Source organism: Hyperolius riggenbachi, chromosome 1 (assembly GCF_040937935.1).
Source record: "Hyperolius riggenbachi isolate aHypRig1 chromosome 1, aHypRig1.pri, whole genome shotgun sequence".
NCBI lineage: Eukaryota > Metazoa > Chordata > Amphibia > Anura > Hyperoliidae > Hyperolius > Hyperolius riggenbachi.
In genome coordinates, this window is record NC_090646.1 from 515,021,362 (window position 1) to 515,303,817 (window position 282,456).

The following is a 282,456-nucleotide window of genomic DNA, read 5'->3' on the forward strand; positions in this document are numbered from 1 at the left end:
TAGAAGGGAAGGAGAGGTGCGGCGGGGGCACTTTGAGCAGCCAGTGAGGTGCCTGTCACTCACTGCCCTTATGGCAAATCTGGCCCTGAAGGTAAGACATGCACCTGAGAGTGGTGACAGTAGAGCAGGCCACAAGCCCCCACAGACATGTATTTAGGACATACCACAACCTCAAGGCCAAGATTACACATGCACAACGGCTTTCTGTCTGCCATCTCTCTACCTTTGCCTAAAGTACTCCTTTCTCCTAACACTTCTTCTTTCACTGTCTGCCAATGTGATTTCTCAACACATGTTCTCTCTGGCCGTCAGTCTGCCACTATGACGCTTCTCTTTTTTTGACCATATGTCTGCTACTGCTGTCTCCCAATGCCATTTCTCTACTGCCTACTTTGTTTTGCACTGCTCACTACCTACTGTCCTACTCTGTCTCCCACTACCATCAATCTCCCGCTGCTGAGAGTCTGGCACTGCTTTCTACTGCTGCTGGCAACTCTCCAAGGCTAGACTTTTTCTGTCCCTATGCTGACTTTCTTTTGGCTCTTTTTCCATGTGCTTCAGCCCACTCTCATTCCATGCATGTGCAGCCCCCTCTTCTATTTGGAACATCCATGTACATCAGTCCTCTTTCATGTACAGTTTGGGCAGCAGGTCCCCTCTTTCATGTTTTGGTCCTTGTTTACAGTCTCATCTTCCTTATCCAGGAAACCCCCCTTTCATGTGTAGCTGCCTCCTTGGGCAGTAGTTGAGCTAGGCACAAACCTCTGACTTTTCCAGAAATCCAACACTGCCTCTCTTTTACTGTCCAATGTCTGTCATTAATTCCCCCCCCCCACATCCCTCTAACTGCCACCTTTCCTCCTCCACTGCTATATACAGCAATAGTTTGGCGATGCCCATTAGCCACTAAACCGATTCTCAAAAGAATCACACACTACAACCTCACCACCCAAAGTCCGAGTATGTGCCACTGCTGCCCATAGCCTGCACAGGCACCACAATACCACACTAAGCCGCCATCCACAACTGCACTGCCCACACGGCAGGGGACATATTTGACTGTTTTTGCATGCATTCTCTGCACAGAAAAACTGAGAACTCATGTTAATCAATGGGCTAGTTAACACTGAGGGCCTGAGCCTACTAGCGCAGTTGTGTCCGCTTCTGTCTGCATTTCAGCATCTGTGACATTGATGTGTAACTGAAAAATGGACACAGCTGCATTAGGCCTCGTTCACATTGTACAAGCAGAATAGCCGTGCAATCAGAACGCAACACACATGATTTCATGCCATCTGCGCCGCTGATTCCATTCACTACAGTGAATGGGTCAGCGCTGTGCTTTGCTGAAAATGCATGCAGCAATGTGATAGTGCATCACACTGCTGCACAGTGCATATAATCTGAACATCAGAAGGGCTGTCTATGCACTTCTGGCGTTCTTGCGTGTCACAAAACATGTGCTGCTGATATACGCAAGGCAGTGGGTATGTCAGAATTCCAGCGGTTTTATATATGCAGGAAAAGCTGTCATATGTGTATGTTTTAAGTTTTAATGTTCTATGCAAAATTTCATTGTAAACTGTAAATTTAGAGGACTTTTTAAAAATATTGCTCTGTGACATCTCAGCATATTCCAGACAGTGAAACTCATAATTTAACTATTTTAGTTTCGAAGCCAAAACATTCTTTGTTATGCTACAAGCATCTTTCAAATGTCAAGGTTATAGATACTGTGTACTGTGTGAGGACTGAAAAGAAGTTTAAAATTCACATTACTGCAGCAATCTTATGTACATTTGCTCAGTTATTACACATACATATTATTAATCTAAATATTAATAATCAATACAGTCCTTCTAAAGAAAGAAATAGTTATTGTTAAACCCCATAATTACAAATAATAGAATGTATTAATTTGAAATACATTTAAAAGCTGGATTCTGCCAGTGATGTTTTGGGTCTGTGAAACATTCTCGTGAGATTGTTTTGATTCGGGAGGATTGTTGACATTGTGTTCTAGTCTAAGCTATTATTATTATTATTATTATTATTATTATTTAGTATTTATATAGCGCCGACATATTACGCAGCGCTGTACAGTGTATATATATATATATATATATCTTGTCACTATCTGTCCCTCAAAGGAGCTCACAATCTAATCCCTACCATTGCCATATGTCTATATTATGTAGTGTAAGTACTGTAGTCTAGGGCCAATTTTAGGGGGAGCTGATAATGTACGCTATGTTTTGGGAACAGGCCTCATAGAATATAAAACAATAGAAGGGGTTTTCCCAATTAGTTAAAGATGATGAAATGCTGACATCTGCTGGTTGAAGTTATTTATTCATAAGAAAGGCAAATATACAGAACATGATTTTATATTATTAAATTTTAATGTGCAATTATATCTTATGTGATTAATTGTTTTAAGAAGAATTATATAAGAAGTTTTATATTTAAATAAGTATATTAAAAGCCCTGTATGTTTCAATAAGCCTTAAATTGCTGAAGACTCTTACAGGTCTGTGTTATGCTGGGCATACACGGATAGATTCTGCGGCTCCATTAGTCGTCGGATCGACTCCGGCCGCGTCCCCGCTCGTGCCTGGATCGATTCCCGCTCGTCCCCGCGGGTGCTTCCTTATCTTCCGCTCATTTTCCGCTATTGTCCGCCCGTGGATATCGAGCGAGGAATCGATCCTGCGGGCAATCGGACATGTCAAAAATTATCAATCCAGCCATCAGCGGCTCGATTGATAAGAAGCATCTATCCGTGTATGCCCAGCATTAATATCAACCTGACCAATCTTATTTCTGGGAAAGAACACACATTCCAAACTAATTAGCAGAAGGATACATTATCAGAAATGCGTCATGAATGACATTGTTTAGTCTTAATGTCTGGGGAAAAAAGTCAACCAGCAGACAAGATGGCTGGTGACGTCCATTTTTAATCAACTGCGTCAGAAATGACCTAATCAGAATTTACAAACAATAATAATATGATTTAGGTATTCAAAACATGATAAAGCATTGACGCATGGAAGCTTTAGCCAATCAGAACCTAGGATTCAGGGAAATTCCAGATTAAGCAGCCAAAGCTTATAGTTTGCACTAGCCTACCAATCTCCTGGGAAGACACATGAGACAGAAGCTACCTTCCCACAAGTGGTTCTAGATGCTGAAGAGATGACATAGAAGGGGTAATATGTTTAATATTCTGGTGGTTTACTTTATTAATTTTTCAGCATTCTATTTTGTTAAGATGTTGGCAAGAAGTTTTTTTAGAAGTTATTTTTTATGCTATTTCTTTAAGAAGATTACTACAAGTTTTACACAGCTACTAGATACACAGCTATTGATACAGATGAGACTACTTTTGATCTTATTCTACATAACACAACTGTTATATTCTTTTTCGAATGCGCTTAGAAGATTGATGATCGCTTGGCTATAAAGGCCATGATGAGATGGAATACTGTTAGAAGGAAACACTACTTGGAACTGTTCACATTTTGTATATATGCTGTATGATAAGCAAATACAATTTTATATATAAAATCCTATACTGAGTGCTCTGATTCATTTCAAGGTACACCGTCAATCTATAATTACTGTTATAGAGGGTTCTGACCCCGCTATGCCGGATTTATATGATAGCAACTCTTTAAGGGCTGGTCCTTTACTGAGTTAGAAATCATGAAAAAGGCAAGAACCATGCAGGTTTTTGACAGATATAGTGTGAACAAGGCCTTAGTGGGTTCAGGCCATTAAACATTTCAGCCCGCATATATTTTTCACCTTGGATGAGAGGAATTTTCCCATTTCAGTGCTCCTCCCTTTCATTCCCCAATAACTTTCACTATTTATCACAAAGAAATGATCTATACCTTGTTTTTTCCCCACCATCATTAGGTTTTCTTTGGATGGTACATTATGTTAAGAATATTTTTATTCTAAATGCATTTTAACGGAAATAATTAAGAAAAAAAAATGGGAAAAAAAATCATTATTTCTCAGTTTTCGGCCATTATAGTTTCAAAATACCACATGCTACCGTAATTAAAATCCACACATTTTATTTACCCATTTGTCCCATTTGTCCCAGTTATTGCAACGTTACAGTTATATCCCTAGTATAATGTATGGTGACAATATTTTCTTTGGAAATAAAGGTACATTTTTTCAGTTTCACATCCATCGCTAATTTTTAGCCCATAAATTTATAATAACATGCCCTCTTGACATAAGTATAAAAATGTTTTTATTTCCTGAAGTCAGTAAATGTAATTTTACTATTTGGCCACAAGATGCCCCTGCTGAGCAAAATCCTATGTAGCATACAAGTATGCTACATAGGAAACAATGTGTCGCTACATTGTTACTAGCGAAGTGACGCAGGCTTCAATGGAAGCCTGCATCACGGGTGGCCTGCGGGAAGATTAATGAATGGGAACTTTGTTCCCATTCATAAATCTAACGATCGGGCGGCGGAAATCATCGGAAGAAAGAAAAGCAGTGGCTATTTTTAAGAATAAACACTGTTTATGAACTGTGTTTATTATTGGTGGACATGTACGGATTGGCACAGGGGACTTTTGGCCCCTGCAGCCAATCCCCCGTTGCCGGCAACATCGCGATCACAGGCATCTGCCCGCACGATCGCGTGAAACCCCCCCCCCCCCCAAACTGCAGGGATGTCACTAGCGCGTCCCTGCGGCTGTAGCAGCTGCAGCGCGGAAGTAAATGGTTAATGTGTTTTTCGCACACAGAAAAAACAATGACATTCTGCAGGATAACTCAAATTTTATCAGTTTTCTCTATCAATTACATTAGCTGTTGTGAAAAAAAAACATGCACACTTTTTTGGCATACAAACACACATGGTGTACAGAAAAATGCATGCAGAAAACTGAAAGACTGCCTAAGCTGCTGCCCAGGGTCTGTGCATACTTACAACCTTTAGTTAGTATATAGAATTCCTGGCAGATTGGCAGTTGCTGCTTCCTAACTGCACTTTAACTGTAAACTGGCATCAGTGTGTCATAATTACAACTGCCTTTTAGTTATGAAGATATGTTATGCATGCATCTATAATGGGCATGATTCACAAAGCTTTTTCACATTTTTTCCTCTGTTTTCACCTTTAACTATGTTACTTTTTAAAGTTCCCAAAGAGCAAAAATATAATTAAAGTGGAACCGAAGATACGTAAAAAAAAGAGATTCACTTACCTGGGACTCCTCTCAGCCCCCGGTAGCTGTTCTGTCCTTCACCGGTCCTCAAAGATCCTCCGGTCCCCGCTCCCGGTGACGGAAGCAGGAACAAGAACGCACGGCGCAGTGGCCATTCACTGTCAGAAGCGAAAGTGAGCCGCGGTGAGGGAACGGGCATTGTTCTAATGCGGTGCGGGCACAGGATGGCTGCAGGGGGCTGGGAGAAGCCCCAGGTAAGTGAATCTCATTTTTCCCCCTATCTTCCGTTCCGCTTTTAGGTAAGAAAAGTAATATTGAAATAAAGTGAATCATGAACAACTTACTTTGAGTGATTATTTTGCTTGTAAATGTGCTGAAAGGTTATTTTTATCAATTAGGTGATAAGTCATTTATGAGAAGTTTTATGAATGGAGCCCAATGTGTTTTATGTATTAGGTTAGTGCTGAGGTGAAAGGATATTATTAACCACTTCGCATCCAGACCTTGTTTTCAACTTATTGACCAGAGCAGTTTTGACAGTTTAGCTATGTCCCTATTTAATCAGAAATAACTTTATCCCTACTTATGACACAGAAATGAAATATATATTGTTTTTTTCAAGACAAACTAGGCTTTCATTGTATGCCATTTTTTCCCTCAAACAATTTTGTTTTCTATGAATTTTAATGGGAAAACAAAGAAAAAATAGAAAAAAACATGTATTTCTCAGTTTTACCAATTCCAGTTTAAAAATAAAAAGTGCTACTGTCAATAAAAAACACACATTTTGTTTGGTTATTCTTACTGCTTATCACAAAACTTCGATTATGTTCCTGTCACAATTTATGGTGAAGATATTTGATTCTGAAATAGTGCTACAAAGTGTGTTTTTCACTATGAAATGAGAAAATACAAGTATTTTTCATAGTAAAAATCAATCTCATTAGCTCAGGAAACTTATATTCCCATTCACCAGTTAGTCCTGCATCAAATAGTGCCAGAAATATGCACAGGAGCAAGCCCAATCCTGCACAGCACTGCTTCTGCTACAAGACGTATATCTACTGACCTGTGACTTAGATGAAGTCCCAGAGGACGTATATCTACTGACCTGTGGACTAAGTGGTTAATCATTAAATGCAATCACATAATGTTAATGCTATTCTCTTTATCCTTCTGTTATATATTTACAGAATTGAAGTTTACATGAACTTGTTGTTGTTTTTTTCTATAAAACTATGTTCTAAAAGTGTGAGTGTGTTTTTTAAGAGTAGGAAGATGCATAGGCATATAAACAATCTGCAGATATTTCTTCTTTCACAGTATCAATTTCTATTATGTAACCTTCCCATCCTCTGGCGAAAGGTCAATGTTTCCTGCAAAGAGTTCAATGGGAGCTATTCTTTGTCAGCAGCTGTGTTGATCTTGTTATCATGAACTGCACATATAAGCAAGACAATATTCTGACAATAATAGTTTTAGTTAAAACATATGTTTACTGTTAAAGCAAAACTTTCCACAAAATTGGCCAGAGTTAGAACATAGATTTGTAATAAACACTTTTCACTTAATTTCAATGAAACTAGAAATGTAACTAGAAATGTATCTAGCAATGCAGGATCTGTGTCCTGGTAACATAAGTGCAATTTTGTTTCAAATTCACATCTTTGCCACTGTTACAAATGTTCATCTGCACCTGCATGATTTTGCCTTCTGAATGTTTCTCTGTAGGTAAACAGAATATCTCACTTACCTTGCTCCAGTCCATACATCTTAGCTTCCCGGAATTCTCTAACCACTCAGAATCCAGCTGTGATAGGTAGTGGAGCTGCAGCTTTTGTTTAGAATAGTATTACCCTCTCTGTTGTTGTACACAACGATTGCATTTTAGCTTAAAGTGAACCTGAGATGGTGGGTGGGGTGATGTACATATCTGGGGCTTCCTTCAGCCGGGTGAGGTGCTCGCCCGGGGTGTGCATGCAGCTGAACTGTGCTTATGGCGACTGGAGGAATTTCTGGGGCCAATTTCAAAACATCCAAGAGGTGGAGGAGGATGACAAGGGAGCGATCAGCTTGGAGTGGGCTAGAGGAAGCCCCAGGTGGAAACAGTAAAAAAGGGCGCAGGAGGCTAGTGGACAAATCGGCGCCTCCATTCACTCCCATAGTTAATATCGTTTACTGGGCGCCGAACAGGAAAAAAGGGCGCCCGAGAATAATAACGTTTTCCAACGGCGCCCGAACATTTTTAATGTTTTATAACTGCTTGTGATGATTTACGTTTCCTATTTCAATAAAACATTATTTTAAATGTTATCCCTTACTGTTTGTAAAACATTTATTATTCACAAAATAAAGCGATCAGTACGTAACGTAAATTGTAATATATTTTATCCCTTACTGTTTCTAAAACATTATTCTACACACAATACAGTGATCACTAAGGAGAGTCTTAGGTTTAGGCACCACCAGGGGGGTCTTAGGTTTAGGCACCACCAGGGGGGTCTTAGGTTTAGGCACCATCAGGGGAGTCTTAGGTTCAGGCACCACCAGGGTGGTCTTAGGTTTAGGCACCACCAGGGGGGTCTTAGGTTTAGGCACCACCAGGGGGGTCTTAGGTTTAGGCACCAATACGGGGGCCTAGGGGTTAGGGGTAGGTACAGGGAGGGTTACTTACTAATTTTTTTTAAACGTTATTATACATTTCACTTTTTAAACGGAAGAGTAATGTTTTCACAATTGCCAATTTCATGCACATTATTTAATGATTTATAACTTTATAAAACATTATTTTTAAACGAAATATAGTACATTATATTTTTTAAACGTTAATCATGTTTATCATTTAAAACCCCGCGCCCTTTTTTCCCCATCGCCCCTTTTTAACGTATGCGCCCCAGGTATGTATATTCCCCCCGCCATCTTAGGTACACTTTAAGCAGGCCATTAACTACATTTTTTCTCAACAGATCATTTATCCAATAAAAACATTGAAGCAAACAACAATCCATTAGAAATTACAACATTAGGTTATCAATTTTAATTAGAGGTCCATTGGCAGAAGAGCAGAAAATCGATAGTGATAGCAGAGGAGGGGATTCAGGAGAAAAATGGTTGCCATCATATGGGATATCTCTCTTTATCCCACCCCCTCTACCCTCTCACTTCCCACTATCCTCCCTTCTCTTCCCTCAGCCATGCCAAGGTAGATGAGGGTGCCTCTGCTCTGTTCCATTATGGTCATCTGCTACTACCTCACTGATTGACCGCTTACCCTCAGACATGCTCTTGGCTTCTTCACTTCTGTGCTGGCCCAAGCACAAATCACTTTGTTCCACCTCTGCCTCTCCACTGGAACTTCCCCCTTTAGGCCATCAACCACCTAATACTGTAAAAGAAGTCACCGCTACAGCCCCATTTATTTTCTTCTTTTTGCCTCTAAACTCCTCAAGCGCCTGATTTACAAACAACTGTCCAATTTTCTAGATGCTAATGCCTTATTCGACCCACTTCAGTCTGGAATCCCAGTACACTTAGACAGCATTCACTAAGGTTACCAAAAAGATCATCCTGGCCAAATCCAGCAACCACCATTTCATCCTTCTCGACTTCTCCTGTGCTTTTGATACCGTCGACCATCCTTTCCTGCTCCAAACCCTACACTCATTTGGTATCTGCAATTCAGCCCTGACCTGGTTCTCTTCTTACCTCTCTGCAGGGCCGGGCCTAGGCATAGGCTGGAGAGGCTCCAGCCTCAGGGCGCAGTGTAGGAGGGGGCGCACAATTCATTCAGCTATCATTCCTAATTGTGTTTGAAGCAGAAAGAAATAAGAAAAGGAGATGCATGGAAGTGACTACAAGCCAGATAATTAGAGATTAAGGTGTTGGGGGCCCTGGGGTGCCTTTTAGTCTAATAGCAATCAGTGTGTGACAGCTGGGGTGGAGGGATGGAGGGGCGCGCTTTGGCGTCTCAGCCTTGGGTGCTGGAGGACCTTGTCCCGGCTCTGCCTCTCTTACCACTTCTTTCAAACCTCCTTTAAATGATCCTCCACCCTCTCCACCACTTGTTGGAGTCCCCCAAGTGCTATGGCAGGGGAAGTCTATGAGGGTGATTCCACTACAGAACTTTTGATTTGTATAAATTGCAAACACCATGCATGCAGCATTTGTGGAGCAATCGCAAATAAAGGAATGCATATTCTACATATTTCTTGACTTTTTTTTTATAGTTTCAGGTTCACCCATAATAGCTGTATGAGTATGTAATTTCAGGTGATGAAAGTCCATCTCCTGTCACTGTGTACATAAAGATACTGAAAGTTATTGATATGCCCTCTTCATAGGCACACAGTGTATAATCACTGTCTACTTCAGAAAAGAATACATTTTTGCTAATTGTTTTGTGTCAAGCAGAAGCCTGTCCTTTCTGTGGTCTCTTCCTGGATATGATTAGTAGCACTGCAAATATATAAGCCTCGTCTTATCACATGTTGGCCTGGGGTCATGTGTGGCAGAATAAGGGTGACACATTATACTAAACATATAAATAACGTTATAATCCGCAGGCGCACAAGAGACACCGAGCGCACTGTCAATATTTGAGCAGGTGATGCCAGTCCTCCACATTGCGTCATGACGCCGAATCGCGTGTCCTGGACGCTCATTGCCTGGCCCCGCCCACTCACTGTGCCTTTTGGCAGTGAGAGATATCTCCCAGCATTCCGTGCGAGCGGCTGGCAGCCAGGTAGCTGGCGGTCGGTGCATTGCGGGGAGTGTGTGAGGGCAGAGCTGCGCTGTGCAGGTGGGCAGCTGGGGGCCACTCCGGGCAGCAAACATGAACACCATCAAGAACGTTCCCTCCCGGGTGCTGAGCCGGCGCAGCGGACACGGCTTGGATGTGGAGAGGGAGCAGTTTGACAAGAACCAGGTGAGACGCTGCGGAGCAGAGTGACATGGAGGTGACAGAGGACAGCGGCTCTGTAGGGTGTCTGTGCTGGCAGCCCGGTCTGTAGGCTGCACAGAGGGACGGCTTGAGGACAGGTGGGAATGATGCAGAATAGCAGCCGAGCAGCAGGCACAGGTCTCTCGCTATGGACTGCATGGTGAGAGCGCTCCCCGCACAGGGATGCCTCTGTATTTCTACGTGACTGAGGTCAGTCAGTGCCAGCTGTGCAGCCAGCTCTCCCATTTACCACAATGCTCATGTGCTGCAGTGCTTCACAGTGCTGTAAAGTTACCTTAGCCTGCTGTATGTGAATTTTGCCCCATTGGCAGACCGGGATTCTTGTTTTAAAAGGGGCAGAAAAGTCACTGCAGACTATTCGACTGGAATTATCAGAGCCTGCTGCTGCCTACCAACACTGAATAATGTAGCAGTCAATAACTGACAATCCAGCTAACAATCAGTTTGTAGTGAACATCACTGATATGTTGTCTATTAGATTTCAGATAAATTCTGGTTGAGAATGAGATGAACAGCTAGGATTATGCCATTTAATGTGATGTAGCATTGTGAGGGGATCTGTTCACATGTATTTACATAAACTTTTAAAGTACAACTGAGGGGACATGTGAAATGAGATAGACATGTGTATGTACAGTGCTAAGAACACAAATAACTAGGCTGTGTTCTTTTTTTTTTTTTTTTTCTTTATCTGCCTGCAAGTGTTAAACATCAGGTAATCAAGTGACAGTTTCTATCTGGGTCAGACTAGAGCATAAAACTCACTAAGTAATCACAGCCATAAAATACTTTCCTGTCAGTAAATTGCCTCTGAGAGCAGGAAAGAGATAAAAGGGACAATAATTCATAGATTTGAAGTCTGGCATACCCTCAATGAAGGTGTCATTGAGCACAGGCAATGAAACAGTAAAAACTTATTAAAATAAAATTGGGGGATATCTAAGAGTCATTTTGAGAAGGAGGATAGATACAATTGTTTTTCTTATCAGTGTAATTTCACCTCGGATGTCCTTTAACTGAAATGGCATTGTCCACAAATTACCCTTTGTAACTGCAGAGGTGGTGGTTATGGTGTTAAGGTAAACTGAGAATTAGATAGAAATTTGAAAATATACTTAAATATAATCCAAACCCTTTCTGTAAACGATGTTACGGAGTATTCATAATATATTTAATAGGTATAGAATGGCATAGCTATAGCCTTTAGACCAGGGGTCCCCAAACGTTTTGGGTTGAGGGCCGGGTCAACATACTTCAGACCGCTGGTGGGCCGGAGTAAACATAAAATGATGTAGAAGTCTTTGCGGACCAGACAGTGAAGCATACCCAGGTGACAATCTGCAAGCCAATTGGACAGCAGTGTCACCTGATGTGGAATTTGATTGGAAACCAGCAAAATTTCTGCTTTCTGGCTTCCATGTGGATGGGGGGTGCTGCACTGCTATTCCATATGTGGACCACCAATATTTAAAGATGTAGCTGACTGCATTTATAAGCAATACATTTTCTGTGTGGGGGGCCGGTAAGAAAGCCTTAGGGGGCCACATTCGGCCCGCGGGCCTTAGTTTGAGGACCACTGCTTTAGACACAAGTTTTAACAAGTTTTAGGGCTCTGAAAAGTAGCCTAATGACTTTTGTTGTCACAGAAGACATACTTTGTATGTTGCGGAGCAGTGCTTTTCAGCGCTGCTAGATTTGGGCGCAGCCGGCGCCTCCATAGACTTCAACAGGAATCCATTCCTATTGAAGCGCTCAGTGAGTAACGTCGGCTCCGTCAGAAGACGGTGCCGAAGTTGCTTAAAAACATAATAATTCGGCCTCCAGCGATCGCTGGAAGCCGAATTATTTCATTCCCCCACTATCCATGTCGCCCTGGAGGGGGAATAGTAATTAAATCGGCCTGGACTTGTGCAGAAGCAGGATCAGCTATATACCGCTGTATCCTGCGCCCAAGTCTACCGGCGCCGATTTTAAATGTATGCCTGAAAAGTAGCCTAATGACTTTTGTTGTCACAGAAGACAACAGGTAGTGTTTAGGTAGTGGTTAAAGATGGATGGTAAGATGCTGTTAATTCTGACCTGCGTGAAAGTTTAATGCAGCTTACAATTAAACCAATCAAATGCACTTCCTGATCCAATTCTAATGCAGTATACAGTCTGGGAGAATATTGTGTGTAACTTTTTTTTTTTCTTAGGTGTAACTTTTAATCGGGTAACCATTTGTTGCCCAAGATCTTTTTAATATCAATGAATTTTCCATAAGCAATTTTGTTAAGTAGGCTGGCCATACAATGTGAAAGTAAAAAATATGAAAAGTCAGTTTTGTGCCCTTTCCTATCTCGTGTTTAAAGTTGCTGTATTTCAAGTATAATGCTTCTCAGCAGGGCTGTGGAGTTGGAGTCGAGGAGTCAGAGCTATTCTGGGTACTTGGAGTAGGAGGATTTTTGTACAAAATCAACAGCTCTGTTTAAGTATTATACTGAGGAGTCTAGGAGTCGGAGCCAGTTTGGGTACCTGGAGTCGGTGTTTCATAAACTGAGTTGGATGATTTTTATACCGACTACCCAGCCCTTATTAAAACCAGAAAGTTGTACTCACCAGGGGCTTTCTCCAGCCCAGTGCTGGTCGGGAGGTCCCACGCCGGCGTCCTGGCTCCTCTCCTTCTCCCCGCTCCGGAATGGCGCATGCGCAGTACTTTCACGCCGGCCGGCGTGTGACGTCAGCCGCGTCATACGCGGAAGGAGCAGCCTGCCGAGTGTCGCCCGGGCTGCGGCCTGTCAGCCATTCCGGAGCGGGGAGAAGGAGAGGAGCCAGGACGCCGGCGTGGGACCTCCCGACCAGCACTGGGCTGGAGAAAGCCCCTGGTGAGTACAAATTTCTTTTTTTGGGTGAGCTCGGAGTCCTTTTAAATGTGGTGTTGGAAACATTGGCCAATCGTCTGATGATTTTTGTACCGACTCCACAGCTCTGCTTCTCAGATTAGACATTAAAGAGAATCTGTACTGTCCGATTTGTACAATAAAAAACATACCAATTGAGTCACTGTGATCTTTGCCGTTTCCGCCGTGATCCTGGTTTTAATCGCCAGTTTTAGGCAAACAAAAAACATGGCCGCTAACCAGGAAGTGATGTGTGTATGTATGTAACAGCATACAAGTTTTTATTACATAGTAAATGATCTGCACTCCAGTCAGGGATTCTCAGAGTCAGCATGGGCAGCTCCCTCCCCGTCAGACAAGCTGAAATTGAGAGCAGAGACCCTGTCTGTGACTAATAAACAAAACGCACACAGAGCCTGCAGGGGGCATGCATAACTTCTCCCCATCAAAACAGAGGCAGCGCATTCCTTTCTGGGTTGACAAAGCTTGACAAAGAAAATATTAGATATATTACAGAGACAGTGCAAATAGAAAAGGTTGCAGTAATCCAGACCACATTACAACAGGTATAGGAACTTATAGGATAGAAGACATAGGCTGCTTACACACTAAGACGTTACAGGCGCACGTTAGTGCGCCTGTAACGCTCCCCCAACGCACAGCAATGTAACACAAGTGGGCTGTTCACACAGCCCACGCTGCGTTACATGTAACGCTGCACGTTCTCCGGAAAGTGCAGCATGCTACGGCGTTAGAGCGGCTATAGCCGCGTTAGACTGTTTGCACATGCGCAGTGGGGGGCGGAGAGGAGGCGGGGAGAGCCAGCTACAGTAGCCGCGCACATGGCTACTTAATATTCACTGCACTGGCGGCTGCTGATTGGCCGGCGGGACCACGTGATGCGGAGTGTCTCGCTCCGCATCACGTGGTCCCGCTGGCCAATCAGCGCCACTCTGGGAGACCTAATAGGAATCGAGCCGCCTAACGCGGCTCACTCTACAGTCCTCACTTGCAGCACCATACGTTGTTAGGTGCACGTTATGCGACCTTAACGTAGCACCTAACGCAACGTCTTGGTGTGCAAGTAGCCATAAGGCTGAGAACTTTGTTAGTCTCTTTAATGCATCGGGATAGCAAACAGTAATAACACTTGCCAGAATGAGACAATGCAAATTGTCACTAACCAGATTTATATTGACCTCAGGCAAGCTGAATTTTAGCTGGAGAACACATTTTTTTTTTACCATCTTTTTATACGGTTATATTACGGCAAAGCAGTGCTACTAGAAGCTGTATTATTCAGGCCACTTTTCCACTGGGGCTTGAACTGTTCACTCATCAGGCAATTCAGCCTGCCGGCCACAAGTGCCATTTAGGTGCAATTACATGCAGCCAAATGGCAGCATCATGTTTGTCAGAACTGACATGCAGCGGCATTACCCAATAGGCAAAAAACATCTTGTGTTGTATCTGAGGGTGAGAACCGACACCCTGAGGTGCATCTTCATGGTGGATGGGTAGGGTTCATAATGTATCGGATTGTATGCATGCAAAAGTTTCTGCTGTTCAGAACTGAACACATTTAATGGCACCCATGGTGTAAGACAAAGGGAGGCCTCCTGACTCTCCCTCTTCAGTCTCCATAGAACTGTCACCTGATCGGCATGTCTGTACAGCCCTCAGTCTAAAACTGACAACTGAAATGATCTGGAAGGGACCTTTTTTATACTGAAAATTACAATTTTCCTTATTTACACCATTCACGTTGCAACACAATGAATGTATCTGTGCTGATCTCTCTGCCCGATTGCACTTGCATAGCACCACATTTTGATGTGCGATTTTCTTGCGCTTTAATCAACTTTAACCCAAATGCAGGAAAATGACTGCTTGCAATGTTTGCGGGGAAATTTTAAATTGCATTGTTTGCAACAGGGGACCAAGCGATTAGTAAAGCGTGTGCAATCAGAAAACTCAGATCAAAATGTGGCCAGTGGAAAAGGGTACTAAAGAATGGTTTTAAGTGGTGAAGGTTGAAAGTGCGTACATAGTTTTATTCCTGACTGTGCAGTTGATCTGTTAAGGTGCATGTTTTTTCCTTCTTTAAGACTCAGTTTCCGTAAATTCAGGCTTGTCTATGGCATCCTATGGTGAGTAACATCACAAAAGATCTCTCATGGGAACAGGACTATGCTAACAATAGAGGAAATATGAGCAGTGCTTACTTCACAGTTGAGATTTGTAACCATCTCACTATTGTGCGCTCTCTAAAGGTTGCTATCATGCTTCACTCTTTTCATACAAGTGCTGCACAAACTGATTTGCACTATGTTAACTGGGCAACATACACACTTAAGTAAGTAAAAACAAAGTCCTTTTAAAGAGAGTCTGAAGCGAGAATAAATCTCGTTTCAGACCTCATAGATAGCAGGGGCATGTGTGCCCCTGCTAAAATGCCGCTATCCCGCGGCTTAACGGGGGTCCCTTCACCCCCAAATCCCCTCCGTGCAGCCGGGGAGCGCTTCCGCATTGGGGCAGGGCTAACCGCCGCAGCCCTGCCCCACGCGCGTCTGTCAGCGCGTATCTCCGCCTCTCCCCCCCCCCCCGCCCCTCTGTCTTTCTTCACTGAGAGGGGCGGAGGAGAGGCGGTGATGTGCGTCTGATAGACGCGACTAGAGGCAGGGCTGCAGCCGTTAGCCCTGCCTCCAGGAAGAGGAAATATACGACCAATTTTACGACCAACTTTTGCGGGGGTGGGTCTGGGGGTGAAGGGACCCCCGTTTAGCCGCGGGATAGCAGCGTTTTAGCAGGGGCACACATGCCCCTGCTAACTATGAGCTCTGAAGCAAGATTTATTCTCGCTTCAGAGTCTCTTTAAAGGTAATACTCTCAAGATACATTCACAGTGGGATGTTGCAGAGCTGCGTTATAAAGTCTTATAACTCAGCTTACTGCACTGCAATGATAAGCCTATTGGAAGTTTACAGTGCAACATCAGCATTGCATTGTAACGTTTAGCGTTATGGTAACGTACTGCTGCAGTGCATTACCTCTAAACGCACACGTTACCAGGTACAGGAAAGCATACTTTTCATTGCTGTATGTGACTGTAACGCAGCATTAATGTGCGTTACCACCTTTTTTTTTACGTTGCATTGTAATACTGCGTCATTTTGTACTGTAACCCTTGGCACTATACTTTGCAAGGGTTAATAGCAAAAGTGTTTCCCCCCCCAGTTTGGCTAGTTTGTTAGGTAGTTTGTGGCTTCTTATCCATGCAGCAAGGTGGGAGTTTCTGGACAGCCTAATGGTATCTGTATCCCACATAGTATCAATTCTAAGATGGCTAAGAGTGATTTTAGACTACTGTAAGCTTTGGAAATGCAAAGCTTGCTGCAAATGAAAATATTATTTTTTTTATAATAAATAGCGAAAATACTTGTGTGTCACTGTACTAAATGAATTTATGGTAATTTTTACATGTTCAGCTGTGTTGTAATATACCGGAAGATAGTCATAGGATACTTTATAATACCATGAGTAAACATCTAAAAAAATCAGCTTGGCTGAAATGCCTTTTTTATTAATTTAGGCTACATTCAGTGGTGCATTGCAGTACAACATAATGGCCGCTTTGCGTTGCGCCACAGTGGGGCGGGTGCGTTGCAGTATAACGGCGGACGTCTCAACACACTGCAATACAGTGTATTACCGCAAAATTACTGCATGCTTCACTGAATGCGGTGCAGTGCGCGGATAATGTCCAGTGCCACTTTCCTGTTCTGCTTCTTTTCTGCTGTTACAGGGAACACGGTGCAACTGCCACTGTGAATCTAGCTAAACATGTTTACATTATACAGTAGTTGTAATAACAGATTGCTGTATTAGTGATTTTAAAGGGAACCTGAAGTGAGATGTGAAGGCTGTCATATTTATTTCCTTTTAAACAATACCAGTTGCCTGTCTTATGCTAATCTCTCCTGCTGCAGTAGTGTCTGAATCGCACACCTGAAACAAGCAAGCAGCTAATTGGGTCAGAAAATCTGAACCACGTGCTTGTTCAGAGTCTATGGCTAAGTGTATTAGAGGCAGAGGATCAGTAGGACAGCCAGGCAATGTGCATTGCTTTAAAAGGAAATATGGCAACCTCCATATCCCTCTCACTTTAGATTCCCTTTAAGACACAAAGTAGGGTCACAGTTTGGTTTCTTATGTATAGAATTGGAAAGATGTGTTATTATACACATAAAATAACATTACAGGGAAGGTCAGAGCAGCCTAAAGAGTCATTTACTTACCCAGGGCTCCCTCCAGCCCCTAGCTATGTCCCACAGCTCCACACTCAGCCTCTGGCTCCCGGTCCCCACCGCTGCAGAGGACGACCACACGAGGTCTACTACTGTGCAGTACACTCCACACCACGTGCGAGTGATTGACAGCGGCGCTCGCACAGACGCTGTAGAGGACGACCTCGCGAGGTTGCCTTCTGCAGCAGAGTGCGGAGCTGCGGCGAGGGACATAGCGGCTGCTAGGGGCTGGAGCCCTGGGTAAGTAAATGACTCTCTTTAAGCTGCTCGGACCTTCCCTTTAACCTCCCTGGCGTTATGTTTATTTCCAAATTTAGGGTCCACAAGCTGTGCAATTTTGTTCACGAGTTTTTTAGACCCTAAAATCAAACAAAAAAAAAAAAAAAAAACACACCGGAGAGAGATCTGCAGCAGCTCCTGCATATAACTCACTCAGGTACGGGATTGCACCTCTGTGCTGTGGTTTTCTGTTCCGAGCCTGACTCTGGTTTACCGCTAAGGAGGTAGGTTAAGGAAATTAAGCTAACAGATGATAGAGATATATATATATATATATATATATATATATATATATATGTGTTTTTTTTTTTTTTGACACACAAATGCTTTCAGTTCAAACACCAGTATTCTCCAAGTCTATAGCTATTAGGGATTGCTGCATATTAACATAACACAGTTATTAGATGTTCAGTCTCAATTTTGTGCTCCTAAGTAACCTCACTTAATCATAAATTCTGGCTTTAAAATCCATCAGATATTGAACACTCCATCCATTGTTATGCTTTTTACCCTTTAAATTCTCTGAATTAATAACTTAAAGGGAACCTAAACTGAAAAGGATATGGATATTTCCTTTTAAAATAATACCAGTTGCCTGACTCTGCTGCTGATCCTGTGTCTCTAATACTTTTAGCCACAGCCCCTGAACAAGCATGCAGATCAGATGCTCTGACCGAAGTCAGACTGGATTAGCGGCATGCTTGTTTCAGGTGTGTGATTCGGCCACTACTGGAGCCATAGAGATCATCAGGACTACCAGGCAACTGGTATTGTTCAAAAGGAAACATCTATATCCCTCTGTTTAGGTTCCCTTTAAACAAACTAAAAGGTAAAAACATAGCACAACCCGGTCCCCAGGACAGATGCTTTTAAACCAGCCCCACAAACCTCTTGTGTAATCCTCAAGTGCAGTCCATAAAAACATGTGTGCGCGCCACCATGTCTCACTCCATATCACTGACCTCTCAAACATAAGCCGCTCACCCTTGCTTCTACAGTCTGCACCACACAACCCATTTGTACTGTTACCTGACTCATACCTACGCGTTTCATCCAGTGAGGACTAAAGTCCTCATTAAATGAAATGCATAAGTAATAACATTAAAACCAGGGCTGTGGAGTCGGAGCAATTTTGGGTACCTGGAGTCGGTGGGTTCATAAACTGAGTTGGATGATTTTTGTACCGACTACACAGCCCTTATTAAAACCAGTGAAAGATGAATCTATTAACATTGATTTTGTTAAAGTGAGACTTCATGGGTAAGATATTAGCAGTGTTGGAAACATTGGCCAATTGTGACATTGACAAAGGGCAAATTGTGATGAGTAAAAATTTGTATTAGAGCATCTCTGAAACAGGCACTCTTGTGATGGGGTTCCTAGTTTGCATAATCCTGCATCAACTCGGACTTATTTGCATTTCATTGACCCTCCCTACTGCTGTAGCCCAAACACTAAAAGCTCCTGTAAAGTGTAACTGTCGGGCATAAAATAAAAAATCAGTTCTATATTTTTATCTGGTAAACAAGTTATGAGGATGCTAACCAGACAATTCAAAAGTTAAAATCACTATTGTTGATAAATGATTGTTCCCCAGTTCACCTGACTCTTATGTTGTACACAAAACAATTTGGTACGCACAAAGGAAGTTGTAGGGCATGCTGGGTTGTCCTTTTTTGCCTCTCTACTTTGCCCTCAGACTTAATTAATGCAGCCTGATTGGCTGAAGCCTCATTCCCTCCTGTTTTCCCCTCCCACACCTCTGTTCCTCTCTGGCCAATATTTCTCATGCTGAGACAATGCACTATCTATAGTGGAGGGCGGGCAATGCATACACAATCAGGCAGAGGAGAGTAAGGGAGGAAATGACATCAGGATTGGCTTCAAAATAGCCATAGTTAAAATGGGAAATGCTAAGGATTTTTTTTTTCTGTAGAAAAATCACTAAAATCAAAACATGGACAGTGCAATGCATATGTAATTATAGCAAGTATTTATCTACAGTACTTTTACATGTTTGTTTTTTCTGAGATAGTACTGCTGACAGTTCTTCATTAAAATTTCTTTCTGGCTGTGGGATTTAGAAAGAAAATAAACACCTTTGGTCTAAAATGTCAACTATGTGTTTTATCAACTCAACTAGAAACCCTTTGTTAAAAGGACTTCCGATGTAAAGTTACAAATCTATTTTTTTTTTTTACTTGCGCATGCCTGCACAGGCGCAGAACACTCGACCTGCCGCTGGGGTCGCAATCATCACGGGCTTCCAGTTTATAACACGAAGGATCGGGGCAAACTATTTTTGTGAGGGGCTGGAAGAAGCCTCAGGTGAGTAGAAAATACATTAGTAACTTCACATCGGAAGTCCTTTAAAGGACATACACAGGGCAAATTTTCCACCCAACTGTTGTCCAAACTTGGTCTGTTAGCCATGTGACAAATGACTAGATGAGCGACTGATAACAGACGGTTTGCCCGATCCAACATCTAGTTAGACTTGCATGACTGTTGGACTTATATTGTGCAGTGAGTTGGCCACGTGTGTAGAAGTCATTGGGGCGACTTGTTTTGTATGCAACCATATCGTGCAGTCCATCATTCGCTTGCGTGTGCAGAAAATACAAGTTGTATTATCACTTGGTTGTGAGGTACATCGTGCAGAAATGTAGCTAGGGCTTTATCTGATGTTAGGGTTTATAAACTGGCAATTGTCATGGACTGCCTTGTTGTGCTTTTCCAGTTGAGTATACTTTGCTGGATTAAATCTCAATATAGGTGCCTCTCAGATGTATTTAAAAATATTACAATATCTGTCTGGAAAGAAACACCTGCATAAGCGATTTAAATTGTGCTCTACAAAGCATGTCTGAAAAGACTGCACTGATGTTTGGTATTTGAATAGTGTGTTTTTGTTTTGTTTTTCTTGGTTGATAGTTTATACTCCTTTGACTTAAGGTTGGTAATTATACCTTGTCCATGTCTCAGCAAGCTTTTTATCATGTTGTTGAACCTGTTCAGGGTTTATTTGATCCACTATACAGCTCTTGGCTATTTCATTGTTATGTGAGCCATCAGTGGAATGCCAACAAAATCAAAATTGCATAATTAGGGGACTATAATACCATTTCCCAAACTAGTAATATATCTGGTAACGTGTGGAAATTAATACTGTTATACTGCCTAGATTTTGGAGGACACAAACTAAAAGAAAGAAAGCTTTGCCAATAAGGCACCCACAGCATTATGAATATTAATGCAGTACTACCTAGCTACTCCTCGACTATTGTTTAACATTTTTGATAATTGTGTTACTGCATCAGTCAGGCTACCACTATCCGTGTTCTCCCCAGGCTCTTTTAGCCGGGTGCTCCACCCGGCTAGTTTTGGTGAGCACCCGTCTGTCATCGGCTCAATTCCACCTCTGCTGTAAGCAGAAATGTGCAGAGAAGCACTGGCCCTGCATTCTTTCATCTCACCCCACCCTCCTACTTTTTAATGCCATCCGGCTACTTTTTCATGCCACCCGGCTGGAAAAAAATTCTGAGGAGAACACTGCACTATATTTAGAAACACAAACCTACGAAAAACTCATGCAATTTTTCTGCAACTGTTTTCATTTGCAATTCTGGGAGCCTGTGTAGTTGTTGTACCAGCATGCAACATGAGCCTGCCTGGGCAGGATGCCCTGCTGGGGAGAGGCTTCAGCTTGCAATTAGCTAAATGAAATATACTTAGAGTACCTAAAGTATAAAGGGCAGAGGGGGGAGGGGTTGGGGCTAAATACTTGCCTGATCTGACATACTTCAAGCAGGTTGTTATTGCTCTGCCTTTTTTGAAATTGCACCACCTGTGATAGTTTTTTTTTTTCTTCAAGTTTCGGTTTGACAGAAATGCAGGGCTGTGGAGTCGGTACAAAAATCCTCCGACTCCTCAGTTTAGGATTCCAGCGACTCCGACTCCTCTAATTTGCATATTACAATCATGTAACATAAAATTCATCTCTTAACTGCCAACGCTTAGGAATTTTAAAAGACGACTGAAGTGAGAAGGATATGTAGACATACATATGCCATATTTATTCCCTTTAGTCATAGACTAAGGCTGCTTTCACAGTGGGACAGGCGCACGTTAGAGCAGCCTGTAACGCACCCCTATTGCACAGCAATGAAAAATCAATGGGCTGTTCAGTGCCCACGTTGCGTTACACAGTAACGCTTCACGTCAAGACAACGTACTGCATACAGTACTTTATACGCGGCTGAGCCGCGTTAGACTGTTTGCACATGCTCAGTACGGGTGTTTTTTTTATTTATTTTTTATTTTAGGGGCGGAGAGGAGGTGGGGAGAGGCCGCTACGTAGCCAGGCACATGGCTACTTGGCATTCACTGCACTTGCAGTGTTCTCTTTGGTGCGGCCGCTGATTGGTTGGCGGGACCACGTGATGTGGAGAGCTCCGCTCATGTGGTCTCCGCAGCGGCTCCGACAGAGCAGGCGCACCAAGAGCTGCTTGTAACGCGGCTCTTGGTAGCGTCCTGCTCCAACACCACCAGGCGTTGCGTTAGGGGCACGTTATGTGCCCTATAACGTCCCCTAAACACAACGCCCTGGTGTGTAAGTAGCCTAAAACTAGTCCTTGGTAAGAGAGTACTTGTAAAAGGTACAGACCGGAACAAAGAACATCTATCAGGCCCTAGGCAATGTAACTGTGGGTACATGTAAGAATGATGTGCAGGTACTCTGCAGGAGAATGAGACTATTCTTCCTCTATTACACATTCTTCATGCACAATCTGAACCAGGTTTACGGGCGATAGACAACACCTCTGTGTTCAATGTGCACAACATTCTCAGTGGATTCTCTGCAGCTCTGTGGGGAGTGCATATGTGGAGTATTGCACTACTGTGTAACAACGTAAACCTGAGACAGATGAAATTAAAGTTTTATACATACCTGGGGCATCCTCTAGCCCCCTTCAGGCTAATCAGTCCCTCGCTGTCCTCCTCCACCTGGATTTTCTGCTATGAGTTCAGGTACTTGAACCAGTCTTGCTTAGTTTGTATGTACACACTCCGCCGCCGGGAGCGTACTACACCTGCGCAGCACTATTGCGCAGGTGCAGAATGTTCCTGGCTGTAGGAGCGGCACGTGGCCGGACAGCGCTGACTCGCTGAATTACTGGGACTCCTAGCAGAAGATCCAGGTGGTGGAGGATGACAGCGAGGGACTGATTAGCCTGAAGGGGGATGGAAGAAGCCCCAGGTATGTATAACACTTTTCTTTTCATCTGTCTCAGGTACCCTTTAATTCGTAGTCACCAAACCAAATTTTAACAACCTATCAAATTATTTGATTTCATGAGCAAAGAGAGTGCATACATTTGCATAAACCAGCATCAGAATTATTTCCATCTCATTGACCATCTCTATTAGTGACACGGCTACACATCAGGCTTTATTCTTACAGCATAGATGTTTAGTATATACTGTATAAGAGATTCCAGTGTACACATCATATATACTGTACAGTCAGTCAGATGTGTATATCTGACTTTAAAAATACGGAGACTGCTTTATTGAAGCAGCACAAGTAACTAATTTTGATTGGTTTATTTCGTTTTTGTGGACTAAGCACAGCTATTACTGTATATATAAATTATGATAACTATTATCTGAGAAATAAAACCTATTATCATATTTTCTATTTTAATTACAGTTTAAATTCATTAGGAGTCGGTGCATTTTTTCCCGACTCCAGGCACCCAAAATTACTCCAACTCCACGACTCCGACTCCACAGCCCTGCAGAAATGTTACTGGATTTGCTGCATGCTTGTTTCAGGTTTTTGATTCAGGCATTCTTGATGCATGCAAGATCAGAATGCCAGGCAACAGTTTTTGTTTACATGGAAATAAATCGGGCAGCCACCATGCCCCTCTCACTAAGGCTCCCTGCACACTGCATGCGATTCAGATTCCGCTTTTTAATCGGTTTTTACATCCAATACCGATTTTTAACCTTTACTGCATGCTGCATTTTTTTATCCATTTTTCTGTTGAATGTATTCAGGGAAAATCAGATTTGAAAATCTGAATCGGAATCCCAAAACGGATTTGCAGTGTGCAGGGAGCATTAAGTTGTTCTTTAAAAAGTGCTGATTGCTTGGTTGACCTGCAGATTATTTGCCTTTCATGAACTCCACTGAGCATTACCAGTATTCAGATCTGGTCCTCTGATTAAAATTTGACCACGTCGGCTGTCTGCTTGTGTTATTCCAGCTAATTATGTCAGCAGGACAGCCAAGCAAATTGCTTGGTTTGTAGGGAAATAAAAATGGCAACCACCATAACATTCTCACTACAAGGCTGGTCGAACTAAGGGCTTGTTCACATCTTGGACGGTTCTATGCGCTGCAGCGCAACGCTGACACTTACGCAATGCACAGTGTTTATAAAAAAAGTATTTAAATCAATTGACCCCGTTCAGACCATTGGACTGTTTGCCAGTGCTGCTGAAACCTAGGGGTTGCCGCCATTTTTGAGTGTTGCTGATCATCAGCGCATGTAATTAAAGTCAATGGCCAAGCTTTTTTTAAACGCACAAAATCACACAGAAGCGTGCAAAAATGCATGGTAATGTGTATTTTTCTATGCATAATTGTCCCCCATCCCTCCCATTATATAAGGGGAAAAAAGCGTACAAAATGCGCATAAGTGGGTTGAAACGTGTTTGTGCTTTTTAAAGCACATTAATGTGCGTTCCAAATGCACTTGATGTGACGAGGTCTAAGAACTACATCTTTTTCCCAGGCTAACTTACTAATCTTTTTTTATAGGCAAAAGGAAGATGATTAGGTAGTTACAGTTGTGTTCAAAATTATTCAACCCCCACTGAAATTAAGGGTTTTGGCCAGTTTGACATTGATTTTGATCATTTCAGTCATCTTGTTTACAATTAAATCAGAGAGGCACTTGTAAGTCAGACAAACATAGCATAACATTTACAATGAAATAACCACAAATGTCTTTTCTGTGCTCACATCATTTTCAGTTTTATTCAACCCCCAAGTGACATTCATTCTTAGTACTTAGTACAACATCCGTTTCCAGTTATAACCGCTTTTAAACGTGAAGCATAGCTTGACACAAGTGTCTTGCAGCAATCTACGGGTATCTTAGCCCATTCTTCATGGTCCCACCAAGGTTCTCAATCGGATTTAAGTCTGACTGCGATGGCCACTCCAAAATGTTCCAGCCTGAAATCTGCAACCATGCTCTAGTGGACTTGGAGGTATGCTTGGGATCATTGTCCTGTTGAAAGGTCCAACGTCTCCCAAGCCTCAGGTTTGTGACGGACTGCATCACATTTTCCTCCAATATCTCCTGGTACTGAAGAGAATTCATGGTACCTTGCACAAGCTGAAGCTTCCCTGTACCTGCAGAAACAAAACCGCCCCAAAGCATGATTGACACCGCCCCCCCCCCCCCCCTCCCGCCATGCTTCACAGTAGGCAAGGTGTTCTTTTCTTTATAGGCCTTGTTCTTCCTCCTCCAAACATAGCGTCGATCCATGGGCCCAAACAGTTCTAATTTTGTTTCATCAGTCCACAGAACACTATCCCAAAACTTTTGTGGTAGTGTTCTGTGCACTGATGAAACAAAATTAGAACTGTTTGGGCCAATGGTTCAGCATCCCGTAGATTGCTGTCCAATTCAACCACAGTTTCATTACCTTCACAAATCCTGTGAAACGGTTGGGGTGAACCTAGTCAAAATGCGATGTAAGCTTTAGGACATTATTCAGCACTGCTGAGTACTGGGTCTTTATTGAATTCATGGGATTTGTGTCTCAGAAGGTTGATAAGCTAGTGCTAGTTTTGATTTAAGAACTTGATGTTGGAATAAAGAGGTGAGCTGAGACAAGCTGCCTGGCTGACTTTCCGGTGACTTTTAGTACTTTATGATTATTCTCTGCTGTAGGAGTAAAGGTAAATATTTGATTCTTTGAAAATCTCACGTATAGAGCTGAGACATCTATTGTTGGCTATAAGAGCTTGTGCTAGACAAATATACTGCTTATAATGTATTGATCCTGCAGATCCCTTTGGGATTTTACATTTTGTCAATTTATAGAAATATGAAAATGGTCCTCCTCAGGGTATGAAACCACTGACTCCAGATACCCCTTCCCCCATACAACATTCTCTGGTGTCTAATGCCCCCCTGCCTCCCCTATACAGTGCACCTAGTGTTTAGTGTTGCCTCCTCCCTCCCCCATACAGAGCACCTTGTGTCTAGTAACCAGTCTCCCTCCCTAGTCCGCCCACCATGTCTTAACCCTCTTGCATTTTGTTTGTTGCTTGTGCTGGACTTGGAGCCTAAGCTATAAACACGACCACTAATACAATGCGACGGAAGTGCTGTTGTTTTTTTGTATTTATATTGTGTGGACATCTGTGCTTTAGAGTACATAATCATGTCACGCATTGTCCCTCAGAGAAGCTCACAATCTAATTATTTCCATAGTGTTATGTACCTATCTTAAAGGGAACCAGAGATGAACGTTTCACACAAAATAAACATATCAGTCGATAGCTTGTAAAGAATAAATGCTCTACCTGATAATTTCGCTGCTCTGGTGTGCCTTTTTTAGTGTTTTTATCCATTATTGCTCTAGGAAAAATCAAATATGGCCGCCAGCTCATATCCCTTTTGCTTCCGGGTTATGAGTTGTTCTGGATGTGTTGTCTAAGCTATACGAGACTAGGCTGCTATCTAGGCTATGGGAGGCTGCTGCAGCCTTTCATCTGTGTGCTTTCATTTTTGGTATGATGTGCAGCTGCCTGTAGGAAGTGTCTCTCATAGGAATGAAACTGCAGTCATCATCATCTATGCAGACAGAGTGCACACAGATCATATTGCAGCCACACTTGTCTGTTTCAGAGATTCTCCCTCAGCAGGAGCAGCCCCTCCCATGTCATCAGAGCTCAGTATGCAAAGCAGGAAATCTGAGCCAGGAGGAGGCAGGCTTGGGCTTGAAAAGACTCCACAGAAGAGTGACTCAGCTATAATGATTCCAGGTCAGACCTAGACTGAGGCAGTCGGGGATTCTTATCACAGCTGATAATAGACTAATTAAGCAGATAAGAATGAAACTAAAAGCAGGATAGGTGTTTACTGTCATGTTCCCACTGATGTAATAAAATACACGAGGGTGCTTCGTCTCTGGTTCTCTTTAAGGGGGCATTAGGGAAGCGGACCAGTTAACTGCTCTGTTTTTGGGTTGCGGTAGGAAACTGGAGCGCCTGGAGGAGATCTGGGTAAACTCTGGAGAACATAGAATCCCCATTGCGGCCCCTGCTCAAGAAACCCTCCCTCGACCCCTCACTACCCTCCAACTCCCGCCCTGTTTCCCTCCTTCCTCTTTGCCTCAAAACTTCTTGAGTGCTTGGTTCACTAACGCCTGACCCAGTACCTCAAGCCAACTCCCTGCTAGACCTGATGCAATCTGAATTTCGGCCTGCCCATTAAACGAAACCGCTCTCACCAAAGTGGTTACCTTAGCTAAAGCTGAAGGCATATACTCCATTCTCCTCCTTAAAGAGAACCTGTACTGAGTAAAAATATTTAAAATAAACACATGAGGTAACTTCAAATGAACATTACATAGTTACCTTGCCATCAGTTCCTTTCAGAAGCTCACCATTTTCTTCTGACAATAATCCCTTCCAGTTCTGACAATATTTTGTCAGATCTGAAATATATCAGTTGCTCTCAATAAAATATCAGTTGCTGTCAGTTATAGCTGAGAGGAAAACTGATGTACCAGATAAATGTCCATGTTTCCCTATGGCTCAAGTGGGCGATGTTACAGTTTAACTGTGTGCTGACCAGAAAGCTGTTATGGGTAATGGCCATTTTCAAAATGGAGGACGGAAAATTCCCTTGATCCCAGTGAACAAATAGGATGCGGGACAGGAGAAAGACACTGAGGAGTAGACTACACCGGAGGTAAGTATGACTTGTGTATGCTTATTTTGACTTATAATTTTCAGTTTAGGTTTTCTTTAACCTTTCAGTAGCTTTTTACACAGTGGACCATCCCTTACTCCTCCAGTCTCTCCCCCCCCCCCCCCCCCCAGTCCATGGGAATTCATGACCTCACCCTGCCCTGACTCTTATCCTACCTCTCCAACTGTTCCTTCATGACCTCCTTCAGTGAGTCTTCATCCACCCCCAACCACCTCTCGGTGGGAGTCCCCCAATGCTCTGTACTTGGCCCCTACTGTTCTCCCTATACACATCCTCCATTGGCAAGGTTATCTACTCCATGGGCTTTAACTATTATATGTATGCAGATGACACCCAGATCTACCTCCAGACCCATGACCTATCCACCACTACCATGGACAAGGTCTCCTCCTCCTATCAGCTATCTCCTTCTGGATGTCTGCTAGGTTCCTGAAACTAAACCTGGACAAAACGGAATTTATGATCTTCCCACCCCAGCCATACCTGACCCTCCCAGAGTTGCATGTCACTGTTAACCACACTACCATTCGCCCTACCTCTCAAGCCCGCTGTCTGGGTGTCACCTTGGACTCCGCACTCTCCTTCCACCCCCCCCCCCCACATCCAAAACATCACAAAGTCCTGCAACTTCCACCTCTGTAACATCTGCAAGATTCGCCCTTTCCTGAACTTTGTCACCACCAAACTCCTCATCCATGCCCTCATAATATCCTGCCTTGACTACTGCAATGCCTTTCTGTCTGGTCTCCCTATGACCCGAATTGCCCCGCTGCAGTCCATTATGAATGCGGCAGTTAAAATTATCCACTCTTCCCATCGCTCCACCACAGCAGCTCTCCCCTGTGAATCCCTCCACTGGCTTCCTATCCAGTCGAGAATCAGATTAAAGATGCTGTGTCTAGTCTACAAATCTGTCCACAAAACCCTGCCCAACCTACATTTACAATCTTACTCAAGTACACCCCTAAGCTAGCTGCTCACTCCGCTCCTCCAATGAACTTCGCCTGACTGCCCCTCGTGTCACCCAATCCCATGCACGCCTCCAGATCGTCTCAAGAGCGGCTCAAACACTATGGAACACTCTACCCTCCCCCCCCCCCTTCCCCATTAAGGTTTACCCTTCAGCATCTTCAAGAAGGCCCTCAAAACTCACCTTTTCACACTGGATGCCATTCCTTCTATACACTGTGTGAAGCATGCAATCACTAAACAATATATAGGGAAGTGCACTGTTCAGATGCATAATCAAATGTATATACAATGCTTGATAATCTGCTTGTTTCCAAGATACCGTAAGTTGATTTCCTTCAAATGTATATCAGATTTATTCATCTATTCCTGTGGAAGAACCACACCCTGCTTAGCTTGCAGCTTTGGAACAGACAGATCACAAGATAATGACTGCGCCCGTGATGTGGAGCCTACTCATCACGAGATATTGCCTAATCTAGTTAGGCCCAAGCTCTAGAAGAATCTACTAACCAATGGACAATCTCAATTATTATGAAATTACCTTAAATGGAACATCTATACTTGATGCTAACCCATTGACTAAACCCCTTTGATAAGTTGCATTACGTGTAAATATCTTGCATCATAAATCCTATAAAAAGAGCGACTTCCCAAAACGGGAAATAGACCCTTACAGTATCTCAATGACTGCGTGTGTCTCTCCTTTTTATGCATATAAGGTTTTCATTTTAGGAACCTAAGGCTTACATCTTGAAGAGATATTTCTCATATTTAACACTACCGTAAGTGGCCCATATGCAATTGACTTTATCCTTCAGTTTCCTCCTGGGAGATAATTTTTCATCTTCTCTTTAAAATTACTTTTTTTTTTTTTTTAGCATTTTGCAATTGAGAAAAGTACCAAAAAGTAGATGGAAAAATACCCACATTTTCTATTTTTACTTGCTGGTGTGAAAATTCAGGAGAAACCGTTCATTGCACATGGGGCAATGTCTCTTGATGATCGACCGCACTAGTGCTATGCAGATAGACGCATGTACTGTTCAGCAGAGGAGGGACTACAGGTGGTGAACAAACAGCATCCTGTGGCACAGGCAACAAGACTGCCATGGGGCTGCTGTATGCAAGCTAGGATCTTGGCCAAGATGAGCCAGAGCAATCATATCAGTGGAGTTTTTTTCTACCATGACCTAAACATGTTGACACTTTTCGTTTATCAAGAGCTCAGACTGGTAGGCAGCTGAAGCAGTACTGCAGTCTCAGCTCTGACACTACAGGTAGGTGGCTGGGGAAGAGAGGGCCCGCACATCCACCACACTGGAAAACTGCTGTTCTTACTGCGCTAGCTCTGGGCGCAATTGTTATTCCATATATACTTGCATATAAGCTGACCCGTGTATTAGCCAAGGTACCCACTTCCCCTCGAACCAGGAAAAAAGTGGTTGACTCACGTATAACACCCCCCCGGCACATATAAATAATCAATGTGCCCCCATGCGCCAGCCCCCCTATAGCCAAATGTGCACCCAAGTGTTAGGCAGCCCCCCTCTTCATAGCCATTGTTCAGCCAGGTGTTATGCAGCTTCCCTCCCTGTAGCCAGATGTGCACCCAGGTGTTAGGCAGCAACCTCCCCATAGTCAGATCTAAGCCCAGTAGACAACTTTCAATTCCCACATCCTGTCACATACACCTACTGTTGGTACCTGGAGTGAGGCTGCCAGGGAGAGGTTATCAGCTGTGGTTGCTGTTGTAAGTAGAGAAAAAGGGGAGTTGTGCTGGGGTTATGCAAATCACCGATGACACATGTGGTGCAGGGAGTCTAGTGTGGTTTGCAAGAAATCTGGCATCCTGGATGGAGGGAGAGTGCCTGCGACAGAATGCAGTGCAGAGCGGATTGTACGGTATCGTCTGGGCATCCGGGCTGGTAGTGACGTGTTCGGATGGTGTAACAGTCTGCTGAACTGCCAGAGTAATGATGGGGGATTCCCACTTGTGTCCAGTGCTCGCTGTCTAAAGATGCCACTGGATGGAATCATCAATGCGAGACACAGCGAGTACTGGACGCAACAGGGAATCCTCGATCATTGTACTGGCAATTCTGCAAGCTTTGTTACATCTTTTGAACACGTCAATATCTCACAACCCGCTCTGCACCACATCCTGTCACACGGACTGTCCTGTCGTCACTCCAGACACGTCAGTCAGCACCAGATGCCCCGACAATACCAGACAAACCCACTCTGCACCACATTCTGCTGCAGGCACTTTCCTGCCATCCAGGTCGCCAGGATTCATGCCAATCACACTGGACACTGCCACTGCTGCATGCACAATGTTGTGGAACAGGTCAATATTTATTATTCACAATGTTGCGGGGATGGGGTGGACTCTGGTATAAGCCAAGGGGGGAACTTTTCAGTACATTTTTATTGTGCTGAAAGGTTTGGCTCATATGCAAGTATATATGGTAGATAATTTAATCCCACGTGAATTTCAATTTTTTGGTCTTGTGAAATATGCAATAAAAAGGGAAATCATGAAGTTGACACACACACTTTACATTACTTTTTGCTTTGATGTAGCATACAAAAGTTTAATGCTTAGCAGAAAAGCCTTCTGTTTAAATAGAATAAATGTTTGGCTTGTTTTCTATGTATCAAGCTTTATAATTATTTAAAGAAACACAGGACTGCTGGACCTCAGGCGCCAAACATAAAGACACAGTGCAATTTTAATCTCCAAGAATGTGCAGAATGTAAATTTCTTTGCTCTGTATTTTACTGTGAATTCAAAGCAGGATTTCAGTGCATATGTGACGCACTATGGCTTTTAATGCTTAACAAAAGATTAAATTGCTGCTAAAGCATTACAGCAATTCACTACCTATTTGAGTTTGTGAACTTCAGTCAAAATGGAAGGTCAACACAGAAGTGTTAAGTCAGCTAGTAGAAAGATGGGATTGTGGTGTTTGCTCTTTTGGCCTCGCAATCCAATACCAAGGTGAACCGATTTCTCCCCACAATCCCTTGCATGTGCAATCCACTTCTTTCAATACTTCCATGGGTAGTTTGGAAGATATAAATGGAAAGGGTGTCACTGGCTCTTTGGGAGTCTTCACACTTGTTTCGGCTGAGAATAACTGTACATCACCCCCAGTCGGCTCACAGCAGCACATAGTGTCTATGAACAGTTTTATGCTGCAGGAAGAAAGTTTAGATGGAAATGAGGCTGTTCATTAACATGGGCTGTCACATCTGACATTCTGCATGTGGAAAACCCAGGCTAACCTCAGGGAAAAAACCACGTACCTATTGGAGAGAAGCCACTGGATCCTGTGGTGCCTTCCCATGTCCTCCATGTTGCCACCTCTCGCTGGGAAGATCCACTCCTCTTCATGCATGAGCAGTGCTGCATCTGAGTGTAAGCTCCAGCTTACTGCGCATCCGCATCTTTACTGGCACAGTACAGCTGTGCTCATTCCTGAAGAGGTGTGCAGCCCCGATCTTCAATCAGGCAAGTCCTTGTCGGATTTCTTCGGGGATGCGTGAGCAGCAACAGAGAACAGGGTGGGAAACTAGAGGCTTTCCTCTTGGGTAAGTGTGTGCTTTTTAACCCGAGGTTCACCTTGAGTACACTTTTATTTATCTTTATTTTTTTTTTGGGGAACCCTGCCTTACTGCTGCAGTCGGGCCCAAGAGTTGTCAAAATTTACTGCTGCAAATACCTACAACTCCACTGTGGCCTCTAGCAGGAATACAGTGGGTTGCAAAAGTATTCTGCCCCCTTGAAGTTTTCCACATTTTGTCACATTACTGACACAAACTTGCATCAATTTTATTGGAATTCCATGTGAAAGACCAATACAAAATGGTGTACATGTGAGAAGTGGATCGAAAATCCTACATCATTCCAAACATTTTTTCAGATAAATAACTGCAAAGTGGGGTGTGCGTAATTATTCGGCCCCCTGAATCAATACTTTGTAGAACCACCTTTTGCTGCAATTACAGCTGCCAGTCTTTTAGGGTATGTCTCTACCAACTTTGCACATCTAGAGACTGAAATCCTTGCCCATTCTTCTTTGGCAAACAGCTTCAGCTCAGTCAGATTAGATGGACAGCGTTTGTGAACAGCAGTTTTCAGATCTTGCCACAGATTCTCAATTGGATTTAGATCTGGACTTTGACTGGGCCATTCTAACGCATGTTTTGTTTAAAACCATTCCATTGTTGCCCTGGCTTTATGTTTAGGGTCATTGTCCTGCTGGAAGGTGAACCTCTGCCCCAGTCTCGTCTTTTGCAGTCTCCAAGAGGTTTTCTTCCAAGTTAGCCCTGTATTTGGCTCCATCCATCTTCCCATCAACTCTGACCAGCTTCCCTGTCCCTGCTGAAGAGATGCACCCCCCCCGAGCATGATACTGCCACCACCATATTTGACAGTGGGGATGGTGTGTTCAGAGTGATGTGCAGTGTTAGTTTTCCGCCACACATAGCGGTTTGCATTTTGGCCAAAAAGTTCCATTTTGGTCTCATCTGACCAGAGCTCCTTCTTCCACATGGTTGCTGTGTCCCCCACATGGCTTGTGGCAAACTGCAAACGGCACTTCTTATGCTTTCTGTTAACAATGCCTTTCTTCTTGCCATTCTTCCATAAAGGCCAACTTTGTACAGTGCATGACTAATAGTTGTCCTATGGACAAAGTCTCCCACCTGAGCTGTAGATTTCTACAGCTTGTCCAGAGTCACCATGGGCCTCTTGACTGCATTTCTGATCAGCGCTCTCCTTGTTCGGCCTGTGAGTTTAGGTGGATGGCCTTGTCTTGGTAGGTTTACAGTTGTGCCATACTCCTTCCATTTCTGAATGATCGCTTGAACAGTGCTCCTTGGGATGTTCAAGGCTTTGGAAATCTTTTTGTAGCCTAAGCCTGCTTTAAATTTCTTAATATCTTGATCCCTGACCTGTCTTGTGTGTTCTTCAGACTTCCCGGTGGTGTTGCTCCCAATATTCTCTTAGACAACCTCTGAGGCCCTTTAAGCCGCATCTACACGCGTAGATAGGGCTCCGATCCTCCTTATCAATCGAGCCGCTGATGCGGCTCGATTGATAAGATCCGACAGGACCGATCTTGCTTCCGCCGATTCCCTGCTCGCTCCCCGCGAGGGGACAATGGCAGGGAATCGAGCGGAAGATAAGCAGAGCCGGCGGGGAATAGAATCCGGCGGGGACGCGGTGGGCACGCGCGGGGAGACGGCGGGGACGCGGAAGAGGCTATCCGGCGGCTAATCGAGCCGCCGCATCTACGTGTGTAGATGCGGCTTTACAGAGCAGCTGTATTTGTACTGACATTAGATTACACACAGGTGCACTCTATTTAGTCATTAGCACTCATCAGGCAATGTCTATAGGCAACTGACTGCACTCAGATCAAAGGGGGCTGAATAATTATGCACACACCACTTTGCAGTTATTTATTTGTAAAAAATGTTTGGAATCATGTATGATTTTCGTTCCACTTCTCTTGTGTACACCACTTTGTGTTGGTCTTTCGTGTGGAATTCCAATAAAATTGACTCATGTTTGTGGCAGTAATATGACAAAATGTGGAAAACTTCAAGGGAGCCGAATACTTTTGCAACCCACTGTAGATCTCTTGTCTAAAGTCCCACACACTAGAATGCTCCTGAATGAGGCAGCTGATGCTTTCTCTGCTAAGAATCTAGTCTATACAGCTTTTCCTGATGCTACACCACAGATCTGAAGTACCATATAGTCTCGGCTGAACGCATTGTTCTTCTTCTTACCCCTCCTCCCTCTGCAAGCTGCACCATTGTGCACTGCAGTCATCCCTGCTACTCACTCAGCAACAAAACACATCACAACTCTGCGTATTTGCCCAAGGGATCCAGCCCTGATTGCTGGGGATTACAATGCTTTTTATGTCCACAAAGCCAACTTCTCTTATCATTCACCTATTTTTGGCAGTGACCCACATGTCAAGCACACCTCCCTGCTATAGTTTAGGCTCATGCATTTAACCTAACTTTTTTTAAAGAATTACTCATTAAGTATCTTTTACAAAAGTATCATGTAAAATGCCTGTTGCACCATTTCATAAATCCTTACCTAGTCAGAAACCTTCCATCCTTTCACATGCATGCAGTCAGAGAGGTATTGTTTAGTCAACTGGATAGCGTACTAGTAAAGGCCCATACACACGTCGGATTTCCGCGAACGACTGGTTGTTTGAACGTTCCGTCGTTCGCCCGCTAAATCGGGCGTGTGTACATACTGTCGTTCGCATGATAAGGGGGCGGATCGCTCAAAAGCACCCTTATCAAGCGAACGACAGTCTGTACACACGCCCGATTTAGCGGGCGAACGACGGGACGTTCAAACGACCCGTCCGTGGAAATCCGACGTGTGTATGGGCCTTTAGGCTGTTGCATTTTATGTGGATTTGAGCCTTTGACCAGGGTTCGAATACCGGCTCAAGCCAATAAGTAACAGTAAGGAGTTGTTGGGCAAGGCTCCCTAATGACCGGGCACTAAGTGGCTGCAGCCCTGAAGCGCTTTGAGTCTGCCAGGAGAAAAGCACAATATACATTTTCTGTGTTGAGTCAGCTGAAAATGTCTGTAATTCTAGATTGCATGCAGCCAGTCCTGTGCACTTGTGATGGTTTGGGCCAGGTTCCAAGTTGAATTCACGTTTTAATTATTTGCACCTCATTGGCGATCTATAGTTCGTAGACTAGGCTCGAGACTGGACTGGAGAGTGAAAGTAGCTGGAGGGTTAAGGACACAAGCCCGTGAACAGGAACAGCAGGTATTTTCTGAAGTGAAAATAAACTTATGATTTGTATATATAGTACAGATAAGAAATAGAACATTAGTAGATATGGGTCTCATCTACTTTCAAGTACAGGAAGAGTTAAACTCCAGTAGTTATCTATGCAAAATATCTTCTCTGAGCTCTCCAACTGATTTAGTCAGAGAGCAGTGTTCTTTTCTGAAGCACTTATCTCAACCTCTCTCACAGTTTCTTGTTTAAAGAGACACTGAAGCGAAAAAAAATATATGATATAATGAATTGGTTGTGTACTATGAATAATTACTAGAAGATTAGCAGCAAAGAAAATATTCTCATACTTTTATTTTCAGGTATATAGTGTTTTTTCTAACATTGCATCATTCTATAATATGTGCAGATTACACAACACTCAGCATTCAAAATGAGTCTTTCAGAGCAGTCTGTGAAGTAATGACCTCTCCTCTAGCAGAGGAAAAGTAAACAGTTCACTTACAGTTGAGATAATAAAAGTCAGATAACAGCCCTCTCCAGGACTAACTTAGTGGGAGAGCTTAATGGCTTGTTTGCATAGAGATAACTGGAGTTTCTCAACTCTTCCTGTACTGGAAACAATTAGACTGATGTATCTGATCTTAATGTTTTATTTCTTAGCTGTACTACACATACAAATCATAATATTTTTTTTCCGCCTCAGTGTCTCTTTAAAGAGGAACTGTAACGGCAAAACGTCCCCTGGGGGGTACTCACCTCGGGTGGGGGAAGCCTCAGGATCCTAATGAGGCTTCCCACGCCGTCCTCCGTCCCTCGGGGGTCTCGCGGCAGCCCTCCGTACAGCCGTCGACAGGCCCGACTGTAATTTCAATATTTACCTTTGCTGGCTCCAGCGGGGGCGCTGTGGCTGCTTTCGGCTCGGAAATAGACGGAAATACCCGATCTCAGTCGGGTCCGCTCTACTGCGCAGGCGCAAGTCTCCGGCGCCTGCGCAGTAGAGCGGACCCGACGGAGATCTGGTATTTCCATCTATTTCCGAGCCGAAAGCAGCCACAGCTTACCCGCTGGAGCCAGCAAAGGTAAATTTCTCTAATTGCCATCCGGGACAATCCGAGAGATCCGGTCCCGCCCAGGATCTGGGGAAACATAACCCCAAGAAGATTAAAAGCCCCCGCCCTCCCTCAAACCTCAGTTCATCTGTGTTTCCGTGACGGAAACACCCAGGAAGGCAAGCTCCGTGTGCATTATTTTTTATTTTTTATCTACTCACCGCAGGGTGAGTTCAGACGGGAGGTGAGGCAGCTTGGGCGGAACAGAGGGGACGCCGGCTGCAGACCTCCACACGCGGCGGGTAACGGCTTCCGTGTGGTGTATGGCCGTTACACCGCTCGTCCCTTCTCAGAGGCCGGCTCTGCAAGGCGCATCCGCGCTCTGATCGGCCCCCGGAAGTGAGGATAGTACGGGGGCCGGAAGTGGGCGGGCCGTGAGACCCAGGAAGCATTCAAGCAGACTCCTGGCGTCTCCATTACACCTGCAATCTTCCGCAGCGTGGAAGGATGTCTCAGCAGAGGGGAGAGCAGCCGCAGCAGCAGCCACAGCGGGAGTCAGATTCTGCGGGTCCTGCTCTTAAACCCTCATCGCAGGTGCAGCCATCGGGTACAAGTGGGGTAAGCCTCCAGTGGAGGATGAGGCTTACTTTTCATACCATGTGTTTTATGAATGATGGCATTCTCAGGTCTTTTTGTCTTTGCTTATTTCTTTTTAGACAAAGACTGATCTAAAATCTTCTGCTCAGACCAAGACTTATAAAAGATGTGGCTTATGTAGCAGTAAGATTGCATTAGATGCCCCTAGGAACTTATGTCAGGGATGTACTGATGCCATTGTAGCTTCTCATTCCACGGATATACTTAAGGGTGTTATGGAAGCTGTTAATAAAAATATGCAGGAAACATTGGACAAATTTAAAGAATCATTCGTCCCCCCTGCTAGTCAGCCCCTTCCAGGGTCCTCTTCAGATTTATTTTCCCAACCTTCCGCCTTGGATATTTTGGGGGGCGAGGAGGAGGATGTTGAGGCAGAGGAGGAGGAGGAGGGGGTTTCTATTTCTCAGGAGGAAAGAGAACAGTTTCAGTCAGAGGATTCTGATAAGGAGGAGACTATTAAGACTCCAAGGTTCTTGTTCACTCCCGATGAATCTTCTGAGCTGCTTAAGGCTGTCTACACTACGGAACAGATTAAGGAATCTGTTCCAGATTTAACCCCTCAGGATCAAGTCTATTCGGGTTTGGGACAGACTAAAGGCAGAGTTTTTCCCATACATAAAACTCTCCAGGAAATTATTATCTCCCAATGGCAGAATCCTGAGAGGCCTCTATTTATTCCCAAAACTGCAAAGAGAAAATACCCTTTTGAACAAACAGATATTGATAAATGGACAAAGTGTCCAAAATTGGATGCCTCCTTGTCCAAATATTCCAAGGACTCCGACCTGTCTTTTGAAGACGCAGGAGTTCTTAAGGACGTGATGGACAAAAAGGTTGATTCCCTTCTTAAAAAAGCCTGGGAGTCAGCAGCGTTTGGTTTCATCCCAGGTATTTCAGCCACCTGTATTGCCAGGAACCTTAGAATTTGGATGGATAATCTCATCGATCAAATTTCTAAGGGTGTTCCACTTAAGGATTATGCAGCTTCGTTGCCGGTTGTCCTTAGGGCAGTCGCGTTTTTAGCGGATGCGGTTACTGAACTCATTCGGGTTTCAGCGCGTACTACAGCGCTTGTTAACTCGGCCAGAAGGGCTATATGGCTGAAAGCCTGGGAAGGGGACCAGACATCAAAGAATAGACTTTGTTCTATTCCTTTTGAGGGAAACCTTTTGTTCGGATCAGGGTTAGATGAGGTTTTGTCTCGCTCAGCAGAAAAAGGCAAACAGTTCCCAAATAAGAGGAAGACGTTTAGGGGGAAGAGACCTTTGGTTCCGAGCAAACGGTGGAGCAATCAAAAAATAAGAATGTGCAGAGAAAATGGTCCTTTCCGAAGGGGAGAGGCAGAGGGGGATTCACTCTTGGTAAGACTGAACCCCCCAAAAGCAATAAATGACTTTTTACCGGTGGGGGGAAGACTGATTTATTTTCGGTTAGAATGGGAGAAATTGAATCCCGATCCTTTTGTGTTACGTATTATAAAGCAGGGCTATCGTCTTCAGTTTTCCAGTCTTCCCCCTCAAAGGAGGTTTTTGAACCCGATTCCAAGAGACCCAGAAAAGGCCAGGGGTTTGGAAGTGGAGATTCAAAAACTTTTAGAAAAAAGAGTAATTTTGATAGTTCCCCAGGAAGAAGAATTCCAGGGATACTACTCCCACGTGTTTCTGGTGAAGAAAACCAGCGGGGAGTTCAGGTTTATCCTGAATCTGAAATCTCTCAATCCGTTTCTGGTGTACAAAAAGTTTCGGATGGAGAGCATATACTCTGTGAGAGCTCTCTTACAGGGCAAGGAATTTTTCGTCTCAATAGACCTCCAAGACGCTTATCTGCACATTCCTGTTTTTCATCCACATCAAAGATTTTTGAGGTTCGCAATAAAGGACCACTCCCACATACGGCACTTTCAGTTCCAGACTATGCCCTTTGGAATAGCATCAGCACCTCGAATTTTTACGAAGGTACTAGCGGAAGTCATGAAAGAAATGAGGCTCCAGGGGATATCAATTGTTCCATATCTGGACGACCTACTTATTTTTGCAGAGACAAAGGACTTAGTCATATCCCACAGGGACATTGCAATCAGATTGTTAACAGAGGTGGGATGGATAGTGAATTACGAAAAATCATCCCTGACTCCTGTTCAGGAGATTACTTTTCTGGGGTACAAAATAAATTCCATAGACAGGAAGATTTACTTACCTTCAGGGAAGATCGCAAAGATTCAAGCAGAGGTAAGCAATTTGCTTACAAGAGAGATGTGCCGTCTTCGTCTGATCATGCGAGTGCTAGGTCTATTTTCATCAGCAATTCCGGCGGTCACTTGGGCTCAAGCTCATGGCAGGGAGCTTCAGGCATTACTACTAGCCAATTGGGACAAATCCCAACAGACTCTAGATCTCCCAATTTTCATCCCAGAGACAGTAAAGGTCAGTCTATCTTGGTGGCTGAAGAATCAAAATCTAAATCAGGGGAGGTTTTGGAGGCAGTACGATCCGATAAAAATCTTTACGGATGCAAGTTCATGGGGCTGGGGGGCGACTTCCATGGGTCATCATGTCCAGGGAAGTTGGCCCTGCTCGATAAGAAAAAGGTCATCCAATTTCAGGGAACTTCTGGCAGTTCAAAGGGCCCTTCTATCTTTTCACTCTCAGATAGAAGGGAATCACGTCTTGGTTTTTTCGGACAATGTCACGACCGTGGCTTACCTATCAAAGCAAGGAGGCACGAGATCCAGGGATCTAATGCTTCTGTCGTCGGAAATTTTTTGCTGGATAGAACCTCGGATTCTGTCCTTGTCTGCGGTTCACATAAGGGGTGTCCTCAATGTGGAAGCAGACTTCTTGAGCCGTCAGCAGGTCAGTCAAGCGGAATGGGAACTTCATCCAGAAGCTTTCCAGTTAGTAACAGACAAATTCGGAATTCCGGAGATAGATCTTTTCGCTTCCCCCGAGAACGCGAAGGTAAAACGGTTTTTCTCCCTTCACAAAAGCCAGGGTTCTATGGGATTGGATGCCCTAAATCTCCCTTGGGGGTTCAGGTTGAGTTATGCTTTTCCCCCGATTGCCCTCCTTCCACAGGTTCTGGTGAAGTTTCAGGGGGAGGTGGGGAAACTAATCCTCATAGCTCCCCAATGGCCAAAGCGACCATGGTACGCAACTATACTAAAGATGGCGGTGGAACCTCCTTTTCCACTACCCGTTCGTCCGGATTTACTGATCCAGGGTCCCCTGGTTCATCCCAGGCCTCAGTTATTCAGACTGGCCGCCTGGATCCTGAGAGGGTGATTCTGAGAGACAAAGGTCTTTCTGAGAAGGTTATTGACACGCTTTTAAGGTGTAGAAAGCCAGTAACTCAGAAGATCTATCGCAAAGTATGGAAAGTATACTCATCATGGTGTCGGGTTCGTTCTAAAGAGCAGCACTTGACCAGTTCTGTCTTAGATTTTCTTCAAGACGGATTTGATATGAAGTTAGCTCCTAGTACTCTTAAGGTCCAGTGTTCGGCGTTGTCGATCCTATTGGACAGACATTTAGCACAGGAGGAATTGGTAAAGAATTTCTTTAAAGCACTACAAAGATCGACTCCAGTTAAACAAAAGATATTTCCAGAATGGAATTTATCTTTAGTTTTGAACAGTCTCATTAAGGCTCCTTTCGAGCCTCTGGAGGATATTGACATAAAGTTTCTGACCCTTAAACTAGCTTTTCTAATTGCGATTACGTCGGCTAGACGTTTGAGCGATCTCCATGCATTATCCATTAAAGACCCTTTTTTGATCATATGTCCAGATAAGGTCAGGTTAAGATTAGATCCGGCCTACCTGCCTAAGGTAGCATCAGAATTTCACAGATCTCAGGAAATTATTCTTCCATCCTTCTGTTCAAATCCCTCGGGAGAAAAGGAGAGGGGTTTTCACTGCTTGGATGTCAGGAGGTGTCTCTTGATTTACCTTAATAGATCCAGGGAGTTCCGTAGATCTAGCAGCCTTTTAGTACTATTTTCAGGGAAGAATAGGGGTCTTCAGGCATCCAAACAGACTATAGCCAGATGGGTGAGACAAGCTATTTCCCTAGCATACGAAAGTAGTAATTGTCCAGCACCAGTCAACATTAAAGCCCATTCGACCAGGTCATTATCCACATCATGGGCAGAAAGAGCAGGGGCCACCATTCAACAGATATGCCAGGCGGCAACATGGTCGAGCACGTCAACTTTTATCAAGCACTACAGAGTGGATGTGCTGTCTCAGCAGGACCAGTCGTTTGGCAGAAAGGTGCTACAGGCGGTGGTCCCTCCCTAGGTGAGCCTTTAAGGTTCTTAAAGGACTTTCTTGTCTATCTCTCGGATTGTCCCGGATGGCAATTAGAGAAAGACTCCTATTAGACCTACCGGTAATGGAGTTTCTAATTGCCATCCGGGACAACGCTTAGTACCCTTCCCTTTCCTGACTCGCACCTTTTTCGCTATTTAGAGTTAATTCCACAGAGGGATTATAGGGGTCACTATTTGGTGTATAGATTTTTTTATCTCCTTCATCTTGGTGTTTCTAGTCATAGGTACTTTTTAGACGCACTGAGGTTTGAGGGAGGGCGGGGGCTTTTAATCTTCTTGGGGTTATGTTTCCCCAGATCCTGGGCGGGACCGGATCTCTCGGATTGTCCCGGATGGCAATTAGAAACTCCATTACCGGTAGGTCTAATAGGAGTCTATTGAAATTACAGTCGGGCCTGTTGAAGGCTGTTCAGAGGGCTGCAGCGAGACCCCTGTGGGACGGAGGACGGCGTGGGAAGCCTCATTAGGATCCGGAGGCTTCCCCCACCCGAGGTGAGTACTCCCCCAGGGGATCTTTTTGAAGTTACAGAGTCTCTTTAAAGGGAACTGAGCACATTCTCTTTCAATGGAATCTCTCCTGGCATAGAAGCTGCCATGTTCCCCCCCCTCCCCTTCTCACATTCCTTATTTACAGAAGTCAGAGATGCTATCTTGACACATTGACACAAACTCGGTCTTTGAAGAAACAGTCCTAATTACTAACCCCCTTTGTTGTCTAATAGCATTGTTTACCTCTTGGTAATTAGCCCAATAAAACAATTAGGGACCTGAAAGCTCTGCGGCCGTTGACGGCCGGGCAGCCCTGCTGAAACAGGGTAATTAATCTACTTTGAATGTAAAATACAAGGTAAAATGAAAGTTTATTTTAATAATGAAACAGATTGTCGGCATGCATTTTTCATGCGCTATAAAAATGTCCTGAATGATAAAAAAGGTGCTCGGTTCACTTTAAGATGTTACTGAAGAGCTACTGACCTTTTGACCTTCCCTACTCTCATAGTTTTAAAATAGAGTATAGTTTGTAAACTGCCAATTTTAGAGAACAATGCTATGTTATAGAAAAAAAGCTAACAGAAAATAGAAATGAGACCATTTTTTTCATTGCTACTAATGTTCTATGAATTATCCGTATTACATATATGATTCATTATATCAGAAATGGTTTTTGTTTTTGTTTTTCTGCTTCAGTGTCACTTTAAATTTGGAAAAACTTTGGCTTTACATGTTGGGAGGCGATGAAGCTATTCAGGTTTAAGCTTACACTAATTTGCTTATGCATATCATTGAGTTCTTAATACTTTCAGTAAATCCTCCCTAAGGAGAGTAAATGCTCTACTTAGTACTCCCATGAAATCTATATTCACAGATGAACAGAGAGCTAAACAGGAAAGGACACTGGAGCTCTGTGTTGGGAGACTGTAGCATGCCACTATAAATCAGCATCCCCATAATTGTAGCCACATCACTGCTTATCTTTGTGCTATGTAAAGAGGAACTGTAGTGAAAATAATGTATTAAAAATTATTTTTATAATCATTTAAATGTGGGTATCCTGATGAACTTACTGCATTCTATGTCACTACAGTGCCTCTTTAAAGTGGAGCTGTCATACTATCTCAGAAAAAAAAACGCCTAAGTAGATAAATACTTGCTCTAATTCATTAACTTGTAGTGCACCGTCTACATTTTGGTTTTAGTGATTTTTCTATAGTAAAAAAAGGGAAAATCCATCTTAGGATTTTCCATTTTGTCTGTCTATCTTGAAGCCAATCCTGACCGCATTTCCTCCCTTACCTTCTGTGTATCATTGCCCGCCCCGCCCAGTCTTCAGACACTCCCACCCAGCTCTGCAGTAGAAAGTGCATTTAGAAATATTGGCCAATTAGAGAGGAACAGAGAGGTGTGTTCAATTAAAAAGTTGCGCTTTTAAATTCCTCTCCAGTGACCGAATGTGTTACTCCCTGTAACCAAACTAAATTGCAGTGCCCTTTTAGAAAATAATTTCTTTAGTATCTGAAATTTCCGAGAACTGTATTGAAAAATGGCATAGCAAATAAAATTGCTTATTGTTTACAATATCCATTTATAAATGTAGTTCCTCTTTAATCAATGGGGTAGCTTACATGCAAATGTGGCTTCTGCATGCAGGAAAAACTTGCTCCCAGCAGCATAAAATTGCACACCCCAGGCGATTCCAATAGCCCGCAGTCATCGCTGTAGGTGATGCATGCGTTAAAATGTGTATTACAGGCAGGACACCATCTAAATCGGAGCAGTGCTAGATTTGGGTGCAGCCGGCGCCACCATAGTCTAGGAATCGCATCCATAGCGGCCCTCAGTGAGTAACGTCGGCGCCGTCAGAAGACTGAGCTGAAGTTGCTTAAACACAATAATTCAGCCTCCAGCAATCGCTGGAAGCCGATTTATTTCATTCCCCACCATTCAGGGCGGCCTGGAGGGGGAATAGTAATTAACACGGCCCGGACTTGTGCAGAAGCAGGATCGGCCATATACCGGCTGTATCCTGCGCCCAAGTCTTCCAGCTCCGATTTCAAATGTATGCCATCTAGATGCCTGAGAAATGTTAAAATATAATTCTTGTACAAGGAGGAGCAGACTTTTATGACGTAGAGTCGAGCTATTGCATCCCCGCTGTGTAGATCAGGTCCGTTTGTCAGTGTGACACCCGAGAAGCGACTGACGGCTGCAAAATCACTACATGCTGGCTGAGAGCGTTCCTATGAATCAGCCGCTGGGAGATTTGGGCTTACCCTACTCTTGCACAAGCGTTGTACTATTCCCCCTCCTGGCCGCCAGGATAGTGGGGGAAAGATGTAATTTGGCTTCCAGCTATTGCCGGCGGACTAATTACAGGGTTTATATAGTAATTTGTGCTTTCTTTTGACGGCGCCCAAATTACTTTGAGCTCCGCTATAGTCGTAATTCCTATAACGGATTATGGTGGCTGGGCCCAAATCTCCTGCACTGTTTTTACAGCGTTCGGGCTGGGATACATCTCCTGCTAAAGTAAAGCATACATTCCCCCCAAAGTGAGATGGTTGATGGCTCCAAAAAGTGTACAAACACACAGCCAGCTCTGATACCACTACCCCAATGACTACGGCCAAGCCACTGGCACACCACCGTCTATACAGCAGCCTCACATGGTAACAGATGTAAAAGCTGCTGCACATTAACAGGGACTTTATGCCATCTAATTTCAGCTGGAGTGATTACTGATATAACTACTTTCCTGGCATCTGGCTGACTAGACGTTAAGAACGTTTGAAACAATACCTGATGTGGTTGTACAGTCTTATACCTTTATTTCTTTTTTTTAACCATCCTTTTTTACGATCTGTGATCTTGCAAATATAATGCCTCTAAAGATGCGACCATGTTATGGGCCGTGAAACGTGCGTTAGGCAATCTTTTATGCTGTCATGTCTGACTATTAACCAAAATTGTAATTAAAAGGCTCTGCTGGAATATTGATGTAGCTGTCCTCTGGCGCATGCCATAAGAGGGGGATGGATGGTACATGTATGGTGGCTGTGATATAAGACACTGTGGCTATTTAAAAATGTGTTTGCAGTTTATTTTGCACAATATTCCTCATCTGCAAAAATGTAAAGGAGTCTTGCGCAATGTAATGGAGGTTATATGAGGCTGAGGGGAAGGGTGTGATAGGGGCTCTGTGAGTTGATGGTGCATTTGTAGTGCCCTTCTCCAACCCACGGCCTAGGGGAGTGGATGATTAGCGGGGGGGGGGGGGGGGGGGTCGGTAGGGTAAACGGGTCACAGTCGACAATTACACTGAGGGTTGATAAGGTTGCCCCCTGGATCATGGGGTAGGGGTCACTAGACTTGGGAAATGGGGAGGGGTGAATCAATGAGGCACTGAGGTTGGAGGGGTCTGGGGGGATATTTGGAATACACTTGGCCGATATAAGGTGGTAGTAGTTGTAGAGGTAGTTGCACTGTTTGAAGAAGAAAACTCTCTCTTTAGGGGTGGGGTTTTGTAGAGGTGGGGATGGGACCCGGGGATGTGCCCTCCCTTAACTCGCACCTTGGGCAAGGGGAAGGCATTATGGTATAACTTCAGATGTGTGCGGACAAGAGGAGGGAGTTAATGTAAATATGTACTGGACGGCTGTGGAGGTCTCCCTCTTTCCTGTGTATCTGAAGGACATGGGCTGGGAACACACCAGAGGGAAATGCTAGTGTTGTGGAGGACACTGGTGTGTGTTTTGTTTTTGTTACCCTTTTATGAAGAGGGGGAAGGAAATCTGTGGGAAAAGTAAAGTTTTTGTAGCTGCCCATAAACTTGCCAGTATTTGAATGAAAAGGGCTTGGATGGATAATTCATGCATCAAATGTAATGGCGGTTCAGTCCACATCAGAATTGTACTTTATTTATGTTGAATGGGTAAAATGTATGTCCGGTACTTATCCGTTAGCCGGGCGCATCCGGCAGGTGGCGCTAATTACTATTCCCCCTCCAGGCCGACATGAATAGTAGGGAAAGATGTAACTCTGGTGGAGTTTTGTCGCCACCTAGAGGATGCGCCCGGCTAACGGATAAGTACCGTATGCCCTAGTTTTTGGATTGTTGAGGGCTTGTGTAAGCCTACTATTTTCATAATGTTGTGAAAGCCATTCCATTCCAGATTTTGTATGGCTGTGTGTTTCTGGAAGCCAAGGTCTGTGTACGGTCTAGCTGTTTAGGTGTTCGGTAGCATTCTTAGCTCTTGTGTGTACTGTGTAACAGCTATGGCAGTTTTAATCACAGCAAAAAGTGCTGTGGTGCCGCCTGCATAAAATTCCAATGTTGAGACAAACTTGAAACTGAAAAGGGGCTGTAATGTCTAAACTTTTGTAAAACAAAACAATGGGTAAGGTTTGTAAATTTAGAAAAGGTCACTGTAGACAGTGGATCTAAAACAGTCATTTGTGTGCGTAGAGGTATGCAAATCCCTGGGTACACATATCGCTGGGTTATTTGGAATGGCTTGCAGGGATATTTGGACTTGTTAAAGTCGGTAAATTAGTGAATTTTAACGCTATCAACTATACATGTATCAAGAGGCCAAGAAGGTGATTTTCACAACAGGGATTACTCGGCACACACTGTATTTCATGAAGGAAAACATGCCATAATAATGTTGAGAAACACTGCTGTAATGTGTTCTTAAAATATAAACTGCATTGTTAATCTGAATTTACCTGGGACTTCCTCCAACCCCCAAGCTCGCAAGGTCCCTCGGCGTCCTTTGGGTCCCCTCCATTGTCCCACTGCTGGTGAGGGAAAAAATGGTGAGAATATTTAGTTCATTGAGCGCCATCATGTGACTTCACCTCACACCCAAATTTCCCAGCTGCCCATCTTCCTGCAATGGAATGTTACTGGGACAGCAAATATGATCTCTCACAACTAGGATGCAGGTAGCACTAAAATGGCTATAAAAACAGACAAAATTTCCTTTTACTTTCTATCCCAACCATGTGTTGCAACTAACCTAAGTAGAACAGAAAACAGTGGCTCTTATACCTCCCTACTCTTTGAAAAGAATGTTGAGTGCAGGTCAAATGCCAAAAAACACTGGGCGTGGTAACTTTTAATATTTTGCAAAATTTGTATCCGTGTGCTTCAAATGGTGCTCCAATATACATGCATTACTGGTTTTTGTACCCTTATTTTAAGCTATTGTTTGGCATATCTCCTCCAGTATACAGTTGTTACTTATAATAATAATAATAATACTAATAATAATAATAATAGTAAACCAGCTACTGTGTGTGCCTACCACTGCTTAAAGAAATATGCTTCTAAAATGTTGTTGCTTCTTAACTGCATACTTTTGTCTCTACATTACACCTTTGTGGGAAATGTATCAGCTCTTCTGCAAACATATAGAACACTAGGGCTACTGGATGACTTAAAACTATAAAAAGGATGTGCTTATATTTTAATATAAAGCTAAACTCCATAATACTGAATAGCTATATGAACTTTTTGGTTGTATCCTTATTTTAAGCCCTCCTACCCGACTTAATTGCACATACACTTTAAACTGTTTAGATCAGTTGATATTTTGGGAGGAAACACAAAGCTGCTCAGCAAGCAGTTGCCAGGCAGCAGTAAGCAGTTGAGAGTTTGATGAGCTTTTCACTGCCTATCATCTGCTCCTGGAAAAGGGGCCTAAAACTGGAGCTGGCGCACTTTGTCTGGAGTCCTTTAGCAGTGCAGAAAGACCGTAACACTTTAACGTTGGTACACACAGACTACATACATTTGAGGAAGTGCTGATAAGTTGTGCTTATATATGAAGTTTATTTATAAACTGATAATGTTTGACATAGAATTATTTTGTAATAGGTTTTCTATTAAGCAGATAGGTCCTGTTTCTTTTTATTTTTTGGCATTAACAAGAGGCCTAGTCTTGGTTTTTTTTTCTCATGTATGGCTGGAAAAAAAAACCCCACCCATAATTTTGTTTCTCCATGAAATAACTGACTGCTCTGTGTGTGAATTGCATGTAAAGGAGACCACAAAGCTGTCAGTTTTGTCATTAAACATTCCAAATTATGCAGCAAATGCACCTTTCTGTGTAATATTGTTTGGTTAACCTGTTCCTCTTATGGCCCATACTCACGGGCTACAATTGTCGCCGCAACACGCGGCGCGCGCGTGTTGCTGCGACAGGTCGCCCGTGAGTATGAGGCGTTGCACAGGCGCGCACACGAACCGTTGATGTCGCTAGGCGATTGAACCGGTTAATCGCCTAGCGACAGTTGCCGCCACAATTGTCGCTAGTCCGTGTGTGTATACGGACTAGCGACAGCAACCCCATAGCCGGCGCACTGAGTTTCCGGCGGGGAGGAGGAACGTCGGCGACAGCTTCCGTCGCGCCACTAGTCCCTCTTCCGCAGTGTGTATGCGGAGGGACGTGGCGACGAGCTGTCGCCGAACTGTCGCGCACACGCTCCTGTGTGCTAGCGACATGCAGTTTTGGTTGCCCGTGAGTATGGGCCATTAGTTACATTAGGTGTCTCATTGCTACTAACCGGAGATAATTACTTTCTTTATACGCCAACATGCTTTATAAGATAGGGCTAGGCAGAAAATTAAGTTTACTGTATAAATACTACCGGTAAGTATTTACCTTGGTGCTTCTTGAGCTTCAAAGTTTAATTGAATACAGAGTATCTGCCTGTGTTAAAGAGAAACTCTGACCAAGAATTTAACTTTATCCCAATCAGTAGCTGATACCCCCTTTTACAAGAGATATCTATTCCTTTTCACAAACAGACCATAACAAAAAAAGGGTGCTGAATGACTGATATTGTGGTGAAACCCCTCCTACAAGAAACTCTGAGGACTGCGGTACTCCTGGCAGTTTCCTGTATGTGAACCCTGTTGCATTGTGCAGTGTTCTCCCCAGAATTTTTTTTCCAGCCGGGTGGCATGAAATAGTAGCCGGGTGGCATGAAATAGTAGCCGGGTGGCATGAAATAGTAGCCGGGTGGGGCGAGTTGAAAATGTAGGGCAACTGTGCTTACAGCATAGGAGGAGGTGAGACGATGACAGCCAGGTGGTCACAAAATCTAGCCAGGTGGAGCACCCGGCTAAAACAGCCTGGGGAGAACACTGTTGTGGGAAATGGCTGTACACCTGTTTCCAACTGCCAAAAAAGCATGCAGCAGCTTCATCACCTTCCAGCAGTAAAAATGTCACCATGTGATAAATGTCAGAATGTAAATCAGGGAGAGGAATGATTTTACAATGGGCAAATACTGACTAAATCATTTATACATAATTATGGTAAAAATGAAGCTTTTTTTTTTTTTTTTTTTTATTACATTATTTTTCACTGGCATTCCTGTTTAATGCATTGGTGTGCATTAGTATGATTTACTACGCATTGGTATGCATTTTTTTTCCATTGAAGCGCATTGTGAAAAAGCTAAAAACCTCTAACTAGCGTTTCAAGCTACTTTACTGCATGAAAAGAATGTATAGCTGTCTTTTTACTCATATTTTTTATGTCCAGAAGGGTTCACCCTTATGTGCAGGGATGGCACATTATTTCCTGCACTCCTCAGGCATTCATCTGGGTTACAACACATGCAGTTAAACAACCATGGACCTGATTGTAAAGGGGAAAGTAGTGCAATTAGTAATCTGGTATCATTTTGTTTGCAGAAAACCACATGCAATTCCCTCGTATGGCCCCTGCCTGAAAGCTGCGCTGCTGAGTTCTCTCTCTGTTTTTTCTGGGAGCAGGGAGTGTGTATAAGGGCTGATTCACAATACAAGAGCTTTTTAAGCGATAGAGATTTTAAAAACTTTTGCTAATGCTATGCCATGGAGGATTTTTACAAAATCACATCGCTCCAGTGTGAACACCACACATGGGGTAACATTATCAAAAGCTTTTAAAATCACAAAGCACTGAGAAAAGCTCTTGTAGTGTGGATGTGTCCTCAGGGCTCGTTCTCACTTGTAATTGCAAAATGATTTTGGAGGATTGCGATTATCACTTTTTAGCATTCTAATCGCGGTGGCTCTAAAATTGCGGTAACATGCTGCATGTAGCACATTTTAAGATTGCTGTGAAAAGCCGGCAATCATCTGCAATCGTGGCAGTGAGATCACTGCCATATAATTAATGTTGCAGTGCTTGCGATCGCTGGTGATTCGGCAATTAGCTCTAATTGCCCCAGTGAGAACAGGCCCTTAAGTGTATAATGAGGAAACCTTTAGCACAGCAAGAAGAGATGGAGGCTTACTCCTACCTCCTTTCCATTGCTGTACCTGTCTTCCCTCTCCCAGCTCAGTCAGTGGTAGAAAGTCAGCCACTCAGGCAGGAACCAAGGAGATGTGTATACAGAGGCATCTTGCGTGCTTGGGTTGGTGGAAAGGGTGCATTCTGTTCTGGATCTGATCACAAACGATGGCTGCTATGCAACATTAAGATACTGCAGTTTCTTTAAAAATTAATTGTGTGGACAAGTAGTAAACTGCAGACACACATTTTCTTGTTCACTCTTAACCACTTCAGGGCTCAGCCTTTACCCCCCCCCCCCCCCCTTAAGGACCAGCGCTGATTATTAAGATCTGTGCTGGGTGGGCTCTACAGCCCCCAGCACAGATCAAATAACAGGCAGAGCGACCAGATCGCCCCCCTTTTTTCCCCACTAGGGGGATGATGTGCTGTGGGGGGTCTGATCGCTCCTGCATGCGTGTGGCTGGCGGGGGGAGGCACCTCAAAGCCCTCTCCACCGCAGGATTCCCCCTCTTCTCCCTCCCTGCCCCGGAGATCGGAGGCTGCACAGGAACGGATCTGTCCTGTGCAGCCTCTAACAGGCTCCTGCCTGTCATGTGACAGCTATCCCCGGCCGCTGATTGGCCGGGGATTGCTGATCTAGTACAACGCTGCTACTGTTAGCAGCGTTGTAAATATGTAAACAAAGCAGATGATTTCCGCTTGTGTTTACATTTAGCCTGCGAGCCGCGATCGGCAGCCCGCAGGCTATCCACGGAGCCCCCCCCCCCCCCCCGCCGTGAATTGACAGGAAGCAGCCGCTCGCGCGAGCGGCTGTTTCCTGATTAATTAGCCTGCAGCCGGCAACGCAGAACTGCGTCGCTGGTCCTGCAGCTGCCACTTTGCCGACGCGCGTTATGAGCGGGCAGTCGGCAAGTGGTTAAGGTGCGTACACACGCACTACTATAGAAAACAATGTGTCCGTCAGACCCTCCCGCTGGGCGGTCGTTCTCCCGACAGTAGTGCATGTGTACGGATCGTTCTGAAACAGCCTTATCAGTCTGCAGATAGACTGCACACACGCACTACTGTCGGGAGAACGACCGCCCAGGGGGGAGGGTCTGACGGACCCGTCCTCTTTAGTAGTTCGTGTGTACACACCTTAAGTTTAAACCGGGAATAAGCCAAGTTACTGGTGCCATTGGCTCTCCCCAGTGCAAAAGGCATCTTAGTATTTTACATATAAATTGGTCCGCTGATTTGTTAAATGACTTGAGTAAATGTGGCCAGTTGATAACCCTTTTTTTTTTTTCCTTTTTTACATGTATTCACTCCTGAGAGTTCAGAAGTATAATCATATAGTCCACAAAACAGCCAGCTGCATCATCCACTATTGTTATCTTGTACTGGTGCCACATGACTGCATCAGAAATGAGATGTAGACATTTGCATGAACTAATTTCTGTAGATCGCGGTCTCACTGAAACGGTTTGCCATTCCCAAAGGAAAGCTTTACTTACCACTTTGACCTGTTGTCATACCTTCTGGTTACAGACATTGCTGAGATCCATCTTATCGTAGCTGTAAAAAAGGTATAGTAAGCTTGTCAGCATTAGCAGCAACATTTTAAACCCAAGGTTCTACTTCTTTTTTCTGTTTAGTGGCAACTTGGGTGGCTCTCTGGCCACCAACTCAACTGTTGCATTGTGCCGCTATTGCCTGACTACCTACTCTGTTCTAGGATAGATGAGTGGTGAATGGATGGCTGGGAGATGAGGGAGCATGAACTTTCACATTGATGATATTTTATTATGTATTGTATTAATGAAACTGGATAATAAATAGGGAATATCTGATGCTCTCCTGAGCACTTGTTGGTCTGCAGCAGTGTGTTGACCTGCAGTGATTTGCAGTGGAAGTCAGGAGCTCTCTCCTCCCGATTTTTCACCAGGGTTCTTATATGACCCCTAGTGCTTGATGCACTAAACTCTGGTGAAGTTGACGTGCCCAGGAAGTGCACAACAATTTTACAGTTACTAGCACAAGGGGTCACCGGCTATTAACACATTAGCACCACATGCATTGCTATGTAAACATGTATTACCATAGCAACACACGCATGGCGCTTATGGCGTTCATTGTCGGTGCTCCCACTGCACGAACGCTAAAATTGCCATACGTAAACCAGAGTTAAGTGCATCAGGCCTTAGTTTCTCTATTTAAGACACCTATCAAAGTATGTACGTCAGTCCCTTAACTAAAGCAAAAATAAAATTAACAATTTTTTATTTTTTTAAAAAATCCAAGAAAAATAAACTACTCATACTCCTCTCTTTGCATACACTGCACACACATGCATGTATGCATGCATTCTCCACATTCATGCATGTACTACAGAGCACATATCCTCATGTCCATACATTTCGCACTAATGCTGAAAAACTATGAATGGTGAAGGAGGGTAGTCATTTGAATTTAAACCTTGCATAATACCTTGGGAATGTCATTTGAGACTATCTTGTCTGAAGAACTGTACACACACGAGGAAAATAGCCATCGAAGGATCGTTATTAGATTCTTTGGGTGACAGTACAAGGCCAACCCCGTAGAGACTTGTTCAGTTGCTATGAGTGAGGGGTGCGGAGGGATGATGGTCCACGAGAGTGACGTCAAGCACGGTGACGGTGAGTGTAGAGAACAAAGCTGTCAGCCAGCAATCAGCTCCAACGCATTTGGGGGGGCTGCTGTACACATGCTCAATTCTGGGCAGAGGCAGTGGGATGCTTTGCGCATGTTTACCTTCCATTATCTGTCTTCACGCTATATGACAGTATATGCAACTTTGCTAGAAATACAGAGTACCTTCCAAAAACTGTTAGTCTTGATTGATGGAAAAATGTTTAGGACGATGGAAATTGCATGAATGCAAACTTTAAAGGGGCAAGCATGAGTGAACCTTGCTTTATGAATCTTACAGACCAATTATATTACATTGTGTTCTGTGACAACAGTATCGCACTGTCATATAATGTAGTTATGTGTGCTGCTACAGGCCTTACCCAGTGTTGCGTTTGCTACTAACATCCCCCCCCCCCCCCCCCCTGTAGCTTTCATAAAGGTTGTCATTTCCTTATGTAAGTAGCGGCCATAAACCCTGCCCAGTATATAGTGAATAGCTCTGTACATTCAGTATGAAAGATCATTTTGTAGTAAACCCATCTACCAACAGTCCATTAGTGTGCCTGCATATTAGAGCATTATTTGCCTCTGTGCATACTACAAACCACTGTTGGCATTCTGAAATGCAAAAGATTATCTTTAAAAATTAAAAAAAAAAAAAAAAAAATTTTTTTTAGCTGGGCTTTTTTAAAACCTTCTAGCAAGCTAACTGAAATATTGCCATGTAAAGGTATACTACTGTTTAGTTCCATTCGCCCTGTACTTTGACCTTTTTTATACTGGATTCCCTTGATACTCAGCTGTGTACAGAAGCCTCAGTTGTTCTTTTCATCGCAGATGTGGTCATTGTGGGCTGTGCCTTCCTTTATCAGGTACATTGCTCCTTCTTTGTATGCTTTTGGAAGAGTGTACAGTTCTCTTTTACATAGCTACATTGCAATGCCATGATAAGCTTCAGGTGTATATAAAAACTTGAATCCTGGTAAGGGATGCACATGTACAATTTGTGTTTCCCGGAGCGACTTGCAGTGGATGAGGGGTGGAACAGTGCACTTGGCTACTGGTTGTCTCTTAAAGAGGAATGCTGGATCAGCTTTGGTAGACATGTACAAATACTAGGCTCTTGGCAGAGACAGACCACCTTGGCCAAAGTTGGTCTGGCGTACGTACGAGGCTTTAGGTTTAATTTCAGCCTTTGTAATTAGAATTAATTTTAACCTCTTAAAGGAATCCTGTAAGGTGAAAAAATTAACTTACCTGGGGCTTCTACTGGCCCTGTGCCCACGCCGTGGCAAATGATCATCGGTCCCTCACTGTGGCTGTTTTTTGTGAGTCTGTGGGCCACTGCGCGTTTTTTTTCATGAACTTCCTTGTACCTGCTCATGTCACCAGAAGCGTCCTGTGCAGGTGCTGTGCAATTTTCTCGTACTGTGCTTGCGCAGGACGCTCTTGGCGATGGTAAGGAAGATGTTGTGTGGCCACGGCCACGCTGGCGCAGTGGCGGTTTGTGTAAAGCTGGCCACTAACTGTCCTATTTCTAGCGAAAAATCGTTCGAGCGATTAGAAATTCTGATCGGAAGTGAAATATTGTAATACATCGTTCACTACACCATCAACGAACCAATCTTTGCTTCCTATCTATCACAACCAACAAGAAAATTAAAATTTTGGTTCGACAAATTCATTTGGACGACATTTTTTTTCACTCGTTCATAATCGATTGTGTCCACCAATGGAGATTTACAACCAATCCGATCAGAATTTTCTGATTGCTCTAACGATTCTTCGCTAGAAATTAGACCGTTAGTGGCCACCTTAAGTCGGAGGAAAAGAAACGAGTTGCGGGGGATTGGATTATTGTTTGGTAACGTCGTGGGCACAGATCTCCCCACACCTTTTTAACCATTTTAGTGCCAAAGGCTCTGGTCCAGAGTCTTTTTAAAAATGTTTCCGTTCCTGATCACTGTGATTGGCTCACAGTGATCAGACAGCCAGGAGCCAATGCAAACGGCACCTGAATTCGGTATGGAGCTCTGGTGCCTTTAAATTTTGTCCTGTGCATGGGAGCCGCCGGCGTTAAAACTATGCCATATCAGGCTTAGGCAGCCAGTGTGGCGTACTTTTAACCTGCAGAGGTACCAAAGCAGTTAATGGACCATTTGTGAAACATTTTAAAATGCATATAAGATGTAAATTTGGAGCAGCTTAAAATGCACTTAAAATTGTTTCCCTATGTCCCTTACGGGTCATCAGGGTTGTTGGTCAGTTTACCAGCTGCTAGCTATGGCAGTAAATCCACAGCTTACTTGACTGATCATTGGATTTTATCTTTCTGTGTTAGTGAAGATTTAAATGGTATAGAAAAGTCAGCCATCACAGATCAGAACCTCGCGTGATGCTACTGTTTGTGCTTCAAGGGGATTTGGCTATGGTTAGGGTACCCTTTGCCACATTTACTTTCCAGAAGAGGGAAAATAAATACAGGATCTTCTCAAAAAATTAGAGATAAAGTTGATAAAGTTCATTATTTTCTGTAATGTACTGATAAACACTAGACTTTCATATATTTTAGATTCATTATACACAACTGAAGTGGTTCAAGCCTTTTATTGTTTTTCTTATTGATGATTTTGGCATACAGCTCATGAAAACCCACATTTCCTATGTAAAAAAATTAGCATATTTCATCCGACCAATAAAAGATATGTTTTTAAAACAAAAAGTCGGCCTTTAAATAATTACCGTATTTTTCGCCGTATAAGATGCACTTTTTCTCCCCCAAAAATGGGGAGAAAAAGTCCCTGCGTCTTATACGGCAAAGGCAGGGAATCCCCAACTTAATAACGCCCGCCGTTCCGAACCGCCGACCCGCCGCCATGTTGTGGATTCCCTGCCTGCTTTCCCTATGCCTGCCAGAGTCTCCTGGGCCCCCCCCCCGGATGAAAATGTCAATAGCAGCGGCAACTTACCTTTGGCAGGCTCCTGCGCTGATCCTATATCATCGCGCTGCCCCCCGCTAGCCTCCTCTGCCTCCCCCCTCTGTATCTGGCCCCCCCGGGTGAAGGAATTAGTATCGGCAGCTTACCTCCGCAGTGCGCCCGCGATGACTGCAGACGTCCGTCTTCAGGGCACTTCTCGCTCTAGTGGCCGGCTTTGAACTGCGCGTCATCAGTTTAAGCCGGTCACTAGAGCGAGAAGTGCTCTGAAGACGGACGTCTGCAGTCATCGCGGGCGCACTGTGGAGGTAAGCTGCTGATACTTATTCCTTCACCTGGGGGGGCCAGATACAGAGGGGGGAGGCAGAGGAGGCTAGCGGGGGGCAGCGCGATGATAAAGGATCAGCGCAGGAGCCTGCCAAAGGTAAGTTGCCGCTGCTATTGACATTTTCATCCGGGGGGGGCCAGAAGACGCAGGTGGGAGGGAGGACATATGGGGGGCACTGGAGGACATATGGGGGGCACTGGAGGACATATGGGGGGCACTGGAGGACATATGGGGGGCACTGGAGGACATATGGGGGGCACTGGAGGACATATGGGGGGCACTGGAGGACATATGGGGGGCACTGGAGGACATATGGGGGGCACAGGAGGACATATGGGGGGCACAGGAGGACATATGGGGGGCACAGGAGGACATATGGGGGGCACAGGAGGACATATGGGGGGCACAGGAGGACATATGGGGGGCACATGAGGACATATGGGGGGCACATGAGGACACATGGGGGGCACATGAGGACACATGGGGGGCACATGAGGACACATGGGGGGCACATGAGGACACATGGGGGGCACATGAGGACACATGGGGGGCACATGAGGACACATGGGGGGCACATGAGGACACATGGGGGGCACATGAGGACACATGGGGGGCACATGAGGACACATGGGGGGCACATGAGGACACATGGGGGGCACATGAGGACACATGGGGGGCACATGAGGACACATGGGGGGCACATGAGGACACATGGGGGGCACATGAGGACACATGGGGGGCACATGAGGACACATGGGGGGCACATGAGGACACATGGGGGGCACATGAGGACACATGGGGGGCACATGAGGACACATGGGGGGCACATGAGGACACATGGGGGGCACATGAGGACACATGGGGGGCACATGAGGACACATGGGGGGCACATGAGGACACACGGGGGGCACATGAGGACACACCGGAGGACACATGGGGGGCACATTAGGATACACAGGAGGACACATGGGAGGCACAGAAGGACACATGGGGGTACATGAGGACACAGGACACATGGGGGCACATGAGGACACATGGGGGGCACATTAGGACACACAGGAAGACACATGGGGGCACAGGAGGACACACAGAAGGACACATGGGGGCACAGGAGGACACACAGAAGGACACATGGGGGCACAGGAGGACACACAGAAGGACACATGGGGGCACAGGAGGACACACAGAAGGACACATGAGGATATGGGGGGCACAGGAGCACACATGAGGACACACAAGGTTATGTACAAGACGCTCCTGGAATATGGACGCACCAGGTTTAGTATTTTTTTTTTCCCTGGTTTTTGCCCTCTAAACCTGGGTGCGTCTTATATTCCGGAGCGTCTTATACGGCGCGAAATACGGGTATGTTCAGTTATGCACTCAATACTTGGTCGGGAATCCTTTTGCAGAAATGACTGCTTCAATGCGGCGTGGCATGGAGGCAATCTGCCTGTGGCACTGCTCAGGTGTTATGGAGGCCCAGGATGCTTCAATAGCGGCCTTAAAGAGAAACTCCGACCAAGAATTGAACTTTATCCCAATCAGTAGCTGATACCCACTTTTACATGAGAAAAATAATGATTTTCACAAACAGACCATCAGGGGGCGCTGTATGACTGATTTTGTGCTGAAACCCCTCCCACAAGAGGCTCTGGTACCGTACGGTACTCCTGGCAAACTGCCACAATGTAACAATGTTCAGACAGGAAATAGCTGCTTACAGCTGTCTGTTAAAGCCAGACCAGCTAGCAACAGCTCCTTAATCTGCCCACAGTAACAATGTCACCATGTAATACATGTCAGAATGTGAATCTGGGAGAGGAAAGATTTTACAATGAGCAAACACTGACTAAATCATGTATACATAATTATTGTAAAAATGAAGCACTTTTTTTATTACATTATTTTCACTGGAGTTCCTCTTTAAGCTCATCCAGAGTGTTAGGTCTTGCGTCTCTCAACTTTCTCTTCACAATATCCCACAGATTCTCTATGGGGTTCAGGTCAGGAGAGTTGGCAGGCCAATTGAGCACAGTAATACGATGGTCAGTAAACCATTTACCAGTGGTTTTGGCACTGTGAGCAGGTGCCAGGTCGTGCTGAAAAATGAAATCTTCATCTCCATAAAGCTTTTCAGCAGATGGAAGCATGACATGCTCCAAAATCTCCTGATAGTTAGCGGCATTGACCCTGCCCCTGATAAAACACAGTGGACCAACACCAGCAGCTGACATGGCACCCCAGACCATCACTGACTGTGGGTACTTGACACTGGACTTCAGGCATTTTGGCATTTCCCTCTCCCCAGTCTTCCTCCAGACTCTGGCACCTTAATTTCCGAATGACATGTAAAAGTTGCTTTCATCCGAAAAAAGTACTTTGGACCCACTGATCAACAGTCCAGTGCTGCTTCTCTGTAGCCCAGGTCAGGCGCTTCTGCCGCTGTTTCTGGTTCAAAAGTGAGTTCATGCTTCCATCTGCTGAAAAGCTTTATGGAGATGAAGATTTCATTTTTCAGCACGACCTGGCACCAGCTCACAGTTCCAAAACCACTGGTAAATGGTTTTCTGAGCATGGTATTACTGTGCTCAATTGGCCTGCCAACTCTCCTGACCTGAACCCCATAGAGAATCTGTGGGATATTGTGAAGAGAAAGTTGAGACGCAAGACCCAACACTCTGGATGAGCTTAAAGAAAACCTGAACTGAAAATTAAAAGTCAAAATAAGCATACACAAGTCATACTTGCCTCCCGTGCAGTCTACTCCTCACTCTTTTTCCTCTCCTGCGTCCTGTTTGTCCACTCTGATCAATGGAATTCTCCGTCCTCCATTTTGAAAATGGGCATTACACCATAACAGCTTTCTGGTCAGCACACAGTTAAACTGTAACATTGCCCACTTGTGCCATAGGGAAACATGGACACATCAGTTCTCCTCTCAGCTGTAACTGACAGCAACTGATATATAACTGAGAGCAACTGATATATTTGTTCTGACAAAATGTTGTCAGAACTGGAAGGGATCACTCTAAGAAGAAAATGGTGAGCTTCTGAGAGGAACTGATGGCAAGGTAACTAGGTAATGTTCATTTGAAGTTACCTCGAGTGTTAATTTTAAATTTTACTCAGTACAGGTTCTCTTTAAGGCTGCTATTGAAGCATCCTGGGCCTCCATAACACCTGAGCAGTGCCACAGGCTGATTGCCTCCATGCCATGCCGCATTGAAGCAGTCATTTCTGCAAAAGGATTCCTGATCAAGTATCGAGTGCATAACTGAACATAATTATTTGAAGGTTGATTTTTTTTTTTTTTTTTTTTTTTTTTTTTAAACTTTTCTTTTATTGGTCGGATGAAATATGCTAATTTTTTGATAGGAAATTTGGGTTTTCATGAGATGTATGCCAAAATCATCAATAAGAAAAACAAAAGGCTTGAACTACTTCAGTTGTGTGTAATGAATCTAAAATATATGAAAGTCTGTTTACCAGTACATTACAGAAAATAATGAACGTTATCACAATATGCTAATTTTTTCAGAAGATCATGTATATTTCCAGGTTTGGGATTTTTAAAAGAATGAATTATTGAATAAAACATAATTTTTCTTTATTCCAGTGATTTTGTTTAGCATAGTAACAACCAGACTGGGTTGAGAAAGCTTGCTTACTTACTATGTAAGCTAGTTTGGCTTGACTAAATTGCAGACTGCTGATGCTCTATCAGCAGAGGTGCAAGCTGGTGACCAAGATTTGCTGAAAGGGTAAAAAAAACAGAAGAGAGCCACGGCGGGAAACCGGTGCATTGTTTTGCCCTGGGGCGGGCACAGGATATCTTCTGGGGCTGTTAAAAGCCCCAGGTAAGGTGTGTTTTTTTTTTTTGTGTGCCCCCTCTTCCCCTTACAGTACTCCTTTAAGAATTGTTGCTGGAAACCATGGTTATCGTGTACAGTTTGGCATTAATAATACACATAGTTTTTCTCCCTCTGTCTCATTGGTTCATAAATCTGCACAAACCTGTAACTACATAAACTGCTGCCTTCACATCCACGACTTGGCTAATTTGATGCAGTCATTTCAGAGTGGAAGTATCCTATCTGAAAGGATTTTGGCATGTGCGTACATCAGTTCAAAATGACCACTCAACAGTTGACACAATGTAAAACTGCTTTCCCAGTGACTCATTGTGAAAGCACACAGAGCGAGCGATCAAGGTAAACACCAGAATAATTACAGGCATGGCAGGTAATGCAGCTAAAATTATGCTTCAAATACTTGAAACCTAGATGATTTGATAGGGTTTTTTTTTTTAAATTGGAGATAAACATTTAAGTGCCCGCTTCTGGCACAAGTTTGTTATACAAACTATCAGCTTTGCAAAGTTTCCTGATAAGATTGTCAAATCACTTTAAAGCACCTGCTCAGACTGCCTCTGCTTATAGGCAACAGTTTTCTCAAATACTGATTGTGCTTTCCCACTTGCAATCTTTACAGTAGGATGACACAATCCAAGCAGCCGCAGCCTCACCCACAGAACCTGATATTTACTGACTTCATATGTTTTTTTTTGTGTGTTATGTTTTTTTTCCGTTTTAAGCACAGGAATTTTAGCTTCATAATATTTATGGAAAGGAAATCTTACATTTGAACATTTTTTTAAATATCAGATAAACCTGAAGAGTTAAGTGTTAAAAATGTGATAAACACACAATTCTTAAAAGAACCATAATTGGACAACGCGTGTGGCATTTTGAGCTATGGACTTTTTAATTGCCTCTTGTTTATTTATTTATGCAGTTTGGTTGCTATGCACGTAGCAGTCTCCTTTTTCTCCTGGGCTTACCATATTCCATGTTTTTGGTGCAGGATTTTCTGGAATCTAATGAAATAAGTGACTGTTTAGGTGCGTACACACATGCGACTATAGTCGTTTGAAACGATCGTTCCCCGATCATTTCAAACGACGATCGTTTGAAAAAAAAGCAGCCAACGACCATGAAGTCTAACGACGGACGAGCTAGATCATTCAAAACGAATGATCTAGCTTGGCGGATTTTTCCCAGCGACGATCGTATGTAAAAGTAGTACATCGTTGGAAACGATCGTTCGTACTAGGCTTGACATGCGCATTTCACTACTTCTCCATGGAACTTTTCATTTTTATGCGCAAGCGCTGCTTTATGTGATGTAACGTTCGTTTTAGCGATCAGATCGTTACACACCTTTTACAACTAACTTTACTTAGGTCGTTCTTAAAAGTTGGTCGTTCACAACGAACGATTGTTGTCGCATGTGTGTACGTAGCATTTGGGTGCCATGTTACATTATGAATTTATAGATCACTAATCATCTTCCACAGCTTACCTCCCAACTTTATGACAGAGGGAGAACCATTTAAGACCTGAAACCCCACATTTATACTACAAAGAATTCATGAATAGAGATGGTCAATGAGATGATTTTATTGCCTCGCATACAAACTTAAAGGGGAACTGAAGTAAGAGGTATACTGAGGCTGCCATATTTATTTCCTTTTAATCAATGCCAGTTGCCTGGCAGCCCTGCTGGTCTATTTATCTGCAGTAGTATCTGAATAACACCAAAAACAAGCATGCAGCTAGTCTTGTCAGATCTGACTTTAAAGTCAGAAACGCCTGATCTGCTGCATGCTCGTTCAGGGGCTATGGCTAATAGTATTAGAGGCAGAGGATCAGCAGGGCTGCCAGGCAACTGGTATTGCTTAAAAGGAAATAAACATGGCAGCCTCCATATACCTCTCTCTTCAGTTGTCCTTTAATCCGTATTGTAAGGAACTTGCAATTTTGCCATGCAGATTCCCTTTGTGCTGTTTTGCATTTGTCCAGCTCTAAGCTGCATACGGTTAAATATGCCTGCAGGTTGGAAGCTCAGCATCTTATTCACCATCTCCATTCTTGAGCAAAAGGTGCAGTTTCATTAAACAAACCTCACTGGTCGTTTCGGTCGTCCTAGTTTTTTTTTGTTTTGTTTTTTTTTTCCTTCATATTAAAATTTCTAAATTAGTAAAACACAGGATGAAAATGAAGGTATATGGACACATTTTTCATAGAGAAACCTGCAAATTGTAGTTACATGCTTGTTGCGTCCCTTTAAAAAAAAAAAAAAAAAAAAAAAGTTTAATCCGTTTGCATAATGACCAAAAATGTGTTTCAGGAAGCTGTAATATTAAAACCTAAGCAAACCTGATCAATAGCTAGCTGAAATTTAACACGTTATGTGGGGGTTAAGCTTTCATCTTTGTCAGGCGAGTTTTGTTTCCTGAATGCAAATGAGTGGCTGTTACAAAAGCTGCCTGTTTAAAACGAGGTCAGGCACATGGTCTTTGTGTACAGATCCTTTGCTGGATGGGTGTTCACATTCATAGAGGGTTACACAGACAAATTACACTATTGCTTAATTATTATTGAATTATAAAGCGCCAACATATTCTGTGGCGCTGAAGAATGTTTATCATTAAGGTTTTAAGGTGGCCGTACACTTTTTTTTTTTTTCCTTATTCCCCCCCCCCCCCTTTCATTTCATTGCATCTGTTAGAAATTATGCCGCAAACTAATCAATTTTCAGGCAAAATTTATCCATCACACTGGATGGAAGATTCCGCTTGATCGTCTGTGGGGCTGGAGCATGTCCCTAGCGGCAGTCAATTTTTGAGACAGCTTGCACGCTCCTATTCTCTCTCTTCTCTCCCAGGTACCTGTGTCATGTCACAAATGCTAGAGGCCTCTAGTGGTCAAGTAAGGTACCTGCCACTGTGCCACTAGTGTTTGGCCTCCAGCATTTGTCATGTGATACAGTGGTGTGGGAGAGAAGAGACTGGGAGGAGTCCCGGCAGCTTTGGAAAGAAGACATGGGGGTAAGTGCCGGCGAACATGTGAGCGCTGAGCGTATTTTCTGCCAACAACGCATGGAGGGGAGGGGGACTGGGAAGGGGAAATTTCTATTGAAAATATAAATCTGCTGCATTCAGTGCGTGGAGGAATTTAATCAGATAGATCCCTCTTATAATCTGAGAGGGAAGACCCTATTTGAAAAATAAACCTGGCTTAACTGAAGTACTAGAATACATTAATCACAACTGGGGTAATACTAAAGTGAGCTTGAAAAAAAAAAAGTTCTCTGGATCTCATAGAGCCTTCCCAATCCTCTCTCTCTCTCTCCCCATACCCTTGATCCACGGCTGTCCCCTCATGAAAGTTGTACGACCATCTGGTTGAATACGCCTGCAGGAGTTTGACGGCTTCGGGAGTACCTGCGTCTGATTACTTCTAAAGATGTATGGGTCTGTACTGCGCATACGCAGTATGGATGCTCCAGTCTTTTAAAGGACAACTGAAGTAAGCGGTATACGGAGGCTGCCATGTTTATTTCCTTTTAAGCAATACCAGTTGCCTGGCAGCCCTGCTGATCCTGTGCCTCTAATACTATTAGCCATAGCCCCTGAACAAGCATGCAGCAGATCAGGTGTTTCAGACTTTAAACACTTCTGTGCCAGGGGGTGGTTTTGCTGATCAGTTCTGCATGGGCTCTCCAGCCCGCAGCACTGATCAGCTAGCAGCCAGGGCGATCAGACTTCCCCCCCCCCCCCCCTTTCCCCACTAGGGGGATGTCCTGCTGGGGGGGTCTGATCGCAGCCGGCTGCTTGCGCTTGCGGGGGGGCTCTTCAAAGCCCCCCTCCGCAGCGCTTCCTGGCCTCCTTCCCTCCCTCTCTCCCTCTGTGAGCGGCGCAGGACGGAGTTCAGTCCTGCGCCGGATAGGATAGGCTTCAGCCTATCAGGTGCCGGCGGTCCCCGGCCAGTCAGAGGCCGGGGATCGCCGATCTCCTCTACGGCGCTGCTGCTGCACAGCGCCGTATATATGTAAACACCGGGGAAGATCTTCGCGGCTCGCAGGGTGTTCACGGAGACACGCTCCGTGAACTGACATGCGGCCGTTTCCATGCAATCCACTTCAGGATTCAGGGGCGTAGTTAAGCGTACGCCGAATCCTGAAGTGGTTAAAGTCAGATCTGACAAGACTAGCTGCATGCTTGTTTCTGGTGTTATTCAGATACTACTGCAGAGAAATAGACCAGCAGGGCTGCCAGGCAACTGGTATTGATTAAAAGGAAATAAATATGGCAGCCTCCGTATACCTCTTACTTCAGTTACCCTTTAAGCAGTTGGTAATGTGAGTGCTTCTAAAGCCTTCCGAGGACTCCCAAAGGTGCTGACTTCCACAGGGGAACAGCAGTGGACCAAGAGCAAGCAAATGGGGCTGGGAAGGTTCTTGGCATCCAGAGCCTTCCCTCTCCATAGGGAAGTTTCTTGTTAGATTTGCTTTAATTAAATGCTGATAAAACCAGGGCTGTGGAGTCGGTTCAAAAATCATCCAATTCCTCAGTTTATGAAAACTCTGATTTCAGGTACACAAAACTATTCCGACTCCACAGCCCTGGATAAAACTTGTTTTCATCAGAGGTCAGCACTTACTTGGCAGCCAATCAGTTCCTCTCTACTGAGAGTAGGGAGCCCAGACTTGAATGTCTCTTACCTTGAGCATAGTTTGTGTACTTAATTTAGTTTTTGTTCTTTAGAAGTCATATCTTGGCTTTTATGAAATATTCTTTCACTCAAGGAAGATGGCAAAATGTAAGCACCTCATACTTACAAAGTATCTTCCAACTCTATTTAATGCTCTCATCACATCATGGCTGGACTATTGCTCTCTATAACAACCTTGCCATTGCCACAGAATACCAATTCTTTGCTCACTTTATTGGTTATCCTCTTAAAGATTGACCTACTACCATTACAATTCCTACACCATGTATATCATGGATACATGAAGCATGCACCACACCTCCTACTTCTTCAGATTTACAGGTTCTTCTCAAAAAATTAGCATATTGTGATAAAGTTCATTTATTTTGTCTAATGTACTGATAAACATTACTTTCATATATTTTAGATTCATTACACACAACTGAAGATGTTCAAGCCTTTTATTGTTTTAATATTGATGATTTTGGCATACAACTCATGAAAACCCAACATTCCTATCTCAAAAAATTAGCATATTTCATCCGACCAATAAAAGAAAAGAACAAAACAAGTCAACCTTCAAATAATTATGTTCAGTTATGCACTCAATACTTGGTTGGGAATCCTTTTGCAGAAATGACTGCTTCAATGCGGCGTGGCATGGAGGCAATCAGCCTGTGGCACTGCTCAGGTGTTATGGAGGCCCAGGATGCTTCGATAGCGGCCTTATAAATAGCGGATTGATAAAATTCTAATGTTTATCAGTACATTACAGAAAATAATGAACTAATAACCTGGTCACCACCAGAGTCTGCCTCTGAAACTTTGCTGCCAAAGCCCTCTGCCATACTGCCACTAATATTTGGAATTCTTTACCACACCTAATCAAGACCACTCCAATCTTAGCCACCCACCCAACTTTATTTTTTTTTTTTAACAGGGAGATTAAGAAATGGGAAAAATGCATTATGCATTGTTTTTGGCCATTATAGTTTAAAATTAATACATGCTACCGTAATTAACTTATGTATTTTATTTGCCCATTTGTCCCGGTTATTACACCATTTAAATTATGTCCCTATCACAATTTATGGCGCTGATATTTTATTTAGAAATAAAGGTGTATTTTTTCAATTTGCGTCCATTACCATTTACAAGCTTATAATTTTAAAATGTATAAGATACTCTCTTGACATGTATATTTAAAAAGTTCAGACCCTTAGGTAACTGTTTGATTTTAATTGTATTTTTTTTCTTTTTTAATAAAAAAATGTATTTGGGTAATTTTTGGTGTGGGAGGGAAACAGATAATTTTAAATATAAAATAATGGAAGGTAAAATGTATGTGGGTGTAGTTTACTATTACAGTCAGTCCTGGAGCGTATGATCACGCTACCAGGATCTACAAGGAGGCTGTGAAACTTTTTTTTTTTTTTTGCACAAATGCCACGGTCTCTGATTAGAGAGTGTCAGTTTTTCTGTGGGGGACTTATATCGGTGAATGGGAATTATATTCACATTCACTTATCGGGGGGTAACTGCAGGCAGCAGGAGCGCGCGCCTCAGGCAGTGGCAGCTGCACAGTCTATCTGGACGGATATATCCGTCCAGATAGACTTAAGAGGTTAAATCTAGTATGAAATTATTAGAATTATTATATCCTTTTTTTTTTTTGTTTCAGTAATGTTTTTATTTCTGAGACCATGCCTCTGGAAAATACATGAAAAAATATTAGCGGCCATTCATGTATGCAATAAAAGGATGCAGACAGATGGTTCAAATGCATACTGGATGAACCTAACATACCCACATTATACTGAAGCACAATAGTCTCGTAGTCACTCAAAAAATGAGTCATCCTGCCATTCCGCTCGATTGGTGCTTTTCACTGTTATCTTTTCCATTCTAAACCAAACCCCAAACTTAATTTAATCTCCTCACAGTGGACTTTACAGGCCAAAACAGCACTGCTACCACATTTGTTGATTAATCAAGTTTAGGGGTGGATAGTCAGCAAGAGGAAAACATGGCTGTGTCTTTCAAAGCTATAGGCCCAACATTGCTCTCGCCCCTTCAGTCTTTAAAAAGTTCCCACAGTGTCCGAGTTGTAGTGGTTCAATATTATGAGACTCTTGCACGGTCAATTCGATGGAGCGAATATTTTCTATTTCAGAAATCCAATCCTCTGTAGTTGGAGGCGTCTCCAATTTTGAAGTCCTAAGGCGTCCCACATGCCATACAATTTTTTTTTTTTTTATATCTCTATTCAATTGAAGCGGTACAATTTTGTGATTGTTTGTAACATTTGAAAAATCTGACCAATGTATCACACAAATGTACATTTTTTTTCCCCCCAATTATGAAACAAATTGCTTGGCTCTATACATCAGGAAATTGACAAATCTATCCTACACCATTAAACTTTTTTCTAAAAATTGATTATAAAAAAATCCACCACACCTGATCGACTAACAAAAAAAATTAGATGTCTCAAATGAGTTAAAAAAAACTCTTTACATTTTTCTGTACAAATTGACTTAAAATTGGCTAATTTTATTGCATCGTGTGGCCACCTTTAGGATAAGTCAACCGTGCAGATATCAGAATGTGGCAAAGTAGAGATTTTTTTTTAAAATTATTTTAATAAGTATGGGGAGCATAAGCAGCAGAAGCGTTTCAGGTGTTACGCACCTCTCCACTTAAGCACTCGTATATGATTTTACATACAGTTGACCAAATATTGTCAAGTTAGTGCAAGAATATCATGTGTTATTGTGCCCACTTCCACTTTATACCTCCAGCAAAGTTGAAAGATGTTACATTTATGTAAAACTGCCGGGGTCCTGTGAAGATTAAAGCTTTCACCCACAGGTTATTAGAAAAAGTCCGACCTATCTCTCTTACTGCCATCTATGTATGTAAGAAGGTTTCCTATCAAACGTGTGTCAGGAGGAGACTATTGTAATATACAGAAATGGCTTTAGAGGAAGAGGACCTAATGCAAAGATCCTCAATATTCATTTTGCACATGTAAGGGCTGGTGCACACCAGAGCGGTTCTGGAGCATTTTTTAAAACTCTTGCAGGGGGGAAACCGCTTGGCTAATGAAAGTGAAAGGGATGGTGCACACCAGAGCAGTTCGTTTTTTCCCCAAACGCAAACTCGGGGGCTGCAGCATTTTTTAGATTTCTGAGGCATTTCTGCCTCAATGTTAAAGTATAGAAAAGTGGAAAACTGCTCTGAAAAACGCTAGATCAGAGCGGTTTTCCAGGCGTTTTTGTTACAGAAGCTGTTCAGGAACAGCTTTACTGTAACAATATTTGAAATCTGCTACACAAAAACGCTCCAAAAACTGTAGGCTTGTTTAGAAAACCTCTCTGAACATGCCTAGAATCGCTCTGAAATCTGCTTCAAAATCCTCTAGTGTTTTGCGGATCTGCTAGAGGTTTTTGGTGTGCACTGGGCCTCTCAGTTGAAAATATTCAAACTGCAATACAGTAGATTGTTCTTCACATTAGCTTTAAAAAACTGCTTTAGTAGGAATAGCATTGTTCACTAAAAGTTAAGAAATCTTAATATGTTCACCCAGCAATTTCTTCATACCTCTCCCCTACTGAAGGTCTGGCGGAAACATAGGGTTAATCCCAGGGCTGTGGAGTCGGTCCAAAAATCCACCGACTCCGACTCCGACTCCGACTCCTCAGTTTAGGATTCCACCGACTCCGACTCCGACTCCACGACTCCGACTCCTCTAATTTGCATATTACAATTTTGTTGATTAAAAGTATGTAACGTGAAATTCGTCTCTTAACTGCCAACGCTTAGGAATTTTACAAGACAACTGAAGTGAGAAGGATATGTAGACTACTATATTTATTCCCTTTAGACTAAAACTAGTCCTTGGTAAGAGTACTTGTAAAAGGTACAAACCGGAACAAAGAACATCTATCAGGCCCTAGGCAGTGTAAGTGTGGGTACATGTAAGAATGATGTGCAGGTACTCTGCAGGGGAATGAGGAGATTGTAAACAGACAACACCTCTGTGTTCAATGTGCACAGCATTCTCAGTGGATTCCCTGCAGCTCTGTGGGGAGTGCATATGTAGAGTATAGTACTACTGTGTAACAAAGTAAACCTGAGACAGATGAAATTAAAGTTTTATACATACCTGGGGCTTCCTCCAGCCGCCTTCAGGATAATCAGTCCCTCATTGTCCTCCTCCGCCACCTGGATCTTCTGCTATGAGTCCAGGTACTTGAGCCAGTCAGGCGTAGTGCGCATGCACACACTCCGCCGCCAGGAGCATACTACACCTGTGCAGCACTATTGCGCAAGTGCAGAATGTTCCTGGCTGTGGGAGCGGCATGCGGCCGGACAGCGCTGACTGGCTGAATTACCAGGACTCATAGCAGAAGATCCGGGTGGTGGAGGACAGCGAGGGACTGATTAGCCTGAAGGGGGCTGGAGGAAGCCCCAGGTATGTATAAAACTTTACTTTTCATCCGTCTCAGTTACCCTTTAATTTGTAGTCACCAAACCAAATTTTAACAACATATCAAATTATTTGATTTCATCAGCAAAGGGAGTGCATACATTTGCATAAATCAGCATCAGTGCAGAATTATTTCCATCTCATTGACCATCTCTATTAGTGACATAGCTACACATCAGGCTTTATTCTTACAGCATAGATGTTATTTAGTATATATAAGAGATTCCTGTGTACACATCATATATACAGTCACAATCAGATATGCATATCTGACCTTAAAAATACGGGGACTGCTTTATTGAAGCAGCACAAGTAACTAATTTTGATTGGTTTATTTCATTTTTGTGGACTAAGCACAGCTATTACTGTATATATACTGTATATATACATTATTTTTAATGACTATTATCTGAGAAATAGAACATTTTATCATATTTTTTATTTTAATTACAGTTACAAATTCATTAGGAGTCGGAGTCGGAGTCGGTGCATTTTTTCCCGACTCCGACTCCGACTCCAGGCACCCAAAATTGCCCGACTCCACGACTCCGACTCCACGACTCCGACTCCGACTCCACAGCCCTGGTTAATCCAGACTGGAGTGAGTGGGCCCATGCAAGTAGAAATCCTAGGTTGAGTGGAGAGTTTATCCCACAGGTGGAAAAGTTTAATTTGTTTGGCTAACACGGTACAGAAACTTTTTTGCTACTATCCCAGAGGCAGAGAGTGTTGTCCTAAGCATGGTTCTAGACATACGCAAGGTCCATAATAAGGCTTTAAGACATCCCTCAGACATAGCAGATTCAATCAGTTCCCATTGCCTAATGTCAAGAGACCAGTATCTAATAAGAGTTAAATGTGTAGCAAAATACGGTAAGTCTTAGGTCAGGTAGTGCTAACCAGCCTGACACCTTAGATCAGGGGTGTCAAACGCAAACATAAAGTGGGCCGAAATTGAACACTGGGACCAAGTTGTGAGCCATCCTCCATGTCCCCTCCCTCCCTATACACTTCCCTGGTGTCTAGTGGCCCTCCTTTATACACTTCCCTGGCATGCATATTTTACATAGTTACTGTAATGATCTGCTCAGCTGCCTGTGCAGGCAGGCAGCTTTTTGACCATTGTTTAGGTTCGCATGCTGCAGGACTCTGGAAAGAAGAGCTTCTGTCAGTTTTGCAGCTTGTGCTTGCTGAGGAATTTGCATACGTTGTCATGCAAATTGCCTGGCCACATTCATTGGAGGCGTGTACTATAAGTACTATGTGTTTCCCACAATGCTTGGCTGTTCATAAGGAGTCTTCCTGTGAAACACTCTGGAGTGTGTTAGCCATGCTCTTTGTTTGAAGATCAGCTTAGAGTAATTCCTGGAAACTGTGCTAGGCAGGTTCCTTAGTGCAGTTAGGATTGCTTATCTGTTTGTTTGTTCTGTTGCTATTGTCCTGTCCCAGCGGTGGTCGACAGGAAATGGTTCTGATCTCTGTTCTTGGAGTATAGCTGGTGCAGCGGTTGCTACCAGCTATCTCTTCTGATCTGTCTCACTTGGATCGCACTAGCATCTTGCGCTAGCGCTGTGGATCCTTCTGTTCTGTCTCCTTGGATCGCGCTAGCCTCTTTTCGCTAGTGCTGTGGATCCTTCTGGTCTGCCTCCCTGGATCGCACTAGCATCCTGCGCTAGTGCTGTGGATCCTTCTGTTCTGCTACTCTGTACCTGGATCGCACTCGCTTCGCGCTAGTGCTGTGGATCCTTCTGTTCTGTCTTCCTGGATCGTGCTAGCCACTTTCCCTAGTGCTGTGGATCCTATCTCTCGCTTGTCCCTGTTTTCGTGTGTCTGTCCTGTCTGCTACGACCGCTTGCTGGAGGCTCGGTGAGGTAACCGTTAAGCAAGCGTTCGCGTCCTCTGTTTCATGTTTGTCTGTCGATGGTTAGTTAGGCGTGCTTGTCTTTATTGTGCTTATCATGTGGAGACCGCGCATAACCGCGTGCACTGTTGCGAATGAGTGCGGTGTTCGCGGTTAGCTAGCGTTTATTTTCCGCATCTCCTCATTGTATGATTTGCTGTGCCTTTGCTATCCTCGTATTCTGTTCTGATCTGCCTTGTGTCACTTCTGGCAATCGCCTTTCTTGCGGTTGCGTTTCTGTTTCGTATCTGCTGTTGTGTGTGCGCGGTCGCGGGGTGGCGACTAGATTGGCGCACACACATACAATCTGTCCCTTTGCTCGTTCTCATTCGCAATCGCTTCTCTTGCGATTGCGTTCTGCGCTTCGTACAATTCCTCTCTGGCATTTGTGGAGGTACAGAGGATAGGTTCCTCTGCACTCCCCAGCGCCATCTGCCGACAGGAATTTCCCTCTACGGGTGCGTAGCACCTTTTGCTGGGTTCCTGCAAATATACGCTTGTGGAGGATTTCCGCCGTGTCAGCGCACGCGTTGTGCGCTGATCACGGAGAAAGTTCCACAATCGTTACAGTTACATAGTTATTTGGGTTGAAAAAAGACATACGTCCATCGAGTTCAAACAGAAAACAGAGTACAAGACCAGCCTGCTCCCTCACATATCCCTGTTGATCCAGAGGAAGGTGAAAAAACCATTACAAGGCATGGTCCAATTAGCCCCAAAAGGGAAAAAATTCCTTCCCGACTCCAGATGGTAATCAGTTAACATCCCTGGATCAACATCATTGGGCATTAAGTAGTAATTGTAGCTATGGATGTCTTTCAATGCAAGGAAAGAATCTAAGCCCCCTTTAAATGCAGGTATAGAGTTTGCCATAACGACTTCCTGTGGCAATGCATTCCACATCTTAATCACTCTTACTGAAAAGAACCCTTTCCTAAATAAATGGCTAAAACGTTTTTCCTCCATGCGCAGATCTTGTCCTCTAGTCCTCTGAGAAAGCCTAGGGACAAAAAGCTCATCCGCCGAGCTATTATATTGCCCTCTGATGTATTTATACATTTCACCAAAGGAACGGCTGTACCACAATATATTAAACAGTAGATAAAAGAGCAGCCTCTTACTTGTTCCTGGTGCTGTTTCTCCTCTGTGCTTCCAGAGATGTATTGTGTCCCAGCCGGCGACTCCGCACACTGGCCACAGATTCCAGTCAGCTCCTCCCCTTAAAAGGTGAAACTAATATGTGAAATAGGAACCCTTTGCAAGTGTTTTGTATTAATTAGCTGATTGGAGCCTGACTCTTTGAGCCTACAATGTAGAACATTTTTACAATATTCTAATGGTATGAGATTTTGATTTACGGGGGTTTCATGAACTGTAAACCATAATCCTCAAAATTATAACAAAGGCTTGAAACCTCTCTTTGCATATGAGTGTATTTTATATATTTCACCTTTAACGTTGAATTACTGACATAAATGGACTTCTGAATATTCAATTTTTTTGAGTTTCACCAATATATTTGTCATATAGGGCCATATGCAATTCACTTTTTCTCCTAGGTGATATTTTCATGTTTTGTCAATAAAATGTCTTTTGAGCCACCAGCAAACAAGAAAATGCTCAGAATAATTTGACTACTTTTTCACCTACTTTTTTTTAGTACTTTTTCAGTTGCAGAGTGCTAAAAAGTTATTTTAAACAGAAGATGAAAAATTATCTCTTAGGAGAAAAGTTAGCTGAAAAGCGAATTTCATAGTGTTGAATTTCACCCAAAAGGACATTGGGATGTGTAGGGGCAAGGTCTGCAAAGGGTAAAGCAGACTGGGCATTACATTAATATTTATGGTATTAAAGGGTCCTGTCCTGGAGTGGAGAAGCAGATTCCACCTAGTCAGGTCTTCTTCAAATGTGTCTAAAGCTAATTACACACCATACAGGCTCGTACACACGCTGTACTACAGGGAACGATGGGTCCGTCAGACCCTCCCGCTGGGCAGGCATTCCAGCGACAGTACAGCGTGTGTACAGTCTGTCTGCAGACTGAGGCTGTTTCTGAATGATCCGCTGAGAAACTGCCTTATCAGTCTGCAGACAGACTGTACACACGCTGTACTGTCGCTGGAACGCCTGCCCAGCGGGAGGGTCTGAGGGACCCGTCCCCTGTAGTACAGTGTGTACGAGGCTTAAGACACAATTGTGTGAACTGACCCATAAACGATCCTTCCACAATCAATAATGGCAGATAATAAACAATGGGCTCTATTCACAAAACTTCTAATACATGACTAATTTATCACCTAACTGATAAAGATAACCTTTCAGCACATTTACAAGCAAAATAATCACTCAGTTGTACCTGATTAACTTCTTTTCAATATTACTTTTCTTACCTAAATTATATTACATTTTTGCTCGTTGGGAGCTTAAAATGTTACATAGATAAAGTAAGACAGAGGAAAACAGGTGAAAAGGCTTTGTGTATCAAGCCCAATGTGTTGTAACACAACAAACAGAAACCCACGCATGGAATTTCAAATTAGGGTTAGAATTAGAATCCAATAGGATTGTTAAACGGTGCAGGATTTTGGCGTAGTGACATACTTTGTGGACACCTCATTTACTAATCATTCATAGCTCTGTACACACTGCAGACTATAAACTATTATCTGCCAAAGTGCCAGCATTCTCTTGTTCTATTGTTACTGGTCTTGTGTTGTCTTGGCAGTGGCTGCTGATGCTGGCACTCTGCTTGGCCAGTACTTTCTTCTGGTTCTATCCAGGCATTGTTGGATGCTACACCTAACTGCTGGTTTTAGCTGTTCTGCGTATTTTTAATACTTTGCTGGTTCTGAATGCATCTGGCTCCTTGTTCTGGCTGTGCTGGTGGCTGGTCCTAGCTGCTCTGCTGTTTCTGGCTATATGGATTGTGTGGTGTACTATTGGATAACTGAAGTGCTGGCTGATGGACTGGTCATTGACTGCTGATTAGGTGTGCCTATGACTACTGGTGGGGTGTGCCTGATCTTTAAGTAACATGGAGCTTAGAAACTGGCACAGCTCCAGGTCTTGGGCAAGTTATGCAGCTGCAGGCTGTCCTCTTCTTTCCTGTCTCCTTTGCTGTTGATTCACAGTGATTGACAGAAGAGGAGACTGGGAAAAAGAGGAGAGGCCTGCAGCCACACTCATTAGCTACTTTCCAGCCACTTAAAGACTTAAACATATAAAAGAATGCAGTACATTTTTTTTTTTTGCATAGAAAATTTGCATAAACCTGCACCACTATAGAATTATTTGCTTCTCATTCGTGACACAACTAATCACTGGGCTTTATTCTTACAGCAGAGAAAATACACGCACGCATGCCCGGGTATGTGTTTGGCTGGTGTTGGCTCTGCCCACTTTTTCTAACCCTAGCGCACAGTTACTCAATTACTCCATGACCTAGGTTGTGAGTTTTGTGGTCTTTGGCATCAATAATTTGCATTGAAATGAGACAAATCTGGCTGTGGCTCCACCCCCTTTTCTGAATTTGAACCCCAGTCACCCAATGGCCAACTGTACCAGGTTTGAGGCTTGTGCCATTAACAATGCAAGAATGGCAGCAATTAAATTTTCCCCTTGAAAATCAATAGGTGAATTTTGATTGGCTTTTGTAGGCTTCACACACTTTTCTGAATATTAATTCCAGTCACCCGGTGACCAGCTGTGCAAAGTTTGAGGACTTTACAATTAACAGTGTAAGAATGGCTGCTGTGTGTGTGTGTGTGTGTGTGTGTGTGTGTGTGTGTGTGTGTGTGTGTGTAATTTTTCTTTATTTTCATGACTATTAACATTGTAGATTCAGTCGAGGCATCCAAACTATGAATTAACACATGTGGAAGTATAGTACATAACCAAAAAGTGTGAAACAACTGAAAATATGTCATATTCTAGGTTCTTCAAAGTAGCCACCTTTTTGCTTTGATTACTGCTTTGCACACTCTTGGCATTCTCTTGATAAGCTTCAAGAGGTAGTCACCTGAAATGGTTTTCACTTCACAGGTGTGCCCTGTCAGGTTTAATAAGTGGGATTTCTTGCCTTATAAATGGGGTTGGGACCATCAGTTGCATTGCGGAGAAGTCAGGTGGATACACAGCTGATAGTCCTACTGAATAGACTGTTAGAATTTGTATTCTGGCAAGAAAAAAGCAGCTAAGTAAAGAAAAACGAGTGGCCATCATTACTATAAGAAATGAAGGTCAGTCAGTCAGAAAAATTGGGAAAACTTTGAAAGTGTCCCCAAAGCAGTCTCAAAAACCATAAAACGCTACAAGGAAACTGGCTCACATGCGGACCGCCCCAGGAAATGAAGACCAAGAGTCACCTCTGCTGCGGAGGATAAGTTCATCCGAGTCACCAGCCTCAGAAATCGCAGGTTAACAGCAGCTCAGATTAGAGACCAGGTCAATGCCACACAGAGTTCTAGCAGCAGATACATCTCTAAAACAACTGTTAAGAGGAGACTGTGAATCAGGCCTTCATAGTAGAATATCTGCTAGGAAACCACTGCTGAGGACAGGCAACAAGCAGAAGAGACGTCTTTGGGCTAAAGAACACAAAGAATGGACATTAGACCAGAGGAAATCTGTGCTTTGGTCTGAGTCCAAATTTGAGATTTTTGGTTCCAACCACCGTGTCTTTGTGCGACGCAGAAAAGGTGAACGGATGGACTCTACATGCCTGGTTCCCACCATGAAGCATGGAGGAGGAGGTGTGGGTTTGCTTTGCTGGTGACTCTGTTGGGGATTTATTCAAAATTGAAGGCGTACTGAACCAGCATGGCTACCACAACATCTTGCAGCGGCATGCTATTCCATCCGGTTTGCGTTTAGTTGGACTATCATTTATTTTTATCAGGACAATGACACCAAACACAACTCCAGGCTGTGTAAGGGCTATTTGACTAGGGAGGATGGTGAAGGGGTGCTTTTCTAGATGACCTGGCCTCCACAGTCACCAGACCTGAACCCAATTGAGATGGTTTGGGGTGAGCTGGACCGCAGAGTGAAGGCAAAAGGGCCAACAAGTGCTAAGCATCTCTGGGAACTCCTTCAAGACTGCTGGAAGACCATTTCAGTTGACTACCTCTTGAAGCTCATCAAGAGAATGCCAAGAGTGTGCAAAGCAGTAATTAAAGCAAAAGGTGGCCACTTTGAAGAACCTAGAATATGACATATTTTCAGTTGTTTCAACTCTTTGAAAGCACGCACGCGCACACGTCGTCGTCCTCTCAGCTCTGTGCTGTGTCCCTGTTGCCCTAGCAACCACAGGGACAGCGCAGAGTGAGCTAGCTAAACTACGCAAACATGCGCAGTTCATTTTACACACTGACACAATGACGCAGGGACACTTGAATGTGTGGGTGTGTGTATATGCAAATATGTATCTGTTTTTAAAAATGAGGTTTATTGTAGCAGCACAAGTAACTGTTCTTTGATTGGTTTATTATTTAATTTTGTAGACTAAGCACTCCTATTGCTGTTTAAGTTATTTATGATGATTAATATCTGAGACCTAGAACATTTTATCAGATTTTTTTTTCATTTAATTAGTTTATATTTACTCTGACTCCACAGCCCTGGGTGTAGAGACAATACTGTGGATATCTGTGGCAAGGAAGTTGTATTTCCTAACCTCCTGAATTTTTGTTTAATGCGGTATTTGCTTTTATTAGTGCAATGCTGAACCAGTTTTACCTCTTCAAAAATAATCTTTAGGCGTGGTTAGTGCTGGGGCTAGCCACATTCTTGTAGTGTTTCGCCACTTTCCATAAAACAAGCACAGGTGATTCATGTGATCTAATGTCTTGCTTACAGTATGCCATTGCTGTTGTGTTTTTAAACTGCATCAAATATCTGCATTTGCAATATTTGTTTCATCTTGAATATTGCATCCAAAAACTCTTTTGAAATATATGAACGTGATGGCCAACCTTTTTAGAATGCCCAAATTTCAACCCAAAACCCACTTATTTATCGCAAAGTGCCAATATTGCGATTTAAACCAAACCTGTCGCCTGGTTAAGGAATGGAGGGGCTTAGGAAGATTGGTGTAGTCTTTGGACCGTCCAGAACTTTCCCTCTACTGAGGTATCTAACTTTTTTTTTTTTTTTTCCTGACTTCAGGTACCCTTTTTAACCACCCTGGCGTTCTGATTAAATCGCCAGGGTGGCTGCGGGAGGGTTTTTTTTAAATAAAAAAAACTATTTCATGCAGCCAACTGAAAGTTGGCTGCATGAAAGCCCACTAGAGGGCGCTCCGGAGGCGATCTTCCGATCGCCTCCGGCGGCAAGAGATAACACGGAAGGCCGCAATGAGCGGCCCTCCGTGTTTCGCTTCCCTCGTCGCCATGGCGACGAGCGGAGTGACGTCATGGACGTCAGCCGACGTCTTGACGTCAGCCGCCTCCGATCCAGCCCTTAGCGCTGGCCGGAACTGTTTGTTCCGGCTACGCTGGGCTCGGGCGGCTGGGGGGACCCTCTTTCGCCGCTGCACGCGGCGGATCGCCGCGCTGCAGCGGCGATCAGGCAGCACACGCGGCTGGCAAAGTGCCGGCTGCGTGTGCTGCTTTTTATTTGGTGCAAATCGGCCCAGCAGGGCCTGAGCGGCAGCCTCTGGCGGTGTTGGACGAGCTGAGCTCATCCAGACCGCTCAGCAGGTTAAGGCCTCTTTCACATGGGAGGCTGAACTGCATGCTCCTCATATAGGTAGCCAGATAAGCCCCCTCCCTGTATAGGTTGCCAAATGATTTCCCCCTGTTCCAATGCAGAGTGGAGAGGTGAAGTGACATGCCTCTCTAGGATCCACAAGAATGCATGTGATCCATCTTCCTCCTCCCAGGCAATGCATTGCTATTGTGCAGCGCCACATGTCCTGTGCTTACAGGCGGTGCTGCACCATTGAGATCTGATACGTGGAAGGAGGTTAATTGGTTTGTGTACATTCTTATGGATCCTGGAGAGGAGTTACTTCACCCCCTCGCTGTGCATTCAGCATGTGCCAGTTCCTAGCCCCCCCCCCCCCAACTGAAACCTGTTAGTGAACCCCCTCTGCCCACACCTCTAAGCTGGTGATCGAGCAAACTCAACCCTGTAAGGGGACAAAATCTAAAACTGTCTGTTTTTTTTTTTTTTTTTTTAATCAGGTTTTAAAGGGAACCCGAGGTGGGAATCTTAAGAGTTAAATCTATACACAGAGGCTGGGTCTGGCTATAGTGCCCAGCCTCTGTTGCTAGTTGAATATTCCCTAAATCCCCCCTGCGCTCTGCACGAGCCCATAAATTACAGTCGCGCTGGCGACGCTGAGCCTGTCGCAGTGGGCTCTGTTTACCATTCTAGTGCCACTCACGCCGCTCCCCCCGCCTCCTGCAGAGCGCCGATCCCCGCCCACGTCCCTTCCCTCGCCGCTGATTAGAGAGAAGGGACTCGGGCAGGGAACAGCGCTCTGCAGGAGGCGGGGGGAGCAGCGTGAGTGACACTAGAAAGGTAAACAGAGCTAGACAGCGTGGCTGTAATTTATGGGCTCGTGCAGAGCGCAGGGGGGATTTAGGGAATATTCAACTAGCAACAGAGGCTGGGCACTATAGCCAGACCCAGCCTCTGTGTATAGATTTAACTCTTAAGATTCACACCTCGGGTTCTCTTGAACATTTATTGAACAGTCACATAGTAAGTTGCTCAATTATGTCAGTGCTTCGGGTCTCCTCTGGTCTTCCTGACAGCCACCTGCTCTATGCTGCAATCTTCTGCCTCCTTAGGCATGACACATGATCTGGAAAAGGAGTTATGCAGCATCAGAACACAACACATAGCTGGAGCATGTGGGGAGATGGTGTTGGGGGAAGTGGTTGGCAGGAAGGTGTGTGCGTTTGTTTTACCCAGCCACATATGGGGGGGGGGGGATCCTAGGAGGCCTCATGGTAATTTTGTTTGGGGGGGGGGGGGGGTGTCCTGTCCCGTCCCATTAGTTATTATTGCACCCCGTCTCAAATTAACAATGTTTTAACAAACACTTTCACCAATGAGCTCCTCTGGATGGTGAGGCAGTATGCTTTCTTTCTTTTACCACTTACGGTGATGATTTATTAAGCTCTCGAGGGTCACAGAAAATGGCAAGGTAGGCCACATTCAGCCTGTGGGCCTTGTGTTTGACACGTGTATTAAAGCAATATAATTTAGGTTGAGGCACAAACCTCCAGCCTTATGCACTCATGAGCAATTTGCACTTGTTTTAAAGGGCAACTGAAGTGAGGGGTATGGAGGCTGCAGTGTGTTTCCTTTTGAGCACTACCAGCTGCCTGTCTGTCCTGATCCTCTGCCTCTAATACTTTGTCATAGACCCTGTACAAGCATGCAGCAGATCATGTGTTTTTGACTTTGTCAGATCTAACAATATTAGCTGCATGCTTGTTTCTGGTGTTATTCAGACACCACTGCAGCCCAAATGATCAGCAAGGCTGCCAGGCAACTGGTATTGCTTAAAAGGAAACAAATATGGCAGTCTCCCTATTCTCACTTCTTTTCTGCTTTAAAAGGATAGGCGCACACAAAAATTGTGAATGCTGTGCAATTTATCCCCCCCCCCCTCCCTTTTTTTTCTAAGGAATCGCAAAAATGCAATCTTGCCATAAAAGGGAATGATCGCCTGAAAAGTGCACTGAACTCTGCCTAAATACTTACAGATGAGATGTTCTGTTACTATGTCAGTTGGTGATTCATAAGCCACCAGTACACCAGCCTCTGCTTACCCCATTTTTTATTTTTTTATTTTTTTTAATGGTTAACATAAAAAGGCTACTAATCTTTGCTCTATTCTGCTTATTTGATTTTCATTTCGTATTATAAATTTTAGAGGAAAGTAAAAACTGCATGAGGCTCCCTGCACACTGCATGCGATTCCGATTTTTAATTGTTTTTTACATCTGATTCCGACTTTTAATCGTTACTGCATGCTGCGTTTTTTTACTCTGTTTTTCTGTTGATTGTATTCAGGGAAAATCGGAATTGCAAATCTGAATCGGAATTGCTAATCTGAATCGGAAACTGAATCTGAATCGGAAAACTGATTGCAGTGTGCAGGGAGCCTAAAGCCCCATCTACACGATAAGATTCTTTATACGATTCAATTACGATTCTATTTACGATCCGATTAAATCCGACATGTCTGATCAGAATTCGATTCAATTCAGTTCGATTTGCCATTGCAAACAATAGCAAATCGAATTGAATCGAATCCCGATCGGACATGTCGGATTTAATCGGATCGTAAATAGAATCTTAATTGAATCGTATAAAGAATCTTATCGTGTAGATGGGGCTTTAGAAAGATTCAATTATCCTGTTTCAACTAAGATTCCTTTCACCATCACTAATGAACTTGAATAAAGCTATTAAAGCAAACCTTAACTGAAAATTAAGTCAAAATAAACATACTTAAAGTGGAATATAACCCAGCATTTCTACTTTGCTCTAATAGATTATTTACAGCATATTATATACAACCAGCATTTTTTTTTTACTAGAACAGCATTCAAAGGGTTAACACAGGCATTAGAAGCTTCCCTGCCAGCAGAGCTGGATGCACTGAACTTGCAGATAATGTTATCTTGAGTTTAATTGTATCAAGTGAGGAATGTAAATAAAGCCTTCTCTGACACTGCAGGGTCTCCTAATGACAGTGAGACAATCAGAAAGCATCAGAAAGCATTTATGCTTAAGTTAGACGATTAATAAAGCAGTTGTGAATGTGGGCTCGTTTCCACTATCGCGAATCTGCATGCGTCCAACGCATGCAGATCCGCACATGTAATACAAGTGGATGGGCCTGTTTCCACTGTAGCGTTGTTGAGGTGCGTTTTTTTCAGCGTGAAAAAAACGCACAAAAGAGCCAACGATTTCGCCTGCGTCGGGAATCCGTGCGAATCGCCGCTAATGTATTTAATAGTAAAAACGCATGCGTTTGTTACATGCGTTTTTACCCGCGATTTCGCGTGCGATTTCGCACCTTTTTCAATTTTATTTAGCCCTGGCAGTGTCATGGTTAATTTCGCATGGCACCCTGCCATGCGAAATCGCAGGCAAAATCGCGGGTAAAAACGCATGTGGAAACGCATCCGCATGCGTTTTTACAAGCGTCGGAATGCGGCCAAAATCGCGTCGCAACAGTGGGAACGAGCCCTTAAATGCAAAGTAAGCTCTGAGTAAAAAAGTGTACTTTGCGAATGTATAATTTCTAAATGAATAATACTTCTGCACAACAGCAAATATGCTAACCGTATGGCATGTAAAAAGTAGGAAAAACTGTTTTTATTGAATATTATGTCAGGGGTTTATACAGCTTTAATCAATCCTGTATCTCCCACTGAAGTAAAGGGCCTCAACAAATGTATACCACTGGTTTCTGTCCTGGATTTTTTTTTTGTGTTTTTTTACCTCAGTCCATTATGTCCCTGTCATCTTTTATTTCTGCCTCCACACTTCTCCAAGTTTTCTTAGGTCTTTCTCTTTTTCTGCTGCATTGAGGAATCAATTTTAAGGCTTCTTTCTCAATTGATTTGTCCTTGCGAAGAGTATGGCCAATCCATCTCCACTTTCTGTGTTTTATCTGCAAGCCCACTTGTTGTTCTTGGGTTCTTTCCCACAACTCGTTGTTTGGCCACCAGATGTTTAGTATTCTACGAAGGCAGCAGTTTATAAAGGTCTGGAGGCTTTCTGTTATCTCTGCTGTCACCTGTCTAGCATTCATACAGGACTGTCTTCACTTTACTCTGGAATATACTCAGTTTGTTTTTTGTGGAAATATCATGAGATCTCCAAATCTGATACAGTTGTACAAAGGCTGCGATTGCCTTCTTGATTCAGCTATTAACATCACCACTGGCACCACCATCAATTTCCTCAGGCTGCCCAGATACTGAAACTCCGTCACCGTATCTATAGGTTTGCCATATACCTGAACCTTTGGTTTAGGATTTACGTTTCTGTTTAATCGCATATCTTTAATTTTCTTGCAGTTAACCTCCCTAGCGTTTTGGACGAGCTAGGCTCGTCCAGAGACGCCGGAGGTCACCGCTCAGGCCCTGCTGGGACGATTTGAATATTTTTTTTTTTTAAACATGCAGCAAGCACTTTGCTTGCTGCGTGTCTTACCCGATCGCCACCGATCTGCCGCGATACAGGGCGGCGATCGAAGGGCAGGGAGGGACGCCGCAGGGAGGGGGGAATCGTGTAACTAGCGCTAGGCTAGCTACATGGAAAAAAAAATGTGCAAAAAACTTTCCTGTGGCCACAGGGCCGCGGGAATCAGAACGCCAGGCAGGTTAATTATTAAATCCACCTTCCTGCTCTCCTCTAGTAGATGGGATAATTTTATTTCCATATGTTGGAAATTTGGGGAAAGTTCGCAAACATCATCTGCAAAGTTGAGATCCTCTATATGTTGTCAGCCCCCATTGTAGTTCTATTTCCAAGGCATGTCTTCCTCATGACCAGATCCATTACTATCAGAAAGATAGTGGGGGAGAGGGTGCATCCCTGTTTGACTACCATGTTTATTGGATCACTTAGCGTGCCATTGTGAACAACTTGGCATGTATAATCTTCGTAGAATTTCTTTATAAGGATTACATACACACGTCATACATACTTCCTGTGTAGTCTACTTGTCAATCTTTCTCCTCTCCTGCATCCTGTTTGCCCACTGTGATCAATGGAGTTCTCAGTCCTCCACTTTGAAAATGGCCATTACACCATAACAGCTTCCTGGTCAGCACACTTTTAAACTGTAATCGCCCATGTGAGCCATAGGGAAACATGGACATTACTTTGCTCATCAGTTGTCTTTTCAGTTATAACTGACAGCAACTGATATATTTTAGCTCTGACAATTTTTGTCCGAACTGGAAGGAATCGTTGTTAGAAGAAAATGGTGAACCTCTGAGAGGAATCTACGGTGAGATAAGTATGTAATATTCATTTGCACTAACATCATGTTTGTTTTAAATAATTTTACTTGGTTCAGATTCCCTTTAAGTAAGTGTTTTTTTTTTTGTTTAGTTTTTTTTTCACGCTTACCCAGGCAGCTGATTTTGTAGATTCTGTATTTTTCAGACTGATGTTCCTGACCATAAGACGCACCTGTGTTTAAAGGACATAAACCAGGGGCAAAAATATACTAAATCTGGTGCATCCATGTTGCAGGGGCATCTTGTGGCTGTTCTCACCTCAATTATGTCCCCCTTGTGTCCTCCTTTGTGTGCCTCCTCCATGCTTCTTTGTGTAAAAATATAAAAGATTAGCGCTCGCTCCTTAAAGCAACACTGTTACTGCAATGGTGTGTTAATAGTTCACACAAGAAATCACTCCAGTGTGAAAGAAGTTCAAGTGCTGCAGTTCAGTCACTGGGTTGTGCCAGTAAAAACAAGAAGTGGAAAACAATCACTGCGCTCTTGACATCAATGCAGCAGGCATCCACCTCGCCCCCCTATATGAAACCACTCACCGGCAGTTGTGGTCTACAGGCAGACCAATCAGCGTTTTCGGGGTGTATGGCCCCCCGTCGCCTCTGGCTCTGCTGCCGCTGGTGTAGTCAGTGTGTGATGCGGATCCGTAGTGGCCTCCTATTCCGGGGTTGGTTTCAGCTTGTGAAGAAAAAAACACACAGGAAGGCCCGCTTCCAATAGTGTGATTCCATTTATTGTAAAAAGTTCATTAAAAAAGTGATCAATCTAAGAGGCACTTAGCGATACACAATGATTTAGATGGAGTCACCTTCTGTGTGACACCATAAATTGGTGAACTCCTCTTCGTGCCGCTACCGCGCGCTCCGTGTAAAGAAAAAACCCCGCTATTACGCTGGTGACCGCTCACAGCTTCAATCACTGCATGGAGCGTCTATGCGTCTGTGCGTACTTGTTTACGTGATACGTCACTCCGTTGGCTCCGCCCCTACGTAAACAAGGTGGATGTATGCTTCTTTGTGTACTCCTCTGTTTCTTTTATCTCCCGTGTCCTCCTCCCTTCTAGTGCAGCGGTAGGGAACCTTGGCTCTCCAGCTGTGATAAAACTACAAATCCGAGCATGCATTTGCCTTTATGAATCATGACTCTGGCTGTCAGACAATGCATGCAATGCATTGTTGGATTTGTAGTTCCTTAACAGACAGAGAGCCAAGGTTCCCTACCTCTGTTCTAGTGTTTACCACGTGCAGAGTTAACCGTGGAAGCTGTGGGCATGTGTGTTACCTGATCTGTTGGTGCCCGCAGCGATCAGAGACTTCTCCTCTGCCTCACTGTTCCCCTAAGCTGGCTTTTCCTTTTCACGTCATTACAGTTGATTGGCACTAGGGGAACAATGAGGCAGAGGAGACATGTGATTGCTGCGGGCACCCACGTATCAGACGAAACATTTGCTCTGCTTCAGCTGCCATTAACACTCTGCACAGGTGGAGCACTGGATGGGAGGACGACACGACACAAAGGAGAACACCGTACAGGGAGTCCCCCGACATTGCGGCAGGTTGGCAGTTCATATCGGCGGCCGTTTGTTAAACGGAGACTCCCTGTATTCGGACTATAAGACGCAGTGATATTTTTCTACACACTTTTGGGTGAGATATTGTCTTATAGTCGAAAAAATATAATAGGGATTTAGTAATTCTTAGTACCTATACTAAGCATCATAAAAGGCCAAACAGATATTTATCCATTTTTCCCTTAGCTGCGGATTGTATACCGGTGGACAGATTTATGTATCTGTAATTCAGTGTTTTTTTTCACACAGTGATACTATGCTTTTTTAAGCTATATTCGAGAACCAAAAGTAAACCCACTGATGGCTCATAATAATTTAAGCGGGTGTTTACTTGAATTTCTAGTCTAGTTAGAAAATGGTGGTCAAAGGATTTATGTCCTGTTGGTCAACTTCTATTTTCTTTCTCTAGGCAGTGTCTGTTTCTTGTAACATTACGTCCCCAGTTCAAAACTCTGTTCATGCTATATGTTTGACACAGTGTAATAGGCAGGATTGGGATGTGCCTAAAAATGTGCAACAGCCTCTCACTGTAGTGTGATTATTTGTCCAGCATTTTTCACAGGGAGGAAGTCATTTCAAGTTGGAATTTCTCACTTTTTTGCTAGTAACAAATCGGTTAGTCTTAACTTGGCCCAAGATGAAGATGACTAAAATCTCAGCAACTAGTGCTAGCTTCTCCGAACAGAAAACCCTGACCACACTAGGCCAGCAGATGACTTAAGATGATCTAGGGGACAGGGGAGGACTGGGACCTTTGGGCCTGGGGGGGGAAACACAAACTAGAGGCCCATGTTCATGGCAGCCTCAGCCCAAATGGTCCCCCCACACACACTTACTGTATATCCAAAGAGGTGACTGTCCCTTCAAAAGAGGGAAAGTTGGGAGCTATGATGGTAAGAGAGCAGACAGAGTTTTTTTTCCCACAGACCCTCCAGGCAAGCCTCTGCTCTGCATCATGTTGTGTATATTTACTTATCCGCCCTCTAATTGCTAATTGGGCTTTTATTTCCCTCAGCGAACCTAATGATTCATATTGCCTTATACAATAACCTGAATGCAGCAGGCCAACACCAGCCCTAAATCATTAAATGAGAGGCAGCCTGGGGGGAAATCTCCCCCCTTCCCCCCTGGCCAGTCCTCCCCTGCTAGGGGACGATAATGTTTTCCAACTGAATGCTAATTTTTTTTGTATGCAGATTGAAATGTGACCTGTCCAGACTGGTAAGTCTTGCATTTGTTTGGACCAGTTTCAATTTCCATGTTAACTACATCATCTGCTCCAAGGTGGAAAAATGCATATTTCTTTAATTCTATCTAGTATGGGTACTGTGCACAATAAGATTTTGAAATGTGAAAAAGCGCTAAATCCTATGTGGGTTTATTGCATTTTGTTTTCCCCTTAGAGAGAGAATCTCAATCATCTTAACTCCCCCCCCCCCCCCCCCCCACCAATCATATGAGTGCAGCCATGCTCAGACTCGACATGTCGCGGTCCTCAACTACTCTAATGCCACCACTTATCACATGAGGTCTTGCTACCGCTGCAATTTGGCTGCATTTAAATTGTACCTGAATTGCACGGGCAGATGCACAGTTCAGCCTCCCATCTGAAAGAGGCCTGACTCTTGGAGAAACTTCACCACTTTGTTTCTGGATTGCACATGATGAAAATTCTCAGAAATGGGGACACATGGCCATAAAATCAAAAAGCGGTATTAACTCCCTAACTTGCTGTCAGAAATTATTTATTTGCAACTGGGCTTTAATTATTTAGGCAAAATTAATTTCCTTAATGAGAAGTTTTGAGATCAGTAGGACATGCTCATTAGAATTTTTTTTTCTTTTTTTACTAGAAAGCGCTTCTTTATTGCAGTGATCATAACAGAACATGGTAACATAGCTATGCAATTACATTTTTTTAAGTACCCCTGAGCTGAGAATGGGGTTTCAATGTAAATTGTTTACTCAGATGTGCAGTACTGTTGAAGTGTCACAGCACAAATCTCACATTCTGTGCCCAAAGGGATAGGGTTGCTCTTACCGAGTAGCTACGTACTTGTAGCTACTGTGAATCAATATTTAAATAGCCAGCGCTGCTAGTGGGAAAGGGGGTAACTTACCCTTGCTGACGCTGTTAGGTGACGCATTCCACGTCTCCCCATTCTTCCTCCTTCCGGGTTGCAGTAAACATGGGAGTGACATGGTACGGGAAAGGAGCGCATCGCCTAACAGCGGTGGCATGGGTAAGTTAACCCCCCCTCACAGGCAATGCTGGCTAATTTACATTTCGATCCCGAGTATCTATGAGCACGTAGCTTACTCGGTAAGAGCAACCCTACCCAGGGATTCCTGCTCTGCTGTTCTGCATTGTTGACTGGATAGAAGGTTGATTATGGGCATGGAGGAAGTGGCAGTTTTTTTCCTCCTATCAGCCCACTGCCTCCACTCACTCATCAACGTGTTGTGGCCCCATGTAGCATAGTTACCGCTCCCTAATGCCCGTCTCCAATGTAAGGTGTATACAGTGGCACGCAGTCTGTTGCTGGAATTAGTGCTGACCCAGAAGTACTTACGGGGTTAGCGCCATTGCTGTACACAAACCGGCATTTACAAAAGATAGTTGCGGCAGAACGGGAGAACAGAGAGGACAGACAGCATATCAATGTAAAACAGGAGTAGGTAAGTAATACTGTGTTTTTTTTTTTTGTTTTTGTTTTTTTTTATTTCATTTCCTTACCCAGGTTAATTGGTTGAGTATTTTATTTCCAGCTTTTTAGAATCATTAAAGCCAATTTTCAGATAGTTTACGCTATCAAATCGTTAACACAGAGGAATGAGCTTTGTAGTTATTGGCTGTTTAAGCACACTTGTCACACAGCATTGCAACCAGCTAACAAGTCAGGCATTTTGTACATATGCCTGTATCATTTGTGATAGACAAGGGGTTGCTATCCTTCTAAATAACCAAGACTCTTTTCACACAGTCCATTGCGGCACATTACAATGGACAAAATCATTACATCACAACGAGATGCAGTATTTCTATGGGGCCATCACACTGAGTGGGGTACTGGGCATTCTATTGGGATAACGCACAGCATACAGTGCGGTTACAGGATAATGCATGTGTCCTACAATGGCATTGAGGTATAATTTATATTGTACTGTGACTTTTTAGCTATGTTGCATTGCAATTGCATAGCAATGCAATGTGCATAGTTTGAAGGGTTGTCGGGAGCAGTTGTAGTAATAATTCTAAAGGTGCCCATTTACCAGGGCTGGGCAAACTATAAGTGGCCTAGGCTGCATGCTGCTGACCGCTGGCAGCACTCCTTAAATTCCAACACCCTCCTTCCCCGCAGAGGGGACATCCCGTCATGTGATGCCTTGTTGCCCTGGAGATATGACGTGGCAATCTGCGTTTAAGGAGAATTTCAAATCCCCCACCGCCTAGCAGCTCTGCAGGTAGGGATCGCCCTTAAACTGTACACACATTTTCAATAGATTTAGCAATGACCGGTTTAAAGTTATGATATAATGGCTGTCATATGAACAGTGTGAAATCTTTTAGCAACCAGAGTCAATGGAAAATTGGGCAGAGTATTACCTGCCAGACGAGAGGAGTGGTTTATATGCTGTGGTGCAAGTGTGGCATGCAGTGTATATATATATTCCGAACTAAGAGGAAATTGCATGAAAGGATAGCCGAACATGTGAGAAATATTGAAAATGGAGTGAAGGGACACTGTGTCAGATCACTTTAGAAGACAACATAGCCAAACATTTTTTTTTCTGTAGTATAACACTGTTTAATAGTTTTACTGTGTAAAAGTTTTTCTTAAATACTGATTATAACTTAGCTTAGCAATCACATTGTACAATGAAATCTGGCGGATTTCACTAGATTCTGGTTGTCTGGTTTGTAAATCATCTAATTTACCTAACAGGTCTTCCAACTTAAGAAAATGAGACCGCTCTGCTGTTAGAAACCAGATCTACCTCTTGAATTGAGGTTAGAAGGTAGATCTGAACACCTGTATCATTAGCAACAAAGGCATAATTTGTAAGAGCAGAATCCTTGTTGTTCTACAGAACTCTGTTGTAACATAAACATAGAAAATGGATTTTGATGCTGTCTGACTCTCCCTCATTAACATATGTACTATAATAGGCTTATTTAGGTTATAAAAAATGATCTCAAATATAAACTTGATGTATTTACGCCATTTTTTTTTTTTTGTATCTGTATTTATTACATTTATAGAAAATGGAGCGCAGGGGGACCTGGGGGGACACTATACACACACAGGCTGTGCAGTGTATGCAGAACCACCCTCTGTGTCATAATAGGATTCTTCAAACCCACCTCTGGTTCTCTTTAACGTAAAGAAAAACTAGTTTAAGTTACATGGGGCTTCTTCCAGCCCCCTGTAGCTGCCCTTTGCCCACACTGTCACAAAGTGTCCGGGCCGACTGGCGAGTCGACAGGCCTTAGCACATCATTGATTATGCTCCTGTCGCCAGGACTCTGCACATGCTCAGTTCGAAAAAATCTTTGTGCATGCACAAAGTGCTCCCCTCCACAGCACAATTAGGAGACGTGTGGTCCATGGCTGCTCATCCATGTGACACAGGGTTGCTGTGGGGGACCGGAGGGTTGCTTTATCCTGCCATGGGCACAGGGTGGCTGTAGGGGGCTGGTAGAAGCCCCAGGTATGTTAAACTCATTTTTTTTTCTTAAGTTGAGGTTCACTTTAAATGATCTGTGCTTGAGAACGATTGGAATCCTAAACTAATGAAGTGAGAGGTTTTGTTCTTGAAACAAGTCTAGCTTTTTGTTGATGCTCGGTCTAACATAATATAAGCTATTGCTTCATACTGTATTTTATCTGGTTCCCCTTTATTACTGGAGATCTACATGTTCATTCTCTACCAGAGTGCAATCATTTGCTGTATTTTTAATACTAAAATAACATAATCACTTACTTATGCTTTTTCAAATTGTTTTATACCATTTTTTGGGGGGTAATTTTTATTTCATTTGCAGTAATAACAAATGAGCATGTTTCAGGAATTGACACACATGAATACAGTGGGATGTGAAAGTTTGGGCAACCTTGTTAATCGTCATGATTTTCCTGTATAAATTGTTGGTGGTTATGATAAAAAATGTCAGTAAAATTATATCATATAGAAGAGACACAGTGATATTTGAGAAGTGAAATGTAGTTTATTGGATTTACAGAAAGTGTGCAATACTTGTTTAAAATTAGACAGGTGCAAAAATATGGGCACTGTTGTCATTTTATTGATTCCAAAACCTTTATAACTATTGGAACTCAAATTGGCGTCGTAAGCTCAGTGACCCCTGTCCTACATACGCAGGTGAATCCAATTCTGAGAGAGTATTTAAAGAAAATCTGTAATGAAGAAAACTCCCCTGGGGGGTACTCGCCCCGGGTGGGGAAAGCCTCCGGATCCTATTGAGGCTTCCCTGGTCCTCCTCGGTCCTACGGTGGCGGTGAAAATCCTCTCAGAGCGGAGGCGATGTTAAAATTACCTTTTGGCTCCAGCACAGGTGCAGTATCCGCTCTTCTGACGGAGATAGGTGAAAATAGCCGAACTCAGTCGGGCCGCTCTACTGCGCAGGCGCAAGTCGCCTGCGCAGTAGAGCGGACCCGACGGAGATCGGCTATTTCCGCCTATCTCCATCAGAAGAGCCGCAACAGCGCCCCCGCTGGAGCCCGAAAAGGTGAATATTGCAGAGGCTGTCGGATTTGTCGCCTGTGCGTTCCGGGGGCTGCAGCGAGACCGCCGTGGGACACAGGAGGATGGGGGAAGCCTCGATGGGGTCCAGAGGCTTCCCCCTACTGAGGTGAGTACCCTCCAGGGGAACTTTTTTTTTCAGTACAGGTTTTCTTTAAGGGGGACAATTGAAAGTTTTCCTCCTTTTTAATTTTCTCTGAAGAGTAGCAACATGGGGGTCTCAAATGACCTGAAGACAAAGATTGGTCACCATCATGTTTTAGGGGAAGGATACAGAAAGCTGTCTCAGAGATTTCAGCTGTCTGTTTCCACAGTCAGAAACATATAGAGGAAATGGAAGAACACAGGCTCGGTTCAAGTTAAGGCTTGAAAAATCTTGGATAAACAGAAGCAACGAATGGTGAGAACAGTTAGTCAACCCACAGACCAGCACCAAAGACCTACAACATCATTTGGCTGCAGATGGAGTCACTGTGCATAGTTCAACCATTCAGTGCACTTTATACAAGGAGATGGTGTATGTGAGAGTGATGCAGAGGAAGCCTTTTCTCCGCCCAAAGCACAGAGGCGCTTGAGGTATGCTAAAGCACATTTGGACAAGCCAGCTTCATTTTGGAATAAGGTGCTGTGGACTGATGAAATTAAAATTGAGTTATTTGGGCAGAACAAGGGGTGTTATGCGTTCCAAGAAAAAAAAAAACACCTGCTACCTACAGTAAAATATGGTGGTGGGGCTTTGTGGCCAGTGCAGGGACTGGAAATTTTGTCAAAAGTTGAGGGACGCAGGAATTCCACTCAGTATCAGCAGACTCTGGAGACCAATGTCCAGGAATCTGTGACAAAGCTGAAGATGCACCGGGGCTGGATCCTTCAACAAGACCATGACCCTAAACACTGCTCAAAATCCACTAAGGCATTCATGCAGAGGAACAAGTACAACGTTCTGGAATGGCCCTCTCAGTTCCCAGACCTGAATATAATTGAAAATCTGTGGTGTCCGTTAAATAGTGCTGTCCACACTCGGAAGCCATCAAACCTGGATGAACTAGATGTTATGTAAAGAAGAATGGTCCAAAATACCTTCAACCAGAATCCAGACTCTCATTGGAACCTACAGGGAGTGTTTAGGGGCTGTAATTTCTGCAAAAGGAGGATCGACTATTGATTTCATTTATTTTTTCTTATGCACCTGCCTAATTTTGTTTACACCATTGTTGTGCACTTTCTGTAAATCCAATAAACTTCATTTCACTTTTCAAATATCACTGTGTGTCTCTCCTATGATATATTTAACTGACATTTTTCATCGTAATATCGATTTATACAGGAAAATTACGACAATTAACAACGTTGCCCAAATTTTCGCATCCCACTGTATATGTTTAAGTCAAGCTTTACGTTGTTCATAGTATAGATACTACCAATTCAAACAGTTCTTAATGATATATTCCCTTGTACTATCGACAGGGAGTATATCCATTTCATAATCTCAATAGAGATTTCCCCAATGCCTACTCCCAGTTCCTTTAATTAAAGTCTGTAATAAAGTTGATGGTTTTTATGTAAAATGACCCTTGTTGTACTTTTACTGAGACTTTCTGTAATTTGAGTCGATAGTAATATATATTCCCTTCAAAGTCCCAAGACCCCATACCTTGTTGTTGACCCGACAGGCTGGTAAATGCTGAAGATTTGTTCTTCTTTTTCTTTAGCATGTGACCTTGCAAATGAGATTTTACAGCCTGTGCTACTGTTTATTTAGCAAGCCATAGTTGTTTACAGAATCGAGTTAGGATCTCTGATGGAAATGAGCCCACAGAAGTCAGGAAATTGTGTACGGCTCTGCCTCAAGCAGTTTTATCCATTTACTGCAGATTTCTTTCCCTGACTGCAAACTGCTTTGCTGAATACATCTTAATCATTAAAACGAGGGCCGTTCTTTGGCTATGACCTTATTAATTAATGTTTATTTTTTGTAAATAGGGTTTCAGTTCTGGATGCAAAACACTGACCGTTAATAACTTTTTTTTTTTTTTTTTTTTTTCTTTCCCCCCCCCCCCCCCCCTCATTTCAGGCTACCAGCATCAGCAAGGCTATTAATTCACAGGAAGCTCCAGTAAAAGAGAAGCATGCCCGGAGTATCCTTTACAGATAATGCTTTGTCCTCACACTGTTTTGCACATTAGCAGTAAGTGCCTTTGTGTTTCCTATGTGAACCTTTACATGCAGCACTGGAACATGCAGGCATTCCTAGTGACCTGCTTTTCAGGGCACAGCTCATCTTGCTGCACACTACAATTACCGTGAGGAAACTTTCTCAGCTGCTGCTTTTCTGTGTAATGTGTGTCAGGTGTGCCGTTTCATGGTTACAATACATTAAAATAATGACGTGTACACAACATTTCCTATTATGTGAAAGCTCAATCAGTCATGCGTGCTCCACTGTCCCAAGTGCTAGGAAGAAAGTGATGCAAAGCTGTTTCTAATATGGAAAACCATACTGTCTAATCCAGACATGTGCTGAATTATAGTTTGGTATATTAGCTCTACAGGATTGCTTGCAACTAATTTGGGTTGCAGTCCATTTTTACACATTCACTTCTGTCCTCGCTCCTCTTTCAAATAGAGGAAGAGCTTTGATGGAAAATGTATAATTACTTATCATATCTGATAAAGTATCAGATCATGTGAGTTAGTAGTACAGAGATCCAAGCATACGTTTACAATATGGCATTTTAAAAGTTAGACTATATTGCTGTTTAGTAACTTTTTTGAGCATAAAAAAAACCTCAGACTCCCCCATGAGGAGATGGACTAGTCCAAAACATGTTGGTAAGAGGTTCAGACCTAGTAGATTACTAGTGTAACTTACAAATAAATAGGAAGTTAAAAAAAAATACTGCATTTACTCTGGGACAAATGTACATCTTGTATGTAGGTGTACATGTGAGTTTTAAAGTATTGTGCCCCAGTACCACTTTAAAGGTCAATTGAAGTGAGAAGAATATGGAGGCTGCCATATTTATTTCCTTTTAAACAATACCATCTGCCTGGCAGCTCTGCTTATCTGTTTGGCTGCAGCAGTGTCTGAATAACACAAGAAACAAGGATGCAGCTAATTTTGTTCTGGCAATGTAAGAAACACCTGATCTGCATAGGCTTTTCAGGGTCTATGGCTAAAAGTATTAGAGGTATCATAGAGAGAAAGAGATGCTGGCACTGCAGCATACGTCTTCTATGCAAGGAGGAGAGAGTGGTAGCCTCCGTAGAAGCTCACCAGCGTGAAACGGTTGTAAGGCTCCTCCTCCCCTGCACCCACCGCACCTATCTACAGTCATCTCCGGTATGTTTAAAACTTTTAAATATGTATGCAGCACTGTACCATTATATGGAAGTTTAAATAAAGCAAATGACAGCAGAGCCGGCGCTTTTTCACTTCTTGTGCATAAAAGTATTAGAGGCAGAGGATTCGCAGGCCTGTCAAGTAATGTGCATTGTTTAAAAGGAAATAAATATGGCAACCTCTATATCCTTCTTGCTTCAGTTGTCTTTTAATTATGAAGTGATTTTTTTTTTCACTACCACAGCTACTGATGCTCAGGTCTGTGCAACTGCACAGAGAGCTAATACAGATGAGGCTTGAACAGTGCAGTTTCCTAGCAGTTCAAACTGCTCAGCATCCCTCTGTTTCCTGCTCACTGCACATGCAACCTAATGTGATTATTCAGATGAGTGGTTGAGGTTTGCAGTTGTTAGAAAAAAACTGTGGGCTCCAAAACAAGAAGATATAATAACCTGTGGCAGGTCATCCTCCTGGATTGGGCTACATTGGTAAGTGCTATTCCAGCCACTTGTGGGCAATGCACAGACACTGGAAAGATGGACAGGTGGTAAATCCACCACTTATCAGTTGTTGTCAGAACACAGGAAAATGATCTGATCTAAAACTGTTGTCAGGTGTATACAGTAGATGCAGTAGTGGTAAATGGGTTATGTGGAACATTTGAAACAGTTAGCAGTGGTGTCCCGCAAGGGTCAGTACTAGATCCAGTTGTCTTCAATTTATTTAATGACCTAATGGATGGAATACAAAGTAATGTTTCCATCTTCCCAGATGATGCAAAATTATGTAGTGTTAGTTACACTAACCAGCAAAGAGAAGTACTATGAGAGAATCTGAACAGCATGACTATATGGGCGGGCAAATAGCAGAGTACATTTAACATTGGTAAACGTAAGGTCACGCTTCCTGGTTGTGCCAGCACCATAGCAACATAGAAAATAAATTGCATAAAGCTTGGAAATCATACAAAGGACTTGAATGCAAATGCGAGTCCATATCTATAGTATGGGATACAGTTTTGGGTTCAGCATATGGTAGGAAGGATAGAGATGCTTTAGAGGGGACCGAATTAGCATGTATAAATCTATTCAAGGCACTATAAAAGCTGCAATACTGTCAGCATTTCTTCTTTAAAAAAACAAAAACAAAAAAAGCTGCCTGCCAGTGGCAGCTATGTTTTATGTTAATAATGGTCTTGTAGTGCACATAAATTTGAGATGATTGAGAATGGGGATGATCAATGAGATGCAAAAAAATTTCTCCTTGCATTTGGATTCCATGTAAATTTCATACAGCTTGAAATTGGACTAATCAGAACAACTTCCTGTCATTTTTCATTGGTCCACGTTCAAGCTGCATAACATTTACATGAAATTTGAATGTAAGAAGGTATTTGCATCTCATTGATCATCCCTAATAGAATTATGCAAACTATGAAACAATTATGCTAATTATGAAAAAAACCTAAAATGTTAATAAATTAGTAAAATCTGCATAGATTTGTGGTATCATTTTAATAATTATGCATCAATTTAGAAATATTTGCATATTTCAAGTCAAGTAGAAAGCTTTGTAGATGTCTCTGGCACAGGAATATGAGGAAACAAAAATACCTATAGACTTCCGTGTTAAGTAGTTTTTGTACAAAAAATCCTTTAGACATCCGTGGCGTATGGATGCAGAAATGCCTATAGATGTCCATAGCAATGTAAGGGTTAATGTATTTTATGACTGATTTTGTTAATTTGTTTAGCTGAGTCATATTTTAATCTACGCTGTCAGGCAACCTACTTCCAGGAATCAATAGTTCTTTACTGACAGAGCTGGGATTTTATTAGTTATTGAACTTAAGATGGGCTTTGTTTCTATCTGTGACCCTGTTGTGGCATTTTCCCTTTACTTCCCATCCTAGTGCATGGAAAAATGGAACTGCAAGAACATTTCTCCACAAAAGGTTTAAATCTTGTGAAAAAGGGTTCCTTTTCCACTCTGTGGAAATGAGATTTAAACTAGCAAGTTCCTATTCAGAAAACAGCTTTTTCTTCTCCTTCTCCTTTTTCTCCCTTTTCCATAGCTTGTTCTATTTATAATGGGTAAAATATGACTACCTGGTGTGCTTACTATACTGTATTTTCCTCTGGAAGTTTTTAGTTTTTCTTGACCACTCTGTAGGAATTATATTGGGAACTCACCACGAGAAAGGAGCATTTACATTCTGGTCCTATGCCATCGGTCTACCTCTACCCAGCAGCTCCATCCTGAGTTGGAAGTTCTGCCATGTCCTACATAAGGTGCTTCGTGATGGCCATCAAAACGTAAGCAGTTCCCGTGTATTTAGTATTATTTAGCAGAAAACTTTCTTAGCCTTGATATGCCTTAAAGCGGATCCGAGATGAAAAACATACTATAACAAGTAACTTGTCTATATATCTTATCTAAAGTTTAGATAGTTTACACTGCAAATCTAGCTGCAAACAGCTTTAATTGAATATGATTATTTCTTCCTGTGATACAATGACAGCAGCCATGTTGTTTGTAAACATTACACAGAGGCAGGCTTATCTGCATCTTGAGCAAAAAACCTAATCTCCCCCCCCCCCTCCTCCCCTCTGCTTCTGAAATCTCTGGCTAGTAATACCTCCCCCTCCTCCTGCCCAGACTGAGCTCCCATGAGCCCTTGCTACTGTCTGAAAGTGCCTTGGCTCTCTGAAAACCTGCGGGCGTGGCTTGATTAATTTATAGGGAATTAGTGTTAAAACAAAAAGTATTTGGCTCGAGGAATGGCCTATAAACAATAGGAAAAGAACACAATTATGCAATAAGTAGTTCATCTTGGATCCACTTTAAAAATAATTTGGAAAGAGATTTTGCAAATTGCATACTCATATTTTGGATGCATATAGTTCATGCTTTTCCTGGTGAGATGGATGTTCTAACTTCTGGATGATGCACTCTAAAGCTTTTGTATGTTTTTGCTAGCCATGTGGTAGTCTGCAACTGCTGTTATGGCAGGTAATCGATCCCCCACCAGTAAAAAAAATCTATTGGAGGGGGGGGATTTGGGGTGGATAGATGCTCTGCTACATTGGCCACTTGATCTCCATTTAGATTTCAGCAAAAATCTAGTAGCAGTGAACTATTGAAAGGAATACCGCACTATTCTGGAGAGGTCGTTTGAAGCATAAACCCTAATAAATTAGTACAAAAGCTGAAAAGACCTTGTGTACATGTTATTGAGCTGGCGGGAAATTTGGGCACTGGGTAAAGCCGGAAAAGGCTCACCCTGCTTCAAAAGTCCTGGTGGCGTTCGTTATTATTCCTCCTCCAGGCTGCCATGGGCTCAGTGGGTAGTTACTCTGTTTTTAAAGTAATTTTGGCGGTACCTAAATTACTTTGAGTGCCGCTTTAGCTGTAATTCCTATCTATAGTGCTATTTTTCTTTGCTTTGGTTTTGCTTCGTCCAGATTTCATTTTACTGACCTAAACTTTGGGGTCCATAGATTTACACTCAGAGTTTACTTTTTTCTATAGTCATCATTTATGGCGCTTGATAAATGAACTAAGCAAATGTTTTTCTATCTATATGGCTTTCTAAATAGTACTTTGTTGTGGACCAACAAAAATGCACGAAAATGTTATTTTGCTGGCACAGTAATTTTTCTCTAATTGCCATCCGGGACAATCCGAGATCCGGTCCCGCCCAGGATCTGGGGAAACATAACCCCAAGAAGATTAAAAGCCCCCGCCCTCCCTCAAACCTCAGTTTATCTGTGTTTCCGTGATGGAAACACCCAGGAAGGCAAGCTCCGTGTGCATTATTTTTTATCTACTCACCGCAGGGTGAGTTCATGACGGGAGGTGAGGCAGCTTGGGCGGAACAGAGGGGACGCCGGCTGCAGACCTCCACACGCGGCGGGTAACGGCTTCCGTGTGGTGTATGGCCGTTACACCGCTCGTCCCTTCTCAGAGGCCGGCTCTGCAAGGCGCATCCGCGCTCTGATCGGCCCCCGGAAGTGAGGTAGTACGGGGGCCGGAAGTGGGCGGGCCGTGAGACCCAGGAAGCATTCAAGCAGACTCCTGGCGTCTCCATTGCACCTGCAATCTTCCGCAGCGTGGAAGCGTGGAAGGATGTCTCAGCAGAAGGGAGAGCAGCCGCAGCAGCAGCCACAGCGGGAGTCAGATTCTGCGGGTCCTGCCCCTAAACCCTCATCGCAGGTGCAGCCATCGGGTACAAGTGGGGTAAGCCTCCAGTGGAGGATGAGGCTTACTTTTCATACCATGTGTTTTATGAATGATGGCATTTTCAGGTCTTTTTGTCTTTGCTTGTTTCTTTTTAGACAAAGACTGATCCAAAATCTTCTGCTCAGACCAAGACTTATAAAAGATGTGGCTTATGTAGCAGTAAGATTGCATTAGATGCCCCTAGGAACTTATGTCAGGGATGTACTGATGCCATTGTAGCTTCTCATTCCACGGATATACTAAAGGGTGTTATGGAAGTTGTAAATAAAAATATGCAGGAAACATTGGACAAATTTAAAGAATCATTCGTCCCCCCTGCTAGTGAGCCCCTTCCAGGGTCCTCTTCAGATTTATTTTCCCAACCTTCCGCCTTGGATATTTTGGGGGGCGAGGAGGAGGATGTTGAGGCAGAGGAGGAGGAGGAGGGGGTTTCTATTTCTCAGGAGGAAAGGGAACAGTTTCAGTCAGAGGATTCAGATAAGGAGGAGACTATTAAGACTCCAAGGTTCTTGTTCACTCCCGATGAATCTTCTGAGCTGCTTAAGGCTGTCTACACTACGGAACAGATTAAGGAATCTGTTCCAGATTTAACCCCTCAGGATCAAGTCTATTCGGGTTTGGGACAGACTAAAGGCAGAGTTTTTCCCATACATAAAACCCTCCAGGAAATTATTACCTCCCAATGGCAGAATCCTGAGAGGCCTCTATTTATTCCCAAATCTGCAAAGAGAAAATACCCTTTTGAACAAACAGATATTGATAAATGGACAAAGTGTCCAAAGTTGGATGCCTCCTTGTCCAAATATTCCAAGGACTCCGACCTGTCTTTTGAAGACGCAGGAGTTCTTAAGGACGTGATGGACAAAAAGGTTGATTCCCTTCTTAAAAAAGCCTGGGAGTCAGCAGCGTTTGGTTTCATCCCAGGTATTTCAGCCACCTGTATTGCCAGGAACCTTAGAATTTGGATGGATAATCTCATCGATCAAATTTCTAAGGGTGTTCCACTTAAGGATTATGCAGCTTCGCTGCCGGTTGTCCTTAGGGCAGTCGCGTTTTTAGCGGATGCGGTTACTGAACTCATTCGGGTTTCAGCGCGTACTACAGCGCTTGTCAACTCGGCCAGAAGGGCTATATGGCTGAAAGCCTGGGAAGGGGACCAGACATCAAAGAATAGACTTTGTTCTATTCCTTTTGAGGGAAACCTTTTGTTCGGATCAGGGTTAGATGAGGTTTTGTCTCGCTCAGCAGAAAAAGGCAAACAGTTCCCAAATAAGAGGAAGACGTTTAGGGGGAAGAGACCTTTGGTTCCCAACAAACAAACGGTGGAGCAATCAAAAAATAAGAATGTGCAGAGAAAATGGTCCTTTCCGAAGGGGAGAGGCAGAGGGGGATTCACTCTTGGTAAGACTGAACCCCCCAAAAGCAATAAATGACTTTTTACCGGTGGGGGGAAGACTGATTTATTTTCGGTTAGAGTGGGAGAAATTGAATCCCGATCCTTTTGTGTTACGAATTATAAAGCAGGGCTATCGTCTTCAGTTTTCCAGTCTTCCCCCTCAAAGGAGGTTTTTGAACCCGATTCCAAGAGACCCAGAAAAGGCCTGGGGTTTGGAAGTGGAGATTCAAAAACTTTTAGAAAAAAGAGTAATTTTGATAGTTCCCCAGGAAGAAGAATTCCAGGGATACTACTCCCACGTGTTTCTGGTGAAGAAAACCAGCGGGGAGTTCAGGTTTATCCTGAATCTAAAATCTCTCAATCCGTTTCTGGTGTACAAAAAGTTTCGGATGGAGAGCATCTACTCTGTGAGAGCTCTCTTACAGGGCAAGGAATTTTTCGTCTCAATAGACCTCCGAGACGCTTATCTGCACATTCCTATTTTTCCTCCACATCAAAGATTTTTGAGGTTCGCAATAAAGGACCACTCCCACATACGGCACTTTCAGTTCCAGACTATGCCCTTTGGAATAGCATCAGCACCTCGAATTTTTACGAAGGTACTAGCGGAAGTCATGAAAGAAATGAGGCTCCAGGGGATATCAATTGTTCCATATCTGGACGACCTACTTATTTTTCCAGAGACAAAGGACTTAGTCATATCCCACAGGGACATTGCAATCAGAATGTTAACAGAGGTGGGATGGATAGTGAATTACGAAAAATCATCCCTGACTCCTGTTCAGGAGATTACTTTTCTGGGGTACAAAATAAATTCTATAGACAGAAAGATTTACTTACCTTCAGGGAAGATCGCAAAGATTCAAGCAGAGGTAAGCAATTTGCTTACAAGGGAGATGTGCCCTCTTCGTCTGATCATGCGAGTGCTAGGTCTATTTTCATCAGCAATTCCGGCGGTCACTTGGGCTCAAGCTCATGGCAGGGAGCTTCAGGCATTACTACTAGCCAATTGGGACAAATCCCAACAGACTCTAGATCTCCCAATTTTCATCCCAGAGACAGTAAAGGTCAGTCTATCTTGGTGGCTGAAGAATCAAAATCTAGATCAGGGGAGGTTTTGGAGGCAGTACGATCCGATAAAAATCTTTACGGATGCAAGTTCATGGGGCTGGGGGGCGACTTCCATGGGTCATCATGTCCAGGGAAGTTGGCCCTGCTCGATAAGAAAAAGGTCATCCAATTTCAGGGAACTTCTGGCAGTTCAAAGGGCCCTTCTATCTTTTCACTCTCAGATAGAAGGGAATCACGTCTTGGTTTTTTCGGACAATGTCACGACCGTGGCTTACCTATCAAAGCAAGGAGGCACGAGATCCAGGGATCTAATGCTTCTGTCGTCGGAAATTTTTTGCTGGATAGAACCTCGGATTCTGTCCTTGTCTGCGGTTCACATAAGGGGTGTCCTCAATGTGGAAGCAGACTTCTTGAGCCGTCAGCAGGTCAGTCAAGCGGAATGGGAACTTCATCCGGAAGCTTTCCAGTTAGTGACAGACAAATTCGGAATTCCGGAGATAGATCTTTTCGCTTCCCCGGAGAACGCGAAGGTAAAACGGTTTTTCTCCCTTCACAAAAGCCAGGGTTCTATGGGATTGGATGCCCTAAATCTCCCTTGGGGGTTCAGGTTGAGTTATGCGTTTCCCCCGATTGCCCTCCTTCCACAGGTTCTGGTGAAGTTTCAGGGCGAGTCGGGGAAACTAATCCTCATAGCTCCCCAATGGCCAAAGCGACCATGGTACGCAACTATACTAAAGATGGCGGTGGAACCTCCCTTTCCACTACCCGTTCGTCCGGATTTACTGATCCAGGGTCCCCTGGTTCATCCCAGGCCTCAGTTATTCAGACTGGCCGCCTGGATCCTGAGAGGGTGATTCTGAGAGACAAAGGTCTTTCTGAGAAGGTTATTGACACGCTTTTAAAGTGTAGAAAGCCAGTAACTCAGAAGATCTATCGCAAAGTATGGAAAGTATACTCATCATGGTGTCGGGTTCGTTCTAAAGAGCAGCACTTGACCAGTTCTGTCTTAGATTTTCTTCAAGATGGATTTGATATGAAGTTAGCTCCTAGTACTCTTAAGGTCCAGTGTTCGGCGTTGTCGATCCTATTGGACAGACATTTAGCACAGGAGGAATTGGTAAAGAATTTCTTTAAAGCACTACAAAGATCGACTCCAGTTAAACAAAAGATATTTCCAGAATGGAATTTATCTTTAGTTTTGAACAGTCTCATTAAGGCTCCCTTCGAGCCTCTGGAGGATATTGACATAAAGTTTCTGACCCTTAAACTGGCTTTTCTAATTGCGATTACGTCGGCTAGACGTTTGAGCGATCTCCATGCATTATCCATTAAAGATCCTTTTTTGATCATATGTCCAGATAATGTCAGGTTAAGATTAGATCCGGCCTACCTGCCTAAGGTAGCATCAGAATTTCACAGATCTCAGGAAATTATTCTTCCATCCTTCTGTTCAAATCCCTCGGGAGAAAAGGAGAAGGGTTTTCACTGCTTGGATGTCAGGAGGTGTCTTTTGATTTACCTCAATAGATCCAGGGAATTCCGTAGATCTAGCAGCCTTTTAGTACTATTTTCAGGGAAGAATAGGGGTCTTCAGGCATCCAAACAGACTATAGCCAGATGGGTGAGACAAGCTATTTCCCTAGCATACGAAAGTAGTAATTGTCCAGCACCAGTCAACATTAAAGCCCATTCGACCAGGTCATTATCCACATCATGGGCAGAAAGAGCAGGGGCCACCATTCAGCAGATATGCCAGGCGGCAACATGGTCGAGCACGTCAACTTTTATCAAGCACTACAGAGTGGATGTGCTGTCTCAGCAGGACCAGTCGTTTGGCAGAAAGGTGCTACAGGCGGTGGTCCCTCCCTAGGTGAGCCTTTAAGATTCTTAAAGGACTTTCTTGTCTATCTCTCGGATTGTCCCGGATGGCAATTAGAGAAAGACTCCTATTAGACCTACCGGTAATGGAGTTTCTAATTGCCATCCGGGACAACGCTTAGTACCCTTCCCTTTCCTGACTCGCACCTTTTTCGCTATTTAGAGTTAAATCCACAGAGGGATTATAGGGGTCACTATTTGGTGTATAGATTTTTTATCTCCTTCATCTTGGTGTTTCTAGTCATAGGTACTTTTTAGACGCACTGAGGTTTGAGGGAGGGCGGGGGCTTTTAATCTTCTTGGGGTTATGTTTCCCCAGATCCTGGGCGGGACCGGATCTCGGATTGTCCCGGATGGCAATTAGAAACTCCATTACCGGTAGGTCTAATAGGAGTCTTTCTTTTGAGGAATCTGTATGGAAGCTGCCATATCATTCCATTTTAAATGTGAAAATAAAACACATTAAAATACAAAGGCCTTTAGATCTAATGCTGGCCGTATTGGTTAATTATAGGACGGTCAATTGACTTATCAATTCTTAGTATTGATTCAAGATAAATGAATCGATCAAACATGAATCGATTTTCTTGCACATACACTAGGGTTGATTTTTGTTCTATTTTTCCACCTGTGATTGGTCTGAGGCTATTTTCAGATGAATCAGTAAAGATCGATCAAACACATAATGAAAAGCTCTCGATTCTCCATCGATTGAAATAACCCGACATACTCGATTGATTCATTTTAAGAAGTCGATCGCATATTGGCCGATAAGAATTGATTCTACATCAAAATGACAACTTGAATCATTGATTCATTTATTGGTTATAATAATCGTTTGAAGTAAAACATCGACCAGATTATGGCCATCTTAACTCTGGTAGGTTAATTGTTACTGTTCTTACCGATTAGTATTGGCCAATTGTAGATGCTGTGTGTTATGAAGTCTCTGTAGCACCAGCTTGACACTTGTGTTGTATTTTTGTAGGTACTCACAGACTGTCAACGTCACCGCAGCAATATCCGGGAGATAGGAGACTTGTGGGTGAGTCAGCCTTTGCTTAATGAGAGGAAAAGCTATTTCTGGTATGGGTTATCCCCTTCTAGTGTACAGATCTTTGTGTCAATTCGAAACATTCAGATTTATTTTTATCTTTTAGTTTACAAAGTACACGTAAATCAGATTTCTTTTTATATACAGGTTTGTTCTTGTTCATGTTGGTGAAAGGGATCTTGGTGAGCTTTAGTACATATTTGATTTTTATTTTGATTTCTACCAGGGACATTTACATGATCGCTATGGACAACTTGTGACACTTTATACAAAGCTGCTGTTGTACAAGATTAGCTTCCACACAAAGGTATACAGATGCAAGTTTAGTAGTGTGTGTGTGTTTTTTTTTTTTGTTAATACCGTAAATGTTCACTAATTGTCTTATTACTTTAAGCATCCTGAATTCCCACCAAACCTGGAAGTGACAGATGACGTTCTTGAAAAAGCAGCAGGCACAGATGTCAACAACGTGTAGGTTGCTTGCTATTGTACGGTACTTGATCACCTGTATTGCTTGTCAGCTTTGGCTCTTGTAAGATTCCTTGTTTTATGCATTCTATCCTTTTGTGGTAACCAAGCAAAGGCTTTACAGTGTCAGTTGACTGAACTAGGATTTCACCAAATAAAAGCATTTTACATGAATATATGGTGTATAACTAAACTGAATACACAAGTCACGGTTAGAGCAATTAGCTGGGAGATGGCCAACCATGTAATCCAAGAGGCGTCGTCTTCTGGCACATTTTCTGTCTGGTCTTTCTGCGATTCTTATTTTTGTAAAACTGTTTAGCAATATAGTGATGCATGGTACAAAAAAATGAAGGTTAATGCTCTTCATTTTAAAGCAAACAGCAATTTTAAAAAGAAGTCAAAATAAACTTGCACACATTACTTACCTCCCTCATAGTCTGCTCATCAATCTTTCTGCTGTCCTGCGTCCTGTTTGTCCACTGTGATCAATAAAGTTCTCTGTCCTCTATTTCAAAAATGTCAGTGACCTCCATAACAGCTTCAGGGTCGGCACTCTGTTGACCAGTAAGATCGTTTGAGCCATAGGCAAACATGGACATTACCTTGCACAACAGCTGTCCTTTCAGTTATAACTGACAGCAAATGATATAGTGGTATAGCACCTAATGGTGCCCATACACGGTACAATAAAAAGTTTGATTTTTCCCGTTTATTTGACCAAAATGATCAAATCGAATGAAAGATGATTTTTTTTTTTTTTTTTTTTTAATCAAGAAAAACTATTATCCCTTTTTTTTTTTTTTCCCCGATAAAAATCCGATTAGACAGCTGGAAAAATCTTTATATTCGATCTAATGGACTAATCAAACAAAATGATCTAATAAAAAAAAATTGTACAGTGTATGAGCACCATAAAGCTTTCAACTTCCTGCGAGACAAGTGTAACAAGATCTTGTCAGAACTGGGAGTGGAATTGTTAGAAGAAAATGGTGAGCTTCTGAGAGGAAGTGACAAAGTAAAGTATTGAATATTAATTTTCAGGTACCTTATGCGTTTGTTTTTCAATTTTCTTGGTTCGGGTTCACTTTAAATATATTTAGGCAAATTATTTGGCCTTAACCCTTTAGCAGCCAAATAAAGTAAAACTTTAAAAAATTTGCCTGCAGGGCTAAATTTTTCTTGCCGTCAGGGAGGTGTGCCTTCCCCAGCCTGGCAGGCTCGGTAAGATATACAGAGTGGCAGCAGGGAGCTCTCATACATACCTGTCCAGACGGCTAGATCGGCTTCTTCCTCCACTGCGGAGGCAGTGTAATCCAGTCATGTCTTCTCAGTTCTGATCACATATGACTTGTGATCAGGATCCAGTAGACCATGTCAGCATCACCACCCAGTGATGGAAGAGTCTCTTCCACCACCAGGTGGCACTGTAACGCTGATCCTAGTAATGTCCTATGTGATTGGGACCCAAAAGACCTGCCGGAGGTTCAAAGCCACCAGTGTAGGAAGAGAAGAAGCCGTTGGGAACAGGAAAATATAGTTGCTCCCTGCCACCTGCTCATTTGTGTGCACTGGGCAGCCAAACGAGATATGCTGGCAGAAGCTTAGACTGCACCAGCAGCTTTCAAACTAAAATTTTGTTTGGAGCAGCTAATGGGTTAAAACAGAATGCAAGTCATGGCAAACCAGAATTTCCAGTATTGAGGGTAAAAGGAACCATAGAGCCAAATCTATACCTTAACACAGTGTGTGGCTTTTTTTCTTTTTGTCACTGCAGTGGTCCCTTTAAAAGACCAACTCCTCATCAGCTATTTTTACAACAGCAAACCTTTTTTCTTTGTCTTGTCGGGTCTAGTAAGGTAATGCCTGATACACATGATGCAATTTTCCGTCTGATGGTCTAATCGATTTTTTTTCCCCACAGGTCCAATCTGATTTCCGATCTTTCTTTTGATTGATTTTTCTGACTACTTCCATACAAAATCAATCAGAAAAACGATTGTAATTCAGATCATACCTGTCGAAAATAATCGATTCCACAGTCAATCTGAGAGAAAATTGCATTGTGTACCAGGCATTAGGCAAAGAAAAGTGGCAGATTTCTATGTAGCTATTGTGAACTTTATCTGGATTGGTCCTTTCAAACTTTCCAGACAGCACCAACAAGTTTTAACGTTGGAACTGCAGACAAAACTAAATTAAAATCCGTAGTTTTCCGCAAATCCAATGTCATGAAAAAACTAAAAGAAAATTGCTTCAATGACCTCAGTATGCACTGTCAGGGAACTAAATTGGGTGTTCCCATCTACAGGTATTTAACCTGTCAAGGATCAGTCCAACTTGCATGAATAAATTGCTCCATGTACAGAAGGTATAGTGCAATTATAAAACCCTGCTTACTGTGGTGGTAATCGGGGACTAGACAGGGGAATAGAGCCCAACCACCTATTCATCACACACTGAAGATTGAGATGGGGATTTGAAAATCAAAATTTGAAGCAGTTACATTTAATAAATACCCAGTCAAATGTGTGTAATAATACAGATAGTAGAATATCAGTATTTTTACCAATATTCTTCTATCTTTGATTTTCGATAGTAGAATATCGTTAATTATACAGATACTCTAATCTACCATTGTAACCCTAGTTGCACACTAACTCTCTTCTATCTACACATAACACTAACCTCCCCCCACCTAATGCTAACCACCTCACTATATATGACCCCCATCGTGTATAACAGTCAAGTGCCTATTAACTTCACCCGATAACACTAATTTACTGTTCGGCTATAATATGATCCCCATTTCCGCTATGCAACCACTGCCCTAATAGTCGGAATTTGTCTATAGTATACTTCACTGCCACAATTTACACTGCGGACGATGGCAACCTGAAGTACCAGGCGCACGGTGTACTCATTTTACTGGATTCTGTTACATCCACCAAACCAGTTACTGCTGCCATAGCTACAAGGAAAACTTATCTAGCATGTCTGTAAAACCATACGTTTGTATGGGAAAGTAGGAAAGGCAATTTTAGTAACATTTTACTAAAATATTTTTATAGCCACCACATTCAAGTTACTTTAAACCATTTCTGTCGTTAAATTGTTTTCATTTAGTTTGAATACTACACAGCACGCTGCAAAATATTTAGATCTGTTTAATTTTATCTTTGCTGCATTTCTAGATTCCAGCTAACAGTGGAAATGTTTGATTACATGGACTGTGAGCTGAAACTTGCTGAGGCAGGTAAGTCATTTTTTTTGTAGTGCATTTAAAGCCCTATCTTCTCTTTGGAGAGAGTGGGGATTAGATGGAACACACAACCAAAACAAAACTGGGAGAACCTACACTAATTAGCCCTTCTACACCTACCAGCGCTATATTTAATGCAACATCAAAACAAAGTACTTATAATTGTAATTTAAAATGAGCTCTTGATCAAGAAATCTCACTGCGGTATGGTGAGGCATCCTCGGTATGACACAGTTACATTGCCCCCATCAGATTGGGCTGACCTCCTACTGAGCATGCCTATGTCATTGCCCCAGCTGATGAACAGTTGTTGCAGGAATAAATGGATATATGCATAACCCCAGTATTTATAATATATACTTTTATACCATGTAAATGTAGTAAACTACTTTGTACTAGTTTCTGCTTGAGTGATGTCTCAAGGTTTTTCTACAGTCTTTTCTAAAAAAAATATATCTACAGTTAATCTTGTGAATACTTATAAACATGTACTGGTCAGCTGTTGAGTCCTTTTTTGTGTGTGTGTGTGTGTGGGGGGGGGGGGGGGGGGGGGGGGGGGCAGGGGATGTCACCAGAAGCAGCAGAAGCAGCAGATAACATGTTTGTATTTACACTACTCTTTATCTTGTTCCATTTTCCATTGTTAAATTGCCAGTGCAACCATAGATAAAAACTAAACTACTTCCATGTTTGAGCCAATTACTTTTGCGGTCACTCCAGCATAGTGGGGGAGGCAGCTGCAATCTAACCATTCTTGCTCAGTTTATGAAATGACCCGTAGTATCTGCAATAGCAACGCTGATGAGGCAAATACAAGAGACTCCCTAAGGGAAAGAATGTTAACTGGAGGTGGGGGCAGTTTAGGTTTTTTTTTTTTTTCTTGTTTTCTTTCTTTCTTTGCTATGTTCTTTGTTTTGTTTTTGCTTTCCCTCTTGGGGCCTGATTTACTAAGCGGTGCAAACTGTTTAGCACGGGTGTGCTAAACAGTTAGCACGTGAAGTGCCGTTCGCGGACTTTTGCGCGCGCAAAAGTCAGCGATCGCGCAAATCGCGGCACTTTGCGCATGCAATTTGCAGCGAACGGCACTTCACGTGCTAACTGTTTAGCACACCCGTGCTAAAAAGGTTGCACCGCTTAGTGAATCACGCCCATGGTCTGCATAGAGAGCCTTTACTTTGGCTCTCATCCACCTTAAAGAAAAAACCGGAGACAAAAAACAAAACAAAAATACATAGACTGTATGGTGATTAGGTAGCTGGCTTTCAGACCTTGCACTACATGGTTTGTGTATACAGTATTCTCCCTGTGTATGTCTGGGATTCCACTTGCTTTAATTTCCCCCCCCCCCCCCCCCCCCACAGCTAGAAAACCAACTAGTAAGTTAGAAGCACTGTAGTGACATAATAGTGTGGGGTAAATTATCCAGGATACCAACTTTTATAGTACAGTAGAGTCCCGTTTATCCGGAACTCATGCAGTCTCAACCAACCAGCACAAATTGCCAGCAATACTCAGTGATGAAGGCCAACTTTTTCTACCTGCTAGGTCTACCTGCTGCTGGCAGCAGATCAATGGCCCGTAGAGTTGCATTGGATCTAATGGTGCGATAATGCATTTAAGGGGCCCATACACCCAGCCGATTATCGGTCGAGATCGATTGACCGATCAATTTGCGGCCGATTTCAATCGATCTGACATGTTGCAAAATTTAGGAAGATCTGTTGAGATTGCTTATCATTTTGCATTGGACCTAATGGAAATCTGATGGCAAAAAAAATGCCATCAGATGGATTTTCAATAGATTTCATACTTAAATCTATTGGAAATCTGTTCCTAGTAAAAAATGTTCCTAAACACATCAGATAGATCAGAGATGATCTATTTGCTGCTAATCTAACAAGTATATAGCCACCTTTAGATAGATTTCCAATAGATTTCATTCTGAAATCTATTAGAAATCTGTTCCTAGTGTGTGGCACACATCAGATTCCTGTCAGATTCGACTTGACAGGCATCTGCCAGAAATCTATCTGATGGTTGAATCTGCTGTAAATCTAAGTGTGCAGCCACCTTTAAGGTGGCCATACACTGGCCCGATTCGCGGCCGTTTCGACAGCAGATTAGATCCTGGGATCGAATCTGCTGCCAATCGTTCGCGGTAAACGCACCCGCCGATCCGATTTCCTCCCGAAATCGGATCGGTCCGTCGATCACGCCATGCGGGAAATTACCCTCGATCGCCCGCGGGTAGGGAGCGCGTCGCTAGCGGCGGCCGATCCGATCAGGTATACATTACCTGATGCTGGCTCTCGGGCATCTTCTCCGCGCTGCACGGCTCTGTTCCGGCTCCATCCATCCCGGCGCTTCCTGTGTCACTGCAGTGACCAGGAAGTTCAAATAAAGGGCGCTCTATTTGAACTTCCTGGTCACGGAGTGACACAGGAAGCGCCGGGATGGAGCCGGAACAGAGCCGTGCAGCGTGGAGAAGATGCCCGGGAGCCAGCATCAGGTAATGTATAGGGGGGGGGGGGGGGGGGGATAGGCGGCAGGAGTAGCTCAACAGATTGTGATCGGTTTCAGGCTGAAATCGATTCACAATCTGTTTGCAGTAAAGGCAGCCATACGATCCCTCTCTGATCAGATTCGATCAGATAGGGATCTGTCAGCTGGTCGATCTAATGGCAAATAGACCAGTGTATGGCTACCTTTACTGTGTGAGTTTTCCAGGGCTGATTACATACATTGGTTAAATGTTTTAGGAACTTGGTGGCTTTTCACTCAGCATGGCATGATTATGTGATGGAATGTATATTTTACTGTATTATTGATGTTACATGTAGTTAGTTTCCTTTGATTAGTTATTAGGCAGCTGAACAGTGCGATCGCTGTGTCCCAGATGTCAGCTGGACAGTGCAAGCTGGCTCCTCTCATCCAAGTGATTCAGGACTGCAGTCATCTTTATCACTACACTGTCAAGTTGATGTTCAAACTGCATTCATGTAAGTTGCTTTTAAATGCACTGATTCTCCATAAATTGTACATTATCAAGTGGGACTAGTCAGTCAATTGGGACCAATTAGACCATTCTGTTAATGATTGATTTATATAGTACCGGCATATTCTGTTGCGTTTTACATAGTACAAACAAAAATGGTGGGGAACATAGATGCACATGAGAAGTTCTAAACTGTACAATGACATCCAGCAATACAAATGCATACATAGTTTGTGATTTGAGATATCACCAGTACTGGTACATGCTTATATGATAAATTACAGCAGAATAAGAAACACTAGGAGGTCCCTGCCCTTTCAAGCTTACTAGAGAGGGTAGTGAGTTAGTCTGTTTACACCATGTTCAGTTGATACACAAGCTCTTTTCAGAAATGAAAGGAGTTCTGTACCAGGTCACACTTTCCCTTTGCTTTACACATGAGCACCACTCTTGATTCTCTGTCATATTAGTGAAATGCAAAGACAATGCAGCGAGTTTTGCTGCTTAATTATGCTTGGTTCACACAAACAGTTGTGAAGCACTGCAGTTAACAGCTTCTAAACCGCCCCCAAATGTCTAGATGTTTACAGAAAGCAGTTGAAGGCATTCACAGGAGGCTGAGGCAGTTGAAGCAACTGCTGCTCGGTAGCTGCAAGCAGCATCTGTAACAGCTAGCTCTACTATGACAATTCACTGACCCCTTTAAACGCTTATCACTAATGTATTTGTGTAAAATGTATACTCCAAAAAGAGTATGGCATCAAGTCAATCAAACCTCTGAAATACTGATTTGGTGTTAATGAAATTAAGAGGTACACTTGAGGGGCAACGATGAGACAACCACCAAAAACAGGAATGTTTTAACACAAGGAGGCCACTAACCTTTTTTCTTCCTCATCTTTTTGAGTATTTTGTTACTAGTTTTGCATTTCGCTACAGTCAGTGTCACTACTGGTAGCATGAGGTTATGCCTAGACCTTACAGAGGCTGCACAGGTAGTCTGTCTCCTCAAGGATGATACATCAATATGTGTCATTACCAGAAGGTTTGCTCTGCTCCCCAGCACAGTCTCAAGGGCGTGAAGGAGATTCCAGGCAGTGGCAGTTGCTCTAGGACAGCTGTACAGTGCCATACAAGGTCCCTAACCCATCAGCGAGAGCGGCATCTACTTCTTTTGGGCAAGGAGGAATGGTATAAGCACTGCCAGAGCCCTACAAAATGACCTTCAGAATGGTTTGAATGTCTCTTCATACTGGTGTAAACTTCATGAGGGACACTGGCATTTGCCATAGAATACTAGATATGGCAGATCCATGCTTTTTACAGATGTGACAGATGAGGAAGGGTCTGGTGAAGCCATAGAGAACTTAATGCTGCCATTCATTTAACATGTCCAGTTTAATGGTGGGTCGATAATCTGGGGAGGCGTTGTCATGGACGACACACAGGCTAGACCACAGCACTGTCACTGCCATTTGGCATTGGGATGAAATCCTTACACCCATTGTCAGATATCACGCTGGTGCAGTGGATTGTGGGTTTTTTTGTTTTGTTTTTTGGTGCATGACTATTCCTGGCATTACATGGTGAGAGTATGCAGGTGCTTCCTGGCAGATGAAGGAATTGATGCCCCCATGCTCGCCTGACCTAAATCCAATAGTACCGCCTCTGTGGCATTTGTCTGTCTATCAGACAGTGCAAAGTTGCACCCCAGACTGTCCAGGGGCTCGGAGATCCCCTGGTCTACATCTGGGACGAGTCATTTGTCCTCTTGTTAGGCACATGGGTCAATGATAAGAATAAACATACATATATCCAGGCACATCGCCTCTAGTTAGGACATTAAATAAATTATTAGGGAAAGGGAGGTGCTGAAGGGGGTGTGGCTAGAAAACAGCAAAAATCTATTAACCCTTCGCACACTCACATGCAAATGTTCACACAATTGCATTCACAGATTCACTCATCCAGGCACAACTGTTATCCCTACAGCTAAATTAAAAGCCAGGGTTTTAGTTCACAGAAGAATGCATTCTTATGCTTAATCACCTATACTGCGCAGAAGTACCCAGGTAAACATAGGTGTCCTAACTCTGGCCCTGTAACATGCATAGTGCAGACATGCAAACACATTCATTGCATCAAACCTATCAATGTGGCTAGGGTCCAATTCGGTGAACTCCCCCTTCCCCTGTATGTTTGTCAGCATGCAGACAGCTTATGCTGGTGTATGCGCATTGTGCACATGGACACATAACATTAGCTCCCTTGTGCGATTGGTAAGATGCACTGTCTTTCCCAGGAGAGGAAGTTAGGATGTGTGCTCCTAATCCATTGATAGGTTTGATGCAATGAATGTGTTTGCATGTCTGCACTATGCATGTTACAGGGCCAGAGTTAGGACACCTATGTTTACCTGGGTACTTCTGCGCAGTATAGGTGATTAAGCATAAGAATGCATTCTTCTGTGAACTAAAACCCTGGCTTTTAATTTAGCTGTAGGGATAACAGTTGTGCCTGGATGAGTGAATCTGTGAATGCAATTGTGTGAACATTTGCATGTGAGTGTGCGAAGGGTTAATAGATTTTTCTTGTTAGGCACATGTCCTGAAGTTGTCAGCTATGTTGGGGCCATACTTACTACATAGTACAAGTTTAGTTTACTGCAATGAAAATTTGGCAAAATAGACTAGCCTGCTGCATCATTTGTTCACTTTGATTTTCAGGGTGTCTTTGAATTTAGCCCACTGTAGGTTGATCTTCATTTCCATGAAACGATATAGCATTCTTTCATTCCTAACACATTACCCAGTCAATATCAGTATAGATATCCATAGGCGTCGGCGGGTCGTTAGTGGTTTTGTATGGAAACGGCCGCTCGTTCGAGCGGCCTTTCCATGCTAGTTCATGGAGGGTGTCTCTGTGAACAGTGTGCGAGCCGCCGATCGCGGTTCGCACACGTAATGTAAACACGCGGGGAAGAAATCCCGCTGTTTATATCATACGGCGCTGCTGCGCAGCAGCACCGTAAGGCATATCGGCGATCCCCGGCCTCTGATTGGCCGGCGTTCGACGCATTCTGATTCGCCGGCATCTGTTCTAGGCGGCGCAGGACCGATCTCCGTCCTGCGCTGCCCATAGTAGGAAGGGGAGGAACGGAAGGGGACGGAGGCGGAAAATGGCTGCGGAGGGGGGCTTTGAACAGCCCCTCCCGCCGAACGAACAGAGCCGGCGCCGATCGGACCCCCCCAGCAGGACATCCCCCTAGTGGGGAAAAAAGGGGTTAAGTCTGATCGCCCAGCCTCATTGCTGATCTGTGCTGTGGGCTGTAGAGCCCACGCTGAACAGATCAGCCAAATCACCCCTGGTCCTTAAGTGGTTAAGTGTTCCTTTATTTAACTGTTATCTTATAGATTGGATAATACTGTATATGCATGCATCTCATCTTTCTCATTTATAGATTTGAATAGATTTGAATCCTATAGCCTAATTAGACAATGAGCAAATATCATTCATTGCTCGGCAATAATTCACTAAATTGCAGTTTTTGAATTCAGTTGTGTATCAGCAGAAATCTGATGATCGATTGCACCTCTGCTGTGCTTATTTGAATTGCTCAGTGCAGTTCTAACCAATTGACTTATAAAACCTGTTATAAATGTACTTTTTACCTTTTGTTCCAGGTCTACCCCCTGATACATTACAGGGACACAGAGACAGATTTCATGAGCAGTTTTACAGGTATGACATTACTGGTGAATCATTTTTGTTTGCTTACATATACGGTTGTTCTTTTACGCCCACACTGCCTTGATCAGAACAGTACATGAGAAATCGTGCATCTTGCCTTTCTAATGCTAGGTACACACAATACAATTTTCTGTAATTCACCCACCAGATCGATTCTTTCCAACATGTATGATCTTAATTTCAATCGATGTTCCGATCGATTTTCCATAGAAGTGAATGGAAATCGATCGTAAAATTGATCGAAATGATCGGACATTTTGGAAAAAAATCAAAAAAATCAATCTGGCAGTTAAATCTAACAGAAAATTGAATCGTGTGTACCTAGCATAAGGTACTTTTTTTTTTTTTTTTTCTCTGAGAAGTGTCGTTTTTCGTTTATTCCCACCACCTTTGCTAGTAAGCCCTTAAAGCTAGAATACTTAGGTGGGTACAATCAGTTTGCTCACCGTGAGTCCTGATCTCTAGGGTTCTTTAACATCAAAGATCAACTACTGACAACGTATGGAGTGCCTACAGCTCTAGAATTAAAAATGACAGCAGTAGGTTTATTTTCAGTTTCGCTTACATTCACTTTTACCTTTCCCCACAGCCTCAAGAACTTCTTTAAACGAGCTGCTGATATGCTGTACTTCAAACGACTTATTCAGATACCTCGCCTGCCTGATGTATGTCTGTTTCGTTTGTCTAAAAGTAGTTGTGTATTTTGTGGTAGACTGGTAGACTTGTCAACTTCCTATTTACTGCTGACTAGTTCAGCTTGCTTGCAGCTTTACTGTGCACTGAGAAATTGCAACTCCTCAAGAGAACCAGATGTACGTTAACTGATAGTGTGTTATTTTTAACATCTGTGGTAATCCTGAGCTGAATAGGATTTTTCTCTAATTATCATCCGGGACAACCTGAGATCCGGTCCCGCCCCGGATCTGTGGAAACACAATCAACCAAGAAGATTAAAAGCCCCCGCCCTCCCATACTCCTCAGTTCATCTGTGTTTCCGCGCGGAAACACGCTAAGAAGCAAAGCTCCTGATTTTTTTGTTTTTTGGTACTCACCAAAGGGTGAGTCAGGCGATTGGAGGTTCAGTGGCAAAGTGTTACAGGAGGTGACACAGGCCGCGGCCTCCGAAACAGGCAGTGTGCGTCCTCTGATGTGGTTTTGGTCGCCACACTGCTCCTCTTCCATCCGGACGCCGGCTCTGCAAGGCGCATCCGCGTCTGGAGGCGGCACCCTGTGAGGTCAGACGCGGAGGGCGTAAGCGTACTGACGTCACGAGGCCGCGGAAGGGGCGGAACGGAGAGTCAGGAAGTGAAACAGGCGTGCTCCTGGCGTTCTCCGTCTCAAAGGCCTGCAGGCAGCAGTGGCACTGGCGGTGAGGCAGCGATCAGCAACATGTCTCAACCGCAGAAGGGGGAACAGCCTCAGCAGCAGCGTGACACGGAGGTTCCAAGCCCCGCTTCTAAAGCCACTTCGCATGGGCAACCATCAGGTTCTACAGTGGTGAGTCCTCCAGTTGGAGGGAGTTGTTTCTGCCATGTTTTCCTTCTGATGGTGTCTCAGTATTTTGTCATCTCTTGTGTTTTTCAGGCAAAAACTGAGTCAAAAAATGCTCCACCTAAATATAAGAGATGTGGCCTATGTAATACTAAGATATCTTTAGAGGCCCCTAGGAATATATGTCAAAATTGTACAGAGTCCATTGTAGCTTCCCAGACTTCCAATATTTTAAAGGAGGTTATGGAATCTGTTAATAAAAACATGCAGGAGACTCTGGATAAATTTAAAGAATCTTTTGTACAACCTCCTCCTGCTGAATCCCTTCCGGGACCTTCTAACAGAGGGTTTTCGCATTTCTCCATTCCTGCGGATACACTTGCAGCCGAGGAAGAGGGAGATCAGGGAGAGGAGGAGGAGGAGGAAGAGGGGGCACTTTCTGAGACTAGGTCTCAGGAGGAGGGTCAACCCCTATCTGAGAACTCAGATAGTGAAGTGATTGTTAAGACCCCTAGATTTTTATTTTCTCCGGAGGAATCTTCTGAGTTATTAAAAGCGGTCTATACTACAGAACAGATTAATGAACCTATCCCAGATGTTACCCCTCAGGACCAGGTTTATTCAGGATTGGGGCAATCAATGGGTAGAGTTTTTCCCATCCACAAAACCTTGCAAGAAATTATTTCTTCCCAGTGGCAAAATCCTGAGAGGCCCCTTTTTATTCCCAAATCGGCCAAGAGAAAGTATCCCTTTGCTCAGGCGGAAATTGAAAAATTAACTAAATGCCCAAAGCTTGATGCTTCCCTGTCAAAGTATTCGAAAGATTCCGACCTATCTTTTGAGGACACTGGTGTCCTCAAAGATGTGATGGATAGGAAAGTAGATTCACTGCTAAAGAAAGCCTGGGAGTCAGCAGCCTTTGGGTTCATTCCAGGTATTTCGGCAACATGTATCTCTAGGAATCTGAGAATCTGGATGGATAATTTGATTGATCAGATTTCTAAGGGCGCTCCTTTAAAGGATTATGCGTCATCCCTTCCTGTGGTCCTTAGGGCAGTGGCTTTTTTAGCGGACGCAGTCACGGAACTTATCAGAGTGTCGGCCCGTACTACCGCTCTGGTGAATTCGGCGAGACGGGCCGTGTGGCTAAAGACCTGGGAGGGAGATCAAACTTCAAAAAATAGACTTTGTTCTATCCCCTTTGAAGGTAATTTACTCTTTGGGCCGGGCTTGGATGATGTTTTATCCCGCTCGGCGGAAAAAGGGAAACAATTTCCAAGTAAAAAGAAGGTGGTTAAAGGTAAGAAACCGTTTCTGTCTCTAAAGCAAGTCTCCTCTCAGGGAGGGAATCGGAATGTGCAGAGGAAGTGGTCCTTTCCGAGAGGAAGGGGGAGAGGGGGTTTCGCTCTTGGTAAGACCGAACCCTCCAAATCTAAGAAATGACAGTCTGCCCGTGGGGGGAAGATTGATTTATTTTCGATCGGAATGGGAGAGATTGAATCCCGATCCGTTTGTATTGCAGATTATAAGACAGGGTTACCGACTTCAATTTGCCAGTTCCCCCCCTCAAAGGAAGTTTGTAAACCCGACTCCAAGAGATCCGGAAAAAGCCCGGGGTCTCGAATTGGAGATTCAGAAATTATTGGAAAAAAGAGTAATTGTACCGGTACCCCAGGAAGAGGTATTCCAGGGGTACTATTCTCATGTCTTTTTGGTAAGGAAAGCCAACGGAGAGTTCCGGTTTATTCTGAACCTGAAATCTCTCAACCCATTCTTAATATACAAGAGATTCAGAATGGAAAGCATTTATTCGGTGAAAGCCCTATTGAAAGGCAAAGAGTTCTTTGCATCAATAGATCTTCGAGACGCGTACTTGCACATCCCTATTTTTTCCGCCCATCAAAAATATTTGAGATTTGCAATAAAGACAGAATCTCGGATTCGTCACTTTCAGTTTCAGGCAATGCCCTTCGGAATTGCGACAGCACCCCGCATATTCACGAAGGTCCTGGCAGAAGTAATGAAAACTTTAAGAATTCAGGGTATCTCGATTGTTCCATACTTGGACGATCTTCTAATAGTCGCAGAATCAGAAGATCTCCTCATAACCCACAGAGACATTGTAATCAAGACCCTCTCTCAGGTCGGATGGATTATAAATTACGAGAAGTCAGCCCTCTCTCCAGTACAGGAAATCATATTTTTGGGTTACAAAATAGATTCAGTGGTAAAAAAGATTTTTTTACCTTCAGAGAAAATTGTAAAGATCCAGTCGGAAGTAGAAAGTATGATGGGTCAGGAGATGTCTTCTCTCCGATTGATCATGCGAATTCTAGGCCTATTCTCAGCAGCCATCCCAGCAGTCACTTGGGCCCAGTCACACAGCAGGGTGCTGCAAGCATTACTGTTGACAAATTGGGACAAATCCAGGGAATCCCTGGACCTACTAATCCCTATTCCAGACACAGTAAAGGACAGTCTAGGCTGGTGGATGGAGGCGCAGAACCTGGACAAGGGGAGATTCTGGAGGCAGAGCAACCCAATAAAGATCTTTACAGACGCGAGTTCCTGGGGTTGGGGGGCGACAGCGCTGGGCAATCTGGCCCAGGGGAATTGGTCATCCTCAATAAGAAAGAAATCGTCCAACTTCAGGGAACTGATGGCAGTTCAGGAGGCTCTTCTATCCTTTCAATCTCTGATAGAAGGCAATCATGTCTTAATATTTTCCGACAACATCACGACGGTGGCATATCTGTCAAAACAGGGGGGCACGAGATCAAGAGATCTGATGTCCCTTTGTGCAGAAATCTTAAACTGGATAGAACCTCGAGTTCTATCTTTATCCGCGGTTCACATAAAAGGCGACCTCAACATAGAGGCGGATTTTTTGAGCCGACAGGAGATAAACCATTCGGAGTGGGAGCTTCATTCGGAGGTCTTCCGAATGGTAACGCAAAGGTTTGGAATGCCAGAGGTAGATCTGTTTGCATCCCCACGGAATGCAAAAGTGAAGCCTTTTTACTCTCTCCACAAAAGCCAGGAGTCGTTGGGGTTGGACGCGCTAAGTCTTGCCTGGGAATTCAACCTATGCTACGCATTCCCTCCGATAGTACTTCTTCCGCAAGTGTTGGTAAAACTTCAAAGAGAAAAAGTCAGGTTAATTTTGATAGCGCCTCAATGGCCAAAGAGGCCTTGGTACGCGACTCTACTAAGATTGTCAATAGAGCCACCTTTTCCTCTACCGGTTCGCCCGGACTTTCTAATTCAAGGCCCACTGATTCACCCCAGTCCACAATTATTCAAACTGGCAGCCTGGATCCTGAGAGGGTGATAATGAGAAACAAGGGACTTTCGGAAAAAGTTATTGAGACTATTATGAAATGTAGAAAGCCGGTAACTCAGAAGATATACCGTAAGGTTTGGAAGGTATATACAGCTTGGTGTGAATCGCGTTCAAGAAGTCAGACTTTGACTAGTTCTGTCCTGGAGTTCCTCCAGGATGGATTCGATATGAAACTAGCACCTAGTACCCTTAAGGTTCAGTGTTCAGCCTTATCCATTCTTCTAGATAGACACCTTGCACAGGAAGAATTAGTAAAGAATTTCTTTAAAGCCCTACAGAGATCTTCTCCACTTCCACATAAGATTTTTCCCCAATGGGACTTATCTTTAGTTCTCAACGGCCTAATCAAAGCTCCTTTCGAACCAATTCAGGAAATCGATATAAAGTTTTTAACGTACAAATTAGCATTTCTGATCGCCATAACGTCGGCTAGACGTTTAAGCGCTCTACAAGCCTTATCTATCAAGGACCCGTTTTTGGTAATTTGTCCGGATAGCGTAAGGCTTAGATTAGATCCTGCTTATCTGCCGAAGGTAGCTTCTACCTTTCACAGATCGCAGGAAATTGTCCTTCCTTCCTTCTGTTCCAAACCATTGGGACCAAAGGAAGAAAGTTATCACTGTCTAGATGTCAGAAGAATTATACTAGTCTATCTCTCTAGAACTAGGGAATTCAGGAAATCAAATAATCTGTTAGTATTATTTGCAGGGAAGAATAGGGGGCAGCAAGCTTCCAGACATACTATTGCTAGATGGATCAGATTAACCATAGGGACAGCTTATGAGGGGAGTAACTGTACGGTACCATCTAACATCACGGCTCATTCTACCCGTTCCTTATCGACTTCTTGGGCAGAGAGAGCGGGAGCCACCATTCAGCAAATTTGTCAAGCGGCAACTTGGTCCAGCGCATCTACCTTTATCAAACACTACAGAGTGGATGTATTATCACAGCAGGATCAGTCGTTTGGCAGAAAGGTGCTTCAGGCAGTGGTCCCTCCCTAGGTGAGTCTTTTTTGGTTCAAAAAGACTTCTTGACTATCTCTCAGGTTGTCCCGGATGATAATTAGAGAAAGACTCCTATTAGACCTACCGGTAATGGAGTTTCTGATTGTCATCCGGGACAACGCCTATAACCCTTTCCCTTCGCCTGTTGCGCACCTATCTTGTAATATACAGGTCACTGGGGGTTTTTTTATTAGTCACAAGGACGTTCCTCTCTACATCTTGGTGTTTCTGGGCTTGTTTACTTTCAGACGCACTGAGGAGTATGGGAGGGCGGGGGCTTTTAATCTTCTTGGTTGATTGTGTTTCCACAGATCCGGGGCGGGACCGGATCTCAGGTTGTCCCGGATGACAATCAGAAACTCCATTACCGGTAGGTCTAATAGGAGTCTTTTTTTTTTACAATGTTGTAGACTCAGATACAGCCTATTCACTGGATTGCTAGTGGCAAAAATTCCTGTAAATATTACTGCCCTATGTAGCTAAATATTAATGTAAGGAGAGGCGTAAGGCCAGTTTTTCCATGGATGGCTGAACTGCACACTTTTCAGGCCTACTTGTAGGCCACAAGCACCTTTCCAAAATCGTTGGTAGTACTTACTGTCCATATTTGGAGTACTGTTGAAAAGTAGGCCGCCTTTTCATCATATTGAAAAGTATGGTCTCCTCCCCTCTAGGCCACTCTCACAGGGGCTGCACAAATATCTAGACTTTAAAAACTTGGATATTATTTACATCTACCTGAAGTTGACTCTGAAGCCAGAGGACTGACTCCATAGTTTGAGTAAATGCTTGGCTCCTGCTTTAGAAGTGTATAGGTATCCAATTAAGACCATGTTGCAATGGTTCAGCTTTTCAGCAGATTTTACCTGAAGGCTGCCTTTGAGAACCCACAGTGCAGTGAAGATGGACATCAGATCTGCAGATGGCAACTGCAGAATGCATCAAACGCTCCCATCAGATTCAATTTTCTTTTTGCCCTTTTGATGCAGTATTGGCGATACTCTGCAGACCTAGTAGTAGTGATTAGGGATAATCTGCGAGCTGTAAATCTGAGTTGATGCATGATTATGCAAATTCTGTTTGCAAATGTGTGCAAATGAAAATGGATCAGTGGAATCCTGCCAAGGAAGAATTCAACTGATCCATGGTCAAGGTGCATAAACTTGCATCAACTTTTAAATTACTTGCATTTCATTAACCTTCTCTAGTAGTGACCTTGAGCTTTCCTTTAATTTGTGTTTGGAATTATTACTTCTCTGCTCAGTGTGCCACTTCTGTTTGCAAGTTACATCACTAGTTCATTGAGTCAGCAACTTAATTTCCCAGCTTCATTTGTCTCTCTTAGCTCAGGATCTAGTTTACTTTTCGCTGTGCTACTTTTCCTATATAGAGCTGCTTCAAGTAATACCATATATACTCTGTAAGCCAAATTTTTGGGACCAAAAAAGTGGTCTGCTTATATTCGAGTTGCGTGTATGGGACATATACAGCACATGCACTGTAAGTGTGCATGTATTGATAGTTACCTCTCCTTGATCCTGGCAGCTATCATACTATCTCCCGTGTTGCTCTCGGCAGTAGAGGTCCACGGCTTCAATCTCTTCTCGTTCCGGGCACCAATCTTCCTGTCTTCCTTGCAGTTCTGTACTCACCACTAGAGGTCAGATATCAGTACATAATTGCAAGGGAAATGACTACCAGGTAGGAGAAGAGTGAAGCCCAGGACCTCTAGCGGTGAGAGCTGCATGGGGGACAGGAAGATAGCTGCCCGAATAGAGAAGTAACTACAGATACAAACACAGCACTCTGCATCTCACATGCACTGCAGTAGCACTCTACATCCCACTCACACTGAGGAGGCACTCTGCATCACACACTATCTCTCACTCTGTTGGAGGTACTCTTGCTTTACACATAGGGAGGCACCGGGGCCATTTTTAGGCATAGACAAACCAGGCAAGGCCTGGAGTAAAACTTGCAGTAGTGGGCATCACAGAGCTATTATTGAAATGCTTTGCTTGGATGTTTATAAATTGCTTTGGTTTTGGATGTTTATACAGTACATTAGATTTGATTATTTTAGCACTGAAATGGGCACTGCTGATTAGCATAACAAAGGAGGCCAGAATAGCAGAACAATTAAATGGCATGTACTATTGCCTATGTAAGCTGCAATTGTCTGCAGTATTGATTGTTGCAGTTCTTTAGGCTGTCCAGGATAATATTTCAATCTATTATGTACTGTAGATGTAAGGTGTATCTAGCAGATGTATCTAGATGTAAGGTGTATCTTCTCAATTTGATATTGGTGCCTACATTACTTATGTACACTATGAGTTTTCTGTTCACAAGATTGGGGGGACAATATATGCCTTGTCTGGACCAAAATGGCTAGAAACACCCCTGGGAGACAATCTGCATCACATGGGGGAGACGTTGGGGATTCGACTTATATTCGGATTAATGTTTTTGAGAGCTGAAAGGTGGGGGGGTTAGCTTATACAGGTAGTCCCCGACTTACGAACGCCGACTTACGAACGACCCACCAATACAAACGGCATGGATTCAGTGTTTCCATGGGAACAAGCCCCCAAATTTTTTTTAAAACTGGACTTGTAGTTTTTTGAGAAAATCGATTTTTAAAAATTAAAAGAAAAATCATTTTAAACTTGTATAAGCAGGCACAGAGGGCAGAGGGGGGCACTGGAGGCACAGAAGAGGTACAGGGGACAGATATAGCACATTGTTCCGACTTAAGAACAGATTCGGGTTAAGAACGAACCTACAGTCCCTATCTTGTTTGTTAACCAGGGACTACCTGTACTCTAGTACCTAGGTTCTCAATGTGTGGTACGTGTACCCCGGGGGGATACTTCTGATGCTTCCAGGGGGTACTCTGGCTTGATATACTTAACCAAGAATAACACATTTAGAGTTGTAGAAATTGATACATCTTATTTAAACACCAAATTTAGCTAATTAAAAGCAATAGTAAATGCTTGGAAATTGTTTAGCACCAAATATCATGTACTACGATTAAACATATTTGTCAAGGGGTACTTGTGATAATGTTTACTATGCTAGGGGGTACTTGGTGAGTACAGGGTTTTAAAAGGGGTACATACCAATAAAATGTTGAAACACTGCTCTAGTATATAGATGGTCTAAGAATAGCAGCCATCGCTGTGCTGGTCAGTTCATACATTCTTTCTACTTGCCTAGCAGAGCACTTAGGCTGCTTTATTGTTCTTGTGTCATTTTGCAACATACAAATCTTTCCGCATTACTGACTGTAAAATGCATTTTGCTAAATGTTGTTGACTTGTCCTTACAAATAGAATCCACCAAACTTCTTACGAGCATCAGCGATAGAGGAACATGTGAAACCTGTGGTGGTAATGGCCAATGAAACTCCAGAGGAGGAAGAGCCCCCCCAAACTGAATCCCTGATTGAGATCACTAATGCCCAGCCTGTGGAACAGCCGGTAAGTGCTGTATTTATTCTTGGATATCCACTTTTTATGTCTTGCTACTTCCATTCTGCTTTTGTGGCTATGTCGTGTCTTTCCAGTAACAGATGTAGCCTATCAGAGTTGTGAACAACCGTAAACTTAGTGGATCTGTCCACCCCCCTTTTTTTTTTTTTTTCTCACTACAGAGACCGGATCCTATTAATGAGTGTTACAAAGTTTTGACATAAAGGATAACAAGAATGTTTGCATTTTTCTGTGTGTTTATGTAAAGGTAAATGGCACTTTTCAAAAGGAAGACCTTTAAGGTAGCCTTCAAATAGAAAGGATGAATGAAGCAGGTCGTTTGTAATTCGCCATGGCAGCAGTCACCCAGCTACAAACTTTGTGTGATCAGCAATGGCTTACTTTATATTTGTTTCTTAGTGACCGACTAACTCATTAATTTCCTTGGTCAGGTTTCTTATAGAGAATGGTCTAAGCTGACCACACAGCCTGTGGACTAATGCCACACAAGCTGTGTGCTGGTCTCCGCATTCTCTTCTGTTTTGTAATGAAAGTGGTAGGATTAGGGCTGGTTCACACGGGCGTCTGCTGAGCTTTTGCTTGGCATTGCGTTCAAACGCCAGCGTTTAAAAGCTAGCTTTTGAAAGCTTTTGAAAAGCGTTCAAGGCTAGCAGTTCTGGTCTCTGCTATTGTTTCCTCGCGTTTACTGCCTCTGAAAGCAGCATGTTGCTTTTGAGACTAGACGCAACGCTGGGATCTACTGCCAGGCTTTCATGAAAGCCTGCAAAAGCCAGCTCTAAACGCTCCCATTCACTTGCATGGGATGGCAGTAGATCCCAAAAAACGCTGTGTCTAAAACGCTGCGTTAAACGCCACAAAAACGCCCGTCTGAACCAGCCCTTAGAGTGGTTGCAGTCTAGTAAGCCATCAGCCCATCATATTGTATGAGAATGGTTGTATTATCCTAAAGAACTACAATTGGGGAAACTTGCATCAGTATCGTGTATTGCACAATCTTGCCAGAACTAAATAAATAGGAAATTATTTTGTATTTTAATGTTTAGGTTGTAGAAGACCTCTTTGAACAAACGTTTGGCCCTCCAAATGGTCTTGTGATAGATGACAGGTAGGGATTATTACATAAACGCCTGCCTGTTGCTGGTGGTATGGCTTGATTTCATTGCTTGATTACTACATAATTAATTCTATTTTATTTTTGCTTTTAGGGACCTTCAAATAGAAAATCTTAAAAAAGAAATTGAAATGCTGCGTTCAGAATTGGAAAAAATTAAGCTGGAGGTGAAGATTAAAAATTTGACATTGTGTATTTTACATGCTGTTTTTAGATATGCATCCTTTTTGCATAATAATTACTCATTATTTGAGCTAATGAGTGTTAATAGCTTCAGTCAGCATGGAAGCTTACCTTAAAGAAAAACTCAGACCAAGAATTGAACTTTATCCTAATCAGTAGCTGATACCCCTTTTTACATGAGAAATCTATTCCTTTTCACAAACAGACCATCAGGGGGCGCTGTATGACTGATATTGTGGTGAAACCCCTCCCACAAAGAAATTCTGAGTAGTACTCTTGGCAGTTTCCTGTCTGTGAACCTTGCTGCATTGTGGGAAATGGCTGTTTACAGCTGTTTCCAACTGCCAAAAAAACATGCAGGAGCTACATCACCTGCCAGCAGTAAAAATGGCATCATGTAATGTCAGAATGTAAATTAGAAATTTAAATGATTTTACAATGGGCAAACACTGACTAAATAATTTATACATAATTATTGTAAAAATGAAGCACTTTTAATACATGATTTTCACCGGAGTTCCTCTTTAGGATATTAGACATGCACAAGATGCAAAGTTTTCTAGTCTGGGAGGTGTTTCCCCCCCCCCCCCCCCCCATTTTATTTTTGCTTTCACAATTGGGTGCTTCTTATTCCCGCTAGTTTATGGTTGACCTCCCCATCTAGACTCTTTTGGAAAGTAATATACTAGTGGAGTCCTATGGGGGAAAAACACTATAGAAATGTTATTGTATAGTATCCACCATGGGTGGATAAGGACCCCCGTGTGACTAAATATAGTCTATACTTCCAATACCACCCACATATACATTACTGTATATACTCGCATGTAAGCCACATTTTTGAGCAAAAAAAGTGCTCAAAAGTGCCCCCTCGGCTTACATGCGAGTCATGTCCACCTGAATGCCTTGCCGACTAGTTATAGCCCCCCCCCGGCTTTGTCCATGCATTCCAAATGGAGGTGCCGTTTTCTCAGGGGCTCTCCACTGGGACAATTTCTGTGGTTGCTGCGGTGTAGCAGAGCGGGGGCTCCCCGATGTGACACTTTCCACAGTGGCTGCGGTGTAGCAGATCATAGAGAGCAGCGGCGTCACGTGGAGCTCTGGGGATTCCCTTGCCTCTCTGTCTCGCTATGTCTCAAGGCGCCACTAGATTGCGTCATATGAGACACGGCAAGCTATGAGAGAGGCAAGGGAATCCCCAGAGCTCCACGTGACGCCGCTGCTCTATACGATCTGCTACACCGCAGCCACCATGGAAATTGTCCCAGTGGAGAGCCCCTGAGAAAACTGCACCTCCATTTGGAACTGTATATGCATCCAGCACATAAGGGAAGTGACGATGTTGCTCTCTCCGCTCCGCTGCACCTCAGGTCAGGCCTCCTAGTGACTGCCACACACTCTGTTGATGCGGGGGTTCACGGACACAAGACACAGTAGAGTGCCCTTGATAAAGTAACAATTTCATTTTGTATTGGGCACAGGGGATACACAGCAGTGGGGTGCATCTGTCACAGGGACCTCAAAATGCATGCTTTATTTTACTGATAGTGCACAGGGAGCATGCAGAACAGGCAAGACACAGCTAGACCAGCAGACTTATTTAGATACAAAATTTGCATCCTAAGCCACCTATTTATGCAAGTGTGTCTCTGTACTGCTCCTTGTATTTTTAAGCAAAGGGGGCATTCTTGCGGGGTGACAATTTTTATGCTGTGGGGCACTTGAGTGTGTGTGTGTGTGTGTGTGTGTGTGTGTGTGTGTGTGTGTGTGTGTGTGTGTGTGTGTGTGTGTGTGTGTGTGTGTGTGTGTGTGTGTGTGTGTGTGTGTGTGTGTGTGTGTGTGTGTGTGTGTGTGTGTGTGTGTGTGTGTGTGTTTTACATTGTCACTCTCAGTGCACTATATAGAGGCACCTGTGACTGTGGCTCTGCTTCTCTGCCTTTGCTGCGATTCCTACCCTCGGCTTGTATGCGAGTCAATCAGTTTTACCCCTTTTTAAAGGTAAAACTTGGGGGGTCGGCTTATATGCGAGTATATACGGTACCATAAGGATTTATCTTCTATATTATTTGGCCTTCATTCTGTTTTTTTTTGCCACATATCAGAATGTCTTGAAAGTGGGCCAAAGGACACTCATACCAACATGGGAAAAAAATACAAACCCATTGCATGTTTACAGTGTTGCACTAGGACTGGGCTAACCTTCTTGTAGATGTCTAACCATAGGAGGTGAACCAAGGAGTCCACAAGATTGCTTATGTCCTTATAATAATGTGTTAAATCCTATTAGTGGTTCTTACAGGTCACCTATCATTGCAGGGCATACATATACCTTGTCTCTTATATTGTTATAACCTGCTTACAAGTAGACATTTGCACAAATGTGGTCTGCAGATCATACATGGCAAAGCCAGGCAATTGCGGTCTTCTGGATAATATTGGGCTCTATTCACAAAATTTCTCATGAATGACTTATTACCTTATAACTTTTCAGCACATTTACAAGCAAAATAATCACTCAAAGTAAGTTGTTCCTGATTACCTTCATTACAATATTACTTTGCTTACCTTAAAGAGACACTGAAGCGAAAAAGATATTATGATTTGTATGTGTAGCACAGCTAAGAAATAAAACATTAAGATCAGATACATCAGTGTAATTGTTTCCAGTACAGGAGGAGTTGAGAAACTCCAGTTGTTATCTCTATGCAAACAAGCCATTAAGCTCTCCGACTAAGTGGTGAGGGCTGTTATCTGACTTTTATTATCTCAACTGTAAGTGAACTGTTTACTTTTCCTCTGCTAGAGGAGAGGTCATTACTTCACAGACTGCTCTGAAATTTTTATTTTCACTTCAGAAAATACCTGCTGTTCCTGTTCATGGGCTTGTGTCCTTAACCCTCCAGCTTCTTTCACTTCAAAAAGATCCCCTGGGGGGTACTCACCTCAGGTGGGGGAATCCTCTGGATCCTAATGAGGCTTCCCACGCCGTCCTCCGTCCCACGGGGGTCTCGCTGCAGCCCTCTGAACAGCCGGCGACAGGCCAGACTAATTTCAATATTTACCTTTGCTGGCTCCAGCGGGGGCGCTGTGGCTGCTTTCGGCTCGGAAATGGACGGAAATACCCGATCTCCGTCGGGTCCGCTCTACTGTGCAGGTGCCGGAGACTTGCGCCTGCGCAGTAGAGCGGACCCGACGGAGATCGGGTATTTCCGTCTATTTCTGAGCCGAAAGCAGCCACAGCGCCCCCGCTGGAGCCAGCAAAGGTAAATATTGAAATTACAGTCGGGCCTGTCGCCGGCTGTACGGAGGGCTGCCGCGAGACCCCCGAGGGACGGAGGACGGCGTGGGAAGCCTCATTAGGATCCTGAGGCTTCCCCCACCCGAGGTGAGTACCCCCCAGGGGACGTTTTGCCGTTACAGTTCCTCTTTAAAGAGACACTGAGGCGGAAAAAAAATTATATTATAATTTGTATGTGTAGTACAGCTAAGAAATAAAACATTAAGATCAGATACATCAGTCTAATTGTTTCCAGTACAGGAAGAGTTGATAAACTCCAGTTGTTATCTCTATGCAAACAAGCCATTAAGCTCTCCCACTAAGTTAGTCCTGGAGAGGGCTGTTATCTGACTTTTATTATCTCAACTGTAAGTGAACTATTTACTTTTCCTCTGCTAGAGGAGAGGTCATTACTTCACAGACTGCTCTGAAAGACTCATTTTGAATGCTGAGTGTTGTGTAATCTGCACATATTATAGAATGATGCAATGTTAGAAAAAACACTATATACCTGAAAATAAAAGGATGAGAATATTTTCTTTGCTGCTAATCTTCTAGTAATTCATAGTACACAACCAATTCACTATATCATATATTTTTTTTCGCTTCAGTGTCTCTTTAATTATATTATATTTTTGCTCTTTTGGAGCTTAAAAATGTAACACAGATCAGGTGAAAACAGAGGAAAACAGGTGAAAAAGCTTTGTGAATCATGCCCATTGTCTTGTATATGGATGGTATAACTACTCGATGCTTGGGCCCTGAAGTAATGAAGCCATACAAGGAGCAATACTGATAAGGACTATGAGATGCTAGTCTTGCATTTTTCCTACCGCAGATTCCCTTAACTTGGTTGTGGTAATGACAATGGTTACATGGTTTCTCATTCTAGGCACAGAAGTACATCATGCAGCTGAAAGGTCAGATTAACACTTTAGAAGCTGAGGTGGAGGAGCAGCGGAAGCAGAAGCAGAAAGCCTTGGTGGATAATGAACAGCTGCGGGACGAGTTGGAGAAATTGCGGAAACTGAAGCAGGAGAGCGATAAAACCCAGGGGCTTCATGTGGAAATGGAAAGTAGGTCTTCAGAAATTGGCAGAATTTCTAAAGCAAGTGACATCTTTAATCCATGCAGTGGTTGTTTGTTGTGTGTATGCGCTGCTTATGCCCTGGCAGCTCCTGAAAGGCTTATAAAAATGCAGAAGCTTAATTACACCATAGGGATTTCACAAACATCTGCCACCAGGCTGCGATCAGCAACATGATTAAAATGTACTTAATGCCAAAGCAAAAAACAAATTAAGATAAAGTAGCCATTTAATTATGTGCAAATGTAAGTCTAATTATACTGCATACAAGAAAAGTGTTTGTATAAAAACAGAGAACGAAGTCGAATCATGTCTAGAAATTAGCAACACTTTGTTGGAGTATAAGTGGTTATCCCCATGCCTTTCAACTGCCAGGCCCACATGGAATAATTGCTCACTTCTGTGTGGTTTCATCTCATGTAGCTGCAGACCTCCTCCCTGATGCATTCAACTTCTCAAACGTTTCTGACCTGCACATCGTAATGACAGTTCACGTGATTTCCATAAGTGTATTGCTTGGCACTGGATAGTTGTCACTTTTTGCTCTGAAGGGGTGGCAGGGGGGGGGGGGAGTACCAGGGCCATTTCTTGGGAAGTGCAACAGTCCTGGGCGCAGACAGGTAAGTAGAAGGGGGCGCAGGCAGAAGGACATAACCGCTAGGAAGCTGGTGACGTGCGGTGCAGCCAAATGGAAGATCACCAGCACAATCACCTTCCTTGACTCCTCCTTGGCTGCCTGCATCAGACGTAAAGTCATCATCATGTCACCACCGCATGACACCTGATGTCCTGTAGCGGTACTACAGGCTGTCAGTATGCGACGCCCATGGAGGAGTCTGCTTTCCGGGCTCTCTTCGCCTGTGTTTTCCTGGTCTCTGCTTCCTCCTGGATAAGCGGCTGGTCACTAGTAAGTAGTGACTGGGGTTGGGGGGAAGGGAGCGCAATTTTTACACCCTTGCCCTGGGTGTAATTTCGCCTAGAAATTGCCCTGGGCAGGACTAATTGGAAAAAAGGGACAGGCTGAGCAGGTAGGTACACAGCTTCAACATCTTTACTAACCTAACATATTTGTGTGTTGTCCTTTACAGCAGCCCTAGATGGTTTATGTTTTGTTTTGCAGTTGAATTTCTTTAAAGTGAATTAATATGAACGAGAGATTTCTTGAAGAGGCATTTTATAATTTACTGAGTAATAATTCTTTTTAAGCTTTTCTGGCGGCATGAAACTTATGGTGGCCTCTAATGATGCAACTTTTTTGTCCAATTTTATAAAATTTGTGTAGTTGCAGATTAAAGAGTGAATATATTGAATAGATACTTTAGGCAGTCTCTTTTATTACATAGAAATGGTAAGATTGGGCAAAAAATATTAAATCATTAGTGGACATCTTTAGTCTTCACTCAATCATTTAGACTCTACATTTCAAACTCCAGCCTACGGGCTGAATCTGGCCCACAGAGCCATCAAAATTTGGACCGCAAGTAATTGCCCCACTTTGTTATGCTTGGCCTACTCTAGACTACCAGGGAAGCTATATGGGGAGGGTGAAAGCACTAGACACTAGAGATCTGTATAGGGGGGCGAGTATAAAAGCACTATAGACACCAGGGAACTGTAAAGTTGAGAGAGGGTTGGACCATTACACACCAGGGAACTTTATAAGGGAGGTAGTTAGCTGCGATATTGCGGTTGGCCTAAGACTTGGTTCCAGTGTCAAGATTTCCTTTCCTTCTCACCTTGTATATGGACACTCCTGCATTAGTCACCGATAGTTGGGCCTGAGTCTCCAATCTCTGTATGGTTTCTTTGACATTTACGAGCTTCCTTAACTTGTTTGACTTGTAGGTGTATATTGTAGTTCTGTTGTATGACCTTTCATTCATTTTCTTGCCTTTTTTTCTTCTTATAATTTATTTTTAGAGGGAAGCTGCTACTGATTCACTTTAAAATATTGATTTCCTGCAGACGTATTGATACACATAATGGCTGCTGAATGACCTTCAACCACAGCATGCAAAGCTGATTCATGCTCCTTTTGCTAATGATTTAGCAATCCTAAGCAAAAGGAGCATGAATGTGATGTGTTGTGCTGACCTCTCTCTCCCCTCCAGCCCACTCGCTTTCTCTCTGATTCCTAGTAGGTGGCGGTTCCAGACTATGGCCTCAATTCACTAAGCTTATCTCCTGTCTTTAATAACGTGTCTAGTTATCACCATGGTGACGGGGCATGTAGTATTTAGGAAACATTTTACCTCAGGCAAACCTAAAGTTAACTCTTCTGTCTTTAAGTTAACTCTTCAATCCTTAAAATAACTCCAGAGTTAAAGACAGGTTGTTACTTAACTGCATGTGAAAATACCTACAGAGGAGGTGACTTAGCTACAGAGGAGGTGACTTAGCTACAGAGGAGGTGACTTAGCTACAGAGGAGGTGACTTAGCTACAGAGGAGGTGACTTAGCTACAGAGGAGGTGACTTAGCTACAGAGGAGGTGACTTAGCTACAGAGGAGGTGACTTAGCTACAGAGGAGGTGACTTAAGGAATGAAGAGATAAGATAACTCTCACTGTGTGGAGGTACGCTTTCTCTTGCCTTATTATCTCCAGCATGATCTTGGTGAATTGAGGCCAATATCTCTCCTCTAGTGCCACCAAGTTGTGTTTTGGAGAGACTGACGCTCACTGCCCTCTGTGTCTTCCACCATTGCTTTATTCATCATATTCTGCCTCTTGGTCCAGAAACTTTTTGCATGTTTTGTGACCTCAATGTTGCTGTGGTGGATGCAGAGAACCTGATGCTGGAGGATGTAAGGTTCCAGCAACTCAGCTGTATTTTATCTGTAGATTTTGGGAGGGGGGCAGGGTGAAAGGTGGAAGAGGCCTGGCACCCAATATTGCAGTCGGTTCCCACTGTAGTTTCATCTTAAAGGGAACCTGAGACCACTGTGGGGGAAATTCATACATACCTTGGACTTCCTCCAGCCTGCTTCAGACCTTTTGGCTCCCTTACAATCCTCCCAGGTCACCTCGATCCGCCACTAGCGTCCTCTGAAGTTTCTGTGGTTGGGGCATACTGCACATGCGCGGCTTGGTCACCCGCGCATGCGCCGACTGGCCCAGACTGGAGAAACCGCTGAGGACCCTAGCAGCAGAATCGAGGCGACCTGGGAGGATGGTGAGGGAGCCAAAGGTCTTAAGCGGGCTGGAGGAAGCCCCAGGCATGTTTGAATATTCTCCCCACCAACCCCCCCATCTCCGATACACTTAAAATCATATTCTACTAATGGAGGGTATTGTTGTGCTTTTACTGGTTTGCTGTATCGTATGATTCATGTCTCCCTGTCAAATGTGATTTGCAATTATGATTACAACTCTTATGTTTCTACGCAGTTGTCTGGTCACTTTTCATGAATCAACTAATGGGTATATAGCGTATATTAGTATAAGGGTGTTTATTAATCTGTTACATGTGAGTTTATATGAAGGAGATGTACAGCTTACCACACAAAGCCTCCCACCTATTTATCTTTAATTTCCCTTTGGTATTAGTGATGTATCATTAATACTTCTGTTTTTGATTAACAGAGAAAGTACAAGCAACTGAAGTACGTTACAACAAATTGAAGGAAAAGCACAATGAGCTGATCAATGTACATGCTGGACTTTTGAGAAAGGTACCTTTTTGCGTTTTAATATGACTTAAAATAAATAAATTAGTATGACTTATTTCAGGGTTCCCTATTTCAAACCTCTTCCTTTGTATTCTTCATCAAATTATTTTCACTGTAGGATACATAGATTTCCCCTGGTGCAACTCTACACCATAGACAGTACCAGGGAATGCATTAGGATCCATTCCTGTGTTTGTATTAATTATTCAGTGGAAGGCAGAGTGGGGTATGCACGGGCTAACACCATTTTCTGTGTACATGTGCCATCTAGTGGATGCTTCGCAAGATGCATACTAGGTGTATACTGTATATAAAAAAAAAAACCTCATCAGTGACAGCCTTGATGGTTGGTGAAAATCAAGCACAATTCGATGATTTCAACTCTAAAAATGTACCTAGCAGTGCACGTTTAATACTCATTACTTGGTATGTTTTTAAAACCTGGTTTAAAACTGTCTCTACTTCTTGCTTTCTCACAAAAGTTTTCAGCAAAGTGAAGAACATTAAGGGCCTATTTCCACTACACGCGTTGCGATCACTGCACGCAAACTGCAGTCAGTGTTGGTCAATAGAAAAGTTTCCACTGATGCGATTTTCTGGTCGTGATGGGGAGCGGTGCGGCTAAATTTATGGATAGCATGCTGTAGCTTTCTGCAGTTCGCTTCCAGGTCCCATAGAGGTTGTATTGAACCGCATCGCAGCATGACCGGAAGTGCCTACGGGTGTGTGCGGTGCAATGATCGCACTGCACGGCAGCAATGTGGCCGGAGGAACCGGGCCCTTAACCACTTAATGACAAGCTGACTTATAAAAATGACCTGCTAGAGCTTCTTAATGGCTCCAGGACGTTTTTATAAGTCACAGTGCTGCTGCCGCTGTGCGTGTGTGCGCACTCACGCACGTGCATTTCTGTGTGCACTCCCACGTGTGCACGTACAAATAGTGAAAAAAACAAACAAAAAATACACCTTTATTTCCAAATACTATATTGTCACCATACTTTGTACTAGGGACATAATTAAAATCTTGTGATAACCAGAACAAATTGGCCGATAAAATGTGTGGGTTTTATGCCCAGTAGCAGTGTTTGTATTAAAACTATAGGGGATAAAATGTTTTCCTTGTTTTTCCCTTTTAAAATGCATAGAAAATAAAGTAATTACTGAAAACCAATATCAAGCCGAATTGGTGATGAAAAAAACAAGATATAGATCATTTAATTGTGATTAAGCTATTGGCAAATGAAAGGGATGAGCACTGAAAAGTGAACACGCTCTTGTACGTTAGGGTAAAAACCGCTTTGGGGTGAAGTGGTTAAACTTCATTTAGTACTATATTCTTCACTATTATGCATTGCACATGCCTTTCCATAGTGAACAATATATACAGTAACTGGGTGGCATGGTGGTATAGTGTATAACAGGGCTGTGGAGTCGGTACAAAAATCCACCGACTCAGACGCCTCAGTTTAGGATTCCACCGACTACGATTCCTCGACTCCAACTCCTCTAATTTGCATATTACAATCTTGTTGATTGAAAGTATGTAACATGAAATTCGTCTCTTAACTGCCAACGCTTAGGAATTTTAAAAGACAACTGAAGTGAGAAGGATATGGAGACTGCCATATTTATTCCCTTTAGTCATAGACTAAAACTAGTCCTTGGTAAGAGTACTTGTAAAAGGTACAGACCGGAACAAAGAACATCTATCAGGCCCTAGGCAATGTAACTGTTGGTACATGTAAGAGTGATGTGCAGGTACTCTGCAGGGTAATGAGGAGATTATTCCTCTATTACACATTCTTCATGCACAATCTGAACCAGGTTTATGGGTGATAGACAACACTTCTGTGTTCAATGTGCACAACCTTCTCAGTGGATTCCCTGCAGCTCTGTGGGGAGTGCATATGTAGAGTATAGTACTACTGTGCAACAAAGTAAACCTGAGACAGATGAAATTCAAGTTTTATACATACCTTGCGCTTCCTCCAGCCCCCTTCAGGCTAATCAGTCCCTCGCTGTCCTCCTCCACCTGGATCTTCTGCTATGAGTCCAGGTACTTGAGCCAGTCTGGCGTAGTGCGCATGCACACACTCCACCGCCGGGAGCGTACTACACCTGCGCAGCACTATTGTGCAGGTGCAGAAAGCTCCTGGCTGTGGAAGCAGCATGCGTCCGGACTGTGCTGACTGGCTGAATTACCAGGACTCATAGCAGAAGATCCAGGTGGTGGAGGTGGACAGCAAGGGACTGATTAGCCTGAAGGGGGCTGGAGGAAGCCCCAGGTATGTATAAAACTTTTCTTTTCATCCTTCTCAGGTACCATTTAATTCATAGTCACCAAACCAAATTTTAACAATATATCAAATTATTTGATTTCATGAGCAAAGAGTGTGTACATTTGCATAAATCAGAATCAACGCAGATTTTTTTCCATCTCATTGACCATCTCTATTAGTGACACGGCTACACATCAGGCTTTGTTCTTCCAGCATAGATGTTCTTTTTCAAATAACCCTCCAGGACAGGTGCTACATATGAGATATGGGCCCGCCCCCAACAGGAAACACATCAAACTAGCCCTCTATAACTTCCACCTCTAGCCTCTACCTGCCAGTTCTTTGTGTTTCCTGTTCCGGGGAACACCTAGCTCTCTAGCTAGTGGAGTGGTCAGCAGCCAGGCAGTGCTGAGGCCATGGAGAACTAGTTTGGGTAGCCCTATCCTGGTGGGGTTCTGGAGGTTACCTTTATCCACAGGCTGGTGGATTCCTTTGGCGAAAACCGGCAGGTGCAGCGGTATCCAGAGGAGCGGCATTGGAGGCAGCTAAGGCGGAGGCCATACGCGCGACGGAGGGGACAGTGCCAAGCGGAGGCGTAATGGTGGTCTCTTGGAGGAAGCGGAGTGCGGGGCAGCAGGTCCAAGCGGAGGCTAGGGCATTGGCGCTCTCCGTACAGTACTTCCGCCCTGAGTATGACGTCACGTCCGGTGGCGCCATTTCCAGTTCCGGTTCGAGCGCCTGTTTAGATGCCGCGGCGTTCAAACCTTCACACGCGTTGGAGATGGTGAAGGAGATGGACGCAAAGCAGAAGACGGCAGATCAGGTAAGTGGGGCAGTGTCGGAGGACAGTCGCCCGTCTGATCTGCGAAGGTCTGAAATCTGTTTGGCCGCATACTGATCCATGAGGTCTGCTGAATGGTGGTGATGTAGTAATTCACTAAGGCCGCAGTCTGATCAGTAGGTCTGAATACATAATAGTGGCTACAGTCTAATGTTTTATGATGATTATGGACGTAGGCCACATGATTTCAACGAGGTCTGCATATCCTATAGCATGATTATCTCGTTGGTTTGCGCTATAATTTATTATATTATATATGGCAAAGCTGATTTTATGGTGGATACGAAAGATTGTCACTATTATTAACAGCAATTTCTTTAAGTAACAATTTTGTTTTACACAGGGTCTATGCGTTTTTGCAATGATACCTGGAAAAAAATAAAAAAAATAAAATAAAATAGTATTTCACTAATTGGTGGAATCATACTATACCTAGTTTTCTTAAGATTACCAATACCTGTTTGCATATTAATTGGTATGAAAAGAGTATCATTATGACATATTGATTGTTATTTGTATGTTTCTAGGGAGCTATGGAGTCTGATAGCTCTGATAGGCCCAGGAGTTGCATATTGTGTAATAAACCCTTACAACTGCACTGGCCAAAAGCTTCCTGTCAAAAGTGTATATCAAGCATTATTAATGAGGATAATACTGCTTCATGTAAAGACTTCATGTTCACTATGCGTCAAGAGATGGTGGAGACCTTTAAGGCCTTCAGAGAAAGCCTACCGACTACCTCAGCACAAGGACAACAGTCGGCTCCCTCAGTCAAACCTAGAAAGGCTTTAGGAAAGTCACCTAGAATAATTTATTCTTCTGAAGAGGAGCAGGATAGTCACCAGGAAACTGGTGACCTGGACTCCAGGTCTTCAGAAGAACTGTCAGAACAGGAGGAAGCGGATGACGCTTTTAAATCATCCAAATTTAAGTTTGCTTCTGAGGAAACGGAAGAGTTACTTAAGGCAATTTATTCAACTCTTGACATTCCTCAAAAGAAGACATCTGAAAAGTCTTTACATGATAAGTTATACACGGGTATGGAACCCTCAGAGCAACTCTGTTTTCCATTTCATAGTGCAATGAAGAATCTGATTATGTTACAATGGAAAGACCCGGATAAAAGATTATTTATCTCAAGAGGTTTTAAAAGGCGGTTTCCTTTCTCAGAGGAGGACGCTAAATTATGGGAGTCATGCCCCAAACTTGATGCCGCCTTTAGCCAAGTAGATAAAGATAACGAGTTGGCTTTTGAGGATTTAGGTCGGCTTAAGGATCCGGGGGATAAAAAGATTGAGTTTTCTCTCAAAAAAGCATGGTCAGCTACTGCGACCAACTTTAAACCAGCCGCTGCAACTACCTGTGTATCTCGCACAATGTCAGTATGGTTGGAAAGAATAAAAAAATTGATTAATGAGGATGCCCCTAAAAAAGATATTTTAGAAGCTGTTGAGGTAGTAGAGGGAGGTAATGACTACGTCATTGATGCAGCCTCAGAATCTCTAAGGATTACAGCTAAATCTACCGCACTGATAAATAGTGCTCGCAGAAATTTATGGATAAAAACATGGGATGGCAGTCAAGCATCAAAATCTTGAGCCTGTGCTCTTCCCTTTTCAGGTGATTTACTGTTCGGCCCACAGCTCCAGGAAGTGTTAGAGCGTACAGCTAGTAAAAAAGCAACTTTTCCGAAAAAGAGGAAGTTTGAAACAAAAAAGAAACCTTTTTTTCGGAAGAGGCAGACGCAGGGGAGAGAACAGCAGAAACGTAAGCCCTGGACAGGTAATAGGGGATTTACCAAAAGAAGTCCGTTGTTTACATCAACGGAAAGAAAGAGTAAACCATGACGCCAACAAGGTGGGGGGAAGGTTAAAGAAGTTCCTATTAGGTTGGAAAGAAATGACAAGAAACAAATTCATTTTAGACCTAATAGAGAATGGATACAAGATTAAATTTTCAAGAAATCCTCCCAAACGATTTATAGTGACTTCACCCCCAAAAGTTCCAGAGGAAAAAGAGGCCATGCAAGAAATAGTAAAGGACATGCTAGCAAGAGATGTAGTATGCAGAGTTCCACCTGCTCAGGAGAAACAAGGGTTTTATTCAAGAATATTCCTAGTAAAAAAAACCACGGGGAAGTATCGGCTGATATTGAACCTCAAACCCCTGAATCCTTATATAAGGTACGAGAGATTTCGAATGGAAACTGTATTTACAATGCGAAACCTTCTGTCCCCAGATTGTTTTATGATCAATATAGATCTAACAGATGCTTACTGGCATATCCCAATAAGGAAAGAGTCTCAAGCTTTCCTTCGTTTCAGTGTAATGACAGTTTCAGGTCCAGAACATTTTCAATTCTGCTGTCTTCCGTTCGGAATCTCTTCAGCTCCCAGAATTTTCACAAAGGTGATGGCAGAGATTGTGGGAGCTCTACATCTGAAGGGAATTCTTATAATCCCTTATCTAGACGATTTATTGGTAGTAGCCGACAGTATACAGGATCTAGAGAGGCACAAGAATATGGTGATACAACTTTTGGAACAGACAGGGTGGTTAGTAAATTTTCAAAAATCATTCCTGGTTCCAACACAAGAAATTCAATTTCTGGGATTCACGGTAAACTCGGTGGCCCAGAGATTGTTCCTTCCTGGGGACAAGACATTAAAGCTCCAGACAATGGTGCGGCAGTGTCAGAAGGAAGCAACCACGACACCCAGACAAGTCATGAGACTGTTGGGGTTTTTAACCTCCACAGCCCCGGCAGTATATTGGGCACTAAAACATATAAGACCGCTGCAGCTATGGCTGTTACAGAATTGGAAAGGAGATCAGTCAGTCCTAGATCAGACCCTATGCATACCAGAAAATATAAAGCAATCTTTGGATTGGTGGGTTCAGGAGCCCAATCTAATACAGGGTCGCTTGTGGAGGTGTCCAGTAACAAAGATCCTGACAACAGATGCCAGCCTCACAGGATGGGGGGCTCACATAGAAGGCATTTATTTACAGGGGACTTGGCCAAGGGAAGTGATAGTTCAGTCTTCAAATTATCGAGAATTGCTGGCAGTGAAGGTAGCGTTAACTCAAGCGACAGACAGGATAAGGGGCCACCATATTCAGATCCGGTCAGACAACATGACAGTTGTCATGTATCTGAACAAGCAGGGTGGAACAAGGTCAGAACGGCTGTTGAGACTAGTGCTGGAGATATTAGATTGGGGAGAGCAAAATCTTCAGTCAATTTCAGCAGTGCACCTCAAAGGATCCCTAAATACCATGGCGGATCTGTTGAGCAGAGAAAAATTGTCCAATTCAGAACTAAGTTTAAATCCAAATATATTCAAGGAATTGACACAAAGATGGGGTCATCCGCAGATAGATCTGTTCGCCAATTGGGAGAACACGCACTGCAACCAATTTTTCTCATTAGACCCAAGAGGAGCTTTGGGGGTAGATGCGTTAGCACAGACATGGGACTTTCAGATCGCCTATGCATTCCCTCCAATCCCTCTATTATCAATAGTAATGCAGAAGCTGAGATCAACTGCAATGTATCTGATACTGATTGCACCCAATTGGCCAAAACGACTCTGGTTCCCAATGTTAAAATCGATGTTAGTGGACAAACCGATCCAGTTGAGAGACAGGCACAACCTTCTCAGAAAAGAAGGCGAATGGATTCAGATTCCCAATCTTCAGCTGACAGCGTGGTTTCTGAGGGGCAAATCCTAAAGAGAAGGGGGCTATCGGACAGAGTGACAAAGACGATATTAAACAGTAGGAAGAGTGTTACAAGAGTAATCTACCTAAAATATTGGAAAACCTTTTGTAAATGGAAAAAGGAATCAGGCCTGAGATCAAATAGACTGGCTACAGTACTAGAATTCTTGCAAGATGGAATTGACAAGAAACTGGCATTGAGCACATTGAAAGTGCAGGTTGCAGCCCTTTCAGTTTTTCTTAATAGGCGGTTAGCCTTAGAACCCTTAGTTATCAGATTTTTGAAATCAGTAGAACGGTCTCGGCCGGTAATTAAATGTTCATATCCAAGTTGGGATTTGACTTTAGTTCTAAACAGTTTGATGAGTGATGATTTTGAACCATTGAATGGAATTCCATTACGATTCTTAACAATGAAGACCATTTTTTTAGTAGCTATTACCTCAGCAAGGAGAATAAGCGAGCTGGAAGCTCTAAGTTCTGTTGAACCATTTTGTTCCATTTTTCATGACCGAGTAGTTCTGAAGACGGCAAGTGAGTTCTTGCCAAAGGTCGCTACTCTATCCAATAGGATGCAGGAAATTGTTTTGCCATCCTTTTGTAAAAATGCCACTGATCCTAGAGAGATTAGATGGCATAAGTTAGACGTCAGAAGATGTTTATTATTTTATTTGGATAGAGTAAAGGAGTTTAGAAAATCTACAACATTATTTGTTAATTTTTCGGGTGCAACAAAAGGGAAGAGTATGTCTAAAGCCTCTATAGCAAGATGGATTAAAGCCTGCATTAAGGAAGCATATAGACTTAAAGGAGTTCCCTGTCCAAAGGAAATAACAGCACACTCAACTAGGTCAGTTGCAACTTCCTGGGCTTACAGAGCTGGAGCTACGGCAACCGACATCTGCAAAGCGGCAACCTGGAAGACGTCGAACACCTTCATTAGACACTACAGGCTGGATCTACTATCAGCGGAAGAACAAACCTTTGGAAGGAAAGTTCTTCAAGCTGTGATCCCTCCCTAAGGTTAGTGCTGCTTATTGCATATCATCTCATATGTAGCACCTGTCCTGGAGGGTTATTTGAAAAAACCAAAATTAGCTTACCTGGTAATGCTGTTTTTAATAACCCTCCAGGACAGGTGACCCACCCTAAAAACTTATGTGCATACGGAAAACTATATGTTGTAAACATGTATGATGTAAAATTAAGTTGTAAGCATGTATTTATGTAATATGTGAGGCATTCTATCGGAACAGTTAATTGGAACATACTGGCAGGTAGAGGCTAGAGGTGGAAGTTATAGAGGGCTAGTTTGATGTGTTTCCTGTTGGGGGCGGGCCCATATCTCATATGTAGCACCTGTCCTGGAGGGTTATTAAAAACAGCATTACCAGGTAAGCTAATTTTGGTTTTCGTATCTGTAAGAGATTCCTGTGTACACATCATATATACATTCACAATCAGATGTGTATATCTGACTTTAAAAATACGGGGACTGCTTTATTGAAGCAGCACACATAACTAATTTTGATGAGTTTATTTCATTTTTGTGCACTAAGCACAGCTATTACTGTATGTATAAATTATTTATAATGACGATTATCTGAGAAATGGAACATTTTATCATATTTTCTGTTTTAATTACAGTTTAAATTCATTAGGAGTCGGAGTCGGTGCATTTTTTTCCGACTCCAGGCACCCAAAATTGCCCCGACTCTGACTCCACGACTCCGACTCCACAGCCCTGGTGCATAACAATTCTGCCTTGCAGAACTTGCGTGCCTGGTTCAAACTTGGGCCAGGATGCTATCTGCATGGAGTTCGTATGATCTCCCCATGTTTTGGTGGGTTTCCTCCCCAATCCCTAAAAAATACAGATAGATTAATTGGGCCTCAGAATAAATTTGCTTTAGACTATATAATAGGACTGAGTATGGTAGGGATTAGATTGTAAGCTGCACTGAGGGACAGTGATATAGCTTAATACACATGTAAAAGCACTGCAGCTATTGTCAACCCTATATAAATACAAACTAACCAAACTGCTTAGTTAAGATTTCCACCTGTGTCATAGCAATTGTACTGCATTAAGCAGGCATTGATGCAGATTACATTTGGTTAGATCTCTGCTAAGGTACAATCTACGGTCAAGTGGTGTAAGGGTGGCCATACCTACATAGATTGCCACCCAATGATCAGAGAGGGAATGATTCCTTCCACACACAGCACATTAAGATTTAAGCATAAAATCTATTGAAAATCAAACTGCAGTGTGGCACTGCTCACTGTGTAGTGCAGCGCTGTAAGATGTGGATCTACCACTCCTGCCCCTAATCAATGGAGATTTTCCATCCAATCAGTAACTTCAGTTCATTTATTTTTTTCAAGAGGGGGTAAAAAGCGATTGAAATTACAATCTGACATGTTGTGCAAAACATTCCTGGCAGATTCAACCCAGTGATTGAATATGCAAGGAATCTAACTGGAAATTGGTGTGTATGGCCTGCTTAAAGAGAGTCTGAAGCCAATTTAAAAACTGCTTTTTACATTTTATTTATGTTAGGCATGTTTGCCACTGTTAAAACGCTGTTATCCCGCGCCAGAACGAGGGTTTTTTTTTACCCCCCAAATCCCCTAGGGCACATTGCGGGGAGCGCTTCCGTGAGAGGCTGAGCTTTTGGCTGCAGTTCTGCCTCTACATGCGTCTATCAGCGCGGATCACTGCATCCGCCCGCCCCTCTGTCTTCCTTCACTGAGAGGGGCGGGGAGAGGCGGAGATAAGTGCTGATTGACGCGCATGGAGGCACAGCTCTTCCTCCCTGGGCAGCAAAATTCACGACCAAGAAAATCGTGGTTTATGCACACGGGATTTGGGGGGGGGGGAGTCAAAAAATCCTTGTTATGCCGCGGGATAGTAGCGTTTTAACAGGGGCAAACATGCTTAACATAAAAGGTAAAAAGCCGTTTTTTTAAGTGGCTTCAGAGTCTTTTAGTTTGCAGTGTGGTAAACCATCAGTATTTGGTAGACATTGATCGTTTTCACATCTAATAGTGTATGCCTACCTTTATTATTGTGGGGAAGCACCTGACGTATTATTGAAATAAAAGGCGTTAATGAGTATCTGCATTACTTCAGCCACAAGTTCATGAGGCAATCTCTCTATTAAAGCCAAAACTTAAGCATATCAACTCTGCTGCTTTGCGTTATTTAGAATGCTGACACCGCCAAGCAGCTAACCGTATCGCAGCAAAACCAAGAGGAAGTGGAGCGCATCAAAGAAGAGCTGGCGTTTCAGATGGATCAAGTGAAGCGAGAATCAGAAATAAAGGTTAGTTGAAGCACTTGCATTTGTCTTGAGCATGCAAGCTAATTGGCGTTAATTGTTGCCTCACCAATTAGGGCTGTTACACTCTGCAATTTGGGAGCACTGTACTTGTAATCATTTGCTGACCTAGTTTTGGTGATTGTACTACACTACATCTGAATGATATACTTGGATATAAGTCAACCTCGTGTATACATCGACCTGAAAAATGTACTCTTAAGCTACAATTTTCTGGCCGTCTCGCTGCGGCCAAATGTATCAAAAGTGAGTTAATTTAATTTAAAATAAGCCGGCGGCAATGTAACAGATGAAGTCGCCGTCTTCAGTTTTGTCTCCTTTCCTCCCCCTGCCTCTCTCCTATAGAACGCTGGCAGCCGGGGGACACGCGTGTCCCCGAGAGTCGTTTGTCGCAAGAAACAAGCAGAGCGGGGAGGCTGCAGACATTGCTTCTGCCAGCACCCGCTTTGCAAGAACGAACGGCAGGATTCCCTGCTGCGACGTATGACTCTGGGGGGACACTCATGTCCCCGGCTGCCAGTATTGTATAGGAGAGAGGCAGGGGGAGGAGAGAGCCGAAGCCGGCGGCTTCATCTGTTACATTGCCGCCGGCTTAATTTACTTAAATTAACTCACTATTGAGACATTTGGCCGCAGCGAGACGGCCAGAAAATACATGAATCGGTACATTACTTAGCTCAGTTGCGCCCGGCTAACGGAATACTACCCTATTTTTTTTAACAAATTATTTTATTGATTTTAATACAACAAAACATTGCCAAGAGGCCACAACAGGACAGAATTAAGCTTAGATACAATCAGAGGTCAACAATATCATAAATCATAGTACAGGATACTCTAGTACATAGTGGCTCCTTCCTAGAGATTCTTTTAAGAATTGTCCATAGAGTTCAGGGAGCCCAAATTGTATCAGGAGCATTACATATTTTGTCCTAACTTAATTATAGTACATCAAATTATAACCTCTGTATTAATGCAGGGTATATAGCTTAAAGGAAGAGAAGAGAAAAAGAGGAGAAACAGAGGAAGGGAAGAACAGGTTAGTTAGGTCGTACTACCCTATTTTTATACTAAAATATGTCTATGCAGAAAAGTGCCCCGAAGTGCACTTTCTCCACCCCTCCCCGAAAGTACAGACCGCATTCTTGTTCCCCTCTCCCCAACTGCGCCTGCTTCTGCCTTTCTTCCAACACTATATGAAGTGGCCACAAGAGAAAGAACATTTCGCCACCTCCCCCCGGGTGCACCAGCCTCTTTCCCTAAATACCAGAGCAGCCGCAGTGGAAGGAACATACACACGCTTCCACCACCATGCAGCGCATCCACTTGTTTCCTCTTCCCTGTGGTCTGGTCAGCATGTACCAGTGTCCCTCTCTTCCATCCTTATGTCACGTGGTATACATTGAGAGCCTACAGGGGGCACTGGTGCATGCTGACCGGACTGCAGGGAAGAGGAAATGAGGAGACAGCGGAATAACTACTGTATATGTTCCTTTCACTGCAGCTCTTCTGGTATTTGGGGGAAGAGAGGCGGGCACACCCGGGAGAGGGGTGGAATGTTCAGTCGCTATGGCTTCTGATGTACTTTGACTCCCATCGCGGCTATAAGTATGAGAAATTTAGGTGTTCGTTTTTTTTTTTTTTTCACTTAGTTTTATTTTCAAAAGATTTTGTGCATTACAAAGTTAGAACTTTCATCATATAAACCATGTAAACCAAGTGTTATAGGTACATTCACTATTTCTTCAGTTGCATATAACATCAAAGCTTAATAAAAATCAAGTAATAGACATTAATATGAGATCAGACATTAATACCTCAGTGTCAGGCATACACCTCTTTTTTCAAGATCCAGGACAGCCAATTGATATAACAGCTCGTTAAACATTAAAACCCATAATTATTTTGTTTCCTTCCACCCAATCCATTTGAGATTTGAGTTTGGTATCATGTAATATGCTATATAGGTGGTCCATCAATCTGATATCCTCTAATCTTGACATCACTAGACTATTGGGAATCGTAGTTTGTTTCCATTGTCGGGCCACTGACCATAAAATTGCACATATTGCAGCGTAATATATCCTTCTATATTTTTTCGGAACGGCAGGATTAGGTGCAAATAGTAAGGCGTGCGTAGGTTCGATATTTATAATTGTAGAAGTGATAGCCAAGAGATTTATTTGCAAGGTATCCCATATTGGTTTGATTTTATTGCAGTACCAAAAAATATGGGATAGTGTGCCACTTTCTTGACAGCCCCTAAAGCACAATGGGGAGGTTGAGGGAAAGAGTTTATGGATTGTTTCAGGGGATCTGTACCATCTTGTAAATAGTTTTAATGCCGTATCTTTTATCATGGGAGTTCGCGTTGCTGTTAACATATTTTGTGCTAGGGCTCGCCATTGAGTTATATCTAAATTTATCTGGAGTTCTTTCTCCCAGTCTATCATTATTTTAGTTTTCTGTTCTTGCTGTAGACTTATCATATGTGTATATAACCTGGAAATAGTGCCCGTCAGTGGTTCATTACTGAAACACCAATTTTCATAAAAGGTGCAGTTATACCGTCCCAAGGGGGCCGTAGATTTAAGAAAGAAGTCTCAAATTTAGGTGTTCTATGCAAATAAGGCGACCCCAAGACTTGATTTTTTTTTTTTTTTTTTTTATTGCGAGTCACACCCACCTTTCTTGATTTGTATCTCAGGATATATGGTACATTTCTTGCATTTGAAGAGGACAATTGATGCAAAATGGTATAGCTGTAGGACTTGCTTGCTGAGGGAATCTTGTACTAACAAAGCTTTATAGTAAATACCTAGTAACAAAATATTTCACAAATAGTGGTTTAATTAGTAGCTGCTAATTGTCACTTTGGTGCAATACATGTGATTTTTGTCACACATCAACATATTTTTGAACAAAATACGCTTTAATAAGCTATGGCTTTTCATATTTTGTATGACATTGTACATGATCCCGTTGTCTTTCCACAAGGTATGTCATGGACTTTTTTTTTTCCTTTTCATTACGGCAATTTAGGATGTTAGATTTTCGTTGTTCTTGATATTGTGTTCATCTGTACAATTTTCCTATGACCTTGTTGAGCGATTTGTCAGGATGGTTTGCCAAATGAGCAAGCACATTCTTACCACTGCAGGTGCTACTCCCTTATTATTCTCCTGACAGTCTCTATGGAACAGGTTGCTTGACTGTAACCAAGCATCTTGTTTGAATTGTGAATGTTTAGAATGACAGTTGTTGCCCATCGGTGAGCATTCACAGAAAGAATTCAGCTAATTTGTTTGAATTGGGAGTATACAGGGAGTATACAGGATAGTCCTGCCTTTGCAATCTTTTTTGCTAAGCTGTTAACATATCACAGACTGGGATCTTCCTCCTCAATAGTTAAACATGTGATCTAAAGGGCCCCATGCACTCAACCGATTTTTGGCCGATTTATCAATCAAAATCGATTTGTTCGATTGCAAATCGATTGACCGATCGATTTGCGGCCAATTTCGATCGATTTCAATCGATCTGGCAGGCTGGAAAATCTAGGTCAATCTGTTGAGATTGCTTAGCATTTTGCATTGGCCCTAAAAAATTTTCCTTGATTGTATGGCCACCTTTAAACTATATGGCTCTGTTCCCACTGGAGCAGAGGATGGACATTTTTTTTTGTCCGTTCTCCGCTTGTTGCTAAATACAGTGAACGGCTCTTATTTTATAAATAAGAGCCATTCACACTTGTCACTCTGCAACCGATACATTGCGGTAAGCAGACTGCACGTCTATATATTTCGCAATAATCCCGGACAGGCGGATGTGTTCCCTGCCCCAGCATAATGGGGGCTTTGTCAGGAGATGATCACAGTTATAGTGCATAGTGCAAATTAAGTGACAACTATTGTATCAGTAGGATCAGGCCAGGCCTGGTCAGTGGGCGTTCCTGTTTCCCTTATTATAACGCTAATGACTCACTCCTCCATAATCAGAAAACTCCGCCTGTGTTAGCATTATGGTGGCCATACATGGTACAATAAAAACGTTAGATTATCCCGTTTATTCGATCTAAATGATCGAATCAAATGAAAGTTGAACATTTTTTTTAGATCAAGAAATTCGAACAATTATCCCGTTTTTCCGAGAAAAATCAGATCGGACATGCTGGAAAAATCTTTATATTCGATCTGATGGAATAATATACTAAATTATCTAATCGAAAAATTTAAATTTTATTGTACTATGTATGGCCACCCTAAGTCATGTGAGGCCTCCATATCTGCCTCCTGGGGATGATTGCATCTATCGTGGGCGGTAGTAGTGTTTGAAAATAACGTTTCAATCACTATCAGTGTCCTCCCACAAAAGTGTTGCCTTTCCACAGCTAATGCATAGTAAGAAGTGGTATTAGCTGTGAATATTTAAATTGACCTTCCAAACTTTTTGTGCTACTGCCTATAAGTAACAGGCTGGCTTGTGCTCTCTTCTTTTTCTTATTGTTAACTGTGGCTACAGGTGTGTGTGTGTGTGTGTGTGTGTGTGTGTGTGTGTGTGTGTGTGTGTGTGTGTGTGTGTGTGTGTGTGTGTGTGTGTGTGTGTGTGTGTGTGTGTGTGTGTGTGTGTGTGTGTGTGTGTGTGTGTGTGTGTGTGTGTGTGTGTGTGTGTGTGTGTGTGTTAGTTAATGTTGGGCATCGGTAGATGGAGGGTCAGTGTGATGATAGGGTTAGGTTAAGTGATAAATATCAGACGATATTGCAGCATGGAGGTCTGTTAGTGTTCGGCATCAGTAGAGGAAGGCGGGTGTGACAATATATTTAGTGTTAAATATAGGCAGATTTTGTGACTGGGTTAAGGGTTAGGCATCGGTAGAGGGAGGGTTTTGTGTGAAACTAGGGTTAGGTTTAGCAATAGTAAAATTTACTGATATTGAAGTAGTGGAATTACCCCTGCCCAATATATTGCAAGGACAACATACAAATGCGCAATGCATAAAACATTGGACATTTTAATTTTCAAAAAATCACATGCATGTAAGAAAATAGTGGGCTGCTGAACAAAAACTTTAGAAAGGTACTGTTGATGAATGTTTAAATATCTGAAAGAACCAGTAATTAGTTGTGTATTTTAAATGTAGTTTAATTCTAAATTCACCTTAATTGCAGTTTGCACAGCCAAGAAATGTGTATTTTAACTGGAAACTGCGTAGGGCTGCTCTTGTAAACCTTTTTATGGCCTTATTTACAGTTGGAAGAACAGACTTTTCAAATTGAACAGCTGAAAACAGACATTGAATCAAGAAAGGAAGAACTGACACGAGTACAAGAATCTCTGACAAGTACACAGCAGGTATGTCTCTAATGTTACAGCCATTGAATTGTATAGTTATGGATATGGTCTGAGTAATCTGGTTGCATTAGCTGTATGTGTACAAAACATCCCATTTCTCTGTTTTGCTGTATAGCGAAGTACAGAGACTGACAGCAGTGACATTTCACATTAATGCTGGCCTCCAGCAATGATGCAGCATATACACAGCCGTATACATATGTGGAGGTAGACAGCCAGAAAGTATTTATTGTATTGAAGTAAGAAAGCTGCTCTGTAACTGCCAGCGTAGCCTTAGGATAGTTTCTTAAATAATAGGAAAGCCTTTCTATTAGTGTACATTCGTCATACTTTAGGAATTATTGTCTACCATCTTAAACATGTCAGGATACATCAAAATGTTTTTTTTGGGTTAATAGTTAAAAAAAAGTCATAACTTTGCAATCTTCACACTATGCCAGACAGTTCTACAAGTGTGTTTTGATGGCTGAGTTGTCATCACTGATGAGGCCTGTTAAAGGGTTCACGGTCACCCCGAAGTGGAGGCTTGACAGTCATCAAATGAATGGCATCACAGTCCATTGTTTAGACCAGGGCTTTTCAACCCTGTCCTCCAGTACCACCAACAGTGCATGTTTTGCAGAAAACCACAAACATTCACATGTGAGGTAATTGGTGTCCCAGCAGAGCTGACTAACTGCCTTTGTGGATTTCCACAAAACATGCATTGTGTGGTGCTTGACAGGGTTAAAAAACCCTGATCTAGACCACATGTCGAACTCCAGGCCTGGAGGACTATATCCATGCCAGTGTTTAGGATGGACTGAGAAATGGAGAAATGTGTTCTACCTGACGGACCACACCGTTCCTGATTCAGTCCCATCAATTAATTTGAGCTGAGTCAAAAATGTGTGAGGACCTTGGCCCTCGAAGGACCGGTTTGATATCCCTGGTCTAGACAGTGTGACCTGAGCCTGAAGCCTGGTACACACTTTCAATTTTGATTGGCCAATCACTGACCAATTTTACCACCTCCATTGCCCACACAATCTACTCAATTTAGGCAGTCCCTTATGTTACATTGAAATAGTAAGATTGGACAAAAAAGTGGCTCATTAGTGGGCACCGTTAATGATCCCTCTCAGCCTCCTTTTTTTATAAATACTTATTTTTTAATGATGAAATAGTTCATTATAAGGTTTTTAATCAAAAATTTTGCTAGAGGCTGCAATCGCACATTTACCATTATCAAAATATTTTATAATGATTTCTATAGTGCCACTTTCCACTGGGGTCTTTTTACGATGGTCGCTACATAGTGCGTAACGTTTCTAAATCAATCAGGGAAATGCAGACCATACACGAGCTAAAGTGATTGCTTTGTGCATGGTACATAGAGATGTCGCGAACCTCCGATTTTTGGTTCGCGAACCTTCACGGAAGGTTCGGTTCGCCGAAAAGTTTGCGAACCGCAATAGACTTCAATGGGGATGCGAACTTTGAAAAATAGAAAAAATTATGCTGGCCACAAAAGTGATGGAAAAGATGTTTCAAGGGGTCTAACACCTGGAGGTGGGCATGGCGGAGTGGGATACATGCCCAAAGTCCCGGGGAAAAATCTGGATTTGACGCAAAGCAGCGTTTTAAGGGCAGAAATCACGTTGAATGCTAAATTGCAGGCCTAAAGTGCTTTCAAACATCTTGCATGTGTATACATCAATCAGGGAGTGTAATTAGAGTTCTGCTTCACACTGACACACCAAACTCACTGTGTAACGCACCGCAAACATCTGTTTGCATTGTGACGGCCATGCTGGACTGGTGCGCACTGTGGCGATAGTGTAGGCAGTGGCGGTTTTAAAGCCCGTATGGTGGCCGGGCTGTGGTAGCTCAATGATAGAACAACAGTGACTGTCCAGCTGATCAAATTTGGTCTGTCCACAATGAAGCAACGACCTTATCTTCTTGTATGTAGGTAGGCATAGGTAGGGGTCCCAGTAGTTAGCGAGGCATAGGTAGGAGACCCAGTATAGGTAGGTAGGTGTCCCAGTAGTTAGCTAGGCATAGGTAGGAGACCCAGTATAGGTAGGTAGGCATAGGAAGGTGTCCCAGTAGTTAGCTAGGCATAGGTAGGTGTCCTAGTAGTTAGCTGGGCATAGGTAGGAGTCCCAGTATAGGTAGGTAGGCATAGGTAGGTGCCTCAGTAGTTAGCTAGACATAGGTAGGAGACCCAGTAGTTAGCTAGGCATATGTAGAAGACCCAGTATAGGTAGGTAGGCATAGGTAGGTCCCATAGTATAGGTAGGTAGGTAGGTGTCCCTGTATAGGTAAGTAGGTGCCCCAGTAGTTAGGTAGGCATAGGTAGGTGTCCCAGTATAGATAGTTAGGCAGGGCCTGGCTGGCACAGTAATAACAATTACCAAGGTCCAGCTGCAACAGATAGGGCTGTATAATTCAGTGAGCAACACACACAAAAAAAAAACACATCAGGAAAACATTAGAGCTCTCAAAAGAGCTATTGAGGGGTGCTATTTTAGCAATAACAATCAGCCAGGAGCAAGCTAAGAGCCTTACTAATCTTTCCCTAGGAAAACAAGTCTGCAGCAGCTGTCCCTAGTCTGTCTCTAGCAGGCACACGAGTGGGTGTAATGGCCGGCAAACCTGCCTTATATAAGGGGGGGGGGGGGGCTCCAGGGCTTAGTGTAGCCTGAATGGCTACAATGTGCCTGCTGACTGTGATGCAGAGGGTCAAAGTTGACCCTCATAGTGCATTATGGGGCGAATCGAACTTCCGCAAAAGTTCGCTTGGTCCAGGCGAACGCGAACCCCCAAAGTTCGCCTGGAACCGTTCGCTACATCTCTAATGGTACATAGAGGTGGAAACCCTAGCCCTGCCCACTTGAAACTTACAATGTAAGGAGGAAGTCGGCCTGTAGTCCACTTCATATGTAAGCGTTAGAATCTCTTGAATTGATAATCATTCCCTTTTTTTTTTAAATTGCTAATTTTCCACAACTTGCTGTCGTATGTAATGTTCTGGTTTTTATTAGAACATGCATTTTACAGCCTTTAGTGTGTTGAAACTTTAGTTTTGGAAGATGTTCTTTCTACACTGCCATTAATACTGTTGTATTTCGGTGTTTTGTTTTAGTCTGAATCGCAGTTAAATTCGAGACTGGCTGCTCTTGAAGCTGAAAAGGATGCGCTGCAGAGTCTGTTGACCTCTAAAGAATCTGAACTGTCCTCGGTGAAGAATGTGGCTCAGGAGACAGAGTCTTTATTCAACCAAGAGCAAGAAAAAAGAACCAGTGAGATACGGGACTTGAATGAAAAGCTTGATAGAAAGGTAATACCGTAACAATGCCACTGTATATTTAAGGCTTCTGTCTCACTAATGCCAGTCAGTTTTCTCTTTCAGTGACATGACACCTTCTAGAACCACGATTGTTTAAACAGCATCATTTTTTTTCTGCTAGACATGAGCAAAAACTTGTAGTAATAAAATGATCACAGACCAAGGAAGGAAAAGTAATTGAGCCAATCACAGCTGTGAGTTGCTGATGCAGTAACCGGCAACTAAGTTATTAACCAGAAGCTAGAGGCTTTGATGGGCTACATTTAAATCCACTCCCTGAGTTAAAGATGATTTAGTAATCACAATTTGCTACGCATTCTCAAGTCTTAAAATTACCTTTCCAATTCATTTCCTTGCCAGTTGTAATTATCTTAACCTCCTTGGTGTTCAGTTTTTCCTGGATTTCTGTGCAAAAGTTAATGGTAATGTTTCAGTTAATTTTCATAACCTTTTTTCCTGTAACTTAACGAAACGTGTCAAGCAAGGGGCTAGTATACATTTTTGAGTATAATAAAAGCTTGAAACCTAAAACTAAATCAAAACTAAATTTCGAAATTACTCCCCAAAATAAGTCTTTTACACTTCCGAGCTGCAGCTGCTCAATCTGCACCAATACAAATGCTTACCTCCCAACTTTTGGAGCCAGGAAAAGGGGACATTAAGACAGGCACCTGCCGTACCTATTTTTCAAAACCATGCCCCTCCCTTATACAGTTTCCCCCTCCAGCCTATGCAGAGATTGGTGCATGGAGCGATGTTAGGCAAGCTATATAACCACTTGAGGACCGTGGGCTTTACCCCCCTTAAGGACCAGGCACTTTTTTCCATTCAGACCACTGCAGCTTTCACGGTTTATTGCTCGCTCATACAACCTACCACCTAAATGAATTTTGGCTCCTTTTCTTGTCACTAATAAAGCTTTCTTTTGGTGCTATTTGATTGCTGCTGCAATTTTTACTTTTTATTATATTCATCAAAAAAGACATGAATTTTGTAAAAAAAAATGATTTTTTTAACTTTCTGTGCTGACATTTTTCAAATAAAGTAAAATTTCTGTATACATGCAGCACGAAAAATGTGGACAAACATGTTTTTGATAAAAAAAAACCCATTCAGCCTATATTTATTGGTTTGGGTAAAAGTTATAGCGTTTACAAACTATGGTGCAAAAAGTGAATTTTCCCATTTTCCAGCATCTCTGCCTTTTCTGACCACCTGTCATGTTTCATGAGGGGATAGAATTCCAGGATAGTATAAATACCCCCCAAATGACCCCATTTTGGAAAGAAGACATCCCAAAGTATTCACTGAGAGGCATAGTGAGTTCATAGAAATTATTTTTTGTCACAAGTAAGCGGAAAATGACACTTTGTGACAAAAAAAAAAAAAGTTTCCATTTCTTCTAACTTGCGACAAAAAAAAAAAAATGAAATCTGCCACGGACTCACTATGCCCCTCTCTGAATACCTTGAAGTGTCTACTTTCCAAAATGGGGTCATTTGTGGGGTGTTTACTATCCTGACATTTTGAGGGGTGCTAAATTGTCACCACCCCTGTAAAGCCTAAAGGTGCTCATTGGACTTTGGGCCCCTTAGCGCAGTTAGGCTGCAAAAAAGTGCCACACATGTGGTATTTCTGTACTCAGGAGAAGTAGTATAATGTGTTTTGGGGTGTATTTTTACACATACCCATGCTGGGTGGGAGAAATATCTCTGTAAATGACAATTGTTTGATTTTTTTTTTTTTTTTTACACACAATTGTCCATTTACAGAGAGATTTCTCCCACCTAGCATGGGTATGTGTAAAAATAAACCCCAAAACACATTATACTACTTTTCCTGAGTACGGCGGTACCACATGTGACACTTTTTTGCAGCCTAGGTGCACTAAGGGGCCCAACGTCCTATTCACAGGTCATTTTGAGGCATTTGTTTTCTAGACTACTCCTCACTGTTTAGGGCCCCTAAAATGCCAGGGCAGTATAGGAACCCCACAAGTGACCCCATTTTAGAAAGAAGACACCCCAAGGTATTCCGTTAGGTGTATAGCGAGTTCATAGATTATTTTATTTTTTGTCACAAGTTAGTGAAAAATGACACTTTGTGAAAAGAAAAAAAAACAATAAAAATCAATTTCCGCTAACTTTTGACAAAAAATAAAATCTTCTATGAACTCGTCATGCACCTAACAGAATACATTGGGGTGTCTTTTTTCTAAAATGGGGTCACTTTGTGGGGTTCCTATACCGCCCTGGCATTTTACGGGCCCAAAACCGTGAGTAGTCTGGAAACGTCTCAAAATGACTGTTCAGGGGTATAAGCATCTGCAAATTTTGATGACAGGTGGTCTATGAGGGGGCAAATTTTGTGGAACCGGTCATAAGCAGGGTTGGCCTTTTAGATGACAGGTTGTATTGGGCCTGATCTGATGGATAGGAGTGCTAGGGGGGTGACAGGAGGTGATTGATGGGTGTCTCAGGGGGTGGTTAGAGGTGAAAATAGATGCAATCAATGCACTGGGGAGGTGACCGGAAGGGGGTCTGAGGGGGATCTGAGGGTTTGGCCGAGTGATCAGGAGCCCGCACGGGGCAAATTAGGGCCTGATCTGATGGGTAGGTGTGCTAGGGGGTGACAGGAGGTGATTGATGGGTGTCTCAAGGTGTGATTAGAGGGGGGAATAGATGCAAGCAATGCACTGGCGAGGTGATCAGGGCTGGGGTCTGAGGGCATTCTGAGGGTGTGGGCGGGTGATTGAGTGCCCTAGGGGCAGATAGGGGTCTAATCTGATAGGTAGCAGTGACAGGGGGTGATTGATGGGTAATTAGTGGGTGTTTAGGGTAGAGAACAGATGTAAACACTGCACTTGGGAGGTGATCTGACGTCGGATCTGCGGGCGATATATTGGTGTGGGTGGATGATCAGATTGCCCGCAAGGGGCAGGTTAGGGGCTGATTGATGGGTGGCAGTGACAGGGGGTGATTGATGGGTGATTGATGGGTGATTGATGGGTGATTGATGGGTGATTGACAGGTGATCAGGGGGATAGATGCATACAGTACACGGGGGGGTGTCTGGGGAGAACCTGAGGGGTGGGGGGGGGGGGGTTATCAGGAGGGGGCAGGGGGGGGGGATTAAAAAAAATTAGCGTTGACAGATAGTGACAGGGAGTGATTGATGGGTGATTAGGGGAGTGATTGGGTGCAAACAGGGGTCTGGGGGGTGGGCGGGGGGGGGGGGGGGGGGGTCTGAGGGGTGCTGTGGGCGATCAGGGGGCAGGGGGGGAAATCAGTGTGCTTGGGTGCGACATAGGGTGGCTGCAGCTTGCCCTGGTGGTCCCTCGGACATTAGGACCACCAGGGCAGGAGGCAGCCTGTATAATACTTTGTAAACATTACAAAGTGTATTATACACTTTGTATGCGGCGATCCGGGTGCTAGTAACCCGCCGGCGCTTCCGAACGGTCGGCGGGTTACAGAGCGAGGTGGGCGGAGCCAGTCCCCGGCGGCCTATCGCGTCACGGGCGGCCTATCGCGCCCATGCCCCTACAAGGACCGCCGCCATTTGTCAATACGGCGGTCCTTGCGAGGTCCACTTCCCTGCCGCCAATTGTCTATACTGCGGTCGGGAAGTGGTTAAAGAATAATCACAGCACACATATGTCATAAAGGATATAAATTAAACCGCTCTACATGAAGAGTTCTGAATATATTAAATAAGGAAATAAAGACTGAAATGTGCAAAATATTAAATTCTTTTTCTGGCAAAAAACTTCACATATCAGGAATGTTAACACAGTGCCTACAAGTGCATAACTTAATTCCCAGGACTGTAAATGCATAAAATCACACAACTATCCCTAATTAAGGATCTTGTATCACAATATGGGTTATTAATAAAAGCAATAGTACAGAGGAATGCAACCAATATGATTGATCCATACAGGATTTCTAGCACTTCACAAGCATATTGAAAGATAAGATATCCACCTCACTATTCAGATGCTCTGTAACCAGATAGCCAGGGTAGAGATCACTATCTCTCACTCTCTATCAACTTCAAAGAAATTCCTTGCTTAGCCTGGAGTTTTATGTTGTTGTGCTGCTGATGAAGTTCAGCATGTGGCAAGGCTACAGAGTGGGATGTGATGCATGTATTTTAGTGTTCTCTGCCAAGACTCTGGGCAGTGCAACGGTTAACTGCAAAATCTCTGCTGCTCTGTGAAGAGGCCAGGACATTTGACCTGTGTCCCGGGCAGATTTGACCAAGAGGCAAATCTCTCTCTGATCGAATCTGATTAGAGAAAGATCTATTGGCTGTCCATACAGGATCTTCTCAAAAAATTTGCATATTGTGATAAAGTTCATTATTTTCTGTTATTTACTGATAAACATTAGACTTTCATATATTTTAGATTCATTACACTACAACTGAAGTAGTTCAAGCCTTTTATTGTTTTAATATTGATGATTTTGGCATACAGCTCATGAAAACTCAAAATTCCTATCTCAAAAAATTAGCATACTGTATCTTCCTGCGTATAAGACTACTTTTTAACCCTTGAAAATCTTCTGAAAAGTTGGGGGTCGTCTTATACGCCAGGTGTCATTGATGCCGGGTGATACGCCCTATCCTGTTACCGACTCTCAGATCTCCCTGCTGAGGGAGCGCAATCTATTCTTCCATACCGCTCTGATAAACAGGTAGGCAAGGAGAGCTGACCAGTCTACTTAAGGAGAGTTGACCAATGCAACAAGTCAATTGACTATATACTGTTATATACTGGGTAACACATACAGTACAGCACCAGTATCTGTTCATACACAGCACCAGTATATGATTTTTTTTATTTTAATTTGGTGTGCGTTGTAAGAGGGGTAGTCTTATACGGCGAGTATATCCCAAACTCTATATTTTAACTGGAAAAGCTGGAGGGGTCGTCTTATACGCCCAGTCGTCTTATACGCCGGAATATACGGTATTTCATCCGACCAATAAAAGAAAAGTGTTTTTAAAACAAAAAAAGTCAACCTTCAAATAATTATGTTCAGTTATGCACTCAATACTTGGTCGGGAATCCTTTTGCAGAAATGACTGCTTCAATGCGGCGTGGCATGGAGGCAATCAGCCTGTGGCACTGTTCAGGTGTTATGGAGGCCGAGGATGCTTCGATAGCGGCCTTAAGCTCATCCAGAGTGTTGGGTCTTGTGTCTCTCAACTTTCTCTTCCCACAGATTCTCTATGGGGTTCAGGTCAGGAGAGTTGGCAGGCCAATTGAGCACAGTAATACCATGATCAGTAAAACATTTACCAGTGGTTTTGGCACTGTGAGCAGGTGCCAGGTCGTGCTGAAAATGAAATCCTCATCTCCATAAAGCTTTTCAGCAGATGGAATCATGAAGTGCTCCAAAATCTCCTGATAGCTAGCTGCATTGACCCTGCCCTTGATAAAACTCAGTGGACCCACACTAGCAGCTGACATGGCACCCCAGACCATCACTGACGGTGGGTACTTGACACTGGACTTCAGGCATTTTGGCATTTCCCTCTCCCCAGTCTTCTTCCAGACTCTGGCACCTTGATTTCTGAATGACATGTAAAAGTTGCTTTCATCCGAAAAAAGTACTTTGGTCCACTGAGCAACAGTCCAGTGCTGCTTCTCTGTAGCCCAGGTCAGGCGCTTCTGCCGCTGTTTCTGGTTCAAAAGTGGGTTCATGCTTCCATCTGCTGAAAAGCTTTATGGAGATGAAGATTTAAGATTTAATTTTTCAGCATGACCTATCACATGCTCACAGTGCCAAAACCACTAGTAAATGGTTTACTGACCATGGTATTACTGTGCTCAATTGGCCTGACCTGAACCCCATAGAGAATCTGTGGGATATTGTGAAGAGAAAGAGACGCAATACCCAACACTCTGGATGAGCTTAAGGCCGCTTTCGAAGCATCCTGGGCCTCCATAACACCTAAGCAGTGCCACAGGCTGATTGCCTCCATGCCACGCCGCATTGAAGCAGTCATTTCTGCACATCCGCACAGTAAGCTGTAGCTGCCCATGAATTAGCTGCTCCATGGTACTGAACAGGCACGACCATGCTCATGTCAGAAGAGGAATGCAGCCTTATCATTTTGAGGGTCCACAAGCAGCAACAGGTTACCAGAGGACGCCGGGGGAAGCCTCATTAGAATCTAGGCTTCCCTTACCTTAGGTAAGTATGTGTTTCTTAATCCAATCAGTACAGTGCAATGGTGCATTTGAATGCTATGTTTTTAAAGCAAGGCAGTAAGAAATTCTTGAATGAAGCTGTTCCGAGTGTATCGGCTTGTACGTCATCCCTTTGTGAAATTTGACCTCCGCTTTACAAGTTTCCAGTAATGTCAAAGTGTAGATACGTAAACACTCATATTATTAGTCTTTTATGTATTCCAGACAGCAGAGGAACAGAAACTTTATCAGAAAATGTTGGAGGACCAATTTAACATAATTCAAGGAACAGTTAGAGAGGCAGAAAACATCATCCAAGATGCTGTTGCTAAGCTTGACGATCCTCTTCATATCCGCTGTACCAGTTCACCAGGTACACTAGTCCTGTATTTTATTGCTCTGTCACTGTTTGCTAATTGCTTGATAGTAGGGATGATCAATGACGTGCAGATATTGCATGCAGGATTATGTCAATTTTGTATGCAAATTTATAATGCTTGAAAAATGGTCCAATCAAGTCACACCAAGGCTTAAATTGGTCCATTTTCAAGCTGCATTAATTTGGATACAAAATTTACATAATCCTTCATGAACTGAGATATTTGCATCTCATTGATCATCCCTGCTTGCTAGTTTACCCCACACGTTTAAAGCCCAAAAATTCAACAAGCTGCGTTCTAAAATCATACTTGTTTTAGTGTAAATGACTATTGCTTTTTGGAACTGAACTATTGAAAATGAAAAATCCTTTTGTGTATCTGCGCTTACTGTAGCTGTGCATATAGCCATACAGACTTGAGATTTAAAGAGAACCCGAGGTGTGTTTAAAGAATGTTATCTGCATACAGAGGCTGGATCTGCCTATACAGCCCAGCCTCTGTTGCTATCCCAAACCCCACTAAGGTCCCCCTGCACTCTGCAATCCCTCATAAATCACAGACATGCTGTGAGGCTGTGTTTACATCTGTAGTGTCAGTCTCAGCTGCTCCCCCGCCTCCTGCATAGCTCCGGTCCCTGCCCCCGTCCCTTCGCTCCAATCAGCAGGGAGGGAAGGGATGCAGGCGGGGACTGGAGTTCTGCAGGAGGCGGGGAGAGCAGCAGACTGACACTATAGAGATAAACACAGCCAGCTCTGACAAGCTGTTTGTCAGCAGCGTGGCTGTGATTTATGAGGGATTGCAGAGTGCAGGGGGACCTTAGGGGGGTTTGGGATAGCAACAGAGGCTGGGCTGTATAGGCAGATCCAGCCTCTGTATGCAGATAATATTCTTCAAACCCACCTCGGGTTCTCTTTAAAGATCCTGTTGCCAAAGCTGAGCTTCTTCACCTACTTCTCCCTTATGTAGGCTATGGTACTACTGTAATAAAGGGATTCTGGGAAATGTATCTGTTCTTTCTACTTGTGTATAACATTCACATGGTTACACCTGGCTGACAAACCCAGCAGCTGCAGCCAGAGGAGAGAGGAAATCGGGTAAACTGCAGTTCCAAGCACACTTTTGCCTGTTAATCACAGTATTCGGTCTACCACTTGGTTTTCACGTCATTTTTCTATTTATTTATCATAAATGTTATGAAAGTTTGCCTTCCTGAGTATCGGGTTAGTTGGACTCTAAACAATTCTTCCTCCTTTTCAGTCAGTCAACCCAAAAAACATAGTGCAGTTATTACTTGATTCTTGTGTTTTGGTTTACCCGTTACCCATCTCAGATTGCCAGTCCACTTCCTACTAGACAGGTATTAACTTTTCCTTGTGGATGAACACTCTGGGCAGCCTTTCTTAACCTTGTTTGAGTTGAGGAACCCCAACAATTTTTTTATTTTTTAGGTCTCAGGGAAGCTTTACATAAAAAAATTGAAATAAAATTGTGCCATTTTGGCCTGTTATAACTTTTCGCAAGTTTTCCCTGTTATAACTTCTATAATATGCCTCTTGGTTAACAATTGTACTAAAAATGTAGCAATCACTACCCACGTATGAAAAGCAGCAACATATATGCACCACCCATGTATGAAACAACGGCCACATATATGAAATGCATCCCCACATACATGAAATGCAGCATTTACCCCCACATACTTGAAATGCAGCGGTTGTTCTCCACATACTTGAAATGAAATGTTTCAACATTAGGAACCCATTTCAACTGCTAACTACTCTTACATTGGCAGCAGCTGACCTTACCGGTCAGGTAAGGTTCCCATTAGAAAAAATGAGCCAAACTGATCCAGTGAGCGGATCGGGTCTCTGCTTCTCCAGATCCTGATGGCTCTGTGCACATTGGCAAACTGATTGTGAAAACTGATCTGCTCACCTATGGATCGGTTTTCACTCCGTTTTACAGCAAATACATACCTAATGTCAGCGGCAGAGGCTTCCTCTTGTGCAGTGATTACACAGCGCGTCATGTGACAAGTCACGACGCGTGTGGAAGAAGACGGATGCCTCTACCGCCAGGCCTTTAGCTATGTAGAAGAGGCCCGGTTCACCCTCGCTCACCACCCACCCGGCTGCTGCACCCTCCCGTCGCTCAGGTTCGTTTCGCCACATCCCCTCATCCCCTGTGGAACGGTCCAGTTCTTCACTAGTGTAAAGAAACGTTCGGTTCTCCATTGCCCCAATGCAACAGCATTTCTTGTCCGGTTCCATTCGGCTAGGCAGAACGGTCTGGAAAATTAGGGCCTGCAACATTTTTTTTTTGGTCCGGGGAATGGAATGTATCCGTACCAATGGAAGCATGTGAACGGTCCAATAGGTTAATATTGGATCCTTTCACATCCGTTCCATTTGTACAGTATACGTTCCGGTTACGTTCCGTAAAAAAATGCAGATGTGAACAGGGCCTTTTAGAGACCAGGGCTTTCAGTGGAATGGTGCACCGCGTGAGCTCTCGATACTGCTTGGTGATAGAAGGGTGCTAACGGCTCTCATATCAGCAGAAGCTGACGTCACATGAATGGGGTAGTGGGCTGTCAGTGAAATAATGCACAGCGAGCGTGAGCTCTCCATGCTGCTCGGTGAAGGTAGGTAGGGAGCTACAGAAGCCATGTGGATAGCCCAATAAGAGGGCTTGGTGATGTGCTGTGGATTGGATTATTTAGCCGGATGCTTCAATGATAGAGTGGGGAGTATTTTGACCCACTAAAAAGGGGTAAGCAAGACTATTTTGTCCCGCAAAAGTGGCAAAATGCTACAGAACCCCTGAAGGGTTCTCAGGGAACCCTGGTTGAGAATGGCTGCGTCTTGGGGCTGCAGAAGCAAATGGGCAGACTCACTGCTGGTTTCCCATATGTAGCTGTAGCTTCCACTATGTTAATGCGCAGCACATCTTAGTTGCTTATTTTACAGTCTTACCTTTTCGTAAGGCATGTATGACTTGTTAAAATCTGCTCCCATATTTAATTATGTCAAATGAGAAATCCATTCCCATGATATGCTGTATTACTGAATTAACTTAATTTTTTGTTTACAGATTACCTTGTGAGCAGAGCACAAACTGCTATAGATGCATTATCATCCCTGGAAAATGGACATGCTAAATATGTTCACAACATGACAGGTGGGTTGTTGTGTTTTTGCCACCTAATACAGATTACGGACTCTAGGTCACAGAAAAGGGCCTCTTGTAGCTTTGTCTGGCCAGGTTTAAAGCAGGCGGTGTTATCACATGATGTTCTTATCAGACCTTGCAATGCTCTGAAAACTGCTGTTCTCGAGTCCTATGCAAATGTCTCTGCCCCAAACCTCTCCTCCATGTCAGAGAAGTGCATAATATCCTTATTCTGTCTGCTTGATGTGTACAAACCTTACTTTTGAAAATAGTTAAGCTAACTTTCTCCCTAAAGCGACTAGCAAAATTCCAACAAATGGATTGACAGCAGCTGGGGTAGTGAGTGAAGCAAGTGAAGTGTGGTCCGGTGTTAGTCGATGAGCAGAAATGCAGACTTCAAACCAACAAACATTGATTCTGGTGCATTAACCCCCTTGCCGGTTATCCCGAGCTCAGCTCGGGGTAACCTGCGCAGGAGGATTCCTCAGGCCCCGCTGGGCCGATTTCTATCAAATAAAAAGCAGCACACGCAGCCGGCACTTTGCCAGCCGCGTATGCTGCCTGATCGCCGCCGCTCTGCGGCGATCCGCCGCGAGCAGCGGCGAAAGAGGGTCCCCCCAGCCGCCCGAGCCCAGCGCAGCCGGAACAAACAGTTCCGGCCAGCGCTAAGGGCTGGATCGGAGGCGGCAGACGTCAGGACGTCGGCTGACGTCCATGACGTCACTCCGCTCGTCGCCATGGCGACGAGGAAAGCGAAACAAGGAAGGCCGCTCATTGCGGCCTTCCTTGTTACTTTTGATCGCCGGAGGCGATCGAAAGTGCGGATCCGGAGCGCCCTCTAGTGGGCTTTCATGCAGCCAACTTTCAGTTGGCTGCATGAAATAGTTTTTTTTTAATTTAAAAAAAACCCTCCCGCAGCCTCCCTGGCGATTTTAATAGAACGCCAGGGAGGTTAAACCATGTACAGTTAGTCATTAAAGGTATCACTGGAATCAGCTGGGGTAGGGGATTGAACTACACAATAGACCTCTGAAAAATATATTATGTATTTCGCTGCAGGAAAACCACAAAAACATGCAGAGAATATATAAAACTCCATCCAGATAGTCCTGGCCATATTCTCAACTGAGAATGCTAATCACTTTGCCAGTATGTCACCCCACTGTATTTTAGTAGTTTGTGTTTCAAGGTTTTTACCTCCTAAAGTTCCTGATGTTTTTGACTCTTTAGCTGTGTTGCTTTTGTTACTAGCAGTAATGTTTAACCACTTCACAACTGAGGGGTTTTACCCCTAAAACACCAGTGCAATTTTAACCTTTCAGCGCTCCATCCATTGCTTTATTTCTGTAATATGATTGGTTATTTGGGACTGGGGTCCCCATAACCAATCATTGGACTGCAGAGCCGGGGTGTGCGCGGGTCGCGGGGGCGCGCGATTGCGCGCTGCACGTTTGTTTATTTTTCATTGTTATGAATGAAGACTGCTTCTGGAGTGTGCGCGCGAGTTCCCCGCCCACTCCCAGCCAGTAAACAAACAAGTGCGCCTTTCTCCGTCCCTGGGGGTGAAGCGGTGCACAGAGGGACGGAGAAATTTAGCACTGGGGGGGGGGGGGGGGGGTGTAAGGTGGTTAATTACTTTTACCATCTAAGTAACAGTAGAGTATTGTTTCATGTTAGCCATCAGTAAGAGCAAGAAAATTTTAATTAGGATGATACCATTTATTGGCTTACTTACGAGTAAGCCAATCAGTTACCCATGAATCAAATAAAAGTTGTCCAAAGAATAACCAAATTAGGGCGACAAGCAGAAAGCCACAATAAAAAATATGCAAAAATCATGTGAAAATCATGTTAATCAGAACATGCAAGTACATGCATTCACATGAGCATGCACATGTGGTGAACGACACCTTTTTATCTTGGACATAGATTCTATGGGCCCTACTGCAGCACCCTTTAGGATGTAGAATCTACAGCCAAAAATAGAAACTACATACACATGCACTATTTGTGTGTCTGTCAGGAACAAGCTTGATATTGTGGCAGCTGCATTTGATTGTTTTCAAATTGCATATATTTGCATAACATTTGCATCTCATTGACTATCTCTACTTGCAATTTCCTGTCAATTACCAATGGTGGCACCCATGTTTATCCTAGTACTGGTGTATTTTACCTCTCTGAAAGCATGTTCTTCTGGCATATACCACTGAAATGTGAAAGATGAGGAATATGGAGGGATGCTCTTGTGCTGTCTTAAATACTAGCTTGTAATATAACCATGCTGTTCATTTTCTCAGATGCTTCTGAATTGGTTGGAGCTCTTGCCCAGTTTGCACATTTAACTGCAGACACCATTGTGAATGGCAGTGCGACCTCCCACTTGGCTCCACCTGACCATGGAGATCGTAAGTGGATCATTTCTTGCTGTGACCCTTCCACCAAGCCCCCCCCCCCCTTTTTTTTTAAATTTCTTTATTACATTCAATTCCATTTTGTTCAGGACTGAGTGACAGCTGCCGGGATTGTGGAAGTGAGAGTTTAAAGTATTTAAATGAACTGAAGAACCGTCAGTCTTTAAAAGATGCAGATATTGCAGAGGTTAGAAGGTCTTTACAGCAAATCCTTGGACTCGGAGAGGTATGCATCTTTTTTCTTTTTCTTTTTTTGCATGTTAAATTGTGAATTTTCTTGACCTGTACAGATTTTAGTGAAGCATCTAATTGCTCTCTCTCAAAGACTTCAGTTATCTGGAGCTTTTGAAACCATATTTTCAAATGAAACTGGCAATAGTACACACTTACCGTATTTGCTTTTGTTCATACATTGTTAATGCAATTACAGTTTATTTAGAGGGTTGCATGATGGCAAAGTGGTAGAAAAACTGCACACTATGTAGCAGCCTAGTCACTTGGGTAGCTCAGGGTGTTGCCACTAATGGAGCTACACCGAGCACCAGTGACTCCCCAGTGTTTGGATGAATTTCCAGGATCAGAAATTTAGCCATGCCTTTTCTTTGTCCATGCCATGCCACTTCAGTGTTGGCCATTTCTTCTTCCAACCCCCTCTCCTGGTCTCTGCAGGATTTGAAAGTTGAGTTCAGGAGTATTCTTGCTTGGGGTCAGCACAGCCTTAGCAGTGACAGCAGCCAGTATTGCTGAGGTAGTTGCATGATTCAACCAATGCATTCTATTTTCCTTTGTTGGTGTTTTTTTTTCTTCAATAAAAAGGATTGTATAGAAAATCAAATATTCCGAATTTTTGGACCATATGACGCAGCTAGGTTTAGGCTGGTTTCACAGTGGGACGTTAAAGTCCCACGTTACAGCAGCCAGTAACGCAGCCTAACTCGCAGCACTGTAAAATCAATTGTGCTGTTCACAGTGCCCACGTTGCGTTACTTAGTAACGCAGCACGTTTAAACAAAGTGCTGCATGCTGTACGTTATACTGGACTAAGCAGCGTTAGACTGCTTGCAGATGCTCAGTAATGTTGGAGGAGGAGGTCTCCCCTCCTCCTCCGCGGCCAGCCACATGGCTAATTAATATTCACTGCACTGCAGAGACTCGTGGTAGGACTGTAGTGTTGTCCGGATCATGAACGAATCGTTCATTTGATCCGGATCTTTTTTTGTGAGTCGAATCATCCGGATCATCACAATGAAAGATTCGGTTCACAGTGGATGTCTGTCTGGAAGAAACAGGAACATACAGAATGTACAGTGCAGGGAAAGTCCTTTCCTGCTAGTCATTTCACCCAGTCTGCTTCCCTAGTAAAAAGATTAAAATGATTCGGTTCAAAGATCCGGATATTTTCAATGATCCGATTCAAATGATCCGAATCCTTAAAAAGATCCGGACTTCCTATCACTAACCTGGAGCGGCTGCTTTGAGAGCCGGATAACGCAGCTTAATCTGATGTCCAACTTCAACACCACCATACGTTGCATTAGGGATGTCCCCTAAAACGCAACGTCATGGTGTGTAAGTAGCCTGAGAGGACAAAAAATGGAAAAAATATACTTGGTGTGTCCATAGTGCAGGGGGGGGGGGGTGTATTGTGGATCTTCTCCCTCCTAATTGTCTCCCTTGTAACTTTTGTGTCTCCCTTGGGCCTTAGTATTATCTATTCTCAAAGCTGGCTGTAGTTAGAAGGGAGTCTGTATGTCCCACTATTTATCAAAATGTTTTACCTGAAGATGACAGAATTGCTTGGAGGAGGGATGTGCTTACTCTTCAGCAGAACTAAAAAAAAAGTAACAGAAGGCTAATTGGTTATCTAGCCTCTGACCTAAAAGAGACTCTGTAACAAAATTTTGAGCCTTATTTCTTCTATCCTCGAAGTTCCTATACCTGTTCTAATGTGGTCCGTCTTACTGCAACCTTTTCTAGTTGCACTGTCTCTGTAATAAATCTTATCTTCTCTCCTCTGTCGGGTCTGTCGGGCTCAGGCTGGAATGTGTGGAATGTGCAGTACTGCTTGTCATTGGCAGAAGCTATACACACCATCTCCAAGCTTTTCATGAGTCACATAGTAAGCTAGTTCTCAGCCTATGATACTCTGGTTAGAAGCCAGTATTTTGTTTGTAAACACTGCTCATTACAAGCCAGGATCGCAGCAGGGAGTGGCAGAAACAGCACAGAGGAGCCCAGGAGAACATAATGAAGAGATGGTATGCTTTTTATTGTAAGAATTTTAGAGTACAGATTCTCTTTAAGGTCGTCCCATGAAGGTGGTGCTGGGATCTACAGGCCACCTCCTTGTTTTGGTTTTATTCCAAATTAATGAAATAAATTGCTAAGTAATTTACTAGTCTTGTTTTAGGAAATGAACACTAGCAAGTGTAAAGGGTGCATTTCTCTATCTCAATAGCTTTTCATATTATGGGGGGGGGGGGGGGGGGGGTGTTAGTCTCATGCCACGTGGCTAGTTGTGCATTCTGTGCTATCTCTTTATACATGTGTAGAGGTGGCTCAGTTTATCAGAGTTGATGCCAATTTTGTTTTGGTCCAATTCCAATCTGCATAAAATTAACACAATGTGCATCAACTCAAAATTATTAGCGTCTCATTTGACCTTCCCTAGCTATCACCATAAAAATAATTACTTGCACTAAATTGCACAAATGTTACTGACTCTAATATATACTTATTCTTTTGATTAAGGGCTCTTACACAGTGGGACGTTGTGTTGCAGGGGACGTTAAGGTCGCACAATGTTCCTCTAACGCAACGCATGGTGGTGCTAAAGGTGGACGCTACATAGAGCCGCGTCATGCGGCTCTTGGTGCGCCATTTTCTTTCGATAGAACCGGCAATGATTCGTATGAATCCTTGCTAGCAGGCAGAGAACCGAGAATGATTCATATGAATCATTGCTAGCAGGCAGAGAATGATTCATATGTATCATTGCGAACAGGAAGAGAATGATTCATATGAATCATTGCGAACAGGAAGAGAACCGGCATTGCAGTGAATATTAATTAGCCATGTGGCTAGGCAAAATAGCTGACTCTCCCCTCCTCCTCTCCTGCACACAAACCATAAAACATTACTGAGCATGTGCAAACAGTCTAAAACCGCGTATAACGCACAGCATGCTGCACTTTCTTTGAACGTGCAGCGTTACACTGTAACGCAACGTGGGCACTGTGAACAGCCCATTGATTTTTCATTACTGTGAGTTGGGCTGCGTTACAGGCTGCTCTAACGTGCGCCTGTAACGTCCCACTGTGAAAGCGGCCTAAGCTATGTGTAGAGCATATGCCAGGAAGTCTCAGTGGGAGCAGGATCTTGGGGAGATCTCCAATGAAGATTGGGAGGAGGCTCTCGGATTCTGCTAGGGTTTCCCCCCACATACTGGACAGACTGCTTAGCCTCTGTCTTACACGGAGCATACATCACCCCTGGTTAGTTATCTAAATTTTGCTTGGATTACTCGCCTCTTTTACCTAAATGTGCCATGGCACAGTTTAGCTCATGGTGTGATCATGTCCCGAAGTGAACATTTATTAGCAACAGATTGTGAATTTCTGCATGATGGGATGGGGTGTTCTGGAACCCAAAATGTGCTTGTTAAATACCTCATGGCTCCTGTAGTAAGTATAAGAAGCTTTTCCTTCTTGAAAACCACCCTGGCGTTCTATTAAGATCGCCAGGGTAGCCTAGCGCTAGCCTACAATATTCCCCCCTCCCTACCGAATCCCTTCCACCCTTCCGTTCGCTGCCGGCAATCAAGCCCACCAGGAAATCCCATTCTGAACGGGATTTCCTTTAGGGCTTCCCCGTCGCCATGGCGACAAACGGAATAGACGTCGTGACGTCACATGGATTCACGATTCACCTCTCAGCGCTGCCTGGCACGGATTGGTCAGGCTGCGCACGGGTCTCGAGGGGGGGGGGGGGCTGCGGATGGCCACGGTGCGCGGCGGGTAGCAGCGCATCGGCGGCGATTGCGTACAACATAAACCTAGCAAAGTGCTAGCTGCTCATCCATACCGCTAAGCAGGTTTAACACACTTCAGTACTGGGTAAGCACTTACAAGCTATATGGATACAGCCCTTGGTGCCTATAGTAGATGACTGGGTCAGGGCAGTTGATAAGATTCTTCCCTTCCATGAAGCTACATATAATCATAGAGGTGCAGAACACAAATACCATTTGATTTGGGATACTTTAACACAATCTTGATACTTGCTTCAATGCTCTATAGCTGGCTGCTTAAATATTATATCCTTTCCTGATTTTGCTAGGCCTTACTGGGTCTCTTCTTTTTCCATTTGTAGATGGTGGCTGCCTGGCGGGGTTGGGGGGGGGTACCATTGGACTTTGGTTAATTTATTTAAAATGTTCTGTTATTTGAACTTGTTTGTTCTTTCTATTTCGCCAATAAAGCCGATGTGTTAAACCAAAAAATATAATTGCACTAATGTTTTCTGTCCCAGGAGTTAAGGCCTAAGAGCTTGGATATTAGGCAGGAGGAGCTGGGTGACATGGTGGACAAAGAGATGGCCTCCACTTCTGCTGCTATCGAAGATGCTGTACGAAGAATTGAGGTCAGTTGGTTTTATATTTGTTTGTTTTTGTTATATACAGGTAATCTGTAAAAAGAACCTCTACTTATTAATTAAACTACAAATTAGTGTTTTAATAAAATGCAAACAAGTGAAAAGTTTTTTTTTTTTGTTGTTTTGTTTTTACTGTGATCTCTTAAAGCGGGATTGTCACCCTAAAAATCAAATTTCAACAGCAACTGGTCTGAGTGTATTAAGTGATAAAGATGCTAATCCTGCATTCAAAACGTTTTCTGCTGTTATGATTTGGAGTTATCCCATACTTAAAGGGAAGGTTCAGGCAGCATGTAAAAAAATTAAAAATCCGAATCCACTTACCTGGGGCTTCCTCCAGCCCGTGGCAGCCAGGATGTGCCCTCGGCGCCGCTCCGCAGGCTCCCGGTGGTCTCCGGTGGAGAGCCCGACCTGGCCGGCTGCCAGGTCGGGCTTCTTCTGCTCTCCAAAGTGCGTGTCACTCGTGCACGCTGACATCGGATGTCCTCCGGGCTGTACTGCGCAGTAGTTCTGCGCCTCCGCAGTACAGCCCGCAGGACGTCCGATGACGTCAGCGCGCACGAGTGACACGCACTTTGGAGCGCAGAAGAAGCCCGACCTGGCAGCCGGCCTGGCCAGGTCGGGCTCGCCACCAGAGACCACCGGGAGCCTGCGGAGCGGTGCCGAGGGCACATCCTGGCTGCCACGGGCTGGAGGAAGCCCCAGGTACGTGGATTTGGATTTTTAATTTTTTTACATGCTGCCTGAAACTTCCATTTACGGAGCACTAGTCCTTTAGTAGTCAGTGCCAAACAGTTGCATGCTAGGGGTCCTTTTTATCTATAATATATTCCTCCTCTTCCCTTTATTTCCCTGCCTAGCTGCTTATCTGAAATGCGTTCCCCTGCTCACTTGTGTTTACAAGCAAGGCTGAGGTGACTCAGCGATTGGAGGAGAAAAGAAAAAAAGTAAAGGGCAGAAATGACATCAGGATTTAGACTAAACTGTGGGCAAAAGACATGGCCCCCACCAGGAACAGAATTCTCTTCATTTACTATAGAACATTCACTGAAATCAAAATGTGGAAATTACAATACATGTTATGTAAGTAGATCAAGTATTTATCTACCTACGTGTTTTTTCCCCTGGCATAGTATGGCTAATCCGACTGCTTTAAAAGCACAGGAGGTCTTTTTTTTTTTTTTCTTTCTTTTTTTGACCCTTTCAGTCTGTAAAATGCATTTCTGCTATTTACTCTTTTGGGACAAAGCATTTCTGGCCCTTTAAGGACCAGAGATTTTTTCCCCCTCAGAATTTGTTCTGTGATCACTGTGATTGGCTCACAGGGTCCAGACAGACGAGTGGTCTGCAGCGTCGCCAGAGCATCGAACAGTGTAGGTGCGCGGTAGCAAGTTAATTATTTTTGTATATAAAGTTATTATTTTTTTTCGTGTGTATATAGCACAAACCTCTTTCATAACGCTGTACAAAGTCCAAAACAAGTATGTGGGAACATAAATACATAAGTTCAAAACACTGTACAATCAGGAGATACAGCATTGCAAGTACAAAAACATATATAGTAGATATGTGGTTTGAGACATAACCAATATTGTACACGTTAATATGATAAATTACAGTGGACTAAGAAACAATAGGAGGAAGTCCCTGCTCTTGCAAGCTTATAATCTAGGGGGTGGTGATTCGGTTGCACAAGTCCCCTGGGTTTCTTTTCCCAAAGATCCCGCCTGCAATCCTTGTTCTAGGCAATAAGCTCAGTAGTATGACGCATCCTGCTCACAGGATGGTCCAGCACATAGCAAATGCTGCAAAATCGTATTTGGCCTCTTGCTGGAAAGATTCCCATCTTGTTATAAATCATGTGATATCAAGAATACATAGTTATGGATCGCAAAAGGACGATCTCAATTGTGAAGGACCAAATGACCCAGTTTACCAATACCTGAACAATACGGTATCTGATGTTGTTAGAATTACACATTGCTTCTTTGTACATTGTGATGTATAAATTATACTATATGTTCAGCATTCTAGTTGGTTGGCAAGTGATGTACAGAGACCTGCTTAAAGAGGAACTCCAGTGAAAATAATGTGCTTCATTTTTACAATAATTATGTATAAACTATTTAGCCAGTGTTTGCCCATTGTAAAATCTTTTAAATCCCTGATTTACATTCTGACATTTATTACATGGTGACATTTTTACTGTTGGCAGGTGATGTAGCTGCTGCATGCTTTTTTGGCAGTTGGAAACAGTTGTAAACAGCTATTTCCCACAATGCAACAAGGTTCACAGACAGGAAACTGCCAGGTGTACCACAGTCCTGAGTTTCTTGTGGGAGGGGTTTCACCACAATATCAGTCATACAGCGCCCCCTGATGACCTGTTTGTGAAAAGGAATAGATTTCTCATGTAAAAGGGAGTATCAGCTACTGATTGGGCTAAAGTTCAATTCTTGGTCGTAGTTTCTCTTTAACCACTTGCCGACCGCGCACTCATACCGCGCATCGGCAAAGTGGCAGCTGCAGGACCAGCGACGCAGTTCTGCGTCGCCGGCTGCAGGCTAATTAATCAGGAAGCAGCCGCTCGCGCGAGCGGCTGCTTCCTGTCAATTCACGGCGGGGGGCTCCGTGAATAGCCTGCGGGCCGCCAATCGCGGCTCGCAGGCTAAATGTAAACACAAGCGGAAATAATCCGCTTTGTTTACATTCGTACAACGCTGCTAACAGTAGCAGCGTTGTACCAGATCAGCGATCCCCGGCCAATCAGTGGCCGGGGATCGCTGTCACATGACAGGCAGGAGCCTGTTAGAGGCTGCACAGGACAGATCCATTCCTGTGCAGCCTCGGATCTCCGGGGAAGGGAGGGAAGAGAGGGAGGGGGGTAATTTCGCCGCGGAGGGGGGCTTTGAGGTGCCCCCCGCAACACCCAGGCAGGAGCGATCAGACCCCCCCCCCAGCACATCATCCCCCTAGTGGGGAAAAAAGGGGGCGATCTGGTCGCTCTGCCTGCACCCTGATCTGTGCTGGGGGCTGCACAGCCCACCCAGCACAGATCAGCGCTGGTCCTTAAGGGGGGGTAAAGGGTGGGTCCTCAAGTGGTTAAGATTGTCCCCTACGTAGCTCCTTTCCTTTGTTCACATCTAATTTTTTCTCCTATAATTTGCCCCCTACATGGAGACCTAATGTGTTACTAGAATTGTAACTGTATAACCTGGTTTTCCTTCTTTAATAAAACCTTTTTGAAACTACAATCTAGAGCAGGGGTAGGGAACCTTGGCTCTCCAGCTGTTAAGGAACTACAAGTCCCACAATGCATTGCAGGAGTCTGACAGCCAAAGTCATGATTAATAAAGGCAAATGCATGCTGGGCTTTGTAGTTTTATCACAGCTGGAGAGCCAAGGTTCCCTACCCCTGATCTAGAGCATAGTGGGTTGTAGACCTTGAAATTTACATCCTAGCAGGGATAAGTGACCATAAACTGTGCATAGTTTTAAATTGCCAAGGTTCAGAAAGCGTTAGTGTACCTTAAGGGGAAAAAAAGTGCACCTAGGGGGTACATAACTCGTGAGACGTAAGCCTCTGGATCCTAAATAATAATAATCTGAACATTTATATAGCGCTTTTCTCCTGTTAGACTCAAAGCGCTCAAGAGCTGCAGCCACTGGGACGCGCTCAAGAGGCCACCCTGCAGTGTTAGGAAGTCTTGCCTTGAACTCTTTACTGAATAGGTACTGACCCTAGCCAGGATTCGAACCCTGGTCTCCCATGTGAAAGGCGGTGCCCTTAACCAGTACACTATCCAGCCACTCTAAAGAGGCCTCCTCCATCCTCCTCATCAGTCCTCCTCACCAGAGGGGAACCAGCGCTGGGATCCCTGAAGATTCACCGACAGGGGCTTGTCAGCTGTGCTCGTAGGTGCAGTAGCGGCTTTCCGATTGGCTCTAGCAGAAATGGGCAAACTCTATCAGGTCCGTTCTACTGCGCAGACTGTTCATGCTTGCATAGTAGAGTGGACCCGATCAGGCTAGCAAGCCCAAGCGGGGAGAGACAACTGCGCTGGCAGGCAAAGGTAAATATCTGTTTGTTCTCCAGACTGCCAACACTGGATTGGGCTGGTGGAGGGAGACGGGAATGCCTCATTAGGATCCAGAGGCTTACCCCTCCCAAGGTAAGTACCTCCCAGGGGCACTTTTTTCCCCACAGGTTTACTTTAAAGAAAACCTGAACTGAAAATTAAAAGTCAAAATAAGCATATACAAGTCATACTTACCTTCCATGTAGTCTACTCCTCAGTGTCTTTCTCCTGTCCCGCGTCCTGTTTGTTCACTGTGATCAAGGGAATTTTCCGTCCTCCATTTTGAAAATGGCCATTACCCATAACCGCTTTCTGGTCAGCACACAGTTAAACTGTAACATCGCCCACTTGAGCCATAGGGAAACATGGACATTACCTGGTACATCAGTTTTCCTCTCAGCTATAACTGACAGCAACTGATATTTTACTGACAGCAACTGATATATTTCAGATCTGACAAAATGTTGTCAGAACTGGAAGGGATCATTGTCAGAAGAAAATGGTGAGCTTCTGAGAGGAACTGATGGCAAGGTAACTATGTAATGTTCATTTGAAGTTACCTCATGTGTTTATTTTAAATATTTTTACTCAGTACAGGTTCTCTTTAAAGAAAACTGTTACTCTAAAACATACCACTTTCTAACATATTAACAGACTGATTGAAATGTCTAACATAGCCGTAACTGTTCACAACTGAACACAACTTTGTATTGAAATGTGTGTTTATCTGCCATTTACTTGTCCTTTTCATATCTCGTCAATGAACCCTTCCCTTGAAATATATAATGAAGATATTTACGGTACACATTGCATGCTATGTGTTTATCTGGATTCAACATTTTGACATTACTCAAACCTCCCTTTCTTGTTCTGCCAGTTCAGAGCCTTTGAGGCAGGCTGTGGGAATTCACCAGACTAATCTGTGCTACTTTTCTTTAGTAAATCTGTAGTGAAAATAAACTCATGGGATTGTATCAATAGAAATGTTTTTTCTAAATAAAGCCTTGTACATTAAAGCAGTAGGACCAGCCATACTAAGCCAGGGAGAAAAACACAAGTAGATAAATACTTGATCTACTTACATAACACATGTATTATACTGTCCACGTTTTGATTTCAGTGAATGTTATATAGTAAATGACGAGAATTCTGTTAGTGGTGGGGGCCATGTCTTTTGCCCACAGTTAAAGCTAACTCGTGATGTCATTTCTGCCCTTTACTTTTTTTTTTTCTTGTCTCCTCCAATCGCTGAGTCGCCTCAGCCTTGCTTGTAAACACAAGTGAGTAGGGGATTAGGTTTCAGATAAGCAGCTGGCAGGGAAATAAAGGGAAGAGGAGGAATACATTATAGATAAAAAGAACCTCAAGCATGCAATTCTTTGGCACCGACTACTAAAGGACCAGTGCTCCTTAAGTATGTGATAACTCCAAATCATAACAGCAGAAAAAGTTTTGAATGCAGGATTAGTATCTTTATCACTTAATACACTCAGACCAGTTGCTGTTGAAATTTGATTTTTATGGTGACAATACCACTTTAAGACAGCTCTCGGCCTAGGAGACTGGTTGGGCCTGTCTCCAGACACAGGGGGACAGTTATCAAGGGTGTCTTAGACAAAATATTGGTAGGTTTTTAGAAATCCATGCAGAACTGTCTCAGACATCTTAATAATTACTAAATAGTGCAGATTCCTTCTAAAACTGTCGTAAAATAGGAGGAGTTAGGAAGGTCTCTCAGTGTGTGAGGGGAATTGCTGTTGCTGAGGTAACCAACACACCTGCTGTATTGCATCAATGCCCAGCAGTGGAAAAGTTAAACACAGAACAGCTTCACAGGACACCTGGCAGCAGGGGGGAGGAGCACTTCGCAAATCATGTCTAGCCTGCTCTGCTGTGCGATCTATAGAACTGTTATTAAGCACTTCTTAAAGAGAACCCGAGGTATGTTTAAAGAATGTTATCTGCATACAGAGGCTGGATCTGCCTATACAGCCCAGCCTCTGTTGCTATCCCAAACCCCACTAGGGTCCCCCTGCACTCTGCAATCCCTCATAAATCACAGCCGTGCTGTGAGGCTGTGTTTACATCTGTAGTGTCAGTCTCAGCTGCTCCCCCGCCTCCTGCATAGCTCCGGTCCCTGCCCCCGTCCCTTCCCTCCAATCAGCAGGGAGGGAAGGGATGCAGGCGGGGACTGGAGTTCTGCAGGAGGCGGGAAGAGCAGCAGACTGACACTATAGAGATAAACACAGCCAGCTCTGACAAGCTGTTTGTCAGCAGCGTGGCTGTGATATATGAGGGATTGCAGAGTGCAGGGGGACCTTAGGGGGTTTTGGGATAGCAACAGAGGCTGGGCTGTATAGGCAGATCCAGCCTCTGTATGCAGATAATAATCTTCAAACCCACCTCGGGTTCTCTTTAATCTGCATCAGTTTGTGAATGGATTTGCACTTAACTGTTATGCAGCTCTAGAAATTCACACTAAACTGTCACTGTCAAAACTGTCAATATTAAGTAGGATGCAAGAATCTTATCATGCAGAACAGTTCCCCTGCTGGTTTGCACTGTTTAAGAAGAAAAAAACTGTTGGTAATGTTTTGATAAATCTGGCCAACAGAACCTAGCGTTAGTACAGGTGTTCCCTGAGGTCTGCCAAGGTCACTTAATGATCCAGTATGCTGGAGTATTAAGCGACCATTAGCGGCTAAGTCCATTGTTTCCCTTCTTTCCCTGGCCGTGGAAGCTGCTTCCTTATTCCTGACGCTGGTTTCCTTTCTGTCTTCATAGACGCAGCTGCTTTCCTTCTTTCTGTCTTCATAGGCACACCTTGCTAATTGTCTAGCAATGTGACTGTACAGCATTGGGGCACACTGTGTCACCCACATGATCGAATTTAATCCTAGCAGGTGACACAAATTGAGGAAAAATCGTGCAGGTGTACACACCTTGTTTCTGGGAGTCCTATCGGTTTTAAGAGTTAGAAATCTAGGTCTAAAAATTACATTTTCTCACCGCAATCCATTATTTTTTGTTTACTTCTACCTCATCTTTAACCACTTTACCCCGCGCGTACGTATTTCTCCGCCCCTTTTTCCATCCTTTAAAAACCAGGGACGGAGAAACACGTACTTTCCGCGTTCCCGACGCTGCCCGCGCTCCCGCTCGTAAACACGCCGCCCGCCGCTAGTAAACACGCCGCCGCCCGCTTGCCCAGAGATCAATGAACGGGAAAATCCATTCCCGTTCGTTGATCTAAGCCCCGCAATGATCAGCTGCTCTCCTATGGGCAGCGCGATCATTGTGAGAAAAAACTCACGTGTCCAGCCTCCTTATTCTTCCTCCAAGCTTCCGGAAGGAAGCTTGGAGGTCGCATTAAAACAAAAAGTTACTGTGGCCATCTTGTGGCCAAATAGTAAACTACACCCTACACATTTTTCACATACAAATAAATGACTTTTACACATAAAATTAACTCATTACCTCCCACACTCCCCATTTTTTTTTTTTTTTGTAATTAAAAAAAAAATTAAAAAATTTACAATTAAAAAAAATACATAAATAGTTACCTTAGGGACTGAACTTTTTAAATATTTATGTCAAGAGGGTATAACACTGTTACTTTATAAACTATGGGCTTGTAATTAGGGATGGACGCAAAACTGAAAAAAATGCACCTTTATTTCCAAATAAAATATTGGCGCCAAACATTGTGATAGGGACATAATTTAAATGGTTTTATAACCGGGACAAAAGGGCAAATACGTTTCATGGGTTTTAATTACAGTAGCATGCATTATTTAAAAACTATAATGGCCGAAAACTGAAAAATAATTATTTTTTTCCCCACATTTTTCCTATTTTCCCATTAAAACACATTTAGAAAAAAATAATTCTTGGCATAATGTCCCACCTAAAGAAAGCCTAATTGGTGGCGAAAAAAACAAGATATAGTTCATTTCATTGCGATAAGTAATAATAAAGTTATAGACGAATGAATGGAAGGAGCGCTGAAAGGTGAAAATTGCTCTGGTGCTCAGGGGGTAAAACCCCTCAGTGGTGAAGTGGTTAAAGCACACCTAAACTGAGGGATACGGAGGCAGACATATTAATTTCCCTTTAAACAATGAAGTTTACCCGTCTGTCCTGCTGAGCCTCGGTTTCTAATACTCTTAGCCGCAGATCAGATGCTCTGACTTATGTCTGGATTAGCCGCATACTTGTTTTAGGTGTGCGACTCAGACAATACTGTATGCAAAGAGCTTGTTGCCAGGCAACTAGAATTGTTTGAAATTAAATAAATATGGCAGCCTCCATATCCCTCTCAGTTCAGGAGTACTTTAATGTGAAATTCCACTAAAAGTTCAAATATCCCCACTGAAATTTGGCATCTTTAAATATACATAAATAAGCTTTCCTATCTGTTGTTGAGCAGCCATACTCCAAATCCTGAATTTTGGCAGGAGTAGAAGTAGTGTGAAATAAAACTGCTGTATACAACTCCGTGGGGCAGAGTCAATACACAAATGTAGGTGTATATGAATGTATAAAAGAAACTGTACAAATAGCTGCCTGATATGTCACTGCCTGCCACCAACTGAGAGAAACATGATGCCACATGGACTGTATACCCCCTAAATCCCCCACCCCTATGGACTATATATTCCAGCCCCCTACACCCCTCCCTTATTTCCACAACTCCCCTTTTCCCCATGTCAGGGCTGGTGCACACCAAAAACCGCTAGCAGATCCGCAAAACGCTAGCAGATTTTGAAACGCTTTTTTTTATTTTTCTATGGCGTTTTGCTAGCGTTTTGCGGATTGCTGCTGCGGTTTTCAGTATAGTAGATTTCATATATTGTTACAGTAAAGCTGTTACTGAACAGCTTCTGTAACAAAAACGCCTGCAAAACCGCTCTGAAGTGCCGTTTTTCAGAGCGGTTTGCGTTTTTCCTATACTTAACATTGAGGCAGAAACGCATCCGAAATCCAAAAAATGCCTCACCCAGGCATTTTTCGTTTCTGCAAAACGCCTGCCGCTCTGGTGTGCACCACCCCATTGAGATACATTGACCAAGCAGATCCGCAGCCGCAAGCGGATCTGAAAACGCCCAAAAAGCCGCTCGGTGTGCACCAGCCCTTAATGCTTTGTTTTGCTTTGGCAATGCTAAATGTATTTGGTCCTGCCAATAAAGCTTTTTGGATTTGGAATGTATAGCCCAGGTCATACCCTAAATATGTGGTACCCTAAACTCTGAAGACTTTATATGGGTACCTAGCTATTTCCAGGGAAGGCGCTAAAGCCTTTGTACATTGGTCTTTCACAGGTAATATTCATTATTACAATTTTGTATGTATAAAGCAAACCAAACCTTACTTAATGCTTACACAAATAATTGAATGTGTGCATTAAACACCAAGTGAACACCTGACTTATCTGGCTTTGCAATTTGGCCTTATTGGCTGTTCATGAGGCAATGCTCATGCAAAAATGCATTTGCTTTCGCATGCCAAACTATGCAGGGTCAAAAACCAACACCGCAAAGCGGTTGCCCTGCGGGTATTAGTTCATGCTTCATTAGCACTATCCAGGAGCACCACGGGGAGGCTTCCTAATGCCCCCATACAACCGGGGGGCCGCGGGGCCCAAAGCTCTCACTGCCCGGAGACCACAGCGGCACCCCGGAGGAGGAGCCTGGGGGGGGCGCAGGCGACCGCCCCCCCCCCGATGCGTGGCCAACGCTGGGGAGGGCCGTCCACACCCGCCTCCTAAATTGAAAACAGGCACTTACCTTAACGTCCATTGCGTTCTGCTGCGGAGCATGACTTGGGTGCAACACATAATAAAGGAGTGCAGCATGGGTCACCCCAAGCTTGTAGAGCTCGGGGTTGGCTCGACACGCAGCACTCCAAGGGGGGGGGGGGGAGGACAGGCGCAGACAGCTCACTCCAGGGCTCACACCACCTAGAACAAGCCATCCACCGCCTGCCTCCAAAGGAGGATAGAAGTGAAATGCTTACACAAAGAATTGAATGTGTGCATTAAACACCAAGGGCTTGGTTCACAAGAGTGCTAACTGTTAGCATGGCGGTTTGCGCGTGATCGCGAATTTTGGCGCGCAGTTAAACATTTTCGTGCACAATCGTTGTTTTCACGCGAAAATTCGCATTTGCACGCAAAACCGATATCCATTTTGTGTGAAAATTCACGATTGCACATGAAACCGTTTAATTGCGCGCGAAAATTCGTGATCGCGCAAAAACTGCCGTGCTAACAGCACTCTTTTGTGAATCACGCCCTTAGTGAACACCTGACTTATCTGGCTTTGCAAATTTGGCCTTATTGGCTATTCATGAGGCAATGCTCATGCAAAAATGTTCTCATGGAAAGCAAACCTTACTTAATACAGACATCAGAAGAAAGTGACGTCTACATCTTGAGAACATGCGTATCACTGTTCCTATGGTTTATTTTCCTTTTTTATGCTACCATTTTTTTTTTCTGCATCCAGATTTTTAACTGAAATTATAGTGCCCAGAGCAAAACCTTGATGGGGGGGGCCCCCCATCAAATGCAAAACCTACGTCAGTAAATGCTGTTTCCATAGGATGACTTCTGTTAACAAACTGTACCTACTTCAGCAAGGTTGGAGTCTGTGCACACTGTCATGCAACCCCAGTGGCTCTTGCGTTGCTCCCCGTTGCAGAACTGAACCCATTCAACTATATACTAAATGGAACAGCTTTGTGTTGCATTGTTAGAAGTGTGCCCATCAGACAGTGCTGCATATCTCAAAATATATAACAGTGTTCCCGAGGCCCTACGTTTCTAACAAGTACTTTGCCTGCTGGAGGGTATTTTTATTTATTTATTTATTAAAAAGGCTTTTTTTTAGTTTTATGTGCAATGTAAAGTGTAGAGTAACATTATGGCACTTTATAAAAGAAGGCAAGACTGTTGCTCGCTGAATCAGTGTGTATATGTGTCCTCACTACTGTATACATCTTTTCTTAGCTGTAGGCGATCATGAATTTTTTTGTCACATGAGTTGTGTAAATAAAAATGTAGAAATAATGAATGTGCTATTCTCCAACAGGAAATGATGAACCAAGCACGGAAAGATAGCTCTGGAGTGAAGCTTGAAGTAAATGAAAGGTTAGTTGTAATATGTGTGACAGTGGTGACCTTGTCATTCCTGTAGTTCCACATTGAATGTATGAGTCACTGTGAGTAGTCAAGCTGTTACTAAGTGTTTATAGCATTCTGTTTCTAGATGCCCAGAGTATTCATAATGCAGCTTTGTGCACCTCTAACCCACAGAGAGATGTCCAGTATAAACTAGTACTGAAAACTGATATGGCCCCTGATTTGCCAATAACATGCTCTTCAAGATTTAGAGAGAGCTATGCTTAAAAAAAAAAAAAAAAAAGCTTGGTTAATTGTTTGAGGATGCTTCTCAGAAGGAATTGCAAGTATTACGTAAATTGCTTATTTGTTTTCTCTCTGGACAGGATACTTAACTCGTGTACAGACCTAATGAAGGTGAGCATGCATTGCAACACATCACCTATACAGTGTTAATGTCACTAGTTTGTCATGTGGGTGGGATCAATGAGACTGCTGTACAGAAACCAGAACCTCTGCCTGCTGAAGCCACAAGGTTTTTTTTTTATTTATTGATTTATTTTTCTTCATGGACTCGCTGCTTTGTCTACTGCCCTAGGATGTATATCTTTCCTTTGTGGTAAATTGAATCTCCACTTAAAATGTAAAGGAAGGGAGGAGAGTATACTCGCCCTCCTCCGTGTCAAGTTGCTTCATGCTGTGTCCTACACCCCCATCAGTCACTATAGATATTACAGTGCAGTTTCACGTATCCACTCTTTATTAGAGTGCATGCAGCACTGTCTGGAAACAGTGTGTAGCTGCAGTCCAGTCCCTGCAGGGGAGATCATGGCTGTCATTTATGTGGTACTAAAGTTTGGCCCATATACCATTGGTTTTTCTGATTTGTTTCTGTCAGATTTAATCACAATAATCAAATCTGCCAGCAAATCACCGTATATCTGACTTCCTGTCAGTTTTGACCAGTCCATTGATCAAATGTCTGATTGGACATGTTAGAAAATCTGGGCATGGTGGAGAGGGAGTTGCTGGGGATTGGTGGCCCATAGTGCCACACTGGATCGATCAGTGCAACACTTGCAATTTTGATCAATGCTTGATGGATTTCTGCTGAAAACTATAGGAATTGAGCTTGCTTTGATGAGTAGAACTCGATTACGATTTTATCAGCTTATCCTATTGGATCATAATTGATTTATTTGAGGCTTACTTATCTAGGGACCCTGTTGGAGGAGATTAATGTGACGTTTCCCATTTTGCAGGTTTTTACCATGGATTATTTTTCATTTTTTTTTGTTTCCAAGTCAAAGTATACCTTAGGTGTTTAAATTACCTTGGCTTGACTTGGAAAATAAAATGACTTTGATTGCCAGACCCTTTGCGAAGATGCGGAGTTCCTAATGCTTATGCTGCCTTCTGACTGTAATGCTTTAAAGAGACTCCGTAACAAAAATTGCATCCTGTTTTTTATCATCCTACAAGTCCTAAAAGCTATTCTGTGTTCTGGCTTACTGCAGCACTTTCTACTATCACAGTCTCTGTAATAAATCAACTTATCTCTCTCTTGTCAGACTTGTCAGCCTGTGTCTGGAAGGCTGCCAAGTTCTTCAGTGTTGTGGTTCTGCTATGAACTCCCCCTTCCAGGCCCCTCTATGCACACTGCCTGTGTGTTATTTAGATTAGAGCAGCTTCTCTCTTCTCTCTTATCTTTTACAAGCTGGATAAATCGTCCTCTGAGCTGGCTGGGCTTTCACATAGTGAGGAATTACAGACAAGGGCAAAGCTGTTTGCAGGAAGAAAAGAGCAGCCTGAAACTTCAGTGCATGAGAGATGCAGGGGGAAAGAAACACACAAATGATCTCTTGAGATTCAAAAGGAAGGCTGTATACAGCCTGCTTGTGTATGGATGTATTTTCTATGTGTGGACATACTGTACATCAACCTACTTCCTGTTTTGGTGGCCATTTTGTTTGTTTATAAACAAACTTTTTAAAACTGTTTTTAACCACTTTTAATGCGGCGGGGAGCGGCGAAATTGTGACAGAGGGTAATAGGAGATGTCCCCTAACGCACTGGTATGTTTACTTTTGTGTGATTTTAACAATACAGATTCTATTTAAGTATTTGTGACTTTTTCCACCATTTTAAATCTTACTTTGGTCTATACTTTAGTTGAATTTCTCTAGCCAGAAGCACCAAAACTAAGGTTATGGCATTTTCTGGTATCATCTTTTCACTGTTTACATAAAAAAAATCCAGCCAAAACATTCCTTTAGCACTTTTAGACTTTTGCTGCGTCCTGCTGTGGCGATTTCCACTTCTACCAATTTTTTTTTATTTTTTTATTTCTTGCCATCAGAAGTTTACTTACTTTTAACGATCAACAAATTGACCGGAATCTTTCTAATGAGGGTCTATAGAATAAAACAAACAAGGTTTTAACGTTGTCAACAATTTAAAGTAGAACTCCATCCAGCAATTCCTCTTTAATATTTTTACAATGCAATGTTATAAGTATGTAAGAGTTGGGATTCAACAATTGTAAAGGAGCTATTGGTTTCTTTTTGTTACAGGCCATTAGACTTCTTGTTATTACATCAACAGATCTGCAGAAGGAGATTGTGGAGAGTGGAAGGGTATGCATTTATACACTACACTGCCGTCTGTACATTCACATTTCACATGTCTTGTCCTTGCTCTGGAAAAACAATAAGAGTTGTTTCGAGACATTCACAGTAAAAATCAGTTCAAGAGAAAAAAATGAGCTTCTTGGGACAATTGCTTTTGAAATGTTACACCGCTGCAGCTTTAGAGTGTATATCCTCTAGATACTATGCAACTGTCTACCTATTGCAGTGAAATCATTAATGTGACTTTGATCTACAGTGGCTTGCAAAATTATTTGGCCCCCTTGAAGTTTTCCACATTTTGTCACATTACTGCCACAAACATGAATCAATTTTATCGGAATTCCACGTGAAAGACCAATGCAAAGTGGTGTACAGGTGAGAAGTGGAATGAAAATCATACATGATTCCAAACCTTTTTACAAATCAATAACTGCAAAGTGGGGTGTGCATAATTATTCAGCCACCTTTGGTCTGAGTGCAGTCAGTTGCCCATAGATATTGCCTGATGAGTGCTAATGACTAAATAGAGTGCACCTGTGTGTAATCTAATGTCAGCTGCTCTGTGACGGCCTCAGAGGTTGTCTAAGAGAATATTGAGAGCAACAACACCATGAAGTCCAAAGAACACACCAGACAGGTCAGGGATAAAGTTATTGAGAAATTTGAAGCAAGCTTAGGTTACAAAAATATTTCCAAAGCCTTGAACATCCCATAGAGCACTGTTCAAGCGATCATTCAGAAATAGGAGGATGGCACAAGTGTAAACCTACCAAGACAAGGCCGTCCACCTAAACTTACAGGCCGAACAAGGAGAGCGCTGACCAGAAATGCAGTCAAGAGGCCCATGGTGACTCTGGACGAGCTGCAGAGATCTACAGCTCAGGTGGGGGAATCTGTCCATAGGACAACTATTAGTCATGCACTGCACAAAGCCATTGTTAACAGAAAAGCATAAGAAGTCCCGTTTGCAGTTTGCCACAAGCCATGTGGGGGACACAGCAAACATGTGGAAGAAGGTGCTCTGGTCAGATGAGACCACAATGAAACTTTTTGGCCAAAATCCAAAACGCTGTGTGTGGCGGAAAACTAACACTGCACATCACTCTTAACACACCATCCCCACTGTCAAATATGGTGGTGGCAGCATTATGCTTTGGGGGTACTTCTCCTCAGCAGGGACAGGGAAGCTGGTCAGAGCTGATGGGAAGATGGATGGAGCCAAATGCAGGGCAATCTTGGAAGAAAACCTCTTGGACTCTGCAAAAGACTTAGACTGGGGCAGAGGTTCACCTTCCAGCAGGACAACGACCCTAAACATAAAGCCAGGGCAACAATGAAATGGTTTAAAACAAAACATATCCATGTGTTAGAATGGCCCAGTCAAAGTCCAGATCTAAATCCAATCGAGAATCTGTGGCAAGATCTGAAAACTGCTGTTCACAAACGATGTCCATCTAATCTGACTGAGCTGGAGCTGTTTTGCAAAGAAGAATGGGCAAGGATTTCAGTCTCTAGATGTGCAAAGGCGGTAGAGACATACCCTAAAAGACTGGCAGCTGTAATTGCAGCAAAAGGTGGTTCTACAAAGTATTGACTCAGGGGGCTGAATAATTATGCACACCCCACTTTGCAGTTCTTTATTTAAAAAAAATGTTTGGAATAATGTGTGATTTTCGTTCCACTTCTCACGTGTACACTACTTTATATTGGTCTGTCACGTGAAATTCCAATAAAATTGTTTCATGTTTGTGGCCGTAATGAGACAAAATGTGGAAAACGTCCAGGGGGCCGAATACTTTTGCAAGCAACTGTATGTGTTTCTGTCAGCTAAAGCTGCGCTTTGGAGGGGGAGCTTGTTACTCAGGAGTCTGTGAACAATGTTACCCAGGCCACAGTATGTTAGTATGGATTTTTTTATATTTAATTCTTAAAACATGTTACCACTAAGTGGCTTCATCGGTTCAAATGCATTAAAGTGGTACCCAGGAATTTGTGGGGATAGTGTTTCTTCAGGGACCAGAAAGTCTGGCTTATATCGAAACACACTGTAGATGCTTTATTTTTGAGTATCGCATGTCATCCATCACCCTAACACCCAGGGGTGTAACTACAGGGGAGCCCAGAACTGTAAGTGCCTCCCCAAATTCTACTTCACTGCCTCCGGTACTGGGGCCCACCCTTCAGATCAGGTTCTTTTATGGCTGCATTTGTTATCTGAGCAAAGAATGATGCTCTAATCTAGAGGGTGTAAGTGCTGGGATCCTCACTAGAGCTCCATTATACAGGACTGATGACACTGAGTCACTTATACTATTAAGATGCCTCCTAATAAGTCTTTGTTTTAACATATTATGGCTTCCTGACTTTTTCACGTTTTCCTTTCTTTATAGGGAGCAGCAACAACTCAGGAGTTTTACGCCAAGAACTCACGCTGGACAGAAGGGCTGATCTCTGCATCGAAGGCTGTGGGATGGGGAGCCACACAGCTAGTGTAACTATTTGTGTTTTATGTCTAGCTATAGACCGTTTTAGCTAAACATTTTGTTGTTTGAATGTGAAATTAATAAAGGGAATAGTGTGTTTAGTATCCATCTCATGTGACTTTTCCTCTGTTTAGGGAATCTGCAGATAACGTTGTCCTTCATAAAGGAAAATATGAAGAGCTGATTGTGGGGTCCCATGAAATTGCAGCCAGCACAGCGCAGCTGGTAGCAGCTTCCAAAGTAAGTCGCATAGAGCATGTATAGCCAACATGCACATTGTTTTACTTTACAAGCAGATCACAATTCAATGACTAGTTGCTCTGATGGTTGCAGTTATAGCTTAACCAGAGCAGTAAATAAACTACAGAAACCGTTTAGAACCATAATGATGAAGGGTCATAATTAAACTATATTTTACTACTTTATCCAATAGGGTACTTCATCAACCAGTGATGTATTAAAGGACCTCTATCACAAAAAAATTGTAAAATGTAATTTGCATGTATAGACATACAAATAAGAAGTAGAGCATGGTTTTTTTTCCAGAATAAGATGAGCTATAAATTACTTTTCTCCTGTGTTGCTGTCACCGAAGGTAGTACAAGTCTGACTGAACTGACAGGTGTTTGTCTAGTCCATCTCCTCATGAAGGATTCTCAGTATTTCATGTATTCTTTACAAAAGCACTTCCTCAAAAGGATCTATACAAAGATGCAGGCCACCCCCACCACCATCTGTTTGCACAATTCTGGCAGTTGGACTGAGCAACTGCTGATCACTTAGTGGTTTTGTAAAATAAAGAAAACCTTGAGCATCCCCTGTGAAGAGATGGACTAGTCCAAAATCTGTCAGTTCTGTCAGATTTTTACTACCTACTTTGAGACAGCGACATAGGAGAAAAGTATTTTATAGCGCATTTTACTCTGTGAGAAACAAATCTTACGTTTGTGTTTACATGTATTTTTAATTTTACAATTTGTCACGATAGTGGTCCTCTGAGTGCGAATGGTAAGGCTGGAAGGATCTGCATTTGCAGCCAAGAGAATAGCCCTGTGCAAAGGGCAATCCACATTCAAAGAACTAATGAAATATTTAGACTGTTGTAGGATAAAAATAAATAAATAAATAAAAAGGGATATCTTGTGTTTTTTTAATACTTTAGATCTATGGTTGAAGGCTTATGCCTCTGTCATACATGCACCCTTTATCCAAGTGAGTAGTTGCTCATACCAGCACACTGTAGAAAGAGTGCCTGGACTGCTGGCCCTGCCTCAGTTTGAGCAATGTAGTGAGCCATTTAGATCTGCCTTTCCAAAACTTATACGCTGAGCTTAGTACTGGGAATACACTTGAGTTTTTTTGGCAGATAGATGGCTCGATGAGGTCTGGTCTGATTTTGATCGTTTTTCTGATCTATTTTCTCATAGAAGTGAAAAAAAAACTGTGTATTACCAGACTTACATTGAACCTTTCAACTGCACCTACTACCATATAATTTCTTTCAGTCAAAATCAGGACTGTGCATAGTCTACAATGTGTGTGTGACTTTCTCCTGATATAATGTAGGTTTTGTCTATACCTATTCAGTGTTTGTTTGGAAAGTTTTGTTCAGCTGAAACAGAAGACTGACAACTTAATGTTTTATAGGTAAAGGCAGATAAAAACAGCAAGAACCTGCCTAAGCTGCAGCAGTGCTCACGCCATGTGAATGAGATGGCAGCCAAAGTGATGACCTCTACAAAATCGGGGCAGGAACAGGTGGAAGAGAAAGGTATGCTTTTCACTACTGGTACTTTATGGCATGCCTTGGCATGTGTCAATATGCTTATATAAAGGACACCTGAAGTAAGAGGGATACGGAGGCTGACCTATTTATTTCCTTTAAACCATGCAGATTGCCTGGCTGTCCTGCTGATCATCTGCTTCCAATACGATAATCTGCTTCTAATACTTTTACCCATAGACCCTGAACAAGCATGCAGATCAAGTGCTCTGACTGAAGTCTAACTGGATTAGCTGCATGCTTGTTTCAGGTGTGTGATACAGACAGTACTGCAGCAATTGAAATTAGCAGGGCTGCCAGGCAACTGGTATTGTTTAAGAGGAAATAATTATGGAAGCCTCCATATATATCTCAATTCAGGTGTCCTTTAACTATGAAAATATCCACCTCAATGTTTGAGGCAGGTTAAGTGGCATCCTTTAACCTCCCTGGCGGTAAGCTCGGGCTATGCCGCGCAGGGGGAGATCTCAGCCCCTGGTGGGCGATTTGTGTGCTGTAAATTGCTGTGCGCGCAGCCAGCACTTTGCTAGCCGCGCGCACAGCTTGATCGCCGCCGCTCTGCGGCGATCGGCCGCACGCAGCGGCTGAAGAGGGCCCCCCCGGCAGAGCCCTGCGCTGCCCGGATCAATGAGTTCCGGACGGGACATCCATGACGTCGGCTGACGTCCATGACGTCATCCCGATCGTCACCATGGCGACAGAAGAAGCCAAACAGGGAAACGCGTTATATACGCGTTCCCCTGTTTGCTATAGATGGCGGCGACGATCGGACTAGAGGGCCACATGCGCCCTCTAGTGGTGTTTCATGTAGCTACCACTCTGGTAGCTTTACATGAAACAAAAAAATAATAAAAAAAAAAAAAAAAGGATTTTTTCAATTAGGAAAAAAAAAATTAACCGCCAGGGAGGTTAAACCCTTTATTAGGGAGGTTATTGCAGAGTCTATGGGCTCAAAAGGCAGTCTCTAGTATCAATCCATATCTATTATGTGAAAAGCTTGACTACAGACTATAAAGAATATCTGCAGACCCCTAAAACTCTTCCATCGTTCTTAAGGGGAACCTGAAGTGAGTACAAATATTTAAAATAAACACACATGATGTACCTGCAAATGAATATTACATGCTTACCCCATCATCCTTTCCTCTCAGAAGCTCACCATTTTCTTCTTACAGTGATACCTTCCAGTTCTGACAATATTTTGTCAGAACTGAAACATACCAGTTGCTGTCAGTTCTATATATCAGCAGCTGTCAGTTACAACTGAATGTGCAAGGTAATGTCCATGGTTTCCTATTTCTCAAGTGGGTGATATTACAGTTTAACAGTGTGCTGACCAGGAAGCTGTTATGGGGTAATGGCCATTTTTAAAATGGAGGACTGAGAATTCCATTGATCACAGTGGACAAATGGGATGCAGGAGAGGAGAAAGAGATTGAGTAGACTACACAGGAAGTAAGTATGACCTGTGTATGGTTATTTTGACTTTTTATTTTCAGTTCAGGTTCTCTTTAGAGTAGTAAAGTTTGTATTCCGCATGAAGGTCACTTAACCCCCAAACAATTGTCTAACTTAAAATGGAATGATGCCCCCTCCTGTCAGCGGGAATTGCATGATTCTCTGCTAGCTTTGTGTGCATTTTAACGCACCCATTTTTTATTTTTTTATTTTTTTTACTCTAGCAGTGATTGTATTAGGAAACACAGGTGTTGTGTGGAAAAGTAGTGCAGGTTGAATTTTTATTTTAATGCTATGTGGAATTGCACATGCCTCCTGAAAACACAGCTGCACTATAGACAGTCATTGCATGCCTTTTCCCAATGCAGCAAAATACTGCAGTTGTTTTTTTTACAAGCTTGACCCCTTCCTAACTACTGAGCCTGGGGGAAACTGGTAATCAACTTTATGCAAAACAAGGCAGAATCCCAGGCTACAGTAGATCTCTAGTATTTTGTGTATCTTAGGAGATATTTATACAATTGCACCATTGATAACACTTATGCCAGAGACCTTCTTCCTAGCTAGGAAATATTACCAAGAAGTTGTTGGCCAAGGACTCCCACCCCCAACCCCCCCATCTGAGACACACATACTTTTCAAGCATGCTTTACCATACACAGCTAGTGAATGGGCAATAAGAGATGCTAATAATTCGAAGATGATGCAAATTTAAATGTGTTATACAAGTTTGATATGGACCTGTCAAAAGGAGCAGATGTTGCATTTGATTTCTGATTTGCATACAATTTGCATGTACTTGGAGTAACATATACAAAATATGGTATGTCAGAGGGTGTCCTTTTAAATACATCTAGGAAAAAGTGGCTAAACGTTAATTATAGGACTCCTGCAGGCAGTGAAAGTGCACAGTGCTTCTTCTCCATTTCTCCGCTGCCTGTTGGCACCCCAGGGTACTAGAACAGCTTGCATGTCCAGCTTTTTTTTTTTTTTTACAATCACAGGTTCAATATCCTATTTTGTTTTCCCAGCTTTTGTATTGTATAACACGGTGGTAGCTGGTGTAGTAGTCCACCAGTATTGTCAGAAAATTTTGATTTTAAATGCTGCAAGTACGTTTTACAAGGCGTGAATCACCTGAATATTTGCAGTAAAGTTCTGGTGATACTTTAATGACTAACAAACCATGACCTCTAATGCAGTATAATGGTGTGTGTCTTATATAAAGTTTTTCTTTCAGACACTATGGATTTCTCTGGAATGTCTCTGATTAAGCTGAAGAAGGAAGAGATGGAGGCCCAGGTATGACTAATAATTATAGCATGGCCAGTTTCTTATTTTTTTTTTTTTGTACAAAGGGCCAATGGGATTAACGAGAGTTCATTGTACCCCTGTGTGTATGTGAAACATTGGTCAGATTTTTTTTAAATGTAGCAATCAGAAACATTGTCCTAATCGCATTGAAAAGAGATATAAAAATTGCATTGTAGGGCAGCTGTAAGTTGGGGGCAAGCATTGAGTGAGTTCTTCTTGGCACTACTCCCTTAAATGGATCTGAGCAGTACACTTTGAGAATGATCGTTAATTGTGCAGGTTTTGTCGTGCAGTAGGCATTCACTTACCTATAAGGGGCTGCTCTGTAGTCCTCCGTATCCATATGGAAGCCTCCATCTTCTATCCCCCTTGCCGCAGAACTTCAGGTGTTCCTGCAGTTTTTCCGTGATGCATGCTGAGAGATGTAGCTCCCATTGATGTTGTTACATCATGTAACCATTTTAATGGGAATTACATCTACCAGCATGCATTGCACAGTTGGGGGCTCAAGATAAAACTGCAGGAACCTGTGGTTCTGCAGCAAGGTGGATAGAAGATGGAGGCTTCCATATGGACACTGGGGGGCTATGGAGCTGCTACAGAGTAAGTAAATGCCTGCTGCACCACAAAAGCCCTCACAATTATTGAGCATCACTTGAGGGAGGTTCGTTTAACCACTTAAGGACCACAGTGGTAAACCCCCCTAAAGACCAGGCCAATTTTAGCTAAAATGGCCACTGCAGCTTTAAGGCCAAGCTGCAGGGCCGCACAACACAGCACGCGAGTGATTTCCCCCCACCAACAGAGCTCTCTGTTGGTGGGGTCTGATAGCCCCCTAGTTGTTTATTTTTTTGTAAATAAATATTTGTAACTATTATATATATATATATATATATATATATATATATATAATATGTATGTATGTATATATATGTATGTATATATATATATATATATATATATATATATATATATATATATATATATATATATATATATATATATATATATATATATATATATATATATATATATGTATATGTATATAAAAAAACCTTTCCTCTGCCTCCCCCAGCCAGCCTCCCTCCCTCTCCCAGCTAGCCTATCACTGCCGATCGCTCTTTTGTGTATCAGGGCGACAGCCGTGTCACACGGCTGTCTTCAGTACAGCGCTTTTTGCTGATCGCAGCGCTGTACTATGTAAATAGACTGCGACCACGCCATCTAACAGTCTCCTGAGCGCTCGGAGACTGAAGAGGGGGCAGAGCTCCGCCCCCCGAGCAGGAGATGCGCCTGCGTCTGCGTGCGATCTCCTGCAAATCAGAGCCCCAGGACTTTACGCCAATTGGCGTTTGGCGGTCCTGGGGCTGCCACCGCGTCCACGCCCATTGGCGTGGGACGGGCTTTAGGTAGTTAAGCAGTCTCCAAAATATGCTGCTAAGATCCCTGTAAAATCCTTTATTTCACAGACCAAAGTTTTGAAACAATAGAACATTTATTGGCAAACTTAAAGGTTAGCCAATAAATGGTATCATGATTCAAAACTTCTTGCTTTTAGTGATGGCTAACACTATACAATACTCTTCTCATTCCACAGAGAAACACTAGGGGAAGAACTTTAACCTTGTAAGTTTACAGAGTGGTGGTGTGGGGGGGGGGGGGGGGGGGCACTAGTTAAAGTATTGTATACCAAAGGTGAGAGGTGGCTGACCTGTTTCTTTCTTTCTTTTCTTTTTAATCCATACCAGTTACCTGGCATCCTGCTGATCTCTTTGGCTGCAGTATTGTCTGGATTACACACCTGAAACAAGCATGTAGCTAATCTAGTCAGAAACATCTGATCTGCATGCTTTGATCCGCATGCTTATTCAGGGTTTATGGCTTAAAGGGACCCTGAGCAGGTTAAAACAAAAAATTACTTACTTGGGGCTTCCTCCAGCCCACCATAGGCCACAAGGTCCCCTGGCGTTCTCCTGGCTCCTTCCCTGGTCCGGCTCCTGTTACATTACTTCAGCCTGTAGTCGTCAGGTCTGCTTCCTGCTGCGGACAATTGCGGCATTACTCCAGCTGGCTATGTGAACCGCGCATGCGCAGGACTCTTGTGCCTGCTAGCTATGTGCCATCGTCCGCAGCGGGTGCAGACCTGACTTCAGGCTGAAGTCGTTGTGTAACCAGAGCCGGGACCAGGGAACGGAGCCAGCAAAACGCCGGGGGACCTCGCGGCCTATGGTGGGCTGGAGGAAGCCCCAAGTAAGTGTAAATTCTGTTTTTATAACCTGCTCAGGGTGCCTTTAAAGATCAGCAGGACAGCCAGGCAATTTGCATTTCAGATGTGTTTTCAAGTGAAGATGCTAGCAGATATGGCTTTTGTCATGTTTTGTTATTTACAGTGGTTTGTTTTCTCCTCAGGTTAAGGTTCTTGAGTTGGAGACTATGTTGCAGAATGAGAGGATGCGTCTTGGTGAGCTCAGGAAGAAGCACTATGCCTACGCAGGAGTATACAATGAAACAGATGAAGTAGAAAAACCAGCGCCTGCACAGAAGCCAGGGATTCTAAAGAAGCCACAGCTGCCACAGAAACCCAACATTCCACCCAAAGGAGATTACAAGGTATGGCGTACCATAATGTCAGGCTGTGTCTCTGGGGTGTCAGCCTCTCATGCCACATAGCTTTATCATGTGTGCTGTATATTTATATTTACCATGCTGTCATTACAATGATATGGTTTGCTTTGACTTGCAATCTATGGTTTTTAGCTTGGCCTGTTTTCAAAATGCATGATTTATATTTTGCCACTAATAGCATTTCTTAAAATCTAGGTGGGTAAGTAAAACCTCTTCCTGTACCTAGACATGTCTGGCATCTATTGCAGTTTTAAAAACCCAACTGCATAGTTGGCCATCTTGCTTTTAGCCACAGAAATCAGAATCATTTATTTTGCCAAGTACAAACAGGGGGTTGTAGCTGGAATTTGTTTTGGCTCCTACAGGTTCTGAAAGGTTGGGGGGGGGGGGGGGGGGATAATGTCCGAAAGCCAAGAGCCAAGGCTGCCACACTACTGCACCGCCAGTCGCACTTGGCAATCATCTGTCATCCCTAAGGAGATGGGGGGAGGGGGGGGGGGGCAAAGGGAGAAGGTTCAGCAGTGGCGACCCAGTTGTTTGTGGCTGACGCTGCTGAAGATCCTGATTGCTGGCATCTGGCAGTGCTGGCCAAGGTGTTCCAGTTCAGAAGGTGCAGTAGTAGAATTCTCCTGTCACAGAAGCTGAGTCAGCACTTCACATGCACCCAACAAAGGAAGTACATGCATTTGCTTTAGGGTGAGAGTTTAATAAAGTTTTCAGGTTTCTACATACAGTCAATCACTAGACTGAGATACAAAACAAAAGCATCAAATACAGCTTTGACACAATTGAGGCAAAACCATAACACCCCATCCCCCCCACCACATTAAAACACGCATTCCTGCAGTACCCCCCCCCCCCCCCCCCCCTCCTATTCTCCAATCCACACTGAGCCTGCTGTGCTACTACACCATACCTGCCATGCACTCTGTCACAGTGCTTGATTGACTCCAAGACTACAAGTCTGTAAGTCCTTGATCACTAATGCATTGATAGTGTCCATACAATAGTGGCTGAACAGTGTCAAGCAATAAGATCTGCACAGCTCCTTGCACACAAGTCCAGTATGGCAGGAGAGAAACCATTATAGTGTTCATTGGCTTTTGATAGTCAGGTAGTGCAAGGGCCTGAGCTACAATAACACGGTTTAGCAGATGCCTGTGACCTAAACCGTTTCCATGTGACCAGGAGGCCCAGTGTTGGATGAACTGGCGTGAACTGCTGGAACTGTGGGTGCCGTGAAACAACCTGCAGTCAGTTTGAGGTAGTGTGCTGAAAGCACTGCATGCTCAGTTACAAAGTATACTTTGGACAGCATCGTGCAAGTGAGGAGTGGTGAGCATTTTGGGCGACTTAGCAGCTTAACTATCGGCGTTTATAATAGCATCCTAACTAGCGGCAGCCATTGAACACTGTACTTTTCACTTGTTTCTCACAGTAATTAGCCATGAGTAAGCTCCCCTGTAAGGGCTGGTTCACACTGGGTGATTTTTCAGCTGTTTGCTGGTGATCAGCAAAGCGATGCTGCTAATGTATCCTTACGGATACATTCACACAGTAGCATTTGCAATTTCCATCAATAGCGATTGTGCTGTAATTCTTGTTCTATTGAACAGGAATCACAAGTCAAAATCGCTCTGAATTGCAAGATTTTGCACGCAAATCACGATTGCGGGCAAGCAGTGTGCCAAACACAGAGTGTGAACCCCTAAGGGTTAACTATTAAGCCAAATACAGAGAACTGGGTGCTAAAATTGCGTAAGTAGACAGTAACATCACTGGACTCTGGCTCATAAGAAACCGCCTCTCCAGCTATTCAGCACCCGCATTATGGCTGCAGTATAACAGCAAGCCCCACACCCCTTTATTCAGCAGCTGCTATTGACTAGTGTCCGTGCTCCGCAGGCCTAGACCACTGACATATTGGAGAAATCTTGATGAAAAACCTTAATGTTGGCAACATCACATGTATGTCTCACATCTGCGGTTTTGTTTCCGGATGGTTAAAACTGTCCCATAAATGACAGTAAATTTTGTATTCTAATATTACAAGAAACTCACTTTAATAGAACAGTTACAGCCTTAAACAATGCTGTAATTCTGCGGAGTGTGCGCTGTGCAGCATCACAAGTTTCACTACCCAGGGCTGCCGGCAACTGGAATTGTTTAACAGGAAATAAATATGGCAGCCTCTCCATTCTTCTCACTTCAATTGTCCTTTAAATCTTTCATAAGTTTACATGAGTGCCTTCCCCAAAGCAGCCTGCTGCAGCAGTCACACACATGCATTTATTTTTTGTTGTAAATGGAAACTGGTAGGGTATCACGGTAGCACAGGAAAATGTGAGACCTTTCCAACTCCCTGGTGCTGGTAATGAGCATACATTTTTACTAAGCTGTAAATCTTGGAGCCAGAATTTGCAAGCGCTGAACCACAGCTTGGTGCGCCGTACACGTGCTCAATCGTTCTTAAATTAGAGATCCTCGCCAGTGTGAGATGAATGTCGCTGGAGCATATTTGTATTCTACGGTCTGCCGAACGGATCTTTGGGGAAAGCGCTAAAATGAGGACCCAGGAGTACGCAAATAGCCGCGAGTAGTTTGCGATCTTTTGATATGAATGACCAGCACCAATTATTGTCCGAACTGTCTACATAGTTCATAACTGCTCTTTTTTATCATTGTTGGGACCTAACAAATCTCGTTCATCCTGTCCTTCCTTGTTGGCTTCAGACAGTGGTTGAGCATGTGTATGGAGCTAAAACTTAATAGGCGCATACGTATAAAATCGCAGCTGGGAGACATGCTGGTATGGCTTATCCTGCTGCTGCACAAGTTCCCGGCGGCGTTTAATACTATTCCCCCTCTAGGTCCACGTGGATAGTGGGGAAAGATGTAATTCGGCTTCCAGCTATTGCTGGCGGCTGAATTAGTGTTTTAAATGTAACTTCACCTCCATCTTCTCACGGTGCCAAAGTTACTCAGTGTCCGCCGCTCTAGCCGTAATTCCTAATGCGGTCTATGGTGGCGCCGGCTGCACCCAAATCTCCTGTGCTGTAATTACAGCGCTTGTAATCAGCTGCAGATCTGATTGGCGCCGCTAAGAATGCCTGTTCTTTTTGGACGGAATTTTCCCATTTAGTGTTTTGATCCTCACTAGTGATAGTAGCTGATGAACGAACTCTGACAATCCGCACTGTGGCTCTGCAGATCCAGAGGCTCCACATTACAGCCAGCAGAGCTCATTTAGCTGTTGGCTTCAGAGAGGCTCGTGCTTAGTACTGCTTCTGTGGACTCCGGAAGATAGCAGATATGGAACACGTATTATCACTCAAGTGACTGATCCTTATATGTTCATTTTATTTCCCCTCCAGATTGATAAGGATGATGGCGTCTATCAAGCAAATCTGATAAACTTCTAGCCTGCGACTCCTCACTGTATGAAGACAGTTCATCTTGTGACCACCATGCAGTGTGACACTCGGTCCTCGGAGCGTACAGGAAGTAGTGTTGGCACTTTCTAGCTGTTACATCTGTGTTCTATACAGATAGTTGCTGGTCTGATACCTTCTGGGTGGTTGGTTTCACTTTCCTCACTCAGCTGCTTATTTATATTAGAGAAGCAGACTTTTTATTTAGGTTTATTTTATTTTAGGGTTTTATTTCTTCTGGCAGATGGTAATGCCAGCCTTTTATATGGCGGAGACACCCGAAAAAGCTGGAGCATGTAATGAACAGAGGTGTTTTCTACGCGAATTCTGATAAATATAGTAAATTCTAATTCCAGCTCTATAAAGTTACAGAATAGGACTTTGGTGCAACCGGTTAATAGGAGAAAATTGTACTTTTTAACTGCTTTTAATTTCAGGTGTGTTTACAGTAACTGAAGACTGTGTCTGCATATGAGCTGTGGGAGGCGGAGAACTAGAACAGCATGAATGGGCGGGAACGGAACGCTCAGCATAACCTCGCTTTCCAGTTCTTGGTCTTCCACCGCTTCTAGAGGACATTACACCCCCTGCTGATGTCTGTCATTGTGAAAATGCAATATTTAACACAGATTGTTTATCGTACTATGTGTTCCAATCTATGTTCCGTCTTTCTTGTTCATAATCTGCTCAATTGGCAGCTTTTCGAGATGGGGAGCGTGAAATGCTCACGTTTAGTTATTTATTTTCTGTGCTGAACCCAGTTCACTCGTACTAGTCTGAAAGTCCATCCTCATTCCGCAATACTCCGGGCAGATGTGTTCTTTTTATATGCCTTTTTATGCTACATCTACTGTGTAATCACACCAGGGCACATCTTTCTGGCTGTCCAGCTCTGTATTTTTTTGTAACTGTACAGGCTAAAGCCAGGTTTTCTAGTCACTCATTTCAGTCTCTCTGAAATTCTTGCCTTTTTTTATACATCCTTCAGGACTGACACGTTTATCATGTCATCTTTTCGGAAGTCATCTTTGTCCTTCTAGGGTGCATATGTCCTGGGTTTTGTATCTTTGTAAATGTGAAATAAGCAATAAAATTATGTCAATCTTCCCAACTGCTTCATGTGATATGTCAGTGGTATGCAATGTATGGAATATCTCATGCCTCATTTGATGTCTGCCAGTAGTATGCATTGTATGGAAGTGATGTCTGCCAGTAGTATGCGTTGTATGGAAGTGATGTCTGCCAGTAGTATGCGTTGTATGGAAGTGATGTCTGCCAGTAGTATGCATTGTAGGGAATATCTGATGCCTCATGTGATGTCTGCCAGTAGTATGCATTGTATGGAAGTGATGCCTCACGTAATGTCTGCCAGTTGTATGCATTGTATGGAATATCTGATGCCTCATGTAATGTTTGCCAGTAGTATGCATTGTATGGAATATCTGATGCCTTGTGATGTCTGCCAATAGTATGCATTGTATGGAATATCTGATGCCTCGTGTGATGTATGCAAATAGTATGCATTGTATGGAGATCTGATGCCTCATGTGATGTCTGCCAGTAGTATGCATTGTATGGAATATCTGATGCCTTGTGATGTCTGCCAATAGTATGCATTGTATGGAATATCTGATGCCTCGTGTGATGTATGCAAATAGTATGCATTGTATGGAGATCTGATGCCTCATGTGATGTCTGCCAGTAGTATGCATTGAATGGAATATCTGATGCCTCATGTGATGTCTGCCAGTAGTATGCATCGTATGGAAGATCTGATGCCTCATATCTCTGCCAGTAGTACGCATTGTATGGAAGATCTGATGCCTCATGTGAGGTCTACCAGTAGTACGCATTGTATGGAAAATCTAATGCCTCATGTGATGTCTGCCAGTAGTACGCATTGTATAACAGATCTGATGCCTCATGTGATGTTTGCCAGTAGTAAGCATTGTAGGGAAGATCTGATGCCCCATATGATGTCTGCCAGTAGTACGTATTGTAGAGAATATCTGATACCTCATGTGATGTCTGCCAGTAGTATGCATTGTATGGAATATCTGAAGCCCCATGTGATGTCTGCCAGTACTACACATTGTAGGGAAGATCTGATGCCCCATGTGATGTCTGCCAGTAGTACGCATTTTGTGGAAGCTTGAAAGAAAGGGGGAGAACCGAGAGCCCGATATGGTGTAGTATGTTAATAAGGTGATGTCTGATGCAAACGCACACAATGATTATACTTACAAGGACGGGTCGCTTCTAAGGCAACCACTAGATAAGCAGGCGGGGAGAATTGTAACCTGACCCCGCTCAGGGTTAAGAAGTCGCTCTCTGTAGATAGAAGTAAATGGGGATACACCCCTTCACCCAGGGTGGACTCAACAATTATGTGGCATAATAGAGGCGCCAAGTAGAGTAAAATTAGTTAAAATTGTTAAAAAGGGGAAGTGGGTGGACTCACCTCCCTTCTGAAAAGTCTAGACAATGGGCAGGTTACTTCAAGTTTAAAGTAAATTATGAGCTCCAAAAGTGCAACGCGTTTCACGGGTAACAGTCCCGCTTCTTCAGGCAAACAATTTTTGGAGGGAGTAAAGTCGGGTCAAAAGCCACATATAGCACCTCTGTGACCCGACTTTGCTCCCTCCAAAAATTGTTACCCGTGAAACGCGTTGCACTTTTGGAGCTCATAATGTTACTTTAATCTTGAAGTAACCTGCCCGTTGTCTGGCCATTTTTTCAGAAGGCAGGTGAGTCTATCCACTTCCCCCTTTTTAACAATTTTAACTAATTTTACTCTACTTGGCGCCTCTGTTATACCGCATTTTGTGGAAGATCTGATGCCTCGTGATGTCTGCCAGTAGTATGCATTGTAGGGAAGATCTGATGCCTCATGTGATGTCTGCCAGTATTATGCATTGTAGGGAAGATCTGATGCCTCATGTGATGTCTGCCAGTAGTATGCATTGTAGGGAAAATCTGATGCCTAGTGTGATGTCTGCCAGCAGTATGCATTGTAGGAAAGATCTGATGTCCCGTGTGATGTCTGCCAGTAGTATGCATTGTACGGAAGTGATGCCTCATGTGATGTCTGCCAGTAGTATGCATTGTAGGAAAGATCTGATGTCCCATATGATGAATGCATTGTAGGGAAGATCTTCCATACAATGCATACTACTGGCAGGCATTACATGAGGCATCAGATCTGAAGCCCCATGTGATGTCTGCTCATAGTATGCAATATATCACCTCCCTGCCTGAAGTAACAATAAATGTTAATAACACTCCCATAACTTCAGTTCCCAAAGCTCGGTGCTTGGGGGTGATATTCGACTCCTCTCTCTTTTATTCCTCATGTTCACTCCATAACCAGCTCCTGCCATCTCCAACTCAAAAACATATCTCACATCCTTCCTTTTCTCACTCAAGACACAACTAAAATGTTAATACATGCTCTTATAATTTCTCGTCTGGACTACTGCAACATACTACTCTGTGGACTAGCTTCTAACAGACTGGCCCCGCTCCAGTCGGTACTGAACTCAGCTGCTCGTCTTATTCATCTTTCTTCTCGATCTTCCTCTGCCAACCCTCTTTGTCAAGCTCTTCACTGGCTGCAAATTAACCAGAGGATTTAGTTCAAACTCCTAACCCTAACCTACAAAGCTCTCCACAATCTCTCTCCCCGGTACATATCCTCACTATTTTCCAGATACAAACCCAATCGCAATCTCAGATCGGCACATGATCTTCTGTTGTCCTCCTTTAGAATCAACTCCTCACATTCACGTTTACAAGACTTCGCACGCGCTGCACCCCTCCTCTGGAATGCCCTCCCACAACACATCCGTCACTCACCAACCTTTGTTACCTTTAAACGATCTCTAAAAACCCACTTGTTCAAGCATATGCGCTACCTTAGGCCACTTCCCTTTGTCCTAAGACCAAATTGCACTCCTACTAGGTACCCTAAAACACAAAGCCTCTATATATTTGCTGCAAACTACCCCTCCTCCTGTTCTCCCCCCCCCCCCCCCCATTCCCTTTAGATTGTAAGCTCGCAAGGGCAGGGCTCTCTCCCCTTTGTGTCTTGGTAACCATTATACATTGTATTCATCATGTTCATTTTATCACTGTCATTACCAATTCTATAATTTGTATTTTATACACGGAATATGTTGGCGCTTTATAAATCAATAATAATATATGGAATATCTGATGCCTTGTGTAATGTTTACATAAGGCATCAAATCGTCCATACAATGCATACTACTGGCAGACCTCAAACGGGGCTTCAGATCTTCCCTACAATTCATACTACTTGCAGACATCACTTCCATACAATGCATGCTACTGACAGACATTACATAAGGCATCAAATCTTCCATACAATGCATACTAATGGCAATGTCTGCCAGTAGCATGCATTGTATGGAAGTGATGTCTGCCAGTTCTATTATTTATTGTATTTATAAAGCACCAACATATGCAGCGCTGGTCATTAATTTAGGTTACAGACAATATTTAGGGGTGACATACAGCAATATGACAATACAGGAATTCAAGAAAACCAGATCACACAGCACAGTGAGCATAAGGTAATGCTTAGTCAGTGACTGGATGGAGCATGAAGATTAGGCAAGTTAGGTTTCTCTGAAGTGCATAGCATGGGTTCACAGTAACGGAGGTGCATGATCAGGTATCAAGATCAAGATATATATACACTGTACAGGGCTGCGTAATATGTATATGAGTGAGCAGCTAGGTGTATACCTCTGAGTAAGATCGGAAATGTAGGTTGGACAGGTTTTGTGGACAAATTTGTAGGTCAGACACAATGGCTATCATTGATAAAGCATTCCTGCATGTGGAATTGCTGAAAACAGCTGAATTTACCAACCACTTAGCTAAATGTTTATTCATAAAGACTGTTTCCGCATGAAAAGCTGACATTCCTGAGCAGAGCGATAAATTACTGCCATGTGCGGTGATTATGTTAACAAATGTCACCATATGTCAATTCATAAAGATTAGAGCAAGCGGTGTCAGCACGGAGATTACCGCTCCCTTTGAAGTTGTGATCACCATGCCACCATGTGGAGAACAGCTAAGCTAATGACAGACCTCCCAGGCAGCAGCTGCAGTGAGGGCCCTTTTCCACTAGCAATCGCTAGCGTTCACGCTGAACGCTAGCGATTGCTGAATCGCAATTACCGGCGATTCCCCGACGTTCGCGGCCGCGATTTTGCTATGCTATGCACTGCATAGCAAAATCGCGGCAATTATCGCTCCGCCGCGCGTTCGCGTTCCCAGCAAAAACGAATCGCGGTAGTGGAAATGACCTACCGCGATTCCCATGTTAAAAAGCAAACCGTAGCGATTGTAAAATCGCTAGCGGTTTGCGTTTTTGCGATTCAGCCAGCGCAAACGCGCTGGTGTAAAAGGGCCCTGAGAGCAGAGCAAAAAAGGCATTGGAATACCAAGGCTGTGTTTTATTAACCCCTTGGGTACCTGTTTTCAGATATATTTCACATCAGAAAGCCTGGCATGTGTAACATTTTTTTGAACTTCCTCTAAAGGTCCGTACACACGCCGGACTGGAGGCAACGACTGGTCCGTCGTCACCTCCCGCTGGGTGGGCGTTCCAGCGACAGTCCGGCGTGTGTACAGTCTGTCGGCGGACTGATACTGTTTGAGTGATCTACCCGTCGTTGCCTCCAGTCCGGCGTGTGTACGGACCTTTAGTTGTGGCAATTAGATTGTTTAGAAAGACTAATAGATTCCGGCAAATTCAGGGCAAGGAGAGGCTGTTCTTCTATAGTAACGCTGTCTCTGGAGGAGAAAATGTATCAACTCGGCAGCTTCTCATGTTACACAAACATACCGCCTGCCTAGTTCAGGGAAAATACCGAACTTGTATCGCAACTGTAAACATTTTTATGAATGAGCACACAGAAGTCTAAACTACCGAATGCGGTATTTTCCCACACGGATTTTTTTTTTACCGCACTGCTTTTATGAATGATAGCCAATATCTTGAATCTGATTCTGGACTGGATAAGAAGCCAGTAGAGGGATTCACAGAGGGGAGCCGCCCTGGTGGAGCGATGGGAGGATTGATGGGAGGAGTGGATAATTCTGGCTGCCGCATTCATGATAGACTGCAGTGGGGCTATTGAGGTCATAGGGAGACCATACAGAAGGGCATTACAGTACTATGCATTGTATGGAAGAGATGTCTGCCAGTAGTATGCATTGTATGGAAGTGATGTCTGCCAGTAGTATGCATTGTAAGGGATCTCTGATGCCTCATGTGATGTCTGCCAGTAGTATGCATGTATGGAAGATCTGATGCCTTGTATTGTCTGCCAGTATACATTGTAGGGTTAAAGTACAGCTGAAGTGAGAGGGATATAGAGGTTGCCATATTTCCTTTTAAGCAATAGCCTGGCTGTCCTGCTGACCCTCTGCTTCTAAAACGTTTAGCCATAGAACCTAAACAAGCATGCATCATATCAGCTGCTCCTGACCTTTTTGTCACATCTGACAAGATTAGCTGCATGCTTGGTGAGTTTCAGACACTACTGCAGCCAAATAAATCAGCAGGGCTGTCACACAACTAAGCTTAAAAGGAAATAATTGTTTGACAAACGCATGCCTCTCACTTCAGTTGCCTTTTAATCTGGCAGCATTTTAACTGCTTGCCGACCACGTCACGGCGATGGGCGTGGCCGCGGCTGCATCCCCAGGACTGCCTAACGCCGATCGGTGTAAAGTCCTGGGAGTGCAGTTTGCAGTAGATCGCGCGCAGATCTCCTGCTTGGGGGGGCGGCGTTACGCCCCGCCTTCAGTTTCCGAGCAGCGATCGCTGCTTGGGAGGGGGAGACTTAGACAGCGAAACAGCAGTCTTTACTGTTAGTACAGCGCTGCGATCAGCAGAAGCGCTGTACTGGGGACAGCCATGTGACACGGCTGTCCCCCTGGTGGACAAGAGAGCGATTGGCTTTCATAGGCAGAAGACTATGACAGCCGATCGCCATGATTGGCTGGCTGGGGGGGGAGGGAGGGAGGGATTGTTAAAGAAAAATAAACAAAAAAAAGTAAAATATATATATAAAAAAAACAGATGTATAAAAAAAAAAAATGGGGGGGGATCAGACCCCACCAACAGACAGCTCTGTTGGTGGGGAGAAAAGAGGGGGGGGGGGATCACTTGTGTGCTGTGTTGTGCGGCCCTGCAGCTTGGCTTTAAAGCTGCAGTGGCCAATTTTACAAAAAAAGCCTGGTCGTTTGGGGGGTTTAAGCCCTGGGTCCTCAAGTGGTTAACAAATCAGTCTTGTATCCGGGGCCTAGATTGTATAGAGATTGGAATGTTAGCATGCCAATTTTGAAAAGGATTCTCCATTTTATGGGTAGCCAGTGTAGTGAGCAAAGGATTGGTGTTGTGGCAATGGCGGGGTTGACTTAAAGGGAACCTAAACTGAGAGGAATGTGGATGTTTCCTTTTAACCACTTGAGGACCGCAGTGTTAAACCCCCTAAAGACCAGGCTATTTTTTACTTAATTGGCCACTGCAGCTTTAAGGCCAAGCTGCAGGGCTGCACAACACAGCACATGAGTGATTCTCCCTCCCCCCCCCCTTTTTCCCCCCACGAACAGAGCTCTCTGTTGGTGGGGTCTGATTGCTCCAGGTTTTTTTTTTATAAATATTTTTTAATTTGCCTTTTTTTTTTTCCTCTTCCCCTGCACCCTCCCTCCCCCCGCCAGCCAATCGGCGTGATCGGCTGACATCGGCTTCAGCCTATGACAGCTGATCACTCTCCAGCATATGGAGGGGACAGCCGTGTCACATGGCTGTCCCCAGTACAGCACTGCCGCAGATTGCAGCTCTGTACATGTAAATAGACAGCAATTACGCCGTCGTGGCAATTGCTACTCCGTCTCCCAAGCAGGAGATGCGCGTGCAGCCTGCGCGAGATCTGCAGTAGCCGGCTCCAGGACCTGATGCCAGTTGGCGTTAGGCGGTCCTGGGGTTGCCGCGTTCACGCCCATTGGTGTGATGCGGCCGTTGGGTAGTTGAACAATACCAGTTGCCTGGCTATCCTGCTGATCTTTGGCTGCACTGATGGCTGAATCACACACCTGAAACAAGCATGCAGCTAATCCAGTCTGACTTCAGTCAGAGCACCTGATCTGCATGCTTGTTCAGGCGCTGGGGCTAAAAGTATTAGAGACACAGGATCAGCAGGGGAGTCAGGAAACTTGTAGTATTTTAAAAGTAAAAATCCATATTCTTCTCAGTTTAGGTTCCCTTTAACCACTTGCCGACCGCGCACTCATAACGTGCGTCGGCAAAGTGGCAGCTGCAGGCTAATTAATCAGGAAGCAGCCGCTCGCGCGAGCGGCTGCTTCCTGTCAAATCACGGCGGGGGGCTCCGTGAATAGCCTGCGGGCCGCCGATCGCGGCTCGCAGGCTAAATGTAAACACAAGCGGAAATAATCCGCTTTGTTTACATTGTACGGCGCTGTTGCGCAGCAGCGCCGTAAGGCAGATCGGCGATCCCCGGCCAATCAGCGGCCGGGGATCGCCGCCATGTGACAGGGGATGTCCTGTCACTGGCTGCACAGGACGGATAGCGTCCTGTGCAGCCCTGATCACCGGGGATGAGCAGGTAGGAGAGGGAGGGGGGAATTTCGCCGCGGAGGGGGGCTTTGAGGTGCCCCCCCCCCGCAACACCCACAGCATGCAGAAGCGATCAGACCCCCCCCAGCACATCATCCCCCTGGGGGGGAAAAAAGGGGGGGCGATCTGATCGCTCTGCATGCCAGCTGATCTGTGCTGGGGGCTGTAGAGCCCACCCAGCACAGATCTTAAAATACAGCGCTGGTCCTTAAGAGGGGGTGGGGGGGGGGTGTAAAGGCTAGGTCCTCAAGTGGTTAAGTTATGCAGCAGCATTTTGTACTAGCTGCAGGCACTATTACTTGGAAGGCTTACATAGAGGACATTGCAATAGTCAAGCCGTGGAGTGAACTATGGTTGGAAGATTCGCTGAAGGAAAGGAGTGCTTAAAGTGGACCTGAACTCTTGCACAGGAGAAGGAAAACTGAGAGAAATGCAATCTGCATGTATTTAGAGAGTTTAGACACAAATGAGGGGGAATTAAAAAAAAAAAAGCTAATCACATGTTGAAATCTGATTTGTCCCGTGTCACATGACTGCCACGGCAGATATGCTTATTTTAACCTCCTTAGCGGTCTGGACGAGCTCAGCTCCTCCAGTGCCACCGGAGGGTGCCGCTCAGGCCCTGCTGGGCCGATTCGTTTCAAATAAAAATGAGCACACGCGGCCGGCACTTTGCCAGCCGCATGTGCTACCTGATCGCCGCCGCAGCGAAAGAGGGTCCCCCCAGCTGCCGAGCCCAGCGCAGCCGGAACAAACAGTTCCGGCCAGCGCTAAGGGCTGGATCGGAGGCGGCAGACGTCAGGATGTCGGCTGACGTCCATGACGTCACTCCGCTCGTCGCCATGGCGACGAGGAAAGGGAAACAAGGAAGGCTGCTCATTGCGGCTTTCCTTGTTACTTCTGATCGCTGGAGGTGATCAGAAGTACGCACTAGGAGTGCCCTCTAGTGGGCTTTCATGCAGCCAACTTTCAGTTGGCTGCATGTAATAGATTTTTTTTTTTTAATTAAAAAAAAAAACCTCCCGCAGCCGCCCTGGCGATCTTAATAGAACGCCAGGGAGGTTAAAGCACAGGCTGTTAACAATATGCCTGCTTCCATAAATCAGGAAGTAGAAACAAAGCAGATTTATTTGAGGATTTGTATTAGCTTAAATGGTTTTGTTTAAAGAGGAGCTGTTAGGTATAAGGCCTCAGAGAAAAAAAACACACATCAGTAGCTAAATATTGGCTGTACTTACATTACATTTGCATTTCACTGTCCATGTTTGGATTTCACAGAATTTTTATATAGTATTTGCAGATAATGATGCTTCTAACAGCTCATGGCAGGTCCATGTTTGTCTGTCTCCTATGAAGCCAATTGTGTCGTCATGTCCTCCATGCTTCCTTATGACTCCACTTACAAAAAAGATCCTAATGGACAACACTACTGTGCAGTGAATATTAATTAGCCATGTGGCTAGGAACAATAGTGGACTCATGCAGTATACTCTAATGGAATATATGCTGTGATTTTTCAGTGCTGTGAGCTGGGCTGCTTTACAAGCTGCTGTAACTTCTTACTAGCAGCCTTAGGGCGGTGATTGGGAAATGAAGGGGATGACCCAAGGTGGGGAGAAGCAGTCCCAGAATGCTTTGCAGTATGTTATGCGGCCTGTCGTCCTACTTAAAGGGAAGGTCCAAGCAAAATAAAGAGTTTCACTTACCTGGGGCTTCTACCAGCCCCATGCAGCCATCCTGTGCCCTTGTAGTCGGTCACTGCTGCTCCAGTCCCCCACTGGCAGCTTGCCGACCTCGGTCGGCGGGCTGTATTGCATATATTTTTATGCATTCCCGCCACTGCAGGAACATTAACACATACATTTTTACGCGTTAGTGGTGCAACGAGTAAAAATGTACGCATTGAACCACTAACGCGTAAAAATGTATGTGTTAATGTTCCTGCACTAGCTGGAATGCGTAAAAATGTATGCAATGCGGTCTGCCGACCTCTAAGGGACTGGAGCAGCAGTGACCGACTACGAGGGCACAGGATAGCTGCATGGGGCTGGTAGAAGCCCCAGGTAAGTGAAATTTTTTTGCTTGGACCTTCCCTTTAAGAGCTTGGGAATAACAGCCTTGCTGTTCAGCACACATCAAAAGTAAGAGAGATTTTTAACTTCAGTATTGCCTTTTTGGCTTCCTTCTAAACTGTTTAACACAGGAGAATAGAGGTTTAAACTGTTGTGCTGTTGCATATCTTTTAGGACCTGTTTCCACTAAATGCAGAGAGGTATTTATTGGAGTCAGTTTTTCTGCATCCATTCTGTATCCAATGGGCCTGTTTCCACTAAACGTGATTTTTTCAGATGCAGATTTTCCCATAGGCATTCATTGGAGTCAATTTTTCTGCATCCAATCTGCGTGTAGTGAAAACCGTCCCTTGAAGCAGACCTGAGCTCAGAATATCCTCTCTGCTCTAACAGTTCTGAGCTATTCCTTAACCTGCTGGGCGGTCTGGACGAGCACAGCTCGTCCAGTACCGCCGGAGGCTGCCGCTCAGGCCCTGCTGGGCCGATTTGGCTGAAATAAAAAGCAGCACACGCAGCCGGCACTTTGCCAGCCGCGTGTGCTGCCTGATCGCCGCCGCTCTGCGGCGATTCGCCGCGAGCAGCGGCGAAAGAGGGCCCCCCTAGCCGCCTGAGCCCTGCGCAGCCGGAACAAAAAGTTCCGGCCAGCGCTAAGGGCTGGATCGGAGGCGGCTGACGTCACGACGTCGGCTGACGTCGATGACGTCACTCCGCTCGTCGCTATGGCGACGATATAAGCAAAACAAGGAAGGCCGCTCATTGCGGCCTTCCTTGTTTATTCTGGGCGCCGGAGGTGATCGGAAGATCGCCTCCGGAGCGCCCTCTAGTGGGCTTTCATGCAGCCAACTTTCAGTTGGCTGCATGAAATAGTTTTTTTTTTATTAAAAAAAAACCCTCCCGCAGCCTGCCTGGCGATCTTAATAGAACGCCAGGCAGGTTAACCTGTAGCTGACTGTGTAATGCTGATGGGCATGGCAACCTCAGGAACGATTGGTGTGGCTGCAGTGGCAACCTCAGGAACGCTTAAAGGGACTCTGAGCAGTGTAGAAACTATGGAAAGATGCATAGCATTTTAAAGCTCTTTCTCCTCTTTCCAATAATATATAAACCGCAGCCCTAGACCTTTTAGTTTTCGCTATGTTCGCGATCGAAATGGCCGTGATTTTGATTGTGAAAATAGAGAAAACTAAAAGGCGTAGGGCTGTGGTTTATCGTCAGAGGAAAAAGAGCTTTAAAATGATATCCATCTTTCCATAGTTACATTGTATTACACAGGATGACTTTTTCTCAAAGTCAGCAGCTCCATTCAGCATCTTTCTATAGTTTCTGCACTGCTCGGAGTCCCTTTAAAGCAGATCTGAGATGAAAAACTAACTATAACAAGTCTATGTATCTTATCTAAAGTTCAGATAGTTTACACAGAAAATCTAGCTTCAAATAGCTTTAATAGAAAATGATAATTTCTTCCTGTGCTACAATGACAGTAGCCATGTTGTTTGCAAACATTAAACAGAGGCAGAATATCTGCATTTTGAGCAAAAAAAAAAAACCTAAACCTCCCCTCTGCCTCTGAAATCTCTGGCTAGTAATACCTCCCCCCTCCTCCTGCCCAGACTGAGCTCCCATGAGACCTTGCTACTGTCTGAAAGTGCCTTGGATCTCTGAAAACCTGTGGGCGTGGCTTCTTTAGTTTTATAGGGAATTAAAGTATTTGGCTTAAGGAATGCCCTATAAGCAATAGGAAAGGAACATAATTATGCAATGAGTAAAAGTTCATCTTGGATCCACTTTAACGTTGAAAGGTCCTTAGGGCCTGTTTTGCAGGAGATAGTATGGGCTGCTGTGCGCACATCTCTGCTTGGTAGGTGGAGAGCCTTCCAGCGGTGATCACCACCGCTGTTAAATTGCAAAAAAAAGTTGTCTAATCAGCTTGTGCAGCGTTCCGATCCATGGCAGCACTGTACTGGGGACAGCTGTGTGACATGGCTGTCCTCTCTAGTGGCTTAGGGGTGATTGGCTGTCATAGGCTGAAGCCTATGACAACTGATCATGGGTATTGGCTGGTAGGCTGGGTAAATAAATGTAAAAATACGCTAAATTTAATAAACAAATATAATGAAAAAAACCCCATTGTGGAGCTTTGTTGGTAAGGGGATCACTTGTGTGCAGAGTTGGATGGCCCTGCAGCAAGGCCTTAAAGTTGCAATGGCCTATTTTGCAAAAAAAAAAATGGTCTGGTCTTTGGGGGGAGGGGTTAAAGTCTATGGTCCTGAAATGGTTAAGTGAAAAAGAAATGTTTCACAACAGCAAATATTTGATTTCTATTTGAATACTTCATAAATCAGTACACTGGAGCTGTGTGCTGTTTTATAGCTAACTAGTTACCTTAGCCTGTTTTAAAAATAGGCTTTAGTCATTACTTCCACATGCCATTGTGCACCTGCCAGCCACGCCCACCCGGAATGTCCTGCTCCTGTCCCAGGCTGTCTGTGTTGTGCACATGCGCAGTAGGAAAAAAAAACATGCATACTGATGGTGCAGGGACATCTGCGGTTTTATTATATAGGATGAGGTCTGAGTTTCTTACCCTCATTGAGCACAAATTTGGAGCTGCTAGGTGCTGACCTTTAATGACCAGAATCTGTTTTCAGCATTTAGTTTAAGCAAATTGCCATTCATCCACTCCTGAAACTCAGCTAAGCATATGTTTAGTTTTGGAATGGAGTATATCACGTGGTGACAGAATGATATATAAATGGGTGTCCTCAGCATAGCAGTGGTCAGATCATGTTTTTGGATTTTATTCAAATTGTTTTTCTCCCAAGCGGCAGCATCTATATGATAACAAAGGTGATAGTATCAAGCCCTGTAGCACACCATAGTTTAGTAGTACAGGGCTGGACCAAAAAGGCCCTAAGGCTATGTTCAGGCGGAGGAGGATTATTGGAGGAGTGAATAATCAGTGCCACAATACTCTTGCAGCCTATTGAGCAAGGTTTCATGATCAACTATCAAAAGCTGAGAGACCAAGCAGTATTAGGATGGAACACTCACCTGTTTCTGGTTATGGGCAGAAAATTGCAGATATGGAGGTTTCTTGAGAGTCTGTCTTTTATTGAAAAAGCTGTGGTTCCAACACTTTCCATAGAAATGGGAGCATGGAGACAGATCTGGATATTTTCAGCAGCTACAGGCCTTTCTAAGGATGGTTTTCTTAGTGGACTAATGAGTGCTTCTTTTAGGCAGGTAGGAAACAATCCCTGCTTGCACATTATTATTTTTTTTAATGCTGGCTTAAACAGATCCACGATTATTCCAATCCCCAAAAAGACGGGTAGCACTGACCTCAACAATTACAGACCAGTGGCCCTAACCCCCACCATCATGAAGATCTTTGAACGGCTGGTCCTTGCCTCCCTGAAGCACTCCACCAACGCCCTCTTGGACTCACATCAATTCGCATACAGGGCAAACCGGTCGGTGGAGGACGCCATAAATATCAGCCTGGCGTACATCACGGAACACCTAGACAGGCCCAACTCATACGCCAGGCTCCTGTTCTTGGACTTCAGTTCCGCCTTCAACACCATCTGCCCTGATATCCTGCTTACCAACCTCGCTCAGCTGGGAGTAGCCCCCACCCTCTGCAGGTGGGTCGGCGACTTCCTTTCCAATAGAACGCAGAGAGTCAAGCTAGGCAGCTGCTACTCCAAGGTGAGAACTACCAACATAGGTGCTCCGCAAGGATGTGTCCTGTCCCCGCTCCTGTTCTCCCTGTACACCAACAGCTGTACCTCAACTGATGACTCTGTCAAGGTCATCAAGTTTGCGGACGACACCACAATCATTGGACTCATCAGTGGCAACAAGGAGGATGCCTACCGCAGCGAGATAGACAGGATCTGCAACTGGTGCACAGATAACAATTTAGTCCTCAATGCAGCAAAGACAGTGGAACTAGTTGTGGACTATAGGAGACGCCCACCCCCTCTCCACCCAATCCTCATAAGAGATAACGAAGTCTCCAGGGTCCCAAGTGTTCGGTTCCTCGGCACTACTATCACGAAGGACCTAAAATGGGGGCAGAACACCACCATAACCCAGAAAAAGGCACAGCAGAGGTTATTCTTCCTGCGCCAACTGAAAAAATTTGGCATCCCTCGCGAGTTGCTCAGGAGCTTTTACACTGCCACTGTGGAGTCCATCCTCTGCTCATCCCTCACCGTCTGGTACGCAGCGGCTTCTGCTAGCGAGAAGTACAAACTCCACAGAGTAATCAGCACGGCTGAAAAGATCATCGGTCAGCCACTGCCACCCCTCGATCTCCTCTACATGGCCAGAATGAGGACGCGGGCCACCAAGATCTCGACCGACCCCTCCCACCCGGGCAGTCGGTTCTTTAATCTCCTCCCACTGGGCCGCCGCTACAGGGCTGTCCCCACCAGAACCACCAGACGCTGGAGCACCTTCTTCCCCCAAGCGGTACTCCAACTGAACAACTGAACTGACAGCTTGTGTTCCTTCATGCTTTTTTACTCGATTGACTGCCCTCTTACTATGTCATGTCATGAACTCCTCTTACTATGTCATGTTTATGTTGCCCACCTACGCCGTATGTATGTAGGCCTTATGTATGTATGTATAAACGCCATGCCATGTGCTCCAAAAACAATTCCGGGTATGTCTCTGGCATACTTGGCGAATAAAGCTGATTCTGATTCTGATTCTGAGATCAGGGCATTTCAACAGGCCATGATCCAGATGAAAAACTTAACTATAATAAGTAACTTGTCTATATATCTTATCTAAAGTTTAGATAGTTTACACAGCAAATCTAGCTGCAAACAGCATAGATAGATTATTTCTTCCTGTGATACAGTGACAGCAGCCATGTTTGTAAACATTACACACAGGCAAGCTTATCTGCATCTTCAGCACTCAGCCTGTGGAAAAAAAAACCCTAATCCTCCTCCCCTCTCTCTGTGAAATATCTGGCTAGTAACCTCATCCTCCTGCCCAGACTGAGTTTTCATGAGCCCTTGCTACTATCTGAAAATGCCAAGGCTCTCTGAAAACTTGCGAGCAAGGCTTGTGCAGTTTATACGGAATTAAAGTATTAAAACAAAAAAGTATTTGGCTTGAGGAATGCCCTATAAACAATAGGAAAGGAACATAATTATGCAAAGACTAAAAGTTAATCTCGGATCCAATTTAAGAACAATTATCAAACCAAGTGTTATAAAAATGACAACATACAAATAATGTTTTAGTAGCTGTGTAAACATTTTCTACTTTTTATGTTAGAGGCAAAAGCTTTAATTGATTGTGTAGATTTTAGTTATGTTTGAAATGTCTCATTTGTAAAGGTATGAATCTGCAGTCTGACATGCTAAGAACAGTGTAATATTGAAGTAGCGTTATATGAAAAGTCTGTCAAGTTTGAGGGAATTCCTCCCCCTCCTTGATTCACTCTGCTATCAGATTTGCCAAAAAGTGTGAAAGGAATTAGATAACAGTAAACAAAGCAATAAGCATTCATACATATACCCCAGTACTTAAATGCACTTCCCAAACACTTCCTATCACAATTTAAAAGATCACAATAGATTAATGTTTTTTTTCAAGAGAGCCTAAGATGGGCTCAGAAAAAAAAAGGCTGAGAATCCTGCACTTAACATTGCAATCTTCAATAACCAGGGCTGGATATTAGGGAAGGTTATATAGATTGTGCCTAGGGTCATGTGCTCCCACATACACAGACCTGTCACCTGCAATGAATTAGCTGTGGCAAAGTACCCATTATTCTTGGTTTATAGTGCTCCCTGGCACTCAAATGATCAGCTCTGCAGTTCAACAGTGAAGACAGAGCAAGCAGTACCCAGAGCTGGTGCTGTGTACTTCAAATTCAGGAAGTGAGCACTTCCTGTATTTGATGTATACTGCATGGTACTGCTTACTGTCATTGTTGTGGCTGGGCTGACTGTAAGTGACGGTGAGTGCAGCAAGCCAGGGGAACTTTGCCACACCGAAGGTGCTGGGTCTGTGGATGCATAAAGGAGTGCATCACATTATCTTCCCCAGCCTGCTCAGTTCATAGGTGGGGTGGGGTGGGGTGGGGGGAGACCTTGCCTGGACTTTAAGCTGCAGCCAAATAGTATATTTCCCATGGCAAGAACAGCCAGGAACCTAAGGGACGTTAATCTTATACACTAACTACAGACAGTAATCACCACCCCACATGAATAATAGAAATGGGCATGTATCCAACTTTGCTATGTAGATTATATATCAAGCAGGTGCAGATAATGCTGAGTGAGCCAGTTCATCTGCATAAAAATGGCAATATAAGTTGCATTATCTCAGGTGCTGAACCCTGCTATCTATATTGGAAAGGCAGGTGTATACTGTAGGGGTGACATTTGGCTACCTATCCTGAAAAGGGGGCATTTCTGGTTAACTATACTAAAAGCATCTGGCTACCTCTAATAAAAGGGAATGGACTCTGGTTTTGGACAGTAGGTTGCATTTAACTATACTTGGGGGGGGGAAAGCACCTCTGCCTACCTATACTGGGGGGAGGGAAGATAAGAGTATGTGGCTACATATACTGGGGGGGTGCACATAGTCCTCCCTCCCATTAAGATAAGGGTGGCAATATACTTAAGGATTCTGAGCTCTACTGCTCCCCTTCCTCTGCAGTTGCAGCGTTGTGAGCAATATCAACTCACCTGTAGTGACGCTGGTCCACCCGTGCTTCCATCTTCTCATTCCATGCTGGCTGTCTCTTCTTAGTGTTAGTTGTATAAGAAGAGGCAGCTGGTGTGTGGATGAATCAATATTGCTCACAACACTGCAACTGCAGGGGCCCTGGGGGATTACATCCTTGAAGCAGGGAAGATGAGGAAAGGGTTGGGAGACCTCTAGGTTAATTTTGCCCCAGGGCCCTAGTGTTACTTGTACTATTAGCCCTAATAGTTGCTATTAACCAGTTGAGGACCACAGTGTTAAACTGGACCAAAATTAAAAGTACAAGATTTCAGAAATAAATCTATTTTCTAAATTATAATAATAAATAGCAGTCTTTGTTCAGCTTCATGATGACAAATATAAAATATTTAACATTTATTGGAGAAATCCCTCCCTTCCATATTGCCAGGACAGAATCTGGCAAACTGGTGGAGTAGGTGGTGTCCAGCAAAGGAGGAATTGCTAATGGCTGCCACCTGTATAACCCTAGTTATGAAAAGAAGGGTGAAAAGCATGCACTGAAATGCTCATAGGCTTGAAGGAGTGTTCATCTTTGTATGTGTCAACTAAATATTTTGAATTCTAAATTTTTGGTTCAAGTCCGCTTTAAACCCCCTAAAGACCAGGCTTTTTTTGTGTAAAATAGGTCACTGCAGCTTTAAGGCCAAGCTGCAGGGCTCCACAACTCAGTACACAAGTGATTCTCTCTCTCCCCCCCTTTCTCCCCAACAGAGCTTTGTTGTTAGGGTCAGATTGCCCCCCAGATGTTTATCAATATTTATATTTGTTTAATAAATTTAGGTGTTTTTTTTTTACATTTTACATACTTCCACCCCCTCCCACCAATCCCCGTGGTCAGCTGTCATAGGCTTCAGCTTATGACAGCCGATCACCGCCGAGAGTCGGGAGGGGACAGCCATGTCCCATGGCTGGCCTCAGTACAGCGCTGCTATAGATCGCAGCGCTGTACAGGTAATTAGCTGGCGGTTTCGCAGTTTAACTGTCCCAAGTGGCGATCGGAGACCAAAGACTCTGCGCGTGATCTCCTGCAAAACAGAGCCCCAGGACTTTTTTTTTTACGCCGACCGGCATTAGGCGGTCCTGGGGCTGCAGCCACATCCATCAGCGTGACGCAGTGCGCTTGTAATTAAGTTCAGTAATCTGGGCAACCCAGCTACTTAAGCAACATTCACACCTAAAAATGCCACCCCCCCCCCCCCCCCCCCCCAGTGGTGCACTGCATGCTGCGTTTCTGGTAAAAGCGCTTTTCCAGAGCGGTTTTGTAATTCACTCCCTGACAAGTCAGGAAGTGAACTCTTTGCCCCGGAAAAGAATATAATGTATTCTTAAAAATGCCAGTGCAACCGCTGCACAAAGCAAATTTGTGAGCTGTTTGTGTTTTTCTTATATTTTCCATTATAGAAAAAACACCTCAAAAATGGTACAAGCACCGCTTTCCTCAACACACAGCGCACAAACCGTGCTGATATGAACCTTTTTAGAGTGATTCATTGCACAAGCATTTTGTGGGCGATTTTCATAATCGACTGCGCTTGAAAAAAAAAAAAAAAAAAGGGCCAAAGACACCTTTAGTGTGAAAGAGCCCTCGCTGGGACAAATGGTGCATACATATCTCAGTTGGGATGTTGCTTTCATGGGGTGGCTGGTGATATTAGGCCTTGGGCAGAAAGAATTACAAATCCAGCCCAGCTCGTAACGCTCCAGTTAATAGCTCAGGCCAAGTGATAATAATTTTTTTTTTTTTTTTCCCCTACTTTACAGTCATCACTTGAATTCTTCTGTGTGAATTAATATCCTGTTTTTAAGTTAACTATTAAAGAGAACCTGAGGTGTGTTTAAAGAATGTTATCTACATACAGAGGCTGGATCTGCCTATACAGCCCAGCCTCTGTTGCTATCCCAAACCCCACTAAGGTCCCCCTGCACTCTGCAATCCCTCATAAAATCACAACCGTGCTGTGAGGCTGCTCCCCCGCCTCCTGCATAGCTCCGGTCCCTGCCCCCGTCCCTTCCCTCCAATCAGCAGGGAGGGAAGGGATGCAGGCGGGGACTGGAGTTCTGCAGGAGGCGGGGAGAGCAGCAGACTGACACTATAGAGATAAACACAGCCAGCTCTGACAAGCTGTTTGTCAGCAGCGTGGCTGTGATTTATGAGGGATTGCAGAGTGCAGGGGGACCTTAGGGGGGTTTGGGATAGCAACAGAGGCTGGGCTGTATAAGCAGATCCAGCCTCTGTATGCAGATAATATTCTTCAAACCCACCTCGGGTTCTCTTTAAGTTAATTTTAAGAAATTGCTCCTTACCTTGAGGGAATCCATATTTTAACGTATTTTGGTTCCTGGACGTAGAATCTACGTCCAGGAACCATGCGCGCTCCCGCGGCCGATTGCGCTCGCGCACTCCTGGCCGTGGATTCGGTAGCCAGGCAATCAGTGAATCGGGCTATGGTGCCCGATCACTGATTGCTCTCCCCCGCTGAAAAAGAGACAACTTCTCTCGGAAGCTGTGCTTTTTCTGGCTGTCACCTCCCCCATGCGAGTGACGTCATGTAAACAAACTAATGGCCGCCATCTTGTGGCCAAAAAGTAATACTACAACTGAAAGTAAAAAAATAAAACACATTTACATTATAAATCTATTGTTTACCTCCCACCCTCCCAAATAAAATGTTTACTATAAAAAAAAAAACCATTACAATAAAAAAAAAACGTAAATATTTACCTAAGGGTCTAAACTTTTTAAATATCAATGTAAAGATGAAATATTTCTATATTTTTTTTTTAAAAAAAACTTGTAAATAGTGATAGATGCAAAATGGAAAAAATGCACCTTTATTTCCAAATAAAATATTGTCGCCATACATTGTGATAGGGACATAATTTTAACGGTGTAATAACCGGGACATATGGGCAAATATAATAAGTGAGTTTTAATTATGGAGGCATGTATTATTTTAAAACTATAATGGCTGAAAACTGAGAAATAATGAATTTTTCCATTTTTTTCCGATTCTTCCTGTTAAAATGCATTTACAGTAAAGTGGCTCTTAGCAAAATGTACCCCCCAAAGAAAGCCTAATTGGTGGCGGAAAAAACAAGATATAGATCAGTTCATTGTGATAAGTAGTGATAAAGTTATAGGCTAATGAATGGGAGGTGAACATTTTTCACATGAAAACGATGGAACGCGAATGGGTTAAGGTGTGCCTGCAGTAAATTGCTTAGTGAATACTACATGATTTATCACTATGATGATAACTGTAAAAACAGCTCAGAATCGTTAGACAAGAGATAAGCTTAATGAATTATGGCCTTTAGCTCTGAACAGTCAAGTAGTTTCTCAAATTTTAATCCAATCCAAAATTTGTAGTTTATTGAAAATAACCAAGTAAATTAACATCTGTAATATTAGTCATATGACAACAAATAAACCTTTACATTATAAACATGTACTATTGTAGTGTCTGCATGGAGAAAATCTGAATTTCTACTACTAAAACATGCTCTAGGATTCGCCTCTTGTGGATGCCATACCCCTATTTGGTCTTCAAGTAGGTAGTGCAGAAGTGGTGTAACCAATGTGCCATATATTGGGTGCCTTAACTTGTCCCACAGCTTTGCAGTTAAAGTGTACCTGAGGTGGATTGTGACCTAAAAAGCAGATACTTATCTATAGAACATAAAGCCTCTAGATTATACATGTTAAACACCAGCCCACAAGCCAAATCTGGCTAGCAGAGCCATCAAATTTGTCCCGTAAGTGGTGTCCCCCACTATGCATTATGTTTGGCCCACTCTAGACCACCAGGGAACCTATATTGGAGATGAAGTTCTAGATCACCAAGGAAGCCACATAGGGAGGAGGGAAGTACTAGACACCAGGGAACTGTATAGGGGGAAGGAGGCTATTAGATGCCAGGGAACTTTATGAGGGAGGGTGCCACTACATATTGAGGATGGCCTGCGACTTGGTCTATGTGTTCAGTTTCTGACCACCTTGTACTTGGAGTTTGACACCCATACTCTAGGTCAGTGGTCCTCAAACTAAGTCCCATGGGCCAGATGTGGCCCCAAGACTTTTTTTTTACCACCGCTCCCCCACACAATGTATTATTTATAGATGTGGTCAGCTATATCTTTAAATATTGGTGGTCAGCATATTGAATAGCTGTGCTGGCACCATCCATCCACATGGAAGCAGTAATTTGCTAGTTTTCAATCAAATTCCACATCAGTTGACACTGCTGTCCAATTGGACTGCAGGTTGTCACCTGGGTATGCTTCGCTGTCTAGCCTGCAAAGACTTCTACATCATTTTATGTATATTCCAGCCCCCCAGCAGTCTGAAGTATGTTGACCTGTCCCTCAACCCAAAACGTTTGGGGGACCCCTGCTCTAGGTCTTAAAAGAGTGTGTCCCCTCTATGTACAAGCATGACTATGGCTGCATCGTAAACTGGAGCTGCTTGTTCACAAGCAGCTCTGTGCTCCTGTGTAGGGGCAGCATGGCTATAACATTTAAAAGGTTCATAGGCAGTGTCCTGGAGGACACAGTAAGCCTCTTGAAGATCCAGAAGCTTCCCTCTACCAAGGTAAAAAATATTTATTTTAGGTCACAGTCCACCTTTGGGGAGGAGTTCAGACAACAAAGGTAACAGCAATATAACAGTAAAGAGCAAAAACACAGCTCAGGCACAAGAAACTATCCAATCCTGGCCCTATTACATCTGTTTCCAACAATATTCTAAATAGCATTATGCTTATTACATAGACAGCATGTTTAAAAGTAACATGGAAAGGGACTGTGATTTTGTGCAATATAATCCAATAATGCAGATACAGGACTACAATGATACACACCAGTATAAAATGTTCTGTAAAAACAATGCCAGAACTATTTACTGGGCAACCTGTTTAAGAGATTCACAGAAGACTATGCTGGATCAGTAGTCCAACACAAACCAGAGAATAATCAGAATACTAAAGCTTGCTTTTGCCACACATCCAATTGCAAGTCTTACAGCAAAAGCTGATACATTATATGGCTTTACCCTACTGTAAAAGTTTTCCTACCTAGATGTGGCACAATCCGAGTGTGCTACCACTGGGAAGAAAAACAACTACCGTAATATATAAAATTCTAGCATTAACTACATATTAAGATTGGCCATGTTGAAATAACCGGCCATCATTTTTTAAAGTTGCATAAATAAAATGGCTGAATTCATACATTCCAACAGGATTGGAAGTTATGAAGTGAACCAGCTGTAATATAGCATAGTGCTAACTTACAACACAAGGAGCCCTTGCTTGCAGTCACAGCTCAGCAGTGGGCAAGAGACAAAAGAAAAAAAGATCTGCACCCTCTTCTTCTCAAAGTCCAGGAGTAAAGCGGTTAGTCTAAGGCACATCAAAGCCACGTGCATAAGTTTATAAAACGCATCGCTGTCAGACGAGGAAAAAAAAATTGCATCCACTCAATACGCATTTAGTTTGCACATAATAGATTTTAGTAACATTCTAATCCCTGAATGATACTGTTAATCTAGCATTACTATGATTCGAGTTATGAGAGACTGAAAAATCAGGTGTAAGATATGCAGTGCAATCCTCATTGTTCAGCACTCTGCTCAGACCTTGTGACTGGAGGCCGCTGGAAACCTGAGGAGTTTGGCAATGGACCAGTGCATGTTTTTGTCTAATGCACAGGCGGTCGATTTTACCATTACCAACAGCTGCAGCACAACAGACCTACTCATTCCAATGCAGCATTCACAAAATGGACTTTAGCATGGGTAAAAAGCGAGGGTGGTGCAGCAAGGAGAAAATGATCACAGCGCTCGCTCTGCACCCCTGCTTCACAACCAAAATGGTTAAAATAGGAAGTCTGAAAACCAAATCCCACAAAATATTAGATTAGAAGCCAAGAGGTCTGCACCTGTCCTGTGAATTGCTGCAGTCCAATATGTGCAAGTCTTATACATCCAGCTCACAGAACTGAGGAAACTGGGAGCACCAATGTCTAAGTGAGCCGCATTAATAATGGATCACTGTACAATAAAGCCGGGGGTAGGAGGGAGACGTGGAGGTGGTCTCTGAGGGAGAGCTGGGGGATACTGAGTGTACGGGTAGCCAGGTTGTGGCATCTGGGGGGGAAACTGGTACCCAGCTCGAGGAGGAAGAGGTGGGCATGGAGATGCTGCATATGCAAGCTGGGGAACAGGCTGTTGTGCAGCCATTGCAAAAGGAGTTGGATACATTCCAGCTTGAGCGGAGGGTGGAGGAGGAACGGCTCTTCTAGGTAATACAGCTGGAGGTGTATTCACAGCTGAGGGATACGACAGTGGCGGTGCTTGGAGACCTTCAGCTGGCTTTGGCTGTACAGAAACCTGGGGAAGTCTCTGCCCCTTCATCACCATTTCTTGCAGTTTCTCAATTTTTACACGTCTTAAATGCGCTAATCTGCGCTTCTGCATATAGTCATCAATGAAAGAATCCAGCTGTACCCCGCCATCCAGGAAACTCTCCGCCATGTTCTGTATGAAGAGACAACAAAATGACATTAGAACAAGCATTAGAGCATGGGGCGGTGAGTTGAAATCTACACCCTAGCAGTCACATCACTATCAAAACGGCGTAGATTTCAATTAGCGTCATCCTTAAATGGTTGAGAAGATATAAGATTAATCCTGTACAATCAACTGATGGGAAAAAACACTGCCCTTTCTAATGCCAAGAAACAAATACATGCATATATCCGGCAGGGTAGCACTGGTAGTTCCTTAAAGGGAAACCTTCCTTGAACTGACAAGTTGATGAGATAAATATGTATCTACAGTCCTAATCCTACTTAGAACTATGTTCTATGGAAAGTGTGTTCCTTTCCTGACAAAGCAGCACACAACAGGTGGGGTGGGCAAGCAGGAATATGCCCTTGGCCAGGGCTCAGCTGAGTCAGTCCACCAACAGGATCGCTCGCTGACGTCGGGGGCAACTCCACACACTCTAGATTCTCTGTAAAAGTGGTAATTATTAGACAAGTTTAATCCAGCGTGTGTACATAGCTTTAGAGGTGATCTGATTAACATGCATCAATATATCAGAGGGCAATATAAAAGCTTAGCAGATGAGCTTGTTGTCCCTAGACTTGTGCAAAGAACAAGGGAGCACATGATCTCTAAATAGATGGCAAAAACTTTTTCATCTATATGGAGAAGGGTTCTTTACAGTAAAGCCCTGTACACACGTAGGAGGCAACAGTACAGGGATGACACTGTACATACAAGTCACTAGGCTGCAGCCTAGCGGCACATTTTGTTGCTATGCAGGAGGTGACAGGGCGAGGAGAAAAAAACAAAAATACTCCTTACGGATCGCTGGCTTAAAGGGACACTTAAGTCAAACAAAAAAAGAGTTTTACTCACCTAGGGCTTCTAATAGCCCCCTGCAGCTGTCCGGTGCCCTCGCCGTCTCCCTCCGATCCTCCTGGCCCCACCGGCAGCCACTTCCTGTTTCGGTGACAGGAGCTGACAGGCTGGGGACACGAGTGATTCTTCGCAATCCCAGACACATTAGCACCCTCTATGCTGCTATATGGTATATGATATATGCTATAGCAGCATAGATGGCGCTATTGTGGCCAGGAATGCGAAGAATCACTCGCGTCCCCAGCCTGTCAGCTCCTGTCACAGAAACAGGAAGTGGCTGCCGGCGGGGCCGGGAGGATCAGAGGGAGACGGCGAGGGCACCGGACAGCTGCAGGGGGCTATTGGAAGCCCCAGGTGAGTAAAACTCATTGTTTTTGACTTAAGTGTCCCTTTAAGGTATCGGGGCCTATATACACACACTCGATTCTCGGTGGTGACTGCCTTGGCCACATTTCCTCTACCGTATAATATCTTACCACCGGAAGTAGATATAGCAGATTCTATATCTGCATTTTACTACTTACTGCAGCAGGTGCAGTATAATCACTCCCTGGGAAACTTCACCTGAAGTCCCAGGGCCATGACAGTTAGTCAATGGGAGCGGGTGGCTGCCGACTGCTCCCGCGCACGCTACCATTAGCGCCGGTTAGCGGGGACATTAATGAATAATTAAATGTAAGTCCCATAATCAATGAACGCTGACATCTATTAGATGCCTGCGTCATTGCATCTTCCGGCTGTTACACTGCCACGCATTTTTTCCAATTCGTGTCCTTATGTACGCGAATCGGAAATAATGACAAAGGACATCTTGTGGCCAAATAGTAAAACTACATCACACCACATTTTATTTAATAAAAATACTTACACTTACTCCTAAAATTAACTATTTCCCTCCCACACTCCCCCATAGTACCCAAAGTGAGTGTGTGTAAATCTAGATTTTAAAAAAAATTAAATAAAAAAAAATACATAGTTGCCTTAGGGACTGAACTCTTTAAATAGGTATGTCATGGGGGTATATATCTGTGATTTGTAATTTGCGAGCTTATAAATAGTGGACGCAAAACTGAAAAAATGCACCTTTATTTCCAAATAAAATATTGGCACCATACATTGTACTAGGGAAAACATTTTACACGTTGCAATAACTGGGACAAATGGGCAAATAAAATGTGTGGGGTTTATAAACAGTAGAATGTTTTATTTTAACACTATAATGGCCAAAAACTGAGAAATGAATTGTTCCCATTTTTTTTTCTTAGGAGTCTAATTAAAATGTGTTTAGAATAAAATAATTCTTAGCATAATGTACCTCCCAAAGAAAGCCTCAGTGTTCTCCCCAGGATCAAATAGGTGGGCGCGCCGCCTGGGTGAGGTAAGCCCCCCGCCTGGCTGCGTCACACGCTGGGCTCTCTCCTCTGTACGAGTGCTTTCCAACAGGCTCGTGCAGGTATTGGCTCAGCTCGGCGGTAGGCGGGACCATCTGACTGCAGCGTGCTCTTCCAGGAACGAGGCGCATACAGGCAGTCAGTCACAGAGAAGGGACTCTGGTGTCTGTGTAGCTATAAAGGCACAGCAGACTACGGCCATTTGATTTGGCTTTGTAATTCAGAGCCTCCTTTCCTCCTCACAGTTGCACCGCTAGGTCAGTTGTCTCTTTCTCTCCCTCCCTCCTGAATGTGTATCCGTAATTACTTGCCCGTCTCTGTGAAATATACGGCACTTGTGTTTAGAAGACTAGAGAGGAGTGGGGAGTGCAGGCAATCACTCACCTCCTCCCCCGGCTGTCACAAGACGCACGGAGCAGCTGCGGACTAGTTGCATAGAGAGGGGATGTTTTGGCTGCCTGGAGAACGAAGCTCACCAACAGCAGCACCGAAGAGAACAAACCTGATCAGAACAAATACAGGCAAAACGCATGTAGCTGGCAGCTCAGCTGTGACCTCAGTCAGTTTGCACACAAAAAAAAAAAAAATCTGTCCTGATGTTTATTCCCCCCCCCCCCCCCCCCCTTTAACCCAAAGGATACAATAATAAACCTGTGAATAATAATACACCGTGTGTATCCAGCAGAACATGGACATGCGACACTATTCCTGATCGAATAAATGCATTCAGCCGGAAACAATTGATGGGGTCCACAAACAACAAGGGAAAACTTTATCAGATGATTGGTAGAGGAATCAACCCCAAAACCATTCACTGAATAATTGTGTTCGATCGGTACCATTAACGATGCCCAATACATATAGCTGTATAGCTCTGGACATGTGTTAACTATATGATGTCTGTTTCACCTGCGCTGTCAGACGGATTTCTGTAGCTGCAAATATAACAAAAAGCACTGTTCACTTTAAAGTGTACCAGACCTGAAAATAGTAAAAAGATTTAAGCCCCATCTATACTATAAGATTCTTTGTGCGATTCGATTACGATTCTATTTACGATCCGATTAAATCCGACATGTCCGATCGGGATTCGATTCAATTCGCTTTGCCATTGCAAAACAATGGCAAATCGAATCCCGATCGGACATGTTGGATTTAATTGGATCGTAAATAGAATCGTAATCGAATTGTACAAAGAATCGTATTGTGTAGATGGGGCTTTATACATACCTGGGGCTTCCTCCCCAAAATGTTTTTACTATTTTCAGCTGAGTCCCTTCAAGACAGATGGTGTATTTCTTAAAGTGAACCTAAAGTCAAATGAAAAAAACGAGATTTACTCACCTGGGGCCTCCCTCAGCCCCCTGCAGCCGATCGGTGCCCTCGCAGCCCCACTCAGATGCTCCTGCACCCGCCGGCGAACACTTCCGGTTTGGCCGTCACCGGCTGACAGGAGGCTGCAATAGCAGCATAGGGGGCGATATACAGGCTGGGAATGCGAAGAATCACTCGCGTTCCCATGCCTGTCGGCCGGTGACGGCCAAACCGGAAGTGTTCGCCGGCGGGTGCAGGAGCATCTGAGCGGGGCTGCGAAGGCACCGATCGGCTGCAGGGGGCTGAGGGAAGCCCCAGGTGAGTAAATCTCGTTTTTTTAATTTGACTTTAGGTTCACTTTAAAGCACGCCTGAAATGAGCCATATGGAGGCTCAGTGTTCTCCCCAGGCTCTTTTGGCCACATGCTCCACCCATCTAATTTTGGTGAGCACCCGGCTGACATCAGCTTGTTTCTTCCTCCTATGCTGTGAGCAGAATTGCGTCAGCCCTGCATTCCCCCGGTTGTGCCCCACCCGGCTACTTTTTCATGCCACCCAGCTGGAAAAATTTTCTGGGGAGAACACTGAAGCCTAATTGGTGGTGAAAAGAACAAGATATAGATAATGTCATTGTGATTGGTTGTCATTAAGTTATTGGCGAAAGAATGGGAGAAGCGCTGACAGGTGAAAATTGCTCTGGTCCTAAAGGAGTAAAACCCCTCAGTGGTCAAGTGGTTAACCATTTCAGCCCACGGGTATTTTTCACCTTATGCATCAGAGCAATTTTCACCTCCCATTCATTCGCCAATAACTTTATCACCAATTATCACAATGAATTCAACTATATCTTGCTTTTTCCGCCACCAATTAGGCTTTCTTTAGGTGGTACATTTTGCTAAAAATAATTTTTTTCTAAATGCATTTTCACAGGAAAATAAAGAAAAAAAAATGCACAATTTCTCAGTTTTCAGGAAGCATATGGAGGACAAGAAACATTTTTTTTGTCAGAAAGACAGCGGCTTCTGATGAGAAGCCGTCGGTCTTTCTACCGGGGACTTAGATCAATGAAAAAACAGTTATAGAAAATTATTTAATACAAAGAACTGTACTGTATAAAATAAAAATGTAAACAAGGCTTTAACCACTTGCCGACCGCGCACTCATAACGCGCGTCGGCAAAGTGGCAGCTGCAGGACCAGCGACGCGACGCAGATCTGCGTCGCCGGCTGCAGGCTAATTAATCAGGAAACAGCCGCTCGCGCGAGCGGCTGTTTCCTGTCAATTCACGGAGGGGGGCTCCGTGAATAGCCTGCGGGCCACCGATCACGGCTCGCAGGCTAAATGTAAACACAAGCGGAAATAATCCGCTTTGTTTACATTTGTACAACGCTGCTAACAGTAGCAGCGTTGTACTAGATCAGCGAGCCCCGGCCAATAAGCGGCCGGGGATCGCTGTCACATGACAGGCAGGAGCCTGTTAGAGGCTGCACAGGAAAGATCCGTTCCTGTGCAGCCTCGGATCTCCGCGGGAGAGGGGGAATCCTGCGGTGGAGGAGGCTTTGAGGTGCCCCCCCCGCCAGCCACACGCAGGCAGGAGCGATCAGACACCCCCCCCCCCCAGCACATCATCCCCCTAGAGGGGAAAAAAGGGAGTGGTCTGGTCGCTCTGCCTGGTGTTTGATCTGTGCTGGGGGCTGCAGAGCCCACCCAGCACAGATCAGCAAAATCAGCACTGGTCCTTAAGGGGGGGGGGGGGGGGGGGAGTAAAGGCTGGGTCATCAAGTGGTTAACTAGAACAGAATCATTGCTATCCTAACCTTTTCTTCTGTGTGGCTTTAACAAAGAACTTATCCAAGGACAGTTGTTGTTTATTACTTTTGAGGATTTCACAGAAGTCAGATTAAAGGGACTCTGTAACAAAATTTTCATCCTTATTTCTTCTATCCTATAAGTTCCTATACCTGTTCTAATGTGGTCTGGAGTACTGCAGTCTTTCCTAATTGCACAGTGGCTGTATTATCTCTGTTATATGATCTAATCTTCTCTCCTCTGTCGGGCTGAGGCAGTCAGGCTGGAATGTGCTGTGCTGCTTGTGATTGGATAGAAGCTATACAAACCCTCTCCAGGCCCCCTGCACACTCTGTATGACTCACACACTGAGCTACTCTCAGCCTATCAATTGCTATGTCTTGTTTGTAAACACTGCATAAAAATGGCAATTACAAGACAGGATTGCAGCAGGGAGTGGCAGAAACAGCACAGAGGGGCCCAGGAGAACATAATGAATAGAATGGTATGCTTTTTTTATTGTAAGAATTTTAGAGTACAGATTCTCTTTAAGTATAATCCTGCAGCGTCAAGGAGAAAACCACCGTCGGCTCAGATATAATGCCGTGGCGCATGTATACGTTTATTGCTCGTATATCAAGTAAAAATTTCACAAAATGTTTTGCTTGTATTTTAAAGCGCTCTTAAACCAAGGCACTCTCAATCTAAGGTTTTACTGCATTTCCCCACTTCCTGTCTGAACAGGAAGTTATGGAAAATCTTAAATGGGGACACAGGAAGATATACTCAAAAGTAAAGTACTTTTTAAATGTAATTTTGCTTTCATCCAAAATCGTCTCATAAGTGAAAAGTCTGCACCCTGTTGGTTAGTCAACTGATAAGGCCAATTCAACTATAACAACTTTGTGCTTGTTTCACCTCACAATTTGGACTGGAATATAAGCAACATAAACCGAGAGTAAATGGGTTTACCTCAGTTTCCTCCTCTATCTTCGCTCCCTCAGTCTGCAGAAGTGCTAGCAGGGTTTCCAGTGAAGCATTCACAGATTGTTGATCTGGAATACAGAAACAATATAAATCACCACATATCCTTCAGCTCAGTTAACCTGTATGCCAGCCAGAAACAGGTAGCAGAAGAAATTTCAGGTGGGGGAAAAAAAAGTTTCAAAGTTTACCCAGCTTTGTCTTCTTCAGCTGGTGGGCTTCCATGAGGGTCTGCAGTTCCTGGTATCTCTGTGTCAGAGTGGCCTTTAAGCTCTCCAGTCTGGGCTGGTAAAGCAGGTTTGCTTCTGCCAAGCTCCGGTTCCCAGCAAGAGTCATCTCTTTATTGAGCTGAAGATTCTGAGCCTGCAAAGACACATAACACAATAAATATCTGGAAGACGTTTATTACAGGTCACCTTCCAAACTACAAACAAGAGCTTCCTGTGTGAAAACAGAAGGCAAGTTATCGAGGTACAGACAGACTTTCAGTTACACTCCTGTACAAAACCATTCAAAAGAGAGAAAAAAAAAAAAAGGAGGAGGTAACATTCGACAGGACTGGGTGAAGTTACAGCAGAGAACAACAATCACTTGATGAGTGTATGGGAGGGCGGGGCAGTGAATGCTCATGCAAACCTCTGCCAGAAGAAAAAAAAGTTAAAAGTTACATGCTTCTGCCAGCTGGGCACTGCGTTTTAGAGCTGTGCGCTGCTCCTGCCGTCATCAGCCATGCCTAAAGTGCGATTGGGATGCATTACAAGATGCAGAGTCAGGGTGCGTGTTGGACACTGTAGCGCTGCTCTCTCATGTCATTTCTGCATCTGTACCGTGGTGAAGCCCATCAGGGGGGGATATACAGCACTGTCGCGGGTCATCTCGTATGCTTTCCACAGCTAGCCTTTTGAGCCCCGCGGCAGGAGAGAGCAGCGCTACAGTGTCCAACACGCACCCTGACTCTGGGTCTTGTAATGCATCCCACTCGCACTTTAGGCATGGCTTATGAAAGCAGGAGCAGCACACAGCTCTACAACGCGGTGCCCAGCTGGCAGAAGCATGCTGGGAAGTGTCGTACAGTACTTGCAGAAGAGGATTGTGCCAGGGCTGGAGGGCGAGGTATGTGGCTGGTATGTTCTCACAGGCACTGGTCGGGATGGAGGGCTGTACATGTGAGGCAGAGTGGATGAGGGGTGTGGAGGCCACCATTCCTGCTCAGCAGTAGTGTAGGTGACTGGGAGGGAGTGTGGTGTGCTACATGTGAGTGGAGACTGGCTGCTCATCAGCTGCTGCATACACAGCAGAACACACCCAGCCATTCAACTCACCTGTATCTGCCCCCAGACTTCATCTGAATTGATAGCCCCTGTCTGTGTTCTGTTGGGTCAGTACTCAGCCATGGAGTCAAAGATTGACCACAGGGAAAGGACCATAAGATGCCCCCGAACCATCGATGCACCAGGATTAGTTTTTTGTCCACTAAACATAGGTGCATCATATGGTCCGGAGCGTCTTATGGCCCGAAAAATACGGTAGTCATATGGCACACACATTTCCTAAAATACTGTATATGTAAAATGTGCATGGAAACCTGCCCAGCATACACATCTTGTAATGATTTTTTTTTCTGTGCAAAAGTTTCTTCAGATGCCATTTAAAGCTAGCAGGGCAGCAGGAGGTTATCAGAGCCCAGAGCAGGAACTAGCACAGGAGAATGGCTACAGTCTGAACACCTTGGATACTGCCAAATCCCACCCACTAAACACTGTAGACTGCAGGCCTGAGCACCCTAGCACACTTCTGTCTGCTTTTTAGCAACACATCCATGTTACAGTTTGAAAAAAGTAGATAGAAGCGTGTTAGGCTGGGTTCCCACTGCATGGATCAAAAAGAGGTCCGGTAAAAAACCAATCCGTTTTCCATTACAAACGGATCAGTTTGTTACATATGGGCATCAGTTTTTTTTTTTTTTTATCTGTGTGTTTCATTCCCCTTCGCCACCTGCTCAGCATACTTGTCACCATCTGCTTTGTCCAGCAGATCAGGAATTAATCGCCGACTACCCACACTTGAGTTTTGTTAGTCGGAACTGCTCTGTTCTGAATGGACTGGATATGAATGGATCCTATTGCTTTGCGTAGTATCAGTTTACATCCGTTCCGCTAAATGAATTTTGTTTTTTGTTCCAACGTGAACCCAGCCTTTGTGTGCTCAAATCCTGCAGCAAACCTGAACTGAAACGTTCCTAAATCTGACCACAGCTCTACCATGTTCTAAAGTAACAAATTTACTACATTTACATAGCATTGACATTTTCCTCAGCCCTTTTACATAGTGTATATGATCTTATAACTAACTGTCCCTCAGGAGCTCACAGTCTAATTCCTACCGTAGTCAGTCAATGTTTTATGCTGTCTTTGTAATCAAAAGCCATTTTTTGGGTGAGACCAATCAACCTATCTAAATATTCTTGTTATGTGGGAGTAAGCTAAAGTACCTGGAGGAAACCCACACAAACACACGAAGAACATACAAACTCCATGTGGATGGTGTCCTGGCCCAGATGTGAACCAGACATCCTAGCATTGGACGGTAAAACGCCCATCTAACAAAATGACAATGGAGCCATCTAACACTACTTTTCTTCTAAAGCTCCATACCCATCAGATGAAACTCTTCCGCTGAGACTGATAGTGCCCCCCTCCACTGAGAATGCAGCGCCTGAATGGCAGCCCCTGACCCCTGGGCTAGTTATGCGAAACTCAGTTCCCCTCCAAGCAACAGAACACATCTCAATATTACATCCTAGACCAAGGCTGGTCAGACTATGAACCCAGCGACAGAGGGTGGGATTCCACGCCTCTCCCTTTCAAAAATACGTGAGAGAAGCAATTTACCCAATTGCACTCTCCAGCGTCAATCTCCATGGCAACGACAGTGTTACGGGACCTGCTGTCAGTACGTTCCGGCGTGTAACATGAAGCCGCTGTCACCATGGAGATAACTGCTGGAAAACGCAATTGAGTGAGTTATCACCCAATTTTTCCTGAGCACTCATTTTCCAAAGGTAGAGAAAAAGACACGCAAGCTGCAGAACGTGGCCCGATCCATGAAAAGTTTGTCCACCCCTGGCTTAGGCCCTTCAATGTCTGCTAAAGATCCAACATACTTGAAGATCTTTACAATCACCTGACGCTCAAGCACCACAAAGCTAAAGACAGAAAGCGAGGAGATCTTATGGCTGGGGTTTCACAGACAGACAAATGATACATATGTAAATCTGGCAGAGGAGAACATATAGTTTGGTTTTATTTCAGACACCCAGAGTTCAGGTTTACTGAGAGTACATCCCAGTTCCAGACACAAGCATGCGATAATGCCCTGGGGTCAATGCCCACCAGTCTCTGCATTGATTTTGTATGTTCTCCCATGTTTGTGAGACTTTCATAACTCATAACTGCCAAGAAAATTAAAACAATCTGCAAATTCATCCTCGAAAACATTTTGCGAGATCCTTCAAAGACCAGATCAAAGGAAAACTTGTACGTTCTTAGAGCTTTGTGAGGGACATCAAATCTTTTTCTGCAGTGTTGGGCAGACTAAAAATAGCAACTCTACTAAAAACCTACACAGACATTGGTGACTATATGCCTGGAGACACTTGTGAGTAAGCAGGTAAGCCCAATTGGTCTCACTGGTTCATTCTGCCAGGAGCTTAAAAAAGGAAAATGCCGCTTTCATTATAAAAAGTCAGCTGCCAAAAAATCACTACACAGCTGAAAAATGGCATTCAGGTATATAATAGGCAAACACCAGCCCTGATCTAGCCAATTAAGACATTTTATTTAAGCTGGCAAACCATTTAAGACTTTTCACATGGATGGCTGAACTAAGTGCCAGCCACACAGTCCCGATGCTGTTCTGCCAGGCAACCATTTGGTTTCTATGTAATGAAACTGAATGGCAGCTTTTGTATCTACATGTGTCAGCAGTTAACATGGCACAGTTGTTATACAGCAGGAGAGCACTGCATGGTAAAGCAGATCCGAGATGAAGAACTAACTATAACAAGTAACTTGTCTATATATCTTATCTAAAGTTTAGATAGTTTACACAGCCCATCTAGCTGCAAACAGCTTCAAAAGTTTATGATTATTTATTCCTGTGATACAATGAGGGCAGCCATGTTCTGTTTGTCACATTGTCACAGGCTGAGCGCTGGAGATGCTATCAGCTTGCCTGTGTGTAAATTCAGTCCCCTTTCCTCCTCCCTCCTCCCCTCTGCCTCTGAAGTCAATAGCTAGTAACCTCCTCCTCCTCCTCCTCCTCCTGCCCAGACTGAGCTCCCATAAGCCCTTGCTACACTGCTAAGGCACTGTGAAAAGCTGTGGGCGAGGCTTGTTTAGTTTATAGGGAATTAGAGTATTAAAACAAAACAAAAAAAGTACTGTGTGCACTGTGTCACCTATAGCAATCTTGTCCAATCATAGTGACACTGCATGGAAAGGGCGCTTGAGACAAAGGGCGGTACATGATAGAATGGCTTCCAGTGGCCAAGCTAAACAATGCTTTAATTTATCTTAGTCATTTAGAGATCTGGTGTGGTGGAGCTCTGCAGTGATGTCATGGGATACCCGCTAGATTCTCAGGGCCAAATTTATCAAAGCATTACCAACAGTTTTTTCTTCTCAAACTGTTCTAACCAGCAGGGAGAACAGTTCTGCACGATAAGAACCTTCTTAAATCCTTAAATCTTCTTAAACTTATAGCGGCAGTTTAGCATGAATTTCTAGAGCTGCACTACAGTTAAGAAAAGTGCAAATCCATCCCTAAACTGCTGCAGGTTAAGAAGTGCTTAATAGCAGTTCTACAGATAGTGCAGCAGAACAGGCTAGGCATGATTTGTGAAGGGCTCCTACCCCCTGCTGAATTCCTCCTCAGAGCCTGCCTCTATCAATACAGCAGATGTACTGGTTACCTCAGCAACAGCAATTCCCCTAATGCTGGGCATACACGACATTCTGGCAGGCTTATCAATCGAGCCTGATGGCTCGATTGATAATATCCGACAGGTCCGATGACCTGCCGGATAGATTCCCTGCTTGATCCCCGCCGGCGGACAAAAGCGGGGAATCGAGCGGCTGATTAGGAGCGCCCGCTGGGACGAGCAGGGATCGATCCGCGCGGACGAGCGGGGACGCGGCGGGGGTCGATCCGGCGGCTAATCGGCCGCCGGATCGACACATGTATGCCCAGCATAACACACTGCATTGTCTTATAGACCTTCCTAACTTAACTCCTCCTATTTTACAACAGTTTAGAAGGAATCTGCACTGTTTAGTAATTTCTTAAAGTGGACCCAAATTAAAAATACAAGATTTCAGAAATAAAATCTATTTTCTAAATTATAATAATAAATAGTAGCCTTTTTTCAGCTGCATGATGTCAAATATAAAATATTTTACATTTATTGGAGAAACCCCTCCCTTCCTTTCATATTGCCGGGAAATAATCCGGCAAACTGGTGGAGTAGATGGTGTCCAGCAAAGGAGGAATTGCTAATGGCTGCCACCTGTATAACCCTAATTATGCAAAGAGGAAGGTGAAAAGCATGCACTGAAATGCTCATAGGCTTGAAGGAGTGTTTATTTATCTTTGTATGTGTCAGAGTGGTGCAACTAAATATTTTGAATTAAAAAAAATGTTTGGTTCCGCTTTAAGATGTCTGAGACAATTCTGCACGGATTTCTAAAAACCTACCAATATTTTGTCTCAGACACTCTTGATAAATGTCCCCCCCTCAGCCCAAACAGTGCAGAACGGCTGCCTCATCAGAGAGTTCCCTCTAGTGTGTGTACAAGACTTGAGATTTTACAGAGCCTTTTAGATACTGCTAAACATAGTTTATACTGTACAAAGCAGCAGTTAGTGATACAAGAGCCACTAACACCTATGCAATTACAATGAATGGTCATAATTTCAAGAATGTGCGTTTCCATGGTGCAGAAAAAACAAAGCCATAAAAATGTCAAATACCCACTCAGTGCAAGCAGTTCAACACCTACAGACCCGTAAAGGGAACCAGAGGTGAGGGTAATATGGAGGCTGACATGTTTATTACCTTTTATATAATGCACATTGCCTAGCTGTCCTGCTGATCATCTACCTCTGATACTTTAAAGAGACTCTGTAACAAAATGTTCAGCCTCATTTCTTCTATTCTATAAGTTCCTATACCTGTCCTAATGTGGTCTGTCTTACTGCAGCCTTTTCTAGTTGAACAGTGGCTGTATTATCTCGGTTATATAATCTAATCTTCTTTCCTCTAACGGCATTGTCGGGCTCAGGCAGGAATGTACTGCTCTGCTTGTGATAGGATAGAAGCTATACACACCCTCTCCACGTCCCCTGCAGGCTCTGTGTGAGTCACAGACTGAGCTCCTCTCAGCCTATAACAAGCTGGTTAGCACCCATGTCTTTTGCTTGTAAACACTGCCTAAAACTGGCAATTACAAGCCAGGATCGCAGCAGGGAGTGGCAGAAACAGCACATAGGGGCCCAGGAGAACATAATGAATAGAATGGTATGCTTTTTATTGTAAGAATTTTAGAGTACAGATTCTCTTTAAGCCATAGACCCTGAACAAGCATGCAGATCAGAGTTCTGACAAGATTAGCTGCATGCTTGTTTCAGGTGTGCGATTTAGACCTTATTGACCAGAAAGATCAGCAGGACTGCCAGGCAACTGGCATTGTTTAAAAGGAAATAAAAATGGCATATGGCTTCCATAGGTCTCACAGCTTGGGTTCCTTTTATGCTACTTACACACCCGGACGTTACAGGCGCACGTTAGTGCAGCCTGTAACGCAGCCCACCGCACAGCACTACAAAGTCAATGAGGCTGTTCACACTGCCCACGTTGCGTTACACAGTAACGCTGCACGTTCGGGCAAAGTGCAGCGTACTGTGCGTTCTGAGCGGCTTAAGCCACGTTAGACTGTTTGCACATGCTCAGTGGGGGGCGAGAGGAGGCGGGGAGATGCGGCTACAGTAGCCGCGCATATGGCTACTTAATATGCAATGCACTGGCGGCTGCTGATTGGCCGGCAGGACCACGTGATGCGGAGTGTCTCACTCCGCATCACGAGGTCCCGCCGGCCAATCAGCGCCACTCTGGTAGACCTTATACGGATAGAGCCGCCTAACGCGGCTCACTCTAACGTCCTCTCCCGCACCACCATACGTTGCGTTAGGTGCACGTTATGCGACCTTAACGTAGCACCTAACGCAACGTCTTAGTGTGTAAGTAGCCTTAAGGTTCATACACACCTACCAACCATCTGTCCAACTATCTGCCAAACATGTCTGTTAAGCCCCATACACACGCTCAACAGTGATCTTTTATGCAGCACAATTGTCAAACAGCTTTTGTTGTGAAACATGTTGAAACAACTTAAAAAAAGTAGTTTGCAAAAGTATTTTGCTATTGTTCAACACGGATAAAGGTGCCCATACACTCGTCAGATTGGCAGCAGATAGATAAGAAATGCATCTGATGATCTATCTGATGCGTTTTTAGAACATTTTTTACCAGGATAGAATTCCAATAGATTTCAGTTTGAAATCCAGTGTTCTCCCCAGGCTCTTTTAGCCGGGTGCTCCACCCGGCTAGATTTGGTGACCACCCGGCTGTCATCGGCTCAGCTCCTCACCTCCTCCTATGCTGTAAGCACAGTTGCCCTGCATTTTCATCTCGCCCCACCCAGCTACTTTTGTATGCCACCCGGCTACTATTTCATGCCACCCGGCTGGAAAAAAATTCTGGGGAGAACACTGAAATCTATTGAAATTCGATCTGATGGCATTTTTTTGCCATCAGATTTCCATTAAGGCCAATGCAAACTGATAAGCAATCTCATCAGATCGACCTAAATTTTCCACCCAGCCAGTTCGATGGAAATCCATCGAAATCGATCGAAATCGGCCATCGATCGGTCGATTGGCCAACCGATTTGCAATCGATCTATCGATCGATCAAAAAATCGGCTGAGTGTATGGGCCCCTTAAGAAGTCAATCCAATAGTTGACTTCTTATCAGTCTTATCAGCTTCTTTTAGTTGTTTCAACTTGTTTCACAACAAAAGTTGTATGGGGCTTAACAGACACGTTTGGCAGATAGTTGGTAGGCGTGTATGAACCTTTAATGTCCTGGAAAAAAAGACTGTGGGAAGAATTGCATGCAAACAATTAGAGCGAAAGGGAGGCAGTTGCTCCCAGCAGTCAATTAGGATTCTTATTTCAGTTAACAGCTGGGACCTGACTGGTTGCTCTGTGCACCTGCTCCAGTTTTCATTGCAACTGGAATTGTAAACAAGCCTTTGTGTGCACCGCCCTTGTAACCAGACATTTCACTACATATGCAAAAGCCAGGATTCCGTACACAGGAAGCACTTCACTCAGTTTCGGTTCTTGTCCTTTGAGGGAACAGAAACTGTTAGAAGATGGCACTCAGTCTACAACTTCCCAGATATGATCTTACAAACATTCTAAATGGAAAGTAAAATGATCCACTTCAAAAAGTATACTCCTAATCCTTTGAATTCTATTCCCTATTTGCAACTTGCATGCACCTGTGCTAGCCAGGGTCTACCGGACAGAAAAGCATACACCTGCATCCTCCAATGATATCAAACTCAATGCTTTGGTTCATCCTAAACTTATTCACAATCAGGAAGCTTAAAGGGAACCTTAACTGAACGGGGGGTAAAGAGTTTAACTTACCTGGGGCTATTACCAGCCCCCTGCAGCAGTCCTGTGCCCTCGGAGCCGCTCTGGAATCCTCTGGTCCCCTGCTGTCACTTAGTTTCGTTTTTGACGACTCACCAGTCGGCCGGCCGCCATGCGTATTATTGGACGCATTCCCTACTGCAATTAGCGCTGTTGTGTACTGCAACGCGTACAAAAATACGCATTGCTGCATTCCACACACGTAGATATGCGGCAACGCATATTTTTGTACGCATTGCGGTCCGCAAGTGTTAATTGCAGTAGGGAATGCGTCCAATAATACGCATGGCGGCCGGTCGACTGGTGAGTCGTCAAAAACAAAACTAAGTGACAGCAGGGGACCAGAGGATTCCAGAGCGGCTCTGAGGGCACAGGACTGCTGCAGGGGGCTGGTAATAGCCCCAGGTAAGTGAAACTCTTTACCCCCGTTCAGTTAAGGTTCCCTTTAAAGTGGAACTACAGTCAAATTACTCCTGTATCTATTTTGCTCCACGCTATAAGAACCTGTGGGGTTAGTACAAAAATCATCCGACTCAAACTACTCAGTGTATGAAACCACCACCTCCTGATACCCAAAATTGCACTCCTCGGATTCTTAAAGTGTAACTGTTGGGCATAAAATCAAAAATCAATTCTTTATTTTTATCTGGTAAATAAGTAATACGGATGCTAACCAGGCAATCCAAAAGTTAAAAATCCCTCTTCCTTTTCTTGTCCATAAATGATCATTCCCCAGTTTCCGTTTGTCTTATTTGGCTTTTCTTGTTTTTTTTTTCCTTTTCGTCTTTACTTTCCCCTCAGACTTAAAGGAGTCATCAGGCGAAAATGGATAAAATAAGTGGTACCGGGGGCTTCCTCCAGCCCCAAGCTCCCATCATGTCCCTCGCCGCAGCTCTCCCCGCAGCCATTCGCTGCAGCTCCGTCACGGTCCCCGGTGATGATGTCAGAGCAACCTCCAGGTCGTCCCGTACTGCACCTGCGCGAGTGGTGCCATCAATCACTGCCACGTGGGCCGGAGCAGACTGCGCAGGCGCAGAACTACTGCGCCTGTGCAGTCCGCTCTGGCCCACGTGGTGGTGATCGACAGCACTGCTCACGCAGGCGCAGTTCAGGACGACCTGGAGGTCGCTCTGACGTCATCACCGGGGACCAGGACGGAGCTGTGGGGAACGGCTGCGGGGAGAGCTGCGGCGAGGGACATGCTGGGAGCTTGGGGCTGGAGGAAGCCCCCGGTAAGTACCACTTATTTTATCTATTTTCGCCTGATGACTCCTTTAACTAGTGCATCCTGATTGGCTGAAGCCTCTTTCCCTCCTGTTTTCCCCTACCACACCTCTGTTCCTCTCCGATTGGCCAATATTTCTCATGCTGAGAAGCTGCAGAGTCACACAATGACAATCCACTTTCTATTGCAGAGCTGGGTGGGAGTCTCTGAAGACTGGGAGGAGGGCGGCCAATGCAAACACAGACAGAGGGCCAGTGCACGCCAAAAACCTCTAGCAGATCCGCAAAAACGCTAGAGTTTTTTAAGCAGATTTTCAAAGCGATTCCAGGCATGTTTTGAGAGATTTTCTAAACATGCCTAGCGGTTTTTGGATCGGTTTTCGACTTTCCTATACTTAACATTGAGGCAGAAATGCCTCAGAAATCTAAAAAATGCTGCAGGACAGGAGTTTGCATTTGGGGGGGGGGGGGGGGGGACACTCTGGTGTGCACCATCTCATTCACTTTCATTAGCCAAGCGGTTTTCCCCCACAAACGGTTTAAAAAACGCTTCAGAACCGCTCGTGTGCACCAGCCCAGAGTAAAGTCAAGATGGAAAACCCCAAGAAGAATTTTCTCTTATTGACTATAGGAAAATCACTAAAATCAAAGTGTGGACAGTGCGATACATATGTTATGCAAGTAGAGCAAGTATGTATCTACTTATATACTGTGTTTGTTTGTTTGCTTTTTTGCTTTTAAGTATGGCTAACGGCTCCTCTTTAACAGGGCGTGGGAGTTGGTACATAAATCATCCGAATCCTCAGTTTTATGAAACCACCGACTCCAGATATCCAAAACTGCTCCGATTCCTTTTCTCCACAGCCCTTATAAGAACTTCTAGAAACAGTCAATTATTTCCTGAATAGAATGATTATTGTCTTGATTACCAATGGTAGCTGTTAAGGGTTTTTTTTCAGACTTCAGGACACCTTTACGCTGATTTAAAAAAAAAAAAACTCTATTCCCTGCTTAATGGTGTCCATACGCTAAGCAATTTTCGAATGTGATCAAATCTGCCAAAAGATCAATGCCCTAACATGGCTGCCTTTTTGGAATTTTAACCCATTTCCATCTAAAAAAATCAATCTAAATTTCAAATTTGACAGAATAGTAAATTTGTGGTTGAAAGGCAGAAGGGGAGCATTAGTATGTATGCCCAGGGCCTAGAGCCAGTAAGGTCCCCCCCAAGCACATAAATACAGACGGGTTACGGGGTATGGACTCCAAAAGATGATGGAAGGTCACAGGAAGAAGTATGCCAGCCCGGCAGGTGAGCGTTGAGTGTGCTCCACTGAAGGGGCCCCAGGAGAGCAATATAGCTTAGGGAAGACCTGGGGGGCCTGCTATGGCACAAACAACGCACAGAGGTATATGGATCCAACATGGAAAAAAAAACTCTGTACTTTCCCGAGGTAGCTTTGATTTGGATCAGGTATACGCTAAGATTTCTTTTAACATATGACTGTAGTCAACTTTAAGGGCTGGGGCCCACTAGAAAATCGTGAATCACTCTACTGTAGAGTTTGAGAGCGATTTTAACACAAAAAAAAAAAAACATCGCAAATGTCCCAAAGGCAAGAGGTTATGGACTAAAGTCTACTAAAGGATCTATCAGGACTGTGGAGTCAGAGGAGTTTTTTGGTACCTAGTGCCAGTGGTTTCATAAACCGAGGAGTCGGGTGATTTTTGTACCAACTCCACAGCCCTGGTAAGTATTAGACTAAGGAGTCGGAGCCAGGGCTGTGGAGTCGTAGTCGAGGAGTCGGGGCAATTTTGGGCACCCGGAGTCGGAGTCGTGGTTTCATAAACTGAGGAGTCGGGAGTCGGGTGATTTTTGTACAAAATCCACAGCCCTGTTAAATATTAGACTAAGGAGTCGGAGTCGAGGAGTCGGAGTCTGGGCCATTTTGGTTACCCGGAGTCAGAGTTGAAGTCAGAGTCGTGGTTTCATAAACTGAGGAGTAGGAGTCGGAGTTGGAAGATTTTTGTACCGACTCCACAGCCCTGGTCGGAGCCGAGGAGTTGGAACAAATTTGTGTACCTGAAGTTGGAGTCGGTGGTTTCATAAACTGAGAAGTCTGATGTTTGTATCGACTCCACAGCCCTGGGATGTATACGGTATTTGTTTTCTCCATTCTCAAGGATCCTGTAGAAGCCCTACTAGGTGCAAAAGAAGAACCCTTAGCTAGTTCTATGCGATGTAGATCCTAATCAAATCAGCAAAGATTGGTCCCCTCCACTCCTGGGGTACCCTTCCCACCTCTTTTCTCCCCCTCTCCCTTGTATTCATATAATAATTTAGCATCCTCCAGTTGACAACATAGCTCATGGAGATCTTCATCCCAGCAACCTGTAATGAACCCAAGTATGCTGTGAAAATATTGGCCAGTTAAATATATATAGTCTATCCGCTTCGAATTCTCTACTGCATTCCTTGACTTCAACTGTCTATTAATACCACATGGCTTACTAGTGTATGTAATCAGTTTCTTTTTCCTTGTCCTTTTCATGGTTCGTACTTTGTGCTCATTCACATTGTTAAACGCAAAATGGCCATGCGATCGGAACGCAATGCGCACAAAAGCATGACATCTGTGCCACTGATCCCATTCACTGCAGTAAATGTGTCGGCACTGTGCTCTGCTCTCTGCTGGAAAATATGTGCAGCAGTGCGAAAGCGCATTACATACTACTGCGCATCACATACAGTGGTGTGAAAAACTATTTGCCCCCTTCCTGATTTCTCCTTCTTTTGCATGTTTGTCACACTTAAATGTTTCTGCTCATCAAAAACTGTTAACTATTAGTCAAAGATAACATAATTGAACACAAAATGCAGTTTTAAATGACGGTTTTTATTATTTAGTGAGAAAACAAACAAACTCCAAATCTACATGGCCCTGTGTGAAAAAGTGATTAACCCCCTTGTTAAAAAATAACTTAACTGTGGTTTATCACACCTGAGTTCAATTTCTGTAGTCACCCCAGGCCTGATTACTGCCACGTCTGTTTCAATCAAGAAATCACTTAAATAGGAGCTTTCTGACACAGAGAAGTAGACCAAAAGCACCTCAAAAGCTAGACATCACGCCAAGAGTCAAAGAAATTCAGGAACAAATGAGAACAAAAGTAACTGAGATCTATCAGTCTGGTAAAGGTTGTTATAAAGCCATTTCTAAAGCTTTGGGACTCCAGCGAACCACAGTGAGAGCCATTATCCACAAAAGGCAAAAACATGAACAGTGATGAACCTTCCCAGGAGTGGCCGGCCGACCAAAATTACCCCAAGAGCGCAGAGAAAACTCATCCGAGAGACCACAAAAGACCCCATGACAACATCTAAAGAACTGCAGGCCTCACTTGCCTCAATTAAGGTCAGTGTTCACGACTGCACCATAAGAGACTGGGCAAAAATGGCCTACATGGAAGATATCCAAGGCGCAAACCACTTTTAAGCAAAAAGAACATTAAGGCTCGTCTCAATTTTGCTAAAAAAAAATCTCAATTATTGCCAAGACTTTTGGGAAAATACCTTGTGGACCGACGAGACAAAAGTTGAACTTTTTGGAAGGTGCGTGTCCCGTTACATCTGGCGTAGAAGTAACACAGCATTTCAGCAAAAGAACATCATACCAACAGTAAAATATGGTGGTGGTAGTGTGATGGTCTGGGGTTGTTTTGCTGCTTCAGGACCTGGAAGGCTTGCTGTGATAGATGGAACCATGAATTCTACTGTCTACCAAAAAATCCTGAAGGAGAATGTCCGGCCATCTGTTCGTCAACTCAAGCTGAAGCGATCTTGGGTGCTGCAGCAGGACAATGACCCAAAACACACCAGCAAATCCACCTCTGAATGGCTGAAGAAAAACAAAAAGACGACTTTGGAGTGGCCTAGTCAAAGTCCTGACCTGAATCCTATTGAGATGTTGTGGCATGACCTTAAAAAGGGGGTTCATGTTAGAAAACTCTCAAATAAAGCTGAATTACAATAATTCTGCAAAGATGAGTGGGCCAAAATTCCTCCAGAGCACTGTAAAAGACTTGTTGCAAGTTATCGCAAACGCTTGATTGCAGTAATTGCTGCTGAAGGTGGCCCAACCAGTTATTAGGTTCAGGGGGCAATTTCTTTTTCACACAGGGCCATGCAGGTTTTGAGGTTTTTTTTCTCACTAAATAATAAAAACCATCATTTAAAACTGCATTTTGTGTTCAATTATGTTATCTTTAATGGTTAATGGTTTTTGATGAGCAGAAACATTTAAGTGTGACAAACATGCAAAAGAATAAGAAATCAGGAAGGGGGCAAATAGTTGTTCACATCACTGTATACTCTGAACATTAGACAGTGCAATCTATGCACTACTGATGTTCTTGTTGATTGCACCCCATACGCATTGCAGAAATGTGCACGGCAATGCATATAGTGTAAACAAGGCTTTACTATGCCACTTTAATGTATCAGATATGGAATTGAATCAGTGCAGGTTACAAGCAGGTATGTGATATATTTCCTGAGTGCATCAAAAATTATTTAAAAAAAAAAAAAAGTTTCTGCTCATATTGTGTGTATTGTAACCCCTGACTCCTGCACACATGACTTGTGCTTTTATTTCCAACATCATGTCACATGCCTTGAATAGAGCTGAATATGACAGCTATAGCCCTAGTCCCATGAGAGGTCACACACAAACTCATCAAGTGTAAATGGATTGTAGCACCATCGCCAGAGCTCTGCAGTGCAATGCCTGGTAAACATACCCACCAATGGGAGTACCCTAGTTGTGTTGGGGGTACTTCAACTTGTCAATTAACAGTAAGTTTGGGGATTTAAAAAATGAAAAAATTATGTATAAATAAGCTTGAATAAGTACTGATGTAATGAATTGGTTGTGTAGTACAGATACTTACTAGAACATTAGTAGCAAAGATAATATTCTCATTTTTATTTTCAGTTTTTTTTTTTTTTTTTTTAATAACATTGCATCATTCTCTAATATTTGCAGTTTACACACTACTCAGCATTCTATATGGATGTAACAGCAGGCTAGTGAACTTTTGACCTTTCATCTGCAGAAAAGAAAAATACAATGACAGACACTTGAGATAATAAAAGCTTCAGAAGACAGAGCTCTCTGAAACTTTTAAAGAGAACCCGAGGTGGGTTTGAAGAATTTTATCTGCATACAGAGGCTGGCTCTGCCTATACAGCCTAGCCTCTGTTGCTATCCCAAACCCCCCTAAGGTCCCCCTGCACTCTGCAATCCCTCATAAATCACAGCCACGCTGCTGACAAACAGCTTGTCAGAGCTGGCTGTGTTTATCTCTATAGTGTCAGTCTGCTGCTCTCCCCGCCTCCTGCAGAACTCCAGTCCCCGCCTGCATCCCTTCCCTCCCTGCTGATTGGAGGGAAGGGACGGGGGCAGGGACCTGAGCTATGCAGGAGGCGGAGGAGCAGCTGAGACTGACACTACAGATGTAAACACAGCCTCACAGCGTGGCTGTGATTTATGAGGGATTGCAGAGTGCAGGGGGACCTTAGTGGGGTTTGGGATAGCAACAGAGGTTGGGCTGTATAGGCAGATCCAGCCTCTGTATGCAGATAACATTCTTTAAACACACCTCAGGTTCTCTTTAAAGGCGTAGAGATCAGTGGCTCTTTTGCATAGATAACAACTGGAGTTTAACTCTTCCTGTACTGAAAACAATATTAGACGCATGTCTCTGCTGCTAATGTTTTATTTCTTAGCTGCACTACACATACAAATCAACATAAGTTTATTTTCCCTTTAAAACCATTTTTCATATGGGGTTAACTGCCATATAGTGGGAGGTGCAAGACATAAAAAGGATGACTAGCAGATAGTGGGAGGGGCAAGGCATAGTAAGCGGTTAAATGTATTTATAGCACTTTAGCTGTAGAGCAATCATTTACTGGGATTTTTAATGCAGTGTACGTTTCATAAGTTATTCAGAAGATACAGATCCACGTAAATAGTCCCATACCAATACTGTACTCAGTCTTTCATCAATCAATACAGTTAGCTTGATGGCAAAGCTAAAATATGTGATTAAATACAGTCAGTTAACCTCCCTGGCGGTAAGCCCGAGCTGAGGTCGGGCTATGCTGCCGGGAGGCACCGCTCAGGCCTCGCTGGGCCGATTTGCATAATTTTCTTTTTGTTACACGCAGCTAGCACTTGCGTGTAACCTCCGAACGCTGCCGCTACCCGCCGATCCGCCGCTATCCGTCGCGCCCCAGCCGCCCCCCCCCCCCCCCCCCCCGAGCGTTTCCTGGCCAATCAGTACCAGGCAGCGCTGTGGGGTGGATCGGATTCCCCAATGACGTCACGACGTCGATGACGTCATCCCGCCCCGTCGCCGTGGTGACGGGGGAAGCCCTCCAAGAGATCCCGTTCTTTGATCCCGAAGGCGATCAGAGGGGCTGGGGGGATGCCGCTGAGCAGCAAAAAAACAAAAAAAAAAAAAACAACAAAAAAAATGTATTTGCTGCCCCCTGGCGGATTTTAATAAACCGCCAGGGAGGTTAAATGAAAGCCTATTACAACCTTGTTTCCCAAATAAAAAGAAAAAGAGATCCTGTGTAAAAAGTAAATAAAAATAAAATGCAATGATTAGCAAATCATTTAAAACAAACTTAAAGCAGACCTGAACACAGAACTTCCCTTCCGCTCTAAAACATACGCAACGGCATAATAACCTTTAAAGAAAAAATGTCTTTGTTATGCTGGGCATTCACGATCCGTTTCTGCGGCTCGATTAGCCGCCGGATCGATTCCCGCTTGTCCCTGCGGGCGCTTCTCTTATCTTCCGTTCATTTCCCGCTATTGTCCACCTGCAGGTATCGAGCGTGGAATCGATCCGGCGGGTCATCGGACACGTCGGATATTATCAATCGAGCCATTAGCGGCTTGATTGATAAAAAAAAACGGCAGCCATTGTTAACATTCTGTGTTTACCAATTAGCTGACACAGCTAAATAGATCAGATTACAACTTGTGATTAGACACAGATGAGGAGAATTAAACTAAACTCTCTAAATGCATACAGGGTGAAATTCTCTATAGTTTCCTTCTGTCCTGTGCAAGAGTTCAGGTCCACTATAATTTAAAGTAAACCCAAGGTGGCAATGTTAAAAACAGGCCTAGCTAAAAGAAACAGTACTATACCCAACTTGTACACTTACTATAAACTCTTGTCTTAATGTTAAAATACAGTAAAAAGGACAGACTAACTTAATGTAATAGAGGTTTATTACTGTATAAAGATGTTTAAAAATAGATTTATGCATCCTGCAAGACCAGGAGTTTTTTTTTCTGGTTGCACGAGACTTCTGGTTAACTGATCTCTGGATAAGGGGAGTTTTACTGTACTTACCTAAGAAGAGAGAAGCATCTGGATCCTCCAGGGGAAGTAGCGAGATTCGAGAGGCCTTCAACTGGTTTTTGAAACCGCCGATCACGTTTATGATCTTATTTCGGCAGACCGGTGAATCTTGGCTAAAACAATTGCCGAGACACTAAAGATATCCGGGGAATTAGTTGGGTTCATAATCCATGACCAGCTGAGTATGCAGGACCAGCCAGCCAAGCAGGGACAGAAATGCTTCGATGCCAGCAAGAAACTAAAAGTACACAACCCCAGATTGCTCAAAATGCTGCAAAAGCCATCTAGGAACAACTCCTCACTAGTGATGAAACACGGTCACACCGCTAGATGGAGACCAAACAGTCCTTGTAGTGGTGGCACTCAGTTTGTCCACAGCAGAATAAATTGACAAAAGTAAGCAGGTCATGGTCATTTTTTTGTGTGTGCAAGAAACGCCATTTTGAGAACCATCTTCAGAAGGCTAAACATGTACGGCCAGCTAGTGGAAACCGCCCCTTTAAGCGAACCAAGCACCATTTTAGTACCCAGGCATCTCAATAGCACATTAAACATGCATTGTGGCTCATTATATATAAAAAAAAGAAACTTCTTTTGCCTCTAGTTTAGCAGAGGTCTTTATTATCCTAATTTCAAGGCCTCTCCGACCTCAGAAATTTCAGGCATATAAGGACTGCTGTAATTATTTTACTGCACACATTAGCAGAGAACAAACAAAAGCTTTCATAAGCAGAGGGGTGGAGAGATTGGACACTATGCTTTGAAAAAATTACAGAAGCCACAGATGCCAGCCACACATGCTATCCCCTGGATAGATAAATAGTGGGCAGCTAGAATGGGAGGAAGGAGAGGTATGAACATGGCAGCACCAAAGCTATTAGAAACCAGGACAAACTGCAGAACAAAAGAAAAAGTGGCGCTTTGTTCCCTTAAACTGCTTGCTGACCACGTCACGCCGATGGGCATGGCCGCGGTGGCGGCGGCCGCTCCAGGACTGCCTAACGCCAGTGTAAAGTCCGATCGGCGTAAAGTCCTAAGGCTCTGTTTTGCAGGAGATCGCGCACAGGCTGCGCGCGCATCTCCTGCTCGGTGGGCGGAGCGGAGCTCCACCTTCAGTCTCCGAGCGGCGATCGCTGCTCGGGAGACTGTTAGACGGCGGAACCACCGTCTAATTAACATGTACAGCGCTGCGATCTACAGCAGCGCTGTACAGTGGACAGCCACGTGACACTGCTGTCCCCATGGGGGATACACGGTTAGATGGCTCGATTCCTTGCTCGATCCCTGCGGGCAGACAATGGAACAGAAACGAAGCGCTGATAAGGAATGCCCGCGCGGACGAGCGGGGATGCGCCGGCATCGAGCCAGCGGCTTGATTCCGCCGCAGAATTGCACCGTGTATGCCCAGCATAAGGGAGCAAAGACTTTGGAAGTCTTCGGGAGCCGAGTCCTCCCGAAGACAGGCGGCTCCATACTGCGCATGTGCAAGTGCGCAAAAGGGTGCTCGCACGTGCGCAGTATGGAGCGGACCATTTTCGGGAGCACTCAGGCTCACAAAGACTAACCAAAGCCTCCCTTCGGCGGCAGAGAAAGCAGTATTTGACCAGATTGGTTGAATACTGCTACGGAGAGCCAGTGCTGGAACGGGGACCAGGAGAGGAGAGGGAAGGCTCTATAAGACCCAAAGCCTTCCCTCTCGGTAAGTATCTGGTTTATTTTTTTACATATTGATTCTCATCCACTTTAATGAATTTGGGGTTTGAGTGCATGAGCACTCTACTCACCAGTAACAGTCCATTTGACTATTTTTGGTTTGTTTGTTTCCAAACAATGAAGGTTTGATAGGGAAGTGATTTTCAAATCACCTAGTGGTGACAGCAGCAGCAGGGAAGCACTTCAGTCACCAGACATCACAACTTTTGGGGAAGCATTGCAGACATTTGAGAATTTATGTTAAAAAGGTGAAAAAAAATTCCACAGACATTATAAACTAGCAATAAAATGGTAAAAATTAGATTACAGCTTCTAGGTTCTCGCTGGAAACAGCCACACCCCATCAGTTTTAAAGCCAGATAAACATCATCATGAGCTCATTGTGTTCTGTTTTCTTGCCAGGAACCTGCTGCTTCTCCTCAGAACTGCAGGACTTCTTTATTTTAACTGAATGAAAGCCTCTGTATCGGCCACAGTAATACAAGCTGAATGCATGGGTTTTTTTCAGCTGCAGGTTATGAAAATAAGACAATACGAGCCATATCCTATAAACCTGTCTCCTGAGTTTTCAAACTTGATCAATAAAACACATTGAAAAGCTCAGAAAATGAAACAAATATTACTAAAAAGTTTGATTTGTACCTTTTAACTTGCTTTTTTTTGGGGGGGGTTTGTTGCTGAAACCAAGAGAAGGCAAAAAAATTGAGGTATCCTGAATACTGTATTATGGTCTGCTATGGGTAAGTTCTCCTTTTTAGGCATTATGAGGACAAATACTTTTTCCTTTACTAGGGTGGGTGCTTGGCTTTACCCTATTGCTACTGTGTTAGGGAACCAGACGTTTCATGCCACAGACAGAGGAGCTTAAATGAACAGTAAACCTTAAAAAGAAAAAAAAGAAAAAAAAAAAAAAAGGACCATGGACTGCTCACCCAGTGTTCCCCTATCCAACTCCCTTCCATGTCCCCTCCTTTGCAATGTCTGTATGACTCTTGGTCATGTCAAAGCCATTTTTTATTTGATTGGAGTTTCTGCTGCTTATTCTACTGTATCCACCTCTCCACAACGAGCATGGTCAAAGCTTAGAATTTATGTCCATATCAGCAGAGTGGCTGCCCACTAACAAATTATTATTATTATTATTATTATTATTAATTGAATTTATAAAGCGCCAACATATTACGCAAATATGCAGGAAGGCCTGCCATCAATGCCAACTCTAGGCTTTGGTAAACCTGGAATTAAAAGGTCATGTCAGGTGGCATCTTAGATGTTTGCACTGCACAATGACTAATGAAACATGTCCTGGCAGGGCAAACACATTACTTTCTTTATAAACTGACAGGAACTGTACATTCACCCGACTAAATGCATTCTACTAGTGTTACCATGGCAACACTAAACATGCTTCTATAATCAAACAAGAAAAAAGTAGAACTGAAAAAACTTTGTAATATCACACAAAATTAACCAGTCATGTCCAATTGGTATCACAAATATATTATACCTAACTCTTGCCAAACTTCTGTAACTGCTAAATGGTTTTTTTTCTGGGGAGATTTCTACTTACCCCTTCAGGCTACACACAGAGTGCTTTCGCCAAATCCCTAGACTACAATGTTTTGTACATTTCCAAGGGAAACTTAAAAACACCTGTGGACAGATGAAAATGTAAACCATAATGTGTTTCCTGTTGTAGAATCAGCTGTTTCCCTGTTTGTCAGAGCATTATGAAGTGGACCCTTACTTCAGCTCTTCCTCTATCTAAACCTACACAGAACATGATTTTAAAATAATAAAGGCTTGAAAAGGTATTTTATAAATAGTCCCGGCACTATTTCCCTGTAAAACAATGCCGCTTGGTTGGCTGCCCTGCAGATCTATTTGGCTTCAGTAGCATCTGAATCATGTAACATGCTGCTAGTGTAGTCAGAGCATCTGTTCTGCATGCACATTCTCAGTCTATGGCTTAAAGTATTACATGCAAAGGCTTAGCAAAACCATCAGACATTTGGCATTTTTCAAAAGTAAATATAAGCTATCCCACAGTGCCGGACCGAGGCATAGGCTGGAGAGGCTCCAGCCTCAGGGCGCAGTGTAGGAGGGGGCGCACAATTCATTCAGTTGTCATTCCTAATTGTGTATAAAGCAGAAAGAAATAAGAAAAGGGGATACATAGCAGTGACTGCAAGCCAGATAACTAGATATTAAGGTGTTGGGGAGGTTGTGGGCCCTGTGGCCCTCTTAGTCATAGCAATCAGTGTGTGACGGCTGGGTGGGAGGGATGGAGGGGCGCACTTTGGTGTCTCAGCCTTGGGTGCTGGAGGACCTTGTCCCTGCTCTGCTATCCCATGATGCTCATATGTTGGGAATGGTAGGAAATCCATGCTGCTATGTTAAAATATCAGGTGGAAAGCCTTCCCAGAAGGAAAAAAACAAACTCAAAAAAGGACACCTGTAGTGAGAAGAATATTCAGGCTGACATATGTGTTTGTTTTTAACCAGCTGAGCGGTCTGGACGAGCTCAGCTCGTCCAACACCGCCAGCGGCTGCCGCTCAGGCCCTGCTGGGCCGATTTTAATGAAATAAAAAGCAGCACACGCAGCCGGCACTTTGCCAGCCGCGTGTGCTGCCTGATCGCCGCTGCAGCGCGGCGATCCGCCGCGTGCAGCGGCGAAAGAGGGTCCCCCCAGCCGCCCGAGCCCAGCGTAGCCGGAACAAACAGTTCCGGCCAGCGCTAAGGGCTGGATCGGAGGCGGCTGACGTCAGGACGTCGGCTGACGTCACTCCGCTCGTCGCTATGGCGACGATATAAGCAAAACAAGGAAGGCCGCTCATTGCGGCCTTCCTTGTTTATTATGGGCGCCGGAGGCGATCGGAAGAACGCCTCCGGAGCGCCCTCTAGTGGGCTTTCATGCAGCCAACTTTCAGTTGGCTGCATGAAATAGTTTTTTTTTTATTTAAAAAAAACCCTCCCGCAGCCACCCTGGCGATTTAATCAGAACGCCAGGGTGGTACCAGTTGTTTGACAGCCCTGCTGATCTATTTGGCTGCAGTAGTGTCTGTATGAACAACAAGAAATAACCAAGCAGACTTTAGAAAGCCGGCTTAAAGTGACCCTGAGCAGTAAAAAAAAAAACAAAAAAAAAAAAAACAAACAAACAAAAAAAAAAACCTGGGGCTTCCTCCAGGCCACTGTAGGCCGCGAGGTCCCCCGACGTCGCCCTGGCTCCATCTCCCGGACCCGCTGGCGGCTCCGTTATCAGCGACTTTCGGGCTAAAAGTCGGCCAGTTCTTCCTGGACGGGGTTGCACCATGTCATCCAAGGAGCCAGCGCAACAGTCCTGCACATGCGTGTTTTTCTAGCTCTGAACCGCGCATGTGCAGGACTGTCACGCCGGCTGGCGTGCCGTTTACACTTGTCAGGCTGCAACGGATCCACCGTTGCAGTAAGCGAACCGTACTTGTCGTCCATGATAATCCCGGAAGAGCAGTTGTGTTGCCCATAGCCCATGTGGAGGTCATGCATCTGCGCCGAGCACTGCACTGGCCGCATGTGATTTGGCGCAAATGGGAATCGGGCCTTAGGCTTGGTTCACACATAAATCTGTACATTTTCATTCCAGTTCTGTCAGTTTTGCCTCATGGGGACTGTACACCTTATATGTATAAACACATCCATAGAAAAGTCATACAAAACTGACAGGACTGGAACAGAACTCTACACCTTTTGTTTGTGAACCAAACCATAGAAAATTCATACAAAACTGATGCAAATTGTCAAAATCTGACAGGACTGGAACAAAACTGCACACCTTTTATGTGTGAGCCCAGCCTGGGTTTCCACCTGTAGCAGGATCATGTGTTGCCAGTAGGAGCAGACAGTGTAGTGTCCACTCTGATGATGCTCCAGCTGTAGCCAGGGGCAGAGGTCTTACTCCCAAAGGTTATATAGGGGAACGCATCTGCCTGCCTGGGATTATCGCTGACTGCACAGAAGTGTGGCCCGCTCCCCACAACAGATCCCGCAGATCCCCTGCACACAAGTGTGAACGGCTCCAATTTATTAAATAGACTTTCATTGACAAGTACATTGTTAGTTTAGGGATGAGCAGACAAAAAAAAAATCCATTCTAAGCTTAAGTCTTATGCTGGAAATAAACGGTGCGTTTTTACGGCTCAATTCTGCCGCCCGATCGATTCCCCACTCGATTTTGCGCCAGATTATCTTATCTTCCATTCGTTTTTATCTTTTTCCATTGTTCCCTATGCGAAATCGAGCGCAGAATCGATTGGGTGGGAGATCGGACATGTCAGAAATTATCAATCGAGCCATCTAAATGGCTCAAAAACGTACCGTGTATTTCCAGCATAACACAGCCTAAAAGTTACAATAACAGGAGGGAGCCAAGACAACACAAACAGCACTGTAAGTAAGCAGCCATTGAAAAAGAACACAACATTTCACTGACATGCTGGTTCAGCTATGTTTTAAAGCTTCATAAACATCATCAGTCATAAATACAGATAGGATCTAGGCAATGCATTCAGTGGAAGACTAGATTTCCTTGTGTGAAGTCTGGTACAGTACAGGTATGATGTTTTCCATAATTGCACAACATGACGCCCAGCAGCTGACACTGCATGTGATGCAATTTCTCCACCTATTCCAGCATTGGTGGAGGTAGCCTGATCTCTGGACTCTTATTTTTTTATCAGTGAGTTAATGGAACATAAAACAACCAGCTGATATGATACAAAAGCACGGAAAGAACAACGTAAACAAATGTGAGCTGATAAATCACGCACTGACGACCCACAAAAACAGCGCTTCTCCTTCCTGTGTCAGTTCTGAGATGAGCTAGAATTTACTTTTGCATATGTGACATTTTTAAGAATAAGAAAAAAAAAAAGGGCGTAGATTTACGGGTGTTATTCCTGTTAAATTTCCGTTTCATTGATGCTTCATGCAGTTTTCCTATACAGATGTATCCCTGGCTTTAAATAAGCTGCATCTTGAGAGTTATTCCTGTTAGGCAGTAGTCCTTTGACTTCTGTTTAGTGCTGACTGTAGAATATGCCGTCCCACCAACTATTATAAGCATAGTGGTTTAGATTATGAGCTTACCAAAGCAAGTCTGGGTTTCTAACGACCACAATGGCCCCTGGAACAAACCACATGAATTTTGTGGGCTTAGGCAGGAGCTGTGGATCCAACATTTTCCTTTACATTAGTAACTTTTCTCAGAAATTAAAACAAAAATACAAATAGTTGTGCAAATTCTTCACACATATGCATAGCTACATACTCAATTAACATTTTATGGGGGGGGGGGGAGACAGAGTGAGATAAAGACAGAGGGGAAAACTACAACTGTACAAAAAGTCCATGAAAAGCACCATCTGCAGTGCTGAGCAGGGAAAGCAGCACTGCTACTGAACAGTAGTGAAATAAGTGAAGTACTGTACTGAGTGGTGTGACAGCAATCTATATCCGTGAATAAGGCTGCCTGACATCATTGTGGCAAATGCCACAAAGTACCTAAATTAGAAATGGCCGTTTGCTTTAAAGTTACTATGCTGCGATGATATATGAAATCACATAGTAAAAGGTTAAATTAAAAAAAAAAAAAAAAAATTGACCGGAGGTAGTCTTTAATAAGGATTTGGATTTTTCCTGTTACCACCATAGTGATAAATCATTTAGTATTCACCAAGTGATTTACCTCATGCAATCCTTAATCCTCCAAATTATTAAATAAAACTTAAATACCTCAAAGGTAGGAAGCCTCTGGATAGTCCCAGAGGCTTTCCCAATTCTCCATGAGGCCACTGGAGTAGCTAAGGAGCTTTGGGCCCCAGTGCAATTTTTACATTGGACCTCCCAAGCATTCCATACATAAGGGCCCAGACACACTATAAGCGTTTTTCTGAGCACTCTTTACCCATCAGCGCTTTGAGAGCTTTTTAAAAATGCTCCCGTTGACTTACATTGAAATCATGGTGAAGTCGTGATTGCGTTAAAATCGTGCGATTTTATCACTATTACCCGTGTCTGAGCGCTAACAATTCATATGGAATAATAAAACTTGCCAAGGACTTTCACGGTATAAGAAGTGTAGACAGTGGAGGGGAACAATTTGTTACGATTACCACTATTCATTGTGATCATTACCAGCAAAGCACCATTCAAAAGCTAAAAAACTGCAGTTGAGGGAGGCCCCTAGTGGGCCTGTTTGGTCCAAGGGCCCTGGTGTGGTCACAAGTTCACAACCTCTGCATCCCCTATTGACATGCCACTGCTCGAGGCCACCATTCCAACATTGGGCCCTTCTCAACATATTTAACAAGAGCTTGTCAAATATGCTCGTGACCACACTCCGGAGTGTATGAGCACATTCATACTGAGCATGTGCGAGTATGGTCCACACGTGCCCAGTAGAACAAAGTCAATCGTGCACAGCTTTTTCCTCCTTACATGAGCAGCTAAGTTCTACTGGGCATATGCGGACCTTACTGACGCATGCCCAGGACGGAGAAGCAGCACGATTTTACCTGATAGCAAATGGTGGTCCTACTGCATAGTAATCATGTGCATCGCGTGCACTAGGAATCATGATTGTATTGCAGAGCCCTTTTAAAATTTTAATCTTATTGGAAAACAGCCCTTCAGGTACCCATCAATGATACAATCTTGATTATACAATCTTTCCAAAATTCAGTAATAGGAGGGAAAGTTACATTTTTTTTAATCCTTTAGGTATCCCATCATGTTTCATAGATATGGTAGGATTGTGAATCATAGACTGGATTCTCAGCAGAGGCGGTTGTTATCATCTGTCTCAGGCCAAGTTTCATCTAGCATCTGAACAAGGCTTGAAGGCTCAAACACGTGTCCAACAAAGTGCACGACCAACCAGATGACATGACCAACTGCACGACAACATGTTGACACAACCTGTAATACCACACAGCCAAACCAAGTAAACGACCAACTCATTTACATACCGCGCATGCAAGCAGAACAATGGGCTGCATGATATAGCCACATTTGAGACAAGTACTTCAAACGACTTGTACACACAAGGCCAACTGCACGATATCAGCCCAACAGTTGTGGGTGTTGAGCAGTCGGTTGAATCGGGCAAACTGCCCGTTATCAGTCGCTTGTCATTTGCCACACCCAACTGTTGTCCAACAGACCAAGTTTGGACGATATTTGGGTGGAATAGTTGCACACATGTACAAAAGCGCTCATACAAATTAAATAAATAGTCTGTTTAATATTCAGCCTGCTTCAGAGAGGTGACATCTGAGAGTGATGAGGTGACAATGTCAGTGCAGAACTGAGAACTCTAATGAATTTGCACAAGGAGATTAAATATTTAAATATTTTCTGTATAGCACACACAGATCTATAGTACCAATACATTTAAAAATTAAATTCTTGCATCTTAGCAACCAGAGGTGTAGAGAATTGATTTTATATGGCAACATCGCCGTAACAGATTTTTTAAGGGGCTTTTCCTAACACTTAAACACCAGGTTCTTTAAATATTTTAATGCATTTGTATTTGGTGTGTTATAATGGCCCATTAATGTCTTCACAGGCTACACTGTAGAAAGTGATACTGGAGTTCTGCTTGAAAACCACAGTAGGACTTACATAAAAAGCAGGAAACAGGAGGTGCTCACAGCAATCACATCCTTAATTTCAATTTCTGTTCTACTGTGAAAAGATCAGAGGTGGAAACAGACTGCCATGGAATAAAGTCTATACATAACTTTCCTCTTTTCTTCCCTGCCATTACAGTGACTACATGCAAAAAAGGTAAAGAATGAGGAAGCAACTTGTTATTCAAGGTCATTAAAAACATACACAAACCCAGAACAAGCCTGTTTGAGTAATGCAAGAAGGATTAGAGCTGGTGCTCATTAGAGAGGGGCTGCCTGTGTCTGTTCTGGGAGCTGGCTCAGACCAAACCATCATGTGACCACTATGATTCAGAGATGGAAAATCAGCTCCAGCAATAGAAACCGGCTACCTTAGCCAGTCTGTCGTCATAGCGGAATGAAGGATCACTTACACCTGACACTTAATAACATTGAAACAAAGTGATCATGCAAACACCTCAGGCTCCAAGACGGACACTTTATCAACACAAAAGGGAATACACAAGTGTTAGGAGGTGTGCAGCAGGAAACCTGCTCAAGTAAGCCCATCTTTACGTTAAAGAGGAACTCCAGGATTGAGCTGGTCAATGAGATGCTAACAGCTCTGACCTGCATGCAGCTGGAACTCCTAACAGAAGAAGGAGAAGCATATGACTGGCCCAGTGTCAAGCTCCATACAACATGCATCCAAGTGGGAATGGAATTATTAGAATGTCATTGACCAGATCTGCTCCAGGATCAAAAGTAAAAGCACAGGTGCATAGTCTGGTGACAGATTTACAAATGCAATGTCCCTTAAAACAACAACAAAACAAAAATGTAAAATATATGGGTGTGATCACAAATAAAATGTACATTTCCCCTAGAGTAAAATGCACTATAATTTTTTTCTTTTCCAATTATACTGTCACTTACAGTAGTTAGTAAAAATCTGAGGTTTTTGACTACTCCATCGTCTCATGAGGGATTCTCAGGCTGGATTCACAGTGGTGCGTTGTATAAAGCACGCATAATGCGAGTGAGCTGCAATGGAGACTGGACATGGACTTTAATATAAAGCCTGCATGCAGCGAGTTAAAATAATGTGATCAGTTACAACACAGAGATGTGAACAGCCCCATAGAATCGTATGGGCAGTGAGTTGAATAATTCTGCAATGCAACCGAGTGCTGTGAACTAGGCCTTAGGCTCCTTTCACACTAGTGCGTTTTCATTGTGCCGCGTTAACCTTTTTTTTTTCCGCAGGGTAACGCTAAAGCAATGAAATTGTATGGGACATTTCATACCTGATGAGGTGCGATGTGATGTGCTAAAAGTATTGCATCTGGCGCAAAAGCATGTGTGGTAGCAAGTTTTGTCAATACACTTGCTTGCAATGCGCATTTCCACCACAGGAAGTGAGCACTGGAGAGCCTCATTTCACATTTGAATCGCTGCCAGGAATAAAATGAAGGCTCATTACCACAGGTAATTACAAAGCATTTTTTAGCATTGCGATTATCTGATCACACCACAAAACGCTAGTTACTAGTGTGAAACTTGCCTCAGGGTTTTCTTTATTTTCAAAAGCACTTAATGAATGGTAGTTTCTTGGGCCAACTGCAAAGTCTAGAAGCCTTGCCACAATGGAACAAATATGCTGATAAACACTGATAGATAACTTAATCAAGATATCATTCCAGGTGAGTCATTTTGAAAGCATTAAATCCAGGAATCCAATCTAATAGCTGCTTTCCAATTTCTATCATGATAGAAGAAGGGTCATCAAGTGAGAGGAATACTGAGGCTGCCATCTTCATTCTCAAAAGGTACTTATACATTACTCTATTTGCAGCCTAGGTCTCTGGCAGATTCCATCATTACGATCGAATCCGCCAGTAATCTATGCTGCAACATGGGCACTCGCTGGCAATCAATCAAACCATCAATTCAGCATGCTGAAAAGATCTCACTTGAAAGGGGGCGGTTGATTTCTGGAAGATTGAAGGACCCCCTGGCCGGTCTCCTCCATCTGTAATGTGTTCCCCATGGTGTGGTTCATGGCGAGTGTTGGCAGCATAGCTGAAGCTCACCTGTCCCAATGGCATGCTCCTCCTGTATCCTCTTGCCATTGCCACCGAGTACCTGTACCGTGAAACCCGACATATAGAATACACAGGAGGAGCACAGCAGCAGACAGGTGAGCTATACTGCCAACACTCGCCATGGGCCCGTGGGAAGGAGGACAGTGTGTTTTGAGGGAACACATTAAATTGGGGAGGACCTGGGGGGACAGGCAAGCAGTGGTAGCTATACATCAGAGAGAGATCTGTTGGATGGTCTAATCTAGTGGCCATCTCCCAGTGTATAGGCACATCACGACAGGACTTACACTTCACAAAAATCGCATGCCATTTGTATTTAACTGGAAGTCAATGGGAGCATTCCCACTTCAAACGGAATTTCGCACAAGGGGAAAAAAATTTACAGCATTACCTACAGCATAGTTTCACATCTGTTTTCTCCACGGCTGTAGAGTCGGTACAAAAAGTCATCCGACTCAGACTCCCCAGGTTATGAAACCACCGATTCCAGGTGCCCAAAATTGCTTCAACTCCACAGCCCTGGTTTTCTCACTGAGAACCACTAGCTACTGCAGAAAAACAAAATTGTCTTAACACGGGCAGATGCACTGTGTCCAAAAGTCTGTTTTTTGCATAGACAAGTGTAAACGATGCCAGTTGCCCGACTTCTGTGCTGACTTAAACGATAGCTGAGCTGAAATGAAAGTTAAACTTTGCTTTCCTGGGACTTCTACCAGCCTCTAGAAAATCTGTGTTGTCTCTCACTGCAGTTCTGCTGCCCTCCATTGTGCTGCTAGTCTGTTCGTAAGAATGCCAACATAACTGGGTCGTGGGTTTCTACGCATACACAGGTGAGCCTTCTTTTGGCCAGAAGTGGTCTGCACCCATGGCTACAGGAGCATGAGAGGCCTGCTGATTTCCCCACTCATGGGCAGAAGCCCGCTACCTAGCGGTGGTTGGGAATATTAGGAACAGGCTAGCAGCACACTGGAGGACAGCTGAACTGCAGTGAGACCAGACTGCTAGGGGTGGGAAGAAGCCCCAGGTAAGCAAAGATTAATTTTTACAATTCAGCTCTGTTATGCTTTAAAAGCAAATCTGAAATTATTTAACACTTCAGGGTTAGAAGCTTACCTAAGGACTGATTTACACAGTTGTAATGTAGCATCTGAAGACATTTCCTATGCTTCCATATGGATCAGTTTACATCTGTGTGAAAGCTTTTTAAAAAAAAAAGTACATAGAAGAGCGGATGAAAACACACAACAACTGAATCAGAAGTGCGCAAAATAAAGACAGAACATGGCAACAGCAATATTTTGCTAATATCTTTTCACAAAAAGACAGATCATAAGTGAATCTGTTCATAGACAGGAGATGACAATATGACCTAATAAAGCAATTATATCTTATCTGTGGAAGCAGTAAATGATCAGGAGCCAACTTTTCAGGGAAGGGAGTGGCTTTTTAAAAGGCGACTATACACTTGTATATTGCCACCCAATATGGCAAAAAGATAAATCGCTCTCAGATCTGAATCATATCAGAGAGGAATATATTCATACCACACACACCACATTGATTTTCAATAGATTTCAGCTTAACAAAATGGAAATAACCTCAATGCAGTGCAATGCTATCGGGTGTCAATCTACTACCGCTCCTGCCCTGCCCCAACTGAGCAAGTTTTTTTGTCCGATTTTGGCTGGTTGGACATGTAGGGGGAAATATTTCTGGCAGATTTGATAAGTTATTGAATCTGCTAGGAATTTAATTGGGGGAAAAAATGGTAGCGTATGGCTACTTTTACTGTTCTTTGAGGGCTGGTGCACACCAGAGAGGTTCATGAGCATTTTTAAAAATGCTAGCGGTTTGAAAACTGCTTGGGTAATGTATTTTAATGGGCTGGTGCACCCAGAGAGGTTCGTTTTTTCCACAAAAGCAAACTTGGTGGCTGGAGCATTTTTTTTAGATTACTGAGGCGTTTCTGCCTCAATGTTAAGTATAGGAACGTGGGAAAACCACTCTGAAAAACACTAGATCAGAGCGGTTTTCGAGGCGTTTGTTACAGAAGCTGTTCAGTAACAGCTTTACTGTAACAATAATTGTAATCTGCTACACAAAAACGCTCCAAAAACGCTAGGCATGTTTAGAAAACTCTCTCTAAACATGCCTAGAATCACTCTGAAAATCTGATTCAAAAACCTCTAACGTTTTGCGGATCTGCTAGAGGTTTTTGGTGTGCACTAGCATTACCAGACAGGAGTGACATCTGCATGACTGAAAATAATCTGTTTACGGACCCCTTCATGCCCTTTTCACACATGGGGCTTGATTCACTAAACCGTGATAACTCATATCACGGCCGTTTGCATTGGATTCTATAGCACAGCAACAATCTATTTAGATTGCCAATCAGCTAGTACCTTCTCCTGAACCACCCACCCACTTATTAAAAAGCAGTTGCAGTGGCCATATTGGATTTATTCTCTGCTGGCTGCTGACTGTTAGTGAGTGCAGGATCAGACTTGCTGCAGATATGTAGTGAAAGCAATAGCTAGGCCTGTGATCTTGTTCCTCACTTGCTATGAAAGCACCCCAAACAGCCCTTTTGAGGGCTAGTACATCGGTCGCCTGTGTTTTTTGTGTGTGTGTGTGCGTGCGTGCGTGCGTGCGCGTGTGTGTGTGAGACACTCCACAGCCCACTGACACCCAGAGAGCTGAGTGCACACTACTGCTGCTGTTGTTGCCTCATTAGGTTGCAGGCACAGAACTACTCCAAAGCATTATTTCACAGTATTCTGATAATACTATTGCATTTCTCTGTGTGTGACAATCCACAGCCCACTGACACCCAGAGCTGTGCACACTACTAATAATGTTGCTACATTAAAGGGATACTGTAGGGGGGGGGGTGTCGGGGGAAAATGAGCTGAACTTACCTGGGGCTTTTAATGGTCCCCCGCAGACATCCTGTGCCCGCGCAGCCGCTCACCGATGCTCCGGCCCCACCTCCGGTTCACTTCTGGAATTTCTGACTTTAACGTCAGAAAACCATTGCGCCTGCGTTGCAGTGTCCTCGATCCCGCTGATGTCTTTAAGAGCGCACAGCGCAGGCCCAGTATGGTCTGTGTCTGCGCAGTACACTCCTGGTGACATCAGCGGGAGCGAGGACACGGAAACGCAGGCGCAGTGGTTTTCTGACTTTAAAGTCAGAAATTCCAGAAGTGAACCGGAGGCGGGGCCGGAGCATTGGGGAGTGGCTGCGCCAACACAGGATGTCTGCGGGGGACCATTAGAAGCCCCGGGTAAGTTCAGCTCATTTTCCCCTGACCCCCCTACAGTATCCCTTTAAGTTGCACACACAGAACCACTCCAGTGCATTGCGCACATCACTGTTCGAGGGGCAGAGCTATGCATATTACCCTGTCTGCACACTCTAAGGGTAATGGTGTGATTGAAAACTATACAAAAAGGGAATTTTAGAATAGGACATGGCTTCCTAGCAGGTACCAGCACTGGTAAAGAATCTAAACAAATAAACACACCCGCATATGCTACTCAAAATGCAAATTTATTGATTGAAAATCATGAAACCATATCAAGAATAACTGAATGAGCTAATAAGCGCAACCATAAGTACATACATTGACCAATATCACGGTATATTGGAGCTTATATAGATATATAGAGTAAAATTATATTGGTTGATGAACCAATACAAAATAGATATATACCTTATATACAGTTGTGGTAACATTTTCTCAGAATAGGCAGGATTGCAGAGGATATTCGGAAGAAACACTAAAAAATGATTTATTTTTTTAAAATCATTTATTTTATAACAAAATAGTGCAAAAAAAGAAGAAGAATCATAAAAATCAGGTATCAGAAGAACAGATTGATATAGTAAAATACAGGGAAAAATTAAGTAGTGGATAAAGTGTGAGCAGTATATGGAACTAGTGTGTCTGTCTTGAAATTGCAAGTCTAAGAAGAGGATAGAAAGTTCTTGGTTATCCAAAGCTAAAGTTAAGTTGGGCCAGATTCAATTGGCCAGTATATGGATCCAGAAGGTATGGCTCAGCAGTGAAGGGACAGTCTGTGTGTCCAGACTTTTTGACACCCTCCCCTCCCTCCTGGGGTGGAGATTGTAATGAGAGATAGACAGGTTCTGCCAGCCTACAGTTCCATCCCTCTCTTTAGAGTTTCCAAAATAAAGATATAATTCCCTGACAGTACATCCGCCAGTGAGCAGGACAACAAATTCTGACTACCGATCTCTCAAATTTATACATATTAAACATTTAGTAGTAGTTATGTTGTCTAATGGAGAATCCCACACCTCTGTGGCCAAAGGTGCTATAATGAAAATTGTCACCTTGGACATTCATGTTGTGTCCAGCGATAATCTCACTCATTTTCATTAGCAAGGCATACATGAAAATATGAAATGATAGAAAACTTTATTTCTTGGGTGGATTATTAAAGGACATGTGATTCCATCTCCCTCTTTACAGGACTTGGGAGATTTCCCTTTTTAATCTCAACTCCTTTTCCTCTGCCAGGAGAAAGTGATTTACGAGCACTGCGCTGGCTCCTACGTTTTTATCAGCTTCACTGTGATGTACATCTAAGACTAAGCTAGGTCCTTTTTATGAGTTTTTAGCTTTCCCCTGTGAGGATAGTTTTAAAACTCTGCTTGAAAGTTTAACACTTTCCTGACTAACCTTCTACAGACACTTTCTTCCTAAAAAAACCTCCAAAACTTAAAGGGAACCTAAACTGAGAGGGATATGGCTGTTTTCTTTTAAACAATACCAGTTGCCTGGCAGTCCTGCTGACCTATTCGGCTGCAGTGTGGTTAAATCACACCCCTGAAACAAGCATGCAGCTAATCCAGTCTGACTTCAGTCAGAGCACCTGATCTGCATGCTGGTTCAAGGGCTGTGGTTAAACGTATTAGAGACACAGGATCAGCAGGAGAGCCAGGCAACTGGTATTTTAAAAGGAAAAATCCATATCCTTCTCAGTTTAGGTTCCCTTTAAGGGGAACTCTGGAGCAAGCCCTTGCACATGTACTTTCGTGCGCATGGAGAATGTTACAATTATATTGTCCGTTGAAATGGCTGCAGTGTGAAAGGACACTGGCCAGGCCCCACCGCAAATGCTGAGTGGAAGACACAAAATTTAGGAGCTAGCTAGAAGCTCTGCCAGCTGAATGCTGGGGATTCATAAACTCATTAAACTTTTGATGGCTTACACAGTCACTGTGGTCATTACAATGTTTGGACAGCCAGCCTTCAGCCTTTGCAAGCAACTAGGATGGATATTTTCAGCCAAAGGTTACATTTATTATTTAAATAGATTAGACATGTAATTGCAATTATTGGATGGCTTGGGCGATCCTTTGCTGAAAATTGTACGGTTAGTGGCAGGGCTGTGGAGTCGAAGTGTTGGAGCAATTTTGGGTACCTGGAGTCGGTCGTTTCAATAAACTGAGGAGTTGGATGATTTTTGTACCAAATCCACAGCCTTTGTAAAAATTAGACTAAGGAGTCGGAGTAAATTTGGGACTGGAGTCGGTGGTTTCATAAACTGAGGAGTCGGGTGATTTTTGTACCGACTCCACAGCCCTGGTTAGTGGGCACCTTTACATGAATTGGTTATTAAAAAGAGTGTCACAGGAATTGATGCTATGTTTTTATCACTTTAATAAAGATTTTTTTTGCATACAGTGTATCCATTTTTGTAACTATAAATTGATCTGATGAGTATGGTGATCACCTATGGAAAGATCAGATGATGGTCTCCATGTTTTTACTTGTACAGTACATGTACCTTTAATATATTTAATGCAAGATAGTGAGGCAATGTGGCACACAAAAATGTTGTGTATTGCTAATTTCTGAAATCTGTACCATCATATGTATAGTAAAAAGGGAGGATGAACTAGAACTTTAAATTGTAACCGCAGTGAGACAAGAAGCACTGTCCATACTATGCTTACTATAATGGAATTACCTCTGTAATTTTATATAATTATGTTGCTCTGCTTAAATGGAACTCACTGCAGCTGCTAGAACAGTCTATAAATCAACAACAAAGATCTCAGTGAAGATAAACAGTTAACAGACTCTGGCAATGCCTTCTATACACTACTGTTGTGGACCACCCACACACAAAGAGTATATAGTACAGAAGCAGAAATTACCATTCCAGGAGTTTAGTGTCATATGACCATTAGGTGATGTCTTTCGCTGCAATCCTGTCAGTGTAGCTGTGCTGCTTGAAGTATGAAAATAAAATGATTCAAGATATGCACCGAGATTTAAGGTAGTCATACACTGGTCGATTTGCCATCAGATCGACCAACAGACAGATCCCTCTCTGATCAAATCTGATCAGATAGGGATCGTATGGCTGCCTTTACTGCAAACAGATTGTGAATCGATTTCAGCCTGAAATCGATTCACAATCTGCTGAGCTGCCGCCTATCCCCCCGCCCCCCCCCCCCCCCCCGGCATACATTACCTGAGGCTGGCTCCTGGGCGTGCTGTCCCTGTCATGTGGCACCTCCGGCTCCGGCATCCTCATATAACTTACGCTATCACACCAGTGACAGTGGAGGTTCAAATAGAGCGCCCTCTATTTGTACTTCCGCTGTTGCTGGCGTGACAGCGGAAGTTATACGAGGATGCCGGATAGCCGGAGGTGCCAGCAGTGACGGACGGGATGCCCGGGAGCCAGCCTCAGGTAATGTATACCTGCGGCGAAATGCCCCGAATCGTACGCCGCAAGCGACGCACTCCCTACCCGCGGGCGATCGACGGTAATTTCCCGCACGGCACGATCGACGGACCGATTGATATCAGGAGGAAATCAATCGATCGGGTGCGTTTAGCGCGAACTATTTGACAGCAGATTCGATCCCAGTGATCGAATCTGCTGTCGATCGGCGGGAAATCGGGCCAGTGTATGGCCAGCTTTAAGGTTTACCTTCGTGTACCCGGCAGTATTGGTGCCCCCCCATTAAGGGAACACCATTACTTTTGTACGGAGTGCTGACCTTTTGGACCCCAACCGTACAGGATTCTCCATCTTCTCAAGCTGACCCACAGCTTCAGCAGGCATTTCTATTTCCTGGCAGGGGTCACACACATGCTGCGATGGATGCCGGGAGATAAGAGTACAGTTTGGAGTACAATTCCCGACATGCGCACGCGTGACCCCCGTAGGAATTACTAATGCCTGCTGAAGCTGTGGTCAGCTTGAGAAGGTGGAGAGGCCGGGGGCAAATGGATCAGCACCCTGTTGCTAAGTAAAAGTGCTTTCAACCCTACCTTAAAAAGGATACATCCAGGCTGATGAAAAAAACAAAATCCACTTACCTGGGGCTTCCTCCAGCGCCTGGCAGCTGTCCTGTGCCCTTGTCGCAGCTCCGGTGGCTCCAGTTATCCTGCGCTGTAGAAGCCAACCTCGCCAGGTTGGCTTCTTGTGCGTTCCACTGCGCGGGTCACGTGGTCCGGCCGACGTCATCAACATTGTACTGCGCAGGTGCATTAGTTCTGCGCCTGCGCAGTACAATGATGACGTCGGCCGGACCACGTGACCCGCACAGTGGAATGCAGAAGAAGCCGACCTGGCGAGGTCAGCTTCTGCAGCGCAGGATGACGGGAGCCACCAGAGCTGTGGCGAGGGCACAGGACAGCTGCCAGGGGCTGTAGGAAGCCACAGGTAAGTGGATTGTTTTTTTAATTTTGCCTGGACCTTCCCTTTAAAGAGAACCCGAGGTGGGATTTTATTATGCTAGTGGGGCACAGAGGCTGGTTGTGCACAGTAACACCAGCCTCTGTTGCCCCATGGTGTGCCTCAAAGACCCCCTGCGCGCCGCTATACCCCCGCAGTGCTGGCGACACGCAGCGTGTCACCAGCACAATGTTTATCTAAGCGCTGTCTGTCAGCGCCACTCCCCCGCCTCCTCCGTATCGGCGCTACCCGCCGCGTCACTTCCCTCCAATCAGCGGGAGGGAAGGGACACAGGCGAGTAGCGCCGATAAGGAGGAGGCGGGGGAGCGGCACTGACAGACAGCACTTAGGTAAACCTTGTCGCCAGCACTGCGGGGGTATTGCGGCGCGCAGGGGGGTCTTTGAGGCACACCATGGGGCAACAGAGGCTGGTGATAGTGTGCACAACCAGCCTCTGTGCCCCACTAGCATATTAAAATCCCACCTCGGGTTCTCTTTAAGGGGAGGTTTATTTTTAAATCACTGCTCAAGTCGCTTTAAAGAAAATGCAGTGTTTTAAAAACTAAGTTGAATACTTACCTAAAGCCCAAACTACACGATAAGATTCTTTATGCGATTCGATTAAGATTCTATTTACGATCCAATTAAATCAGACATGTCCGATCAGGATTCGATTCAATTTGATTTGCCATTGAAAAACAACGGCAAATCGAATTGAATCCCGATCAGACATGTCGGACTTAACCTCCTGAGCGTTACGATGCTCAGGAGGTTTTGCATTGTCCGTGCCCCCCCCCCCCCCCCGCGCTTATTTATTAATTTAAATGTGTCATTTTGATTTTGATGCTAGCTACCACTAGGTTAGCTAGTATTGTTTGCCGACACCTCCCAAAGCCCCCCGCTCCCCCCTATTGCCTTTGGATACATTACCACGCCGGGATCCCGCGATAGGCGCAGCCCCCCCGCTCAGCTCCAGTCTTCACTATGGGGAGGATCGTACATGACGTCATGCGCAGTCCCGATCCTCCCCATAGTGAGGACCGGAGCTGAGCTGGAGGCTGCTCGATCGCTGGATCCCGGCATGGTAATGTATCCAACGGGCGATCGGGGGTGGATTGAGGGCAATCGGGGGGTGCCGGCACACAATACTAGCTACCCTAGTGCTAGCTAGTATCTAAATTACATACTAAAAGAAATAAATGAATTCCAGCGGGTCCCGATGCGCAGTAATGGGGCTTAAGAAGAGTTCTCCTCCAGACCACTGTTAGGGACCCTGTGAAAGTTTACAGACGTGATCCTCTTCATACACAAACTGCACTGTACTGCCGCACCTGCACAATAGTAAGGAATCAGGGGCTTTGGTTTACAGCACAGGCGCGGCCGTACTCGTGCACCCCACATGGCGGGGAGAGCCACCACAAGAACATATGACAAGTCCTCGGATATATTGTAAGGGTCTGTGCACAGTAATGGTTGGGGTGAAGAGGACACGGGAATCCTCTGGAATATCCAGAGGCATTCCTCTATCTAGGTAAGAATCTTTTTTGTTTGTTTGTTTCTTTAAAGCCATATTGAGTTAGGAATACTATCGATACCCAAGTGTTCTAAAATTACAGTGTGCAAATAATATCCAAGCAGCTGTGTAAACATTTTCGTACTTTTCATGTTAAATATCAGAGGCAAAAGCTGTAATTTATTGAGGGTAGGATTTAGCTATATTGGGACAAATCAATTGCAGAAGGGTGTCTGCTTCAATGCACAGCCAGAGTTGCATATCAGACTACAGAAAGCAAATATCAAACATATCAAACTCAAAGCAGAAACAGTATGAAAAGCTGTGACAATTAGTGACATTTCCTCTGCTCTCTTCACACACAGTCAGAAACACAGGAGCTGCAGCTATTGGGAGCTCTCTTCTCTGTCACACACAGAGCAACACATAGAGTTCACTGATCAAGTGTGAGGGGAATTTCCCCTCTCCTCATGGCTCAATCAGCCATCAGTTTTGGCGTCAGTAAAGTTTGAAAGTATTTTGATAACAGTAAACAAAGAAGTTGCTAAAATGTATACACCAGTACTTAGCAGCACTTCCAAAACAATTCCTGTGTCAATTGAAAAAAATATGTGAATCGATGGTATTCCTTTAAGGTGTGTATACACCGCCAATTTTTCCTTAATTTATGTCACCCACATGGATCGAACTTGATCCTGCAGGTGACATGGAGCGGCCACAATGCTGTACAGACATCACTATGAAACAACACATTCTGTGACTATGTAGAAGGAGAGGAATGACAACAGTGAAGGTAATGTCAAACGCCCGCACTATTTGGTCAGTCACAACATTTTGTGCTGTAATGCTGGGAATACACGGTTCGTTTATTAGGCAATTTGATGGTTTGATCGATAATTTCTGACATGTCCAATTTCCCTTTCGATTCATTCACCACCAGATTTCTGATAGATGAATGAAAAAAAGATTAAAAAAAAAAACGAGCAGAAGATAAGAGAATAGACTGCAGAATCGAGCCGCAAAAAACGATTGAGAGGAGAAACACACGGCAGAAACGAACTGTGTATTCCCAGCATAAGAGGGTACTGTGAGTGGAGAACTGTTCTCTATGAGGTTTCCTCCGGGGGTCCCTTAAAGTAACCTAGCGCTGAATTGCATTTGTCCCCTTAAAGGACAAATGAAGCGAGAGGTATCTGGAGGCTGACATTTATTTTCTTTAAAGCAATACCAGTTGCCTGGCTGTCCTGTTGATCCTCCTCTTCTAATACTTTTATACATAAACCCTGAATAAGCATGCAGCAGATTAGGTGTTTGACAGTTTTGTCAGATGTGACAAGATTCGCTGCATACTTGTTTCTGGTGCAATTCAGACACTAGATCAGCAGGGCTGCCAGGCAACTGAAATTGTTTTAAAAGGGAATAAATATGGCAGCCTCCATATACTTATTTATTAGTTTCAATAGACATCTACAAGAGAACCAAACTGCTTAGTACTGCCCAATACACATAATTCAGTTCATTATAACAAAAACACAGCATAGTTAATTATCCATTGCACTCCTTTTTGGTCCTTAAAGAGACACTGAAGCGAAAAAAAATATATGATATAATGAATTGGTTGTGTACTATGAATAATTACTAGAAGTTTAGCAGCAAAGAAAATATTCTCATATTTTTATTTTCAGGTATATAGTGTGTTTTCTAACATTGCATCATTCTCTAATATGTGCAGATTACACAACACTCAGCATTCAAAATGATTCTTTCAGAGCAGTCTGTGTACTAATGAACTCTCCTCTGGCAGAGGAAAAGTAAATAGTTGAATAACACTTGAGATAATAAAAGTCAGATAACAGCCCTCTCCACGACTTTGAAAGTTGCAGAGCCTAATTGCTTTTTTGCATAGAGATAACAACTGGAGTTTAACTCTTCCTGTACTGGAAACATTTAGACTGATGTATCTGATCTTAATGTTTTATTTCTTAGCTGTACTACACATACAAATCATAATATCAATTTTTTTTTTTCGCTTCAGTGTCTCTTTAAAGGGAACCTGAACTGAGTAAAATTATTTAAAATAAACACGACGTAGCTGCAAATGAATATTACATACTAACCTCACCGTCAGTTCCTCTCAGAAGCTCACCATTTTCTTCTTACAGTGATCCCTTCCAGTTCTGACAAGATTTTGACAGAACTGAAATATACCAGTTGCTGTCAGTTATATATCAGCTGCTGTCAGTTACAACTGAATGCACAAGGTAATGTCCACGTTTCCCTATGGCTCAAGCTGGCGATATTACAGTTTAACAGTGTGCTGACCAGGAAGCTGTTATAGGGGAATGGCCATTTTCAAAATGGAGGACAGAGAATTCCATTGATCACAGTGGACAAATGGGATGCAGGAGAGGAGAAAGAGGGTGATGAGTAGACTACATGGGAGGTAAGTATGATGTGTTTATGTTTATTTTGACTTTTAATTTTCAGTTCAGGTTCTCTTTTAAGAGAACCCGAGGTGGGATTTTATTATGCTAGTGGGGCACAGAGGCTGGTTGTGCACACTAACACCAGCCTCTGTTGCCCCATGGTGTGCCTCCAGGACCCCCCTGCGCGCCGCTATACCCCCCGCAGTGCTAGCGACACGCAGCGTGTCGCCAGCACAATGTTTACCTAAGCCTGTCTGTTAGCGCCGCTCCCCCGCCTCCTCCGTATCGGCGCTACCCGCCCGCGTCCCTTCCCTCCCGCTGATTGGAGGGAAGTGACGCGGGCGGGTAGCGCCGATACGGAGGAGGCGGGGGAGCGGCGCTAACAGACAGGCTTAGGTAAACATTGTGCTGGCGACACGCTGCATGCCGCCAGCACTGCGGGGGGTATAGCGGCGTGCAGGGGGGTCTTGGAGGCACACCATGGGGCAACAGAAGCTGGTGTTAGTGTGCACAACCAGCCTCTGTGCCCCACTAGCATAATAAAATCCCACCTCGGGTTCTCTTTAAAGAGAAACCGTGACCAAGAATTGAACTTCATCCCAATCAGTAGCTGATACCCCCTTTTACCTGGGAAATCTATTCCTTTTCACAAACGGATCATCAGAGGGCTGTGTATGGCTGATATTGTGGTGAACCATCTCCCACAAGAACCGTGGTACTCCTGGCAGTTTCCTGTCTGTGAACCTTGTTGCATTGTGGGAAATAGCTGTTTACAGCTGTTTCCAACTGCCAAAACAGCAATCAGCAGCTACATCACCTGCCAGCAGTAAAAATGTCCCCATGTAATAAATGTCAGATTTTACAATGGGCAAACACTGACTAAATCATTTATACATAATTACTGTAAAAATGAAGCACTTTTTTATTACATTATTTTCATTGGAGTTCCTCTTTAAACTCAACCTGATCTCTTGCACAGGACAGAAGGAAATTAGTGAAATGCACTCTCTATGTACTTAGAAAATTTAGCCTGTCTAATCCCACCTCATCTTTGTCTAATCACGAGTGTAATTTGATCTCTTAACCGTATCAGCTGGCTGCCTCGTAATGCTTGGAATGCACGGTTTGTTTTTTAGCTGATTAGATGGTTTGATAGATAATTACGAACGTGTCCGATCTCCCTTTCGATTCTTTTGCCGCTCGATTTCTGATAGAAGTGAATGGAATAAGATAAAAAAAAACGAGGGGAAGATAAGAGAATCGACTGCAGAATCAAGCAGCAAACACGATCGAGAGCAGAAACGCACGGCAGAAATGAACCGTGTATTCCCAGCATTAGAGCAGCTAATTAGTAAACTCAGGATGTTAACCAGGGCTGTGGAGTCAGAGCAATTTTGGGTACCCGGAGTCGAAGTCAGTGGTCTCAATAAATTGAAGAGTCGGATGATTTTTGTACAAACTCCACAGACCTGATAAGAAGCCTAATACACACCACACAATTTTCGCTCAAATAGATGGGTCGAATAGATAATTTTCGACAGGTCCGATCTGATTTCCGATTGTTTTTCTGATTGATTTGAATAGAAGTGACCAGAAAAATCAATCAGATCGGTCAGAAATGATCTATCGACCCATCTATCTGATGGAAAATTGCATAGTGTGTATTAGGCTTTAGACTAAGGAATGGAGTCCAAGAGTCGGAACACTTTTGGGTACCTGGAGTCTGAGTTTTCTTAAACTGAGGAGTCGAAAGTCGGATGATTTTTGTACCAACTCCACAGCCCTGATGTTAACCCTGTGTCTGCTCCCATGAAAGCAGGAAGTGGACACACTGCAGATTTATTACAGTATTTCCATCAGCTGTAACAATGACATGTTTTTCTTTAAAAGTTATTATGCTGTCGCTTATATTTAAGAGCAGATAGGAAGTTCTGAGTTCAGGCCTGCTGTAAACCCCCTTGCATACTTCTATGTACATGACTGATAAAACTGTACAAATGATACAAAAATAACTACAAAAAACGCATACATTTGAAATTGGCGCCGGGAGACTTGGGCGCAGGATACAGCCGGTATATGGCTGATCCTGCTTCTGCACAAGTCCCGGTCGTGTTAATTACTATTCACCCTCCAGGCCACCATGAATAGTCGGGAATGATATAATTCGGCTTCCAGCGATTGCTGGAGGCCGAATTATTGTGTATTTCTAATTAACTTTTTTTTACTCACTGAGCGCCGCCATAGATGTGATTCCTAATGTAGTCTATGGTAGTGCCGGTTGCGCCCAAATCTAGCAGCGCTGAAAAGCACTGCTCCGAAAACTACAAAAGCATAATGCATGAAATATGCCATTCAAACACAGTATTTCAAAGACTTATGCTAAACATACACGGTGCGTTTATTCCTTATCAATCGAGCCACTGATGGCTCTATTGATAATATCCGACAGGTCCGATGACCCGCCGGATATATTACCCGCTCGATCCCCGCGTGCGGATAATAGCGGGGAATCGATCGGCTGATAAGGAATGCCCACGGGGACGTGCGGGAATCGATCCACGTGGACGAGCGGTGACGCGCTGGCTCGATACCGGCGCATAAACGCACCGCGTATGTTTAGCATTAGACAGTGAAGATGTTCACATGCAGTAAGCAAATAGGTTAGAGACCAACTCAAACAAGATAAAGTAATGAAAACACACACAGCAGTGCAGAATTTGGAAACTTTTGTTGATCTGGTCAATAAAACTGAACAAATCTACAGTTACAGTATATGGATTCTGCATTATAAAACACAGGTTTTTATAATCGCTTTCCCGGTTGTATTTACCGAACAATAAAAAAATCCTGCTAAATACACACGATGCAATTTTCCATCCGATCGATGGTATCGGACATATATATTTCCGACATGTCTGATGTTTCTAACCAATAACGGGATCTATTTTGCGATAGTTATCAGAAAATCAATCCTGTTATCGATCGCAAACAGTTTGGAGATGTACACACGATACAACTTCCTGCCAGATTACAGCAATTGCCACAATCTGATAATTCGTCAGAATCTAATGCCAGTACAAGCTTCATCAGCATTCACAAACCAACTAGGGGTAGCTGGTGGAGCAATCAGCTACCAGCTCTACTCTCCTCAGCCTTTTATCTACTGGAATTATTGGCAAACTAAAGTGCTGGGATCTGCCAAAACAAAGCACGACGTATGGTTCGCTGAGCTGAAGGAGAAGCCATGAACAGAACGCAGAGAAGGTAGACACAGACTGGCATAATGTGAGAACTGCAGCAGCCTCCACCACCCATTCAGCAGATGACAGGGCATGTCCCAGCGGCCTGCCCCTCACCCACCCCCTGTGCTCCCCTCAGTCACCCACCTCGTCCATCTCCTGGGCCATCTGCCCCAGCTTGGCCTCATCCTCCAGCAGCTCGTTGAGCTGAGCGAGGGAGAGGTGGTTGAATTTGCTACTATCCACAGACATGGTCACTGCTCCGGAGCCGGTCCCCCAGCGAGCTGTCCGATGAGGTGGTGACGTCGGCCTGCTGCTGCTGCTCCTCCCCGGTCCCCTCACTCAGCCCTGGCCGCCTGCAATGGCGACGTCTCCAGCGACTCTCCTGGCTCCGCCCTCAACAGGAAGGGGCGTAAATTGTGGTCTTAGCTGTCAACCGAAGGAGGCGGCCAGGAGATTGGAGAACCCGGCGAGCCACATGCTTACCTTGTCATTATTAGCTGCCACCCAACCAGCATTCTGACCGCGTGATGTCACTGACTTACGTCACAACAGGAAGCGTTTAACTGCATGATAATAGAAAGAGTGTTCCCTTCCCTTCAGAACAAGTGCTCAGTGCATTTGTCGCTGTCACCGCTAGTTTTGTTTGTTTCTCTATAGCATAGTAGTGAAGCCATAGAGATGGTTAATGAGACGCTGATAATTCCAAAGCAGGCAATTTAGGCGCTTGTGTATTGTCAGATAAAATCCCCCCCCCCCCTCAGATAATGTTTCCTCTATATAATAATAATAACTTATACAGTTTATATTAGTCTGTCTTTTACAGTTAGAAGCCCATCACCTTTATTTTCAGGGACATTTATCAAGAGTGTCTGAGACCAAATATTGGTAGGTTTTTAGAAATCCACGCAGTTTCGGGTATCTTAAGAAATCACTAAATTGTGCAGTTTCCTTCTTAAACTGTTGTAAAATAGGAGGAGTTAGGAAGGACTCTCAGACAGTGCAGTGTATGACGTAACTACTGTTGCTAAGGTAACCAATACATCTGCTGTATTGATAGAGGCAGGCTCTGAGTGAGGAATTCAGCAGGGGGGAGAAGCACCTCACAAATCATATCTAGTCTGCACTATCTGTAGAACCGCTTAATCAACGATAGTTTAGGGATGGATTTGCACTTTTCTTAACTGTAGTGCAGTTATAGAAATTCACACTAAACTTCCGTTAATTAAAGCGGAATGAAACCCAGCTATTATCCTTTGCTCTAATAGATTATTTACAGCATATTATATACAACCAGCATTTTTTTTACTAGAACAGCATTCAAAGGGTTTCACACAGGACTTCAAAGTTCAGTGCAGAGAAATCTGGACACATCCGAAGTTGTAGATAATGTTATCTTGTGTTTAATTGTATCAAGTGAGGAATGTAAATAAACACTTCTCCTACACTGCCGGGTCCCCTGAACTAAGTCAGACTATTTAGAAAGCATTTCTGCTTGTTAGACCATGAATAAAGCAGTTATAAATAAAATGCAAAGTCAGCTTTCAGTGCAAAAAAAGTGTACTTTGGGAACGTATAATTTCTAAATAAATACTAATACTTATTTATGCACAAAAGCAAATATGATAACTGTATGGCATATAAAAAGTAGTTTTTATTGAATATTATGTCAGGGTGTTATACCGCTTTAAAGAGACTCTGAAGCCAGTTTAAAAATGTCTTTTTACCTTATATTTATCTGAGGCATGTTTGCCCCTGCTAAAACGACGCTATCCTGGGGCAGAACGAGGGGTCTTTACCCCCCAAATCCCCTAAGGTGCACTCGGGGAGCGCTTCCTGTAGAGGCAGAGCTTTCAGCAGCACCTCTGCCTCTACACACGTCTATCTCGTTCTGCCGCGGGATAATGGCGTTTTGACAGGGGCACACATACCTCAGATAAATAAAAGGGAAAAAGCCATTTTTTAAACTGGCTTCAGTGTTTATTTAAGTAGGATTTAACAAGTTTTTTTATTATCATGAAATGTCCCTCTGTTGGTTAGAACTTTTTAACCACCTTACGACCACCTAACGCCGATTGGCAGTCGCAAGGTGGCAGCCCCAGGCCGATTGGTGTTAAGTCCTGGAGCTGCAGTTTATCAGGGAACTCGTGCGCGCATGTGCGATTGTTCTCTGCTGAACAGTCTGCTAACTGCGATTGCGGCTAGCAGGCTGTTAGGAAAGAAATCCCCTTTGTTTACATCCGTACAGCGCTGCTATCTAGTGCACCGCTGTAAAAGGGACAATCAGCTGTCCCTCAGAGCGGCTAGAAATCTAAGCCTTCTCATAGGCTGATGCCTATGAGAGGTGGAGAAGAGGACAGATTGACATCCTATTCAATTCAGGACAGGGCAGGGGGGTGGGAAGGAGAGGAAGTGAGGAAAAAATCAGGCACTGAAAGCCTGATAAAAAGAAAACAAAGTATCACAGGAGCGATCAGACACCTCCAAAAGAATGTCCTGTTAAGGACAAGAAAAGGAGGTAAAGGTACATACACACGTCTGATTATTACTTTCAGCCATAGACCCTGAACAAGCATGCAGCAGATCAGGTGTTTCAGACATTGTTGTCAGAGCTGACAGATTAGCTGTATGCTTGTTTCTGGTGTTATTCAGACACTTCTGCAGCCAAGCAGAACAGCAGGGCTGCCAGGCAACTGGTATTGTTTAAAAGGAAATAAACATGGCAGCCTCCATACTCTTCTTACTTCATTTGCCCTTTAAGATTCATTTGTGTGCTTAGTTGTACGGCTGTGCAGCAACCTGACAAAGCTGCACAGCCTTGTGTTATGAAAAATGGCCTGGTCACTAGGGGAGTGTAAAACTGTGGTCCTGAAGTGGTTAAAGGATACCCAAAGTGACATGTGACATGATGAGATAGACATGTGTATGTACAGTGCCTAGCACACAAATAACTATTCCGTATTCCTTTTCTTCTTACTCTGCATGAAAGAGTTAAATATCAGGTATGTAAGTGACTGACTCAGTCCTGACTCAGACAGGAAGTGACTACAGTGTGACCCTTACTGATAAGAAATTCCAACTATAAAACATTTTCCTAGCAGAAAATGGCTTCTGAGAGCAAGAAAGAGATAAAAAGGGAAATTTCTTATCAGTGAGGTTCACACTGTAATCACTTCCTGTCTGAGTCAGGACTGAGTCTTACATACCTTGTCATATTGTTTCTGTGTGTATGGGATATTGTAGTGCATTTGCAGATATCATTCAATTACACTGAAATGGAAATGAAAATGCAGCTTACAGTACTTTTTAAAGGTCTCTTTTCCATGAGCTGCTGAAGGCGGTGGATTCACCAACTGTTAGTTTCTCCCGTACAGCAGTTTCTAGACTCTGCCCTCCATGGAGTTGCATCTGAGCCTGACGGTTCCCCCAGTCTAGAGTCTTCCCCAGTCTTCTTTGCAACCCGATCGCTCTGCTGTCATGTTGACAGCAGAGCTCTGTATGCCGGTAAGGAGCCGATTTCATTGGCTCCTGACCCAGTGATCACTTTGAGTTAATTAGAGCGATCATAGCTCGTTTTTTTGGGGGGGAAAAAAGTCTCTGGTCCTTAAAGGACACCCGAGGTGGAAATAAACTAATGAAATGAACAATTGTATCTATCTTCCTTCTCCTAAAATGACTTTTTAAGATATTCCACAGTTTTACAATTGACCCCCTTAAATACTCTTTCTTATAATTGGATTTACCTGTGTATGTAGGTCAGGGGTCAATGAGCTTACCAAAACCAATTTGAGTTCCAATAATTAGTTCTAAAGGTTTTGGAATCAATAAAATGACAATAGTGCCCAAATTTATGCGCCTGCCTAATTTTGTTTAAACAATTATTACGCACTTTCTGTAAATCCAATAAACCTCATTTCACTTCTCAAATATCAGTGTGTGTCTCCTATATGATATATTTTTTATCGTAACAACCAACTATTTATACAGGAAAATCATGAAGATTAACAACGTTGCCAGAACTTTCGCATCCCACTGTATGTGCTACTAGGTGTACTGACCCAGTCTGATACTGGAATAGTAGCATCAGGGAGCTGGAGGTAGGTGGAAAACACTGGAAATTTATGAGGAGGTTAGGCATTGGTGCAAAGACATTGAAGGGAGAGAAAGGGGGATCAGGCTTCAGGGAGGGATTCTCTGGTATGTCCTTGACAGATTTACTGTATTGAGCACAGATGTGTGCTAGCATGTGCTCTATGCTTTCTGACAGCTATATTTTATTAGGATTTGTCTGGTGCTAAGAACATCTTTGTGTGTGGTATGCACACCACCACACAGCCCCTATATTTCAAAGTTCCCCAATATTAGGTTCAATGCATTTGCATTTTCGCTGTACAGAAGAAGTATGCACATGCATTGCTGTGGGCATTTCATTGTTTATAATTATACCAAACACCCTTCTGCTATTCTGTGGCACTATTGCTTAGTGTGATGGCATCTGTCAGAGAGGAATTGCTGACTCTCACCGACACTTCTTCTCCTCGAGAAGGATATAGAGGCAGCCATGTTTATTTTGTTTTAAGCAATACCAGTTGCCTGGCTATCCTGGTGATCTTTTGCCTTTAGTACTTTTACCCCTAGTCCCTGAACAAGCATATGCAGATCAGGTGTTTGACATTTTTGTCAAATTTGACAGGATTTGCTGCATTCTTGTTTCTGGTGTGATTCAGTCATGACTGCAGCCAAATATATCAACAGGGCTGCCAGGCAACTTGTATTGTTTAAAGGAAATAAATATGGCAGCCTCCATATACTTCTCACTTCAGATTCTCTCTCTCTTTTTTTTTTCCGATAAACAAAGGTTCGTTTATTTGAAGATAAAACAGGTTACAAGTATAATATTACACTTTATTAAAGCAGATGATTTACAAGGGGCATTCAAAGTTAAAGCGTACAATATACATTGCATTATGCTGAAATGTACCGTGGTTACATATGAAATCTGAATACTAATCAAGAGAGAAACAAATAAAACAGACCTGACATATGCGTTGTTTCTTTAAAACCAGTGGTGTTCCTATAGATTTTTGACAACAAGGCTATAGTGGGAGCATTAATGAAGTGGCTCTAGACGTGTGGGCTTTTATTCCATCGTTCCCAGATTTGTATAAATTTATTGGGGCATTTTCTATGTTTATATACCAGTTGTTTGTAAGGTAGTGACTTTTTGATGTGTGATTTCCATTCTGATAGAAGTGAAGCACGTTGGTGGAGGCGCCCAAAAGTATGTTATAGTAACAGCTAGATAATTTTACTCATAAAATTGGATAAAAATAAGTAAATAAAAATATATATGGTATGATGAGGAGGTCTCTTACCTCCAAAGAAGACTCACGTGGGTAGAAAAAGGAGTCTTTATTAAAATAACGGTTATACTGTAGACAACGCGTTTCACGGGACTCAGCCCGCTTCCTCAGGTCAATAAAACAGATAACCTTAACAATAGCCGTGCGGAGCTCGGGCGCATAGATCAAAAGAGCCTGCTCATCTCCTACTTACTATTGTTAAGGTTATCTGTTTTATTGACCTGAGGAAGCGGGCTGAGTCCCGTGAAACGCGTTGTCTACAGTATAACCGTTATTTTAATAAAGACTCCTTTTTCTACCCACGTGAATCTTCTTTGGAGGTAAGAGACCTCCTCATCATACCATATATATTTTTATTTACTTATTTGTATCCAAATTTATGAGTAAAATTATCTAGCTGTTACTATAACATACTTTTGGGCGCCTCCACCAACGTGCTTCACTTGTATACTCCACACCTCCTTGAGGTGTCATCCCTATCCCTGGGCGACATCATCTACCAGGAAACAGGACTAAAGGAGGAGAGCGACCACCCAGATCCAGAGGGTCCGGGATACCGAGCGGAGACGGTTATCTTTCCGCAGGCATTTACGGTGGTTGCAGGACTGCAACCTTCCTTTGTGAGTATATCTTATTCACAAATTTACACCTTTGAATTATACTAACAATACTGCACCATAAGGGCTCCCGTTCTCACCTTTCCTATAGGTCAAGGTTAACCCTCTCCATTGTGAAGGGAGCACCCGAGACCCACACAGATACACTATCCATTCTGATAGAGTAGGGCTAGTGGGTGACATCCACTTAGAGGCTATGCATTGCTTGGCTGCAAAAAGAGTTTAATTAAGAAAAATGTTATCAAATTTATTTACTTCCTCATTAATAATGTTTAGGATACATACTTTAAAGCGGAATATAACCCTGCATTTCAACTTTGCTCTAAAATATTATTTACAGCATATTATATGCAAAAAGCATTTTTTTACTAGACCAGCATTGGAAGGGTTAAACACAGAGGTTTAAAGTTCGTGGAGAGATATGCAGAAGTTCAGATAGATGCATTCTATTTAGTTACATGTATCTATTGATAAATGTTACACACTCTTTGGCTGTCCTCCAAGCTCCTTCTCAGTCAGAGAGATGAGTCACATTCAACACTTAGATACATTTATGTAAACAAAATTTATCTATGTCAGCTTCTGATGTGTCTGCAGAAATCTCCAGAAACTTTAAAGCACTGTGTAACCCTTCCAATGCTGGTCTAGTAAAAAAAAAATGCTGGTTGCATATAATATACTGTAAATAATGTTTTAGAGCAAAGTTGAAATGCAGGGTTATATTCCGCTTTAATGTCAAGTGACACCGGTGAGCCCATCTGGTCGTGTAAGAAGTCTACTACCTGTTTCCAGAATCTTGCAAGTGGAGGGCATTCCCATAGCATGTGTAAAAAGGAAGGCTTGTTCTTATTGCATTTGGGACAATTGGGAGAGGAATTAGGAGAGTATTTAGCTATTTGGGATGGCAGGAGATAGCATTGATGCATGATATACAGTTGGGTTAGTCTATCCCTTATACAAGGTGAAATGGATTTAGATACTTCAAGACATTCCTCCCAGTCTTCTTCATCTACCTCTAAGTCTAAGGTGTTCCATTTATCTCTGGCTATTTCCATTTGTTTGTGGGCTTGTGGTTGTAGGAGTAATGAGTACAGAGTACCGATTTGGTGTTTGACAGGTCCATCTTTGATGTTTTCCAAAATCGGAGAAGTGCCGGTCAAGGGAAAGCCAGTGCGAAATTGTGCCTTTAGGGCGTGTGATAGTTGCATGTACATAAACTCAAATTTAGGTGTTAGTGAATACGTTTCTTTTAGAAATGACAGCGGGGCCAGTTGTGATCCTTTAATAATTTGTCCCAAATAGTTTATTCCCTTGTTTGCCCAGAGTTTAATGTTATGCAGTTTGAGTAACTCTGGCAAAGAAGGGTTGTCCCATAGTGGGGTGTAGTATTCCCAGATCTTAGTGGGAAGAATTTTAGTCGATCGCGTCCATATTCTGGCCGCCTGTTGCAGGATTGTATTTTGAGGGTTATGTTGACATAAGGTACCTTTCAAAAGGGCAAAGGGCAGATTACGGGATCTATTTGTTGCTTCAAAGCCCAACAGTTTTGGAGCATATGGAGATGGGTCAATGAACCAGTTGGAAATGTGTTCAAGTTGTGAAGCTATATAATATAATAATGGGACTGGGAGAGCTAAGCCCCTTGCCTCTGAAGGACATTGCAAGATGGTGTATTTGAGTTTTGCACGTGACTTCCCCCACACTATGGAGAGGAAAAATGAATTAAGTTTTTTAAAAAATGGCATAGGGATAAATATTGGGGAATTATGGAGAATGTACAGAATTTTGGGAAGGAGGACCATTTTAATCAAGTTTATTCTACCGGCTACGAAGAGGGGTAATTTGGTCCAGGCCGCCAGTTTATTTTGTGCAAGAGTCAGTAGGGGGACTATATTGTCTTGGTAATACAGAGTAGGATTGGCTTGTATGTTAACAAGTACTTAAATAAGGTTGTTATTTGAAGGGGGCATGGCAGGGGAGATGCCGATACAGTGGGATCATCTATACCAAGAATTGCTGATTTACTCCAATTAATGGCTAGTCCAGAGTAAAGGCCCATTTCTGTTATTATATCAAATGCAGCTTTCAGGGAAAGGTGTGGATCTGCTAGATATAAGATGGTATCGTCTGCATATTGACTAATTTTTTCTTCTACATTGCCTATGCATAGTCCTTTAATGTTAGGATTCGCTCTAATATTGCAAGCAAGGGGTTCTGCTGATAATGCGTATAACAGTGGGGAGAGGGGGCAACCCTGTCGGGTACCTCTGGTGAGAGCAAAGGTCTTAGAGATTATGGAGTTTGTGCAGACTTGTGCCATGGGGTTTGTGTAGAGAAGTTTTACCCATCTTATATAGTTCTCCCCAAAACCAAATCTTGCAAGTGTAGCGAAGAGAAAGGGCCACTCCACTGCATCAAATGCTTTGGCGGCATCTAAAGTTACCACACATCTCTTGCCTGGATTTTCATGGTGAGCTCGTAAGTTTGCGTATAAGCGTCTAATGTTTAAGGCTGTTTTCTTACCTGGCATAAATCCTGTTTGGTCACTTTTAACCAGGGAGAGAATAACTTTGTTTAGCCTGGTGACCAATATTTTTGCTAAGACTTTAATGTCCATAGGTAATAGGGATATCGGACGGTAAGATTCACAGTAGGAGTGATCCTTGTCAGGTTTGGGGAGGACTATAATCAGGGCTGTACGCATAGAAGAAGGGAGTGTGTTGTTTTCGAGTGCTTCATGTAGAGTAAGCAGTATTTCGGGGGACAGTAGTTCCGTATATCGCTTAAAAAGCTCTATAGGGAAACCCATCTCTTTTTGGTTTGGGATAGAATGTATTGCTACTTCTACATCTTCCAGAGTGATGGGACTCTCCAAAAACTCTCTTTGTTCGGGTGATAATCTGGGCAGGTCTATTTCTGATAGAAAAATTTCTGCATCTGTTTCTGTAAACATTGTTTTAGAGGTGTAGAGCTCCTGAAAGTATTCAGCAAATCTAGAATGTATATTTTGTGAGCCATCTAGTAGTTTGGAGTGCTTGTCTCTGATGCTAGTAATAACACAAGAGGCAGACTTTCCCTTAGCCATTTTTGCCAGGATGGTCCCTGTCCTTTCTCCCTGCTCGTAGAATGATTGCTTATAGAAGAATTGTTGTGAGTGTGCTTTTTCATATAGCAGATTGGAGAGCTGGTTTTGGGCTCCTCGCCAGGCTTTAAAGTTTTCGTCTGACGGTTGGCTGGCGCACTTTTGTTCTAATAGTGGCATTTGGGTTTGTATTTTTTGTATAAGGGATGAGGATTTTTTCTTCATGTAGGAAACCGAGCTTATTAATATTCCCCTGAAGAAGGGTTTCTTCAGATTCTCTTTAACTTGCAGAATAGCGCAGTGGAGCTTTTCCTTTCCTACTCCATCGCCGGGTTGGTCCACTCAGCTCTTCACAGGGGCTGCTCTGCACAGACCAACTCTGCTTTGTAGGGGACCTGATGGTTGTAATGTGAAGTGCATCAGGAGCTGTGCAGAACAGCTGTGGTGAGCAGCTGAGTGCACCAACCTGGTGCTGTGCTACTCTGCCAAATAGGAAGAGGAAGTGTGTGTGTGTGGGGGGGGGGGGGGAGTGTAGGGAGGAGGTGGTACCTAGGGAGGGGGACCCCATGACATATGTGCAAGGAAGCCTCATTTGTAGTGACACCCTGGATAGTACTTTATACAAAGCAGATTGTTGTGTGCTAATTTTGATGCAACTGCGGCCTCTAAAGAAGGGAATGAGTGTTCTTAGACATTGCAAGAAATTCCTAAGAGATAAGCCACATGGACTGTGCTTGTCCTGAAATCACCCAAGAATAACTGGAACACAGACACAAGAGAACTGTAAGCTTTTTATTTAGAGTTGAAATGGTTTTCGCACTTACTTCTCACTGCATATTAAACTTTCAAGGATTTCTTACCCTCCTATTCTTGTTCCCAAGCAGCTCTTCACTGCACAAAAACCTGTCACAAGATACTGATCTAGAATTACCAAGTGTCTCCTTTTGATTAGAGCATGAAAAAATAGCAAGACACGGCGTCCCTTAATCTTCTATTGCTTACAACTCATTACAAATCCTAGCTTACCATGCAGCCACATTCAATAAAAATATACCTCATAAACAATAACTGGGGTGTCATATGTGGCTGTGCACCGCCAGAAATAAAGTGCTCCAGTAAATTGCATCACCGATCTGCGACAGCTCCTTTCAATATTTCATTACCATTAGTTATTTGCATAGAGGCCCTTGGGCACAAAGGCATCAATTCACTACACAGGCAGTGAATGTCTGGTGATTCTTTGAGGTCTTTAAGCCTTTAGACTCAAATTAAACACTAGCCACAATTAAATGACTGTTAAGAAATTAAATTAAAAAATGGTTAATTTTCACAATGGAACATTTTGCTTTACCGGTAATTCTTGAGATTATAGTAACATGATCTTCATTCTTTGAAATCATACTTCAGTGCAGTATGTTACCTTGTTGCAGGCATGTACAGTATGCCGACACTTGAAGCTAGCTGTACACAGGTCCATAAGAGCTGGATCCAGCAAACCATCACTCATCCAGCGGAAATCTCAGTGAGAATTGATTAATCTGCTAGCACTGTACCAACACATTGGGCATGATTCACAAAGCTTTTTCACTTGTTTTCCTCTGTTTTCACCTTACCTATGTTACATTTAAGCTTCCAAAGATCACAAATATAATATAATTAAGGTAAGAAAAGCAATATTGATACAAAGTTACTTTGAGTGATTATTTTGCTTGGAAATGTGCTGAAAGGTTATTTTTATCACTTAGGTGACTTATGAGACGTTTTGTGAATACCCAATGTGGGCATTGATCCACCACTGCAACCTTCCACCCCTGTCACTCCTGCTCCATGAAGATTCTTTATCGCGCCCATGCTTCTAATTAGTAAATTGTGCAAAATGAATCAGAACTTGAATGAGAATGTATACTGAGACGAAGCCGATCCCTAGCAGATTTATTCAATGTGATCAAATTGGCAGGAAAAATCAATCCAATGCATGGCCAGCTTAAAAGAGGAAAATAGAATTCATGTAAGACATGAATAAATATTTAAAATAAAACTGAAGCAAAATTAAAAAAAATAAAAATAAAATACAGTAGCAATAAAAAGTATGTGAACCCTTTAGAATTATATGGATTTCTGCACAAATTGGTTATAAAATGTGATCTGATCTTCATCTAAGTCACAACAATAAACACAACAATAAACAACCAGTCTGCTTAAACTAATACCACACAAATAATGAAATGATTCCATGTTTTTATAGAACACGCATGTAAACATTCACACTGCAGGTGAAAAAAGTATGTGAATCCCTAGACTAATGACATCTCTAAGAGCTAATTGGACTGAGGCGTTAGCCAGCTGGAGTCCAATCAATGACATCAGATTGGAGTTGTTGGATACAGTTGCCCTGCCCTATATAAAACACACACCAGTTTTGGGTTTGCTTTTCCCAAGAAGCATTGCCTGATGTGAATGATGCCTCGCACAAAATAACTTTCAGAAGACCTACAATTAAGAATTGTTGACTTGCATAAAGCTGAAAAGGGTTACAAAAGTATCTCCAAAAGCCTTGCTGTTCATCAGTCCACGGTAAGACAAATTGTCTATAAATGGAAAAAGTTCAGCACTGCTGCTACTTTCCCTAGGAGTGGCTGTCCTGTAAAGATGTCTGCAAGAGCACAGCGCAGAATACTCAATGAGGTGAAGAAGAATCCTAGAATGTCAGCTAAAGACTTACAACAGTCTCTGGCATATTCCCTGTTAGCCAATCTACGATACGCAAAACACTAGACAAGAATGGTGTTCATGGGAGGATACCACAAAGGAAGCCACTGCTGTCCAAAAAAAAAAACCTTGCTGCATGTTTAAAGTTTGCAAAAGAGCACCTGGATGTTCCATAGCAGCACTGGCAAAATAGACTGTCGACAGATGAAACCAAAGTTGAGTTGTTTGGAAGAAACACACAACACTGTGTGTGGAGAAAATGAGGCACAGCACACCAACATGAAAACCTCATCCCAACTGTTAAGTATGGTGGTGGGCGCATCGTGGTTTGGGGCTGCTTTGCTACATAAGGGCCTGGACGAATTGCTATCATCGAAGGAAAATTAATTCCTAAGTTTATCAAGACATTTTTCAGAAGAACTTAAGGTCATCAGTCCACCAGCTGAAGCTCAGCAGAAGATGGGTATTGCAACAGGACCATGACCCAAAACATAGAAGTAAATCAACAACAGAATGGCTTAAACAGAAGAAAATACGCCTTCTGGAGTGGCCCAGTCAGAGTCCTGACTTCAACCCGATTGAGATGCTGTGGCATGATCTTAAGAAAGCGATTTACACCAGACATCTCCAGAATATTGCTGAACTGAAACAGTTCTATAAAGAGGAATGGTTAAAAATTGCTCCTGACCGTTGTGCATGTCTGATCTGCAACTACAGGAAACATTTGGTTGAAGTTATTGCTGCCAAAGGAGGAGATCCCATTTTATGACCAATTTGTGCAGAAATCCAGATCATTCCAAAGGGTTCACATACTTTTTATTTCTACTGTACTTACTGTAAAGGATTGCGGAATGGCCGCCGCGTGCTCTGACAGCGTGGCGGCCGTTTCTGCGTCCAGTCCGGCGGTTTACGTGCGGCGACATGTGTCTGACTTGGTGCAGCCTTCCTGTGCACATAGGCTGAGGAATACACGCGAGCGCGCGCGAGACAGAAGCTTTATGGGAAGCAGAGAGGTATCAGCTGACTCCCTTGGTCAGCTGATCCAAGTTTGTATGCGGATTGGCTGGAAGGAACTGGGCGGCGCTGGCCAGCGCTGCACTATATAACCACTCGTCCCTCAGTCTCACATCGTCTGCCATTGCAAATGCTTACGTGTTAGCACACAGACCTCAGTCAGATCCAACAGTGTGTTTGAACCAGGAAGGACCTGGGAATCCACACTGAGCTAGAATACTT

General features: G+C 43.6%; 2 protein-coding genes and 1 long non-coding RNA gene across 3 annotated transcripts; 1 reads left to right on the plus strand and 2 right to left on the minus strand.

The window, feature by feature from the left end:
• The first annotated feature begins 9,910 nt into the window (after positions 1 to 9,910).
• Positions 9,911 to 196,309, plus strand: HIP1R (huntingtin interacting protein 1 related). The gene is made up of 32 exons (XM_068244209.1): positions 9,911 to 10,128; positions 92,535 to 92,598; positions 95,976 to 96,118; positions 103,379 to 103,435; positions 103,671 to 103,751; positions 103,839 to 103,915; positions 107,107 to 107,168; positions 110,033 to 110,173; positions 113,853 to 113,910; positions 114,509 to 114,584; positions 123,099 to 123,245; positions 124,301 to 124,362; positions 124,463 to 124,535; positions 128,721 to 128,904; positions 132,499 to 132,587; positions 142,642 to 142,758; positions 148,024 to 148,125; positions 151,256 to 151,450; positions 157,887 to 158,034; positions 161,135 to 161,221; positions 163,513 to 163,620; positions 163,716 to 163,852; positions 168,157 to 168,267; positions 179,450 to 179,508; positions 179,865 to 179,895; positions 182,052 to 182,114; positions 184,499 to 184,599; positions 184,726 to 184,831; positions 186,239 to 186,362; positions 189,073 to 189,134; positions 191,556 to 191,756; positions 195,146 to 196,309. The coding sequence occupies exons 1-32, from the start codon at positions 10,036 to 10,038 to the stop codon at positions 195,191 to 195,193; spliced, it is 3,207 nt and encodes a 1,068-aa protein (XP_068100310.1). The 5' UTR covers positions 9,911 to 10,035; the 3' UTR covers positions 195,194 to 196,309.
• Positions 35,418 to 72,288, minus strand: LOC137556136 (uncharacterized). The gene is made up of 4 exons (XR_011028802.1): positions 72,247 to 72,288; positions 51,753 to 51,813; positions 46,691 to 46,762; positions 35,418 to 35,460 (listed from the first exon to the last, which is right to left on the minus strand). It is a non-coding gene; the product is annotated as an uncharacterized lncRNA (long non-coding RNA).
• Positions 196,310 to 216,064: 19,755 nt separating the features above from the next.
• VPS37B (VPS37B subunit of ESCRT-I) lies at positions 216,065 to 269,852 on the minus strand. Its single transcript, XM_068244223.1, has 4 exons — positions 269,597 to 269,852; positions 225,813 to 225,984; positions 225,610 to 225,692; positions 216,065 to 219,254 (listed from the first exon to the last, which is right to left on the minus strand). The coding sequence occupies exons 1-4, from the start codon at positions 269,699 to 269,701 to the stop codon at positions 218,766 to 218,768; spliced, it is 849 nt and encodes a 282-aa protein (XP_068100324.1). The 5' UTR covers positions 269,702 to 269,852; the 3' UTR covers positions 216,065 to 218,765.
• Between the last annotated feature and the right edge of the window lie 12,604 nt (positions 269,853 to 282,456).

What these genes read in the sequence shown, in the direction of transcription:
- HIP1R (XM_068244209.1), top strand. Translation starts at nt 10,036, where the DNA reads ATGAACACCATCAAGAACGTTCCCTCCCGGGTGCTGAGCCGGCGCAGC. An exon ending in GATGTTCAAACTGCATTCAT is followed by an intron (nt 110,174 to 113,852) that starts GTAAGTTGCTTT and finishes CTTTTGTTCCAG; the next exon opens with GTCTACCCCCTGATACATTA. An exon ending in CCCAGCCTGTGGAACAGCCG is followed by an intron (nt 123,246 to 124,300) that starts GTAAGTGCTGTA and finishes TTTAATGTTTAG; the next exon opens with GTTGTAGAAGACCTCTTTGA.
- VPS37B (XM_068244223.1), bottom strand. Translation starts at nt 269,701, where the DNA reads ATGTCTGTGGATAGTAGCAAATTCAACCACCTCTCCCTCGCTCAGCTC. An exon ending in TGGCCCAGGAGATGGACGAG is followed by an intron (nt 225,985 to 269,596) that starts GTGGGTGACTGA and finishes GTGTCTTTGCAG; the next exon opens with GCTCAGAATCTTCAGCTCAA. An exon ending in AGATAGAGGAGGAAACTGAG is followed by an intron (nt 219,255 to 225,609) that starts GTAAACCCATTT and finishes CTCTTCATACAG; the next exon opens with AACATGGCGGAGAGTTTCCT.